At 48.9% G+C, this 282936-nt stretch overlaps 10 protein-coding genes, 1 long non-coding RNA gene and 1 other non-coding gene across 25 annotated transcripts; 3 read left to right on the top strand and 9 right to left on the bottom strand.

The window, feature by feature from the left end:
- The first annotated feature begins 4952 nt into the window (after positions 1-4952).
- On the top strand, positions 4953-14299 carry PSMC4 (proteasome 26S subunit, ATPase 4). The gene is made up of 11 exons (XM_055312018.1): positions 4953-5076; positions 5970-6068; positions 6199-6385; positions 8127-8273; positions 8358-8467; positions 8582-8675; positions 12996-13163; positions 13245-13321; positions 13464-13632; positions 13820-13875; positions 14056-14299. The coding sequence occupies exons 1-11, from the start codon at positions 5041-5043 to the stop codon at positions 14167-14169; spliced, it is 1257 nt and encodes a 418-aa protein (XP_055167993.1). The 5' UTR covers positions 4953-5040; the 3' UTR covers positions 14170-14299.
- LOC129501027 (uncharacterized) lies at positions 9499-23562 on the bottom strand. The gene is made up of 3 exons (XR_008662632.1): positions 23451-23562; positions 19865-19956; positions 9499-10114 (listed from the first exon to the last, which is right to left on the bottom strand). It is a non-coding gene; the product is annotated as an uncharacterized LOC129501027 (long non-coding RNA).
- Positions 23563-28720: 5158 nt separating this feature from the next.
- Positions 28721-28829, bottom strand: LOC129501148 (U6 spliceosomal RNA). The gene has a single exon (XR_008662688.1). It is a non-coding gene; the product is annotated as a U6 spliceosomal RNA (small nuclear RNA).
- A 6011-nt stretch (positions 28830-34840) lies between these two features.
- On the bottom strand, positions 34841-126278 carry LOC129501024 (zinc finger protein 780A-like). The gene is made up of 6 exons (XM_055312015.1): positions 126114-126278; positions 112841-112945; positions 50469-50523; positions 50052-50178; positions 48274-48372; positions 34841-37788 (listed from the first exon to the last, which is right to left on the bottom strand). Exons 2-6 carry the CDS (start codon positions 112933-112935, stop codon positions 34931-34933), a joined length of 3234 nt encoding a protein of 1077 aa, XP_055167990.1. The 5' UTR covers positions 112936-112945; positions 126114-126278; the 3' UTR covers positions 34841-34930.
- Positions 126279-126411: 133 nt separating this feature from the next.
- Positions 126412-143102, top strand: MAP3K10 (mitogen-activated protein kinase kinase kinase 10). Its single transcript, XM_055312017.1, has 10 exons — positions 126412-127656; positions 131779-131959; positions 135096-135244; positions 135679-135854; positions 136678-136924; positions 138548-138664; positions 140459-140630; positions 140724-140836; positions 141192-141839; positions 142606-143102. Exons 1-10 carry the CDS (start codon positions 126975-126977, stop codon positions 142929-142931), a joined length of 2811 nt encoding a protein of 936 aa, XP_055167992.1. The 5' UTR covers positions 126412-126974; the 3' UTR covers positions 142932-143102.
- A 104-nt stretch (positions 143103-143206) lies between these two features.
- TTC9B (tetratricopeptide repeat domain 9B) lies at positions 143207-145692 on the bottom strand. Its single transcript, XM_055311356.1, has 3 exons — positions 145253-145692; positions 144531-144713; positions 143207-143603 (listed from the first exon to the last, which is right to left on the bottom strand). Exons 1-3 carry the CDS (start codon positions 145665-145667, stop codon positions 143494-143496), a joined length of 708 nt encoding a protein of 235 aa, XP_055167331.1. The 5' UTR covers positions 145668-145692; the 3' UTR covers positions 143207-143493.
- Positions 145693-148118: 2426 nt separating this feature from the next.
- On the bottom strand, positions 148119-152062 carry CCNP (cyclin P). The gene is made up of 6 exons (XM_055309584.1): positions 151423-152062; positions 150125-150214; positions 149884-150042; positions 149209-149367; positions 148981-149132; positions 148119-148360 (listed from the first exon to the last, which is right to left on the bottom strand). The coding sequence occupies exons 1-6, from the start codon at positions 151867-151869 to the stop codon at positions 148195-148197; spliced, it is 1173 nt and encodes a 390-aa protein (XP_055165559.1). The 5' UTR covers positions 151870-152062; the 3' UTR covers positions 148119-148194.
- A 5729-nt stretch (positions 152063-157791) lies between these two features.
- Positions 157792-203226, bottom strand: AKT2 (AKT serine/threonine kinase 2). 3 transcript variants are annotated; one of them, XM_055309788.1, is made up of 14 exons: positions 203067-203226; positions 184332-184461; positions 177458-177586; positions 175655-175766; positions 166387-166540; positions 165803-165934; positions 163943-164008; positions 162813-162881; positions 161847-161969; positions 160366-160494; positions 159944-160158; positions 159497-159584; positions 159286-159388; positions 157792-158221 (listed from the first exon to the last, which is right to left on the bottom strand). In XM_055309788.1, exons 2-14 carry the CDS (start codon positions 184375-184377, stop codon positions 158142-158144), a joined length of 1446 nt encoding a protein of 481 aa, XP_055165763.1. In that variant the 5' UTR covers positions 184378-184461; positions 203067-203226; the 3' UTR covers positions 157792-158141. The 3 variants fall into 3 exon arrangements, with proteins under 3 accessions (XP_055165763.1, XP_055165762.1, XP_055165761.1); XM_055309787.1 differs by lacking the exons at positions 175655-175766; positions 177458-177586; positions 203067-203226 and adding an exon at positions 185080-185100; XM_055309786.1 differs by lacking the exons at positions 175655-175766; positions 177458-177586; positions 184332-184461; positions 203067-203226 and adding an exon at positions 174902-175005.
- A 49-nt stretch (positions 203227-203275) lies between these two features.
- CUNH19orf47 (chromosome unknown C19orf47 homolog) lies at positions 203276-242676 on the bottom strand. Of its 8 annotated transcripts, none has more exons than XM_055309799.1 (11): positions 239854-239936; positions 237660-237764; positions 234720-234771; positions 231121-231208; positions 230873-230987; positions 229196-229277; positions 225334-225471; positions 222454-222606; positions 220787-220857; positions 218851-219199; positions 203276-203779 (listed from the first exon to the last, which is right to left on the bottom strand). In XM_055309799.1, the coding sequence occupies exons 3-11, from the start codon at positions 234736-234738 to the stop codon at positions 203646-203648; spliced, it is 1149 nt and encodes a 382-aa protein (XP_055165774.1). In that variant the 5' UTR covers positions 234739-234771; positions 237660-237764; positions 239854-239936; the 3' UTR covers positions 203276-203645. The 8 variants fall into 8 exon arrangements, with proteins under 8 accessions (XP_055165774.1, XP_055165776.1, XP_055165775.1 ...); XM_055309801.1 differs by lacking the exon at positions 203276-203779 and adding an exon at positions 211939-218220 and having other exon boundaries at positions 222454-222603; XM_055309800.1 differs by lacking the exon at positions 203276-203779 and adding an exon at positions 211941-218220.
- PLD3 (phospholipase D family member 3) lies at positions 240147-257621 on the top strand. Of its 4 annotated transcripts, none has more exons than XM_055309792.1 (13): positions 240147-240248; positions 249170-249202; positions 250132-250223; positions 250325-250399; positions 250489-250631; positions 251074-251257; positions 252620-252740; positions 252819-252946; positions 254030-254230; positions 255666-255805; positions 256252-256417; positions 256939-257038; positions 257123-257621. In XM_055309792.1, exons 3-13 carry the CDS (start codon positions 250197-250199, stop codon positions 257308-257310), a joined length of 1473 nt encoding a protein of 490 aa, XP_055165767.1. In that variant the 5' UTR covers positions 240147-240248; positions 249170-249202; positions 250132-250196; the 3' UTR covers positions 257311-257621. The 4 variants fall into 4 exon arrangements, with proteins under 4 accessions (XP_055165767.1, XP_055165766.1, XP_055165764.1 ...); XM_055309791.1 differs by having other exon boundaries at positions 250091-250223; XM_055309789.1 differs by lacking the exons at positions 240147-240248; positions 249170-249202 and adding an exon at positions 249447-249569 and having other exon boundaries at positions 250091-250223.
- Positions 257622-257764: 143 nt separating this feature from the next.
- Positions 257765-265485, bottom strand: HIPK4 (homeodomain interacting protein kinase 4). The gene is made up of 4 exons (XM_055309784.1): positions 265021-265485; positions 261103-261459; positions 259536-260378; positions 257765-258847 (listed from the first exon to the last, which is right to left on the bottom strand). Exons 1-4 carry the CDS (start codon positions 265483-265485, stop codon positions 258668-258670), a joined length of 1845 nt encoding a protein of 614 aa, XP_055165759.1. The 3' UTR covers positions 257765-258667.
- A 2297-nt stretch (positions 265486-267782) lies between these two features.
- PRX (periaxin) lies at positions 267783-282316 on the bottom strand. Of its 2 annotated transcripts, XM_055309782.1 has the most exons (7): positions 282290-282316; positions 278594-278637; positions 278412-278510; positions 278155-278280; positions 275951-276107; positions 272268-272464; positions 267783-271631 (listed from the first exon to the last, which is right to left on the bottom strand). In XM_055309782.1, exons 4-7 carry the CDS (start codon positions 278179-278181, stop codon positions 267984-267986), a joined length of 4029 nt encoding a protein of 1342 aa, XP_055165757.1. In that variant the 5' UTR covers positions 278182-278280; positions 278412-278510; positions 278594-278637; positions 282290-282316; the 3' UTR covers positions 267783-267983. The 2 variants fall into 2 exon arrangements, with proteins under 2 accessions (XP_055165757.1, XP_055165758.1); XM_055309783.1 differs by lacking the exon at positions 278594-278637 and having other exon boundaries at positions 282290-282309.
- Positions 282317-282936: the final 620 nt, after the last annotated feature.

Raw genomic sequence — 282936 nt, 5'->3', positions numbered from 1 at the left:
GACAGGATGAGCCGAGACCAGGGGCCTCTATTCATTTCATGAAGCCCACTTTGTTTGGCCTGCATGGTGTTTTGTTTTGTTTTGTCTTGTCTTTTTTTTTTAATTTTTTTTTAATTTATTTATGATAGTCACATAGAATGAGAGAGAGAGAGGCAGAGACACAGGCAGAGGGAGAAGCAGGCTCCATGCACCGGGAGCCCAACGTGGGATTCGATCCCGGGTCTCCAGGATCGCGCCCTGGGCCAAAGGCAGGCGCCAAACCGCTGCGCCACCCAGGGATCCCTGTTTTGTCTTGTCTTGTTTTAAGTAGGCTCCATATCCAGCATGAAGCCCACCGTGTGGCTTGAACTCAGGACTCTGAGATCAAGACCTGAGCTGAGGTCAAGAGTTGGACACTTAACTGACTGAGCCACCCAGGCGCCCTGTGGCATGGTGTTTTTGAGTGTTTGAATTTATTGCCACGCTTTAAAAATGAGAAGATTTCACTTGAAAATCTGAATTCTTGGCTTTCTTGAAACATCAGATCTGGCAACATGGGCCCACATTTTGGCATGGTTATCACGCGTGGAGTCCAGCTGCTCTCTGTAGATGAGGATTAGGTTCTCTGCCAGCCCAACTGTCTTTACTTACTTGTTTGCTCACCCCTGTATGCATCCAACCTCATGCAGGGCTCTAAAGACCCAGATGTGGGAACGCCCTCACTGAACACAAGAGCTTGACTTGTGATAGAAGGCAGTATAGTTTAGAGGAAGAAAGTCCTGGACTTGAGCCAGGAGAGAGAAATTTTAGTCATTTGGGCCAATGCAGGCTCTAATTTGCCCATCTGTTAAATGATCTAGATGGGTGATCCTTAACCAGAAGATGAGAAGAAGGGTCATAATGTTAAAATAAGTAAAGGTGGGTCTAGCTTTATTCCCTAAATGATCTGATGTCCTCCTGCTTGAGAATAGCTAGCTTACTTATTGAAATCATCTGCAAATTCAAATGATAACTATCATGTGAGGTTAAGAGCCCAGGTTCTGGATTTGAATACCAGCTCCTCCATTTCTGTGGTGTGTGAACTTGGCCAAGCAACTGTACCTCTCTGAGCCTAGTATCTTATGTCGGACCTGAGAAAGTAGGAAGTAAGACAACAGTTTCCATTTGAAATCCCACTTTAATATGACATTAAATCAGATGATGTGTATAAAACATTTATGATTCTGTGGCAGAAGGTAAAGATTCTGTATAAACATTGGTTACATTTACTACCTGATTCGTAAAGTTGTTGTGAGGATTCAGTGAGATAATACAGTAAAGTGTTTTAGCGAAGAGCCATGTACACAGTGTTCAGGAAATGGTTACTTACAATTTTATCCACAAAAACTCCAAAACGATTCATTGATTTATCATTGTGGAAGATGGTAGAAAGAGCTCAGTGGTGGTTGACGGGGCTTAGGGAAGTAAAGGCAAAGCTCTCACATAGGTTTGAGTCTGAAGTCTGGAAACTAGGAGGCTAGGGAGCAAGGGGCAAAAGAAGGAGATGAGGAGTGTCTGTTTGACGTGATAGATTCGAAGACTCGTAGAAATTGGGATGCCTTTTGGGGGAGACAGAGATGTTTAGACAGAACTAAAGGCTGTCAATGCAGAGAAAGATGGTTGGTTGTCATCGTTGTTTCCCTTTTGTGTGGAAATAAAAGTCCTGGGATTTTATTTTATTATTTTTAAAGATTTTATTTATTTATGAAAGACACACAGAGATAGAGGCAGAGACACAGGAAGAGGGAGAAGCAGGCTTCATGGCAGGAGCCAGATGTGGAACTCCGGGATCATGCCCTGAGCCGAAGGCAGGTGCTAAACCGCTGAGCCACCCAGGGATCCCCAAAGTCCTGGGATTTTATTTTATTTTATTTTAAAAAGATTTTATTTATTTATTCATGAGAGACACACACAGAGAGGCAGAGACATAGGCAGAAGGAGAAGCAGGCTCCATGCAGGGAGCCCGACGTGGGACTCCTGAGTCTCCAGGATCACACTCTGGGCTGAAAGCAGGCGCCACACCACTGAGCCACCCGGGCTGCCCAAGTCCTGGGATTTTAAACAAAGAAGGCAGTGACCAGATCTGATTGATTTCTGGGTCCCCTACCTAGCACAGGGCTGGCACCGAACAGGAGCCACTAATTCTGTGGCTTAGTGGAAGTGACTTTCCCATCCAAGCCGGTCTCATCTGTAAAATGAGGAAGATTAATCCTACCTCTGAGGGTGTGGTAAGGATTCTGAGTTTGGCTAAAAGTAAGTGAACAAATGGTCTCTGGTGTGAAAACCCACAACATACCCACCAGAATGGGAAAAAAAAAATTTTAAAGATTTATTTATTTATTTATTTATTTATTTATTTATTTATTTATTTATTTATTTATTCATGATAGACATAGAGAGAGAGAGAGAGAGGCAGAGACACAGGCAGAGGGAGAAGCAGGCTCCATGCAGGGAGCCCGACGTGGGACTCGATCCCGGGACTCCAGGATTGCGCCCTGGGCCAAAGGCAGGCACCAAACCGCTGAGCCACCCAGGAATCCCCAGAAAAAAATAATTTAAAAGAGACAGTATCAAGTGTGTGCACAAGTGGTAGGAATATGTTAGTATAGTTTGAGTGTCTACTAAAGCTAAACACAGGGGATCCCTGGGTGGCGCAGCGATTTGGCGCCTGCCTTTGGCCCAGGGCGCGATCCTGGAGACCCGGGATCGAGTCCCGCGTCGGGCTCCTGGTGCATGGAGCCTGCTTCTCCCTCTGCCTGTGTCTCTGCTTCTCTCTCTCTCTCTGTGTGACTATCATAAATAAATAAAAATTAAAAAAAAATAATAAAGCTAAACACAGGCCTTCTGACCACCAATTCCACTCTAGGATATATCCATACGTTTATCGAAGAAATGCACAAGGATATTCATAAAACCAGAATAACCTCAAACTGGAAAATATCCAGTTTGAGGCATAGTCACACAATGGAAAGCATACAGAAATGAAAACCATGAAACAAACTATTCCCACGTGCAATGTGAATGTCACAAGCGAGATGTTAAGTAAAAAGAAGCCAAACACACAGTACGTGCTATGTGAGTTGAAACAGATAAAAATAATGTACACTGCTGGAAATCCAGATAAGTGAAACTTTCAGAGGGGATGGTACGGCAGGAAAAGAACATGCAGGGGACACCTGGGGGATGGTGGTGGCTAATGTTTGGTCTCTTGAACTGAGTACTTGTTTTACTGGTGTGTTCACTTTGTGTCAAGTCATTGAACTGCACCCTAATGATTTGTGGACTTCTCTGTATTTATATTTCAATAAAACGTTTACTTAACAAACACTGAGCAGTGTATCCGTGGAGCCAGAAGCATGGGCTTTGGGGACAGACAGATCCGGGGCTCTACACTCTGACCCTTGTGACACACAAGTAGCTTCAGAGCTCTCAGCCTGCTTTCTTCTCTGTAAAAGGGGACATTTTGTCTATCAAGATGCAATGAGTTGAGGCCCCTGTGACTTAGGCAGGACCTGGCACAGGTCTGCCGGTCTCCTGTGGGACCTAACTCCTGACACTGCTGCCTCATTTTCTCCAGCCCTGAGCGTGGTTTCTACCGGATTTGCTAACAAGTAAGGGGGCGGGGCTTGGGGGCTCCTCACCCCGGATGGGAGACACAAAGGCCACACTTTGCTGGGGTTCCAATTCCCCAGGTGCAATTCCTAAGGTTTACAGATTGTAACATTCCTACAGCTCTCTCAAGGACTTCCTCTATTGCGTTACCACCATAGCTTTGCTCTTGTTGGTGTCACTTTCTCTGATAGCTACAAACGCTCCCCAAGATGTATTTGCAATGACCTCCTGAGCATGAGGCCCAGTGATACATAACTGAAGGGCTTCAAGACCGATTTTAAAAAAGATTTTATTTATTCATGAGAGACACAGAGACACAGGCTGAGGGAGAAGCAGGCTCCCTGCGGTGAGCTCTATGCCGCACTTGATTCCAGGACCCTAGGATCACGATCTGACCCAGAGAGGCAGATGTTCAACCACTGAGCCACCCAGGTGCCCCTCAAAGCTGATGTTTTACTAAGAATTAGTAAATAACCTTATTTTAGCAGCACCTAGCCCCCTCAAGGTCTTGAAAGCTTTACTTCCAAATTCCTTAGAGACTTACTATCGTTAGCACCGCCCCCTCCCCAAACTAGGTTTAATTTAATCAGACACTCCCCACAAACACAAGTGCAACATTTCCAGCCCACAGGTCCTGTCCCCCTGCTATAATAAAGCACCTTCTTTCATCAAAAACATCTCCAGAATTCTTTCTCCAGGAGCGGCTGGGTGGCTCGGTCAGTTAAGTGACTTCTGCTGGGGTCATGATCTTGGGGTCCTGGGATCCAGCCCGGGATCCGCCAGGGATCCAGCCCTGCTCTGCCCCTCCCCCCAGTTTGCGCCCTCTCTCTCTCTCAAATAAATAAATAAAATCTTATTTTAAAAAATTCTTTCTCCACCCCTCCTCCTGGCCCACAGCACATCAACCCCCAGGGTGGAGCCAGGCGCTTCCCGCCTCCACGCGGGAGACAATCCTCGGCGCATCCCACGTGTAGATCTCCTAAAGGAACCCCCCCCCCCGGGGAGCCCCGCCCAAAGTATCTCCGGCCCCGGCACTAAAGGAGAGCCACCAGCGCTGGGCCACCAGGCTCTCCCGGACGGATTTGCGAATTCCTTAACCGAAAAAGCAACGAGGCAGCGCCGCTTACTGGCGAGAAAAACCGCGCGCGGACACCGCTCGAGAGGGGGGCACTACGCACTACTGCGCACGCGCACCGCCCCAAGCCCAGTACGGAGAGCCCGCGTGCAGGCCTTGGGGGCGGAGCCCAGGACAAAGACTTCCCTTCCCGCCACCCTTTGCGGCCCATTCGGCCCGCTCTAGCGAAGCCTTGAACTACGTTTCCCAGAATCCGCGGAGGCCCTGGCCTTCCGGTAGCGTCGCCGGAAGCGGTGACTAGATCTGGCTGGGCCACAGAGGCCGGCTTGGTCACTATGGAGGAGATAGGCATCTTGGTGGAGAAAGCTCAGGTCCGGTGGGGCCAGGCTCGTGGGGAGAGGGCGAGGCCGACCGGAGTGGGGTGCTGAGGGACTGCGGGAATTCCGGCCCGGTCCGGCTGGTTCTGGAGGCCTCGGTGGGGAGCTCTGTGCCGCCCCGAGGCCTGGCTCGGGGGCTGAAGGATGTTAGGAGGGCAGAAAGGCTCAGAACGCGCCGCTGCAGGAATGAGTGACGTTACAGGTTCTTTGGCACGGAAGGATTTCGAGGGCTAGCTAGGAGTGCTTAATGACACCGGGGCCCGGCGGGGCCGCGGATGGGTCGGGGTGTGAGTGATAGATGGGGCTTGGGCCAAATGATGTCTCAGGTTGGGCCAGGGAGCTGGCTGATGATCGGGGCTTGGCTGGTGTTGGGAGGCTCCGCAGTATCTGATCTAGCCGAGTGGTGTTTGGGGCCTACATAGGGAACCGGATAACATAAAGACCTAATGTGAGTTTGGGTTGTGTGACATGAGGGATCTTTTGGGGAAAACTGGGTAATGTGAGAATGTTTGAGGTTGACTTTAACAGCCTATAATAAGACAGCCGTGTGATATTAGGAACTTGTTGGGGGGGGGGCATTGGGGTCCAATAAGGAGTTGATGTGACCTTAGATCTTAGTTGGGAGTCAGGTGACACTGGGGTTATGTTACAAGTGGCATATGATAGTAAAACATCTGTTTGGGAGGCTGGTTGACCCTCTTAGGGCCTGGGTGGCATCAGGAGCCTATTTAGGGGGCTGAGAGGCTTGCAGGATCTATTTAGAGGGGCTGAATGATGTCAGGAGCCTGTTGGGGGCTGAGAGGTTCATGGTGGAGTGGGTTGGATGCTTTAGATTCTATCATGAGGGGATGCTCTTCTTCCAACCAGAGTTTTCTCCCATGTTCTAGGATGAGATCCCAGCACTGTCTGTGTCACGGCCCCAGACTGGCCTTTCCTTCCTGGGGCCTGAGCCTGAGGACCTGGAGGACCTGTACAGCCGCTACAAGGTAGAGTCAGCCCCAACCCGGATCCTGTACAGGGCCCAGCATGCCATACCCCCCCGCCCGCCGCCTTCTACAACCACCTGGCTCAGCAGGGCCAAAGCCAACCCTCTACCTTTTGCCTCTCCGCTCACAGAAGCTGCAGCAAGAGCTGGAATTCCTGGAGGTGCAGGAGGAGTACATCAAGGATGAGCAGAAGAACCTGAAGAAGGAATTCCTCCATGCTCAGGAGGAGGTGAAGCGAATCCAGAGCATCCCACTGGTCATCGGGCAGTTTTTGGAGGCTGTGGATCAGAATACAGCCATTGTGGGCTCCACCACAGGTGTGTGGGTGCCTGGGTAGGGACCACCTCATTCACTCATCTGTTCATTCAACGACTGTTAACTGTTTCCTGTCATGGACTGGGAAGTGTGTTGGGGTCTTAGAAGAGCAAACAAGGGAGGGCAGTGTAATGGTGTTTTTCTAACTCTAATAACAAAAGTAGACGTATGTTTCACATACTCTCTCTACACATGTGTATGTATTTTGTATGTGCTTGTGTATATGTATGAACCTACATGTACAGTTAAGTTTAAAGCAACACAGGTTTGAACTGTGTGGGTCTTCTTATATACAGATTTTTTTTGGATGAATACAGTACAATACTTAAATGTATTTTCTCTTCCTTATGATTTGCTCAATGACATTTTCTTTTCCTAGCTTGCTTGATTGTAAGAATACAGTATATAATATGTAAAACATACAAAACACATGTTAATTGACTGTTTATGGTATTGGTAAGGCTTCTGGTCACCAGTGGGCTATTAGTAGTTGAGTTTTTGGGGAGTCAAGTTATGTGTGGGTTTTTAGTTGCATGGGGTGTTGGCACCACTAAACCCTGCGTTGTTCAAAGGTCAACTGCATACATATCCACGCATACGCTAAATATATATTGACAGTTTCGTCAAATGATAGTTAGCCTTATTACGTGTGACAGATTCTGATGTTTTCCATTCTGTTCTAGTCTGTTTTTGTTTTAAACAGTGTTCTGGATATGACCCTCTAAGTTGATTTCATGGCAGTTACTGGGTTGGGACCTGCAGTTTGAACTGAGTAAAGTGTGAAGAGACTAGGCTCTGGTAGGACTCCGTATATGGTAGCTGTTGTTGTTAACATGGGTTCAGGCCCTGTGCTCAGGATGGTTGTTGTCTCTGTGCATTATCTGTCATTTCCTGTTTCTGGCCTCTGACTGGGCCTGGAATTGGACTGATAGGCTAGAGGTGAGGTGGTGAAGGGAGGGAGATACTCAGGATGAGGCTTGTGTCTTTGACCTGTAGGACTTAGGGGGACAGTGGGACTATCCCTGAGATGCTGACATGGGGAGAAGAGTAGGTTTGGAGGGAGACAGTAAGGGCAGTCTAGGACTTCACAGGTAGGGGTCCGGGTGGATGCCAGACAGCCAGGTGTGAAGGTCAGGAGAGAGTAGAAGGTGGATGGGGGCAGGGAGCCTGGAGGCTGGGCGAGCAGGGAGGACTCTGGTGCAGAGACCTCGATGGGAGCGGAAGGGTGTATCAGGCTGGGTCTGTGGGGAGGAGAGGAGATTGGTTGGAGACATTTAGGAGGCTAGCTGGAAGAGCATAGTGACTGAGGGGCTGTGGCGTGGAGGGGAGAAAGGTCCAACATGAGGCTTGGGACTCTGGCTGGTGACTAGGGACCATGGGGCTCCCTGAGACAGGGCCCCAGGAGAAGCAGCACGATTTGAGAAAAGATACTGAGACCACACTGGGACAGTGAGTGAGAAGAGACCCTGGCGACATGCCGGGGCAGGGGAGGCATTCCAGGAGGCTGCTGTTCACCTGGGGCTAGAGCTTGAGAGACAGTCCGGGGTAGAGATAGCCAAGGGAGCTGTCGTCTTGAATGTGGGGGATGGACCAGAGGAGGCAAGACTAGAGGCTGAGGGCTGTTCGGGGTCTGAGTAAAAGGGACTGGTAGCCTAGAGTGTATGACTGTGAGGTTTGGGGACAGAGACAGTTTGGAGGTTCTGGTACTTCTCACTTTCCCTGCTCCCTGCCTGTCTCCCAAAGGCTCCAACTACTATGTGCGCATCCTGAGCACCATTGACCGGGAGCTGCTCAAGCCGAACGCGTCTGTGGCCCTCCACAAGCACAGCAACGCCCTGGTGGATGTGCTGCCTCCTGAGGCTGACAGCAGTATCATGATGCTCACCTCAGGTGAGAGGGGAGCCCAGGGCCAGGGGGAGGCCTAAGGGGACCCTGCAGGCCAGACTGGGAGCCCCAGCTCTGCTCTACCACCAGACCAGAAGCCAGACGTGATGTATGCAGACATTGGGGGCATGGACATCCAGAAGCAGGAGGTGCGGGAGGCCGTGGAGCTTCCACTTACACACTTTGAGCTCTATAAGCAGGTGAGGAGCTGAAAGTGGTACGGAAAGGAAAGCCGCTGCCCCCTCCATGCCCACCCCTCGTGTTTCAAGTTGGTGAAAGGACTCCCTGCCTTATCCTTCACCTCTGCATTTCAGATCGGCATCGACCCTCCCCGAGGCGTCCTAATGTACGGCCCGCCTGGCTGCGGGAAGACCATGTTAGCAAAGGCTGTGGCTCATCACACGACAGGTGAGCCCTTGGTTCCTCCCTGGGGCTCTGACCTTCTGGGCTCTCATAACCTTGCTCCCTACTTTCTGATCTTGCCCCGGAAGTAGTGAGGTGAGATGATTAGAACAGGAGCCATGGTGTCAAAGCCCTGGTGTGCCTCTTACTGGCGGTGCCATCCTAGGGAGGTGGCTTCACTTCCTCCTGTCTCCATTCTCTAACAAGACTTGCTTCACAGTGGGTTGTCACCCATTAGTGTGAGTTCAAATTCATGGGTTGCAATCAGCATTTAAAGCAATGAAACAAAACATCAGTGTCCATCCCACGTAGTAAGAGCTCTTATTGCTTTGTGAAACTTGTTGCATGCACATATGCTTGTGGTTGTTTACACACGTATTTCTTACTGTAGATTCCAGACAAAAACATCTGAAAGTCACCATATTACTGTTTGTAAAGCCTGAGGATCGGGCTCAGCACATCTTAAACCTCAGCATGTGTGAGGCAGGGAGCAGTAGAAGGCAGTGGTCAGACAGTGTTTTCTGGGCTGGGCTGACTGGGTTTGAAATCAGGTTCCCCTACAACTGCTTACAGAAGTTAGTTTATGTAACCACTCAATAAGTTAGTCTCTCTGTGACTCCTGTTCCCTCCTTATCTGGGTTATTCGGAGGATTAAATCAATATAAAGCTTCTAAAACCATACCTGGCACGTAGAGTGGACAATAAATGTTAGTCATGGCCATGAGCATTCATTTGCTTAGCGGTTCATGGACTTCTGCTCTGCCAGGCCCTGAGCTGCTCAGACATGTCCCCTGTGTTGGAGAATTTCCCGGTGTGGCTGGAGAAAAAAAAAAAAAAAAAACACTTAGAATTCAGTCATTGAGTTAATACTGAGTACCTAATGTGTGCCACACCATGTTCTGGAGACACAACAGTGAACAGAACAAAGTCTCTCCTTTCTTTGTGGAAGTGATGTCTTAGTTGGGGAAGTCCTTGAACAGGTAATAGATTATGTATCACGTGGTTCTAAATGCGTGACGAGATGAAGCAGGGCAAGGGGATAGAGAATAGTGGAGGCTGCCACTTTTTATGGTAGAATGAGGGGTGGTCAGGGAAGGCTTTTAAGAGGTGACATTCACATAAAGACTTGAGGTACCGAGTCACATGGATGTCTGGAGGAGAAAGTATATTGGACTCACGGACTGTCTGGTGAGGTGGGAATGCACCCCATGGTCCAGGAATAACAAGGAGGCTCCTGTAGCTGAAGTGAATGAGCAAGGGGGCTCACAGAGGTAAGGTTGAGTGGGAGTAGCACTCACCTTGAGTTTGTAGTAGTACTGCAAAGTAGCAAATGCCCCGGGGGAAGCAGGAAGGATTGGGGGATCACCCTCACAAGAGGGCGTGCTGGTCCATTCTGCCTCCACCTCTCCGGTAGGTCTTCCCAGAAGAAGTGAGGTGTAAGCAATCTGTCAGGCACACAGTTTGGAGGGGATATCCAGGACATGGGGCACAGGATGTGCCAAGGCCCGGGGTAGAAAAAGAAAAGAACTTTTGATTTAGCAAATCATGAGTAGACCATGACGATATTACATGAGGGTAGGGACCTTCCACATTTGTCCTTTGCTACCTTTCCACTGCCTGCCCAGTAACTGCACTGTGGTACTTTCTTAGCACATGTTGGGGGGCTGGCTGAAGGAGGGCTGTGCTTGGCAGGTTCAGGAGGTGAGGTTGAAGAACTCAGAAAGGCTGTGAATATAGTTTTAGCACTAATCTCAGGGATTTTGCACACTGCCCTGAGAGCAGGGTGGTTTTGGAAAGGCAGGGCTCACTAGAAATACAATGCAAGCCACATATATAATTCAAGAAGTTTAAGTACGCATTAAAAAAATAAGTTAGAATAAGTAGACGAACAATGTATTTAGCAAGTATATTCAAAATATATTAACATGTAACAGAAAATTACTCAAAATACTATTAACATGTAGCAAATAGAAAATTTGAGATTTTTTCCCATTGTTTTACTCTAGTAAAATATATGTAACAAAATTTATCGTTTTAACCAATTTTTAAGAACAATTCAGTGGCATTCAGAACATTCACAATCCTGTGCAACCTCCACCACTTTCCATTTCCAGAACTTGTTCATCATCCCATTAAACACTAACTCCATGTTTCTCCACACTCCCTCGCCCCCAAGCCCCCGATAACCTCTATTCTGCTTGCAGTGGCTATAAATTTGGCTATCATATAGAAGTATCTCAGATAAGTAGATGATCCTACATTTGACTGGCTTTTTCACTTAGGCAGTTGTCTTCAGGGCTCATCCATGTTGGAGCAGGTGTCAAAATATAATCCCATTTTCAGGCCAAATAATATTCCATTGTATGTATATATCATGTTTTACTTATCTGGATGTTTATCGATGGACATTTATTGAGATATTCTACACTAGGGGATCCCTGGGTGGCTCAGTGGTTTGGTGCCTGCCTTTGGCGCAGGGCGTGGTCCTGGGGTCCCAGGATTGAGTCCCACAGCAGGCTCCTTGCATGAAGCCTGCTTCTCCCTCTGCCTGTGTCTGTCTGTCTGTCTGTCTGTCTCTCTCTCTCTCATGAACAAATGAATAAAGTCTTAAAAAAAAAGATTTTACACTTAATTTTACTAAGTTTCTGGAAGTCTGGTATTTCACAGTGACAGCCTATCTCATTTTGGACCAGTCACATTTCAGTTCCTCAGAAGCCACATGTGGCCAGTGGCCATCACATTAGAGAAGTAGTATGATGGAATTAGCCTTTTGAGATTTTTAAATTTTATTTTATTTTTACTTTTTTGAGAGAGCATGAGCAGGGGGAGAAGGAGAAACAGAGTCCCCGCTGAGCAGGGAGCCCAATGTGGGGCTCTATCCCAGGACCCTAGGATCATGCCCTGAGCTGAAGGCAGACACTTAACCGACTGAGCCACCCAGGCATCCTTCAGATTAGCTTTTTGAAAGATTATTTTGGCAGCTAGAAGTGAACTTGGAGGCAAGAGAAATCTGACAGCCAATTAGAAGACTTTGCACTGAGCCGGAGGACTGACAGTTATAGCCTTGGGCAGAGGCTTTGGCAGGGTGGGTTGGGGAGAGAAGGGTAGACTTGAGGCAGAAGTGACAGGATATATTTGCTAACTATAAGGTGTTGGCAAGTGGGAGGAGTCAGGAGCAAATTCCATTTTCTCACTTGGGCCAGATTAGGGGAAAACAGATTGGTGTGGGGGTAGATGGATTGAGTATGGGACATAACTAATTCAATGACCAGGAAGTGGAGAGACTAGGAGGACGGGGAAGGGGTTGGGGGGACAGAGCACCACAGCAGCAGAATGGGGAGGCAGACGGGAGCCAGAGTCAGATGGGAGGTTTCAGGGACTAGGATTTCATGGGTAATGGTTTGAACACCGGGAGAACAGCCCAGGGAACGTGTGGCCAAAGCCAACACTGAGATGTGTTTAGATACCCTGAGGTTTGGGGTTGAACAAGCCCCTAGGTGATGTACGTATCAGAGAGGAAGGACACCTTGAGCCAGGTGTTGGTTCTGGATGTTAGCGCTTGTCAGGGCAGGACTGCAACTTGCACAGCTCCTAGTTAGGACATAAGGTCTGCATAATGGACTGTGTGTCTCCCTTCTCAGTGGTAGCTAAAAGGAGGGTTCTGGAGGGTTGCTCCGTGCAACACAAGGCCACATCTAGTTGTTAAAGAATAGGTTAGACTTAAAGAAGTAAGTTCAAAAGGAGAGGCCCAGAACAAGCCTTTCTTCAGCCACATTGTCACTTGTTGATCATGTCTGAATATGTGCCTGTGGTCCCTGATCTTGCATGATGTTCAGAAGTGGATCCTTTTCCATCCTGAGTGGAATTCCAAGTGGAACTCGGCTCTTGGTGAGGTAGTTAGTATGATGCCTCAGTGTATAGACAGCCTATCTTTTTTTCTCTTACTGATTTTTTTCCAACACTCTGGAAATCCAGGGTTTTTGTTTTGTCTATGTTGGATTCCATGAACGTCTCTTGCTGTCCTCTATATGGGAATATTGAAGTACAGACGCATTTTTAAAAATAATGTCCTGATTTTTAAATGTTGGGCCAAGAACTGACACATTTGTTGTAGGATTCATGATTTGGGCTGCTGAGTTGTGGAGTACAGGCAGATGACTGGTCCTCCCAGCAGGATATGAGACCCATCCCCAGGGCACGAGAGAATGACCTGGCTTCTTGGAGTGGGTGTTCAAAGATGTCTCCAGGGAATTCTCAGTTTCATTAAAGCAATATGGGCCTTATGGGAGGCCCTTCCTCATCTAACCCTTGTCGTCCTGCCATCAGCTGCATTTATCCGGGTCGTGGGCTCAGAGTTTGTCCAGAAGTACCTGGGCGAGGGCCCTCGCATGGTCCGGGACGTGTTCCGCCTGGCCAAGGAGAATGCACCTGCTATCATCTTCATAGATGAGATCGATGCCATTGCCACCAAGAGATTTGATGCCCAGACAGGAGGTGAGTGATACCTAAGCAGGGCCTGGGGTCTTGGGCAGGCTTGTATGCAATGCCTTGGACTGACCACGTTGCACTCTGCAGCCGACAGGGAGGTTCAGAGAATCCTGCTGGAGCTACTGAATCAAATGGATGGATTTGACCAGAACGTTAATGTCAAGGTTCGGGGATCAGGATGGCAAGGGGAAGTGTGGTGTGGGAGTCAGGGAAAGATGGAGGCTGGCATGAGAGGGAACACATATCGTGACAGGAAGGAGGATGTAGTGGGGACAGAGGTCTGAGCTGGCATGTCCCCAATGCCAGGTGATCATGGCCACAAACAGAGCAGACACATTGGATCCTGCCCTGCTGCGGCCCGGACGTCTTGATCGTAAAATTGAATTTCCACTCCCTGACCGCCGCCAGAAGAGGTTAATTTTCTCCACCATCACCAGCAAGATGAACCTCTCGGAGGAGGTTGACTTGGAAGATTGTATCCTGCTCTGGAAGTGAGGGAAGGGTCCTGGTTGGGAATGTGGATTGGATTTTCATCTCCATCTCTGCCTTCATTGGGACCCAACTTGTAAGGTCGGGAGACTCCAGGGATGGGAGTGGTGATAAATAGAGCTCAAGGATGACTTCTGGTTCTAGGCATTTATTTCCTTAATCACCTGCTGCAGATGTGGCCCGGCCAGATAAGATTTCAGGAGCTGATATCAACTCCATCTGTCAGGAGGTGAGTGAGGGAGGGTTTTTCTCTGGATCCAGGCAGGGGGTGCATGAAGACTCTTCCCCTTTGAGACCACTCTGCTGCACCCCTCATGTCCCACATTGCCTCCCTGGGGCTTGGGGCCAGGTCTCTTCCTCCACCATCACTAGGGCTTGGGAGTAGATTTTCATTCTCATCCCTCAACAGAGTGGAATGCTGGCCGTCCGTGAGAACCGCTACATTGTTCTGGCAAAGGACTTTGAAAAAGCATACAAGACTGTCATCAAGAAGGACGAGCAGGAGCATGAGTTTTATAAGTGACCCAGACCTTGTGGTGTGAGGGGAGAGGAGGGAAGGGGACTTCTCTCACCTCCCCAACCGCTGTCCCAAAACCTAGTGTTGTTTTTTCTTTACCCAAGATTGGTTTACTCAATAAAGATAAAAGATTGAATCTGTTTAATTTCTTCCTAAAAGTTTAACTCCTTTGGAGGAAACTGGGCTGTGAATAGGATGGTCTGTCCCCTCCTGCTCTCCTGACAGATGAGTGGGTGACGTGCAGGGCCTGGGTTATGGTTTGAGAGCGAAGCAAAGAATTCATATCAAATGACTTTAGAAATTTGGGGAAAAGAACGGAAATTGAACCTCAAGTCGCAGCCCTTGACCACAAGATAAAGCCCCCGCACATCTCCCCACCATTTGAGTCTTTGGTGATTCCTGCCTTCTTCACATGCAGAGAGAAGTTCAAGGACAAGGAGATAGCCCCGCAGAGTCCCCAAGAGTAGGGATGAGGGTTGCAAGAAGTAGGTTGGATGGCTGGGTTTTGTGAACGTCTCTGGCTCTTCTCCATATGGTTTTGTTAGGGCACAAATGTGTTTGGTTGGACCCAATGCCATTCTCTCTTGAGGTCTCTGCTGAGACACCTTTCCCTCTGGGGAGACTTCCCTGATGCCCCAAGTTGGGAAGGAACCCTTCTGTGCTCCACTGGAACCATGTGCGTGCTCTGCTTGGCACTTCTCATATCACCTTAGACATTCTCACATGCTTGCCGGTCACTCTTCCGAACTCAAGGGATTGCAGCTTCATCACAGTTCAAGTCCCAGTGCCTACACATGGTAGATATTCACTTAATATTTCTTGAACAAACACAACAAATGTCACTATATATTTGGAGGTGAGACAGGAAGAAATATAAGAAAAGTGTAAGTACAGTCACAGGTCCTTGAGGAGATGGTGATTCCTCTGCAGATGAGCATGGCTGGTTGAGTGGAGAGGTTAACCTTTCCTCCTCCCTGGAACCTCACTAAAATAATAGTAATGACAGAGCACTCACAAGGACACAGGAAGAGAGGATATAGTAGCAACACAGTTTTGGGGAGAGGCAGAAAACTGTTCACATCAACCCGGCTGAGCCTGAACTAAAAGGGGAGCTCAGAACAGACTGGTACTTCAGAGATCACAGGTGCCACGTCCTAAAGGGGAGGGCTGGGAATGCAGACAAGCTGAAAGGCACCTGGGTGGCTCAGTTGACTAAGCATCTGACTCTTGATTTTTGGCTCAGGTCGTGATCTTGGTCACGTGAAATCGAACCCTATGTTGGGCTTGGTGCTGGACTGCCAGGTGTGGAGCCTGCTTAAGATTCTTTCTCTCCCTCTGTTCTTCTCCACTTCCACCCTCTCTTAAAATTAATTAATTAATTAATTAATTAATTAATTAATTAATTAATGGTTATATATATAAATATATTAAAATATATATATATATATGGTTCTCCAATGTTCTCAAGCCGTTTTTACATATGCCCTGACCACTCATCCAACTTCAATTTCCTGCAGTATCTGAGAAGATGTAGAGAGATCCTGGAAAGTGGAAAGTGGATGTTTCTTCAACATGATGCTTTACAGGGCCTTTCTCCATTTCATTTAGGTGAAATGACCCCAAACTACTTGTCAGAACTGACCTTGGTTAATATAATTCCTCCAGGGGTCCAAGGCCTCTTGAGCAGTGCTCTGTTTCAAAATTACTTTCTGCATTGTGAAAGTGAGCATGAGGGGATCCCTGGGAGGCCCAGCGGTTTAGCGCCTGCCTTCAGGCCAGGCCGTGATCCTGGAGGCCTGGGATAGAGTCCCCCATCGGGCTCCCTGCGTGGAGCCTGTTTCTCCCTCTGCCTGTGTCTCTGCCTCTCTCTTTCTCTGTGTGTCTCTCATGAATAAATAAATAAATAAAATCTTAAAAAAAAAAAAAAGGAAAAAGAAAAGAGAGCGTGGTCCAGACCACCAACAGCAAAAGCTGCCACAATTAACTGCATGTTTATTGCCAACGCCATCCAGCTAGAGTCCCCAAGAAACACACCCCGTAGTTGAACAAGCTAGGTTTAGAACTCAGTACAAGGAAGAACATACAACATGATGAACTGTGTAGTGCTTCAGGAAGAGGGTGTCAGAAAGGATTATAGTATTTGGGCTTGTGGTGGGTGATTTCGGGGGAGGGTTTCAGGAAGCAGGGCTGTGCCCTGAATCGGATGCTGTCCAGATGCAAGAGGGAAGTTTATCATGATTAGACACTGTAATAAATGTCAGTTAGAGTGAAGGCAGACCAGAGCGAGGCAGAAGCTGTAACTGGTAAGAAGTAGTAGCCACTCATATTAGCGGGGAGAGGGATATTTGGTGTATTCTGTGGGCTGCCCAGTGACCTTGTTTTTGTCTGTGCTTAGACAAAGTTATGAAGTGGTCTTTTTCATCTCTCATTATAGTCTCAGACTGATCTTGATGTGGGTGTTCTATGAGATTGTTTACATTCAACGAGAGAATAACGTGGCCTAGCTGTGAGTGCCAGGCCAGCTTTCAATATCACTGAGGCTTACCTGGAAATGTCAGACTGTTTCTGGATGCCAGGGGTTGCTTTTTCCATTCTGTTACATGCTACTGTGTTAAGAGGGAAAAAGGCTGGTACCAGCCTGGATACTCTATATCTTAGAAGTGGAGTTTTTTCTTTTTTTAGAGAGGGGGCGGGGGGGGGTAGCAGCAGCAGGAGAGGAAAAGAGAATCTCAAGCAGGTTCCTTGCTTGATGTGGAGCCTGATATGTGGCTCGATCTCATGACGCTGAGATCATGACATGAGACAAAATTAAGAGTTGGATGCCTGACTGAACCACCCAAGCACCCCAGAAGTGGAGTTTTTAAACTATTTTATTTTTTTTAATTTTTATTTATTTATGATAGTGAGAGAGAGAGAGAGAGAGAGAGAGAGGCGCAGAGACATAGGCAGAGGGAGAAGCAGGCTCCATGCACCGGGAGCCGGACGTGGGACTCGATCCCGGGTCTCCAGGACCGCGCCCTGGGCCAAAGGCAGGCGCCAAACTGCTACGCCACCCAGGGATCCCAGAAGTGGAGTTTTTAAAACAAGTGTTTTCCTGCACACATCTCTTTACTGTGTTCCACTTTGCAAAGACAAACAAGGGGAAGAAAAAAGTTAAATATACGTAAACACTTTTGTTTATTTTTTATTTTTTTTATAAGATTTTATTTGTTTATTCATGAGAGACACACAGAGAGAGGCAGAGACACAGGCAGAGAGAGAAGCAGGCTCCACGCAGGGAGCCCGATGTGGGACTCGATCCTGGGTCTCCAGGATCATGCTCTGGGCTGAAGGTAGACACTCAACTGCTGAGCCACCCAGGTGTCCCCTGTTTGTTTTTATTTTTTTATTTTTATTTTTTTAAAGATTTTATTTATTTATTTATTTATTCATGAGACACACACACAGAGAGATAGAGATAGAGAGAGAGAGAGAGAGGCAGAGACACAGGCAGAGGGAGAAGCAGGCTCCATGCAGAGACCCCGACGTGGGACTTGATCCCAGATCTCCAGGATCATGCCCTGGGCTGAAGGCAGTGCTAAACTGCTGAGCCACCCAGGCTGCCCCCCTGTTTGTCTTTAATTGTAAAAAGTAACACACTTGGGCAGTGTGAAATTGTAACCTGCTTCTTCCTCTGTCTGTGTCTCTGCCTCTCTCTGTGTGTCTCTCATGAATAAATAAATGAAATCTTTGAAAAAAATAACATACTTAAAAGTACTCGCAATATAAATATATAACAACTTATAAATATAACAACTTATAAATTCAGGATGTGTAAACACCATCTTGAAAAAGAAACTCCTGCACAACTGTTCACCTACAGGCAGCGATGGTACATTTTCTGAATACATCCTCCAGTTACAGCAATGGTAAGTGCACTCTGGCTTGATGCAGCAACAGTTTGGATACCTGTCAATCATTTCCATCACTTCCGCAGGATTCATGGATTCTCTGGTAACATTTCCTTTGGGTACTACACAGAGTCAGTAAACATCTCAGATGAGATGACAGAGGGTGTACCGCTAAGTTGTTAAAAATGACTCTCTTGCTTGTCACAGAGCACCAATGCAGCAACATGACAAACGTCACCCCAGTAGGCACAGACCAGAAGCCATGTCCTGATGGCATGGGTCACAGCACAGCCAACTCCAATGACTCAAACACTGTCTTCTATGTCAGCCGCAGGGCAAGAGGAGGATAATGAAGCATCAGGATAACTTATCCAGAAGAAAATGGTGCTTAACATCCTGATAACCACATTGTTTCTTGGACTTGCCCTCACAAATTATCCCTAAACATAACTTGGACATTTTGCCTTTTCATCAGGATCTTAAGGTGCACATACTGTGTAATGTGATAGGATAGGAGTTGCTCAGCACAGTGATTTCTCTTGCTGAAGCAGCAACAGAGCAGGCCAGGTAGATGCTGGAACCCAGAGCCCTACAAGGAGCAGCAGGGTGGTGCAATCCCCAGACGTGAATCTGGCAACCTGAGCGGCCCAGCATCTGCTTATATTTTTTATATCTACCACATAGAAAATTGTAAGTTCAGGCTATTACATCTAGTTAACCTAACATCACAAAGCCCCATCTCATTTTCTCCCCTTTGATATGTGTGACTCCCTGCTGTGACACAGGGAGAAGCTTGGCTCCCACTACCCTAGGTGTGTTGACTGACTTGACAGTCTGTTCCCACCCCCTCCCTGCCCTCGGGCATAACAAACTCCCATCACTGCTCCTGCCCCCTGCTCCTTGTGGATGCTTTCCTCATCTTACCTGGACTGTGACACTCACTACCTCCTACCTGACCCACATTTATGTCCCCAACACTCCTCCTATTTGAGGCCCAACACCCAAAGCTGGGCAGTATTAATATCCAGATGTCCTCTTCACTCTGCTTGGGCTTTGAAATCTGACTGAGCCGACACCTCAGTCATCCTATGTGGACACCCTCCTTATCCTACTCAGGCTGATACCCCCTGCTGGTGCATTCCACCCTTGGACTGCCACCACTTGGACTATCACCCTGTACCAAGCCACCCCCTGCATGAACACCCTCCTCATCCTACTCAGGCTATAGCTACAGATATAAGGTTGTAAAAGCAACCTTAAAAATCTAAAAAAAAGTGTAATCCTGAAAGGCTTATTCGATAAATTGTGCCATAACAATTACCCTTAATTGCTTTATAAAACCCTAATAGGTATAAACACCTGGAAGGTATCAAACTAGAAAGGTTCATTGGCACTTTGGTCTTCTTCCTATATTCATGGAGGTATAAGAAACTTGTGGTCAGCTAGAATAACTTTTACTAAATAGGAGTTGGAGAGTCTCTGTGCCCTCTGAATATTCACTTAGTACAACTTCTATTCTGCAGAAATACATACACACATCACATATATATATACAAGTACAAAGAAAAATTTTGCTAAAATATACGTCCCCAAAATATTAATAGTGATATTGAGGCTGTTTTAATTTTCTTCTTTGTAATTTCCCCATGTGATGTAACTGAATAATTGCAAAAAGTGAACACTAATTCCATAATCTTAAGTATAAAATAAATCTATATCCAATTAAAAATTTTTTTAAATCGTAGAAGAAGCAAACTGGTTTGATATATGTGGGAGCAGAAATCAATTTGACCATTATAAATAGAGCTTACCAGTTCTTGAACATTCTTCTTCAATAGGAGATCTTTTTACTGCTAAGATTCTTCTTTGAATGAACATAAATCAGGTGAAGGGTATCTGCAGACTGAATAATAAAATCTGGTCAAAGAAGAAAGAACAGTATATGATTCTCCCTCCTCCACTGAGTAACCAACGTTACTCAACATTGGATATAATCCTTGTAAAATATCTTTGAATCCCAAATTTTAGTAAAGGAATTCATTAAAAAATTAAAATTGGGAGTTTTATTGTTCATCATTATGAATATTACTTTACTTATATGCACTTTTTTTTCTTATAACAAACTCTATAAGCATAAGTCTCAGTCCATTGATTCCTTGGAAAAACCTGTGCCTCTGATGACACAGATCTCAGACTTCCAATTACATTCTTGCTCCCAAAAGCCTTAAAAAGCAAACAACTATGTCATTCGTCACATCAGTCAAACTGCCATGAATATTGCCTTACTTTTAAAGTGAGGTTTTGGAGACTCATGATTCAACCAACACATTAATCTCAATAAAGCAAAACTTTCACTAGACTGCAAAATGTGCATTTCTTACTATTACCAATAGTGAGTGCAGAGCAATGATTTGAAAAAGGAGGGGAGGGATCTCTGCCTGGCCCAGCATTCACTGGGAAGGCAGGCCTAGGATAGGCCATTGGACATTTCAGGAAAAGAAAAGCAAACGTTTCCATGCACTAAAAACAAACATGCATTTAGAACAAAGATGAAAAACTCAACGAATCTACACTTTCAGATGTGCAACATTTTTTCCTCCTTCTCAAGATCCTTCTTTTGTAGAATAGCGGGACTGGGGAAGAAGGAAATCACGAGGCACCAGGCCCTTTTAAGAGCTATACAGACGGAGAAAATCCCCTCCAGGGCCACATCTGCCCCGATGTCACACACACTACCAACGTGAGCAGGAGGCTGGAGCCAAGAGTCTTAGGATCAGAGGTATGGGGATGCTGTGGTTCGGACAAACGTAGCTGCACCCACAGCGCCTGCAAGTAGGGTCTCTCCCACCATTTCCTCCAGGGCGTCCCTCTCAGGGACACTGCTGGCTCTAAAAGTCCCACCCCAAGCCCAGGTCCGTGCCTTCCTGCTGGGAGCCTTCAGCCGAGGGCTCAATACTGACTGTCCTCTTGGGGAAACGTGAGCACAGTGCTCTGCGCCGACACTCGACACTCGGGGCTGCGAAGGGAGAGCGGGGAAAGCAGCAGGAGAGCGGGTCGGTGACACGCACCACAGAGCCGGGCGCGCGCGCGCACACACACGCACCGCGAGTCACACTCGGTCGCACGACCCTTCCGCTGCTCCTCACCCGCGCGAGGGGCTGGGGCTCCGGGCCCCACGAGCTCTGGGCTCTTCACTCTGGGCGGCAGCTCCATCCTCACAGCCCGCCTCCGCCTCACCTAGCGCCGCCTTCTTCCCCTGACTGCTACCAACTCACGGGGGGGGGGGGGTGAGCCACCCCAATACACCCCCCGCCGCCAGGGAGTCCCCGCGACCACCACTCGCACCCGGCTGGTGGAAGACGCGCTCTGCGGGGGGCGCGCGGGGGCTCCGAAGGCGCAGGCGCAAGACCGGGGGGCGGGGGGCTGCAGCCGGGTCCGCGACCTCGCTTTCGGCAGAGCCTAGCTCGCACGCACCCTGCGGCTGGCTGCTCGGCGGGAGCCTCGCCGCTCATCCAGGCGCTGGGCCCTCCAGCGTGTGGACTCTCGGCTGTCTCCTCTTCTCTTTAAAGATTTTATTTATTTATTCAGGAGAGACACACAGAGAGAGGCAGAGACCTAGGCAGAGGGAGAAGCAGGCTCCCTGCGGGGAGCCTGATGCGGGACTCCGGCCTACGACCTGGACCAAAGGCAGAGGCTCTACCACTGAGCCACCCAGGCGACCCTCGGCTGACTCTTCTCATTAGCCAGTCCCAGCAGGATTATCTGGGTGTATTTTATAGAATGGGGCGCGTGGCCCTGCATACCTGGCCTTGTGAGCGCATGTGCCAGCGGCAGTCTGTCTGCCAGGGCTGCGGAACTCATTGCTCTCTCTGGCTGGAGGTGACTTGTTTCTACTACTATAAATCTGCCCTGCAAGATGTCGTTTGCATAATGGAGCCTTTAAAAGCTATTTGGACAGGGGAATTAGAATAGTGCAACAGCACCCCAACCGGACTGAAGGGTCAACTCGCTTTAAGCGTGTGCACTCCTTGCTTGTTGACCTAAGTCCCTTGATCTGTAGCAGAACTAACCTACTCTCTTGGGGATTTGCAGAACATTGCCCTTGAGGAATGAAGGACCACACTTTCCCTGAGATAAGGCCTGACTACATTGGAAAACAGCTGTGATGGGGACACCTGGGTGGCTCAGCGCTTGAGTGTCTGCCTTTGGCTCAGGTCGTGATCCAGGGGTCCTGGAGTCGGGTCCCGCATCAGGCTCCCGGCCGGGATCGTGCTTCTCCCTCTGCCTATCTCTACCTCTCTCGGTGTCACTCATGAATAAATAAATAAAATCTTTACAACAAAACAAAATCCCAACAGGCACTTCTGCAGAAATTGCTCAGTTGATTATAAATATGTGAAAATGCAAAGGACTTAGAACACTTCAAGGTATTTTAAAAGAAGAACAAGGGGGGTAGTGGTGGTTTACACTACCTGAACTCAAGATTTACTGTGAAGCTAGAATCATCAAGTCAATGCGGTGTTGCTATAATAATAAATTGACAAGTGGAATAAAACAGAGGATTGAGAACTAGACTTACACTTGTACAGTCATTTCATTGTCCTAAAATCTTTAAGGCAGTTCAATGTGGGAAAGGAGAGTTCTTTCAAAAAAGGGTGCTGGAACAACTGGATAAACTTGGGAAAATTAATCTTACCCTATATTTAACACCATACCCCCAAATTACATCAAGGTGGATCATAGATATAAACAACTATAAAGTTTCAAGAATGAAATATGGTGGAATATCATCATGACCTTGGAGTACCCAAAAAGCCTTACCCTTAGAAAAACTGGTTAAGGGGCGCCTCAGTGGCCCAGTCAGTTAAGCGTCTGCCTTCAGCTTGGGTCATGATACTGGGGTCCTGGGATCAAGCTCCCCATTGGGCTCCCTGCTCAGCAGGGAGTCTGCCTCTCTCTCTCCCTTTGCCTGCTGCTTCACCTGCTTGTGCTCTCTCTCTGTCAAATAAATAAAATCTTTAAAAAACATATAAATTGAACTTCAATAAAACTAAAAAATTCCCATCAAAAGATACCATCAGGACAATGAAAATGAAGTTAGGGACTGGCATTAAGTATTCATGAAACATATCCAAAAAAGGGCTTTTATCTAGCATATCTAAAGAAATACAACTTAATAGGATGAAAGTAAAAAACAACAAAAAAATGGGTGAAAGATGAAAACAGAGACTTCACAAAAGATATACAAATGTCCAATTAGCACCACAGAAACAAACAAATAAAAGAGTCCACAGTCCACAGCATGAGTGTTTTAACCACATTACTTGGTTAAAAGTAATGTGAGGTATGGTGATGCAGATCCAGAGGACAAAGAGTTTTACAGTTTATTATACTTACAGTTCCCAGGGAGGAACACAGCATGCCATATAGGGTCACTCTGGAGAAGTGCCAGGGTCATACACAAGGCTGTGGGAGAGAAGAAAACCGTGGGCAATCATCTTTATTGTTGTTTCTGTGGAAAGGAATGAAGGAGGCAAGATAGGCAGGCTTAGGACTGCTACTTTGAATAATTTCAGCAGGCTCTGGGGAAGAGGGGCTGTCCCTGGTTGTCTGGTACCTGGTCCTGGGGCAATTAGGGCAAGTGTCTTGGAATGTGAATGCCCAATGAGAGAGTTAGTTAGGGTGTGTGCTTAACCAGCAGCTCAAGAAGAGCAACTGATTGGCTTCTAGCCAGGGTCTAAAAACATTTGGAGATAATACAAGATTTGTAAAAACTATATTATGATGAGTCCTCAAGTCACCAAGAAAAACACAAAGCAATCACAACAGCAAGTACAACGTGTCTACTATGTAAAAGATAGGCAACGTCAAATGTTAACAAGACTGTAGAGAAACTGCTACTGTCATGTATTGCTTATAAGAGTATAAACTGTACAACTTGTACAGCGATTTGGCATTTCTTATAAAAATTAAACATGGATCTACACTATGATCTAGTAGTTTTACTCCTGGGTATTTATGCAAGAGAATTAGAAATATATACCTACAGAAAACTTGTTTGGAAATGTTTATAGCAATTTTACACATAACCACAACTCAATAATAAAAAGACAACCCCTGCTCCCCACCCCATCCCTAGTCCTTGAAGCCATAAGCAACCATTAGTCTACTTTCTGTCTCTGGATTTCTCTATTCTGGAATTTCATCTGAATGTGATCATATAACATGTGGTCTCTTGTGACTAGGTTATATTCTTTTCACCTAGCATAATGTTTTTCAAGGTTCATCCCAGTTATAGTGTATATCACTACTTCATTCCTTTTATGGCTGCATGATAACTCCTTGTGTGGATATTCCACTATATTTGTTTGTGAGGACTGCCATGACAAAGTACCACAGAGTGGTGGCTTAAACAACAGAAATGTATTTTCTCATAGTTGTCCAGGCTAAATGTTCAACATAAATGTGTCAGTAGAGTTGTTTCTTCTCTTGGCCATCTTCTCCCTTTCTCTTCACATGGTCTTCCTTCTGTATGGACAAGCCTGTGTCCTAATCTCTTTTTTATAAAGACACTAATCATTGAATTAGGGCCTACCTTCATGACCTCACTAGATTTTAATTACCTCTTTGAATACCCTATCTCCAAATACCATCACATTCTGAAGTACTAGGTGCTAAGACTTCAATATATAAATTTTGGGGAGACAAATTCGTCTCACAACAGCCACATTTTGTTTATCCACCTGTTGATGGACAGTAAGTTGTTTCCACGTTTTGGCTATTGTGGATAATACTGTCATAAAGATTCATTTACAAGTTTTATTATTTTTTTGACAGTACAAATTCTAGTTTTATTGGTCTGCTTGTTCACAGTTAAGTCTTCTGCTCAGAGAACCGAAGGGCCAGCTAATGATGAGGGAAGGCAGTGTCTGCAGCCTTCCAGAGTCATGGGTCTGCAGGGCTACCCCAGGCCAATGCAGTTCTCTGCCCTTGTGCCTAGGAGGAAAGAACAGAAGTTCTTTGGGTGGTTGGGTGGATGCGGCAGCTACAGGGTAATTTTAGTGTAGAGCCTGGGGTTTGTTCTTCACAGCAAGAGATGGTAATCACATAAAGTGTCATTACAAACTTACAAAAATTGAGAGAGTTATATATTATTCTCACTTGCTTGGATGTTCTCCTTCATTTTCTTTTTTACAAAACAAAACAAAACAAAAAACAGCAAGAAAGAAAAATATGGAAGGCAGATGAGTCAGACACCTGGGTTCAGATCAGAAGGGACCAGGGAGATGAGAATCAAGCTGTTACTGCTGGAGCAATAACACTGTGGCTGGCCCTGGGACTCTTTCCAGGTACCTTGGGAGAAATGCAACAAGCGGTAGAAAGAGAGACAATGTTAAAAGATGTTTTTAGTGGGAAATTTGTAATTTTACATACAAGCCTATGATACCAAAAAAGAATTAAGATCTAAAATCATTTGGAAAAATTCACCAGTGAGGCTGTTTGACCCTAAGCTTTTCTTTGTTGGAAGGTACTGGATTGCTGATTCAATCTCCTTTCTTAAGTATTTTTAGATTTTCTATTTCTTCATGACTCAGTCTTCGTAGGTTGTGTTTCTAGGAATTTGTCCATTTTATCTAGACTATCCAGTTTGCTGGCACAAAATTGTTCATAATACTCTCTTGTAAAATTGATATTATCACTTCTTTCATTTATTTTTTTAATTTAAATTTTAGGTAGCTAACATACAGTGCAATATTGGTTTCTGGAATACAATTCAGTGATTCATAACTTATAATCAACACCCAGGGCTCATCATAACAAGTGCCCTCCCTAATACCCATCATCCATCTAGCCTATCCCCCATTTACCTCCCTTCATCAACCCTCAATTTGTTCTCTGTCATTAAAAGTCTCTTGTGGCTTGTTTCCCTCTCTCCTTTTTTTTTTCCTTTTCCCCTCTCCTATTTATTCATCTGTTTTCTTTCTTAAGTTCCACATGAGTGAGATCATACGGTATTTGTCCTTCTCTGACTGACTTATTTCACTATGCATAATACATCTAGCTGTATCCACGTAGTTACAAGATTTCATTCTTTTTGATGGCTGAGTAATTATTCCATTGTACATATATACCGTATCTTCTTTGTCCATTCATCAGTCAATGGGCATTTGGGCTCTCTCCATAGTTTGGCTATTGATGCTGCTGCTATAAACATTGGGGTGCATGTATCCTTTTGAATCTGTATTTTTGTATCCTTTGGGTAAATATCTAGTAGTGCAATTGCTGGATGGGTAGTTCTATTTTTAACATTTTGGGAAACCTCCATCTCTTTCATTTCTAGTGTAGTTATTTGAGTCTTCTCTCCTTTTAGTCTGCCTAGCTAATGATTTATCAATGTGTTGATTTTTTTGGAGAAACAACTCTTGGTTTCATTAATTTCCTCTTCTATTTCAGTAATTGTCCCTACTATTTTTCTATCCTCTATTTTCTCTACTCTGATCTTTATTAGTTCTTTCCTTCTAGTACCTACAGGTTTAGTTTTTCTCTTCTAGTTCCTTAGGTGTAATGTTCAGTTGATTTGAAATCATTTTATTTATTTTTATTTTGTTAAGATTTAATTTATTTATTCATGAAAGACACACACACACAGAGAGGCAGAGACACAAGCAGAGGGAGAAGCAGGCTCCATGCAGGGAGCCTGATGCAGGATTCGATCCCAGGACTCCAGGATAATGCGCTGGGTCGAAGGCAGAGGCTAAACCGCTGAGCCACTCAGGGATCCCCTGAAATCTTTTTAATATAGACATTTACTCCTATAAATTTTCCTTTCAGTACTGCTTCTGTTGCATCTCACAAATTTTGGTAGTTTGTGTTTTTGTTTTCATTGGTCTCAAGATATTTTCTAATTTCTCTTGTGATTTCTTAACTCATTAGTTAAGAGGGTATTGATTAATTTCCAGATATTTGATTTGTTTTCTTTGTGCTACCGAATTCTAGTTTCAATATTTTAAAATTTATTAATACTTGTTGTGTGGCTCAACATATGGTTTATCCTGAAGAATATTCCATGTGCACTTGATAAAAAATTTCTATTGTTGGGTGGAATGTTCTGTATATCTGTCAGGTCCAATTACCTACAGTATTTCTCAAGTCCTCTATTTTCCTATTGATGGCCTGTTTGTTCTATATATTATTGAAAGTAGAGTACTGGGCAGCCCAGGTGGCTCAGCAGTTTGACGCTGCCTTCAGCCCAGGGCGTGATCCTGGAGACCCAGGATCGAGTCCCACATCGGGCTCCCTGCTTGTGTCTCTGCCTCTCTCTGTGTCTCTCATGGATAAATAAAATTAAAAAAAAAAAGTAGGGTACTGAAGTCTCTCCATTCAATTCTGTCAACATTTGCTTCATATATTTCAGAGCTCTGATGTTTGCTACCTTTTTTTTTAAAAGATTTTATTTATTTATTCATGAGAGACACAAGGGGGAGAGAGAGAGAGAGAGAGAGGCAGAGACACAAGAAGAGGGAGAAGCAGGCTCCATGCAGGGGGCCCAATGTGGGACTCAATCCCAGGTCTCCAGGATCACACCCTGGGCTGAAGGCGGCGCTAAACCACTGAGCCACCCGGGCTGCCCAGATGTTTGCCACGTTTGTAATTGATATATCTTCTTGCTATATTGACCTCATTATCATTGTATTATATAATGTCCTTCTTTGTCTCTTGTAGCAGTTTTTTTTTATTTATTTATGATAGTCACACAGAAAGAGAGAGAGAGAGAGGCAGAAACACAGGCAGAGGGAGAAGCAGGCTCCATGCACCAGGAGCCCAACGTGGGACTCGATCCCGGGATCGCGCCCTGGGCCAAAGGCAGGCGCTAAACCCCTGCGCCACCCAGGGGTCCCTTGTAGCAGTTTTTTATTTAGCTTATTTTGTGTATTAGTATAGCCCTTCCTGCTCTATCTTGGTATTTGCAATATTTTTCTTAATCATTTCATTTTCAACTTATGCTTCTTGGATTTGTGTGTGTGTGTTTCTTGGATCTTAAGTGAATGTCTTGTAGACAGTACACAGTTGGATTCTGTTTTATATACATTCTGCCAATTTACATCTTTTGGTTGAGTTTAATCACCTTGCATTTAAAGCGATTATTGATAATGACTTACTTTTGACATTTTGTTGTTTCCTTTATCTTGTAGTTTTATTGTCCCTCATTTTCTCCATTATTGCTTTCCTTTGTGTTTAGTTGATTTTTCACCGTGGCACATTTTGATTCTCTCCTCACTCACTCACTACATTTTTTTTTCAAGTTTTGTATTTAAATTCCAGTTAACATAAAGTGTAATATTAGTTTCAGGTGTAGAATTGAGCGATTCAGGGATCCCTGAGTGGTTCAGCCGTTTAGCACCTGCCTTTGGCCCAGGGCGTGATCCTGGAGTCCCAAGATCGAGTCCCGCATCAGGCTCCCTGCATGGGGCCTGCTTCTCCCTCTTGCCTGTGTCTCTGCCTCTCTATCTCTCATGAATAAATAAATAAAATCTTAAAAAAAAAAAGGATTCATCACTTACATACAACTCCTAGGGCTCATCACAAATGCCCTATTAACCCATCACTTATTTAACCTAGCCCTGCATCTACCTTCCCTCCAGAAACTCTTTGTTCTCTATAGTTAAAAAAATGTGGAATGCTTCATGAATTTTGTGTGTGGTCCTTGCACAGGAGCCGTGCTAATCTTCTCTGTATTGTTCCAATTTTAGAATATGTATTGCCAAAGTGAGCAATCATTCACTGTATTTAAAAATTATTTTTAAATAGATTCTCTAAAACATACTATATACATCTTTTAAAAGATTTTTTAAAATTTTTATTTATTTGAGAGAGAAAGAAAGCAAGAGCAGAGGAGAGGAGCAGAGGGAGAGGGAGAAGCAGACTCCCTGCTGAGCAGAAAGCCTGATGCAGGGCTTGATCCCAGGACCCTAAGATCATAACCTGAGCTGAAGGCAGATGCTTAACCAACTGATCCACCCAGGCGTCCCTACCATATACATACATCCTAATGTAGAATTGACTTCAGAGTTATAGCAACTTAATTCCAGTGACTTATATAAATGTTACTCCTATATAGTTCCATTCCACCCTCCCTCTTTCTGTGTTTAGTATATGTAGATATGAATGTCTATATATGCTACAAATCCTGAGATTAAAACACCCCTCAAAGGTTGACCTTAAAAACTAGCCCTTCCTGAATTAAATTGGATCAGACTACTAAGAAATTTATGCCTCCAAGAAATTGTTGAAAACAGCAGAGCAATCAGCAGGAAATCAGTGGAGCATAATGAGCTGGAAATAATATCAAATGAGGCGGATTGCTTCACAGAGAAATCAGGTAAAAAGATAGTCAGTGACTCCTGTCATCCCAGGTGACTGAGAACACACACAAGCATAATACTAAATGCTTCACACTGCAAGGGGAAGTGGATTTCAGTAAAATAGCCTAGTTAAAACACAACACAAATAAGCAAACAACAACAACAACAAAAGCAAGTCTGGGGGTGGGAGGAGGCATTGATATTCAGAATTGCTACAATATGTTACCTAATATATCCAGTTTTCAGTAAGAAAAAGGGACAAGAATAAAGGAAAGTATGAAGACAATATTTTATCAAGTAGAGAATATTAATAAAGAGATACATGTAATAAAAAGGACCAAATGGCAATTCTAGAGTTGAAGAATAGTGTAACTAGTATTAAAAAATTCATGAGAGGGACACCTGGGTGGCTCAGTGGTTGATCGTCTGCCTTTGGCTCAGGGCGTGATCCCAGGGTCCCAGGATCAAGTCTTACATCAGGCTCCCTGCAGGGAGCCTATTTCTTCCTCTACCTGTCTCTGACTCTCTCTGTCTCTCATGAGTAGATAAATAAAATCTTAAAGAAAAAAATGAGGAAAAATATTTAAAGAAATAATAGCTAAAACCATCCTCAATTTTTAAAAAAGATTTTATTTATTTATTCATGAGAGACACAGAGAGAGGGGCAGAGACATAGGCAGAGGGAAAAGCAGGCTCCCTGCAGGAAGCCCAATGTGGAACTTGATCCTGGGACCCTGGGATTACGCCCCAAGCCAAAGGCAGACACCCAACTGCTAAGATACCCAGGCGTCCCCCATTCCCAATTTTAAAAAGGATTTTATTTATTTATGAGAGAAACAGAGAATAGAGACAGACTGCACACTGAGCATGGAGCCCAACACCGGGCTTGAACTCTGGACCCCAAGACCATGACCTGAACCTAAACCAACAGCCAGATGCTTAACCAACTGAGCCACCTAGGTGCCCCAAACCATCTCCAATATTTTGATAAACATTAATCTATACCTACCAGAAGCTCAACAAACTCCCAGCAGGATGTGTGCAGGCACTCACAGATACATCGTGGTAAAAAATGCTGGAAGTCAAAGACAAGGAGAATATCTTGAAAGCAGCAAGAGGAAAACAATGTATCACCCACAGGGTACCTCAATAAGATTAACAGCATACTTCTCATCAGAAACAATAGAGACCAGAAGGCAGTGGGATAACATTCAAATTGCTAAAAAGAAAAAAACCCACCAACCAATCTTATAACCAGTAAAGTTATCTTTCAAAAATGATGGTAAGGGGGATCCCTGGGTGGCTCAGCAGTTTGGCACCTGCCTTTGGCCCAGGGTGCAATCCTGGAGTCTCAGGATTGTGTGTCTATCATAAATAAATAAATTTTTAAAAAATGATGGTAGGGACGCCATTTGGATCTAATAGATGTGGTAACCCTGGAAATCAGATTCTCTCTCTTCCCCAGAGTTTGCTGGGGTTTTTTTGGAGGTTGGTTGTTTAGTTTTGGTTTTTGTTTGTTTGGTTTTTTTCTAGATTTTATTTATTTATTCATGATAGACAGAGAGAGAGAGAGAGAGAGAGAGAGAGAGAGAGGCAGAGACACAGGCAGAGGGAGAAGCAGGCTCCATGCCGGGAGCCCGACGCAGGACTCGATCCAGGGACTCCAGGATCGTGCCCTGGGCCAAAGGCAGGCACCAAACCACTGAGCCACCCAGGGATCCCTAGTTTTGGTTTTTGGTTTTAATTTTGTTTGAGTATTGTAGGCCATCTCTGTGCCAAGGATGTGTGAAGCTTATAGATCTTATATCTTTTCTGACTTAAGGCCTTAGTTTCCACTTCTATATTATAGAACAAAAAGTTATCTCTGCAGACTCATTCCCAAGTAAAAAAAGTAAAGCTGGATGGGCCACTTGGGTGGCTCAGTTAGTTAAAGCATCTGCCTTTGGCTCAGGTTGTGATCCTGGGGTCCTGGGATCAAGCCCCACATCAGGCTCCCTGCTCAGCAGGGAGCTTGCTTCTCCCTCTGCTGCTCCCTGTTTGTGCTCACTCTCTCTCAAATAAATAAAATCTTTAAAAAAAAAAAAAGTAAAGCTGGAAAATAAAATTTAAAATCCCTGGGGTACCTTGGTGGCTTAGTTAAGCATCTTCCTTTGGCTCAAGTCCTGATCTTACAGTTTGGGATTGAGTCCCACATTGGGCTTCCTGCTCAGTGGGGGGCCTGATTCTCCCTCTGCCCCATCTCCTTACTTGTTTACAACATCAAAATCAAAAGGCATACAAAGAAATAGGAAAGTGTGGAGCATTTAAAGAAAATACAAATTTATCAACAGAAACTGTTCCTAAAAAAAGAACTGATGGCAGATATAGTAGACAAAGACTTTAAAACAACTGCCTTAAAAATGCTCAGAGGGGGGATCCCTGGGTGGCGCAGCGGTTTGGCACCTGCCTTTGGCCCAGGGCATGATCCTGGAGACCCGGGATCGAATCCCACATCGGGCTCCTGGTGCATGGAGCCTGCTTCTCCCTCTGCCTGTGTCTCTGCCTCTTTCTCTCTCTGTGACTATCATAAATAAATAAATAAAAATTTTAAAAAATGCTCAGAGGGACACCTGGGTGGCTCAGTGGGTGAGTGTCTGCCTCTGGCTCAGGGCATGATCCCAGAATTCTGGCATCAGGTCCCGCATTGGGCTCCCTGCGGTGAGCCTGTTTCTCCCTCTCCCTGTGTCTCTGCCTCTCTATCTGTGTCTCTCATGAATAAATAAAATCTTTTTAAAAAATTTCTCAGAGAACTAAAGAAAAATGTGGAGAAAGTCAGGAAAATAATGTGTATCAATAAAGAAATGAAAATCTAAAAAATAAATAAATAAATAAATAAATAAATAAATAAATAAATAAATAAATAAATAAAATCTAAAAAAGAAGAAAGAAATTCTGGAGCTGAAAAGTACTGAAATGAAAACATCACTAGAGGGAGCCAAAAGCAGACTTGAGCAAGCAAAAGAAAGCCTCAGAGAACCTGAATATAGAACAATGAAAATTACTGAGTATGAGGAACACAAAGAAAAATATTAAGGAAAAGCAAATAGCTTAAAGGACCTCTGGGATACCATCATGGGGACTAATATATGCATCATGGGAGTCCAAGAAAGAGAAAGGGGCAGGAGGAATGGCAGAAAAAAATTTCAAGAATTATTTGATGAAATAATGCTGAAAACTTCCCACATTCGATTAAAGACATACACATCCACGAAGCACAACAAAATCCATACAAAATGAAATAAAAAAGATCCATACCTACGCCAACTATACTTCAATTAAAAAAAATTGATAGAGATCCCTTGGAGGCTGAGTGGTTTAGTGTCTGCCTTCGGCCCAGGGCATGATCCTAGAGTCCTGGGATCGAGTCCTGCATTGGCCTCCCTGCATGGAGCCTGCCTCTCTCTGTCTCTCATGAATAAATAATTTTTTAAAAAAATAATTGATAAAAAGAGATCCACAAGACACATTACAAACTTTCATAAGACAATCTTGAAGATGACAGGAGAGAAGTAAATCTTTACTACATACAATGAATATTCAATAAGATTATCAGATTTCCCATCAGAAATCTCGGAGGCCAGAAGACAGTGGATCAATATATGCAAAATGGCAAAGGAAAAAAAAAAAGCTTTCAACCAAAAATCCTATATCCAGCAAAACTGTCCTTGAACATGGACAGAGAAATTAAGACATTACCAGATCAACAAAAGCCAAAGGAGTTGGTGCTCACTAAATCTACCCTGCAAAAAAATGTTCAAGGGAGTCTTGCAAGGTGAAATGAAGATAACAGATGGTAACACAAACCAGATAGAGAAATAGAAATCTCAAAAAAGTAAATACAGGAGCAATTAGACAAACTAGTAAACAATGGTTTGTAGTTGTACTTCTTGCTTTTTACATGATTTAAAAGATTAATCTAAACACCTGAGAGACAATTAATTTTCCTGGACTTCTCAAAAGTCAACATTTTTTGTAAAAGGAGAATTGTACTAGACCAGTGGCTCATTATAGTACACACTAAAATCCCCCGAGAGCTAGTAAAGATGGAGACTTAGTGGGTCTGGATCTTTGTATTTTTACCAAGATCCACAGATGATTCTGATACCCAAGAAAATGAGTCACTGTTCTAGACTAAAAAAGAATAAAGAGAGCTAACAACCAAATGCAGTACAGAATCTGGAATGCATTCTACTTAGAAGATGAACTCCTGTAAATGGCAATTTAGAAGCCAATGAAGAAACTTGGTAAGATATTATGAATTATGGAGAATTTCCTTAAAAGCAATTATGGTACCACGGCTATATGTGACATTGTCTATGTTTGGAGGATACATACTGATGTAATAAAGGTCAAAGCATCATGATGTCTAAAGCCTATTCTCAATGGTACAACATAGAATATACAGAAAAATAAATACGTCAAACTGTTAAGTACTTTGAATCTACATATGGGTATACTGGTGTTCATTCTTTCAACTTTTCATATGTGTAGCAATTTTCATGATGAAATTGAGTACATAAATGGATGCTATTATTTTGCTATTCTTTCATTAATATTGATCTTAACTTCTGGACAGAGAAATAAATTCTACATTTTCTGCCTGCTGATATTATCACTTCAAAAACTCTCCCTGATTCTTCACCAGCTGTTTTTTCGACATCTCCTCACTCACTAAACCCATAGGGTTTCTTTCCAAAATTAACTTTTTGGTGTAACTTAAGGAATGAACTCTTAATGAAAATCCTCTCATATTCTTTACTTCCCATGAAAGTTTATACAAGTTATTTAAAATTTAATAATGAAGGAATGGATGAGGTTTTTCTAAATTATTCACAATAATACTATTTTCCGAACAACATTAATGAAACATAAAAGCTGTTCTTTAGGTGATCCCTAGGTGGCTCAGCAGTTTGGCGCCTGCCTTTGGCCCAAGGTGTGGTCCTGGAGTCCTGGGATCAAGTCTCGCGTCGGGCTCCCTGTATGGAGCCTGCTTCTCCCTCTGCTCGTGTCTCTGCCTCTCTCTCTCTGTCTCTCATGAATAAATAAAATCTTTAAAAAAAAAAAGCTGTTCTTTATGAGCACAAGTGCCAAATACTCTTTTAAGGATTTTCCATGTACTAGAACACATTTATTCCTGTAATTGCACTAGTTTGTACTTAAATTGTTGCCATTTACAAATGATGCACAGAGGTAGGCATCTAATGTCACACAGGTAATGAAATGGCAATGGTGATAAAGCATCTGCCTCAGGTAGACATTAACTTACATTTGTTCCAACAATTTTCCTCCAGTTGGGGTTTGAAGGCTTTTCTAAGTATGTGAAATTAACATACCTAGCAAAATCTTTCATAATTGTGAACATGAAGGCTACCCCATATTTCTTTACATTCAGAGACTTTCTCACCAGAATGTCCTCTCAACACTAAGGTGTTTGCTGTGACTGTAAATCTTTTCATGTTACTTCTATTCAGTTTCTCACCAGTAGGAATACTGTGCTGTTGAGCAAATCTGAGTCCATGATGAAAGGTCTTCCCACCTTTTTTTATAGTCATAGGATTTCTTGCCACTATGAACTTTCTGATGTTGAGTAAGCTGTTCATATCCAGTGAAGGTTTGCCCACATTCCTTACATTCATAGGACTTCTGGTGAGTATGAATTTTCTGATGTCGAGTAAGCTGACCATTCACAGTAAAGGCTTTCCCACATTCTTTACATTCATAGGGCTTCAGACCTGTATGAATTCTTTGATGGGCAATAAAAACTGACCTAAGTCTAAAGGCCTTCCCACATTCCTTACATTCATAAGGTTTCTCACCAGTATGAATCCTCTCATGTTGAATAAGGTTTGAGCTACAACTAAAGGTCTTTCCACATTCTTTACATTCATAGGGTTTCATACCTGTATGAATTCTCTGATGGGCAGTAAAAACTGAACTAAGTCTAAAAGTTTTCCCACATTCCTTACATTCATAAGGTTTCTCACCAGTATGAATTCTCTGATGTACAGTAAGTTCATAATTATTGCTAAAGGCCTTTTCACATTCCTTACATTCATAAGGCTTCTCACCAGTATGAATTTTAACATGTTGAATAAGGTTTGAGCTACGACTAAAGGCCTTCCCACACTCCTTGCATTGATATGGTTTCTCACCAGTATGAATTCTCTGATGTACTCTAAGTTCACTACCACAAGTAAAGCATTTCCCACACTCCTTACATTCATAGGGGTTCTCACCAGTATGAATTCTGTAATGTCCAAGAAATTGATAGTGATGTCTAAAGGACTTCCCACATTCCTTACATTCAAAGGGTTTCTCACCAGTGTGAATTCTCTGATGTACTCTAAGGTCTGTCCCACGATTAAAGCTCTTTCCACATTCCTTACATTCATAGGGTTTCACACCTGTATGAATTCGCTGATGTTCAACAAGTTGGTACTGATGTCCGAAGGCTGTCCCACATTCCTTACATTCAAAAGGTTTCTCGCCAGTATGAGTTTTCTGATGTCGAGAAAGTTGTAGGTGAAGTCTAAAAGCCTTTCCACATTCCTTGCAACCATAGGGTTTCTCACCAGTATGAATACTCTGATGTTGAACAAGATTTGAGCTACGATTGAAGGCCTTGCCACATTCCTTACATTTAAATGGTTTCTCACCAGTATGAATGTTCTGATGTCGAGTAAGCTGTGTCAGAAGAGTAAAGGCCTTTCCACATTCCTTACATTCGAAGGGTTTCTCTCCAGTATGCATTCTATGATGTTCAGTAAGTCGGTAATGATACCTAAAGGTCTTCCCACATTCCTTACATTCAAAGGGTTTCTCACTAGAATGGATTTTCTGATGCTGAACAAGATTTGAGCCACGATTAAAGCCTTTCCCACACTCTTTACATTCATATGGTTTCATGCCAGCATGAATACTCTGATGTTGAGCAAGGTTTGAGACACGATTAAAGGACTTCCCGCATTCTTTACATTCAAATGGTCTCTCACCTGTATGAATATTCTCGTGGCGATTAAGCTGGGTGAGAATACTAAAGGCTTTCCCACATTTCTTACATTCAAAGGGCTTCTCACCAGTATGAAATTTCTGATGTCGAATAAGTTGTATATGGAGTCTAAAGGCCTTCCCACATTCCTTACATTCAAAAGGTTTCTTTCCAGTATGAACACTCCGATGTTGAATAAGATTTGAACCACGACGAAACAACTTCCCACATTCCTTACATTCATAGGGTTTCACACCTGTATGAATTCGCTGATGCTCAACAAGTTGGTACTGATACTGGAAGGCTGTCCCACATTCCTTACATTCAAAAGGTTTCTTGCCAGTATGAGTTTTCTGATGTCGAGAAAGTTGTAGGTAAAGTCTAAAAGCCTTTCCACATTCCTTGCAACCATAGGGTTTCTCACCAGTATGAATACTCTGATGTTGAACAAGATTTGAGCCACGACTGAAGGCCTTGCCACATTCTTTACATTTAAATGGCTTCTCACCAGTATGAATGTTCTGATGTCGTGCAAGCTGTATCAGAAGACTAAATGCCTTCCCACATTCCTTACATTCAAAGGGTTTCTCACCAGTATGAATTCGACAATGTTCAATAAATTGGTAATGATATTTAAAGGTCTTCCCACATTCCTTACATTCAAAGGGTTTCTCACTAGAATGGATTTTCTGATGCTGAACAAGATTTGAGCCACGATTAAAGCCTTTCCCACATTCTTTACATCCATATGGCTTTGCACCTGTATGAATACTCTGATGTTGAACAAGGTTTGAGCTACGATTAAAGGACTTCCCACATTCCTTACACTCAAATGGTCTCTCACCTGTATGAATATTCTCATGGCGATTGAGCTGGGTGGGAAGACTAAAAGCTTTCCCACATTCCTTACACTTAAAGGGTTTCTCACCAGTATGAAATTTCTGATGTCGAGTAAGTTGGACAAGAAGTCTAAAGGTCTTCCCACATTCCTTACATTCATAGGGTTTCTCTCCAGTATGAATACTCTGATGCTGAATGAGATTTGAACCACGACTAAAGTACTTCCCACACTCCTTACATTGATATGGTGTATTTGTAGTGTGAATAAGAGACATACGATGAGAAGTATGCATTTTTTCATAGCTTATTATCTTTTGACTGATATATGCCTCTTGATGTTCCTGTTGTTCCCTAAATCTATTTCTGCATTTTGAGTCATTTCTCAAATTGGAGGTCTTGAGGCCAAGAGTTTTACTTATTTTCTTTATACTCTGTTTAGGTAAATTTATTTCACAAATATCATTTTCTGGAGATAACTTCTCAGCTCCATAATTTGACTCCAAATCTGAAAGAAAAGGAGAAAGCAAACACATTTTACCTTTCTGTATACATATATACAAAATCCATTAAAGAAATATACATATAAAAATATAAAGGTATATAGAAAAAAATAACATATATATTGAAGTATATGTAATACATTTTCAGAGAATTTGAAAAAGGATAAGAGCTCCAAAAATGAAGAAAGTTTATGTTAGATGGTGATGCTCATTATAGGGGAAGAGATTAACCTTGTGAAATTTAGGTGTTAAGCAAAATCCTCTGGTAGGCTTGTTACAAATACTGATATTCAAGCAACTCAGATGCACAAAATCAGAATTTTTAGGAATAAGTACTAAGATGCTGTATTTTTAGTATCTCTAGCATTTTTAACATCTAATTCAAAGGCAGATCAAAGCTCAAGGATCCGTACTTAAAACTCTTTTGAATGGTTTGTACTTATGCTTATAATAAAATCCAAAACCTTTACCATGGATAACAAGACCACCTATGCAGCCACTGTCATCCTTTGGACCCCATCTCTACCGTACTGTCTTCTCTTAGTGCTTTGAACATGATATAACCTTTCTTTAATATCTTAATGCTTTGGTCAGACTGTTTGATCACACAAGAATCCTGTGGCCTGAGCTGCTTGTAACATTCTCATTTTTAAGGCCCAAAACAAATGTCTTCTCAGAACAGCTATACCTGCTAGGCCCACCTAATTATATCTCTCTCCTTTATTTAAGAGTCTCATTCGTTACCTTCACAATTTTTTAATTATATGTTCATTCATTCATTAGCTCATTTCTCATTGTGTATTTTCTTATTCCTAAATGTGCCTAAGAGCAGACTCAATCCTGATAGCATTCACCACTGAATAATAATCCCATAGCACAGAATAGGTTTTAAGTAATTGGTAAAGCACTGATAATAAAGGTATATAATACAGAAGTGAGCCACTGGGAAAAGCTTATCACAATAACCATTCATTCAAAACTACTGAAATTGATAAATAGAATCGTCCTCATATTACTTGTTTCAAATGGGAACAAATGCACATCTGAGCCCTCAATTGGCCATGTATAGGTCACAATGGGAAAACAAACCACAGAAGGCAGGTAGAAACTTGAAGCTTGAGGGACGGTTGGTTGTGGCTGGGTGGTTCAACAGTTGAGCATCTGCCTTTCGCTCAAAACGTGATCCTGGAATCTGGGATTGAGTCCCACACTCTGGGCTCCTTGCATGGAGCCTGCTTCTCCCTCTACTTAGGTCTCTGCCTCTCTCTCTCTCTTTCTGTGTCTCAAATAAATAAATAAATAAATAAAATCTTTAAAAAAAAAGAAACTTAAAGCTTGAGCCTTAACTAGGTTGATTACCTGCTGAAATACATCACCATGTTAAAGAAAATCAGCAGATGCCAACACTGAGATGACAGATGTTTGAATTACCTGACAAAGACTTTAAAACCATAATTATGCAAATGTTCTAATAAGCAAACACAAATACTCTTGAAACAAATGGGAAAATGAAAAAAATCTCAGTAAAAAATAGAAGATATAGGGAGAGTTCTGAAAAGATGCTGGAGTAGAAGGATCCTGCATTCACCTCCTTCCACAGACACACCAAGATAACAGCCATATCAGTGCAACTATGAAAACGACCTGAGAGTGGCAGAACAGACTTTCCATAGGTGATCAAGAGAGGAAGCCACATCAAAAAGGGTAAAAGAGGTGGAGACACAGCTGGAAACCAAACCCTCAGCGAGAATAACCACAAAAGGAGGGTCACCACAAGAAGAAAGAAGCAAGAGAATCAGACTCTACACCAGGCACTTCAGGCACACTGGAAAGATGAATCCCATTACATTTGGTTTTGAAAGCCAGTGGGACTTAACTTCACAAGTTTTTACAATCAGTGGGGCTTAACTATGGGTACTTTATTTTAAAGATTTTATTTATTTATTCATAAGAGACACACACAGAGAGAGAAAGAGAGAGGCAGAGACACAGGCAGAGGGAGAAGCAGGCTCCATGCAGAGAGCATGATGTAGGACTCAATCCCAGGACTCTAAGATCACGCCCTGGGCTAAAGGCAGCCACTCAACCACTGAGCCACCCAGGCGTCCCTACTCTGGGTACTTTAAAAATCAGCAGGCTTAGTTCTGGAGGAGCCAGAGGATGAAAGGAAACTTGAGTTGCCATCCTTAAAGAGCCAACATAACAAACAACCTACTGAGATACAGTATAGAAGCAGCAGTTTGAAGAACTGTTTTTTTTTTTGTTTGTTTGTTTGTTTTTACTATTCATGAGAGACACACAGAGAGAGGCAGAGACATAGGCAGAGGGAGAAGCAGGCTGCCCCTGGGGAGACCAATGTGGGACTCGATTCCAGGACCCCAGGGTCACGACCTGCACCAAAGGCAGATGCTCAACCACCCAGGAGTCCCAGAAGCAGCAGTTTGAAAAGCGCCTGGTGTATACACAAAGAACATTTATTTATTAATCTCAGAATGTGTGCTGGAGGGACGGGGATCTTTAGAAAACTTCCCCAAGAACACAAGAGCTGGTGGGAACCATTCCCTGCCCACCCCCAACTGCCACCTAGATAGCTGAAGCTTTAGGGAACCAGTGCAAACACACATCACCTACCTTGCTAGCCCTGCATGTCCCACCTTCACATTCTCCTGAGGATCTGTCCCATCCAATCTACCCCACTCCAAAGGGGCTCCAGCCCCAACACACCTTGCAAGCAGCCCCAGTCAGGACCAGTACCACCCCCAAAGTGACTCCTGCTTTGTGGGGAGGGGAAGGATAACCACACATTCCAGTGTGCCCACAGCTCCAGCAACCAAACCTTATAGCTAGCAGTACAGAGAATACCCTGCTGATGAAAGTGCAACATCAGCCCTAGCAGATGGACTAAGAGCAGGCAGTCTGATTGCCAACCCCGTCTACCAGTAAACAAGGAAACTTGCCCCCTCTCGAGGGACAAGGCAGGGAGAATACCTTGCAAGCTGGTGCAAATACAGACCCAAAAAATAGGCTGAGAGCACGCATCTAGTCTGATTGCTGACACCACTGAACTACAAGTCCCCAATGGTCCCTTAACAGCACAGTGACCAAACCTTGCCCAGAACTGACAAAGTGGGCCACTGCAGCCAATGACTGAAGGCAAAAGAGGCTCTGCCACAACAGCTGAGCATAGGCAACCCACACAAGCAACATCTCTGAAGCACCTGGTTCTGGTAAACAATGGATTCTGCACTCCAGGATACCACAGAACCTCTTCTTCATAAGGCCACTACTTTCAAGATCAAAAGCTGTAACTGATTTTCCTAATACATAGAAACAAACATAAAGAGTTCTATAAAATGAGAAGACAGGAAAATGTCCCAAGTGAAAGAACAGGACAAAATCATGGCCAAAGAATGAAACGAAACAGAGATAAGCGCTGTACCTGGTAAAGAATTCAAAGTAATGGTCATAAAGATACTCATTGGACTTGAGAAAAGAGTGGATGATCTTAGTGAGAACTCTGAAAACAAACAGTAAATATTAAAAAGAACTAATCAGAGATGAAGAACTCAATAACAAAAAATACACCAGAGGGAATCAATAGCAGATTAAAGGAAGCAGAAGAATGTATCAGCAACCTTGAAGGTAGGGTAATGAAATCAAGCTGAATAGCAAAAATAAAAAGAATAATTAAAAATGAGGATAGATTAAGAAAACTTAGCAACATCAAGTATGATAATATTTGCATTATATGGATCCCAGGAGAAGAGAGAGCAAAGAGGACAGAACATTTATTTGAAGAAATAATAGCTGAAAACTTTCCTATTTGGAGAAGGAAACAGACATCTAGATCCAGGAAGTACAGAGAGCCCCCAATAAAATTAACCCAACAGGGATCCCTGGGTGGCGCAGTGGTTTGGCGCCTGCCTTTGACCCAGGGCGCGATCCTGGAGACCCGGGATCGAATCCCACGTCGGGCTCCCGGTGCATGGAGCCTGCTTCTCCCTCTGCCTGTGTCTCTGCCTCTTTCTCTCTCTCTCTGTGTGACTATCATAAATAAATAAAAATTAAAAAAAAATAAAATAAAATTAACCCAACAAGTTGCATACCAAGACACATAGTAATGAAAATGGCAAAAGGTAATAATAGAGAATTGTAAAAGCAGCAAGAGAAAAGAAAAGTTATATACAGGAGATAATCGGTAAGGCTATTCTGTTGATTTTTCAGCAGAAACACTGTAGGGCAAAGTGGAGTGGCATGACATATTCTGGAAGGAAAACTTGCAACCAAGAATACTCTACCCAGCAAGGTTATCATTCAGAATAGGAGAGATAGTCTCTCATACAAACAGAAGTTAAAGGAGTTCATTACCACTTAACCTAGCTTTATAGGAAACATCAAAGGGAATTCTTTGGAAAGAAAAAGGCCATAATCAGGAGTAAGAAAATTATGATAGTAGAAAATTTCACAGGTGAATGCAAACATATAATAAAAGTAGATTAATCACTGACAAAACCAACTTGGAAGTTAAAGCACAAAAGTAGTAAAATCAATCATATCTATAAAATTCAGCTAAGGTGGGATCCCTGGGTGGCGCAGCGGTTTGGCGCCTGCCTTTGGCCCAGGGCGCGATCCTGGAGACCCGGGATCGAATCCCACATCGGGCTCCCGGTGCATGGAGCCTGCTTCTCCATCTGCCTATGTCTCTGCCTCTCTCTCCTTCTCTCTCTGTGACTGTCATAAATAAATAAAAAAAAAAAAATTAAAAAAAAAAATTCAGCTAAGGGATTTACAAAATAAAATGATGTAAAGTATGACATCATATACATAAAATGGAATGGAGGGAGTAAAAACTTAGTTCTTTAAAATGGATTCAAATTTTAGCAACCATCTAATTAAAATTTTAGCAAATTTTAACAACTCAATATAGACGACTATATACCTAAGATGTTACACATGAACCTAATGGTAACCACAAATCAAAAACCTATAATAGGGATCCCTGGGTGGCGCAGCGGTTTGGCGCCTGCCTTTGGCTCAGGGCGTGATCCTGGAGACCCGGGATCGAATCCCACGTTGGGCTCCCGGTGCATGGAGCCTGCTTCTCCCTCTGCCTGTGTCTCTGCCTCTCTCTCTCTCTGTGACTATCATAACTAAATAAAAAAAAACAAAACAAAAAAAAAACCTATAATAGATACACCAAAAAATAAAGTGAAAGGAATCCAAGCATAACACTAAAGAAAGCCATCAAACCACAAGAGAAGAAAGCAAGAGAAGAAAAGAAGAAAGGAAGCTTGGGTGGTGGTTCAGCAGTCAAGCATCTGCCTTTGGCTCAGGGCGTGATCCTGGAGTTCTGGGATCAAGTTCCGCGTCGGGCTTCCTGCATGGAGCCTGCGTCTCCCTCTGCCTGTGTCTCTCATGAATTAATAAATAAAATCTTTAAAAAAAAAAGTAACAGAGAACTACAAAGCAACCATAAGACAAGTAACAAAATGGACCTAAGTACATACCCATCAATAATTATTTTAAATGTAAATGGACAAAATGCTCCTATCAGAAGACTACAATGACTGAATGCATTAAAAAAGCAAGACCTCACATCAGGTATAAAGACACATGCAGTGCAGCCTGGGTAAGCTCAGCGGTTTAGCGCTGCCTTCAGCCCAGGGCCTGACCCTGGAGACCCAGGATCAAGTCCCACGTGGGGGAGCCTGCTTCTCCCTCTGCCTGTGTCTCTGCCTCTCTCTCTCTATCTATCTCTCATGAATAAGTAAAAATCTTAAAAAAAAATAAGTTTACAAACATTAAAAAAAAGACACATGCAGACAAAGTGAAACAATGGAAAAATATCTACCATGCTAATGGAAGTGAAAAGAACGCTATGGTAGCAATACTATATATTGGACAAAATACACTTTAACATAAAGACTGTAACAAGAAATAAAGAATGACACTACATAACAGAGAAAGGGAACAATTCAACAACAAGATATAACAATTGTATATATTTATGCACCCAACATGGGAGCACCTAAATACATATAGCCACTATTAACAGACATAAAGGAAGAAACTAACAGTAATACAATAACAGTAGGGGACTTTAATACCCCTTATCTCAATGGATAGATCAATCAGGAAGAAAATCAACATGGAAACAGTGGCTTTGAATGACATATTGAACCAGATGGACCTAATAGATATATCCAGAACATTCCATCCAAAAATAGCAGAATACACATTCTTTTCAAGGGCATATGGAACATTCTCCAGAACAGATCACATGTTAGGCCACAAAATATGTCTCAACACAAAAAAAACTAAAATTATATCATGCATCTTTTCCAACTGCAACAGTATAAAACTAGAAATCAAGTGCAAGAAAAAATCTGGAAAAAACACAAATACATGGATGCTAAACCACATGCTACTAAACAATGAATGGGTCAACCAAGAAATCAAAAAGGAAATCAAAAAATACATGGAGACAAATGAAAAATGAAAACACAATGGTCCAAAATCTTTGGGATGCAGCAAAAGTTGTTCTAGGAGGGAAGATTATAGCAACACAGGCCTTCCTCAGGAAATAAGAAAACTCCCAAATAAACAACCTACTTAAACCTAAAGGAGCTAGAAAAAGAAGAACCAACAAAACCTAAAGCCAGTAGAAAGATGGAAATAATAAAGATTAGAACAGAAATAAATGAAATAGAGACTAAAAAAACAACAGAACAGATCAATGAAACCAGGAGCTGGTTCTTTGAAATAAAATTGATAAACCTTTAGCCAGACTTATCTAGAAAAAAAGGCAGGACTCAAATAAATAAAATCAGAAATGAAGGAAGAGACCTAACACCCAATACTACAGAAGTATAAAGAATTATAAAGAATACTATGAAAAATTGTATGCCAACAAATGGAAAACCTAGAAGAAATAAATTCCTAGAAACATATTTGCAAATGATATATCTGATATGCGGTTAATATCCAAAATATACCAAAAACACAAATAATTCAATTAAAAAGTGGGCAGAGGACATGAAATAGACATTATTCCCAAGAAGACATACAGATGGCCAACAGACACATGAAAAGATACTCAACGTGACTCATCATCAGGAACATGTAAATCAAAATCACAATGAGGTATCACCTTACACCTGTTATCAGGGCCAAAATCAAAAACACAAGAAACAAGATTTGGCAAGGATGTGAACAAAGACATACTTATGCACAAATTGGTGCAGCTACTGTGGAAAACAGTATGGAGGTTCCTCAAAAAATTAAAAATAGAATTAACCATAGGATCCACTAATTCCACTACTGGGTATTTACCCAAAGAATACGAAAATACTAATTTGAAAAGATATATGCTCCCCTATGTTTACCATAGTGCTATGTACAATAGCCAAGACATGGAAGCAACCCAAGTGTCCATCCTGATGAAGGATTTGATCTCAGGACCCTAAGGTCATGACCTAAGCCGAAACCAAGCGTTAGTCACTTAACCAACTGAGCCACCCAAGTGCCCCCAAAACGGGTCACTATTGAAGAGATGTAAGAAACTAACTCATGATTTAGAAAATTAGTAAACAAAGGAAAAGAATATTTATCTTTAGGGATGCCTGGGTGGCTCAGTGGTTGAGCTTCTGCCTTTGGCTCAGGGTGTGTTCCTGGAGTTCCGTGATTGAGTCCCACATCGGGCTCCCTGCATGGAGCCTGCTTCTTCCTCTGCCTATGTCTCTGCCTCAGTGTCTCTCATGAGTAAATGAATAAATATTAAAAAAAAGAATATTCATCTTTAATTTTCTATATTATCTGTAAAAGGTGAAGTTTCTTTTTACAGAGGCATTCCAGCTAAGAAATAAATGACATAATTAGTATATCCACCAATTTATAACCTCTAATGAATTAAGGGACATAGTAACTGCCTGTCAGTGACTGCTGATATCACTAAAAGGAAAATTCCAGACATCGCATGCCAATGGACTTAAGAATATCTCACTATCACCTACAAAAAAAAGAAAAAAAATTTCCCAAGAGTTTGATTAAGCTTCTTAATCAACTATCATTTTATAGGAAATAGGAGAAAAAGGAACCTGTTCCTCCATCCCACCAAGATGCAATTAGCAAAATCCAGATGGTGTGAAGCTACAGGACAAATGATCTAATTTAATCAAGGTAGAACTGTTAACAAAAAAATCAAGAGGAACTTTTAATTTAAAAGAGACTTAAGGGATGCCTGGGTGGCTCAGCAGTTGAGCGTCTGCCTTCAGCCCAGGGCATGATCCTGGAGTCCTGGGATCGAGTCCCACATTGGACTCCTACATGGAGCCTGCTTCTCCCTCTGTCTATGTCTCTGCCTCTGTCTCTCATGAATAAATAAATAAAATCTTTAAAAGAGAGAGGGACTTAAAAGACTTTTAAAAACAATATGTAAAACAAAATCAGACTGGAGATGTTCACTTGGACAATAAAGCTCTTGAGAAAACCTTTCCTGCAGGGAGGAGAAGGTTTGTAAATGCAAAGAGACATACAACAGGCTTACAGGACAGCTGGCAAAATCCTAACTCATGACCTTATGGTTACAAGTCTGTGGGTACCTTAAGATACTTAATCATGCAATTCTTGAGGATCCCTTGGTGGCTCAGTGGTTTAGCGCCTGCCTTTGGCCCAGGGCCTGATCCTGGAGTCCCAGGATCAAGTCCCACGTCATGCTCCTGCATGGAGCCTGCTTCTCCCTCTGCCTGTGTCTCTTGCCTCTCTCTCTGTGTGTCTCTCATGAATAAATAAATAAAATCTCAAAAATAAAATCATGCAATTCTTTATATGGTCTTCTGTATTCTTGTCATACTTAGTTTGTTTAAAAACTAAAAAATGAGGAAAACTTTCCACATAGATCAGAACATGGCTCCAAATAATTCCTGAAAAACATTCTATATTCTTCACAGTGACAATCAGAACCTTGTATGATCTGGTCCTGGCCTAACTCCCAGACTTCCCTTCCCACCAACCCTTTGCCCCTCTGCTCTAACCTTCTTACTGCTCCCACAGAGACCATTTCTCTCTCAGAGAGCCTGTGTGTGTCTCCTGCTCAGACTAGAGTGCTGTTGCCCAGATTTGTGGCCTGACTCCTCTATTCACAACTCCGTGCAAGCACACCCACTTTGAGACATGCTCCCCAACCACCCAAGCCTGTCATTTTCACCCCATTGCTCCTATATACTTGTCTGTACAGCAGGATTCCTGACAGTACTGATTCACTCATCTGCTTGTTTGACCCAGGTCTTGCCAACTGCAAGTCAAGTGCATGAGAGCAGTGATTCTATCAGTCATGAGGAGTTGATGGCTTCTCTGGACCAGCCGACCAGACTGTGGTGATGTACCGCACCAAGCCCACTCCCCAACAGAACGTGGTCCTGCAGCTGGCTGAGAAGCTGGGCAGCTTGGTGGAAAATAATGAGCAGGTGTTTAACCACAAGCAGGGTACCTATGGTGGCTACTTCCAAGACCAGAAGGATGGCTACCGGAAGAACGAGGGCTACATGTGTCGGGGCAGCTTCTGCCAGCAGCAGTTTCAGACAGCCTACTGATGGCCTCGCTTCTGTGCCTCAGTCATGTTCATTTCATATACAGAGCCAAGCAGTGCTTTGCTTGGAGAGGACACTTGATAAATATTGGCTGAGTATATGAATACATTTTTTAGACACAGGAACACATACAGAAATTTAAATGCAGGGGCACCTGGGTGGCTCAGTTGGTTGAGTGGCCAGCTCTCAGTTTCTGCTCGGGTCATGATCTCAAGGTCCTGGGATCGAGCCCTGTGTTGGGCTCTGCGCTCAGTGGGGAGTCTGCTTAAGGATCCCTTAAGCAGACTTTCTTTCTCGCTCTCAGTCTTTTTCTCTGCCCCTACCCTTGCTCTTAAAAAAATAAATCAATCTTAAAAAAAAAAAAAAGAAATTTGAATGTGAAAATTGGAAAGCAGCTGGATGCAAAATATATGCTAAAAGGTAACATGGGGGAGGGGAGGGGAGGCCCGCCTGGGTGGCTCAGTCAGTTAAGTGTCTGACCCTTGATTTTGGCTCAGGTCATGGTCTCAGGGTCACGAGATGGAGCCCTACGGCAGACTCCTCACTCAGCGTGGAAGTCTGCTTGGGATTCTCTCTCTCTCCCTCTGCCCCTCCCTCCTACTCATGTGCTCTCTCTCTCTAATAAATAAATAACTATTTTTTTTAAAAAAGGTTACATTGGGAAAGAAAGAGGACACTCACTTCACTAAAAGAAGAAATAGGGAATAAAAATTAGAGGGGATTAGCAAAAGATAGGAGTTCCTTTGAAAGCCCATGCTGTGATCTTTATTTTCTTCTTAGATCTCAGGCATTTTTATCCAACAGGCCTTGGGTCTTTCAAGGAATTTTTCCAAACCATATCTCAGGGGTATGACCCCTCTCTGACCCCTCCTGATCCTCTCTGCTGGCTTCTCCCTTACTCACCTGGGTACCATCCACTTGTCTCTCTCCTCACAACCACCCAGAGCTCTTTCTCTTGCTCCAATAAGGTAATCACATTTGGCTTAGAGATGGAAATTCCTGCTAAAAAAAAAAAAAAAAGAAAAAAAAAAGAAAAAGAAAAGAAAAGAAAAAGAAATGAATGACACATGGTGTAGAAAAACATTTTTTTTTTTAATACACACAACCTTCCCCCCTAAAAAAAATACCAAAAAACTTTGGTTGAGACCTGGTTAAATTTTTTTTTTAAGATTTTATTTATTTTGGGCAGCCCAGGTGTTGGGCTGACAGACAGAGAGAGAGAGAGAGAGAGAGGCAGAGACACAGGCAGAGGGAGAAGCAGGCTCCATGCAGGGAACCCGATGTGGGACCTGATCCCAGGACTCCAGGATCACGCCCTGAGCCGAAGGAAGGCACTAAACCTCTGAGCCACCCAGGCATCCCCATTTGTAGTAATTTCAAAGTCAAAATGATATTGAGAAAAGACTTCAGAGAAGGGTGAGAGGATTGAATGAGAGCAGCAAGGTTAGAGAAAGGACTTATTTAATTTAAACTCATATAGACTCCGTCCTTTAAGAGGAAGTACAATTCAGTAGCTGAAAACATGAAACTTCAAGCCAGAGTGGCCAATGTAAACCCTGGTCTCTGCTATCCTGTAGCGATACGACCCCAAGTAAGCCCTTTAGACTCTGTCCATCACTTTTCCCATCTCTAAAATTGGGATGATAATAATACCTACTTTATAGGGTTGATATTAAAATTGAATTAGTTAATATATGTAAAACACTTCCAACATTGCCTAGCATATAGTACTACAAAGTTAACTAGCATTTTATTGTTGTTATTTATTTTGTCTCCTTAGACATTTTGGTTCATTCTTAGTAAGTTCATTTCATGAAATATACACACTTCATGGCCTGAAACTTTCAACTATGAAGCAGGTAAAGAATGTTTGTTGGGGCGCCTGGGTGGCTCAGTTGGTTAAGTGTCTGCCTTTGGCTCAGGTCATGATCCTGGCGCCTAGGATTGAGCCCTACATCAGACTCCCTGCTTAGCGGGGAGTCTGCTTCTCCCTCTATCCCTGTTGCTCCCACTGCTTTTGCTCTCTCTGTGGAATAAATAAATACAATTTAAAAAGAAAAAACAAAAGGAATGTGTATTAAAGGAGATGGAATTTTAAATGAATTTGGGTGACTCAATCAATATATAAATCATAGAGGCGCTTTTGATAGAAAAACTCAGAACACTGTCTCCTTCCAAGTAGGTCAGAAAAAAAAAACCAGACCCAGAACATTTAGAGTAATTCTGAGATCAAACACAATACAAAGCTGTTTTCTTAGACAATGATCATATAATGAATGTCTGAGAGTCCTAATTGTATCCCGTGGTCATTAGGAAAGAGGCAGTTACAGAGAGGGCCAGTGTAAGGGAGAAAGTTCAGATACAGGTAGGTAAGACACAGGCACTTTGTGGACATGCCCGTTTTCAACCTGATGAATCCCAAACTATTTCCTTTGGGAACAAGAAGGAACTCAGCTATTTCTTAACAGATGACCCTGAAACTCACTGAAAGGAAAGCTGATATTCCAGAAAAGAGACACTAACAATTTATTAAATTATTGTTTTAAATTATTTCAAATTAAGTTCTTCAATGAAATCATTAAAATTCAAATTAAATTATTAATTATACTCGCTCAATATCAATTTTATTATCATGTTAATTAATCTTTAGAACAAACTACTATTGGGGGAGACAGTCTTACCTAGTAAAACCAGGTTCCTGTAGGTCTCCAACATCACATCCCTGTACAAAGCCCTCTGAGCAGGGTCCAGGCACTCCCACTCCTCCTGGGAGAAGCTGATGGCCACGTCCCTGAATGACAGAGATCCCTGAAATCACACACACACACACACACACACACACACACACACACACACACACGCATTACAGTGAAACTGAAGGAGATTATTGTAAGGTGAACAAAGAGGAGGCGAAGAACAGCACTGCGAGACAGGAGCAATGTAGAATTTCATAGGGTGCCTGCAAGTTCTTGAAGACTCTTGCTGCTGCAGAGCAAACTTCCTGTGTGCTGCGGGATAACCTACTGATCTCAGCATGGCTGGGAATGGCTAAGGAAATATGAAGTCATCATATTTCAGGAAAACAAATACCAACTTACGTAGGCCATGTTTTTAGAACAACAAAATTGGTCCATCTTCCTCATGTTTCCCCTCCTAGAGAAAAAAAAAAAAAAGAAAGGCTTAAGCCAAGCTGTGCCTTGGTGCTCTCTAGGTGTTTTAAATTAATACAACAATTTTTTTCTTCCATTTCTGTATCCCACCTACTCCCTAAGATGCCTCTTTTATCCCTCTCTGCTTCACACACTCTCCCTTTCCCTCTGATCCTCCAATCGCTCCCTCCCACCCCCCATACAAATTGGCATCAAACATGAGGAGTCTAGACAAAACTGAGCCCTCCCTCAAGTCCTGGGGAACATGCTGTCCTCCAAAATATCTCAGCATGAGGGATCCTACATTCCTGGGATAAATGACAAGACCTAGGACTGGGCCCCATATCCTGCTCTGTGCAGATCTTCTTCCCTCTGTCCCACTTTTCAGGGCTGAAAACGGGTCATGTCATCCAAATTGGAACCTCTTTGTAAATTCAGGATTGGGAGAAGTAGGGCAAGGTAGAAAACTGGAAAGGATGTAGATGGAATTGCTCAGGCAGTGTTCAGCTTTCTAAGTCCAGCAAAGCCAACTAGTTAAGTATATAGCAGGGCATCCACGTAATGGAATACTATGTAGTCATTACATATTCAAGATACATGGTCAGCAGAAAAATCAGGTTACAAAATAGGATGCAGAATGATCCCATCTATAAAATATATATATATATATTTCAAATATAACTCTATAAATTCCAAGTTAATGCCACACAATAGTTACAATTATGAAGCACTCTTAAGCAAAAAGTAGAGAATTGGGGCCACAGTGCAGTGATAAGAACTATTAATGTGACATAGTTTTCTGGAATTTTTTCTGTCAATGTGTTAGTCATATATATATATATATATATTCATTCCTATAAACTCTCAAAGTACGCTAGATGACTTTTTCTAATGGACTTGTCATATTCTGCTATACATTTATTCTTGTTCAGACTTCATCAGTGCTAGAGTAATAAGAAACCTAAAAGTGGTGGCTGTGTCCTCTCCATCATTATCACCATATTCAACATATTGCAGGTACCTGAGCATCTTACAATGAACACAAATCCCAATTCCAGGAAATCTTCCATAGGAAACAGCTATGGAAGCACACATGATACACACACGAAGATGATTATCAGAGGATGCTCTATAATGACCCAAAACTAGAAACTTAAATTTATCTAATAGTTGGCAGATGGTCCATTGTACGATGGCATACTATGCCATTATTTATTATAAAAATCCCTATTAATTGATGGGGGGAAAATTCAAAGTCAAGTACTAAGTGAGGCAACCAGGGTTTAAAAAGGATACCAAATTTCAAGGACACTTGGGTAGCTCAGTTGGTTAAGCTGTCAACTCTTAATTTTGGCTCAGGTCATGATCTCAGAGTCCTGAGATCGAGCCTGGCGTGGGTTCCACACTCATCGCAGAATCTGCTTGAGATTCTCTCTCTCTACCTCTGCCCCTTCCCCTGCTTGCTCTCATTCTCTCTCCCTCTCTCTCTAATATATAAATGAATAAAATCTAAATAAATGTATACCTAATTTCAAATATAGTATCCTATCATTAATATTAACTCCTTAATCATTATTACTAAGGATAATAAAAATTATATTTGTTTGGGTTTTTTTAATTTATATATTCGTGAGAGACATAGGCAGGAGGAGCAGGCTCCCTGTGGGAAGCCTGATTTAGGACCCTGGAATCAGACCTGAGCCAAAGGCAGATGCTTAAGCACTGAGCCATCCAGGTGCCCTGAAAATCGCATTTGTTAAAGAAACTTAATTCCAACAAAAAAAAGAAACTTAATTCCACTGTTTCCTTTTTCCTTGTGAGCCTGAAGCCTGCTTAAGATTCTCTCTCTCTCTCTGCCCCTCCCTCCCCCTGCTCATGCTCTCTCTCTCTAAAAAACAAAAACAAAAAACCTCACCACAATAAAGCTACTTCCAAATTAAACCATAAAAATAAAAACAGAACTATCAGGAACTGGGTACTTCCAGTCATTAAAGAACCGAGCTTGTGAGAGAGTCAACAAAGAAATCAATGTGAATGTAGCAACTAACCTGAACCAGTTCTAACATCCTTAACTGTATCTCACCAATATAATTAGAAATTTTCATGATCAAGATTCTTCTCTGAAAGAACACAAAATGCAGGTAAGCAGCACCTGCAGACCAAATAAGAAAATGCACGGGATATACACAGTACCATGTTTGGTTCTCTTCTTCATTAAAAAACTGATGAAGGGGATCCCTGGGTGGCTCAGCAGTTTAGTGCCTGCCTTTGGCTCAGGGCGCGATCCTGGAGTCCCGGGATCAAGTCCCGCGTCGGGCTCCCTGCATGGAGACTGCTTCTCCCTCTGCCTGTGTCTCTGCCTCTCTCTCTCTATGTCTATCATAAATAAATAAAAAAAAAAAAAAAAAAAAAAATAAATAAATAAATAAATAAATAAATAAATAAATAAATCTTGAAAAAAAAACTGATGAAAACACCATTTTGGAGAGAATCCTTATAGAATGTCCTCACGTAGTAAATGTGATTTATATACAACATCTTCTTGGGTACTACTCTTCTAACATGAATACTGCTTAACATAAGATCAAATGTTTTCTCTTTTCATGATTATTTATCAACGTAGTTTTTTTAAGTGCATGATACTCCATCACTAGATGGAGTATCTAGTCTAGTGTGATTTGCTCAGTTTGTACAAGATAATTCTACATATCACTCCAAGTATCAGTCTTTTGATGTTAGACAGGGTTTCTCATCCTCAGCATTAATACCATATTGAGCCAGATAATTCTTTGCTGGGGGGAGAAGGGTGGGGAGGGCTATCCTATGCATTGTAGAATGTTTAGTAGCATTTTTGTCCTCCACTTATTGGATCCAAGTATCACTGTCCCCCCACTACGGCAACCAAAGTTGCCTCTAAATATTACCAAATGTCCCCTGGAGAGCAAAATCACCCCCTGTTAATAATTACTTATCTATACTGAGTCCAAGCCTTTTAGGTCCTGCATACTTTGAATAATCTCATGAAATTACATACTTTCCCAGCAAACCCCACCATAACCCTTTGGTATACTATTTCAAGGGATTTGTGGTCCCCGGAGACCAGAAGTAGAATCACGGCAACTCAGGATTAAGCACTTTTATTATTATTTTTTTAAGAGTGGGAGAGATGGGGGGGGATCCCTGGGTGGCGCAGCAGTTTGGCGCCTGCCTTTGGCCCAGGGCGCGATCCTGGAGACCCGGGATCGAATCCCATGTCGGGCTCCTGGTACATGGAGCCTGCTTCTCCCTCTGCCTGTATCTCTGCCTCTCTCTCTCTCTCTCTCTCTCTCTCTCTCTGTGTGTGACTATCATAAATAAATAAAAATTTAAGGAAAAAAAAAAAGAGTGGGAGAGATGGGGGGTGAGGGGGGCAGAGGAAGAGTAAGATAATCTTTAGTAGTTTCTACATCCAGTACGGAGCCCCACACAGGGCTTAATCCCACAACTCTGAGACCATGACCTGAGCTGAAATCAGGAGTCAGATGCTTAACCCACTAACTGAGGCATCCAGGCTTTCCAAAAATTTTTTATTCTATACTGTTTGAGCATCTCACTCATTTTCTTAATATGCAGGCAGCAATAACCATGGATCACATATTGCTGATGCCCTCATTGTATAGAAACTGAGAGGAATGAGTTAAAACACACATGAACAACAACTAAGACCTATCAAGCACTTACTGTATGGATGGGACCGCTCTAAGGGGCTTTAATACATATTAACTCATATACCATTCATTACAAACCTGAGACAGCCAGGAAGAGAGAGCCAATATTCCAACCCAGATAGTCTGGATCCACAGCCCCTCCTCTCAATCACACTACACTGCTTCTCACAGCTCACACAAAAGGAAGCCAAACACACAACTGCCAAACTTCAGAGATGTGGCCAATAATACAAACTTCAGCTGATGGAATTCCCTGGAAAAATCCTAGCTCTTACTGATACCAGCTTCTGCTACTATCACGTTTCCATTTTTGAAAGCCTCACACTGACTAAAATCAGCTAGCCATCTCCACTCTTCTCTTGCTTTGTAAAGCAGGCCCTTGGGGCACCTGGGTGGTTCAGGTCATGATCCTGGGGTCCTGGGATCGAGTCCCGCATTGGGCTCCCCAAGGGGAGCCTGCTTCTCCCTCTGCCTGTGTCTCTGCCTTTCTCTCTCTCTCTCTCATAAATAAATAAATAACTTTTTTTTAAAAAAAAAGAAAAAGAGCGCAGCCTGGGGGGCTCAGCGGTTTAGCGCGGCCGTCAGCCCAGGGCATGATCCTGGAGACCCGGGATCCAGTCCCACGACAGGCTCCCTGCATGGAGAGAGCCTGCTTCTCCCCCTGCCTGTGTCTCTGCCTCTCTCTGTGTCTCATGACTAAATAAATAAAATCTTAAAAAAAAGGAGAAAGAAAAGAAAAGCAGGTCCTTAAAGAGCAAAAGGTACCCAGTGTGTGATTCCACCTAATTTTCTTCTTACCAAATCAGAGTCTAAAATAAAGCTTTAACATTAACTGCTGGTTTATTTCCTTGTTATCTCAGAAAAAGGGAATGCTCAAGAAGATGTGAACTATTTACGATACTGTTTTTGGTATTTACCAAGTTACTTACCCAGTGAATATTGTCAAGAGGTGAGGTGCCATGGGGGACCAAATGGTGGGGTATCAATTTGCACGTCTCCCTACATTTCCTGAAAACTCACAGGCACCTCTCTATTCTAGAAAACAAAAACGCATTTCTCAGGCAATACAAAGGACAAACTCACCCTTGACTTTAGACGTGCGGTAATAATACTCTCCCATCCTTCTCGGAGTCCTTCTTTCGGGTAATGGTATGACTGGGGAGGGAGAAGGAGCATGAGACGCCAGGCTTTTCTGGGAACGCAGACTAAATTTAAAAGTACCCTCCAGGGCCACACCTCCCTTACTACGCACAAAATGGGATGGGAGTAAAAGGAGGAATCGTCCCCGCGTTCGAAGCTGGTTCCTGGGGACGCAACTCTGAGAATGCGGTGGTTCGCAACAGGTAGCTGCCCTCGTGGGGGGCCCAGACAGGCACTTCCAGGGCTAAAAGGGCTAAAATCCCCATCCCAAGGCCAGGCCCGGGCCTTCCGGAGGAAACCTTTCATTCTAGGCTCAGCGTCTGACCTCTCTACAGGGGCCACGGGCATGCTGCAGCCACGTGGCTGGGAGGGGAGGAAGCGGCGGGCCGCCGGTCCCGTGACTCACACGGACACACACACACACACAGCCACGGCGAAGCACACTCACGTCCACACGCCCCCTCTCCCCGTCGCGGCAGCACCACGCGCGCCCTCACGCACGCACCGCCACACTCCGCGGCCGCCCCTCGCGGTCGCACAGTCCCCCTCCTCGCTGCGCGCGCGCACGCGCTCAGGCGCCCTCCCTCGGGTGCCTGTCAGCGCCCTGTCCTGAGCGCCTCTCTGCCCACCCTCGCTGGCGGGTCCCGCCGGCTGGGGTCCTGGTCAGCACAGGCCTCTGGCAGCCACGAATTCTCTCCTCCACCCGAGGGCCTCGTCCCTCCAGGACAGGGACCCTCGGATGCCGGAAGCGGCGGCCAGTTGGGCGTGGAGGCCACTGGGAAATGAAGTCCCAAGCAGGGAATGCCTCAGAAGCCTAGAGCTCTCGGCTCATATTGTTCCCGGCGTGCAACCTGGACCCGCCCCTAGCGGTGCCGAGCCCAGGGATTTGTGGGAGTCCCAGCCGCCGGGAGCACGCAGGTGCAGGCTGCTGGTGACTCTGAGGATTCCTCTGGAAGGAACATTGCTTCTTCTTAGAGCCTCAGTGTAACTAACTTTTCTCATTAAGGAGAAAAATGCAAATGAATATAAAAAGAAGGCAGAGTCTTATATATAGAAAACCCTCAAGACTCCACCCAAAAACTCAGAATGAAGGATTCAGTAAAGTTACGGGATACAAAGTCAACATACAAAACTCAATTGTGTTTCTATACAACAACAAAACAAATTAAGGAAACCATCTCATTCATAATAGCATCAAAAACAATACAAGTTTAGGAACAAGTTTAACCAAGGAAGTGCATGAGCTGAGTTCTACTTGAAAGAAATGGAAGAAGACAAAAATAAATGGAAGGATGTTTCATGTTCATGGATTGGAAGAATTAATATTGTTAAAATGTCCGTATTACCCAAAGTGATCTACAGATTTGATGTTATCCCTATCAATGTTCCAGGGCATTTTAGAAAAAAAATTCTAAAGTTCAGTTGGAAGGACAAAAGACTTCGAATAGCCAAAGCAATCTTGAGCAAGAACAATAAAGTTGGAGGCATTACACTTCCTGACTTCTAATTATATTATAAAGCCATTGTAGGGGGCACCTGGGTGGCTCAGTCGGTTAAGTGACCAACTCTTGATTTCAGATCAGGCCATGGTCCCAGGTTCCTCGGATAGAGCCCCAGGTTGGGCTCTGCGCTCAGTAGGGAGTCTGATTGAGGACTCTTTCTCTCTCCTTCTCCCTTTGCCCTCCCTCATTCTTCTCTAAAGTAAATCTAAAAATCTAAAAAAAAAAAAAGAAAAAAGAAAGAAAGAAAGCCACAGTAATCAAACAGCATGGTCTTGGAATAAAAACAGACACAGATCAATGGAACAGAATAGAGAGCCTAAAAATAAATCCATACATATACAGTCATCAAGGGTGCCAAAATATATAATGGAGAAGGATAGTTTCTTGGATAAATGGTGCAGGAAAAACAGGATATCCATATGCAAAAAAAATGGGACCCTTATCTTATGCCATACACAAAAATCAACTAAAAATAGATTAAAATTACATAAGACCTAAAACCACAAAACCCCTAGAAGAAAACAGAGAAAAAGCTCATTGATTTTGGTCTTGGCAATAATTTCTTGGCTATGACACCAAAAGCACAAGCAACAAAAGCAAAAATAAATGAGCCTAATTCATAACAAAAGAAACAAGATGAAAAGGCAAGATACAGGTGAAAAATATTTGTGAACCATATATACAATAAAGGCTTAATATCCAAAAAAAGGAACTCCTATAACTCAATAGCTCAAGTATATACATTTGATTTAAAAGTAGACAAAGGTCCTGAATACACATTTCTCAAAGAAGGAGTACAAATGACCAACAGGTATGTGAAAAGGTGCTCAACATCACTAATCATCAGGGAAATGCAAATCAAAATACAATGAGATATTACCTCACATCTGTCAGAAAGACTATTATTAAAAGAAAAAAAAGGAAAGATAATAAGTGTTGGTGAAGATGTAAAGAAGAAGGAATCTTCGTGCACTGTTGGTGGAAATGTAAATTGGTGCAGCCACTATAGAAAATAGTATGGAGGGATGTACAGTGTGGCACATGCATACAATGGAACATTATTGGCCCTTTAAAAAGAAGGAAATCCTAAAAAAAAAAAAAAAGAAGGAAATCCTGCCATTTGTGACAATATGGATAAACCTGGAGGACATTATGCTAAGTGAAATAAGCCAGAAAGAAGAAGACAAATACTCTCTTACTTATATGTGGAATCCAAAATAGTCAATACCATAGATGCAGAGAGAAAACAGTGGTTGCCAAGGGCTTGGGGAGGAGGGTGGGGAACAGTTAGGTGATGGGTAAGAGGTACAAAGTTACAGTTATACAAGATAAATGATCAAGAATTAATATTGTTAAATATTATTGATAAAGATAATTCTGGAAATCGATGCATCATACTCCCTCTAACAATACTTCGACGTATATTTAAAATTTGTGGGGATCCCTGGGTTTCTCAGTGGTTTGGCACCTGCCTTTGGCCCAGGGCGTGATCCTAGAGTCCCAGGACTGAGTCCCACCTCGGGCTTCTTGCATGGAGCCTGCTTCTCCCTCTGCCTCTCTCTCTCTCTCTCTCTCTCTCTCTCTCTCTCTGCCTCTGTGTGTATGTGTGTCATGAATAAATGAATAAAATCTTTAAAAAAATAAAAATAAAAAATAAAATGTGCTAAGAGTGTAGATCTTAAGTAATAATGACAGTAATAATAAGGCAGGAGGAAACTCTGGTAGGTGATGGATATGTCTATGACCTTGATGATAGTGATGGTTTCACAGGTGTATACTTATCCTCAAACTCATTGAGTTATATACATTAAATGTGTGCAGCTTTTTACACATCAATCATACCTCAATAAAGTTTTTAAAGTAATTGTATGAATTGACATGTTTATGGAAAGTGTAGAGGAGTTCCAATTGTTTTTCATCCACCTCAGTACTTGGAATTTTTATTCTTTCTCAGTATAGTTATTCTGATGCATAGGTAGCAGTCTCTTTGATCAACTTTTCCCATGTGTACTGACCTGTAGAATATCCTCTTTAGTGAAGTGGTTTACTACATTTTTTTGCCCCTTTTTTCTTTTGAGATGTATTTTTCTTACTGATTTGAATTTTTTTGTACATTGTGAATATATATCCCATATCAGTTATATAGATATATTGAATATATAATATAATATGTAATATATATTCATAATTATAGATATAGATCTATATATCTAGATATAGATCTGTTAAACATATATATGTCTATATATATGTGTGTATATATACATATATATAAAATATCTTCTCTGATTCTGTGGGTTGATTTTTCACTCTCTTATTGTTGCCATTTGGTGAAAAATGTTCTTGACTTTAATATATTACAACTTGCAATATTTTAATTCATGGTTAATGTTTCTTGTGTCCTGTTAAAAATATCTTTGTCTTGGGGCACCTAGGTGACTCAGTAAGTTGAACTTCCACCTCTTGATTTCACCTCAGGTCATGATCTCAGGGGCATGAGATCCAGCCCTGCATCCAGCCCCATGCTCAGTGGGAAGTCTGCTTGATATTCTCTCTCTCCCTCACCCTCTGCCCCTCTCCACTCTCTTTCAAAATAAATAAATCTTAAAAAAATAACAGTTTTAGTCCTTCATTTCTAATTTGCATGTATTTTCTAATTTCTAATTTGTATGTCTTTTAGTTATTTTTCTCCCCTTATTTCAATAGCTAGGACCTCCAGTACAATATCAAGTAGAGGTTGTTTAATAGCAGACATCCTTGTTTTATCCTTACTGTTAGGGGGGAGATTTTGACATTTTGATATTGAGTATGATGTTTATTGTTGATTTGTTTATGGGGGTGGATAAGATATCCCTCAACAGAAGTTGCCTCCTGGCTTCAGTTTTCTACAGGCTTCATAATGAATGGGTCTTGCATTTTGTCAAATGTTCTTTACTTACTAATTTTTTATGTACCAAGATGATTGTATGGAGGTTTTTTCTTTATTAGCGTGGTAAAATGCATTGAATGTTGAAAATATATTTCATTCCTGGAATAACCTCATTTTTTCATGATGTAATATCTTTTTATATACCACTGGATTTGATTTGCTAATATTTTGTTAGCTATTTTTGCATCTGTGATTATGAGAGCTTGATCTATATTGTTTTCAGTAATATCCTCATGAGATTTTGCATTCAAATTTATTCTAGGCTCACAAAAATAGTTAGGCAGTGTTCTCTTTTTTATTCATGATATTGTTCATTTGTATTTTCTCTCTTTTTGTCTTGGACTAACCAATTTCATAAATAGCAAGATTTTGATGCAGTTTTTCTCTATTGTACATTTGTTTCTATTTCACTGATTTCTGCTCTTTATTATTTATTTCCTTCTAATTTGTTTAAGCTTAATGTTATTATTTATTTCCTAGTTCTAATTCTAGTTTCATGAAATTTGGAAGCTGAATTCTAAGCAGGGAGGTTTTTGTTGCATATAGTTTTCAATAATAAAACTTGGTTCTTTGAGGTAATAGAATTGAAACCTGCCATAAGTTAGAAAATGAAAACTAGTTAGGAAGATATCACAATAATTCATGGCAAAAATAATGAGTTGCACAAACGTGGAAGCAATATATATAGAAAGGTAATATTTCATAAATAGAGCCAAAGGCACTTGTGAATAAGTTGGATTGTGAAAGAAAGGATCATCAAAATGTATGTTTTCCCTGTGTCTCCCCAGATCTATTCTCTACCCACCTACATTGCTCTGTGCCTCCAAGGCTAATCATTATGGGCTCTATCAGTGGACTACACCAGTATAAGACTGGCGAGCAGGAAGAGAGTGAAATTAGACTACATATTTCCTAGGCTCTCTTTCTACCTGATTAGTCAAGGTTGGCTTTGACCCTCCCCCCCACACACACCATAGGTCTCATCACTTTTTGTTTGGTAAGCTCTGATTCTCTGTGTCCAGTAACTGCTCTTTGCCTGGAGATACATATATATGTGTATCTCCAATATATATTGTAATGTGATATATACATTCATATATATATATATATATATATATATTCCTATATATAGCAATATTCCAGATATGCGTTACAAAGAACAAGATTACATTTTCCAGGGGCAGCCCGGGTGACTCAGTGGTTTAGTGCTGCCTTCAGCCCAGGGCATGATCCTAGAGACCAGGGATTGAGTCCCACGTCAGACTCCCTGCATGGAGCTTGCTTCTCCCTCTGCCTGTGTCTCTGCCTCTCTCTCTCTCTGACGAATAAGTAAATAAAATCTTTTTTAAAAAAAGATTACATTTCCCAAAAGGACATAGGAAGAAAACACTCATTCAGGAGACTTTAGGTTACAATCTCATTGTTTTCTCTGTCAGTTCAAAACCTTATTTTAATTTTTTTCATGTGAGAGACATGACTTCAGATTCCCTTATATAAAATAGGAAGTTTAATGTCATTCAAGTAAACAAAATTTGTGAGGGATCTATGATATTTGGGTCAGTATGGTAGGCAGAACAATGCCCCCTGCCTACCACCAAATACATACATATGTGAATATGAATGTGAATATGAATATATAAATATATATAATTCTATTATTTTAAGCCACTAAATTTGTGGTAATTTGTTATGGCAGTAATAGAAAACTACTAGTCAGTATGCGGCTGATAGTATTCCAAAGGTAAGTGGAATTTGGGGCAGAGTCTATCTCACAGTTGGTCCAAAAGGTTTGCACATTGAAACTGTGGTCATTTATCCCATTTCTTGATGCATGCTTGACGACAGCAGAATCCCTACATTTACTGCTTAATATGAAGAGTGAGTACCGTTATTGTAGGAGGATTCTTTGGAAAGCCCTTGGAAATTAATCTGCTGTTGCAATAGCAATTTGCAAGTGATACTGTGTATATGGCATTGCAAGGATAGTGCATCATCCAAATCTAAAAGATGCAAATGTGGTGACTCTTATCATACCTCTCCTTACTTCACTTGTTTAGCTTGTGCTGAAAATGGATGGAGTTTGGACAATGACTGTAGCTTATCATTAAATCAATCAGTATTCCTAATTTCTCTGTGTTAGATGATGGCAGGTTAAACTCATAGTGGATGCTGGTAGTATAGAGGTCTCAGCTATGTCACCCAAATGAAAGTCTTTGCTGCATTTAGCAACTCCTTCTACTTAGAAGCACAGTGTTACGGGTGTGTGGGTGGTTCAGTCAGTTGAGTGTCCTGCTCTTGATTTTGGCTTGGGCCATGATCCCTGGGTCATGGGATCTAGCCCCACCTCAGGCTCTGCACTGGGCATGGAGTCTGCTTGAGATTCCCTCTCTCCTTCTCCCTTTGCCCATCCCCAGCCTTCCAGCTCGATCTCTCTCTAAAGAAAAGAAAAGAAAAGAAAAAAGCACAATGTTTATTTGATTTCTTTACAGTTTAAAGGAAACATACATACCATTTGGATGTGCTGCTCTGACCCATTTTCTGAATGACTTATGAAATAGGTAGTATTTTTAAAAAGATTTTTTATCTATTTGAGAGAGAGAAAGAGAGAGAGGCAGAGGGAGAAGCAGGCTCCTTGCAGGGAGCCTGATGTGCGACTTGATCCTGGGTCTTCAGGATCAGGCCCTGGGCTGAAGATGGCGCTAAACCGCTGAGCCACCCAGGCTGTCCTTTAAATATTTTTTTAAAGATTTTATTTTTAAGCAATCCCTACAATGAATGTGGGGCTCAAACTCACAACCCTGAGATCAAGAGTCACAAGAGCCAGCCAGATGCTCCTAGCAAGTCTTTTTTTTTCTTTCAATTAGATATAATTGACATATAGCATTGTATTACTTTTAGGTGTATACAACATAATGATTTGATATATGCAAGCATTGTGAAGTGACTAACCACTATAAATTTAGTTAACATTCATTGCCAAACATAGCTACACTTTTTTCTTGTGATAAGAACTTTTAATATCTACTATCTTAGCAATATTCACATATATGATATGGTATTGTTAACTATAGTCACAATGCTGTATAATACAACCCCAGGGCTTCTTTATTTTAGAACTTTTGAAGTTTGTAACTTTTGACTCCCTTCACCCATTCCTTTTTTAAAAATATTTAATTTACTTATTCATGAGAAACAGAGAGAGAGGCAGAGACACAGGCAGAGGAAGAAGCAAGCTCCACCCAGGGACCCCGACCTGGGACTCAATCCCAGGTCTCCAGGATCACACCCTGGGCTGAAGGCAGCGCTAAACCGCTGAGCCACCCGGGCTGCCCCTGGAAAATGTAATCTTGTTCTTTGTAACACATATCTGGAATATTGCTATATTGTTTTTCAGCTCTTAGTTCGGCGACACCAAATATCTTGGAAGAACATTGCTGGAAAAAAAGGAAATAGTAAATATCAAATGTCAATAATTATTGACATTCGTTAAATGAAGTTACATTTAAATCAATGTAGTTCAAAAGTCACTATGTGAAGGTAGTTCATATTATCCACTTTATCTCTTGGATAAAATTCTTTTTTAAAAAAAGATTTTATTTATTCACCTAAGAGAGTCCACAAGTGGGAGAGAGGGGCAGAAGAAGAGGGAGAAGCAGACTCTCTGCTTAGTGGGGAGCCTGACTTGGCCTGGGATCATGACCTGAGTGAAAGCAGACACTTAACCACTTAACCAACAGAGATATGGAAATGCACTAGGGGTACATAAATGGTGCTTGGATAGTTGGGTGTCCACAAGAAAAAAATCTTTGATGTCTACCTCACACCATCCACAACAATGAAACCATCCATGTTATATGCATAAATATGAAAGCATAAACGATAAAAAATTTTATTTATCATCCTTTAAAAGATACTTTATTTGAGAGAGAGAGAGAGAGAGAGAGAGAGAGTATGAGCAAGGGGAATGTCAGAGGGAGAAGCAGGCTGTCTATTAAGCAGGGAGTCCAGTGTGGAGCTTGATAGGGAACACCATCCCAGGACCCTGATAACATGACCTGAACTGAAAGTGGATGCTTAACTGATTGAGTCACTCAAGCACCCCAAGGATAAAATTTTTAGATGGCAGCAGATAAGAATATGATCATGACCTTGGAGTATGCAAAGATTTCCTCAACAGGAAATTGGTTAAAGGTACAAGGAAAAAAAATACAATGGACTACTTTTAAATTAAGAAATTCTGCCAAAACATCTACTCAGCTTCTTTCATTTGTATAATTCCTTCAAGTAAAGTAATTTGGTACCTCCCTCCAAAAAAATTCTATTTATAATATGAATGAATAATAATGTGAAAAACCAAAGAATGGGAAAAGCATTGAGTATCTCCTACAATGGACTCATACTAAGAATATGTAAAGACCTCTCAACAATAAATAAGAAAAAGAAATATCAATAGAAAAACAAGGCAACATTTTGTTTTTTATTTTTAAATAATCTCTACACTGAATGTAGGGCTTGAACTCACCAAGATCAAGAGTCACATGTTCCACTGATTGAGCCAGCCAGGCACATCAAGGCAACATTTTTTTAAAGATTTTTATTTATTTATTCATTAGAGACACACACAGAGGGGCAGAGACATAGGCAGAGGGAGAAGCAGGCTCCATGCAAGGAGCCCGATGTGGGATTTGATCCCAGGTCTCCAAGATCACGCCAAGGGCCGAAAGCAGGTGCTAAACTGCTGAGCCACCCAGGAATCCCCAAGACAACATTTTGAAGGAGAATTCACAAACATACATAAAGATTCTTAACTTCAGTAGTCACAGGGGAATGAAAATTAAAATCACAGTGTGATATGACTACATACTTATCAGTATGGCTAAAGGGGGGGAGAATAGACAATATCAAATGTTGGGATAATATTTAGAGCAACAGAATTCTCACACACTACTGGTAGAAATATCAATTCATTTGTACAACCACTTTGGAAAACTGTTTGGTATTGTCTATGAAGACTAAAGTATGTCTACCAAGTGATCCAACAGTTTTCACTATATTCTCAGAAGAATGTATAAACATCTCAAAAGATATGTACAAACATATTTATAACAACACTATTCTAATACCCAAGTCTGGAAACAAGCCAAATGAACACGTCCACAAAAGGACTAAAGGACACAAGGACTGCCTTGTATTTACACAATGGAAGAATATACAGATATGAGAATAAAATAATTCCAACTACAGAAGCACCTGGCTGGTCAGTCAGTAGAGCATGCGACTCTTGATCTCAGAGCTGTGAGTTTTAGCCCGACATTTGGTGTAGAGATTACTTAAAAATTTAAAAATCTTAAAAACTTCAACTACATGCAATAATATGTGAGTTTCAGAATCATAATGTTGAGCCACAGGAGTCAGGTGCAATGTACATACTGCTTAACTCCATCTATACAGAGCTCAAATACAGTCATACTGATGTACAGTGTTTGAAATATGGATAGTGGTTACCTTTGGGATTAGTGACTTCACTATGACATAAAAATCAATCCTAGGATTTTGATATTAGTCTCTCTCTCTTTCTTTTATGATAGTCACAGAGAGACAGAGAGAGAGAGAGAGAGAGGCAGAGACACAGGCAGAGGGAGGAGCAGGCTCCATGCACCGGGAGCCCGACGTGGGATTCGATCCGGGTCTCCAGGATCACACCCTGGGCCAAAGGCAGGCGCCAAACCGCTGCGCCACCCAGAGATCCCTATGAGTCTCTTCTTAATCTTGATTTTGGTTTCATCAGAAACCAAATGCTAATTGTGAGAATGTCAGTTTGTACATTTATGATTTGGGCCTCTTCCCTTATGAATGTCATACTGCCATAAAATTTATGGTGGGGAAAAAAAAGACATCAGGCTGAGTAAACAAGAGCCTGGAATTTTTATAAATCTCATCTGTGTTGGAAGCTGGCACGGTAATAACAAGACAATAAAGACTTATGTTTGCCTGGGGAAAAGGAAAAAGGCAAATGCATAAAAATATATGCAAGTTTGCACAATGCTCACCACTTGAATCACACCACACCTGGATTATTGCTGTTTGCCTTCTAGTGTCCTTCTTTGATCTCCTGAGCAAGAACTCAGGAGGAACATCATTGTATCAGTTAGGATTCAATCAGAGAAGTAGAACCACTGGGAAGGATGTGGAATACAAGGTTTTTTAAAAGGATTAGATCTTTCATAATTGAGGGAGCTGGTAAAGAAGTCTTTGGGATGCCACGCAGGTCCAGTGCTGGGCCTGAGGTCATTGTAGGTAGGCAGGCCACATAGTCAGGATATAAAAGCTGGATGTGAAATATGAGAGAGTGAAGACAAACTGGAACCTGTGTCAGTGTCTCAAAACCTCTACCTCCTACAATGTGGGTGACCTGCTGAAGTTGGCACCAAGTCATGGGCTGCACACACACCTGGCTCAGTGCTAGGAGAAGCTGAACAAGGTCACATGGCAGGAACTGGGGCATCATGCCCACAGGTGAGTCAGCAGATGAGCAGCACCGTGGGGAGCTGTGGCAGCACCTGGAGCCCACATTGCCCTTCAGAGCATATGGCTGTTGCTTCTCTTCCAACTTCTAAATATGGCACAAACATTGCCTCCGCCAACCCTATCCTGAAATCATTTTGGAAGGGAGTTCTTGGAATTGATACAGTATAAAACCACCACCATCATTCTTTCAGAAAAATAAATTGGATCATGTCATTCATCTGTTCAAAAACCTCTAATGACTCCCTATCTCTTTTAGGGTAAAAGTCAAAATAGTTACACTTTTAACTCCTCCTATTTGCTCATTCTCAAGTCTCCCAGCAACCCCACTGGTCACCTTACTATTCCCTCAACAAACCGATAACTATCCTTCCTCAATCTTTCCTCTACCTATCTCCTCCACCCCCTATCTTCTTGCCAAAGGCCAAATGCATTATTTCATCCCTCAAGTTCTTCTGGACTCTGCTCAAATATCACAGTCTCAGGAAGTATCTCCTGACCAAATTATTTAAAACTGAATCACCTAGGGGGTGCCTGGGTTGCTCAGTTAATCAAGCACCCAACTCTTGATTTCTGCTCAGATTATGATCTCAGAGTCATGAGATCGAGTTCTATGCTCAGGATAAGTCTGCTGAAGATTCTCTCCCTTTCCTTCTCCCTCCCCCTCTGCCCCTTTCTTCCGTTCCTGGGCATGCACACACACACACAAACGTGCACACACACACACACACACACACACTCTCACTCTCTCTCTCTCTCTCTTTCTCTCTCTCTCTCTCTTTTTCTCTTTCTCTCAAAGAAATAAATTTTAAAAATCTTTAAAAAAAAACCTGATCATGCAGGGTGTTCATTGTCCCACTCCTACTCATTACTTTTCAACAGAGCACTTAGCAGCAGCTGAAATACTATGGTGTTATCTATTTAACATTTCTGCCACTTGCAGTAGAATGGAAACTGGATAAGAACTACTCTTTTTTCCTATCACATGTATTACTATATATTACTATATATAACATCACCTATAACAGTGACTGACATATGGTAAGGGAACATTGAATATTCTTGTTAAAATGAATTAATAAATGAATGAACGAAGTAGAAATGTATATCTACCTCCTCTATCTGATCTTTAAATGAAGTAAGCTGTTACTAAATTCTCAGGCTTATTCTTTCCACTCTCAAAATGCCCCTTCTCTTATTTCAACCCTACCCAAGTTCCTATTACCAATATATGTTGTTGACAGCCAAATGTGTATCTCCAAAGCAAATCTTCCATCTATCCCCTACTTGTATATATGTGTGTGATACATCACCAGACACATGCAAGACACAGATGCCTTAGAGACATAACACACTCTATGTGCTAAAAAGAATGTGTATTTCCATACTCAAAGGACAGCTTCCCAATCTCTCAAGATCAAGAAACACCACCACAATCCATACAGTTGCCCAAGTCTTAGAAGAATTGTGAGCCACAATTGTGTCCACACCAGCCTTAAATAACCATTTGTAAAATGATCACTAAGTTCAATGCATACTTCTTTCTTTTTAAAAAGATTTTATTTATTCATGAAAGATAAAGAGAGAGGCAGACATAGCAAAGGGAGAAGCAGGCTCCCCACAGGGAGCCTGATAAGGGACTCAATCCTGGGACCCCAGGATCATGATCTGAGCCAAAGGCAGATGCTCAACCACTGAGCCACCTACATGCCTCAATGCATACTTCTTTCTAAGGAAGTTTTTCTCAAGTCCATATGCTCTCCTCCTCATGTTGATTTTTATCATCTTTATCAGAAGCATCATCCTCAAAAAAAAAAAAAAAAGCATTGTCCTCTCTCACCTGGGTGACTTCAAATATCTCCTGTATCTTCTTCCCAAGTTCACTCTTGCTCAATCCAATAAACCATGCTCATAATTGTTATGCAAACTGGACATTTTTTAAAAGGCTTCTTTCTCCTTGAGAAAATCCTTAAAATTTCTGAAATTACTGTTGAGATTCATTGTACTACAAAGTCTTAACCTAATCTGTAAAACCTGGCAAATTGTCATGCCATCTTTCAGATCATGCTTAAGTCCTTGTTCCTGGCACACAGAGTACATGGGGTTTCTTTCATTTCTTTGTATGTTCTATGTTCTTTCCTACAAATGGTGTTCAAATGTGCTTTCCCATTTACCTAAAGCATCCACTATGGCTGGTAAACTTCTCCAAAATATTAAGGAAGTAGCCTAAACTGCAGGTAAAAGGGAAGCTTTCCATGATCCTTAAACATATTATCCTCAGTTCCTCATTGTGGCAATCTGTGCAACTGCAATTATATAATTGTTTGATATCTGGATTCCCCACAGACTTTATTGGAGCAGATACACTTACTGTTCACTACTGTGTCTAACACATCAGTAGTATAGAGAATATACTTCATATACTTCACTGTATGAGATCATTGGGTGAATGAATGTTGTACAAGGCTGTCGGTAGTTGGGTAAATTCCACAACTTCCTCATCAGAAATGGCATAGCCTAGAGACATGAGGGTCACTTTTTAAAAGCAAAAAGGGACTGAGGGTTGGAAAACAAGATGTTAGAAGCACAATAGTGTTCGCAAGCCAAAACTGTGGGTTGTCAAAAAGATAAGCATACATTTCAAAAACAGAAGAGAGAGAATGAAATATAACAAAAGTGCTCACAAGTATCAGGATGGCTTTTTTGGCTCTGCTCTCTGGGGATATTTGGGAGGTTTGCCTAGTGCTGTGAATGTATTGGACTTGCTGTTGGTGCCTGTGAAGGAAAAATATTATGGATCCACTGGACCATATCATGAGTCCCAAACAAATAACATCAATAGAGGTGAAAATAACTAAACATATTGATTCTGTAATTGTGTTAATAAATCTATGAGAGCAATACCCAAGATTTGATTTCACACTGATATTTCTGCTATTCTTTGGTCCAGTCATTCTCATGGGAACAATGATATTTATCAGCAAATGAAACATCCAACTCAGGATACATAGAGCATTAATGTACTTTGGGGATCTGAATTTGAGTTCTGCCCATCTATAGTTTGTGGGGTTAATACTTAAGGCCTGGAAAGCACTCAAAAGACAGGTGGTGCTAAGAGAATTTCCCCAGGCCACTCTGTAAAAATAAGAGACAAATTTACATGTGATATCATGTAGGAAGTATTTCAACTCAAAGGCTGCCATTGTCCCAGGGATTCCTCCCCAAAGAAGAATCAAAGTATTGGCTAAAGTAAGATGGTTGATTATTTGCCCAAATGGTCTCAATCTATGTCTCCTAAAATGAGAGCAGACATAATGACAAAAGAGTAAAGCATTACCCACAGTACCTATTCCAATCTGAGCAAGGATGAGCATACCAAATGCCAAGTTAACAAGAATCATTGCTTAGGTGACTGAGGTATGATGATTTTGCTCAGATCCATAGCACCTGGAAAGAAACAGAAGGAACACAGGAATGTCTTCAAGTCAAGTGAATACAATTCTCACCAAATTTCTTTAAAAACCTCTTTCGGGATGCCTGAGTGGCTCAGTGGTTGAGCGTCTGCCTTTGGCTTGGGGCGTGATTCAGGGGTCCCGGGATGGGGTCCCGGGATGGAGTCCCGAGCTGGGCTCCCTGTGGGGAGCCTGCTTTTCCCTCTGCCTGTGTCTCTGCCTCTCTCTGTGTGTGTGTCTCTCATGAGTAAATAAATAAATCTTAAAAAAAAAAAAAACCTTTCTGGGAACCCTATACTCTTCTTATGCGCAGATTCGATCCCTAAAGATTTTTTTTTTCTCTTCATCCCCTACTATACCTCCTGTGGTACTTGTAACAGCTGATATTATCTTATTGGATTACCTTATTTCTATCAAAGGAAGACAATTTCCTCCAACAGAACTATAAGAGCCATGAAAGCGGGGGTCTTGTCTACCTGTTTTCAGTCTATATCCAAGGTCTAGAACAATCTGTTACTAGTAGGCAGCCAATAAATACCTATTACATGAATAAATAAATAATGAATGGAATCATTATTTTCATGCCAAAAGTTATTATTTCAATACATCTTTTACATTAACAGATTCTTAACACAGAATGAGTATTCTCTACTTAATAGTTTAAAATAGTGCATTAAGCTCACTAATTGTGTTATTTGAAACTGCATGTTCTTGCTTGATTTGAGCATTTGCTTCGTTTCGTTTATGTAGAAGTTTAGCCTACTTGAGAGATAGGTATGCAAATGTCTTATGTTGCACTGCATCCTATCCAATACTCTATCAAACATTATCTTTCTATAAACCAATGTGACTTTTTAATACAACTCTTGAATCAAGAACCTAAACTGAATTGAGCAGTATATTATATCTTAATAATAATACAATATTAACAAAGATATATTCCAAGACTACCCATGATTAATATGACAATGAATATTAGAAGCAATCTCATTTCATGGGGAAGAAAGACTAACATAACCTCAGGCACACAATTATTCATTATTTCTCTGACTTGGTCAATAAAATAGCAGGAAAAAGTTATTAGTCTTTGAAAATTAGATCATTTTTATGTGTAACTTTTGAAGAACATACTGAAATATTTTGGAAGTAATAGTAATTTGTTCAAATGTTACAAAATATGCAAAAATTTAAAATATATTATGCATGAACACTTTTCAGATCTTAGAACCAAACTAGATCAGTAATGTACTGAAAATACAAAAGTAAAAAAAAATTAAATAGCACAAAAAAAGTCTTGAATGAGTGGAACTCATTCCATGTTCTTCTTGAATGAGATGACATAACACGTCAAGATTTGAAACTTCCTCAAATGTGTGGGTTCAATTCAATGTCAGTCAAAATAGCAAGACAAAAAAAAATAGCAAGACAATTTGATAGGGGGTGCTGCTGAGCAATTTGTCTCAAGATTTAGCTATAATTGCACAAGAAATCCAAGTCATTTTCCCCAACACTTTATTTTTTTTAAGATTTTATTTATTTAAAAAAGATTTTATTTATTTATTCATGAGAGACACACACACAGAGAGAGAGAGAGAGGCAGAGACACAGTCAGAGGGAGAAGTAGGGTCCATGCAGGGAGCCAGATGTGGGACTCTATCCCGGGTCTCCAGGATCATACCCTGGGCCGAAGGCAGGCACTAAACCGCTGAGGCACCCAGGGATCCCCATCCCAACACTTTATTATCAAAGTTTTCAAACATACAGAAATTGATTCTTTTTAAAAAATAATAATAATGACGATGGATTGCCCACATGATTTCCTAGAACTTTTACAGCAATTAAAGTGTGGGTACAAATGAAGAAAAGTCAAGCATATCAATGGGTCAGGATGAAGTGTCCAGAAAAAATTATAAATAGAAAATTCATCAAATTAGAAAATAGCCGCTTGGTATGAGGGACAAGAAAAGTTGGTGAATGATTTGAAAAATATAAAGTTGGATTGCTAAATCAAATTTTAACAGACAAATAAATTTCAGGGCAAAAAAACATCATTGGAAAGAGCAGGAATCAGACACACACATGCAGACAGAAATAGCAGAGGTGCAGCTGATGAAACGAGTACTGTAGCTGATGACGAATTCTGCACAGTCTCTGTGCTTGAGCAACAAAATGTGAAGATGCTCCCTAAAGTCCATGTACTCTGAGGTTCAGTGAGATTTCACCAAATCCTTAAGCCCTTGTAAGCACTGACCCTATGCTAGCCACAGCCCTGATCTGTCATATTTATTTTCAGGACTTTTATGTCCCCTGGAACACACAGCAGAAGGTAGAATGTGCATCAGATTTCTGATTATAAGACCAATACCACATCTCAGAATCCTGGTCTTGCACCCAAGTATGCTAATGGGAATGAAGACCCAGCTGTGAGGATATTCACTGGTAAGCATGCCTTCCTACATAATTGGGTCTAGCATATATTCCAAGGTGTATTATTTTGATTTGAAGATCAGAATCTACAATAACATATAATTCCTTAGTGTACCAATCTAAGATGCAGACAATGTCTTAAAATTTTTCATGAAGTGCACACATAGCACTCTCCCATATAAATAAATTTCCCAAATTCAGTCACATCCAGACAAGGTCCAGTGGAAATAGAAGACATTAATTTATTTAAGATATTCTATGCATCAGGCCTATAATTTTCTCTATTATATATTTAATTCATCTTGATCCCACGCTTAAGGAATATCAGACTAGGGTTTAACCAAAGAACAGAGTAAAAATTAGGACAGAACTAATGCAGGGAAAAAATTACGGGGATGTTATAGGCAAATGGGCAAGAGGAAGAGAATGTCCAAATGACTAGCGAACATCCCTTCTCAGTAAAGCAGGCTCTACCATGGATTCTTGTGTGTTCTCATGAAAAGGCATTATCCAAACATTGTATAGATTCCCACCTCTGAATATTCACCCCTTTTCTCTCCCAGACAGTTTCTAAATCTGAAATAAAACTCCACTCACCTGTGCAGCCTTTGTGAGAAGTTAGTAGGCCCAATGTTATCAGATTTGTCGTGGGAGGGAAAAGCTGAACCCTCAGTTACAGGCTTGGTTTTACTGACCTCATCTCCTTAGAGCTCTGATTATTATGTTATTTCTAGCATCAATGACAGTGCCTCCAAGAAAAATCTCTAAACATCTTTTCTCAGTATACTAATTATCCAAATTAATTATGAGTCTTTCAAGAGAATATCCCAAGATGCTGCCAGAGGGAACTGGAAGAAAATATTTTTCTGCACTCCCTACAGGGATTAGGTCAAATAATTGTGAGATCTAAACAGTGAGGTCTAAACAGTGATAGGCAGTGACTTTGCCTATCTTCTGAAAATCTCTGAGGGTTATATTTCCTAAGAGAGAATTTGTAGATCCCATAGGCCTAAATGACTTCCACCTATCCAAGATTTGGTAGGGAGAAAAGAGGCCTTCCAAGGAAAGAGTGTGGGGGATATCTAAACAAGACAGAAGAAGGGCACCTGGCTGGCTCAGTTGGAAGACTGTGTGACTCTTGACCTTAGAGTCATGAGTTTGAGCCCCACGTTGGGTGTAGAGGTGACTAAAGACAAATACATGAAATTTTATTTTATTTTTTTTTTAATTTTTATTTATTTATGATAGACATACAGAGAGAGAGACAGGCAGAGACACAGGCAGAGGGAGAAGCAGGCTCCATGCACCAGGAGCCCGATGTGGGATTCGATCCCGGGTCTCCAGGATCGTGCCCTGGGCCAAAGGCAGGCACCAAACCGCTGCGCCACCCAGGGATCCCTGAAATTTTAAAAAAGCAAATAAGCAAGGCAGCAGTATTGACAGAGATTCATTATAAAAGATGAAGTAAATGAGATAGGCAGTGTGATGAAAGGCTAATTTACTCTGCACTTGGTGTATGGGAGTGAGGAAATGGAGGGAAGTATGGATCACTCTATCAATAAATGTAACTGTAAAAGAGTAACCAGAACTTCACGGGGAAAAGAGAGTTTAAATACTGATGATAGATCTGGTAGATCAGGATCTGTTGGATTATGGTAAAGACATATTTAATATTAATTAGATCAAAGCCCATTACTAGGTGAAGAAGGAGAAGAGGAAGAGGAAGAAGAAGAAAAGAAGAAGAAGAAGAAGACAGAGGAAGAGGAGGAAGGGGAAGAGAAAGAGGAAGGAGAAGGAACAACACAGGATCCATTCATTAGCAAAAAATTAATCTTAATTTTAAAGAGGAATAAATTACCCATTTAACATAAGTTTGGGAAAAAAGAATGGGTATAGGGGCACCTGGCTGGCTCAATCAGAGGGGCCTGTGACTCTTGATCTTAGGGTCATGAGTTCAAGCCCCACTGGGGTGTAGAGATTATTTTAAAAATAAAACTTTTAAAAAAGAATGAGTGTAAAGTGAGGATCATTCTGAATTGTGGAAGGAAAGACAGGGATTTCTCAACAGATAACTTCAACCTCTCTATGATGCAGGAGACAAGTATATCTTAAAAGAGAGAAGCATAAAGATCTGAGGATAATTGAGAATATTTGAAAGCCCAGTGGCCAGATAATGGTAGAAAGAGTTGAAAGATGAAATAGAAGGGATCTGCCAGGCATTATCATAGAAGGAATTCAGGTTATTGCCTGAATATTTATGCTAACACTAATCTATCAAGTTGTGTATTCAACTGCACAAAATGCATGTGAGCACAAGGGGAAATGGACACTAGATTCAATTAATGCTGAGGTTTTTCCAGGTCACAGTGATAAAATAAGAAAAGAATTAATAAAACACTGATCAGAAAATCACACTACAGAGAGAAAGAAAGAAATATTGGGATAAATTGACATGACAGAAAACTAATAATATGTGGGGTGCCTGGGTGGCTCAGTCGGTTAGGCATCTGCCTTTAGCTCAGGTTATTATCCCAGGGTCCTGGGATCGGGCCCTGAGTCAGGCTCCTTGTTTAGCAGGGAGTCTGCTTGTCCCTCTCTCTCTCTTCCCCCGACCATGATCTCTCTCTCTTGTTCTCTCTCAAACAAATAAAATTTTTTTAAAGGAAACTAAGAATATGTATGTAACAGGCTTGAGAGGCAGTAAGTGAGAATAGGGAACTATGCAGAAAAAGAGCCTCGGAAATCTGCATGGGGCTCCCCTAAGTCTTTGCTGAACACTATGTTGTGCACGCATAGGGTAAAACTCCATCAGGTTGCACATATAAAAGACGGGTAACTATAAACTAAACATCTCCCAGAGCTCATTCAAAGCTGGAAGTTTTCAAGTAATGACCACCCAGAAAGAACAGTCCTCACTGATCACTTTGGGCATTCAGTGGAGACACCAGAGGGGTCATGCCTTACTGGTTGGACTAAATGTCTCTACAAAGAATGTTATTCTCAACCCAGTTAACAAAGCTTGAGTGTAAGCTTTGAGAGAATCAAACTGAACCACAAATAAGTTAACTGTATATCAGAAGAAAGCCTAATACTTCTTTTCTTTTTTTAAAGATTTTATTTATTTATTCATGAGAGATACAGAGAAAAAGAGAAAGAGAGAGAGAGAGAGAGAGAGAGAGAGAGAGAGAGGCAGAGACACAGGCAGAGGGAAGAGCAGGCTCCATGCAGGGAGCCCGACACAGGACTCGATCCCAGGTTCCCCAGGATCAGGCCCCAGACCAAAGGTGGCACTAAACCGCTGAGCCACTAGGGCTGCCCAATACTTCTTTTCAAAAAGAAAATAAAACCAGGCATCTAACAAAGTAAAATTGACAATGTCTGTCATTCTATTAAAAATTATTAGGTATGCCAATAAACCAGAAAAATATGCCCCTAAACAGGAGGGGAAAAAAAACCAATAAAACAGACCCATTTATATATTTTGTTTGTTTAGTCACTAGATGCAATTAACAATGGATTACACAAAGATCAGTAAACTAGAAGAATCATCAGTAAAAACTATCCAAAATGAAGCAAAGGAGGAAAATAAAAGAGTGAATTTTTTAAAGATAGTAGAGCTCCATTTATGTGTGAGATAATATGAAGCAGGCTGGTATACACATAGTTAAAATCCTCAGAGAAAAGGGAGAAATACAGGGCACCTGGATGGCTCAGTCAGTTAAGCATCTCTCTTCAGCTCAGGTCATGATCTTAGGGTCCTGGGATTAAGGCCCACAATGGGCTCCCTTCACAGCAGGGAGTCTGCTTATCACTCTCCCTTTGCTCTTTCCCCCTGCTTGTGCTCACACTTTCTCTCTCAAGTAAATTAATAAAATATTTGTAAGAGGGGAGGGGAATACATATTTTGGAAGGAATAATGGATAATAAATTACTAAGTTTGATGAAAACTATAAACTCACAGATCCGAGAAACACACTTCATAAAAACTGAAGTCCTGAAAACTAGTTAAACATAAAGTCTTAAAAGCAGCCAAAGAAAAATACACTTTAGAAGAAGAACAGGGACACAAAAGTGGCTCAGTCGGTTTAAGAGTCTGCCTTCAGTTCAGGTCATGATCCCTGGGATCCCTGGTTCCTGGGATAGAGCCCCAGAGGCCAGTGTAGGGCTCCCTGCTCAGTGGGGAGTCTGCTTCTCTCTCTCCCTCTGCCCCTCCCCCTATGAATGCATGCATTTGAGTGTGTGCTCTCTCTCTCTCAAATAAATAAATAAAATCATTTTTAAAAGAATAGGAACAAAAATAAGAAATGTTAATAATTTCTTATCAGAAATTACACAGACCCTAAGACAATTGAATTATATTTTCATAGAGCTGAAAGGAAAAAAACTGTCCACCTAGAATTTTATATCCAAATAAAATATTTCTCTCAAGGGAATTTAAAATACTTTCCAAAAAATAAAAATGAAGGCTTTCTCTGATGAACAAAAACAGAGAATTTATCACCAACAGAATTTTACTGGAAGAAAAGTTAAAGGAAGTTCTCAAATGGGAGAAAAATGATACCAGATGGAAACCTAGATTTACACAAATAAAAAATGTGTGCTGCAAATGGGAAATACATAGGTAAATGCAAAAGTTTTTTCATTGTTGATTTCTTTAAAATATTTTTAAAATAAAAATTATGAGGTTGTGAGGTTTAACATAGAAATAAAATCGGTCAATTGCATAAAGAATAAGTGGAGAGGGGATCCCTAAGTAGTTCTGAGGTTTAGCACCTGCCTTCGGCCCAGGGCATAATCCTGGAGTCCCGGCATCGAGTCCCACATCAGGCTCCCTGCGTGGAGCCTGCTTTTCCCTCTGCCTGTGTCTCTGCCTCTCTCTCTCTCTGTGTGTGTCTCTCATGAATAAATAAATAAAATCTTTTTAAAAAAAGAATAAGTGGAGAGATGGAAATATATTATTGTTATTATATTACATGTGAAGTGGTCCAATATTACTTGATGGTAGACTGATAAGTTGTCTATTATAAACCCTAGAGCAACAACAGTAAAACAAGATATACAGCTAATAAGTCAATAGACACAACAATCTAAAAACAAACAAAAAAAACCCTCAATCCAAAAAGCAAGAACAAACAAAACAGGGTAAAATTAGAAAAATATCAAAAAAGGTAGATTTAAACTCAATGATATGAATAATCGCATTATAAATGGTACAAGTACTTCAACTAAAAGGCAGAGAATAGTAGGCTGGATAAAAAGGCAAGACCCGGGGTGCCTGGTTGTCTCGATCAGAGAGGCATGCAAGTCTTGATCTCAGGATCATGACTTTGAGTCCACATGGGGTATAGAGATTACTTAAACAAATAAAATTGAAAAAACAAAAAGGCAAGACCCAACCATTAGGTGTCCATAAGAAATTCACCTTAAAAATTCACATAAAGACATACAGAACAACTCAACATCCATATGAAAAAAAAGAGAGAGAGAGAAAACCTGGACCCGTACCTTATATCATACACAAACATTAACTCAAATTTTATCATAGAACTAAATATGAAAGTTAAAACTATAATGTACCAGAGGAAAATATTTGTTTCCCCAAAATAGGTGCGGAATTCTTAAATAGAACACAAAAATTACAAGCCATAAGAGAAAAAACTGGATTTCATCAAAATTGAAGGCTTTTTATGTTCAAAAATTATAGTTAAGAACATAAAAAGATAAACCATGGACTGGAAGGAAATATTTACAGCACTATCTCTAACTTGTATCCAGAATATATAAACAACTCTAGAAATCTATAAGAAGAATACAAACAACCCCATTTTTAAGTGAACGAAATATCAGTCATAGTATTTCTTTTCTTCCCAAAGAAGATATATAAATGGTCAGTGAGCACTTGAAAAAATGTTCAATATCATCAGACATCGGGGAAACACAAAACCACAGTGAGATACCACCATGCAACTACTCAAGTTGTTAAAACTGAAAAGACTGAAGATCAGCAAGCGTTGGACTTCTCCTGTATTGCTGGCAGATATGAAATGTTAATACCCACTTTGGAAGACAGTTCAGCAATTTCTTATAAAGCTCAACCTATACTCACCATATGACTCAACAACTTCAGTTCTACATATTTATCCAAGAGAAATGAAAAATACGTCCACACAGAGACTTATACATGATGTTCATAGCAGCTTCATTCATAATAGCTAAAAGTTGGGAAAATTCAGGGACTAGATAAACAAATTATGGTATATTTGTAGAATGGGACACTGTTCAGCAATGAACAATGATATGATTGAATGGAATTCTGTTCAAGAATGGACAACTGATACAATTACAATAAAACTCAAAAAAAACATTTTGCTTAACAGATCAGCCAGACACAAGAGAGTACATATTGTATGATTCCATTTACATGAAATTCTAGAAAAGTCAAAACTAATCTGTAGTGACAGAAAGCACGTCAGTGGTTGCCTAGTTGCCCGTAGCTATGGAAGAAGGTGTAAATGACTGCAAAGGAACAGGACAGAACATTTTGGGATGGTGGAAATGTTTTCTATCTTGACCATAGTAGTGGTTACATGGATGTATACATCTGGCAAAACCCATTGACCTTATGATGGTCAACGTGCTTATAATGGTGTATTTTCCTGTCTGTAGATTATACTGCAATAAAGTTGACTTAAACAGAAAAAGACCTTCATGTCTGGGTGGGATGGAGTTGTTTGAACCAAACCAGTACTTCTGATCAGAACAACTAGAAAAACCAGATCAATTACTACAACCATATTTCAAAGTTATCAGAGAGCTGTGGAAACAATGAAGATCAAGGAGATAAAATCCCAGAGAAGGAAGACTCCTTTGGACAAATGCTGAGGATTGTCAAGTCTCTCTGGAGTTATTTGCAAACTCTGGGTATGGCCCAAAGACTGTGTATCCAGCTTCCCCAGGCACAGGGTCACTGCGGAGCCACAGAGAAACCCAGAGAGCTTTTGGAAGTTGTGTGAGAGTAGAGAGGCCAACTAGAGAGTGGAGGAACTTCAAAAAATTGATATCCTACTTATGACATTTGCTGAATTACGAAACTGGGCCAAGCAGAAAGCTAAATAACTACATCCAATCCCCACCCCCTTCAGAAAATCAGAGTTGAATTTCCCATGATATCCAGGTACACAGGTGACAAAGTCCCATTGGGGGAGGTCCTTGAGGACAGCTGGTGGGATCTGGAAGTTCTCTAGGGGGTGGCAAATTGCCACTGAGGATCTACAGTGACTTTCTCCCTTGGGTTATTTGCCAATCAGAAAGAGAGAACTCAGACTTTACCCTGGGGGCAAAAGTCTACTGCTAGAATTAAAAAAAGAAATTTAAGTGGTTTCCTCCCTTGAGTTTCTATTTGAATCTTTTTTTGCTTGGCCAGAGGTGCCAACTCAGGCATAGCACACTCTGGCGGAAGCTGACCTGAAAGCCTCCTGGGCCCAGGCATCATCAGGGCACAACATACACAAGAAGAACAGGCTCAGAGGGCACACCCTGGAAGGAGATTTAGGGCATCCCAAGCAGGACACGCACTGATCAAGTAGGACGGGTTAACAGGGGACCCCAGGGTTGCCAGACCAGTCCAGATGGTTCAGTTCACTCTTTGCTTTCAGAGGGAATGCCCGAGACAGGCAGTTCTAAACACTTTTCTTTTTTTCTTTTATTTATTTTTTAAAGATTTTATTTATTTATTCATGAGAGAGAGAGAGAGAGAGAGAGAGAGAGAGAGAGAGGCAGAGGGAGATGCATTCTCTATGCAGGAGCCAGATGTGGGACTCGATCCTGGGACTCCAGGATCATGCCCTGAGCCGAAGGCAGATACTCAACTACTGAGCCACCCAGGTATCCCTAAACACTTTACTTTTCTGTGACGCCAGTCATCTGCCACCTGAGCATGAACAACATCTAAAGATGTTTGCTTGGAAACATGCAGGAGCCAGGGCTCCCTCCTGCCCCTGGTCAGTCATCAGATATGAGCTGAATACAGTCAGTTTGAATTTAAAGCAGGTGCAGTAGTTTGGAAAACCAACAGAGGCATTTTTCTTTAGGAGGGGAAAGTTTCCAGGAGCATTTTTTTTTTATCTTTTTTTTTAATTTTTTATTTATTTATGATAGTCACAGAGAGAGAGAGAGAGGCAGAGACACAGGCAGAGGGAGAAGCGGGCTCCATGCACCGGAAGCCCAATGTGGGATTCGATCCCGGGTCTCCAGGATCGCGCCCTGGGCCAAAGGCAGGCGCCAAACCACTGCGCCACCCAGGGATCCCTCCAGGAGCATTTTTGAAAAACAAGAGATCATTAATGTCCTCCCTCATTCCCATGCTCCCCAGAGGCTAGGATGGATGTTTAAGGGCTTTTTTCCCCTCCATCACTACAAAATTAGCATGTCCCACTCAACAATCACTACATTTGTTTCCTTCTCCCTTGCTCTCTCTAAGATCTTTAATCTGAGGGGGTTGTTTGAAAGAGAAACAAAGGTATTTTCATAGGAAAAAAAACTTTTTTTAATCTATCAAGCAGAAAGATGCATAATGTTCAGAAACTGATCAGGATGGAATCTTTAATTTTCAAGAATTTCAAAGTAGTTTCCATAATCTCCTACCCCTTTCGTCCTGATCTCTTATCCAGTCAGTAGTCTAGAAGTGATTGATCCCTTTCTGGGATAGCTGTATAGAATAATTAATACTACTTTCCAGAGGTACCTGTACCAGGAGAAAGGTAAGCAAAAAACAGTCAGGCTCTCAGTCCATGTCTACAAACTGAAACTAGTTGAAAAAAGTGAGCACGAGTTAAGAGAAACAAGACATACCCCAAGAGAGGGGTCAAGAGTCAGATCTGTCAGGAGTGGGTGAAGGGGTCACAGTTCTAGTGATGTCCTACGCCAACCTGCAACGTTAAGACAGGAATCACAAGTTAGGAGGGCAGCTAGTCTGCATCAGAAATACAGAGCTGACTAGAAGCTCAATATCAGAGAATAAATCCTTTCCTGTGGGCACCTGTAAGTGACCCAGATGGTCCGGCCAGCATGCACAATGTTGTCACATAATTCTGGCCCCCACTGAGGGATGCCCTAAATCTGTGACAGTCCCAGAGTCTGAGTTCTATTTATTGAGCCTATACCTGTGTATTCAACACAGTTCAGATTGTGTTTTCACTGAGAGTCAGGACCAGGCAATTAGGAGCTGTTCATTCAGGAAATTTTCTTCAGCAGCAAAGCCATTGCAGGACCAGACAGCCATGTTCCAAGCTGAAGTGACAGGTAAAGGCCCTTTTTAGCTTGTCAAACTTAGAGTCCAGATTGATCCACTCAAATTGGATACCTCAGGCCAGAAAATCCTCAGCCTCTACGGATTGTCATCAACCAACTGAATACTGATCCTTAAAGCCACAGAAATACACCTCCAACTGGAGAATGCCTCTCTTTTTATGTTGTCTCCTTTTCTCCTGAGACTCTGACAAAAATCACGGTAAAAAAATCATCAGCTATGGACACTTGTTCTGTTTCCAATACTAAAGAAATTTCATTCTAATCCACCCACCAATGGCACAAAGCAAGGAAATCATGTCCCACTAACGCTTTTTCTTTGCAGCCTTTTCTATAAGCTGATCCCTCCAGCACCTATGAAATTAAAAGCATTTAACATTTTTAAAAGATTTGTTTGTTGTTTGTTTGTTTGTTTGTTTACTTGGGGGTCAAGGAGCAGAGGGAGACAGAATCCTAAGCCGACTCCTCGCTCAGGGTAGAGCCCCATGCAGGGCTCCATCTCATGATTCTGATATCAGGACCCAAGCCAAAACCAAGAGTCCCATGCTTAACTGACTTCACCATCGAAGGCACCCAAGCATTTAACATTTTTAAATAAGATTTTATTTCTTTATTTGAGAGAGAGTGAGAGAGAGCACAAGCTAGGGGAGGAGCAGAGGAAAAGGGAGAAGCGGGCTCCCTGCTGAGCAGGAGCCCAAGGCAGGGCTCCATCCCAGAACCCTGGGATCATGTCCTGAGCTGAAGCCAGATGCTTAACCAACTGAGCCATCCAGGCAGCCAAGGATTTAACATTTTATATCAGTTTTTATCATACATCCATACACAAGAGTAACAAGATACGAAGCAATTAAAATATCCCTCCTTTTGTTCCCCATTGAAAATTTACTCAAACCTCTAGAAATAAATTTAGCATTTACAGGGTTAATATTATAACTTTCAGGAGAAATCCTGGCTGGAATGCAAGTGGGGAAGGAGAGAGGGGACTTAGGAGCCCTTTCTCCTCCTTTTGGAGGAGAAAACAAAAACTACAAGCATCACTCAGGATGTTTTCTCCCCCTCACTTTAGCCAGTAATGCTGAAAGTAGCCAGAGCATCCATTGAGCCAACTGCCCTGGAGGTAATCCACAGCTGACCCTTGAAGAACACAGACAGGCATTAGGGGCACCAACCTTCACGCCCCTCTGCAGTCGAAATTTGTGTATAACTATTGACTCCCCCCAAATTTAACTACTAATAGCCTACTGTTGACTAGAAGCCTTATGGACAGCATAAGCAGTTGATTAACACATATTTTATATGTTTTATGTATTATATATTAAATTATATAATATATGCAACAAAGTAAGTTAAAGAAAAGAAAATTGTGTTAAGAAAATCATAAGGAGGGGTGCCTGGGTGGCTCAGTTGATTGGGCATTTGACTTCGGCTCAGGTCATGATCTTGGGGTCCTGGGGTGGAGCCCCACTTCAGACATCTTGCTCAGTGAGGAGTCTACCTCTCCCACTCCCTCTGCCTTCCCCCACTACCCACCCCACTGTGCTCTCTCTCTCTCAAATTAATAAGAAAATCACAAGGAAGAAAAGCACTATACTGTATCCATAGAAAAAATTTGCATGTAAGTGGACTCACCCAGTTCAAAACCCTGTTGTTGAAAGGTCAACTGTATTATTTCCATATTCCACTGGCAGCTTTTACCTCTCCCAAGAGACTATAGCTCAGCACTGTTTCACACCATGAGTGACTCCACGGTCACTGAAGCAGCAAAGGTTCATTATACGCACCCCTTCGTCTTCATTTCCTTTTCCCAAAACCACTCCTTCCAAATTTCAGTGAGGCAGGGCTCCAGCAAATCCCAATTCCAACACCATCTGTATCAGAGGTTCCGAAGACCACCCTCCCCACCCCAGGTTCAATGATTCACTAAGAGGACCCAGAGGATACTGTTAAAATTCTATTCCTTGCTTGGGTGATGGTTACCTGGGTGTGTTTGCTTTAGAAACTCATCAAGCTGTGCATTTATCAAGAGTGTATTCTTCTGTATGTTATGCTTCTATTTAAAAAGTTTATTAAAAAAACATTTCACTCCTTTTTACTTTGCTATATTTTTTCATCATGCAACATTTTCTGATATATTAGTTATGAGTCTTTACTGTTATGAGAACGCTAATTTACCGTGCCTATTCATAAGTAACTAAATATGAAGACTATAGGTAGTTTCTTCTTTTAAAGATTTATTTCTTTAAAAGAAGAGAGAGAGAGAGAGAGAGAGAGAGAGAGCACATGAACTTCATGGGAGGGGAGGAAGAGGGAGAGAGAATTTCAAGCCAACTCACCCCTGAGCACAAAACCCAACTCAAGGTTCAATCTCACAATTCTGACATCACGACCTGAGCTGAAACCAAGAGTCAGACACTTAACCAACTGAACCATCCAGATGCCTCCATAGTTTCTTTTATCAGACCTAACTCCTCCACCTCAGAGACCTGGAATAAGCTGTGACAAGTGTAAATAAGAGGAAGTTCTGGCATAATTCTATGTCTTGTTGTTTATATCTTATGCTAGGATTTTTCTACCACCACTTGGATGTCTTTGTACACACCATCCATACACATACACATGTACACACACACATTTTGTCTTTGTTTTACAGTGCCACATATATCCATCTCTTGATACAGATATCCTCACAACACTACACAATGATTATATCACTAGTTTGGCTTGTATTTAACTCATTCTTTTATCTACCTACATAGTAGATAGATGAACTTCATGTGCCACAATTTATTCAACCACTCACTACTGGGAATTATGATTGATGTAAGTTGCCTACTTCTACAAACTCCAATATAAGGAAAACCTCATATGACATCATTATATAGTGATACTTTTATTTCTATAGAGTAGACTCAAAGAATATTTCTGGGTTGAAGGATATGAGTATTTTTAAATGTTATTTATTTATTTATTTATTTATTTATTTATTTATTTATTTGAGAGAGTACAAGTGGGGGAAGAGGGAGAGGGACAGAGACGATTCCAAGCAGACTCCACACTAAGCATGATGCCCAAAGCGGGGCTTGATCTTTCGATCCTGAGATCATGGCCTGAGCCAAAATCAAGAGCTGGATGCTCATCCAACTGAGCCACCCAGGTGCCCCTGTGTATTTTTCTTTAAGATTTTATTTTTAAGTAATCTCTACACCCAATGTGGGGGCTCAAACTTACCACTCCAAGGTCAAAAGTCGCATGCTCCAACTGAGCCAACCAGGCATCCCTATGTATATATGTGTATTTTTTATTTTAATATGTAATGCCAGGTTGGTTTTCAAAATTTCTGTAATGGATCACATTGCCACAGGCAAGATGTAAAAGGATCTTTTTCCCAGTATTCCCATCAACATTAGCTATATATCATTTTTTGCTTTTGCCAGTGAATGGTCATACAATGATGTCTTGCTGCTTTAAGTTCCATTTCCCTGGTTACTAAAGGAAAAACATCTTTTCATGTTTATTGGCTTCCTAGATTTTCAATTCTATAATTTGTCTGCTTATATCTTTTGCCCAATCTTCTACTTGCTTATTGTTCTGTTATTTGCATAACTATCTTTCATCTCCTTGTGTGCTATAATTCTGCCATTGCCTTGTTTATGACATCATCTGCTATATGATTTTTTTTTAGAGAGAGTGCAAGAGCAAGTTGGGGGAAGGGGCAGAGAGAGAGATAGAATGAGAATCCCAAGCAGGCTCCACCCCCAGCGCAGAAGCTGATATGGAGTTCAATCTCACAACCCCAAGATCATGCATGACCTGAGCCAAAATCAAGAGCCAGACACCTAACCAACTGAGCCACCCAGGTGCCCCTGCCATATGATTTTTATATTGCCACATGGGATCCTGGTCATTACAAAATTGTACATAAAGCCTGTTCAAATTTCTTCTAACATTTTGCTGATTTTTTTTAATCCTTAAGGTATTTTATCCATTTGAAATTTGTTTCCTGTATGGCATGATAAGGGGATCATACTTTTTCTTCCAGTTATGCCAGCACCAGTTTTTAAATAAACCATTCTCCTCCTGCCAAACTCAAATACCACCTTACATGTAATAAAATCACATCTTTTCTAGGCTCTATTTCTAATGTTCCATTTGTTCAGACCTTGTTTTATGTCCTCTGAAATTATTTTACAGAGTTCATTTCATTTAGGTCCTATAGCTTTCTTTTTTTTAAAGATTTATTTATTTATGAGAGAGAGAGAGGGGAGGAGGGAGAGAGAGAGAGGCAGAGACACAGGAGGAGAGAGAAGCAGTCTCCATGCTGGGAACCTGACGTGGGACTCGATCCCGGGACTCCAGATTTGCGCCCTGGGCCAAAGGCAGGCGCCAAACCGCTGAGCCACCCAGGGATCCCCCTATATCTTTCTTGTTTAACATATTGAATTTTAGTTATTTTGCTGGCCATCATTTCTTACAATGATTTATTTCATAATCATATCTTAGTTTATATTCTTTCAATATAGGCTCACCACGAACAGAGAATGTAGAAATACTCTTCACCTTCACAAACTAGTATTGCTCTCATCATTTATACTACTCAGGATAGCCTCACATCTGCTGCAGTAATAAATGGCCCCCAAAATCATGGGGCTTTAACATAATACAAGTATATTTATTGCTCATACTACATGTCCAATATGGATCGACAGAAAGCTATACTCATTCCAGCCACTAAAGGACCTAGTCTGATAGATATTCAACTCAAAATGTGTTTCCATGATCACTATAGCAATGGGAAAGAGAAAGAACAAATTAAACATTGTCACTTCTCACATTTCATCAACTAAAGCATGTTGTGTGGCTATGCTTAACAGGGTGTGAAGGAGGAGAAACTAGTTACAAACAGTCCAGGTGACTACCACAGTGTTTTTCTGGAAGCCTACAAAATTCTCAATCTACTTTTATCACATAGGATAGGGACAAGGGTGCACAGAAATATTTCTATGCCATAAGAAAAATTATAGGGGTGGCATCAACATGAATGGTGGAGTAAGGACCACCAAAATTTTTTTTCTCCTCCATAACATTAGTGAGAAAACTGGCCAAAAAAAATGTCCAGAATATAACCTTTTCGGGATTCTGGAAATTAATCAAAGGCTTGCAGCAACATGAGAAGCATTCATTCAAGAAAAATGGCAGAAACTCAATAAGAACAGAGTTTTGTGGCATTTTAACTTATCCTTGTCCCATTCTCCAGCCCTTCAGCTTCACACGAGCCTTGAAAGATAACAGCTCTCATTCGAGATGAAAACCAGCAGCCTTGCAGCCACCAGATGAAGTACAACAGGGCCAGAGCTCTCTCAAAGTCACGTTCACAAAGAGTTGTCATTATTTGACCTATGGATCTTTGGAAGGCCCCATTTACAAGGCTGTCTGTATTTGACTTGGAGCTTTTCCCAGTGGAAATAGCCTTTTTACAGGTGGTGGCATCTGTTAAAAAAGATACAGGCAGTTGTTCAACCCCATGGCTGCCTGAAGTGGAGGATAACAGTACAGGCAAACAATAAACTAACCAAAGATTTAAAAGGGTGAGCTGGAGAACGAGATGTCTGAGAGCTGAGGGCAGCCCGGGCGGCTCAGCAGTTTAGCGCCGCCTTCAGCCCAGGACCTGATTCTGGAGACCTGGGATCGAGTCCCACGTTGGCCTCCCTTCAAGGAGCTTGCTTCTCCCCCTTCCTGTGTCTCTGCCTCTCTCTGTGTTTGTGTCTCTCATGAATAAATAAATAAAATCTTTATAAGAGCTTTGAAAATCTCTGACATAGTCTGAGAATCTAGAAAGCCATACATGTTCATGGAGCTTTATGAATATGCCCAAGGTTGTGTTCATGCCAAGGAAAGACCTGAGAAAGTCCTATGCTTACACACTGTACTGACCTTGAAGCTCTGCACAAGCAGAAAGTGAACATGAAAGCAGAGTTTTAAACTGCCAGGCTAAGTGTTGAAAGCATGCTCCAACATACAGACAGCAAAACCTGGGGAATGGGCTCTAGGTATCTCAAGAAATTTCTGTCATCACTAGCTAATTCATAAGATAACAGAGCAGAGATTTCAGTCTCCACGCACAAGAAAGGACACAGACTTTGCAGAATCAGTTTATAAATATTAGAAAAGTCACTAAAATAATCACTAGAACAAATAGCAACAAAAACAAACGTTGGGAAGAGGGGAGTATATGATTTCCAAGGTTGCCATTATAACAGTCAAAATGTCTAGTTTCCAACAAAAAAAAATATTATGAAGCATACAAAGAAACAAGAAAGTTTGGCTTGAGACAAATGCTAGGAAAACATTCAAAAATATAGATGTAAAGAAACAAGAAAATTTTTTTCTTTTTTTAATAATAAATTTATTTTTTATTTGTGTTCAGTTTGCCAACATACAGAATAACACCCAGTGCTCATCCCGTCAAGTGCCCCCCTCAGTGCCCGTCACCCATTCACCCCCACCCCCCGCCCTCCTCCCCTTCCACCACCCCTAGTTCATTTCCCAGAGTTAGGGGTCTTAATGTTCTGTCTCCCTTTCTGATATTTCCTACCCATTTCTTCTCCCTTCCCTTCTATTCCCTTTCACTATTATTTATATTCCCCAAATGAATGAGACCATATGTTTGTCCTTCTCCGATTGACTTATTTCACTCAGCATAATACCCTCCAGGTCCATCCACGTCGAAGCAAATGGTGGTATTTGTCATTTCTAATGGCTGAGGAATATTCCATTGTATACATAAACCACATCTTCTTTATCCATTCATCTTTCGATGGACACCGAGGCTCCTTCCACAGTTTGGCTATTGTGGACATTGCTGCTATACATATCGGGGTGCAGGTGTCCCGGCGAAGAAACAAGGAAATTTTTTTTTTATTTATGATAGTCACAGAGAGAGAGAGAGAAGCAGAGACACAGGCAGAGGGAGAAGCAGGCTCCATGCACCGGGAGCCCGACGTGGGATTCGATCCCGGGTCTCCAGGATCGCGCCCTGGGCCAAAGGCAGGCGCTAAACCGCTGCGCCACCCAGGGATCCCAAGAAACAAGGAAATTAAAACCACATGATCATTTCCATAGACGCGGAAAAAGATTAAAAAAAAAACCACAATAACCTTAACAACATTAATTAATTTGCTTTTGTTTTTTGGGGTTTTTAAAAAGAATTTACTTATTTATTCATGAGAGACACAGAGAGAGACAGAGACATAGGTAGAGGGAGAAGCAGGCTCCCCGTAGGGAGCCCGACACAGGACTTGATCCCAGGACCCCAGGATCATGACCTGAGCCAAAGGCAGATGCTCAACCACTGAGCCACCCAGGTGCCCTGGTACGTGTGTTTGTATACTACATTGACCACCCTCAGAATTCTCTCCAAAAAAAGGATATTGAATTACATTCCCACCAACATTGTTTATGAGCCCATCACCTTCTACACACACTCGGCAGCACTTGTTAGCAATCAGCTTAAGTGTTGCTACTCTGCTGTCTACTTTTCTTTGATTTGAAATTTCATTTGCATCCAGAGTCCACCTAGCCATGGAAAAGAAGCCCCTTTCCTAATTAAATGTTTGATCTGGACAAATTATGCTACATCTTTGATCCTCCTCTTTGATCTTCTGTTCATCTTAAACTGGGGATAAGGGATGCCTGGGTGGCTCAGAAGTTGAGCGTCTGCCTCTGGCTCAGGGCATGATCCTGGAGTCCCGGGATCAAGTTCCACATCAGGCTCCCTGCATGGAGACTGCTTCTCCCTCCTCCTGTGTCTCTGCCTCTGTGTGTGTGTGTATGTGTGTGTGTGTCTTTCATGAATAAATAAATAAAATCTTTAAAATAAAACTGGGGATAAAATTCTTCTTTTCATGTGTTTATAAAAATAGAAAGACTAATGTTATCTGGAAGGCTTGGTCAGAAGAGCATGTGACTCTTGGTCTTGGGGTTGTGAGTTCAAGCCCCACATTGGGTGTAAAGATTACTTAAAAAACAAAAAATGTTGGGGGCACCTGGGTGGCTCAGTGGTTGAACATCTGCCTTTGGCTCAGGTCATGATCCTGGGGTCCTGGGATTGGTCCTGCATCGGGCTCCCCGCGGGGAGCCGGCTTCTCCTTCTGCCTATGTCTCTGCCTCTCTCTCTGTGTCTCTCATGAGTGAATTAATTAAATATTTTTAAAAAAACTTGGAGTGCCTGGGTGGCTCAGTCAGTTAAGTGGCTGACTCTTGATTCCAGCTCAGGTCATGATCTCAGGGTCCTGGTATTGAGCTCCAAATTGGGTTCTACATTCAGCAGAGAGTCTGCTTCAGGATTCTTTCTCTCTCTACCCGCCCCCCTTGCTTTTTATCTCTCTCAAATAAATAAATAAATAAATAAATAAATAAATAAATAAATATTTTTAAAAAATAGAACTATATACATGGGGCACCTGGGTGGCTCAGTTGGTTGGGCGTCTGCCTTAAGCTCAGGTCATGATCCTGGGGACCTGGAATTGAGCCCCACATCCAGCTCCCTGCTCAGCGGGGAGCCTGCTCTTCCCTCTTGCTTGTGCTCTATCTCTCTCTCTCTTTAAAATAAATAAATGAAATATTTTTTTAAAAAAAGACTCTACATAAAGCACTGACACATAGTAGGAGTTCAATGAAAGACAGCAGCCACGAGCATTACCAGAAATGGCATGCTGATGACAGCAGAGGAAGTTGCAGATCTCTGGTTTAATGGAGGACACAAGAAACAAAACTATGTGAGGTTGGGGTCTACATATTGCCAAATTACTCATATTTCCTGAGAATGGGGTTTGACTCATGGAATCTGAAATCACACATCTTAGACTCAAATCCTAGACCAACCACTCACTAGTTCTGTGGCACTGGGCAAGTGATATAATCTCTCTGTGCCTTGGTTTTCTCTGTCAAATGGGGATGAGAGTGATAATAACTACTACCTTATTAGGGGTAAACTAGTTAATGCAGAGAAGCTAAGGTGCCTAAAGCAGTGCCTGGCACTCAGTAAGTGCTATATAAATGTTATTAATATCAGTGCTTCTCTCTCTCTCTTCTTTCCAACCTTGCACACGTATATCTCTTTAGGAGATGAGAGGAAGAAAAGACTACTTGTCTTTTGTCTTTAAAGTCAATTGAATGGATCGTGATCTCATGGATTGTGGGTTCAAGCCCCACATCGGGCTCCATGCTCTGCCAGGAGTCTGCTTGAAGATTCTCTCCCTCTGCCCCTCCCCTCTCTAAAATGAATAAACAAATCTTAAAAAAAAAAAAAGTCTGGGGATCCCTGGGTGGCGCAGCGGTTTGGCGCCTGCCTTTGGCCCAGGGCGCGATCCTGGAGACCCGGGATCGAGTCCCACGTCGGGCTCCCGGTGCATGGAGCCTGCTTCTCCCTCTGCCTATGTCTCTGCCTCTCTCTCTCTGTGTGTGACTATCATAAATAAATTTTAAAAAAAAAGAATCTAAAAGAAAGAAAGAAAGAAAGAAAGAAAGAAAGAAAGAAAGAAAGAAACCAAAGACTTGAGACGCCTGGGTGGCTCAGCATTTGAGCATCTGCCTTCGGCTCAGGGAATGATCCCGGGGTCCTGGGATCGAGTCCCACATCAGACTCCCTGCGAGGAGCCTGCTTCTCCCCCTGTGTCTCTGCCTGTGTCTCTGCCTCTCTCTCTCTCTCTGTGTGTCTCTCATGAATAAATAGATAAATCAGAAAGAGAAAGGAAGGAAGGAAGGAAGGAAGGAAGGAAGGAAGGAAGGAAGGAAGGAAGGAAGGAAGGAACCAAGGACTCAAAAGCAGGAGTACATAGGTGTTTTTTTTTTTTCCAAAAAAAAAAATTCGAGCCTCAATGATCTTGGGTACATCCATGCCCTTCTCTATGATGGCTTCCTCTGTTAACAGATGGAAGTGGCCTCTAGACATACATCATTCAGAGATGTCCAGACCCAAACCAGGCATTCCTTCACTGCCACTTCAGTCTTCATGAGGAGCCTGGGGCTGAGCAAGGTGCCTTGTGCCAGCTCCATATGGCAGCAAAACACCAATTGCATAAACTCCAGCCTGGTAAAAAAGAAGGGGACAGCCACCCCACATGGAGAGTTCTCCCTGAGACCGCTTGGCCCAGAGCCTCAGACTGTAGTATCCCTGAATGTGAGCACTCCTTGCTGGTGACCTAGAGCTTGGGCTTACCCTCTCTCAAAGTCAGAGCCCAGGTGGAGGGAGGAGTTTACCTCAGAGGTTCCACCATTCTTTTGTTTCTGACAGTTGCAGATGATCTGGGGGAAGAAAAAGAAGAATCTTGTGTATCTACTACCTGGTGTCCCTAGACAGTGACTTTCCATCTCTTAACACCAGGCTCCTTTTGTAGGAAATGATCATAGCACCTGCTGGTTTGAGTTGTTAGAGCTTCTTCACAGATCCAATTAGGGTACAAACAAGAGGAATAATCTGAATCAAATGGTTCAAACTATAAGTGGTTTATTTGGTTCCTCCACTTCTAAACAAGCCATACAAGGGGTAGGCACCATTGTTTATAGCCTAAACAGCTCCAGATGTTTTCTGTATCTCTTCCTTTCTGCACAGAGTGGGGGAAAGAAATACACAAAAATTAACCAGAGTTACTCACTCTCATCCCTTCATTAATTATGTAAACCAAGAAGTAAACATTTCCCCGATCCCAGTGCCTAGAGGTAATTACTGCTTAGAATTTGTGACATAGTTTTTCAGACATTTTTTTTCTAGCCACATACAGACAACATCTGCAAGTGTTCCAGATAGAGAGATATACAAATACCTTTTAACCAAAAGAAAATCGTGCTATATATGCTGATTTTAAACTAGTTGGGGCTTATCTAGAGCAGTGATTAAACATTCATATGCATAATCCACAGAGACAGAAGCAGACTGGCAGTTATTGGGGCTGGGAGGAAGGAGAGTTGGCAGGGGTAGGGGACAATTCAATGCTTACGGAGTTTCCACTTAGAGTGGTAATTTCTAGCAGTGACGGTTGCACAACACTGTAAGTGCACTTAATGCTACTGAGTTGTACACTTTTCAAGGGCTGAACTGGCAATTGGTAAATTTTTATGTGATATATACTTCACCACAATTTTTTAAATTAAAAAAAAATCATATCCCTAAAGAGGACAGAGGAAAGGTAAGTGAGTGCAGACAGGTGTAGGACATTAAGGAGTGTTGGAAACTGGAGCAAATTGAAGAGGTCAGGCTGGTGATCTCTCCTAAGCTCAGTCAACTGTCACCATGGAGGGATGTGTGCCCAGTGTTAACAAGTTTTAGGACTTTTCAAGATAAAACAGAAATGCAGATTTTATATGAAAACCACCAGTTCAGATATGTGGCAGGTAAGTGAAGTTTTTATTTTTATTTATTTTATTTTTTTTAATTTTTATTTATTTATGATAGTCACAGAGAGAGAGAGAGAGAGAGAGAGAGAGAGAGAGGCAGAGACACAGGCAGAGGGAGAAGCAGGCTCCATGCACCGGGAGCCCGACGTGGGATTCAATCCCGGGTCTCCAGGATCAAACCAAATCGCTGTGCCACCCAGGGATCCCTTTTTTTATTTTTTTAATAATAAATTTATTTTTTATTGGTGTTCAATTTGCCAACATACAGAATAACACCCAGTGCTCATCCCGTCAAGTGCCCACCTTGGTGCCTGCCCCCCAGTCACCCCCACCCCCTGCCCTCCTCCCCTTCCACCACCCCTAGTTTGTTTCCCAGAGTTAGGGGTCTTCCATGTTCTGTCTCCCTTTCTGATATTTCCCACTTATTTTTTTCTCCTTTCCCCTTTATTCCCTTTCACTATGATTTATATTCCCCAAATGAATGAGACCATATAATGTTTGTCCTCCGATTGACTTACTTCACTCAGCATAATACCCTCCAGGTCCATCCACCTCGAAGCAAATGGTGGGTATTTGTCATTTCCAATGGCTGAGTAATATTCCATTGTATGCATAAACCACATCTTCTTTATCCATTCATCTTTCGATGGACACCGAGGCTCCTTCCACAGTTTGGCTACTGTGGACATTGCTGCTAGAAACATCGGGGTGCAGGTGTCCCGGCGTTTCATTGCATCTGAATCTTTGGGGTAAATCCCCAACAGTGCAATTGCTGGGTCGTAGGGCAGATCTATTTTTAACTCTTTGAGGAACCTCCACACAGTTTTCCAGAGTGGCTGCACCAGTTCACATTCCCACCAACACTGCAAGAGGGTTCCCTTTTCTCCGCATCCTCTCCAACATTTCTGGTTTCCTGCCTTGTTAATTTTCCCCATTCTCACTGGTGTGAGGTGGTATCTCATTGTGGTTTTGATTTGTATTTCCCTGATGGCAAGTGATGCAGAGCATTTTCTCATGTGCATGTTGGCCATGTCTATGTCTTCCTCTGTGAGATTTCTGTTCATGTCTTTTGCCCATTTCATGATTGGATTGTTTGTTTCTTTGCTGTTGAGTTTAATAAGTTCTTTATAGATCTTGGATACTAGCCCTTTATCTGATAGGTCATTTGCAAATATCTTCTCCCATTCTGTAGGTTGTCTTTGAGTTTTGCTGACTGTATCCTTTGCTGTGCAAAAGCTTCTTATCTTGATGAAGTCCCAATAGTTCATTTTTGCTTTTGTTTCTTTTGCCTTCGTGGATGTATCTTGCAAGAACTTACTGTGGCCGAGTTCAAAAAGGGTGTTGCCTGTGTTCTCCTCTAGGATTTTGATGGAATCTTGTCTCACATTTAGATCTTTCATCCATTTTGAGTTTATCTTTGTGTATGGTGCAAGAGAGTGGTCTAGTTTCATTCTTCTGCATGTGGATGTCCAATTTTCCCAGCACCATTTATTGAAGAGACTGTCTTTCTTCCAGTGGATAGTCTTTCCTCCTTTGTTGAATATTAGTTGCCCATAAAGTTGAGGGTCCACTTCTGGATTCTCTATTCTGTTCCATTGATCTATGTGTCTGTTTTTGTGCCAGTACCACACTGTCTTGGTGACCACAGCTTTGTAGTCAAACTCTCCCTCTTCGTCGATGACATGATACTCTACAAAGAAAACCCAAAACACTCCACCCCAAGATTGCTAGGACTCATACAGCAATTTGGCAGTGTGGCAGGATACAAAATCAATGCCCAGAAGTCAGTGGCATTTCTAAACACTAACAATGAGACTGAAGAAAGAGAAATTAAGGAGTCAATCCCATTTACAATTGCACCCAAAAGTATAAGATACCTAGGAATAAACCTAACCAAAGAGGTAAAGGATCTATACCCTAAAAACTACAGAACACTTCTGAAAGAAATTGAGGAAGACACAAAGAGATGGAAAAATATTCCAAGCTCATGGATTGGAAGAATTAATATTGTGAAAATGTCAATGTTACCCAGGGCAATTTACACGTTTAATGCAATCCTTATCAAAATACCATGGACTTTCTTAGAGAGTTAGAACAAATTATTTTAAGATTTGTGTGGAATCAGAAAAGACCCCGAATAGCCAGGGGAATTTTAAAAAAGAAAACCATAGCTGGGGGCATCACAATGCCAGATTTCAAGTGAAGTTTTTTGTTTTTTTTAAAAACAGAGCGTGACCTTGCAGGTCCCCAAATGACAACTTTGGCAGATCACCTTCGGGGTTCAGCCGGCCCACCCTAGGAATGCGGTACAAAGCGACAGGGGGCCAAGCGCAAGGAGGGGTCCTGCGTGGGCAGCACTGTGCCAGGGATGCAAGTCAGCTCCCCCACACTTTAAAACTGAGGGGGGCACTTGACCGGATAAGCACTGGGTGTTATACTATATGTTGGCAAATCGAGCTCAAATAAATAAACAAATAAATAAATAAATAAATGGGAGCCGAGAACTGACTGCCTGAATTGAGGATTGGATTAGGTTCAGCAAACATTGGATTGGATTAGGTTCAGCAAACATTGGCTCCTCCCCATTCCGCAGTGGGCGGGGCTTACCCGCCCCAGGAGGTGGTGGGCGTAGCCACATGCCTGGCTTTGGTCAACCGAACGTTAGCAGACACTTCTGGGCACGGAGGTATCAAAGGTGCTGTGGCAGTTGGCTTGAGAAAATCAAGTCCTGGGTAGAAGCATGTTCCCTTCAGCCTGGCCCGAAGAATGAACACATACAGAACAAACCCCAAACCAGCCCACAGCCTGGAGCAAGCCCAGCGACCGAGGGGCCTGCCGCAGTCATCCAATGTTTGCTGCAGCCGCTGAGTTTGTGGGTAGATCGTTTGTGGGTATCTGACTGATATACATCACATCAGGAAGGAAACGATCTGTAAATCTTACCCCAAACCGCAGTCCCATGGTTTTCAAATATCTTTATATTCTTTTTTTTTAATTTTTTATTTATGATAGTCACACAGAGAGAGAGAGAGAGAGGCAGAGACACAGGCAGAGGGAGAAGCAGGCTCCATGCACCGGGAGCCCGACGTGGGATTCAATCCCGGGTCTCCAGGATCGCACCCTGGGCCAAAGGCAGGCGCCAAACCCCTGCGCCACCCAGGGATCCAAAATATCTTTATATTCTTAAAAATTGTTAAGGACCCCAGTGAGCTCATATTTATGTGAGTTCTATCAGTACTTACTATATTAGAAGTTAACGGGGAGCCTGGGTGGCTCAGCCGGTTAAGTGTCTGCCTTCGGCTCAGGTCATGATCTCAGGGTCCTGGATGGAGCCTGGCATCCGACTCCTTGCTCTGCGGAGAGTCTGCTTCTCCCTACTGTTCGCACATGCATTCTCTTTCTCTCTCTCTCTCTCAGATAAATAAAACCTTAAAAAAAAAGAGACAACCAGGAATGAAGTACTGATGCATGCTACAATGGATGTACCTCAATAACATTTTTGCTAAGTGAAAGAAGTCAGTCACAAAAGACTACATACTGAAATCATTCCATTTGATATGAAATATTCAGAATAAGCAAATCTATATGGAAGAAAGTAGATTAGTCACTGCCAGGGGCCAGGGGTGGGGAAAGTGGGGGTAATTGCTCTTAGGTGATGGGTTTCTTGTTGGGGTGATGAAAACTTTCAGAAATTGATTGTAGCTATAGCTAACATAAGAACAGTCATTGGATCGTATACTTCAAATGGGCAAGTTGTATGGGTGAATGTGAGTTATATCTCAATAAAACTGTTATTAAAACACACACACACGAGACACCTGGGTGGCTCAGTGGTTGAGCATCTGCCTTTGGCTCAGGTTATGATCTTGGGGTCCTGGGATCAAGTCCTGCCTCAGGCTTCCCACAGGGAGCCTGCTTCACCCTCTGCCTATGTCTCTGCCTGTCTCTGTGTGTCTCTCGTGAACAAATAAACAAAATCTTTAAACACACACACACACATACACACACACAAATACCTGGGCACACATCCCATTAGCTCACAGAGCAGTGGCACCCTCAGACATGTAACCTCTGGAAGACTTTGCTGAGTCCTGGTGGGAGAATGACAGTGACAGGGGAAAAAAAATCATACTCATCTTTTTTTTAAAGATTTCATTTATTTATTCATGAGAGACACCGAGGGAGACAGAGACACAGGAAGAAGGAGAAGCATGCTCCTCGCAGGGAGCCCAATGCAAGACTCGACCCCAGGACCCCAGGATCACAACCTGAGCCAAAGGCAGATGCTCAACCACTGAACCACCCAGGCACCTCTATATCATGCTCATCTTATAGAAATAGTACCAAAAGGATCCCTGGCTCACACTCAGAACCACTGCCTCAGATGCTGGGGGATCAGGATTGAGGTCCACAGGGCATGTGTCTTTCAGGAACCCTGGGGCTAGGGCCCCCATCACTGCTCCTCCACAGTTACCAATTCTTTAGACTATTCTCAGTTTCTGCTCCATGGAGATAAGTGCCTCCAAGGGCACCTCAGCCCTTCCCCATCCCCTCAACCTTCCCACCTACTAGGGAGTTAGCTATCAGGGAAGGTTGTTTGGAGTAGGGGCAACCAGTTTGGAGTGTCCATGGAGAAAGAGTTAGCCAGACACAGAAATGGAAAAGAGACTCCCTGGTGTAAGAACAATCTCCTCTGGATGGGGAGTGACTAGCTGTCCAGGACCCCCAAGAGGTATCCCACCTCTGAGCATGCAAAATTCTCTTCTTTCTCCCGCCTTGAACCCATTGACCCTTGTTCTTAACGAGACTGATTGTCAATACTGCTTCCAGTGTCGTGTGCTTCCTTGTATATGCTCAGTCGGATTTCATCTTTACCGCAATTCTAGGCGGTAAGTGCTGGGTTGACCCCATTTTATGGCTGAAGAAACTGAGGCTCAAAGAAATGAGGTAATTCACTTAAGATCACACAGGGTAGGGGCTCCTGGGTGGCTCAGTCGGTTAAATATCAGATTCTTGATTTTGGCTCAGGTAATGTTCTCAGGGTTCTGGGACTGAGCCCTGCGTTGAGTTCCATGCTGGGCGTAGAGTGTGCTTGGGGTCTCTCTCTCCCTATCCCTTTCCCCTCCCTGCCCTAAAAAAGGTGGGGGGAATCACACAGGGTAGAGTGGACTTTCATAACTGTATTTTTGACCCCAAATCTCTGGTCTTTGCCATTGCTTCATATTTTATCTTATAGCCTTGAACACACACTCTTTGGGAGCAAGTCTCGCTTATTATTTGTTATTCTTTTTCACCCTATGCCTGAGATATTGAATTGGGACAAGTGGGTGCTCGGTTTTAAGTAGATGGTTTAAACTTCTCCCCCTGACTACATCAGACCTTCCTGGAAACAACCCTGGCAACTTGCAGCATTTTGCTAAGCATGTATTATGTGCAAGGCATGTCCTCAGTATTTCAAATGCACCAATGCATTCCATCTCCACTGCAACCCTAGGGGGTGGGTAACCTGCTTTACAGATGAAGAAACTGAGGTACAGCACAATGCCTTGCTCAGTACGAGCACACCGAGTAAATGTCTGGGCCAGGGTCTGATTTTAGCCCGCTCTTGCTTTTTTTTTTTTTTCTGCTCTTGCTTTTAACCATACCATACTGTGTCTGGAGGATCTGAAGGAAGCACAAGAATGTACAACTTTTGCCAAGATGTTCACACTCAGAGGGGAACACTTGGGTGGCTCAGTTAAGCCTCCAACTCTTGATTTAATCTCAGGTCATGATCTCAAGGTCTGCATTTTGGGGCCTGCACTCAGAACAGAGACTGCTTAAGATTCTCTCTCTCTGCCCCTTCTCCCACTAGCTCATGAGCTCATGCACTCATTTTCTCTCTCTCTCTCCCTCTCCCCACCGCTCATTCTCTCTCTCAAAATCTTTTTTAAAAATACATCCACATACCAATAGTACAGTTAAAATGAAAGAAGGAACAAATTCATTCTAAGGTAGTGGTAAGTGCTGTATTCACTCTTGCATTCATTTAAATATATTTATTGAGCCCCTATTCTGTCCGGCACTGTTCTGATGCTGGGGTTTCAGCAAGAACACAAGGGAGAAAATTTATTCACTGCCCCTGTGTATCTTATGCAGTCTGATGGGGAGACAAATAACAAACAAAATGATGAGTAAATTACATAAGGTGGCGATTAATGCAATGGAGGGATTATATACCAAGAAGACAAGGGGTACTGAGGCAGAGCTATGAAATTAAAGGGGTGGCCACAGACATCCTCACTCAAAAGGCAACTGTTTTTTTTTAATTTATTTACTTATTCATGAGAGACACAGAGAGACAGAGACACAGGCAGAGGAAGAAGCAGGCTTCCTGCCGGGAGCCCGATGTGGGACTCAACCCAAGGACCCTGGGATCACGACCTGAGATGAAGGCAGATGCTCAGCCTCAACCACTGTGCCCCAGAAGGTAAATTTTGAGCAGAGCCCTGAGGAACGGGAGAGAAGGAGCCATGTGAATCCTGGGGGAAGGAAATTCCAGACAGATTGAGTGAGCAAGGAGGGGAAGAGGAGATGAAGTCAGAGTTGATAGGGCCCAGGAGGGGATTGGGGGGCAATCATGCCAGGCCTTTTAGGCCTTTGAGGGGAATTTGGATTTTGCTCTTAGGGAAGCCACTGGCAGTAATAAGTAGAGAAAGGACAAGATCCAGTTTGCATTTCAACAAGAGAATAATTTAGCCAGGCAGGAGTGGAAGGACAGAGCCCGGCTAGGGGGCAATTGTAAAAGCCCAGAGAAGAGATGATGTGTGTCTGGCCACCTGGATGGCTCAGCGGTTGAGTGTCTGTCTTCAGCTCAGGGTGTGATCCCAGGATCTGGGATCGAGTCCCCACATCAGGCTCCCGGTAGGAAGCCTGCTTCTCCCTCTGCCTGTGTCTCTGCTTCTCTCTGTGTGTCTCTCATGAATCAATAAATAAAATATTAAAGAAGAGAGAGAGATGATGATGTGTGTCTTGGCCCAGGGTGTTCACATTTGGGATCTTTCACAAATAAAGTCAACAGGATTTGCTGACAGATCAGTCGACGACATTATGGAATAAAGAGAGGAGTCCATCAAAGACAATCCCAAAGATTTTGGCATAAGCACCAGAACCGATGGAGTTGTCAGTAACTGAGGCAGGGAAGCCTGTGGGATGAGCAGGTTTAGGAGAGAAGATCAGAAACTTGATCTTGGACACAAACAGGGGAAGGGTTGTCATCACACATCTAAGGGAAGAATTCAGGAGGTAGGTTTGCACCAGAGACAGAAAATTGGGATTGATGCTGGATGTGGAGATTCCCCTGCCCAGACCTCTGCCCAGATCCCCCTCCAAGGTCAGACTTGCCTCTCCAGCCACTGGGAGTGGTGTCAGATCTCTCAGGTGCACAGAACCACCTTGCCCAAAGGCAGGCCCTGCATGGATGGACATCCCCATCGGTGACTGAGGGAGTCAGGCATATAAGACCCAGGAATTTGAGCCACACAGGGGACAACTCTAATAGGCTCTGGGCCAAACAAGGGACAACTGTAGTAGATTATCCATGCTCCAGAGTGCCTTGTAGGATCAGTCAAGGCCAGCCTCAGGCCTGGATCACAGTTCAAATTCCCCATCCACCCGTTGCTGGTTCCACCTGCTTTAGGGAAAGCCAGTTGCCTGTCATGAGCACACTATGGAGAAGAACTGAGGCCTACCAACAGCCAGCATTGTCTTCCATGAGTGTGATTGCGCCATCTTAGAAGGGGATATCCCCCAGCCCCAGTCAAGCCTTCTGATGACGGCAGCCCTCCCAATATCTTCACTGTCAGGGCTTCGAGCCAGAGCCATTCATCCAAGCCTCCCCAGTACCTGATCCACCGAAAGCTTTGAGAGGCTTAAGAGAAAATATTGCCGTTGTGCACAGTGGCCACCAGATGGCATCTAGACTCCAAGGATGGAAACCAAGCTGCCACCAACATTATAAATAGATCAATTGCCCCTCAGTCTACAAATGTATCACAATCCTAATAAAAATGTCATCAGAGTTTCTTCCTAGACCCAAACAACTTGATTAGGAGGAGAAGGAAAAACCCAGAAAGTAGCTCTACCAGATATTAAGACCAATATAAAACAATGTGTTACTGGTGCACGAATAAGCATACCGAGCAAGGGGGAAATGATAAAATCCAGAAATAGAACCAATTGCTTATGTAAATGTATATGATACTATAATCATTTTTAATTCAGGAAGGGACTTTGGGGAAGTTTTTAACATACTAATAATGGAGCAATTAGACAACCAGGAGGAAAAGCTGGAACTCACTCCTCACATTAGATATCACGTTAAATTAAAGTATATCAAAGATCTAAGTGAAAACATACAACCCTCAAATGATATAAGAAAACACTGCTGAGTTTCCCAATAATGCAGGAGCTGGGTAAATTTTCCAAACTATTCATCAGAATTTCTAAAATTTTATCAAAAGAAGAAAGAAAAGAGAATCTCAGGGGTGCCTAGGTGGCTCAGCCGGTCAAGGTCAAGCATCTGCCTTCAGCTCAGTTCATGATCCTAGGTTCTTGAGATCGAATTCTACACATTGGGCTCCCTGCTTGGTGAGGGAGCTTCTCCTTCAGCCTCTCACGCTTGCTCGTGATGTCTCTCTCTCTCTCTCTCTCTCTCTCCTCTCTCTCTCTTTCTCAAATAAATAAATAAAATCCTTTAAAAAGAGAGAGAATCTTGTTGAATGGCCAAACAAAAACGAAACCCTTTTGCAACTTCAAAACTTAAACCTACTCTGCACAAACTAAAAACTACAGATGACAAAATGAGAAAAACACTTACACTTTGTATCACAAAGCGTTCATAACCCTAAAATATAAAAAAAATTATCTAGAAATTGAGGGGGGGAAAGACCAAGAAACCTTCTGAAAGTAGGCAAGATATACCAACAGAAAGTTCACCATATAAGGAAATGCCAATGTCTCCTAGGGATATAAAGATATGGTCTACCTCGCTCACAATTTTTAAAAACTGGGCCTAAGAGTTTGGGCCCCAGAAGTAGCAGCTGCAGGAAGCAGCTAGTGCCCCTAGACCCGGGGGGGGGGGGACAGAGCCACTCACGAGGGGGGCCCCCACCCGCTGGTGCTGATGTTTGCGCTAAACCTGGTTTTGCAGGAGCTAGCAAACCACAGCCTGGCTTCGGGTGCTGGCACAGCAAAGAAGCACGGCTGGGCTAACGCGCTCAGGAACAGCAGGCAAGTTCCTTCTGCCTAGGGTGTCCAACCATCCCGCCAAGGGGTTCCTGGGCAGCAGAACTTTGAGTGCTGAAGCTGGGAAAGTCCTGGGCCAACCAGAACGAGTTAATCACCCAACTTCTGCAGTCTAACAACCCTATTGCCAGGATCTCACAGAGAACCATCTGGCAAAGCAGAAATGTGGTTTCCCAGCTCAGCATCACAACGCAAAGCAGAGGAGGGTGGGTTTGGAGCTCAGCGAGAAGAGCTTCATCATTGATACTCCTCATGGTCTTCCTGGTCCTCTGGGGTCCATCTCCTGGACAGAGGCGGGGGGGGGATGGAGAGGGTGACAGCAAGGACACTATACACACAGGTAAAACCCATCGTTTCAGACTCTTGCCAGAAACCTTTCAGTAGCTGCCGGTGACTTTGCGATTTATAGTGAGAAACATATGTTTGGTCTCTGTCTCCCTTCCTGACACAGGGTCCCCAAAACCCTTGGATTTCCTTAAGTGGTAAGAGTGATAAAGTGAAAGGAGCATCTTTAGTTATTCATTACAAGCCCCTTTCAACCACGCCTGTGTTTTAGGTTAATGCAGTGACCTTTAGAAAGCCCCTAGGATGCCAGAGAACCAACTTCTGAGAACTTTCAGCCTCGTCCTCACTGACCTCCAAGAAGGGAAGAGAGGCTAGAGATTGAGTTAATCCCCAAAGGCCAATGATTTAAATTTTTATTTATTTATTTTAGAGGAAGTGTGTGTGCACGCAGGGGCCCTAGGGGCAGAACGAGAAGGAGAGTCTTCTTTTTTGTTGCTTTGTTTTAAAGATTTTATTTATTTATTCATGAGAGACATCGAGAGAGGGAGAGACAGGCAAAGGGAGAAGCAGGTTCCCTGCGGAGAGCCGGATGTGGGACTCGATCCCAGGATCTCGATCTGAGCCAAAGGCAGATGTTCAACCACTAAGCTGCCCAGGTGCCCCAGAGGGAGAGAGTCTTAATCAGATTCCGAGCTGAGCAAGGAGCCCAATGAGGGGCTTGATCTCACGACCCCGAGATCATGATCTGGGCTGAAACCAAGGGTCAGATGATTAACTGATTGTACCTGGTGCCTAAGCAATGAGCCTCACTCAGAGCTTCCGAGAGCTTCCAGGCTGGTGAACACAGGTTGGTGTTGGGAGGGTGGCGTTCCTGGACAGCATGTGGCAGCTCCACATCCCTCTCCCCACCCCCTGCCCTAGGCATCCCTTCCATCTGGCTGTCCCTAAGTTGTATTCTTTATAATAAACCAGTAGTCCAGTACGTAAACTGTCTTCCTCAGTTCTATGAGCTGTTCTAGCAAATTATGGACCCCCATGGAAGGGGTGACAGGAACCACAATTTGTAACCAAGTCAGACAGAAGTTGCAGGTAGCCTGCAGACCCAGTACTTGCAATCAGCATCTGGGGAGGGGCCAGTCTTGTAGGAATGAGACCTGGATCTGTGGAGTCTCATGTTAACTCCAGAGTCAGAAGTGAATTGAATTGTAAGACATCCAGTTGGTGTCCTCAGAGAACTGGAAAACTTCCAGCTATGGGACCCCCCCCCCCCAACCTCCCTGCACATTCAGTGACCAGTACTGAGAGTAGGGCCATGAGTGATAGAACTTTTCCTTTTCACTGCCTACCGGCCAATCACAGTAGAATTCCAACTTTTTAAATAAAGATTTTATTAGGGTGCCTGGTTGGCTCAGTGGTTAAGCATCTGCCTTTGGCTCAGGGTGTGATCCTGGGGTCCTGGAATGCAGTCCCCTATCAGGCTCCCCACAGGGAGCCTGCTTCTTCCTCTGCCTATGTCTCTGCCTCTCTCTGTCTGTCTCTCAGGAATAAATAATAAAATTAAAATATTTTATTTATTTATATTAGTGAGAGAGTGGGAAAAGAAGCAGATGGAACAGGAAAGAATCTCAAGCAGACTCCCTGCTGAGCATGAAGCCTGATGAGGGGTTCAATCTCACCACCCTGAGATCATGACTTGAGCCAAGACCAAGAGTTGGATGCCTAACAGATTGAGCCATTGGGGGACCCCTAAATTACAGCTTTTTAATGAGGCATCAAAGGCTCTTCAGAATTATTTTTTAAAAATCAAAATAAACCAAAACAAATAACAAAGTTATTTGTAGTTACAGCCCAGCTGCATCCCCTTTCCTGAGCTTTATGTTCCAGAAATATATAAATCTTTGTTTCCTAAAGCAAATCATATTCCCAAGGTGCTATGCTTCAAATAGACTGTTCCTGCATCTGGGTGAAAAACAAATAAGCCTCTTTTTTTTTTTTTTTGGAGAAAAACATCATATCAGAAGATGTGTTTCCCCCTTTAAGAATGGAAATTGGTTTTCAATCAATAAAGCATTAGCTGGATTTGAAGGCCAGAGAAAATCTCAAAGCAAATGTATTTTTGAATTCCACAGTATTTACTGTTCTTGAGCTTCTAACACCCAAGGAGAAAAAAGATGAGAAGACTCCCAGTGCTAATGAAACTTGCTAGGTTTTCTTTCCTGTTAAGGATATTTATACCTGAATTCTTTTTAAGGCCCCAAACACTTTTAGATGAATTCCATAAATGAAAAGCCATGGTTGGTTTGAAAATTAGAGGTGGTTTGTAAAATCATATCTGATAATATAAAAGATTCAACTGTAGTTTACTAAGCTTCTTGTTTTTGTTGCTTTTTTAGTAATGTCCATACCCAATCGGGGCTCAAACTCACAACCCCAAGATCAAGAGTTCCATGCTCTTCCCACTGAGCCAGCCAGGGACCCCTACTAAGCTTATTTTTAGACTCAAAGGCTACTAATAAAGCTCCTTGTATGGTTATGTGATTAAGAGTGATTTTGCTCTTGGGACGCCTGGGTGGCTCAGTGGTTGGGTGCCTGCCTTTGGCTCAGGTCGTGATCCCGGGATCCGGGATCGAGTTCTGCATCGGGCTCCCTGCGAGGAGCCTGTTTCTCCCTCTGCCTATCTCTGCCTCTCTCTCTCACAGTCTGTGTCTCTCATAAATAAATAATAAATAAATCTTTTTTAAAAAGTGATTTTGCTTTTCTTCTCTCTTTCTACTGCAATAATTTTTTTTTTTAAGCAGGTGATTTCTGACCAGTTTTGTTTGGTTTTTCTCCAACATAAATTCATTTGTGAGGACTTTCAAGGCAAACCCAAGGCTCCTTATAAGATTTCACAGGATTCCACACCTTCATCCATCGAGCAGGATTGTAACTGCTTCATGGTATTTCTTCTATGCTGGTCCTCCTTTTGGGCAGGAACTGTGGGTTTTGGTCTCCAGACTGCATGTTATCTTTCCTCGGATGGACACAATATCTTTCTTAGGGTGGATGCTCATCAAACATTTGTTGAGTGAATGCAACAGCACTTTTAATACTATTGAGTTCCAAGGCAGCCCCAGATGATGAGTACTTAACCTCGGGCAAGTTTATGGTTAGATGAGTGTCAACTGACTGGCGGGTGGAAGGTGGAGTGCAGGGGGTATGAGTGGGCGTCCCAGTGCCAGACTTCCCTTCTTGGCAGCTGCTGAGATTTTTTTTTTAAGATTTTATTTATTTATTCATGAGAGACACAGGCAGATGGAGAAGCAGACTCGCTGTGGAGAGCCTGATGTGGGACTTGATCCCAGGACCCCAGGATCATGACCTGAGCCAAAGGAAGATGTTCAAGCACTGACCCACCCAGGTGCCCCCCAGAACTTGAGATTTTTGATAAAATTTAAATGTTCACTGTAGAAGCTATTTTCTTTGAAATGTGGTCAGTGGTACTCAACTTCACAGTTTTAAGAACTAAAAGCAGTAATATGCTCCTTAATTAACAGTGATCTGACATATAGCAAGCACTTGCTCAGTAAATGCCTCACTTTGGACTCCTTCTGTCTCCTAGCTATTCTGGGGCAGTTCTGTCTCCCCCCCCCAACCCCCAAAATGCACCCTGCTGACCAGCTAGCTCAGCTACTTCTTCTGTATCCCCCCAGAAAAAAAAAAAAAGTTCTCCAAAGGAAGGACCCAGATAAGAACCACTCAGCCACACAACTCTCCGTCTCTGACTCTTGCTGTGAAGTCATTTGAAAAACCAGAGTAACTTTCTTGGGCCTCGGGGTCACACCACATGGGAAAGAGCTAATTAAGCGAGGTCAAGTGCTAGCCTCAGGTGTCATAACAGTAAATGCCACTCAAAGGAACAGCAAGGCAGCATCGCTCCTGTGGGTTTCTAGCCAAATGCCCAGGCCCTGCTGGTTGCAGTGCTTCCTCCATGCATTTCCCCAAGCATGCTGCTGCAAGACTGCCTGACTGCAAGGCCCTGCCCCAGCAGTGCAGCAGGTACCACCCTTGGCCGTGGCTAGGTCTTAGAGACCTAGCAGGAATAGAGACCACAGTGCCTTTGTAATAAAAGAGTCTTGCTGTCAGACCCTGCTCCAGTACCACCCTGGCAAGGACTGAGACTAAGAGAAGAAGGAGCTCTTTGTGGGTCACAGGGGGTTGGGGGGAGGGGATGAGGGGGGTGGTCACTAAGCTGGTGACCACCGTTGGCAGATGTGACCTTGCTACAAATGCACTTAAGCCAGTGTATTAGCTCTCTGGGGCTGTCATAACAAAGTACCACGGACTGGGTGGCTTACACACGGAAACGTATTGCCTCTCTGTAGCTTCTGGAAGCTACAAGTCCAAGATCAAGGTGTCAGGAGGGTACCTTTGAGGGCTGAGAGGGAAGGATCTGTTCCAGAATCTTCTACCTGCCTCTTCACATCCTCTTCCCTCTGTGCGTGCCTGTGTCCATATTCTCTGATTCTTATAAGGACGCCAGCCATATTGGGTTAGGGCCACACTAATGACCTCATTCTAACTTGATACCTCTGTAAAGACCTGTCTTTCACATCCTGGAAGTCCTGGGGGATTAGGACTTCAGAATAGACATGGGGTGTGGCGGGAGGGAGGGCACAATTCATCCATCACAGGCAGCTTGGCCATTCACAGTCATTAGAGATATCAGTCACCCCGTCATTGAGAGCGCCTCGTCTCCATCCCACAGCTCATCGCCATGGAGTGTGCTTCATCGAAACAAGGCTTGTCCAAGTGTTGTCACGGATATAAACACCAATTATCAGACTGACAATAAAACAGCCATACAACCTGTTCCGTAAAATCCGTGAGGCCCAGGTTCCACCACGTTAGGCACATCATATGAAAGGTCCTCTGGAAACAACTGAAACCATATGCTAGCCATATGTCAGCCAATCTCCTTAGGATCAGGAGGCAGCAACTCCCATAGCAGGGGGCACAGGATCCAAAAACTCCAGGGCTAAGGTGCCACTGGCTCACAGGACTGGAGCTGACACATTGTGTCTTCCTAATCTATGTTTTGACTATCCCTCATCTTACTAAAATGAAAGCAGTTCTAACATCTGTTATGCTAACTCAAGGACTCTCTGTGTTGCCTGGAGAGAAAGATCATTAAATGCCCCATAGTCGCCATGTCTGGAGTGTTGGCCCTGTGATTAGGGTCTTTCAAATGATAACGATCCCATGTGCAACTATGTAGATCCAAACAGAACACCCACATAACCATCACTCTGTCTCAACTTTATTTTTTTTTCTCTTCAGATTTTTAATAACTCTCTTGGCAATACTCTTTCTTTCAAAATAAAAAATATAAGGGTGCCTGGGTGGCTCAGTCGGTTAAGCATCTGCCTTTGGCTCAAGTCATGATCTCGGGGTCCTGGGATCAAGTCCGCATCAGGCTCCCTGCTCAGTGGGGAGCCTGCTTCTCCTTCTCCCTCTGCCCCTCCCCCTGCTCATGCTCTCTCTGTCAAATAAATAAAATCATAAATAAAATAAAATAAATAAAATAAAATTAATTAATTAATTAATTAATTAGCTAGCTAAATAAAGTAAAAATATACAGGTGCCTGGCTGGCTCAGTCAGAAGAGCATGTTACTCTGGATCTTGATGTACGTTTGAGCCCCACATTGGGTGTGGAGATTACTTAAAAATAAAACCTTTAAAAAATAAAAATGAATAAAATAAAAATATACTTGCATAAAGTTTATAATGAAAATAATTCTCTACCCCATCCCACTCCCCACCCTACCCATCCTCAACCCCAGCTCTGCTCCTCAGAATGTATAGGAGTATCTTAAAGTCAATACAGACAATACAACAACTCTCACCTGCAAAGCTCACTCTTCCTGGACACCATATAGCCTGCATTTTACCATTAGGGGAAAAAAGGAGGTGGTGATGAAGCCTTTTTTTGTGAGTAGAATGAACTGCACATGCAGGTTCAGAGGTGATGTGATTCAGCAGATTCAAGGAATTGATGGAAACCCAATATGGCAGGCATATGGTTCAAAAAACTTGAGATGTCACTCACATGCCATCAAATTCAACATTTTCAAGGTATAAGTCAGTGGTTTTCAGCACACTGTGAATGACCACCCATGACCACAATATTTTCATCACACTAAAAAGAAATCCCATCCCAATTAGCAATCACTCCTTGTCCCCTTCTCCCCTCAGCCCCTGGCAACCACGAATCCCTCACTTTCTGTCTCTGTGGATATTTGTTTCTATTCTGGACAACTCATGTAAATAGAATAATAACAATATTTGTCCTCTTACATCTAATTTTGTTCAGCCAGCATAATGTTGTCAAGGTTCAGCCACATCATAGCATGTCTCAGAACTTCACTCCTTTTTATGGCTGAATTATATTTCATTTTATGCTACATTTTGTTTATCCATTCATCAGTTGATGAGCATTTGGGTTGCTTCCAATTTTTTTTTTTTTTAGAGGGGTGGATTGTGCACAGAGAGGGAGAAGAGAGATTATCTCAAGCAGGCTCCACACCCAGCCTCCCACTCCCCAATGTGATGCTCAATCTCACAATCCTGAGATCATGACCTGAGTTGAAATCAAGAGTTGGACACTTAACCAACCGAGTCACCCAGGTGCTCGTGTTTCCACTTTCTGACCACTACAGATAATGCTGCTGTGAATGTTTACGCACAGGTTTCCATGTTTCCTTGTGAAAGTCTGTTCAATTCTCTTGAGCATTTACTTCAAAATGAAATTGCTGAGTTAAGTGCCAACTCAGTGTTTAACTTGCTCAAGGACAGGTGTGTAGTTCAAGGGCAGCGCTGAGGACAGGTAAGAGCACAGCTTGTATTAGTTTCCGGTTTCTGTTGCCGCAACAGACTGGGGAGCTTAGACAACAGATATTTATTGTCCCACAGGTTCTGGAGGCTGGAGGTCTAAGATCAAGGTGTCAGCAGGGTTGGTTTCTCCTGAAGCCTCTCTCCTTGGCTCCCAGATGACTTCACTGTGTCCTTACGTGGCCTTTTCTGGTTGTGTGCACATCCTTGGTGTCTTTTCCTCTTTGTACAAGGACCCCAGTCCCATGGGATTTGGACTCTACCCTATGGCTTCATTTACCTTAATTACCCCCCTAAAAGGGGTCACCTTGGGTCACATTTGGTCACACTGGGGATTGGACATCAACACACAGGTCTGGGGGTCGGCGGTGGACACAGCTCATTCCATCACCAGGTGATAAGGTAGGAGGTGAACAGGGACCAGAACCAGATCACGAGAGCCTTGGGAGACATGTTTGGGGTCATTCTTCTTCACCCACCTATGCCCAAAGGTCCCCAGGGAATTGACTCCATGGAGAGTCCCCTTTCTGTCCTTTACCTTCCAGGTAGGACTAAGCACTAAGCATAGTTCAACGGTGCATTTTTCAAGCTTGTCCAGGTTAAGAGTAGATCTGATGGGAACTAGCAGAGAGAAACTGCCTGAAGAGTAAATGCCTGGGAGGTATTATGCAAATTAGACACAAGCGACCCAGCCTCTTTAGGCGGCCTTCTGTGGGTCAGCCATCCAGGGCTACAGAAAAGAACCAAGCCTTCAATTCCTGCATTCAACAAATCTGAAGGCCTATTTTGTCAGGGATTATTCTAGGCCATGGGGCCCCTGTAGAGCTTTTCTTCTAGGCCTGTACCATCCAACATGGTAGTCACCGGCACAGTTGGCGATTAAGTACTGGCAATGTGTCCAGTCTGAACTGAAGTGTGCTAAAGCATAAAATAACCAGCTTTATATAAACTATATCATTAATAATTTTTATATTGGACGCATCTGAAATGGTATTTTTGTTATACTTGATTCAATAAAAAGTATATCATTAAAATTAATTCCATTTATTTCTTTTTATTTTTTTATGAGACTCCTAGAAATTTCAAAATTATACATGTGACTCACATTTGTGGCTCACATTCAATTTCTCCTGGACTGTGCTCTCCTAGACTGCAGGCTCTACCTGGAGACCCTGTCTGATTGAGCTCATTCCAGTGGATGGAATCAAAGCCTTATCTTGGGCCACCATTCATAAGGTTTGGGGGATTTGAGGGACATCTAGGTGACTCAGGGGTTGAGCATCTGCCTTCGGCTGGGGTCATGATCCCAGGGTCCGGGGATCAAGTCCTGCATCCGGCTCCCTACATTGAGCCTGCTTCTACCTCTGCCTACATCTCTGCCTTTCTCTGTGTGTCTCTCATGAATAAATAAATAAAATCTTAAAAAAAAAAAAAATTAAAAAAAAAAAAAAAAAGGGATCCCTGGGTGGCGCAGCGGTTTGGCGCCTGCCCTTGGCCCAGGGCGCGATCCTGGAGACCCGGGATCGAATCCCACGTCGGGCTCCCGGTGCATGGAGCCTGCTTCTCCCTCTGCCTGTGTCTCTGCCTCTCTCTCTCTCTCTCTGTGTGTGTGTGTGACTATCATAAATAAATAAAAATTAAAAAAAAAAAAAAAAAGGATCGGGGGATATGCAGCAAATGCTTCTGGCTGATGATACCTGTTTTAACATGAGCTGTAGGGGCACCGGGGTTGCTCAGGGGGTTGAGCATCTGGCTGTTGGTTTTGGCTCAGATCATGACCTCATGTGTTGTGGAATCAAGTCCCAAGTCCATGCTTAGCAAGGAGTCTGCTTGAGATTCTGTCTCTGCTTTTCCCCCTACTTGCACTTTCTCTCTCTCTCAAATAAATAAATAAATAAATAAATAAATAAATAAATAATTTTTTAAAAAATGAACTGTAAGGCCAGAAACAAATGGGAAAAGAAGGGGGAAAATGATCAGATCAGCACAGTGCACAGAGACTGGGAGGAACATAGAGTCTCTGAGGCCTGAGAGCCAATTTCGAACTTGCCTTCTGTGGTAGGTAAAATTATGCCCCCCCCAAAAAAAAATGCACATGTCCTAATCCCTGAAATCTGTCAGTGTATTATCTTACATGGCAAAAGGAACCTTGCAGTGACAAAGTTAAGGATTTTGAGTTGAGGAGATTATCCTGGATTATCCAAGGTGGACCCAATGTAACCACCAGGGTCCTAAGTGAAAGAGGGAAGCAGGAGGGTCAGAAGGAGATGTGGAGGGAGAAGCCGAGGTCAGAGTGATGCCATTGCTAGCTCTGAAGGTGGAGAAATGGACCATGAGCCAAGGAATACAGGTGGCCTCTAAAAGCTAAAAAAGGCAAGGAAATGGATTCTCCCAAGCTTCCAGAGGGAATGCAGCCAGCCCTGCAACACCTTGGTTTTAGGCCAGTGAGATGCATTTCAGATTTCTGACCTTCGAACTATAAGATAATAAATTTGTGTTGTTGTAAGACTCTAAAGTTGTGGTGATTTGCTCAAGTATAATAGGGAAAGCCCTTAATTGGTTCTTCAATCTGCCTAGAGTGTCTTTGGACAAGTCCCTTTCCCTCTCTGCTAAGAATGAGGGCAAAAATATTGGGGGGAAAATGGGTGGCATTCTAGTGGAGAAGAGTGACGTATTTGTCTGCACTGGCCTCCAGCATAGACATCTTTACTAAAATTAGGACAAAACAATTGCCAAAAATCTGGATGGCTGTCCAGCATCTCATTTAGTTCTGAGAACAGCCCCATGAGTCAGATAACCATTATTATCCCATTTTAGAGCTAAGGAAACCAAGATCAGAGAGGTTGGGTAACTTGCCCATGGTCACTAAGTACAAGCAAAGAGTCATTCTTGGTTTACAGACTACCGAGAGGCACCCCTTGCTAATGGGAGAGATTTGACCAATAGCATGGATCCATAAGTTTCATTAATTCATTCATCCCACAGATAGTTGGTATTCAGGGTAGAGTGATGAACAACTCAAGCCAGATGAGTCTCATCTGGGGGAGGAACTGTGGGGCTGCTTTCAGAGCAATATGTGCTTCTGAGCCCGAGTCCATTGCTCTCCCAGGGGTATCATGACCAAATCCATCATGGTTCCCATCTTTGCTTTCCTTGGGAATCCCCCTAATAGAGGCTCCTCTCATCATCGCAGGTTCTCTCTCTCATCTCCATTGTTCTCTGTGTTGTCTTTTGCTCTGCCCATCTCCTGCCTCCCTCCATCCTTCCCAAACTCTTCCACAGAGACCCCTGCAAACCACTCCCTGAATATTCCCTCCAACTTTGACCTAACAAAAACTACTTTCTTCCCTGAAGATATCCCCACGATCCTAACCGAAGGCTCTTTACTGCCCCCAACTCACCAGACAGCTCAAGGTCTAGAGGAGGAAAAGGGTGGTCAGCATGTGCCACAGAAACAAATGAGTCCAAATCCCAGTAGTTCACACAAAGGTAGAGACTCACTTGTGTCTCCTTGTCCAACACAGGTTGGCAGCGCTGTTTTCCACATCTTTGTCCATGGACCCAGTTTCTTCATTCACAGGCAGCCTCTGAAACATTGCCAACCCCCTGGCAGAGAGAAAATACAGGTGGACAGTCATGAGCTGGCTCTTAAAGCTTCCCCTCAGAAAAGATTCATGTCACAGGCGTTCGCGTTGGCTAAAGTGAGTCATATGGCCAAGCCTGATATCAACTGGGTATCCTTCAGGAGAGACAAGAAATATTGTGAACAATAATACAATGTGCTATCATATTGGCATCCTAATGCTGTTTCCAAATGTTATTATTCCTTCTCCATACTCCTATTTTTAAAAAAGATTTTATTTATTTATTTGAGAGAGGGAGCAAGCACTTGTGCACAAGCAGGGGGGAGGAGCAGAGGGAGAGGGACAAGTAGACCCACCACTGAGCACAGAGCCCAACTCGGGCCTTGATCCCAGGACCCTGCGATCATGACCTGAGCTGAAGGCCGGTGTCCCCATACTCCTATTTTTTTTTTATCCTGCTTCCTGTTGACAGACCTCCTAGAGTGATGTCTAGACCCTCTTTCTTCTAGCTCTTCAGTCTCTTGAGAAATCTGAGTCACAATTAGCTCTTCCCTCTCCTTCACCCCCATAAGATCCTTTAGAATGTTCCAGTGATTCTCTGTCACTTCTTTTTTTTTTTAAAGATTTTTATTTATTTTATTCATGAGAGACAGAGAGAGAGAGAGAGAGAGAAGCAGAGACACAGGCAGAGGGAGAAGCAAGCTCCAAGCAGGGAGCCTGACATGGCATTCAATCCTGGGTCTCCAGGATCACGCCCTGGGCTGAAGGCAGCGCTAAACCCCTGAGCCACCAGAGCTGCCCCCTGTCACTTCTTTAACTCCCCACAGGAGCTACCCTCCTCCAAGCCACCATCATTTCTTGCCTGAACGATGACCACAGCAGCTCTTGTTCTACAATTAAGTCATCATCAACCCAACAAATAGGGTAGATCCAGTCACACTGCTTAAATCCTACCATAGTTTCCTATTGGCCTTTGAGGAGACTGTAAAATCCTTACCTTTTCCTAGAAAGCTCTTCCCGGCAGGTCCCTGCCTACTGCCTCAGGCCCTGCCACTGTCCTGGTCACTCTGCTCTCCAGACACTGGGCTTCTTTGGTATCATGCACTGACACTTTAATTGCTTTAGGGCTTTCACAACACGGGCATCTTTGCCTAAAACTCTCTCCACCCACCCCCTTTCATCTCTCAGGTCTCAACTTCTGCACTGAGGCCTTCAGTTCCAGTATTCTTTCTGTGCAAGTGCTCCTGTAGTGCCCCCTATTACCCCTTCTGAAGCACTCAACACTCCCCATGGTGCTTGCTCAGTGCCCCTCCTGCCCACCCAGACTGAAGCCGCATGAAGGCAGGGGCTGTCTCTGCCATACGTGGCAATACAACACTTGTGCTCAGTAAATATTTTTTCAGAGACAGAATGAATTTGTCATACATAGAGACCAAGGGAAGGAGATACTCAAGGTTAATAGATGCAGTTAGCTATGAGAAAATTAGCCTCCTGACTTAATCAAGAGAGGTAGAAAAGGCTGGGACACTTGTGCCACCTCTGGATCCCTTAGCCCTGAACTCACCATACACTGTTCCCTTCCTGCATTTCCCTCTATGTTTCTAGACCTCATAAAGTACCTTTCTCACTCACGCCCATCGAAAGAAATCTGATTCCATGACTGAGAGAGAGCTGCTTTCTCTCTTCCCTCATCCTCACCCCTGCTGTTCTCACATCTCCCCCATTCCTTCCCAGTGCATCCGACAAGTCCTCCCAGCCAAGTCAGCTGGAAGAATCCAGAGCTTCACCAAGATGTTGCCTGTCCTCAGATTCATTCCTGAGCAGAAGGACTTGAATGACACTCTGAAGAAAGAAACACCGTGATGCATCCGTGAGACACGTCCCAGGTCTGAGCTTGTTAAATCTCTCTGCCAAACCAGGCTGTGCTATGAGTGCCATGTGAATAGCTTTGAAAAGGCTTCCATGTCAAGGCCTGGTTCCTCCTTCTAGGGCTAAGACAGTGTCTGAAATTATAGCACTGGAGACAGTATTAGTTTACCAGGGCTGCCATAACAAAGTACCACAGACCTAGTGGCTCAAACAACAATAGAAATCAACTTTCTCACAGTTCTGGAGGCTACCCATCCAAGATGGAAGTGTTGGTGGGTTTGGTTTCTTTTGAGGTCTCTCTCCCTGGCTTGCAGATTGTTCACATTATTGGTTCAATTTCTGTTTTTCTGATCAAAAGATAAATAAATAAGATAAATAAAATCTTTATAAAAACTGGGGAAACTAACACAAAAACAAAAGTTGGCTCTTCAAAATGCTTCAGGCAAAGCTGATGGAGAGAATAAAGAAAGATGCCAAATCAGAACATAATTCATAGAGAAAAAGGAGAAAGAAATGCAGATATATTTTTAGAATAGTAAAACAAAAGTTCAAACATTATAAACCAATACTTTTTTTTTTTTTAGAGAGAGGGAAGGGAGGAGCAGAGGGAGAGGGAGAGAGAGAATCTTTTTTTTTTAAGATGTTATTTATTTATTCATGATAGACATAGAGAGAGGCAGAGACACAGACAGAGGGAGAAGCAGGCTCCATGCAGGGACTTGATCCCGGGTCTCCAGGATCACCCCACCCACCCCCTGGGCCAAAGGCAGCGCTAAACCACTGAGCCACGGGGGCTACCTGGAGAGATAATCTTTTTATTATTATTATTATTTATGATAGTCACACAGAGGAGAAAGAGAGAGAGAGATGCAGAGGGAGAAGCAGGTTCCATGCACCGGGAGCCCAACGTGGGATTCGATCCCGGGTCTCCAGGATCGCGCCCTGGGCCAAAGGCAGGCGCTAAACCACTGCACCACCCAGGGATTCTCCTGGAGAGAGAATCTTAAGCAGACTCTACACTCAGCATGGAACCTGATGCAAGGCTCATCTCACAATCCCAAAATCATGAGTCTGACACTTAACCAACTGAGCTACTCAGGTGCCCCTAAACCAATATATTTTAAAATGTTGACAAAATAGACAGATTCCAGTAAGATTAGAAAACACCAATACTACAAGAAGACACAGTAGAATCTTTGAGTAGACCAATTACCATGAAAGAACTGGAATTTTAAATTAAAAGAAGTTCCAGAAGGTTTACCAGAGGGGTTCTACCAAACTTGCAAAGAACAAATAACACCTACCATATATAAATTATTACAGGGAAAAGGAAAAGAAATTCATTTCATGCAGCTGGTACATCCTTGATTTCTCAAGTGAATAAGGACATTTTGGGAAAAGAGTCCCACTTAACTTTCTAAATACATGTACCATTCCTAAAGAAGATACCAGATAAGCAAATACAAATAATGTGCTCAAATAAAACCCATAGAGTAGGTTTTAGTAAACATTGGAAAGTTAACAATGTAATGCACTATATTATGGGACAAAAAACTTATAAAGTTCAATACCTATTGATGATAAAAGCTCCCAGAAAACTAGGATAGAGAGGAACTTACATAATTTGATAAAGACTAATCTACCACAAACTTCACAATACAGAACTTTAAGCTCATTCCATTTAAGACCAGTAAGCAGACACAGCTGGCCTCCATCACCACCATTGTTCACTCCTGGGGGTCTTGGCCATTGGAACATGTCATTATAAATACTATTGTGGATGTAGTCATTATAAATCTGTGTATAAATATGTATATAAGGAAAGGGAGGAGGGATAACAAAATTGTCATTATTGGGATGTGATTTGGTATTCCATATAGAAACTCCAAACTGTTGGGGCACCTGGGAGTTCAGTGGGTTGGGCATCTGCCCTCGCCTCAAGTCATGATCCCAGGGGTCCTGGGATTGAGCCCCATGTCAGGTTCCCTGCTCAGGGAGGAGGCTGCTTCTCCCTCTCATACTCCCCCTGCTTGTGTTCTCTCTCTCTCTCTCTCTCTCTCTCTCTCTCTCTCTCTCTCTCAAATAAATAAATAAAATCTTTTTTTAAAAAAAGAAACTCCAAATTTTTTTTTTTAGAAACTCCAAACTTTTAAAACTAGTAAGAGATTCAGCAAAGTGACCAAAGAAAAGATCAAATTTGGAAAATGAATAGCATTCCTCTACATAATAGCAAACAACTAAAATCTCTAACAACAACAGCAACCAAATAATAAGATTCCACTCAGAATTGTAACAAAAGTTTAAAAGTTATGCAGGTACCTGGCTGGCTCAGTCATTGGAGAGTGCCAGAAAGAGTTAGAAAGGAATCTAGTTAACCACCCATCCATCCACAAGACATTTATGAAGAAAAAAATTTAATGTTATCAAAAGGACACAAAAGAAATCAAACAAAGAAAGAGGTGAGCTATATTAGTGAATGTAACAATTAATATAATTAAGATGGCTCTTCTTCCTAAATCAATCTATAAGTTCAAGCAAGCCCAAATTCCAGAAACATTCTTTTTTCTGAGAAACAATAAACAGATACAGAAATGCATGTGGAAGAATCAAGACCCACAAGTAGATAACAACGGCCAAAGTGGGGGGATAGGTGAGGATTTTCTGAATCAGATGAGATATACTAACAAGCCAGAGTTTACAAAAGAAAACAAAGGTGGCATGGCATGTGAACAGATAAACTGATCAAAGGAACAGAACAGAGAGGCCAGAAATAGTGTACCTTAAAGAACTTGCAACGTTTCCGATTAAGGATCCCAATCAGAAGGGAAGAGATGGATCGTAAATGGATACTGGGAAAACTTGCTCCTTATAAGAAAAGTGGGTCCCCCCCACCTCTCACCATAATGCAAAGGTCAAATAAATGGATTAGAGACCTAAGTATTAAAAATAAATCTATAAAGCTAGTGTATTATTCTGCCAGAGCTGCCAGCACAAAGTACCAGAAACTGGGTGGCTTAACGTAATAAAAATCTATTGGGTCCCAGTTTTGGAGGCTAGAAGTCAAAAATCAAGATGTCAGCAGGGCCATGCTCCCTCTGAAACCTATGGGGAACCCTACTTTGCCTCCTCTTTTGGTGGTGTGCTGGCAATCTCTGGAGTTCCTCTGCTTGCAGCTACATAACATCAATCTCTGCCTTTCTCCCTGTGTGTGTCTGTCTTCAAATGACTGTCATCTTATAAGGCACCAGTCATATTGGATTAGGGGCCTGCCCTACTCCACTATGACCTCATCTTAATTTAAGTAATTACATCTGCAACTACCCTATTTCCAAATTAGATCACATTCTAGTACTGAGGGTTAGGATTTCAATGTACTTGGGAGGGAGGGGTGGAAAGATTCAACCCATAAGAGCCACTGGAAAGATGTAAAATATCTTTATGACTTTGGAACAAATAAAGATTCTTAAGCCTAGAAAACCTAAGCTGTATAGTGAAAATGAGATGAACATGATTAAAATTAAAGATTTCTCTCAAAAAAGACATAACTAAAAATGTTAACTAATGAGTGAAAAACTGGGAGAAGATAATTTTGGCTTAAAAAAAAAAAAGTGATTAGGGATCCCTGGATGGCTGAGTGGCTTAGTGCCTGCCTTTGGCCCAGGGCATGATCCTGGAGTCCCGGGATCGAGTCCCAATTTCGGCTCCCTGCATGGGGCCTGCTTCTCCCTCTGCCTGTGTCTCTGCCTCTGTCTCTGTCTCTCTCTCTTTGTGTGTCTCTCATGAATAAATAAATTTATTTTTAATTTTTTTTAAAAAAGTGATTAATTTCCAGAATAGGGTGGCTCAATCAAGCGTCTGCATGCTCTATGGGTAGCCTGCTTCTCCCTGTCCCCCTGATGGAAAAACAATCGAAAAAATGGGCAAAAAATAGAATAGACAACTAACACAAAAGAAAATCCAAATGGCTAACAAGTTTGAAGAGATGCTCAACCTCATTCATAATCAGTTAGGAAATTACAACATGTTAGTTTAAATCAATCAGAGCAGCCAAATTTAGAAACTCAGGAAAAAATAAAGTAAAATAAAATAGAAGCTCAGAAAGGAATAAATGTTAGTGAAGACATGTGGAATTTGGAACTATCATGCACCTCCAGTCGGTATAATTCAGTATGTATATTCCATGATCCAGCAATCCCAGTCTTAGGTGTATATTCCAGAAAAACTCTTGCATAAGTCCCAAAGGATATAAATACAAGACTGTTGATTGAAGTATTATTTGTAGTAGCAAAGAATTCAAAGCAATGTAGATCTTAGCAATGCACTTAGCTTCTCCGTGCCCAGTTTATTCCATAAGGTTAAAAGCTCTTACTTGGGGGTATAGTAAAGATTAATGACTTAAGTCCTGTAAAACCCTAAAAAACAATTTGGATAAGAACCGAAATGGAGGGCAGCCCAGGTGGCTCAGCGGTTTAGGACCGCCGGGGCGTGGTCCTGGGAACCCGAGATCGGGATCGAGTCCCACGTCAGGCTCCCAGCATGGAGCCTGCTTCTCCCTCTCCCTGTGTCTCTGCCTCTCTCTGTGTGTCTCTCATGAATAAATAAGTAAAATCTTAAAAAAAAAAAAAAAAAGAACTGAAATGGAAGCAGCTGTGACTATCATGAGCCACAGGTACCAATGGAGGGTTTCTTAACCTTTATTATGTTAGAAGAAAACACTGAGAAACACTGGGGTTATTTTATTGTTTCCTAAATGCTTTTCTTTTCAGATTGATTATAAGTTATGGAGAAACCTAATGGCAGTGAGCAATTTGAATAGTCCGTTTTAGGTATTTTAGTTTGGTGTAAACACACCTAGTATGAGTTGCAGTACTTATTTGCTCTGTGATTCTTTTATTTATTTAATCTCTGAGCTTTATCTGCCATTTAGAGGTAGGAAGACCTACTAGGCTTTTTTTTTTTAAGATTTTGTTTATTTATTCATGAGACACACAGAGACAGAGACAGAGACAGGCAGAGGGAGAAGCGGGCTCCACACAGGGAGCCCAACATGGGACTCCATCCCAGGTCTCCAGGATACACCCTGGGCTGAAGCAATAGGGAGGTTTGAAGCAATTATTTAGAAATGTTTAAAAACTATAAATCTTTGAAGTACTAGATACTTTACTATAGATGCTGGTGGATTGTCTTCTATATGATAATGACTGAATGATATTGTCAGATGGATTTCTTAAATAGGTTATTGTAGTGATTAAGCAGAAGTGCCACAAAGAGATACTTTAGGATCAGTGAAAATTAGACCTGGAAAGGACCAAGTCTCTCAAATCGATTCTGTCACTTCAGAAACCTCTATTACTAGTGAGGAATACCAGCTCTGGAATGCTGGAATCATGGAGAGAATACTCAGGTAGAATTAGGAAACCTGACCCTCAGCATCCCTGGGCTACACTGAACTTCATCAGTAAGCTCAGTCAGTTAGGTGTCCAACTCTTGATTTTGGCTGAAGTCAAGGGTCATGATATTGAGCCCCACCTCCAGCTCTATGCTCCGCAGGGAGTCTGCTTGAGATGCTCTCTCTCCCTCTCTGGTTCTCCCCAAAGTGCACGCACATGCCCCCCCTAAAATAAATAAAACTTTTTATTATTTTTCAAAGATGTTATTTATTTATTCATGAGAGACACACAGAGAGAGGCAGAGACATAGGCAGAGGGAGAAGCAAGCTCCCTGTGGGGAGCCTGATGTGGGACTCAATCTCAGGACCCTGGGATCATGACCTAAGCTAAAGGAAGATGCTCAACCACTGAGCATCCCTAATAAATAAATCTTTAAAAAATTTGAGCAAAAAAAAAATCAAAAATAGAAATTTACTTAATTCTATTTTTTGTAAATTAAAAACATATAAAGCATTATACATCTTTTAGGAATATAGGCATATTCCAAGAACCATAATTAAACACATTAGAAAGTGTTTCTGTGAAGTAGAGGAAGAGATAGAAGTGGGAAGGGAGATATAGGAGAAAAAAATGACATAAAAAATAGTTTTGCATAAATTAGTGCTAATAGTGTGTCAGAAATAAAATAGCATGGAAAAATCAGTTCTCAGAAAAAGAAAAAAATGAATGAATGAGAAATGTTAAGAAACGGAAGCAATACAAGCAAAAATAAGGAAGGACAACAAAGAATATTCGTACTGATGAACAGAATTCACTGATGTCCTGTTAATATCATAAATCCCCATGAACCTAACAACATAACTTCAAAATATATAAAGCAAAAACTGATACAGCTAAATGGAGAAATGGACATATCCTCACTAATAATGGGAGAGTTTGTTATACCTTCTAGAAGCTAACAGATCAAACAGGAAAGAAAAAAGTAAGGATACAGTGGATAAGAATTAGAGAATTAATAAACCTGTGTAGTCAGATCTCTGATCTCAACAATCAGAATGCACATCCTTTAAAAACATACAGAACACTTCCAAAACAAAACAAAACACCCACATACTAGGTCAAAAGGGAAATTTCAGCACATTCCTAAGAATTTATATCGTTTAGAACATGTTCATTGAATAAAATTAACAATCACAAAAAGATAATCAAGGAAAAATCCAAGTACTCAGATGTTCAAAAATATATCTCTAAATAATTTGGGGGTTAATTGGGGCACTTGGGTGGCTCAGTGGTTGGGCATCTGCCTTCAGCTCAGGATGTGATCCCAGAGTTGTGGGATCTAGTCCTGCATTGGGCTCCTGCATCGAGCCTGCTTCTCCTCCGTCTGCCTATGTCTCTCATGATTAAATAAATAAATTCTTTTTTTTAATTTACTTATTCATGAGAGACACAGAGAGAGAGAGAGAGGCAGAGACACAAGCAGAGAGAGAAGCAGGCTCCATGCAGGGAGCCCCATGAGGGAAATTATCCCAGGACCCCAGGATCACGCCCTGGGGCAAAGGCATGCACTAAACCGCTGAGCCAACCAGGCGTCCCAATAAATTCTTTTTTAAAAAAATTTGGGGGGGGGGGTTTAATCAGCATTACATTTTAGGGGAACCAAATGACAAAGAAAATACCACGTATCAAAACCTGGAGTATACAGAATAAGAAAATAAACACTAAAATGGGAGGCAGAGGGTGTGGTGAATGAATCAACAAAGCAGAAATGGGGCGCCTGCGTGGCTCAGTGGTTAAGCTCTGCCTTGGGCTCAGGTCATGATCCCAAGATCCTGGGATGAGGCCTGGAGTCAGGCTCCCTGCTCAGTGCTTCTCCCTCTGTTCCTCCTCCTCCCTCTACTCCTACCCTAACCCCCCCCCCACACACACACACACACTGGCACTGGATCTCTGTGAAATAAATAAAATCTTTTTTTAAAAGGCAGAAATAAATGAAATAAAATCCCCCCTCCTGAGAAAAGAAGCAGGGGAGATTATCAGTAAACAAAAAACTGTTTTTTTTTCTTTTAAGACTGATAAAACTATAAAATTTGGGGCAACTTTAGGGAAAAAAAAAGAGAGAAAGAGCCAACAAATACCAGGAAAACCAAAGGAAATACAACTTCAGATGCAAATGAATCATTAAAAAAATAAATAACATGTATAAAGTTATGCCAATGAACCTGAAATCCTAGATAAGATGGAGATTGTTCAAGGCAAATATACATTACAAAAATTTAGGGACATCAGGGTGGCTCAGGAGTTGAGCCCTTGGCTCAGGGAGTGATCCTGGAGTCCCAGGATTGAGTCACACATCAGGCTCCCTGCGAGGAGCCTGCTTCTCCCTCTGCCTGTCTCTGTGTCTCTCATGAATAAATAAATAAAAATATTTTAGAAATTACAAAAATGTATTCCAGGAGAAAGTAATAAATCTGAATAAAACAACATCCACAGAAGAAGTTGAAATTACAAAGACCTACCAAAAAGGCACCACACATGGATGAACTTACAGTCAAGTTCCACCAAATGTTCAAAGAGCAGATAACTCCAATATATCACAAGCCATTCCTGATGGCAGAATAAGATAGATGGTTCCCTCAAATCATAGAACAGGGCTAACATCCCCCTAACGTCAAAACTGAGCAAGGACAGCAAAAGAAAGAAAACCTTGGGCCAATTCCTTGGGCACCTGGATGGCTCAGTGGTCGAGCATCTGCCTTCGGCTCAGGTCGTGACCCCAGGGTCCTGGGATCAAGTCCTGCATCAGGCTCCCTGTAGGACTCTATGTCTCTATGTCTCTGCCTCTCTCTGTGTGTCCCTCATGAAAAAATAAATAAAATCTAAGAAAGAAAGGAAATCATGGGCCAATTCCATTCTGAAAACAAATGCAAAACAACCCTAAATTAAATATTGTTAAAAGTCTGGAACAAGGGGCACCTGGGTGGCTCAGTGGTTAAGAATATGCCTTTGGCTCAGGTCGTGATCCCAGGGTCCTAGGATTCTGCCTGCATTGGGCTCCCCACAGGGAGCCCGCTTCTCTCTCTGCCTGTGTCTCTGTCTCTCGCTGTCTCTCATGAATAAGTAAATAAAATCTTAAAAAAAAAAAGTCTGGAACAAGACAAGGATTGTTCATTATTGTCGCTATGAGTAACATTGTATTGGAACTCTTAGCCAAAGAGGAAGGGGGGGGGGGATGAGTTATAAAAGATTGGGAAGACTAAACTGTCATTTTGTTACCACAACAGGATCATCTAGCCAGGGAAGTATGGAGAATTAGCTGTCAAGCTTTTCTAAAACAAGTAAGAGTGAATTCATCAAGGTAGCCAGATCCAAGATTAGCAGTAAAAACACAACAGCAGTAACTGATTAGAAGAAAAAAAATCCAAGTCATAAATAAATAAGTAAAAACAGCAGAGTCCCAGTGGGTGAACCAGAGAATATACAAGATATCCCAGGAGAAAATTATGCCTGTGTCCAAGATGGAAAACTCAAAATCATGAATTCTCCTCAAATTAATAATTTATTCATTACAATCTCAACCAAAATCCAAAGTATTTGTTATGGAATTGACAAATTCTGGCACGCCTGGGTGGCTCAGTGGTTGAGCATCTGCCTTTGGCTCAGGTCATGATCCCAGGGTCCTGGGATCGAGTCCTGCAACGGGCTCCCTGCATGGAGCCTGCTTCTCCCTCTGCCTATGTCTCTGTGCCTCTCTGTGTGTCTCTTATGAATAAATAAATAAAATCTTAAAAAAAAAAAGGAATTGACAAGCTCCATCCTACTCCCCATTACAACGGCAGCACCCACCACGTTTAGAATCGAGACGGGTCCCCTTGCTCACCCAAGTCTAGGCATCCATTTGGAAACCACCTGTTCTGCTGCCCACCTGCCTCTCTCTGATTTGAATCAACTCATAAGCAATTGATAAAGAGTAACAAAGTCAGCCTAACACAAGCATGTTGGCTTTAATATACCATTTTCTCCAGGAAGTTAATATTTTGAAGCCATCAGGGGCAAGCTTTCTCACAGTTAAAGGAGAAGCCTTAGTGATCAAAGAAGATCTTCACAAAAAGCTCCGAATCTGCACAACTGTCTTCCTTTATATCCTCCGTGGCGCATTTTGGTGGTTTCAAAAGCCATAATGCTTGCTGCAATGTGATGGTATGTGGCAAAGCCGTGATCGCAGAGGAAGAAATTACAATATCTTCTCATATCAAATGACAGATGAATGAAGATGACACCTTAAATCAGATTTTTAATTTGGATGGAAATGGTCTCCATTAGTAATTAATATCTCCAAACCAGCATCTCTAAAAGGGAAGCCTAAGCCCCAGCCTTCCAGACTACAAAAATGGGAATGAAAGGGTTGCTAAGTGGGAATATATGTGGAAATTCAACTGTGCTGGTATGTCTATCAGAATCCTTGGGGGATCCCTGGGTGGCTCCGCGGTTTAGCGCCTGCCTTCAGCCCAGGGCGCAATCCTGGAGTCCCGGGACCGAGTCCCGCGTTGGGCTCCCGGCATGGAGCCTGCTTCTCCCTCTGCCTGTGTCTCTGCCTCTCCCTTTCTCTGTGTCTATCATGAATAAATAAATAAATCTTAAAAAAAAAAAAAAAGAATCCTTGGGGGATCCCTGGGTCGCTCTGCGGTTTGGCGCCTGGTGCCTGCCTTTGGCCCGGGGTGTGATTCTGGGGTCCCGGAATCGAGTCCCACATCGGGCTCCCTGCATGGAGCCTGCTTCTCTCTCTGGGTGTGTGTCTCTCATGAATAAATAATTAAAATCTAAAAAAAAAAAAAGAATCCTTATTGGTTTCATAGTGCTCTGATTATAAAGTAGCCTACGTTTTGAGTAATCTGTGCCTGGTTTTATAGCCTTGTTATTTTAGAACAATTGTTTTGTAGAACTCCAAGTTTTTTCAGGAATGCATGTATCACGGCTGAACCGCCTATACTCGGAATAAGGAGGGACTCTGTCTTCCAACAAGCATTCTTAGGACATAGGTCCTAAGTTTCCCTGTCCTGTAGCCAGGAGACCAGGTACCCACTTCCCTCTCAGAGCGGAACCACCTCCCAGGAGCCAGGGTGGGGTTAAGGGTGGGTGGGGGGTTAGTTCTCTGGAGCCTGGAACCAGAGCCCATCATAGCTCCTCTCTTCTCTCTTCCTTCCAGACCTCTGGACCGCTCAGGAGAAACAGCGTGAAAAGGCCCAGAATTTTGCCGCTTCCAGGCTTTCAGATCTTGAACCAGTCACTGAACCTCTGCAGGACTCAGTTTCCTCATTCTTGAAATGGGAAGGCAGTGTTTTGTTTTGAAATCATGTTTAATTTTAAAAATCTGCCTTTGACTCTTGCTTTGCCATTTATGTATCTGTGACCTTGGACCAGATGGACTTTGCTTCTCACGGTGGCATCTGTAAAATGGGGTCTTTGCGAGAATTTAATGCCCCGCGTGCAAAGCACTTAGCACAAGATGTGCATCAAGCCCCAATAAACTGAAGTTCCTGTTCTGGGAGGGCGGGGAATCTCAAGGGTACGAGTTTTGACCGCTGAGGCAGAAGAACCCAGTGCTGGTGGGGAAAGACATACATGGCTGTGATTTCCCGACCGACAGTAAGCACTCCTGCCAGCCGGGTCTGCCCCGCTGAGGCCTGGGCTTCGGCCGGACCCCCTAGCTTGCAAGAGCCACCAACCCGCTTCCAGCGTTTGGGGCCGCCTCCCGCCGCGCGGGTCCGAGGACGGACTACATTTCCCGGCGTGCACCTCGGGTCGGAACCCCGAGGGGCCGGCCGGCTAAGGGGACCTGTCCCAGCCGCGCTGAGGCTGGAGGCAGTAACCATCACTCAGGCAGCTCCTCTATTTCGCTTTGCGAAGCCAGTCAGCCACCGTCAACCCCACCTTGAGCCGCGGACCCGCAGGGTCTGTGAGGAGCGCTTGGTCCCCTCTTTTCCTCCTCCAGGCGTCCGGCCCACCGGGTCCCAGGGTCCGAGGCCAGGCTTATCTCCCCGGGAGGAATCCTTCGGCCCCGCGGGGTCCTCACTGCGGCCCGAGGCTGGCAGCAGGGCCCCGAGGGCTAGGGGACAAGCCTAGAGGCCGCGCAGCTGGAGACTACAACTCCCAGGCGGCACCGCGGCGGCGGCAGCGGCGGCGGCGGCGATCACGTCACTCAGGCACCGCCGGCGGCCCCGGGAAGCGGCGCGGGCGGGGGCAGGGCTGGGGCCGACCGGGAGGCCGGTGCTGAGGATGGGGGCTGCCCGGCCGCCCCGCGCGTGAGAAGGCCGAGGGGCGCGCCACCCCGTTCCGGGGCGGGCGCCCCCCGGGCCCTGCCACCCCCACCCCGCCCGGCTGTCGTGGCCCGGGATGCGGAGCCGGGGGCCGCCGGTGGAGCTGCGCGGGGTGAGAGGCGCGGGGAAGGGGGCTGCCTGCTTCCCTCACCCTCGTCCCCCACCGGCGGGCCCCGGCAGGAATTCGGGAGCCGCGCGGCCCGGCCCTCTTAGCGCCCTGACGTTTGGGGGGGACAGGTGAACCCGCCGCCCTACCCGCACCCCGCCCCCCCCGGGCAGCTGAATCAGAGGGGACGACCCTGCCCTCTTAAGGAGGCTTTTTGTTGCTCCTGCGGAGGGCCCCCCGAGCCATGGCCACCAGGAGCCCCCTAGAACCTGCAGGGACTGCCCCCCATCCTGGCCGCCGGGGCCCGCCCTCTGTATCCCGCGGGCAGCCAGTGTGAAGCGGCCTCCCGCAGCCCCCGGCCCCTCCCCCATGGAGGAGGAGGAGGGGGGGACGGCCAAGGAGTGGGGCACGACCCCCACGGGGCCCGTCTGGACCGCGGTGTTCGACTACGAGGCGGCGGGCGATGAGGAGCTGACCCTGCGGAGGGGCGACCGCGTCCAGGTGCTTTCCCAGGACTGTGCGGTGTCGGGCGACGAGGGCTGGTGGACCGGGCAGCTACCCAGCGGCCGTGTGGGCGTCTTCCCCAGCAACTACGTAGCCCCCGGCGCTCCCGCCGCGCCCGCGGGCCTCCAGCTGCCCCAGGAGATCCCCTTCCACGAGCTGCAGCTAGAGGAGATCATCGGTGTAGGGGGCTTTGGCAAGGTCTACCGGGCCCTATGGCGCGGCGAGGAGGTGGCTGTCAAGGCCGCCCGGCTGGACCCTGAGCGGGACCCGGCAGTGACAGCAGAGCAGGTGCGCCAGGAGGCCCGGCTCTTCGGAGCCCTGAAGCACCCCAACATCATTGCCCTCAGAGGTGCCTGCCTCAGCCCCCCACACCTCTGCCTGGTGATGGAGTATGCCAGGGGGGGCGCACTGAGCAGGGTGCTGGCAGGCCGCCGGGTGCCCCCTCATGTGCTGGTCAACTGGGCTGTGCAGGTGGCCCGGGGCATGAACTACCTACACAATGATGCCCCCGTGCCCATCATCCACCGGGACCTCAAGTCCATCAACAGTAAGTGGTGTCCTCCCCCAAAAAAATTTGCTTCCACAGAATCTTGTGAGGTCAGGCATAGGTGGCGGGAAATGGGGACACCAGAAGACGCTGTCTAGGGCAAAAAGGGGCAGCAGTATGCCTCCAGGCCAAGTGAGGCAGGCTTGCCCATTAAGGGAGGAAAAGGAGGCTCAGAAAGGTTGAGGGACCACCTATCCCCCAGACTACAGAGTCATAGTAGCTCAATAAATATGTACCCATAACACTGTGACAGGCTCTGCACTCCTAGCATGAACAGCACAGATGCAGTGCCTGCCCTCATCAGTCCCTGATGCCAGCATCCACCAGGCAGAGTCAGAAAGAACCTAGCCTGGAGCAGGATTTCTCAGCCTTGGCACTATTTACATTTGGGTCCGGATGATCGTAGGAGGAGGCTGTCCTGTGTGGCTTCTACCGACCAGATGCCATTAGCATCTCCCACCTCCATCCCCAATTATAACCGAAACTTGTCTCCAGACATTGCCAAATGTCCTCTGGGTAGAGGGGGTAAAGCCGCCCCCACTTGAGAACCACTTCTTGGAGTCTTCCCAGGCCTCTCCTCCTGCTAGCTGAGGCAAAGTGGAGGTGAGAGAGGAGCAAAAGGGACTTGCTTTACGTAAAAATCTTCCAGGCTGCCTGGCTTACCACAGGCTCTCAAAAGTTGGTTGGCTGGTTGACTGGGAACTGGGGCCAGGTAGAAGGGAAAGGGTCCCCCAGGACCCACATCTAGATCAAGGAGCTTCTCGTGATGTTAGCATATATTAATTGAGCACTTATTTGCCCTTACAGTACTCCCAAATTAAAGATTTCATTCTTTTCCCCGCGTATTTCCCTAGCGCCTGTTGTGTGCCACACTCTGTCCCAGGTCCTAACTATATAATATACAAGGGAAAAATCCTGGCTCTCCCTTCCTTCCTCTGCCCCACCTCACTCCCTTTCATTTTTACATTTATGTATTCATTCTTTCTTTTATTATTTGGTGTTTCCTGGAGCAAGTCATATGGTAAGGGAGAGATCAACAGTGAATGGGGCCAGCACTTGCCCTCCCTGCCCTCACCTGAAATTTAAGGATTTCCCCTTTGCCCTCACATTTGGTCTCTCACCTCTCATCTATTTCTGATTCCTGTCAATTCCACATCTTGACATTTGTTGGAATCCATCCCGCTATTTTTGCAATTTTGTTGCTCTGCTCCCACCACCGCCACTAACTGCAAGCCCCTGGAGCAGACAGGTGAGCCTTCCTTACCTTCCAGGCCTTGCATTTGTACACTAACAGATCTGCCATGTGCTCAAGGTGTGCCAAGAGCTGTGCCAGGGCTGGAATTGAGCAAGAGGCACAGATGGTTCCTGCCTTCCCTCATGCTCTGAAATGCTGGGCAAATGGAGGCAGGACAGGCAGCATGCTCCTTTGAGGGCTGAGGTGCCTTCCTGGCCCTTTCTCACCCCTGCTGATTCACAGCCTGAAGGTGGGGTAAAAAGCGTTACACACCATGCCCCCAGGTTTTCCTGCAGCCAGTGCCACCTGGACACAGGGTGGTTGGGGCTTTTTAGGCCAGAGCTTCCTGTTCAGTCAATGGGGCAACCCTATGCCTGGGACAGGTCACAGGGCCCCCGCAGCACAGCTTCCTCCATCTTTCTCTAAGGAGCCCCTCACCTGGTATCACTCATACACTGGTGCACTCAACCAATATTTCTTAAGCAGAATTAAGTAACCAAGGCCCTGTCTCAAGCTCTGGGATTACAGAAGTGAACCAGGCAAGATCTCCCCATATGGAAATTACAGTCTAGTAAACGGAAGTAGATGATTGATATTTAGATAGGTAGGTAGAGGGATCCCTGGGTGGCGCAGCGGTTTGGCACCTGCCTTTGGCCCAGGGCGCGATCCTGGAGACCCGGGATCGAATCCCACGTCGGGCTTCCGGTGCATGGAGCCTGCTTCTCCCTCTGCCTGTGTCTCTGCCTCTCTCTCTCTCTCACTGTGTGCCTATCATAAATAAATAAAAAAAAATTAGATAGGTAGGTAGATAGATGACAGAGTTTCCAGAGAGTATTGGGGGCTCTGAAGGGAACAAAATAGATCAAAGATGAGGTGGAAGGAGCTTTTTCAATCAGATGGTCAGGGGAGGCAATACTGGAGCAGAGACTTGAACAAAGAAGACCCGGCCTTACAAAGGTTTGGACAGGGTGAAGGTCCTGAGGTAGGAATGAGCAGGCCTTGTTGAAGAAAAAGTGAGGAGACCAGAGGGGTTGGAAGAGGAGGAATGAGGCAGCAGTAGGAGATGAGGTCAGAAACATAGGCAGGGCCCAGATCATGGTGACCCTAGGGGCCATGATGAGGATTTGGGGTACCCCGCAAACAGGAGAGGTGGGGACCCAAGAAGGGAGGAATGGAGTCACATGCTAGAGAGTCAGGGAAGGCCTCTGGGCTGTGATGATAGTAGCATCACCTCACTGTTATGACTGGAGAAGCAGCAGAAGGAATGGTCAAAGATCCAGGTGGAGAAGTAAGTGCCAGTTATGGCAACATTATACACCAATAATAATAGCTAACATTTTGTAAGGACGTACTGTTGCTTCTGGCCATAAATCCTTCCTACAGTCCTCTAAGGTAAATAATACTATCATCTCCATTTAACAGAGGAGAAATCTTAGTGATAAGAAGAATACATTAATGAGGCTATTCAGTTAATAAGTAAGTGGCAGAGCTGGGATTCAAACCAAGGCAGGACACTGTACACCTTGGAGCCTCTGTTTGATAGAAGCTGATAGAATATCAGCAGTTAAGACATTGGCTCTCATGACGGATCTAGATCAGGTCTTTGCCCCACAGTTTTCTAGCTGCAGGATCTTAACCAAGGGACTTCTCTCTGAGCCTCAGTTTGTCCGTTGATAAAATAGTCTGCTTTCTAGTTAATTCATGTGAAGGGCTGAGCACAATGCTTGCCATTTAATAGGCTGCTGATAAACACCAGCCATGATTATAACTGTTGTTAGTAATAATCCCAGACGGCAAGTTGGGAGCACAATATGCTTGGGTGATATATCCGTCAGATTTGTCACAGTAATGCTGTGGAACAAGCCACCCCTAAAATGCAGTGTCTTAAAACTTGATGTCATTGATTATGGCTCACACACATACTGGAGGGTAAACTGTTTTAGGCTGGGTCCAGCCAGAAAGGCTTTACTCCCAATTATCTCCCCTCTACCTTGGACCAGCAGGCTAGCTCGAGTATGGTCTCCTGGTGGTGGCAGAAACACAAGAGGGCAGGTAGACATGTGAGGCCTCTTAAGGCCTCAGCTTGGAGCTGGCCTTCTGTCCCTTCTGCCTCATTCTGTTGTCTGTTGACCAAAGCAAGTCATATGGCCAACCCTAAGTAAAGCAGGGGGAAATACGCTCTGCCTCTTTCGAGGAAAGAAGTGCAAAGTCAAGTGGCAAAGAGTGTGATGATGCAGAAAGGAATAGAACTGGGGCCCCAAGGGATCCCTGGGTGGCGCAGCGGTTTGGCGCCTGCCTTTGGCCCAGGGCGCGATCCTGGAGACCCGGGATCGAATCCCACGTCGGGCTCCCGGCGCATGGAGCCTGCTTCTCCCTCTGCCTGTGTCTCTGCCTCTCTCTCTCTCTCTCTCTCTCTCTCTGTGACTATCATAAATAAATAAAAATTTAAAAAAAAAAAAAAAAAAAAAAAAAAAAAAGAACTGGGGCCCCAAATGCAGTTTGCCACGGGGTGACAAGGACAAAGGAGAGCCACATTCATACCTTGTGCTCGTGGTCAGTAGTCCCCACTGCTGGGGTGGCTGGGAAATCAAGCCTCTAGGAGAACCAAGGCTTTGGCTACCAACCTTTCAGTGAGCTCCCCAGAGCCCAGGGTGGAGTCATGAGGGTAGCAAACCAAGGGGAGGCCCCTCCCCCTTCCTGGGAGTGGGGGGCCAGGGGCAAGGCAGGGATTAGACCACATGGAAGGATTCCTAGTGTATCAGACAAGGAAAGGAGCTGCTGCAGAGGTGGGGAAGAGAACAAGTAGGTTCCAGCTGAGCCAGGGGCCAGGACACTTGGGTCTGCAGCGTGGAAGGTCTGAGGTGACCCACCTTTCTTCCTTCCCACAGTCCTTATTCTGGAGGCCATCGAGAACCACAACCTCGCAGACACGGTGCTCAAGATCACAGACTTCGGCCTCGCCCGTGAGTGGCACAAGACCACCAAAATGAGCGCTGCGGGGACTTATGCCTGGATGGCTCCAGAGGTTATCCGTCTCTCCCTCTTCTCCAAAAGCAGTGACGTCTGGAGGTGCTGATGGGGGGAGTTGGGGAGTCCTGGACGTGGGGGAGGGGCGAAGAAGGGGGTCAGAGTAGAAGGGATGGCCTCCCACTAAAGCTAGGATCCGGGCCTGACAAAGGGGCTCACTGGCAAGGTCAGGCTATCAAAGCACCAAAGCAGGTGTCTGCTCTGCTTACTAAAGTGGCAGCTGAGAAGGACTTGGATCTGAATGGAAAATTCCAAAGATGTAGAGATAGAGTGTCAGCACCAGGGCCCTCAGACACCACCCAGCACACCGCCCCACTTGTCAGCAGGAAACTGAGGCGTTTGGAGGCAGCCATTACGTCATCTATCTGTCCATCCATCCGTCTGTCCATCCATCCATCCATCCGGCCGTCTGCACTGGGTGCTAGGGATACAGCAGGAAATAAAAGTAAACACGTTTCCTGCCCACAGGGATAATAAATCAGCAAACACTGGAAAGCTGGGAAAATAGCTGGGTTTAAGTTAAAAAGTCATAGAACAATTTTCAAAAGATAGTGAGCTAATCCCCTGAGGGCAGGAGGATGACTTTAGGGAAGGCCTTTCTGGGAAGTGATACTTGAGCTAAGTTTTGGCTGACAGGAAGGAGCCCGCCATGCAAAGTTTGTGGGGAGAACTTCCCACGCAGAGGGGATAGTGCCCACAAAGGAGGCACCAATGTGAGAATGAGTTTGGTCCATTCCAGATACAACTCCAAGGCCCATGTGGCTGGAGCAGAGCAGGCCAAGGAGAAAGGTAGTAGGAAATGACAGAAGAGAGAGCCGGATGAGGGACCGGATCCCAGGCTTTATTCTAAGTGCAGTGGAAACCCATTAGCCGCTCTTACAACTGGCATGATCTGGTTGAGCGTTGCAAGGCTCCCCCGGCTGTAGGATGGAGAATGGATTGTAGGGGACAGGAGTGGGGGTGGGAAGACAGTGAGGAGGCCATTGCCATCACTAGTGAGGCTTGATGGTAGCTGCAGAAACTTCAACCCCCCCCCCACCTCCTACTGGGAGAGAGCCAAACCCAGGTCAGGCCCCAGCTGAAGCTCCAGATGGACCAAGCAGCAGTCATGGCTGTGGGGCAGACAGCTCAGACAGGAAGTCTCCATTAGAGCAGCACAGCCCTTGGGGGAAAGTTCTGACTGGCTTTACATCAGGCATTCATTTGTGGCACCAAACATTTAACAGAGCCATAGCTCAGTGGCAAGGAGCAGAAAACCCCAAATGAAAACAAACTAAAGTTTCTGCTCTCATGTAAAGCCGAGGACTGCTGTGATGGCCATAGTGACAGGAATTCAGGTTCCTATGTCAGGATTCCTCGACGGTGGTGTCCTTGACATCAGCCAAGATGTGTGGTACTGCCCTGTACTTCTCAGGGCACCATGGTCCCCAACCACCAAACATCATAGCGCTCCCCAGTCATTGTGACAATCCCAACATCCCCAAAGGTCTCCAGTGATGGGGGGTGCGGTGGGGAGTGGTTCACGCCATGTCCAAGTGAAAGCCCCTATCATTTTCCTCCACCTTGTGTGGCCTCCATTCCCTAGTTCACTTCATCATTCCACATGGCTGCTTGAGCTCCAGCTTTTTAAAAAAGATTTTATTTATTTATTTGACAGAGAAAAAGCACACAAGCAGGGGGAGCAGCAGAGGGAGAGGGAGAAAGAAAAGCAGGCTCTCCACTGAGCAGGGAGCCTGATGCCAGGCTCAATTCCAGGACCCTGGGATCATGACCCAAGCCAAAAGCAGGCGCTTAACTGACTGAGCCCCCTAGGCGCCCCTTGAGCTCCAGCTTTTATGTCCACATCACAACCAGTTAGGAAGGAAAAAAAAGGAAAAGACACCCCTTCTCTCTAAGGATCACACCCTGGACCGAAGGCAGGCGTTAACTTCCTGGAAGTTAGCTGCAGATTGCACATCCTCCTCCATCCCACTGGCCGAAACGATCGCCATATGGGCTTCCTTAGCTGCAAAGGAAGATGGGAAATTACTCCAGACAGCATGTGCTGCCCGGCTCAGATTCTCCAGTGCTGGCCCTGAGAAGGGAGGCCACCAGCTGTAGGAGAGCAGGGGTTGTGTCCATCTTGTTCCAGTGCCCAGAACGATGCCCGGCACACAGCAGATGTTTCTAAGTATATGTCAAATGGGTGCACGTGCAGATGTGGGGGAGCCCAGGGACCTGCTGCATGCCGGGCACTGCACAAAATGGTCGTTAGGCTCCCGAAGGAGTTCAGTTCACTGGAGAAGATGGACCTGCAGGTGACTGTAACAGAGTGGTGCACACCCAGGTTTTGTGTATCCAGGAAGGACACTGCCATGGGTGTCAAGCAGGCCTGAGTCCAAGTGTGGACTGAGGCCTGTCCACTAACTAGCTGTGTGACCTTCAGGGAGACAACTTAACCTCTCTGAGCCTGCACCTGCTCGCTGGATAAAACGGGGGTCATACCAATGCCTTCTGCCTTGCAGGGCTGTTGTGAGGATTACTGAGAGCGCCTAGCACAGTGCTGGCCTGGAGTAAGTGCTTTATAAATGTTAAATAGTGTTAACTTGGTTTTAGAGGTAAGTGCCGAGGATTCGAGGATTCGGGGATTCGGGGGAACTCAGAGGAGGGGCCTCTAACTTAGCTTTGGAGGCTATCAAGTTAAGGAAAGCTTCCTGGCAGAGAGGGCACCTGAATTCTGACTTAAAGGACAGTTACGCACAGGGAAGAATGTTCTTGACAGAGGGAAGAGCATGTGTAAAGCCAGAGGTTAGGAAGAACAGGGCTAGTTTAACTTGTTCAGTGTGGCTCCAAGCTGAAGCCGGGCTCGGTAAGGGGGAGCGAGAGCACTTAGAGGCAGGGTCATCGGAAGTCAGGGCTAAGGAAAGTGGCTTTGCCCCACAGGAGCAGGGGACACACCTAGGGTTTTCAGGCAGGGGTGAGAGAAGAGAGCAAAGCTTTGCAAGATGTCAGAGAGAGAAAACCAGCCCCACAACATTTGTTTGAGATCAGGCCAGCAGATGTCTTATCTATCATGTTCATTGGCCAGGGCAGGATGTTGGGGTGAGGGAGGCCCACCATGGGACCGGAGGCAGGGCTGGGCTGTAGGTGAGGATTGGGGTGGGCTGCAGCATCACCCCTCCCTCTTCCCCACCCGCAGCTTCGGGGTGCTGCTCTGGGAGCTGCTGACGGGTGAGGTCCCCTACCGTGAAATCGACGCCTTGGCCGTGGCATACGGCGTGGCTATGAACAAGCTGACGCTGCCCATCCCCTCTACGTGCCCCGAGCCCTTTGCCCGCCTACTGGAGGGTGAGCCAGGGCCCCGTGGAGATAGGCTCTGCTCGGGTGGCAGGGGCCCTCGGGCCAGACCTCATCCATCCCAGTGGGTCCCAGAGTGAGGGTCGGCAACCATCAGACCACAGTCCACCCCTCTACAACTGGTTCCACGGCCCCCAAACTTCTGTTCTGGCCCACAGCTCTTGGGGGCAACCTGCTAGCCTTCACTGGCCACAGGATTCCTCCCTGATCCTTGATTCTGCCACAAGTGAGGGAGCAGTTCCCCAGGTTTGTCTCCCAGAGTTTCACTGAGCGAAATGTTGCCAGGGATTTGGTTTCGAATCCCTTCCCCTCAGCTCCATGGAAGTTGTTTGTCCACAGTCCCCTGAAATCCTGCCTTTCACAGAGCATGGCCCCTGACTTCTCCACTTCCACTGCTGTCCTCCCGCCCCCACCCCCATCCCCAGAATGCTGGGACCCAGACCCCCACGGGCGGCCAGATTTCGGCAGCATCTTGAAGCAGCTTGAAGTCATCGAACAGTCAGCCCTGTTCCAGATGCCCCTGGAGTCCTTCCATTCGCTGCAGGAAGACTGGAAGCTGGAGATTCAGCACATGTTCGATGACCTCCGGACCAAAGAGAAGGTGAAGGCCAGGATGAAGCGAGATCCTGCTTGCTTTTTTTTTTTTTTAAGATTTTATTTATTTATTCATGAGAGACAGGGAGAGAGAGATTGAGAGAGAGGCAGAGACACATGCAGAGGGAGAAGCAGGCTCCATGCAGGGAGCCCGATTCGGGACTCGATTCTGGAACCCCAGGATCAGATTCGGGACTCGATTCTGGAACCCCAGGATCACGCCCTGGGCCGGAGGCAGGCCCTTTTTAAGAGATTAGAGATCCTGCTTTTTGATGTGCTTTCGCCTTCCCTGGGGCAGAATCCCTTCGCCTGAGCTTCAGTCTTTGGGTTCCTGCAGGGTGGGGGCGGGGGCTTTTTTGCATTTTAAGAAAAGCCAGCATGTTGCTGGATGCATAAGAAAAGGTACCCTGCACTGAGGTTCTTACCAGTGAACCTGGGGCTGGGAGTGGTTTTAAAATGTAACAGCCAAAGTGGGAGGGAGGGAGGGAGGAGAGAAGAAGTTGCAGGAAAAAAGATCTGCAATGTGTAAATAGTTATAGTTCAATGATGAGGGCACTGGATGCACTGTTCTGTCTCTGCTTTTGTGGATGCTTGAGGTTTTCTAAATTGGAGAGCCAAAAAAAAAAATTAAAAATCAGAGGGGGAAAATAAAGCCACCCCTTTGTGCTAAAACAAAACAGCCCTGTGTCCTGGCACCCAGCTTGACTGGTAAAGAGGGAGTCAGACTGTGACCCCAGTTTGCCCCATCTCGGGCTGCGCTTGTGCTGGGCTTCCACCGGGTCCACCCCCGGGGGTCTGGCCCTCGACCCAGCCGCCCATCTCCTCCCCAGGAGCTCCGGAGCCGGGAGGAGGAGTTGTTGCGGGCCGCCCAGGAGCAGCGCTTCCAGGAGGAGCAGCTGCGGCGGCGGGAGCAGGAGCTGGCGGAGCGCGAGATGGACATCGTGGAGCGGGAGCTGCACCTGCTCATGTGCCAGATGAGCCAGGAGAAGCCCAGGGTCCGCAAACGCAAGGGCAACTTCAAGCGTAGCCGCCTGCTCAAGCTGCGGGAAGGTGGCAGCCACATCAGCCTCCCCTCCGGTACCGCCCACATCCCTGGAGCACCGCACCGCCCCCCACCCCAGAGGCTGCTGGGAGCAGTCCTAACACAGGCTTTACCTCTTTCAGTTTTTAAACTTTTTTTCTTGCTACGTATATCACACATGTGGAAAAGGACCAGAAAACAATACAGCCTAATGAGTTTGTATAATCACCCCCATGAAAGCATAAAGAACCTGCAGCCACCCCAGATGCCCTCCTCACAGTCCCTCTAGACACAACCCCCTGCCACACACTCAGCCCACAATGGCAAGAGTAACCTCTATTTTTGACTTTCAGGGCATTCACCTTTCTACTTTATTGCTTCTTCTTTTACCTATTTTCTTATCTTTTAGCCTGCTGCTTTCCCCCCTTGACAATAATTTGTTGAGGAATTACATCATTTATTCCACGGCATCTTCCGCAACAGGAGTGGATGTTGCTGCTCGCATCCCCCTGGCATCGCCCCTCCATCCCTCTGAATTTCCTATAAATTGGAAAGTTAAACCATGTGAAATTGCTAATGTTCAGCCCTTTCTGACCTACAGAAACAAGCTTCACGTGGGTCAACCCACTAGGTAGATGTCAGGGCTAGGTAGATGTCAGGTTCAGGTTCAGGTTTGGTCTCTGGTTTTCCCAAAGCCGGCTTCCTAGGTGCTGTTACAGTGCTCACCTGCCATAAGTCACATAACGTCTGCTTGGACTCTCTCTCTGGGACATTACAAAGCCATAGCACAACGCCCAGAACAGCACTGGCCAGCAGAAATCTAATGCAAGCCACACGGCTAATTTTTAAATCTCCTCGTAGCCACCTTAAAAATGAGAAAGAAACAGGTGAAATTGATTTTAACAGTATATTTTATTTAGCCCAGTATATCCAAAATGTTATGGTGTCACACATAATCAAAACAAGAAAAAATGGTTAGTGAGGGATTTTCACTTTCTTTTTTCACACTCAAACTTTGAAACCCAGTGTACATGGTACAGTTACAGCACATCACAGTCCAACCACTAAGTTTTTGTCAAAAATACTTGACCTGCATTTGGATTTCGTGAAATGTACTGTTGAGAAAGTTAGATTCACCAAAAAAGAGAAAGATTCACATACCCAAGTCGTTCTAAATGTAAATGTTTTCAATAACCAAACTGTTTTTAAGTTTAAATTTTGATTCATTGCAACCACACAGATAATGTTAATGTTGAAACTCCCCAGTGCCTCAGCTATAGTGCCACATGGCAAGTGCTCAGTGGCCACAGGTGGCTAATGGTCACCACGTTGGACACTTAGGTCTAGATCTGTAGTCAATCCTTAGTTATCTAGGGACCCAATTAGGATCTTTCCTCTCAACCTGGGCATATGCCAGAGGTCTCTGGAGGGCTTGTCACAGTTAGATGGCTGTGCTTCACTCCGGAGTGGCCAATTCAGAAGGCCTAAGAGTGAGCACTCCCCCTGCTCCCGCCTCTGCCCCAGAGGTCTCCAGGTGAAGAGTTTGAGAACCGCTGTGTTAAGGAATGCAGAACCATGGCGAGGCCCATCCTAGCATTCCTTCTAGCCTCCTACAACAGGAACTTCTCTTTGGTTACCCTCAGAGACATTTGCTCAGGGAAGTTTCTTCCTTTTCACAGGCTTCGAGCATAAGATCACAGTCCAGGCCTCTCCAACCCTGGACAAGCGGAAAGGATCCGACGGGGCCAGCCCCCCCGCAAGCCCCAGCATCATCCCCCGGCTGAGGGCCATTCGCCGTGAGTACCTCCCCAGGCCCTGAGCGGTCAGTTGTCAACCACCTTCTCTGGGCACATGCCGTGCACTGAGCCAGAACAACAGGGTCCCCTCCCTGATTCACAGGGGAAACGCAATAAACATGCGAACAAGTCAGTAAGCAGGACAATTTCCTATAGTGATAAGCACTATAAAGGAAAACAGGGAAGGGAATAAAAGAGCAAAATTGCTTTTACATCAGGAAGGCCTGTGCGGGAAGCTGGGGTTTGAGCAGGGGCCAGCACGGTGAAGAGGGGTGAGGAGGGCCAACACCTGAGAGAAGTATGGCCCTGCCAGAGAGAACAGCAAGGGCCAAGGCCCGTGTGTCCGGCCTGGCTGCCAACTTGAATGGAATGAATGGGAGGGAGCAAGGTGTGGAGCAAGGGTTCCATGAGGGCCAGATCTTGCTGGGCCTTGAGAGCCAGGATAAGGAATTGGATTTGACTCTAAATGTGGAAGGGGCTATGGGCCCCAGAAGGCTGTGAGCCAGGCAGGAATGTGGTCAGACTTGCCTTGTCCTTCTGGCTGCTGGGAGGAGTATGGATTGTAGGAAGCAGGAATGATGGCTGAAGGTGGGGGAGACGATGGGGGCTGGACCCGAGTGGGGCCTTAGTTGGGAGATGGCTACTTTTGGGGCTACGTGGCAGAGGTGTAGCCAGCGTGGTCTGTGGACGAGCGGGATTCAAGACCGAGTCCCTAAGCTCCTCTGCCCCCCTCACCCCTGGCTTCACCCCATGCCCCACCCCCTCATGTCTCTGTTAGGCACCTGTTTGTACCAGCCCCGGAAGTCATTCTCCTGGGGACCCCCAGACAGTCTCCATACAGTGGTAGGCCATACTAGTGTCAGGCTACATTCAAAGCCTGGAAGAGAGAGCAGCAGACTCTCCAGGGAACAAACTCTGCCAAAGTTTGAGGCTTGAAGCGCAAGCAGCCAAGCAGGCCAGAAAAGGGACTGGAGGGAACAGTACCAGGCGAAGGGAACAGCCTATGCAAAGGCATGGAGGAGTGAAGATACCCACATAGGAACTGATAGACATGGGCTCCCAACCAAGGCACTCAGTGCCCTGTGCCTGCCCACCCAGACTCTATCTCCTTGCTCTCCTCCTTTCCTCCCTGCCTCTACACCAGCCCTACTGGCCCCCTGGCTGCTCTGAACAGTTCAGGCATGGCCCACCACAGGGCCTTGGCATATGCTATTCCCTCTGCCTGAAATGCTCTTCTCTCTTGGATCCACTTGACTTCCTGCTTCCCCTCCTTCACATCGTTGTCAAACGTGAGGCCTTCCCAAACTCTCAACCTCCTTTCCTGCTCTATCTTCCCTATAGCACTTTTCACCTTCTAATCCCTACACAGATTACTCATCTCATAGGATTCTTCACACCTAAAATGTAAACTCCTGAGGGCAGGGGGTTGTATTGGCTTTACCCACTGCTCTCTCCTCAACATGTCCCACAGGGCTTGCAGAGAGCAGGTGCTCAGCAGACACATGGGACTGAATAGACAGTTGAAGGGCTTGGGTGAGGAGTGACGGGAACTGAGGCTGAGGGCAGGCAGGGAAGCACATGAAGAGCCTCGAATGCCAGGCTGAGGAGCTGGGACTTTGTCCTGACAGCAGTGGGGAGTTATGGGAGGACTTACTGCAGGGAAGGGTCATGTTAGAAGTAGAGTCCAGGGTCCCTTGGACTAGCTGGTGGAGGGTGGATCCAAGAGTGAGGTGGAGAGCCTGGCAGGGACAGACTGCCCAAGAGCCAGTAACCAAGTGGCTTCTCTTGGCCCAGTGACTCCTGTGGATGGTGGTGGCAGCAGCAGTGGCAGCAGCAGTGGCGGCAGTGGGACATGGGGCCGCAGCGGGCCCCCAAAGAAGGAAGAACTGGTTGGAGGCAAGAAGAAGGGCCGCACATGGGGACCCAGCTCCACCCTGCAGAAGGAGCGGGCTGGAGGGGAGGAGAGGTACTGGCCCTGGGAGCCCACCCCTGGCCCTGCACCTGACCCCAGGCCCTCACAGCCAGAAGGCCTACCCCTCATCTCTGGTGCCCCCTGCAGGCTGAAGGCCCTGGGGGAAGGAAGCAAACAGTGGTCATCAAGCGCCCCCAACCTGGGCAAATCCCCCAAACACACACCGATAGCCCCAGGCTTCGCCAGCCTCAACGAGATGGGTAAGAGGGTGAGGGTGCCTTTAAAATGGAGAGGGTGGGGCATCGGAGGGAAACCGAACCCAAGACCAAGAGGTACCACCGTCCCCGGTTGGGAGGAGGAAGCCAATTTCACTAGACCAGTGCATCGGCAACATTCCCGGAAAGGGGGGCAGCCCCTGGGTGTTGGGTCATCCCCCACCCCCGGGGAGGTGGGCAAGAGCTTTGCGGGGAGAAAGATTGGAGAACCATGTTTGGTGGGGCTTGGCGGCCTCACTGCCTGTAGGGTCTCTCGAGGCAGCCTCTGGCCACCAAGTCCCGGGGACAGGGGAGCATGGGGGGGGCGGGGAGGCGAGTGACGGCCCTCTCCCGGTTGCAGAGGAGTTCGCGGAGGCGGACGGAGGCAGCGTGCCGCCCTCCCCCTACACCACCCCGTCCTACCTCACTGTGCCGCTGCCGCCCGAGCCCTCCCCGGGGGCGCCCACGCCCCTGTCCCGGCTGGGCCACGGCGGCCGGCGGCGCTGCGAGCTGGCTCTGCTGGGCTGCGCCACGCTGCTGGGCGCCGTGGGTCTGGGCGCCGACGTGGCCGAGGCGCGGGCGGCCGACGGCGAGGAGCAGCGGCGCTGGCTGGACGGCCTCTTCCCCCGCGCCGGGCGCTTCCCGCGGGGCCTCAGCCCGCCTGGCCGCTCGCCCGGCCGCCGCGACGACGCGGCCCCCGGCCCGGGCCTGGCGCCCTCGGCCACCCTCGTGTCGCTGTCGTCCGTGTCCGACTGCAACTCCACGCGTTCGCTGCTGCGCTCCGACAGCGACGAGGCCGCGCCGGCCGCGCCCTCCCCGCCGCCCTCCCCGCCCGGCACCAACCCCCTGGTGGACCTGGAGCTGGAGACCTTCAAGAAAGACCCCCGCCAGTCGCTCACACCCACCCACGTCACGGCCGCGCGCGCAGTGAGCCGTGGGCACCGGCGGACGCCGTCGGACGGGGCGCTGGGGCAGCGGGGGGCGCCCGAGCCCGCGGCTCCCCGCCCTGGTGAGTGAGGCGCCCCGCACCCAGGGTGCAGAAAACCCCCCTCCCCCCCTGCCCCCAGCAGGTCCCAGCCCAGCGGCCACCCCCTAAGTTCCAGGGCGGTCTCCTGCTTAGCGGGGGAGGAAGGGTCCCCAGCCCTGCAGTCCTCACTCCCCGGGGCATTGTGGGTCCCCAGGTGACTGAGCCCTGGATGCAGCAGAGGTGGCAAACCGCAGTGCCTCCGCGGGCCAGGAGGGTGACATTGGTGGCAACCGTAACAACTATAGGGAACACTCACGTGCTAGATGCTGTTCCCTGTGCATTTGTTACCAGAGACAAAGACCAGTAGGACAGGTGTTCAGTACCTATTACCAGGCACTGTGCTACTTTTTCTTACAATTATTGTTTTGTTTAACTCTGGCCTGTGGAGTGAGCTGCCGTCCTGCCATTCAGAGGTAGTGCTGTGCCTCGGGGGTCTCCTTAGGCCTGTGTGCATGCACCCAGTCCCTCAGAGGAGGGTTGTGAGGGATGAGGGCTTTATCTAGAGGGGCGATAAGGGGACAGGCTGATAAGTTAAGGAGTATGCTTGGAGTCGCTCCAGGATGAGTGAGTGATTAGGAGTGGTGAGGGGCCTGGGTAGAGGTCCTGCCCTTGCTGAAAAGTGGGCCCAACAAGATGAGCAGATATTTCACAAAAAGTCAGAAATTCCAATTCTCATGTAAAGGTCCTAGCTTTTAAATTCCACCCTCTGGCCCACCCCCATTGACCTCATCTGATCCTCTCTTACCAGGCCCTCCTCGAGACCCCCTGGACTTTCCCCGCCTGCCCGACCCCCAGACCCTGTTCCCGACCCACCGTCGGCCCCCCGAGTTCCCTGGCCGCCCTACCACCCTGACTTTTGCCCCAAGACCCCGGCCGGCTGCCAGCCGCCCCCGCCTGGACCCCTGGAAACTGGTCTCCTTTGGCCGGACACTGAGCATCTCGCCTCCCAGCAGGCCGGACACCCCAGAGAGCCCTGGACCCCCCGGCATGCAGCCCACGCTGCTTGACATGGACATGGAGGGGCAGAGCCAGGACAGCACAGTGCCCCTGTGCGGGACCCATGGCTCCCACTGAACCCTGCCCTCCACCGCCCGCCTGGGCAGCCATGAATGTAGCGCCCCAGGCCCCGCCCCAGCCTGCCATGCCACAAGGCGGGGGAGGCCCTGGGCAGGATACTCACTATTTATTGGGGAAGGGGGGAGGGGGTCACTTAATTTATTCCTTTGTACCCCAGAGGGTGGGGCCCTGTGCCCATCCTGCAGTATGGGGGGAGGGTGGGCAGGGATACTCAGGGACAGGGCATCATAGGGATTTGGCACAAAATGCAGCATTAAAGGTAACCCCTGCCCCCTACCGCTCTTGGCTGTGTCTTTCCCCAGTCCAGGGCCCTGATCCTGGACCATCCCCAGTAAGGCACTGACACCCCCCCCATCCTCCACCGCCTCCCTGAGCCTCTGGGTTTCTGAGATCCAGAGGGTGAAGCCCAGGCACACGTTCCCTCCCTAGTCCCCACAAGAACATCGCACAAAGAGGTTATGGTCACCAGTGACAAGGGCTTTACCAGCAAACACATAAGTCAGGGGAAGTTACACGCTGAGGTGGGAGTAGGGGGAGGGAAAGTCCCCCTAGGTTGGCCTTAGCCGACGACATCTCGAGTCCCGGCCCCGGCCCGACTGTCTTCCTGCTGGAGGCTGCAACGGTGCATCTTCAGCTGAGTCAGCTGGATGTAGCGGAGGACATTGGTGTCTGTGGGGAAGGGGGGCATGGCATTATCTAAATTTATTTATTTAAATGCTACCCTCTGGCCCACCCCCATTGACCTCATCTGATCCTCTCTTACCGGGCCCTCCTCGAGACCCCCTGGGCTTTCCCCACCTGCCCAACCCCCAGACCAGGAGTCCTGGGGCAGCGGGCGACATCTGCACCACTTCAGCTCACACCTCGATGTACCCAGCCTTCAGCGGCTCCCCCGCGCAGCTGCTCTTCCCAAAGTCCCAGCCACCACAAGCAGAATGGGGGCATTTCACACCTCCATACTTTTGCTTTCGCTGTGCCCTCTGCCAGGAGTGCCTCTGCTCAGAGACTTCTGTCATCCTCCTGCCCACCTTCCAGTAACACCTGCAAGGAGTCTGTGCCCTCTAAACCTCTCACCAGGAAAACTAATGTGGTCTCTGCTCCCGAAGCCCTGTGTCCTATACCTGTTGTACTCCCTTGTCATTGGTTCTCAATACAAAACTATTGTGTCTGCACCCCCCCACACACACCCAGACTATGATGTTCTAGAGGGCAAGCAACAGGCCTCCCCCCCACCCCTGCCCCTGCAAGTTTCTCAGCATTGTCCACCCTGGGGTCAGCCTCCCAGGAAGTGCTCAACAAGCCGTGGGTGGGTGAATGGGTTAGTGAGTGGATGAATGAGAATGGGGGGGAGGGGGTGGAGATGGGGGGGTGAGTGGGAGGCATCGTTGAGTCAATGACTAAATAGAGGGCAGGTGGTTGGGTGAATGTCAGAGGAACTTGGGTGAAGGGATGGGTGAATGAATGGCGGGTGAGGAGCAGGTGGTTGGAGAGGTAGGTGCTGGGGAGGAGGCACTGCACTCCGTTGAGGCAGCTCTGCCCTGATCCTCCCTTGTTTCCTGGTTTCCTCTGCTCTAGCCCCTTTCCCTGCCCCCTCACCTGTGGGCTCCCGGCTGCGGGCCTCCTGCAGGTAGCGCAGCGCGCGAGCATAGTCGCCCAGGTGGTAGAAGGCAATGCCGGCGCGGTAGGTGGCCTTGAAGTTGCCCTGCTGCTTCTCCAGGACCTTGAGACAGTACTCGCGCACCCGCTCGTAGTTCACCAGCTCCGACTGCAGCAGGCAGGCTGCGGGGACACCGGACCGGTGCTCGCAGAGCCTGGCGCCACCCCCAGACCTCACCTGACTGCTGGGAGCCGTGCCTTAGCGCTGCAGGTACCCCCAACCCTTGCCCATGGCTGAGCGGGGCTAGGGCACTGCCCAGGGCCGCCCATCTTCTGACGGATCAGGTAGGAGCCATCTGCGCCGCCGCTAGAGGGCGCGAAAACACAGACAAGCGCTCCCGGGCGGTTAGCTGGGAAGTTTCTGCAGGGGAGAGTACTGAAGGCAAGCTCAGGTGAGGGATGGGGCGCTGGATCGCCAGTCCAGGGTAAGATTTTTCTCACCTGGAGATTTTTTCATCCAGGGTAAGATTTTTCTTGCATCCCAGCCCTCCCATCCCTGTGTGCCTCTACACCCCCAACCCTTGATTAGCTCTCGGGTCTCCCTTCACAGACCCTAGGTCTGCTCCCTTCAAGCCTCCAGCCCCCCGCCCAAGGCTTCATGATTGCCCATCACCCCGACCCCTCCGCGTATGCACCCTCTGCGCCCCCCGACGGCCCCATACCAGTGAGAGAGTCATAACATTCCACCTCCGTGTTCTCCACCAGGCGCCGCTGCTCCTCGCTGAGGCGGGCCGGCCCGGGGCTGCCGGCGGGCCCGGGGGCGGGGGCGGGCAGGCCTCCAGGGCGGGCCCCCTGAGCCGCCTTCAGCTGCAGCAGTGCCCGGTGATACTTGCCGATGGCTTCCCGGAACTTCTTCTCTCGGTAGCAGCGCTGGCCCTCCGCCTTGAACGCCACGGCGGCCCGCAGGCTGCTGTCGAGCGCCGCGCCCAGGCCCCCCGACGGCTCTGGGGCAGGGCTGGGCCGGGCCGAGCCATGGCGGGGGCCCGGGCCCGGCGGGGAGAGGGCGGGAGGCGGGCGCGGCGGAGGCTCCGGGGCAGCGCTGAGCATCAGCACCGGGGACAGCGCGCCGCGCTGCATTGTGGGAAACTCCTGCGGCCGCCGCTGCAGCTACCGCATCGCCCCCCGCGGGGCCGGTCCCCACCCTTTCTCCGCCCCCGCACCTCCGGCTGCCGACTCCGCCTGCCCCCTATGGGTGTAGAGAAACCCCTCCGGACTTTCCCGTTCTATCCTCCAAATGGGCCCCAGCCCTAGCTCTCCCGCGCTCGCCCTCCTTCCCACTCCCCTACCTCCCACCCTCCTGCCTGCTCTCCTCCCCCATGCCAAAGCTCCCAAAGCTTCCTGGAAGGAAAAGACAAGTCTGGGGGAAAGAGCCTGAAGATAGCGACCTCGTGGAAGGCTGGTTTGCAGACCCATGGGCGTTTCATATATTTAGATAAGAACACGGGGTACGGGGTCGGGCTGCCCAGACTCAATTCCCTGCGTCTATTACTCACTAGTTGTAGTACTTGGACAAATCGCCCAGATTACCTGGAACTCTCGCCTCCTCAGTACCATAGTCAATGACAGCAACTGGAAACTCATCTGCTTACCTATGCAGCAAATATTCACTGATATTTTTTTTTTCTGTGCCCAGCTCTGCCTGGGGTGATGCCGGGAAAGGCAGGGACCGAGAGAACCTCAGCCCCTTGTCCAGCGGGGAGACAGACCAGTGACCAGGCCGTGACAGCCCCGAGGGGGCCAGCCTGGGAAGCTCAGGCAAAGCGGCAGGGGTCAGTGGGGAAGGCACAGGCAGTGGGGTCGAGCCCCGCATGGCGGAGGCGCAACAGGCTGTGGGATCCCAGCGGAGGTGCCTGCCCTAGACTGGGGAGTGAAGGCTTCCTGGAGGAGGGGATAACCCTAGGAACAAAAGAGATCTGCTTCTTGCCCTCACCGAGCTCACTGTCTGGGTAGGAGAAGCAGTGGGAAAGCAGCCAAGCCACAGCCCAGAGTGAGCAGCACAATGATACAAGAGTGTACAGAAAAGGAAGCACACTGAGAGGCTTTTAAGAGAAAAACAGGGTGAATGAAATGGTTGATCTTCGACCTTCCTTTGCTGCTTACCTGGGACCTTGGCCTCCACCTTGCCTTCCTCCTGTGTAACCTGGGGAGAACAACTGAGTCAGCTTCGGAGAGATTATAGACACTGAACTACCTTATGCAGATAAAGCAGTGAGCAACCGGCCGGCACAGGAATGGGCAGTTTACAACTCCCGATTCTTATCACCCATGAGACCGTGAGGTATGTGGTCGTAAGTGCCTGGCTCTGAGTCCGCATCCATGTGTAGCTGTTGAATGAATGAGTGAATGAGTAAATGTATTCATTTCCGTGTTGCCACCCTCCCCTACACCGTGCAGGCCCTGGCTTGGGCCTCAGCCCCGAGCCCCAAGCTCACATTTCCACTCCCCCTTCCCCCTGCCACCACAATCTCCCTTCTGGGGGCCACATAGTAGGTCCCACTCGACAGGTCCAAACCTGAACGCAGCACCTTCCATCCCAACACCAATACTTGCTTCTGTCTCTCTTTGAACTTTGCTGAATGAGTCGCCCCCTCTCTCTGGTCCTCCAGCTTTGAACATCTCCAGGGCAAAAAGTTCGTCCTCTCTCGCACCTCCAAACCTAGGTTTGGTTAAGAGTCTAATATTCCTGTGGTTGAAATCCTGAGATCACTTCAGGCATGTTTTTAATTTACAAACGTGGAGATCCATTGATTTGTAACAAAGATTTGCTGAGCACCTCCTAAATAGCTAGGTGCTGGGGGTTCAGTAGAAACGGGAGATGAGTGTACCTAGCGTGCAGTCCTGTTAGGATGCAGTGCTAGCAATCCCATAACACCTACTCGGTGTCAGGCACTGTCCTAAAACTCTACATATGTATTAACTCACATCCTCCTCACACCTCTATGTGACTTCTACCCATTCACACCGTGGCACTCTAGGGGTTAAGTAAATCAGATCCCTTTTATAGAACACTTGCTATCAAAGACCCATACTATCACACACTGACTCTCCCAGGCCAGCTTATGCGATATGTTGGGCTTGTGCAACGTTTAAGAAATATTGAATTAATTGCTAACATACGGAAGTAGAGATACTTGTGGAATTTTAGAATTTCAGCTTCACTTGAACAAAATCTGCCAACCTGGCAACACCGAGGTAGCATTCCTTATGACTGGGGCACGTAGTCTCAGCTCCCCCCCCACACACACACCCGGCCCCATCCCTCGTTTCTCCCCAACCCTGAGACCCAGAGCCCCTCAGGTTGCAGCATCTCCAGCTCTTTTACCTCCAGCAGGCGGTTGTGCTTGGCTTAGCCGCGCGTGCGGAAGTCCGCCAGCGCCCCCTGGCGGACAGGATCAGCATCTGCATCATACCTCCCGGCCGCCATTAAGGGACTGGGTAAAGAACATCCAATCAGAAAGAGGAGAGGCCTGGAAAGCGACCAATCAGAAGCGAGAGGGGCGGAATTCGACCAATGAGGACAGAGAGCGCTCCGGATTAAAAAAAACTCTTTTATTGAAGTGGGAGACGGACACACACGAACAGTCTTTTGATGCGGCCTCCGGGCTCAGCGAGGCGCGGGCTGCGGGCGGCGGAGCAGGCGGGCGGCGGCGAGGCTCGTGCCCTGGCGCTGGGGCCGCGCGTACTTGAGGAAGACGGCGGCGCGGCCGGGCGCGGGGCCTCGGAGCGCGGCGCGGGCCATGCACGGCTGGAGCGGGCGCAGCTCTGCCGGGCTGCGGCGGGGAGACGGAGAAACGGGGGCGGGGCGGCGGCGAGGACGACCTGTGAAGGCCCGTTGGCCGGGGTCCCCGAGGACCAATCAGGGGTGCTCTAGCTTGGGCAGTGGCTGGAGGGCGCCGGGGACGGGCAGGCCGCCCCGGTTGTCCCCCTCCCCGTGCAGAGCCGGAACCGCGGGGAGGCACGGAGCGGGGCTGAGGATGGACAGACGTCCAGCTCCATCCCGGGGTGGGGGCGGGGGGCTGGGCGAAAAGGGAACTCGCCGGTGGCACGGTTAACGGGGAGGTGGGGCGCCCCTCAGGCAACTGGAGGGACACCGCGTTTGCGGCTGGGGGGGAGCTGGGGGGCTCGAGGTTGTCAACCCCGGACCGCAGCTAGCGGATCTTCCGGGCCTCGGAACACCCTATCTTCCACCCTGGGGCAAGGTTTAAGGGTCCCCAAATCGGGACAAACACCTCATCCTCTGACATCCCCAGGGTAGACATTTTCTCACACCCAGAGAAGTCTGGGTGCGCCCCCCGCTCCCCGGCCATTGTCGCTCATTCTCGGAGACGGAAAGGCGGGGCCCAGGAAAGTAGGTTCCTGAAGCCACCGGGCCCCTCCCCTGGAGCCGTACCTGTAAAGCGAGGGCTCGAGGCCGGAGCCCGCCCCGTCGAGCAAGCGGTGCGCCAGGCTCAGCGCCGCGGCCGCGCGCCGACCCGGCTCCCATCCTGCGGCCTCCGCCTCCAGCAGCGACAGCTCCAGAAAGTAGGCGGCGAGCAGCGTCACCTGGCCAGGCCCCGGAGGTCAGGCCCCGCCCCGATCCCTGCGGCCCGCCCCCGCCTCCGCCCCGCCCCCTCCGCACCTGGGGGCGGCTCCCGGCCAGCGCGGCGAGGAGCCCGAGGCAGAGCAGCGGGCCCGGGTGGTGCAGCCGGAACTCCAGGCGGCTCAGGATGCGGCGCTCGGCGCGCAGGAGCTCGGCCCGCGAGAAGGAGCCGGCGCCCAGGAAGCAGAGGGAAGCGGACTGCGGGTGGCGGGGAAAGAGGTGGGAGGGCCTTGGGCGGGGTGGGGGGGCGGTGCTCCCTGCCCTGTCGCCCCGGGAGCGGCTCAGTCTCCGATCTGAACCTCGAGTTCCTGGTCTGCAAAATGGGGCGGTTGATTTGCTGTCTGGAAGCCTTGGCTAAAGAACCAGACCTGGGTTCGAGTTCAGCCCCTACCAATTTCCCACCAAGTGACTGGGACATCACAGACTGAGACGGAGCTTCCCGGGGAGCTCCCGTTAGGCACCGACTCCAGTGAAGCACTGCAACGACTAGAACTGTTCAAGCCTCGGTCCCAGCCCCACCTGCTCTGGGCAGGGGCTTCTCCCTGGGCCTCAGTCTCCCCCTCTGTTACAGGGACGCGCTGGGAGCAGCCCCGGCCTCGCACACATGCCGGGATTCCGAGGGCCCGTAGCGCGCTGGCTCGGCGCTCCGTGGGCCTCCCACCTGTGCCGCGGCGAGCGCGGGTTCCACCCTCCCGGGCCCCACCCCGGAAGTACCTCGGGCAGCACGCACTCTTCCACTTTGCAGGCCACGAACAGGCAGGCCACGCCCAGCAGCTGCAGGCGGTGGAGGCGCACTCGGCCCCCCGCGCGCAGGTAGGAATCGAGCAGGTGCACCGCCAGGTAGAGCGTGTCCCCCGCCAGGCCCAGGTACTCCTGGGGAGGGGCGCGAGTGACGCCAGGGCTCCAGGCTGCGACGCGGGCCCAGCTCTCCCGCCTGCCCCCAACCGATACGTACGTGCACCTGGATCAGCCAGTCCACCACTAGCGCGCGCATCTCCGGGGTCACGGTCGGGGGCAGGGCCCTCCGGGGCAGCGCGCGGCACACCTGCGGTTGGGCACGGAAGGCCTCACTCCCCACACCTGGGCCTCGGCCTCTCGCCTGAGGCGGGGCCCCAGGGCGGCAGCCTCCTCGCACCACCGGAGGAAGGGTGAGCGCCGCGGTGAAACCGGCCTCCGACGTCTTCCCCAAATGCGCTTCTATTCCTCGCCCCCATCAGAGCGGGGACTTTGTTGTGGACGCCTCCCCCCCTCCCCGCCACCTCTCCAACCTGTACCCCCATGGCCACGGCTCCTCCCGAGTATCTCCCCCCGGGTTTCCAGACCACTAGCGGTCACCAACCCTCAATCCATCGTCCTCCGAACACCCAGAGGATCTAAAATACAAAACTGGCCAAGGACCTCCCCAACTTCAAACCCTTCCGCGGCTTCCAGCACCCTCGGGAGAAAGCCCTAATTGCGCTCTCAGGCACCGCCCCTGCGCCACCACCTCCTCTTGCCCCTCTCCACTCACAACCCACACGCCAGCTCCACCAGCCTTCTCTAGCCCTGCACTAGGACAGCCCCAGCCCTACCCCAGGGCCTTTGCACTTATGCACCGTTCCCTCGCCTGGAATGGTCCTTCCCCGGCTCCTTGCACTGTTGAAACCTCAGCTCAAACTCCCTGGACTTTTCCCAGACAGAATTCTCTCTGCACCCTGCACCCCGCCCCCCCTCCCCGGCTCCGGGTCAGCACTTCATGTTCCTCGAGTGTTTTGATCTGAAGCTACCTGGCCTTTCCTTGTCCGTCTGTCTGCCTTCCCAGGCCGCTGGCCCCAAAGGGCAGGGATTCTCTCTGGATCACACCTGTATCTCACTTCCCGACGGTCCCTGGCTGGGGAGGGACAACTCCCCGCTGCAGTTTCTTAACCAACTTCGGCCCCGCCGCGTTTATTCCGACAGGGCCTATCCTGCGCAGGTGTCTGCAGGTGACCGGGCCGCGCTTTGGCCTCCGTGGCCCTTCTGCCAATACCGCCTGCGTCGGCTTGTCCGCAAGAACAGACCGCGGGGGGGGGGGGGGGTTCATCACAGCGTCCCCAGGGCCGGGAACAGGCTCAAAAACGTTTGCTGGCACATCGCCAAGTGCTCGGAAATGAATCCTTGCGAGGGACAAGTTGGTCACCAAGGGGCTGCCGGCAGGGTTTCCGGGGGCGGCCGCGAGCCGCCAGCTTTCTCGGGGCTAACCCCACCCGCCCTGCTGCCCCGGGACGCGCTCACCATGACCTCGGTGAAGATGTCCCCGGCGTACTCGCGCTCCCCCTCCAGCCCCAGCGCGCTCAGCGCCTCCGCCAGCCCCGGCGGCGCGCACGGCCGGCGGGGCCCCTCCCGGCGTCCGGGAGACCCCCGCGGGCCGTCGGGGATGCGGTCGGGGGAGGCGGCGGGGCTCTGCAAGGGAGAGGGGCGGGGGTCAGCGCCGGAGAGGGCCGGGAGGCGGGACCCCGGCCGCCGCATCTCACCGGCATCCTCCACGCTGGCGTTGGGGGGCGGCGGTGGACCAGCCCAGCGCCCCTCTTCCTGCTGGAGCGAACGGCCGGCGGCGGGCGCTTTAAGTTGCGCCTGCACGCATGCGCGCTGAGCACGCCTCACCTGGGCAGGTGCAGAGGTGCTGGCGAGGGCTACGCCGCTTGGCTCCGGCCCCTCAAACCTAAGGTCAGGCACCTGCATCAGAAACTCCGGCTACTCCGAGGCTCCCTTCCCTCGGCTGTAAGGTAAGGATTGTTTCAAACCTACTACGACTCGGGACGCCCCCGGGTGGCTCGGGGCGTGATCCCAGGATCCGGGATCGAGTCCACACCGGGCTCCCTGCGTGGAGCCTGCTTCTCCCTCTGCCTGTGTCTCTGCTTCTCTTTTTGTCTCTCATAAAAAATAAAATCTTAAAAAAAAAAATACTAGGACAAGCGGCCCGCGATGACTAGCGCGGCGACTCCTCACTGCTCCCCGGTCCCCGCCCCCATGTAGCCAGAAGCGAGCCTGTGCACACCCAAGTCGGACCGCACTCGGCCTCCGTTCAGCACTCCATCGTGGCCTCCATCTCCCTCTGTTTGAAAGTCCCCAAGGTCCTTTATTATCCTCCCACCCAGCGCCACACACAGCTCATCCCCCCCCGCCCGTCTCTCCTGCCGCATCAGCCTCCTGGCTCATTCGCACCCACACCAGGCACGCTCCTACCTCAGGGCCTTTGCACTGGAGGTTTCCGCTGCTCTGCCCTCGGAGATCCCTCCCTGGAAGTATTTACTCAATGCTACCTTCTCCCTGAAAGCGGCTGCCCTGAGGATTCCCTATCACCATTCTTTGTACTACTCTCTCGGTAGCTCTTATGCCTGACCTCACCCACGGTCTCCCTCCTGACAAGAGTGTGAACCCCAGGGGGGCAAGGCTTGTGTGGTGTTTTGATTGCTGTATTCCCAGTGCCTAGAACGGAGTTTGGCACATGGCAGGTCAAGAAGTACTTGTTGGATGACTAAGCGGACAGGCTGGATAGAACTTAGAAACGGTGGCCTGGGGACGCCCGGGTGGCTCAGCGGTTTAGCGCCTGCCTTTGGCCCAGGGTGCGATCCTGGAGACGTGGGATCGGGTCCGGCGTCGGGCTCCCTGCATGGAGCCTGCTTCTCCCTCTGCCTGTGTCCCTCCCTGCCTGTGTGTGTGTGTCTTTCATGAATAAATAAAATCTTTTTAAAAAGGGCCCCCTGGGGAGGTGATGCACAGTGAAACCCTAAAGGCAGGGAGCCAGGAATGCAAAGGAGGGGGGAATCTTCCAAGCGGCGGAAACAGCATGAACAAAGGCACTGAGGTAGGACAGGGAAGGCTATGTTCAGGCACCGGGAGGTCAGCGAGGCTGAAAAAGTGAGCAGAGGAATGAGAGATGCTGAGCCAACGACCTCCGGCCAGACAAGATCACCCAGACGCCTCACCTTGGCCACAAGGTCCCTTCGGCCCGTCAGTGCCTCTCTAACCTCACTTCCTCCTGTTCTCCCCCTCCCTTATGCCACTGGACACACCTGGGCCTCTTTATGTTCCCCAAATGCATCGGGCGCCTGTGGGCCCCAGGGCCTTTGTGCTAGCTGTGCCCTTTGCCCGGACGCTTGATCAAAACCTAGAGTTCGGGGATCCCTGGGTGGCTCAGCGGTTTGGCGCCTGCCTTCGGCACAGGGCGTGATCCTGGAGACGTGGGATCGGGTCCCGCGTCCAGCTCCCTGCGTGGAGCCTGCTTCTCCTGCCTGTATCGCTGCCTGTCACTCATGAATAAATAAAAATCTTAAAAAACCAACCAACCAACCAACCAACCTAGAGTTCTCCGCTTTCAGAGTATCTCTATGCGAGATACTAACTACAAAGGGAAAGGGGTAACTGCAGTGGAGACACGTGACAGACCCCACTTTAAGGGACCGAAGTCCTCACCAGCCTCTCCGAGAGGACGCTCGGAGAAGGGCTCATCGTTTCTCAAGTTTCCCGTCACAAGTAGCTGGACTATCCCGGTAGGAAACATCAGGCCACAAGCCTTAGCTGAGGGACATCCTATGGAACAACTGGCCTGTAAGTTTCAAACCTGACAACGGAACGCCACCGGGGTCGTTAGCCAGGGGACTTTTCTCCTTTTGTAGACAGGGACAGGAGTGTGCCCATTAGTCAAGTGTGATAGGATCGGAGAGAAGAGGGTTGTTCCGGTACTAACTTCCTGACCTGGATAACTGAACTGTGGTCAAGAAAGAGAACGTTCTTGTTTCAGGGCAGATAGGTACATACGGGGGGGGGGGGGGGTGAAGAAAACGTCACAGCAACCTGCGGGAAGGGTAGGTGAGAATTCTCTGTACTTTCTTTAAAGTCAAATTTTACTTTTTAAAAATATTTTTATTTCTTCATGAGAGACACAGAGAGAAAGGCAGAGACACAGGCAGAGGGAGCAGCAGGCTCCCTGCAGGACCCCGATGCGGGACTCGATCCCGGGACCTAGATCCCACCCTGAGCCAAAGGCAGACGCCCAACTGCTGAGCACCCAGGTGTCCCTAAAGTCAAATTTTAAAGTAGGTCCCGGGGAAGCTGCAGAGACAGAGTGCCCGTACACCCCACACCCACCTGCCCTATCAGCGCCCTAGTAGCACCCGTCACAAGCACGGACGGTAGGACCACCACCCTGATCGCCTGCCAGGGGCACCTCCTGCCAACGGGAGCTCCACTGTCGATGTTGCCCTTGACCGCCTGGCTGGCAGTAGTGCTTGTCGGGTTTCCCCTTTCCACACGGCCCCCTTTGGAAGGAAGTCACTTCGCGGCCCACAGGTGAGGAATGGGGGACCCACTCCCCCCCACACCCCGGAGGCACAGCAGCTACAGGAATTACCTGGACGTCCGTTCCGACAGGTCTGTTCCCCCCACTTAGCATTTATCTCCGTGCAAACTCGATTGTGAACTTTGGGTATAACCCTGCACAAGGCTACAACTTTTGTGCTCTCAGCCCGGGGTAGGGAGGCACTTTCCAAGGTCCCCAGTGTCCCTTTACACGCCCCCCCCAACCCCCCACCAGGAAGGCTCTGCTGTGCCTGCTTCTGAGCAGGTCCTTCCAGGTGCTTCAGACCTAGAATCATCTTAGTACTATTCTTCTGGAAGTTTTCCTCTACAAGCCTGCACCTGCAATTATTTTAAAAATGACGTTAAAAATCTGTGAATCACTACATTTTTGTGGGGAAAGCTGACACGTATTAAAAATACAGCCACCCTGGAATGTGGGCGAGAGAGTGCGGGAAAGACGGATCATTAAGGTTTCCAACAGCACTGTCGGGAGCAGCAAAAAAAACTAGAGACCGAGTCAATTCTTGTCAGTTGGAGGCAGCTGGGTCAGTTGAGGCACATCTGCGTCGTGGCCATGAGGGGGTCCCCAAAATACAGAGAGGGCTTAGAGGCCCTCATTTTTACCAGTGACCGACACAGCCCATCCACAAGGCCCACACGCAGGAGGAGCACCGGTTAGGACGTGGCAGGTAGAGCCCAGGGGCTCCGCATTAGTAACTGGGCGACGAGCCACGCACACCCACAACCAAACCCATGGGGGAGCCCTGTTCTGACGCCCTGTCCACCTGCTCAGGACCTGGGACCCGGGCTGATTTCCACTCGTCTTCCTCATGCTTCGGCTTTGCTCGCGTTATTCTTTGAACATGTGACATTTCCCACATGCACGTGACAAAAGACAAATTAATCTACTCAAATGTTTCCAACTGCTTAAAATTTTATTAAAACTCTCCCACCTGAAATTCCCTCCAGGAAAAGTTCTACAGAAGTAAGCACCACTACGTGTGGGAACTACGATCGCCCGAGGGAAGTGGCTCATCAGCCTGTGGGCCCCGCACTGGGGACAGTGAGGCGACCCAGGGGACTGAGGTAGGCTCGGGATGTCCCTCCGTGGGGGGCAAGATGCGAAAGGAGGCCTCGGCCGGAGGGGAAACTAGGCTTTTCTCTAGAAGCTTCTCTGCTGTTTGTCTTAGGACCACGAGAACATACTTTTGTAATTAAATAAATAATACAGTCCATATGAAGTCAAAGCCACGCATTCCTGGATCTTGGCTGTAGCGAACGGAGACTCCCATAAACTGAATCCGACTTTCCTGCTACCCTCACTCAAGATCTCAAAAGATTCCACGCGGGAGAAGCAGCCCTAACCCCTTCTGGCAAAATCCGACATTAAATTCACCTGTGCCAGGGCAACCCTGGGCCTGAGGTGTGGGGAGTCAAGCACAGGCACCCCAGGACAAAGGGGACAGCTGTCAGAGGATCCCAGAGCTATGAGGGCTGCAGCCAAACGAGAGGTGCCCCCGACCGACAGCCACCACGACTCCCGTCCATACACCAAGGCTCCTGCGTTGGCGTGTGGGGCCCTCAAGGCTCCCTGGTTTAGCCCAAGTGGGGAGAAGCGGACGTGCAGGCACCGCCGGCTCCAGGACCCAAGGGCCGCATGCAGTGCATCCACCCCCTCACGCTCACTCCCAGGGCTCGGTGGCGCCCCGCACACCCTCCTCATTCAGGGTCACCCTGACTGGCCCACCCTGTCCCTCCCCCCTACCTCTTCTTGCCTGGGCAGCTTCTGAAGACCTAGAATGGTCTCTGCCCACCGTGCCACCACACCCCAGCTCCGGGAAGCTTCCAAGCTCCTCAGCAGCTTCCACCGGCAGGGGGACCCACCCCGAGCCCCACCTGCCCGCCCCCTAGAGCCGGAAGCCAGGCACGGCTCCCAGTGCCCAGGTCCTGCCACAGCGGACAGGTCCCAGGAGCGGATCAGTGGGGCCAGGCTCTGCAGGCAAGGAATGGCCCAGGGCGGCGGGCCCCGGTCTCCAATGAGTGTCTTTATTGCTTGTACCGTACAAATGGGGGGAACGGGGAAGGCCAGTGGGGAGGACAGAGAATTGTCAGATAAATGACATACACACACAGAAAGGAAAAAGACCCCCCACCCACCCACCCAAACCACCCTCACCCCACCCTAGGATGTCTCTCTCTGAACTACCTAGTACAGGAGGTGGGGCCGGCAGATCAAAGCCACAACTAAGGTCCACACACCCCGAGATGTTGGGGGGAGGGAGGAGGGGGAAAGAGAGGGGGAGGGAGGCTGGGCAGCAAATGGGCCCCAGGTGTGGCTCCCCCACTAGGCCAGCACCCCTCCCCGACGGGATGCAACGCTTGGGCCGGGGACAGGGCCCAAGCCCACACACACCACGCATTCAAGGCCGGGACACACTTACCCTCACACACACACACCCAACACACATGCACACACACACCCCCGTGTGCATCCACGTCCCAGATGCACAGGCACATCCACAGACACACATAGTCTGAGGCACGCACACGTGTGCCCACAGCATGGACACATGTTCACCTTAAGGCTGCAGAACGTGGGGCCCAGAGAGGGGGAGGTAGGGAGGGGCCACGGAGCCACCCCTTCTCAGAGGCTGCCCCCCAGTACGTACCAGAGACCCCCACCCATACCCCCTCTTCGACCCCAGTCCATGGGGCCCAATACTGTCTCGGTGCGAGATGTGTAACAGCTGGAACTGGCACCCCTCCGCCCCAGGCGGAAAGAAGGGGGTAATCCCAGCCCCCATCCTTGGAAACGGCTGGGGCCAGGCCCGGGATCCAGCAGGAGTTAAGGCCAGCTGGAAGGAAGCCCTGGTAAGGCACAGGACTGGGTGGCGGGGAGGCTAGTCCCCAAATATTCCTCCTGCCTCATCCACAGGGTCAGGAGAGCAGCTTGGGAGGCTGGGGAAGGCAGGCTAAGGAGGCAGTGCCCATCCCCCGGGCCCCTCCTCATTCCCCACAGGGTAGACCAGACCCCATCTACACCAGGGATCCCTGAACCCCCAACCCCGCGGCTTCCAAAGGCCTCCGCCTGTCCCTGGACATTGCTTTTCCACCCCTGTGGGGGGAGGGCCTGGACTGCCCAAGCCAGGCCACTCTGAGCCTGATGCAGGGCATGGAAGGCAGCACCAGGGCACTGTCTGCTGGGCATTGTGTCCCACGAGGAGGCAGCCTCTGACAGAGGCAGCAGCACAGAGGGAGGCTGCTGGCAGGTGCCTGGCCAGGAACTCAGGCAGGACCCACAGCTCCACGCTTTGCCCCTCGCTGGGGCTCATGTTGATTAAAAACCGGAATCTCTCCAACCGCCCAAAGGCCTGGTCCTGGGGTGGGCGGTGGAGAGTCTCCCAAATCCTGGTCTGGGCACAAAGGTGAGGACAGGACAGGATCCTGGAGGCAGGGCCGCTGGGACCGCTGGGGTGAGTTTGGCAGAGGGCTGAAGAAAAAACTGGAAATGGGGGTGAGCAGGTGAGGGATGGGGATGCAAACAAAAAAGGCAAAATAAAAGTTTAAAAACACAGAGAAAAGCCCCCGGGGCGGTGATGGCAGCCGTGCGTGTTTCCTGCGGCGACGGCATCAGTGGCGGTGGGCGGCACTGCTCACTCGCGGATGCTGGCCGAGTAGGAGAACTGGGGGAAGTGGGTCCGCTGGTCCAGTTCGAGGGAGCCCAGGCTGTCATCTGTGGGGAGGGGGGTGAGGGTGGATTGGGGAGAATGGGCCTGTCGAGGGCGCAACACCCCAAGGGCGTCAGGAAGGACCACAGGCAGTACACACAGTACACACCCCACATGCAGCGGTCCGGTCCAGGAGAACGGGGCAGGGAAGACCCAGGGGCTCTCCCCGGACAGAGGCCCCCCGCCCCCCACCAGAGCCTGGGCCCATGGGCTGCTTGCTCCCCAACTCTGCTCTCCCCGTCTGGGGCCACTCTCTCTAGCCCAGGCCTCTCTCTGTCCCCTGCCTGGCTGCCACCGCTGCCCCCACCAATCAGCCTCCCTCCTCAGCCACAGGGACTCTGAAGGCCAGATGCAACTCTGCCCCCCTCCTGCAGGGAACCTTTCCAGGGCTCCCCTCACAGCAGGCCCCTGCTCCGCTCAGTGGCCCTCAAGATGCTCTTGCTCAGCCTCGTGCCCCCCCCCTTCCCCCATCTACTCCAGTGTCTGCAACACTCCAGTCCAGAGCTCCCATCCCTGTGAGCCATTCCTTCTGCCTTCTGGAATGCAGCTCAGCTGCTAAGTCTCCTCCTCCAAGAAGCCATCCGTCCTGACTCACAGGCCAGGACAGGCATTTCCTCTGCATCTCCCCAGTCCCTGGGCTCCCAGACCCTAGATCCGAGTACCTGGACTGTCACCACACCTGAACTGATGCTCCCGCAAGGCAGGACTATGTCAGTCACAGCTATGTCCCCAGCACAGCCCAGCAATGAGTGAGTGAGAGCAAGAGCTCAGACAGGTGCAGAATCAATGACCCAACCCAGCCCCCAAGACCTGGGCAATTTGGAAAGACAACTATGAATGTGCCTCCTGACCAGACCTCTAGCCCCAGAGCTCTGGAATAGGCTGTGGCCGACGGCTCCTGGTGACCCTCACTGGGTCCAAAGGTACACACACCAACAAACTGCAGGCAAGCTGCCCAGACACAGGAAAGGAGGGAGGGTCTGTGAGCTTCCTCCCCGGAACCGGGTCAGGGGCAGACCCTAGCCCTCCAACCCCCAGCCAGTCCACCCGGGGAGGGCCAGACACTCACAGCGGTCCGGGGGCGTGATTGTAATGGACTGGGCGGTGAACTCGTCGTCAAAGTACCTGGTGTCAACCTCAGAGGTGACCTGAGGCTTGAAGGGTGGCAGAAGCTGTGGAAGAAAGGAGCCCATACTCAGGACCCTGGGGCCAGGAGGCCTCAGTCAAGGTCACCCTTGCACAGCGGGCTCCTGCAGGAATGGGCCGGAGGTGGCGCTCACCTTCTTCTGTACCACGTCCTGCCAGCTGACGCTGAGGAAGAACCTGTGCTCCATGACCTCCCTGGCGTCGCTGGGCCCCCCGCCGAGCCTGGGCAGAGATGGCCATGAGCACCCGCCGCTCGGGCCAGCAGGCTCTGGGAGATAGGCTTTCAGTGCTGGCCCTGAACAGCCTTTAGCGATTCTGTCCTGGCCACAGAGCACTTCGCAGAGGAGAAAACCGCGGCACAGGGAAGGGGGCTCACAGGCCCGGACTCTGAGTCCAGAACAGAAGCTGGGAGGGTGGGCTGCCTGCTGTGTCCCCAAACAACCGGGCAGTGCGGGCAGAGTGCTAAGGGCACGTCTGGCCCCAAGAGAGGACTCCCTAGGTGCAGGCTGCATGGACCACTGGCTGCGGGGGCAGTGGCAGCAGGTGGCACCGGGCTGGGCAGGACAGACCCCAGCCCTCACCTCTGCTTGGGGTCCTTCTTAAGCAGCCCGGCAAGCAGGGACTTGGCCTCAGGGCTGAGTGTGCGCGGGAAGCGGATCTCCTCCATGAGGATGAGCTCGAAGAGGCGCTCGTGGTCCTGGTTGTAGAAGGGCAGGCGGCCGCACATCATCTCGTACATGACCACGCCCAGCCCCCACCAGTCCACCGCGCGGCCGTAGTCGTTGTCTTCCAGCACCTGAGCAGGGAGGGGCAATGAGGGGCCGCCTCCCACCGCCCTGGGGCTGTGGGGGACCCAGGAAGGGATGGGGTACTGCCTCTGGCAGCGGAGGGCCATCTGAGGAATGGGAGCCGCTCCTCACAGGGTCTGGGCTGGGGAAACACAGGTCCGAGGGCCCCTCCTCCCTTGGCCTCACACGCCCTGGGGAGCTCCAGCCTCAGGCACCTCGGGTGCCAGGTACTCGGGCGTCCCACAGAAGGTTTTCATGGTGGCCCCGTCACTGATGCCCTCTTTGCACAGGCCGAAGTCAGTGATCTTGATATGGCCATCTTTGTCCAGCATGAGGTTTTCCAGCTGTGGGAAAAGTCAACCTATCAGGGCCGCGCCCTTCCAAGGCTTCCTGACCTCAAACCCCACACACCACATCACTCCCCAGGAGGGAGACGGGCTGCTGTGGTAGCTGTCACACCAGGGGCTCCAGGCCGGGCACTGGGCATACCCCCAGCACAAGGTTAAGCCCTTGAGGGTGAGGGAGGCCAGCCCCTAGAGCAGCTGGAAAAAAGCCAGGACAGGGAGAGATGGGAGACAGGCCCTGCCAGCCTGCTCCCCCAAATGTGGGCTGTAGCTTCCCCAACTGGCGTGTGAGCAACACTAACTCTCTTCCTCCACTTTTTCTATTTTTTTTTAAAGTAAGCTCTATGGCCAGCGTGGGACTTAAACTCAGGACCCCCAGATCAGCAGTCGCATGCTCTGCCCACTGAGCCAGCCAGGTGCCCTCCTTCTTCCACCTGAACTAAACTTAACCCATGGGGCAGCCCAGGTGGCTCAGCGGTTTAGCGCCGCCTTCAGCCCAGGGTGTGATCCTGGAGACCTGGGATCGAGTCCGACGTTGGGCTCCCTGCGTGGAGCCTGCTTCTCCCTCTGCCTGTGTGTCTGCCTTTCTTTCTGTGTCTCTCATGAATAAATAAATAAAATCTTTTTAAAAAATAAATAAATAAACAAACTTAACCCAAATGGGCAATCTGGTGGGCCTCTGTGTAAGCTCCGCTAGCTCAAGGGCCTATTACCAGACCCCTGTGCCCATTCCCGGTTACCAACCATCCCCACCACTGAGAAAACACTTTACTCCTTTGCTGTTCTTTACAGCTTCCCCACCTAAGTATGCCCCCGACAAACCCCTCGACAAACAACACAGACTCATATGGTCCGTCCTGGCTTCCCCTCAACGTGAGCCTGAGAGGGGCATCTGCACAGAGGCTGCCGTGAGGCCGCAGCACATTCTAGCCCTTCCCCAACAGCAACACTGGGTCACTTCCCCCTCTGAGGTGGACGCAGGTAGCTGTTCCTGTCATGCAGAAACTGCGGGCAGAATGGCTGGCTCACGGGGTATGCAGTCAGCTTTGGTGGCATCTGCCGAACGATCTCCCATGTGCTTGGACTCCTATGACGCCCCCCCGACCCCTCCCAGCTCCCTACACAGTGGTATGTGTCCGCCAGAGGCTCGGAAAGGCCCACAGGGCCGCTCACCGTGGAACTGCCCCCCAGGGCCTAGGCAGGAGGGTGGGCATCCCACAGCAAGGCGGACTCGGGAACACCCCTGAGGTAGACGCTCCCTGGAGGGGGACGTCTGGGTCGAGGGCCTCTGTTCGGCTTCCCTGGTGCGAGCCCTACAAGTGCCACGGGCCAGGAGGCAGCCACACACTCACCTTGATGTCACGGTACACCACGTCCCTCGAATGCAAATACTCGAGGGCAGAGACGATCTCTGCGCCATAAAAGCGAGCCCGCTCCTCCGTGAAGACACGCTCCCGGGACAGGTGGAAAAACAGCTGCCAGAGGAGGGAGGGGGCAGGTCAGAACTTAGCCCAGAGGAGTGAAAAACAGGACCCTGCCCACTGGCCCCCAACACCCAGCCCAGTGACGCGGTGACACCTACTCCATGAACCTCCAAGTGACAGCGAGAAGAACCAAGTGAGAGACGGCGAGCAGGGAAGAACTCTCGTGAGGAAAACAGAGAGTGAGGCAGGAAGAGAGAAGGAGTCAGGAGGTGCCAAGGGGAGAGTAAGCGGGGACAGCAGGATCGTATGAGGAAACGGGAACGAGGGAGTGACAGTGAGAACGCACAGGAACGCAGGTCAGGAGCAAGTGAAAACAAGCCGTGAGACAGATGGGATAGATGAAGCCGAGAAGGAGCCAGAGGGTGATGCCTGTGTGCAGAGAGAAGAGTATGAGGGATGAGGAGCAGGTGAGTCTGAGCCAGAGCAGCGGCCCACTGACAAGTGACGGACTCCCAGCAGGAGAGCGTGGGGAAAGCAGAGCACTGACTGGCCTGTGCTCCCGCACCCCATTTTCCTTGCAGCCTTTCAGGGCACCCTCCATAGCGTGCTGGTCACCCGCCCACAGTCCTCTCCACACCTCGGGGCCTGGGTATGCATCCTGCAGCCCCCGACTCACTAGCTGGGTGAACCTGGGCAAGACACTTAACCTCTCTGGGCCTCAGTTTTCTTGCCTATAAAATGAAGGTTCTGATGCCTGCCTCAAGAGAGGGAGGGGGAGACGAAGTGATACCCAGCAAGGCCCCCTCCACCCCCTCCATCTCTCCCACGGTTCCCCTCCACCCCCAACGCCTGGGAAGGAGATGTGGGAGCCCTGGCTGGGGGGCTGCCACCCACCTCACCACCATTGGCATACTCCATCACGAAGCACAAGCGGTCATGGGTCTGGAAGGCGTACTTCAGGGCCTGTGGGACAGGAAGGTGGCCAGGGTGGGAGGTGGGAAGAAGGCAGGCGCTCTGCTGATTCTGCAGGTACCCCCCCGCCACCCTGGCAGCAGGGGCTCAAACTTCAGCTTTGCCTTTTGGGGTACATGAGTGAGCCTGTGGCCCTGAGAACAGGGAAGGGGGTACTGGGCTGAAGGATGCTGTCTTCAGCCTTCAACTAAAGCTTCTGCGAGGCATGGCCAGGGAGACATTCGGTTCTGAGCAACCAGAGCTGTTTTACCGCTCTGCTCCACAGCCAGGTGTGTTGCATGCACGCACCCACACATGTGCATGCACACACATTTCCTGGACAGGAACTGGCAGTGGCTTGGGAGCCAACCCCAAAGACAGGATGGACAAATGATCTGCCAATAAATAGCAGTTCTCATACTATGCTCTAAGGAGCCCTACAGAAAGTTCCTTAGGGAATCCCTGAGTGACCCCTTTGCTCATAACAAATCTACTATTCTCTGTCTTCTACATCAAAATACCTCACAGATTTCAACTGAACAAGTGCCAGGGCTTAATACAACACCTGGTTAGCAGCTGAGCTAAGGAAACAACCCATCCCAAAGCCATCCTCCACCTGGTCCACTTAACTGATGGCTGCTGGCCTTGATGGAGACTGGAGCCCAAAGAGATGCCTCCTCAGACTAACCTGACAGGCAGCATAAGAATACATCTTCCAGGATCACATTTAAAAACAGACAAAAAAAATAATGTTCCCGCTTTGACCAGCTGGCCTATAGGCCTCTAACTCATAAAGAGTAGCCATGCTGTTCTGGAGGCACCCCGTAATGTGGTACCATCAGTCAGCTGAAGCACTGCCATGAAAACACCGTCTATGAAGAAGCTGCCACCACTGGGATTTAGTTCAAGCCATCCAGGGAGCCCAACACCACCTGGCCCTGGCCACTTGGCCGACACTAAGTCCATGCTTCAGGGTGGCAGGGTTGGGCTCTTTTCCTGAGCTCCGACTAAAGCAGGTCCTGCATGGCATACAGGGAAGGCCAGGCCCTGCCTGAGAGGGAAGAACCACTCACGGTGAGGAATGGGTGCCTGGTGTTCTGGAGGACGCGGCTCTCGGTGACCGTGTGGGCGACTTCATCCTGCAAACAGAGGCTGGGTAAGGGGCTGGAGGGCAATGCCACCCCCACCCTGCCCCCACCTGAGGGATAGGGGGGCAATGCTTCGGTGAAATGCACTTCCATTCCTAGCCGCTACACGGAGAATGGCAGGAGGGGAACAGTGCCATCCGCAAGCCAGACTGAAATAATGGCCCCGTGGCGCCAGGGGGTGCTCAGTGAGTTAATAAGCATCTGACTCTGGGTTTCAGCTCAGATCATGGTATCATGGGTTGTGAGATCCAGCCCCTCGTAGGGCTCCCTGCTCAGCTGGGATCTACTTGAAGATTCTCTCCCTCTGCCTCTCCTCTCACTCATACTTTCTCTCTCAAATAAATAAATATTGAAGAAAAAAAGCAAGAATGGCCCTAGACAAGGCCAATCAGTGGCTCACTCTCAAAGCCATGTGGTGAAGTCAATGGGGACTTTATGACACAGGGATTGAACTATATCACCTGTTAAACCCACTGGCCAATTTTTGCATCCCTATGGAGAGACAAGCAGACACTGTAAAACCCTTGAGGTGACATCACAGGCAGTGGGAATCAGCACCTATTAAGTGTTACTGCTGAGAAAAGGAAGTGGATCTGATCAGGACTCTAGCTGAGAGCAGTGATTCCCAGCGTGTGGTCCCTATACTGGCAGCATCATGCTGCCTGGGAATTTGGGAGAAATGCACATTCTCAGGCCCCTCCCAGATCCACCAAAACAGAAACTTGGGGGTGGGCCCAGCACGGGCTTCACAGGCCCTGTACACCACTCTAACATGGGCTCAAGTCTGATATCTGTGCACACAGCAGGCCCCTGGAGAGCTGCTAAAAAGTCCTGAACTGCCTGCAGTACGAGGACACTGGCTCTTCCTGGGGTGTCCATCCGGAGACACTGATCATGTCTGAAGACATTTTTTTTTAAAGATTTTATTTGACAGAGAGAGAGAGAGAGAGAGAGCATGAGCAAGCACTAGCAGGCAGAGCAGCAGAGGGAGAGGGAGAAGCAGACTCCCTGCTGAGCAAGGAGCCTGATGGAGACTTGATCCCAGGATCCTGGGATCATGACTTGAGCTGAAGGCAGATGCTTAACTGACTGAGCCACCCAGGCACCCGTGAAGACATTTTTGATGGTCATAATTTGGTGCCAGTGGCTTTAGGGGTGAAGGCCAGGGCACTGGACAGCCCCATTGCAAAGAATGATCAGGCCCCCGAGGCCGATAATGCTGAAGCTGAAGAAGCCTGCCTTGGACCAATCACATTGGGGGCTGTTAGTTTTCCTCGATGAGATCATAGTTCCATTATAATCCTTAAAATTTTCATCTGTTAAAGATACATACCTAAGTAAAATGATAGATGTCTAGAACATGCCTTAAAATACTCCAGAACAAACAAAGAGGAGGGCAGAGCTAATGAAACAAGACGGATCAAATGTTGACAATTGTAGACATTGGCTGTTGGCTACATGGGAGCCCACTGTATTTATTTTTCTTTTAGACGCTTTGTGTATGTCAGGAATTTTCCATTTTAAAAACTTTAAAGGGGAAAAAAAAGGAACAGAATTCCATTCTGGCCCAGCCTCCTACCCTTAAGGCCTCCCCACTGGCCCATTCGGCCACAAGAGATCTGCTATCAGGCCCTGATAGCCTGCTGGGTGAGGCCCAGTCAGACTCTCCATCTTAGGCCCCCGGGCACCCAGAGGGTGGGGTGGGTGGCCTCAGGCTCCCCGAAGGCACACAGGAGCTTGGTCCCCACCACAGAGGCCAGCCAGCGGCACCCCCGGGGCTCCCACCTTGGCGATGATAACTTCCTTCCGCAGGATCTTCATGGCGTAGTAGCGGCCACTGGCCTTTTCCCGCACCAGAATCACTTTGCCAAAGGTGCCCTTGCCCAGAAGTTTGAGATAGTCGAAGTCATTCATGGTCTGCCCAGGAGGGGGAGAGAGTGGAGCAGTCAGTGCTTGGCATGTGGCCCATGGGAGACATTTTAACAAAGAGAAAGGAAGAATCGAAGGACACTGTTGCCAAAATGCTCAGGAATGAGCAGGACCGGAGGCTCTGGGCAGCAACTGTTTGCTCTGAAGTGGCCTTCAGACCAAGGCTCTCCCAGGCAGGGGGCCCCGGGAGGCAGAGATATGGGGTTAGACAGGTCTTCACAATCTCTGTGGATGTGGCTCCCCTCACAGGGACAAAGAGCAGCCCTGTGGTACGCCAGCACCCCCAGACATCACCCAGCCTACGGGGCGGTCATGAAGTGCCCCTGCTGCACCCTTGCACCCTCTGTACAGAAACCAAGGGTGGCAAAACCAGTGTCAGTGAGGAGAGGGGTGCTCACAGCCTGGCAGCCTGCCCCCCCCCCCCCCCCCGCAGCACTTACCACCTTGGCCCGAGCCTTGCTAACAGCCACTTCCATCTCCTCAGCCGCAGAAGGGTCGCTGGGAGAGCCACACTTATAGTCCATGGGGTCCTCACCCGGGCCCCGCTGCTTGAGGCTGTTGGCGACCATCTGAATGGCCCGCATCCACTCCTCCCTGTTAGGGACATGCCAGAAGAGCCATGATTCCCAGGGAGCCTGGGCAAGAAGGACAGAGCCCCATCCCCTCCAAGGGGAGCAAATGACCAAACGCCCTTGAGCATTCTGAAGAGATCTGTCTGAGGTTAGGGTGAGCTGATGGGACAGGACTGAAATTTTACAGATCCTCTGGCTGCAGTGCATAAAAGAGGGCCAGCGCAGAATAACAGACTATTATCTATGTCCTAGGAGTGGCCTGGCCTGAGAGCCACCTGAAGTGAGCAGTAATCAAATGACCCAAGCAGGGAGACCATCTTTCCTCACAGCCCCTTGAAAACGAGCCACCACCTGGACTCTGGAATAAGGGAAACACGGTGCTCCTCGGGGTTCCTCCCAAACAAATGACAAGCACAATGTTTTGTAAAAACAAACCAAGAGTAAAAGGAAGAAAGAATTCATTAGCCAAAAGAAGCTGAAGATCTCACATGGCAAGATCACTGCAGGGAGGAGGCTGTCTGCCAGGAGGGCTCTGGGACAGGGGTTCCTAGTGGGACAGGGACAGAAAACAGAAGGTGGCAGACAAGGAAGCAGCCAAAAGGAGCCTGGTTTAAGAATAAACTATTTCTGTCACTCACAATGTAGAACTTGCTCAGAAATAACTTTCTTTGGATACTTGCAAACCATTCTGTCTCTAGAAAAGGAAAATAGATCTAGGAGAAATAAGTGAAAACAACCAGAGACCACAAAAAAGAAAGGAGGAGGCTGAATGATACTCAATTTTCCATTCCCCTCCCATGTCTGACTCACCACACAATTTTAGGTGGCTCAACCCAGTATATGTTGAACCCTCCACGGATTCTGTGTCTATAAAACAGCCACCACGTGAACAGCAACAAAGATAAAAAGCACACTGAGAAGGAAAAAATTCAAAGAGCATAAGCAGGTAACTTCCCAAATCACAGATAAGCCTCAGGGAGGCTGGCCAGTCAGCCACACATCTTCCAGAATCAGCTCCAGCCTCAGGCAGCAGGGAAAACTGCCTGCACTCCTGAGCCACTGAGGCCCCTGGCCAAGGTCATGCAGAGAGCAAGTGGCCTGGGAGCTGGGGCCACCCTGCTGGGCTGCGCTAAGCCTCCACGCCGTCATGTCCCAAGAGCACTAGAGCTACTTCAGACAGTCCAGCAGCCCCACGGCACACATCTTCCCACGTTGTGATAACTGCTGGAATCTGGGTGCATCTTATGGTTGGTGGTCTATCTTGACTGGGTTTACCGAAAGGTGGCCACAGGACTGAGCTCCCCAGGTGCTGGGAAGTTCAGGGAATGTGTGTGAAACATCTATGCAAGGGGCGCCCTGCAGCTCAGAAAAAGGAGGGAGATCTATATACGGACTTGAGATGACCTCGGACATCTTAAGGGACAAAAAGAAGGTGTAGAACAGTGCTGAGTGTCACACTATAGGACTTAGAAACAAAAGGAATATGTGCACAGGCACATGTGTACACACTAGCATGGACATCTCTGGAAGGATGTGCTTGACACAGAGCCCTGGCTGCCTCCAGGAAGGGGAACTGGGAGTCAGGGGCAAGGAGGAGTCTCATTCTGCTGTCCCCCAATCGCCAACAGTCCCAGAGCACTCCCCTCTCCTTTTTCATTACAGATGGGGAAACTGAAGCACAGGTTTAAAAAACCAAAGTCAAGAAAAACACAGTGGGTCCTGTGAGCCTGGTAGCTGGAAATCACAGAGGGCCTGTGATCTTTCAGAGCCGAAGGGCAGGGCCATTCTTGCTTAGTTCCTGGGCTTGCTGAACCAAGCAGTCACCACCGGAGGCCCCGGTTCACACCCAAAAGATCCAAGTCTCAAAGTGACCTTGCTCACAGGAGATGGTGCTTCATAAGACAGTTGTGTGAATACTGCCAGCATCAACATCAAGCGCCAGCACACTGGCCATTCCTGGGCTGGATCTGGGGGCCCCAGAACACGTATGTCAGGCCCACGAGGGCAGGGATTTCATCTACTGGTAGGTGGTACAAGGCAGCACCTGAACAGGCACTCTGTAGGTATCCGGGGAATCAGTGAGCAAGGCGGCCAAAGTTCAAGAGGCCCCAGACCCAGTGCACACAGAGGCTCAGTGCACACCCAGGCAGATCACACCCAGGACGGGTACACATGGAGACCCAATGAGCACCCACACCGATTATACCAAGGCCCAGCACACATGCAGGCAGAACAACAGTGGCCTCTTCCCTCTCTGAGCCAACACCTCAGGCTGCCATTTCTCAACTTGTTTTAACCCATGACCTCTTTGGGACAAATTACAGTATAAATCCCTAACCCTGAATTCATATTTCTATTTTTCAGAAAATGGGGAAGGGGTGGCACATCCCATGGTACACTTTATCAGATCATAATTGTCCTCTTAGAAATTTTTATTTTTTTTTTTATTTTTTTTTATTTTTTTTTTTAGAAATTTTTATTTTTTTAAAGATTTATTTATTTATTCATGAGAGACACAGAGGAGAGAGAGACAGAGACAGAGACAGAGACCTAGGCAGAGGGAACTCCTGCATGGAGCCAGACGTGGGACTCGATCCTAGGTCTCCAGGATCATGCCCTGGGCTGAAGGCGGCGCTAAACTGCTGAGCCACCTGGGCTGCCCTCTCTTAAAAATTTTAAATGCTAAAAAAAAAAAAAGAAAATTTTAAATGCTGACTTCAGGTATAACCATGGATTGAAAAGAAAACAGATCACTGGGGCACCTGGTGGGGGGGGGGGGCTCAGTTGGTTAAAGCATCTGACTCTTCAGCCTAGGTCTTGATCTCAGGTTGTGAGTTCAAGCCCCACGCTGGACTCCATGCTAGACATGGAGCCTGAAAAGAATAGAAAAAAAATAAATTACCCATCTCCTAAAAGACATTAGAAAGAATAAAATATGTATATATCTCACATATAGAGATCTTAAGAGATTGTCACACGAAAAAAAGCAAGTTGAAGGCTAAGATGCAAAGTGTGCCATCATCTGTTTATAAGGGAGGAGAACACAGTCCATCAACAGAAGCCTGGATAAATAAATGATGGTTCATCCACACCATGGAAACACTGGAAGCAGCACCAAGGGGCCTCTCTGGGCCGCAGAGCTGGTGATGTGATGCATGGGCTCAAATAGCAACTCTGCCACCAGGGCCAGATGACCCCTCCTCAATAGACTAGGGTCACTGAGATGCAGGTGAGCCACTATGTATAGAGCACAGCACACAGGAAGTGTTCAAGGAAGGTGTTCGAGATGCTGGGTGAGGCCTGGACCCAACCCATCCACCCTGGCTCATGATGCCCAGGCCCACAGGAAGCCAAGGAACCCACAGACATGGAGGAGGTTGTGCAGGGGTAACGGGCTCTCCTGCTGCCAGACAAGCCCCCTATCCTGTTCCAACTGGACCAAGATTGCAAAGTTGCAGCACAGAATTCCAGAGAAAAAGCAAGGGCCTCTGTCCAGGATACTCCTTAAGGGTTTGCAACATGGTGTGTCTGGGGCAGAGGGGAGCTCCCACCCCAGAGCTGGGGCTGCTATGTCTTCCACCCGTCAAAGGAGAGCTCCCAGGGGAACCAATCCCCTTCCCCCAGACACATGATGGGAAAAAAAAAAAAGCTTCTTCCATACTCATCGAGAACACTGGAGAGAGGGGGGCATTTCTGATGTGGAAATCGAGGCACATAGAGATGGAGTCACTTGTAGGGGTCATGCAAACAGGAGGTGGCAAAGCTGAGACTCACACCCTGGCCCTTGTACTCCTGGCACCATGCCGCCACTCCCTGATGAGAATTAGCTTCCTTCCCAGATGAGGCCTGGGAGATTAAGCAGGGCCCTCTCACAGAAGACTCAGGGAATAAGGGACACTGATGCCATGGAGCTGGGGTGGGAGTGAAGGAAAGTCACCCACTGGAAGTTCTGACCTTGGCCACTGTTGTGAGAGGGGCCTCCCTCACCAGACAGCAATAGAAATGCCGTGGCTCTTGGAGCACACTGTGGCCAGAAGCTGCGCAGGTGCTTTATGTGCCATAAACCTGAGTTGGCCCACAACCCTCCCAAGTAGGTACTGCTACTCACCTCATTCTATAAAAGAGGAGACTGAGGCATGGAGACGTAAGCATGTGACCAATTACACAGCCTGTCAGCAGAAGCTGCAGGTCACAAATCCGTGTCCCTACGGCCCTCGAAGCACTTCTGTCAACTGAGTACTTTCGGGTAGCTTCTCATCCTTCGTGTGGGCTCTGGGGCCTTGGGAAGCACATGGGGGGGAGCCCTGCTCCCCCAGCAGCACTAAGCGGAATGCAGACCTGCTCAGGAGGAGGCCTCTGGGCCCGGAGCTCAAGTCCACAGCAAACTGCTATGGGGCCCTGTGAGACATCACTTCTCATCTGCCTCCCATGCATCAGGGCATGACACATTGGCTGAAAAGCAGACTCTGGAGCCAATGGCCTGGCATGAGCCCTGGGTCTTCCCTTCCTGGTGGCAATGCCGGGCCATCTGACTTTCCCGTGCCTCAGTTGGCTGACATGTAGGGCTGGGACCAGTGGGTTGTGTGTGTTAAGGACAAAATGAGCAGGAGACAAAAAGCGCTTAGGGCAGTGCCTGGCCATGGAGCAAACACCTCAAAGGGCTGGAGTGAGAACTCACCCAGCCGGCTAGTGAATACTTCCTGAGCACTTTCAGTGTGCCAGGCCTGCATTCTGGTGCTGAGGGTGAAGCTGGGAAGCCTGGGGTGTGTGCGCAGAAGGCCTGGTAGGTGCCAGCCTTGCTGGGGTGACAGAGAGAGGAACTGAGGAGATAAGGGCAGGAGAGAGGACCAGCCCAGAATGGACTGGGCTCCACACAGCATTGTGTTAGGGATGGATGTCTTCATCCTTCATGGCCTGGGAAGCCGCTAAAGGGTTTGTGCGGGGGATGACGGATCTAATTTCTGTTTCAAGTCTGCAGCTACAGTGGGATGTGAATTGCGGGTAGGGAGAGGAAGCATCAGGAGACTATGGCAGTCCTCCAGGCCAAGGGTGCCAGGTGGCAGAGGGGATGGAGAAGAGAAAAGGCACCAGTACATGCAATTCCATGGGGGCAGCCTGGGCCAGCCGCTTCCTCCTCTGTTCCCCACCATGGCCAAGGCCCTGAGCTCCAGTGAGGGTGGCACAGCGCTGGTCCTATTCTGCAGCCTGAGGCAGGAAGTGTGTCTAGCATGTTTAAGGAATTGCAGAGAGATCAATGTGACTAAAGTGAGGCAACTAGCAATAGAAAATGATTCTGGGGGTGCCTGGGTGGCTCAACTGGCTAAGCGTCTGCCCTGGGCTCAGGTACATGATCCCAGGGTCCTGGGATCAAGCCCTATGTTTTCAGGTTCCCTGCTCAGCAAGGAGTCTGCTTCTCCCTCTGCCCCTGCTCATGTGTGCGTGCTCTATCTCTGTCTCAAATGAATAACTAAAAATCTTTTTTTTTAAAGGGAAAAAAATGATTCTGTAGAAAAGACCAGATCATGTAGCACTCTGTAGAATATGACATAAACTAGGGCGCCTGGGTGGTTCAAGTCTGGTTAAGTGGCTGACTCTTGATCTCAGCTCAGGTCTTGATCTCAGGTCCTGAGTCTGAGCCCCCTACTGGGCTCCACACTAGACACTGGAACCTACTTAAAAAAAAAGAGGGGGGTCCCTGGGTGGCTCAATCAGTTGAGCATCTGACTCTTGATTTCGACTCAGGTCATGATCTCAGGGTCATGGGATCAGAGGGGAGTCAGCTTGTCCTCCCTCTGCTCCTCCCGAGCTTCTGCACTCTTTCCCTTTCTCTAAAAAAAAAAAAAAAAAAAAAAAAAAAAAAAAAAAAAGAATATGGCATAAACTCTGGAGTTTACTCCCCAGTGGAAGTAAAGCCACTCAGAATCCTAAGCAGAGAAATGACATGGTAAGAGTTACATTAAAAAGGTCATAACAATGTGATGCACTATTAAGTGTACCAGCTAAGACAAAACGTCTGCGAACTTCTCCTGTAAACCACCACGGAGTAAATATTTTAGGCTTTGTAGGCCACACGATCTCTGTTACAACTATTCAGCTCTGCCACAGTGGCAAAAGCAGCCATAGATAGTCTAGAAATGAATGGGCACAGTGTGTTCCAATAAAACTTTCTTTGCAAAAACAGGAGGCTGGGGCCATGGTTTGCCAACCCTGCTCAGGCCCTAATTTCCGGTTTATAAGAAATATAGGCAGAGAGGAACAAAGTAAACAATGCCAAAAGGCAGTAAGATAACACATCCTGAGTGTGAGACATTCTACAAGACAACTAGCCCGGTTTGTGAAAAACAAAAAACAAAAAACAAAAACCACATTGTGTGAGGGGAAAAGACAGGGCTCAACGAGGTAAAAATAGGCCAAAGAGACACGTACCTTGAACGAATCGAAGTTTGAAAAACATTTTGAGGACAACCGGGGAAATCCTAGTAGACATGGCCACGGAGAGGGGATTGGGAAATACCTACAACGCACAGTCACCTCAGGTATGGTAACAGCATCATGACTCTATAGGAGAAAGTCCTTATTCTTAGCAAATGCTTGCTGACGTATAAGGAGCAAAGTGTCAAGACGAAGTGCACAATTCAGCAGAAAACAAAGCCAGATAAGGCAAACCCAGCAGATGCTGGATGGGTGAGTCTAGGAGCAGGGTACCTGGGTGTTTGTTTCCTATAGTATTCTTGCCATGTTCCCGTGCCTCTCAAACAACGTGGCTGGGGTGGGGCAGAATTTAGGGGAAGGCAGGAGAGGCTACCAGGAGCCCTGGGGAGCAGGCCACTGTGGCATCCAGACAACACCCCTACCCCGCACCCCACCTCTCCCCAGGCTCGGGCCTGTGTGGGGCAGGCCGGTGAGGCCAGCCGGGAGTGGGCACCCTCCCTCTTGCTAGCTCTCACCTCCCCCAGGGCTAAGGTCAGGAATGGGGGGGGGGGGTCTGGCCTCAGAGCAGCTCCAGCAGATTTCTTTCCAGCAGGAGCAAATGCTAAGAAAAGGAGCAAGGCGGAGACTGCCCACCCCCTACAGTCCTGGTAAAGGATTCTTTCCCTTGCTGAAGAGCCCAGAATCTCACTAAAATGCAAAGCAGAGTGGGGCTCTTGCCTACAACACTTTACCCACTCCCCACTGCTCCTTCTCCAGGCTTGTGAATGGTGTGCCACGTACTGCTGAATCAAGGGTTTCCTGTTTATCAGCTCCCTGAATCTCTGAGAGATCTTGTGACAAACCCCACCTGATTCATGAGCATGGAGCCCTGGAGGGAACTCCCTCTGGAGTCCACGACCTGGCTGAACTCACTGGCTTCAAGGCCTCCCCTTGTCCTCTCCCAAGGCCCCTGGCCCATGGTTCTTTACTGATGCAGAACTCTCTGTGGTTCCTGAGATGACATCCTGTCTCACCTCTGGGCCTGAACACAAGCTAGTCCCTTTTTCTGGAGTCACCTCGGCCAACACCCAGGCCCTATGCACCTACTGGTCTCCATTTGTTTTTACTGGCAGCCCACGGTTTCTTCTGTCCCCAGCTTTCAATGGAGTAACCCCTCAGCTGGCCTGAGATGGTAGGTAGTTCTGCTATGCAGGGCAGGCATAATTTAACTTTGGGAAGCCACACAATGACAATTACAGTACAGATTGTGGAAATACACAATATCATTTTGTGTGTCCTCCGGATATGCACTGTCCAAGGGGGGAGCCACCAGCTATTTATGGCTACTTACGTTTAAGCTGATTAAACAAAGACAAAAATTCCATTTTGCAGTCTAGCCACATTTCACATTTCCAAAGCACCTGTGGCTACTGGCCCCCCTCTCAGATACCACAGGTATTCAATATTTCTATCATGGCAGAAGGTTCTCGTGGGTGGCACTGTTTTCCTGGATTCTCCACAGCGTCAGCTGAATCCTCACCCCCACCCCCAGCCAAGCCAAAGGAGTGTTTCTCAAAGTGAGGTCCAAAGGGACAAAGTGGGGAAAAAGATACTTGCTACTCATTACAAAGGTCTAAGCTCCCTCATACAGAAAGAACTTTCAAGAAAAAGACCAACTACTCAACTGAAAAATAAGCAAAGGTTACGAACAAACAGTTCGGAACAGGAAACTCACGTGACCTTGAACGTTGGGGAGGATGCTCGAACTCCCCCATAAAGACAAAACGACCAGTGAAAACCACCTTCAGGTGCCACTTCTCACCGATCAAACTGGTAAAAATCCAAACGTTTGAAAACACAAGGCTGCAAGGACATTCAGACATCACCGAAGAGAAACACTTCTCAAAATCACCAGTGCATGTTCCCTGTGACCCAGAAGTCCCATGTCTAAGAATTCCTCTTATAGATTCACCTGCACATATGTCCAACGAGGTAAGCATTCAGGTACTTCACCGTGGCCCCACCTGTAATGAGCCACTGCCCAGAAACAACCCCAATCATCATTCGTAAAGAACTGCTAAGTAAATCTGAGGACACAGATGCGCAGCTGCTGAAGACAAAACCAGAGCCAGCACGGCGGAGGTGGCTCTCTGTAGGCTGAAGCAGAAAGATTCCCCAAGACCAAGAAAGTAAAAAGGGAGAGTTCAGAAGTCTGTGTACAATACTACCTTTTGTATAAAAAGAACCAGCCAGGGGAGCAGAGTGCAAAAGTCTATCTGAATGAGCTCGTCCACCCATGAAGCTCTCCAAGGACACAGATGAACGGTCAGCACGGGACTGTATGTGACAGACACCTCCTGACACTGTTTGATTTTTGAACCAGGTAAATCTGTATCATCTCTTCCAATGACTAAACCAATTGTTTTAACCATCCGCTTCAAAATCAGTGACTATAGTCATTAAAAATGCAGCTCCCTGACCCCCACCCCACAGATTTGCAGACAATGGGAGGGCCTGAAGTGGGCCCAAAGCTTCATACCATTAAACTCTCCCCATGATTCCAGTGCACCCTCCAGTCTAAGAACACAGAAGAAAGTCTGTAGACTAAGAACCCCTGCTCTTTCCAGCTCTCAGCAGAGCTCAGACAGGAAACTCCTAGGCAGGGGCCCAGGGGACTCTGTCCTGGCTACTCTCAAAGGGCGGCCACACAGAGGCTGCAACTCGCCTCTCATCTGGAGAGTCTACGTGGAAGGTCCTCTCGATGACAGTGGTCCACTGCAAGCAGCGTATGACAAAGGTGTTGGGCCGTGGCCTCTCAGTCTTCATCAGCTGGCATTCTGTAGACAAAGAGAGAGGACAGAGCCAGGAGAGTGAGGACCACAGCCCTGCCAGCCTGCAGCCCACATGGCCTGAGCCACCTCCTGCACTCCAGATGGTGTGGTGATACGTTAGTGACTGAGTCAGCCCTGGCCTTGTCTCTGTGGGGCTCAAGGTCCAGAGTGTGTTGGGGAGGGGGCCAGACCACCAGATGATGACAGCCCAGTGGTCAGGCTTGTGAAGGGGGAAGCCCAGGGGGCAGCCAACCTAGCCCAGAGTTCAGGGGGCATCCCAGAGGAGCGGCGTCTCTGCACTGAGCCCTCACGGACAACAGAATGTAGTGAGCCTACAGAAGGGTGTGTCACATACAGAAGCCCAGAAGTGCAACAGAGTCCAGCACAGCAACGGAATGGTGGACTCTGCTCTAGATGTAAGAAGGGGAGAAGAGAAGGGCAGGCTGGAGGTGGACAGGGCTCGGACTGCAGGGTCCAGGGTGTGTGGTGAGGAACCTGGACTTTGTCTTGAGGACAACAGGGAGCCACAGAAAGTTTTCAATAGGGAAAAGACACAAAGAGATTTAGACAGATCCCTCTGGCTGCCAGAGACAGTAAGAGAGAAGGGAGGCCAGGGGCCCAAGGAGAAGGCTGGGACCACACCACAGTGGGGCCATGGGGAGAAGAGGGTAGACAGGGAGACAGGCCACAGGAGAGGTGAAGGCCACTAGGACAGGGCCCAGGCCTCTGGCCTGAGCACCAGTGGACAACACAGCCCTCCCTGGGAGAGAGACAGAGTAGGAGAGGCTGGGGAGAGGAGTTGAGGCCAGTTTGCGACAGGGTGGGGAAGCAGGATTGGAGGACACCCAGGGAGATATGCACAAGTAGCTGCTCAGGATAGGCTGAAGTTCAAGTGAGAAGCTGGTGTGAGGCACAGCCACATTGGGGTCACCACAACACAGAGAAAGTGACCAAGACAAGGCTTTAAGCAGGACAGAGAGGGGACTGGAGCTGGATTCAGAGTCATGGGTGGGAGTGGCTTCGGGTGCTGCTGGGCAAGAAGCGGGAGCAGGGAGCTGGGTGGGAGAGGGTGATGGTCTGGACTGAGGAGCTAGCTGCCTCTTAGGAAGTAGGACAATGAGGATGTGGAGATCGATTCAGGTGCCAGAGCAGGAAGGAAGCAGGGAGTCAGGGGCAGGACTGTGGTTCTGTAAGGCCCAGGCAAGGGACTGGGGTCTGGTAAGCTTTCACTGGCCAGGGTCCAGCTGGAAGGCACCACTTGGGGTACCACAGGGGACAGAGGATGTGAAGTTAGCTCTGCCATCAGCTGAGCGGGAGGCCACACTGTCTCTAGGTTAGAGGGACAGAGAAGTGGGCTGTTACCAGAGCGAAGGACAGCAGGCACCTGACACCAACCAGAACCATGGGGCCTGGCCGGCAGATTCAGAACCGCAGAGGCGGTACTGCCTGGGGCGAGGGGCTGGGGAAATGCCTGGCTTCTCCCTTCTTCCTGCTCCCCACTGGCCACCAGTTCAGCCTTCCCACCCCAGGCTCAGCTGACACAAAGGTGGGGCAGGTGGGAAGGGTGGGAGATGGATCCGAGGGCAGGCAGGCCCCAGAGAGGCCCATGCCTGAGAAAGGCCAACCCCATGTGCCCCTGGACCTGCCAGTGGTTCCTTGAGCACCTGAACTCTGGCGTGGCATGTCCCGAGACGCACCTGCGACAGAGAAGTTGTTCAGGGGGGGCAGGGTCTGGTCAGGGGCGTCAGGCCGCTCCTTGTATCCAATAAAGGAGCCGTCACTCTTCAACAGGAAGTACCGGGGCCTCCAGGTCTTGATGTATTCACCTGAACAGTGGCGGGGGGGGGGGGGGAGAGGTGAAGGTGGGCAGCCCTGTGTGACAGCACCTCACAAAGGGTGCCTGGGTGGGAGGAGGGTTGACGAGAGGGCAGAGAGGAGAGTACCTCTCCTAAAGAAAACCTCCAGGCAGCCCCTGCTGACGCAGGCTGGGCACTGGGCTGGGCCCCAGTGATCCAGAGGTCAGGCCTGGCAGGAAGGTGCCTGCTGCAGCGCCCCAGGGCACCAGCTGCCTCAGCGTGCGGCCAGCGGCAAGCCATCCCGGCTGTCCTTGCCAGCGCATGGCCCGGTCCCAGGGGAGGCCCAGGCTTCCAAACACACATGCCCTGTGGCCCTGTAAGGCCAAATCCCACGGGCTGGTATTCACCAGGACAGCCGTGCAGGTGGATCAAATGTCAAAACACTGTGCCAGGCAGGGTGTAACTGCTGCTGCGCCCTATGAGTGCCCCTTCATTGCTTTCATTTGTTCAAACCGTGAATATCCCAGCACCTCATGTACACATGTCCATACTGCAAAGACCCACTACTCAGAGGGCTGCTAAGGATTAAAACAAGATGGTGAAACAGACCTACAGAAAACTCATGTGTAAATGTCCACAGCAATATTATTCGTAATTGTAAAAAGGGGAAACTTGAAGTCCATCAACTAATGAACGAACAGACAAAACAAGGCATAAACATACAATAGAATATTATTCAGTCACATGAAGAAATTATCACTGCATGCTGCAGCTTATGCTAAGTGAAAAATGCTTCTCATGAGGGACCACAAATTATAATTCCATTTGTATAAAATGTCCAGAACAGGCAAATCTATAGGTGAAAAGCAGATTAGTGGCTGCCCAGAACTGGGAGGGGGTGGGGGAAGCCAGGGGGGGAGGTTGGAGGGCAATGGCCAAGGGGGAGGGCAGCTTCCTTTCCAGGAGAGTTAAAATGCTTTAAATTGACTGCAGTAGGGGGCCCCAAACTCTGACTACACCAAAAGCCACTGAACCATGTATTTTAAGTGGCCGAATTGGGGGTGCCTGGGTGGCTGTCTTGTCTGCCTTTGGTTCATGTCATGATCCCACCAGGGTCCTGGGATAGAACCCCATGTTGGGCTCCTTGCTGAGCAGGGAGTCAGCTTCTACCTCTGACCCTCCCCTGTCTCATGCTCTCTCTCACTCTCTCTCGCGCAAATAAAGGGATAAAATCTTGAAACAAATAAAAATAAATAAATGGCCAAATTGTATGGTGTGTGAATTCTAGTTCATGCTGTTAAAAAACATGAGATGGCAACCATAAGACACCCAGCTTAGGGCCCAACACACCACAGGTGCTCAATAAATGCTTCTTATCAGCCCACTATGCAAGGAGGCAAGCAAAAAAAGGCTGTGCTAGGGCCCTTGTTCACTTGGCACATGGGAGACAGGATGGCAGGGTGGGCTCTCAGCTGGGTGTGCTGTGTGGCCTCCAATAAGTCACTTCACTTCTCTGAGTCTTTGTCTCTTCTCATGGGGATCTCCATTAACTGATGACAATGATTAGGTGACACTCTAGTGGTACTCTGTGTCAGGAATTGCCCTAAGTATCTTTTAAGGACTTAACTTATTCAATGCTTTCCAATGTCGATATTACACGACTCAATGTACATAAAGTTCAAGAGCCAGGGGATCCCTGGGTGGCGCAGCGGTTTGGCGCCTGCCTTTGGCCCAGGGCGCGATCCTGGAGACCCGGGATCGAATCCCACGTCGGGCTCCCGGTGCATGGAGCCTGCTTCTCCCTCTTCCTATGTCTCTGCCTCTCTCTCTCTCTGTGTGTGACTATCATAAATTTAAAAAAAAAAAAAGTTCAAGAGCCAGCAAAATCCCAAATCCAATAGCACAAAGGAAGGATTATACGACATGACCAAGAGGATTTGATCCCAGGAATGCAAAGGTGGTTCAATATATGAAAACCAGTCAACATAATACACATTAATAGAACAAAAGAAGGAAAAATTCACATGATCATCAGCAGAAAACTATTTGACAAAATCCAACATCCCTTCATGATAAAAAATACTCAGCAAGCTGAGAATAGAAGAGAATTTCCTCCACATGATAAAGGGCATTTAGGAAAACCCAGAGCTAGCATCATTCAATGCTGAAAGACTGACAACTTTCTTGTTAATATCAAGGAAAAACCAAGATGTTTGCTGCTTTCACCACTGCTATTAAACACTTCTGGCTGCACCAGAAGTTCTAGCCAGAGAAAAAGAAAAAGAAAGAGAGATAAAAGGCACCGAACTTGAAAAAGAAAAAGCAAAACTATCTATATTTGCAGATAACATGATCCTATATATAAAAAATCACAAGGAATCCACAAAGTAATGACAAGAGCTAATAAATGTGGCAAGATCAACACACAAAACCAGTTGTTGTTTCTGTACATTAGCAATGAACAATCCAAAAAGGAAATTTTAAAAATTTCCATTTACAGTAGCACAAGGAGTTAAAAGATGTACACACTAAAAACTACAAAATACTGCTTTTAATAAATAGCTCAATTAAAAAATGAACAAAGGGCTTGAACAGACATTGCTCTAAAGATGTAAAAATGGCCATGAAAAAATGCTCAACATCATTAGGTACTAGGAAAATGCAATTGAAAAGCAATAAGGAGGGATCCCTGGGTGGCGCAGCGGTTTGGCACCTGCCTTTGGCCCAGGGCGTGATCCTGGAGACCCGGGATCGAATCCCACATCGGGCTCCCAGTGCATGGAGCCTGCTTCTCCCTCTGCCTGTGTCTCTGCCTCTCTCTGTGTGTGTGTGTGACTATCATAAATAAATAAAAATTTAAAAGAAAAGAAAAGAAAAGAAAAGAAAAGAAAAGAAAAGAAAAGAAAAGAAAAGCAATAATGAGCTGCTACCTCACACCCACTAGAAGGATTGTAATTTAAAAGAGAGAGAAAAGAAAAGGGACGCCTGGGTGGCTCAGTCGGTTAAGCATCTGACTTTTCTTTTCTTTTTTAAGATTTTATTTATTTATTCATGAGAGACACAGAGAGAGAGGCAGACACATAGGCAGAGGGAGAGCAGGCTCCATGCAGGAAGCCTGATATGGTACTTGATCCCGGGACTCTAGGATCACGCCCTGAGCCAAAGGCAGACGCTCAACCACTGAGCCACCCAGGTGTCCCAAGCATCTGACTCTTGATTTCAGCTGAAGTCATGATCTCAGGTTGTGAGATGGAGCCCTGTGTTGGGCTCTGTCCTAGGCATGGAGCCTATTTAAGATTCTATCTCTCCCTTTCCCTCTGTCCTTCCCTCCTCTAAAAAACTTTAAAAATAAGCAAAATAATAATAGAGAAAGAAAACAAAAACAGAACAATGCTGGTGAAGATATAGGAGAAATGAAACCCTTGTGCACTGTTAATGGGAATGTCAAATGCTGCAGTTCTGTGAAAAGTCTGGTGCTTCCTCCAAAATTTAAATACAGAATACACTATAGATCATAAATACAGAATATACAACCCTGATACATACAGACATAAAAACATATATAATCACACAAATTGCATGTGATTATGATTATGGAATACATGACCCAATTTATTTTTATTTTTTAAAGATTTTATTTATTAATGAGAGACACAGAGAGAGAGGCAGAGACACAGGCAGAGGGACAAGCAGGCTCCATGCAGGGAGCCTGATGTGGAACTCGATCCCAGGTCTCCAGGATCACACCCTGGGCTGAAGGCAGCACTAAACCCCTGAGCCACCTGGGCTGCCCATGACCCAATTTATATAACCTGTAAAAATACAGATTATAAATATAAAACCTATGATCCAGCAATTCTACTCCCAGGTTCATACCCAAAAGAACTGAAAACAAGGGTTCAAAGGCTTGTACACAAATGTTTGTAGCAGCTCTATTCACAATAGCCAAAAGGTAGAAATAACCCAAATGTCTGCCACCAATGTATAGATCAACAAAATGTGGTATTTTCATACAATGGAAAGTTACATTAATGGCCATAAAAAGGAAAGAAGTAATCTCATCCATGCTACAATATGGATGAACCTCAAAGACATTATGGTAAGTGAAAGGGAGCTAGACACAAATGGCATTTCATTTTTATGAAATGTCCAGAACAAGTAAATCCTTAGACACAGAAAATAAAAATTGGTGGCTGCCGGGGGCTGGAGGACGGGGGCATAGGGAGTGACTGTTTAATGATGAGAATGTGTCAGAACTAGACAGAGGTAGAGGTTACACAACATCGTGAATGTACTAAGGGCTACTGAACTGTACACCATAAAATGGTCTTTTGTGTTACAGAAATTTCACCTTCATTTTAAAGAGCAAAACAAAACAATAAAACAGAAAAAACACACCTAAGGCTACCAGATATTAAGTGAGTGTTCCTGTGTGGAAAGGGCAGGGCAGAGGGCTTCTAGGGATGGTCTTGTTCTACTTCTTGATCTGGACATTGGTTTTGGAGTGAGTTTATGATCCAGGCACTCACCTGTGGTGTTTCATGTGTTGATAATAAGGGGGGAAAAGAAAAGAAAAGAAAGCTGAAAGGAAAGGAGAAACATCCTCACAACAATACCATTTTACAGATGAAAAAACTGAGGCCCAGAGAGGCTCCCAGAGACTCCTTACTTGTCCAAGGCTCAGGGGGAACTAGGAAAGCTGGGCTTGGAACTCAGGTTTGTTCCATCCAGAGTCCATGCCCTTGACCACTACACTGTCTGCCTTAGTAGTCCTGGCAGATGGGGGCTGGCCTGGAGGGGACCTGGCAAGGGGTGTGCTGAGGCTGTGTCAGAAAGGGGAGAAACACATGGTATGAGTGACTCCAAGAGTTGTTCTCTCACTTTGCCTGCTCCTTGAGCAGACCCTGCTCAGCAAGAGGTAGCCTGTGGGCCAGGCCTTGAGAGCACTGGTTTGAGAGGCAGAGGATAAGTCTTTGCTGAAACTTGGCGGTAAGGCAGTCTTCCTGCTGAACCTCAGCTTCCTTGCTTATAAGATGGTGCCCACCTCACAGGACAGATATGGAAATGCAACAAAATTGGACTTGCCTACAGCAGAGCCCCTTGTCCAGCACAGAATGGACACATGGTAAACTGAGGCTCTGTTATTTTAGCCATCACAGCTGGGGTGAGATGGCACAGGTGCCCACCTTCCCTTGCCCACCTCTGCTCGGAATGGTGGGTCATGGGGGAGGCACCAGGCTGGCTCTGTGTAGAGGGTGCGACTCTTGATCGTGGGGTCGTGACTTCAAGCCCCATGTTGGGCCTACAGCTTACTTAAAAAAAAAAAAAAGAAATGAATGGCAGACAATGGGAGACCCAGGAGCACTGAGCATATGTGTGTGAACAGTGCAAATCCAAAGTGGGTATGTCCAGATAGGCCATCCCAGCAGCTCATCTGGCCCCCTGCAGCATGAATAGAGGCACTGAAGGCCTAAGAGGTGCTGAGACCTATTTAATGCTATCAGCAGCCCTAGACCAGACACAAGCTCCCACCCCAGCTACAGCTCTCTGGCCACCTCCAGAGCTCCTTACAGCCCAGCCCAGTGAGCCACTAGCCGGGGGAGACTCAGGAGCCTGAGACCCTGGCACACCCTAACACACTCAGCACCCCCACACAATCTCAATCGTTCATTCAGCAATCTGTTATGGAGCACCAACTGCATGCCAAGAACTTTCCTAGGCCCTGGGGTCACCACAGTAAATAAGCCAGATAAAACCCCTGCCCTCGTAGAACTGAGTGCGAGCCCTGGGTTGTTAGCCCATTTGACCGATGTGAAACCAAGGCTCAGAGAGGTGACATAGCTTGCTCACAGCCACCAAGAGGAAGTGGCAAAGCCAGTGAGCACCACGCTTCTGGGGACAGGAGGCCTGGGCTCTGATAGCGTAGGCAAAGCTGCTGTCAAGGACTTCATTTCTCTGGGCCTCAGTTGACTACTTGCACTAGCACACAGGCCATGCCATGGCTCCCGACGCCCAGGGCTCAGATAGCTTGCAGGTCAACTAAAGCCAAGGGCCCAGCATGGCTGGATGCCACTTCCAGCTCGCCCTCGCTCTCTCCACGGCAGCCACCCTGGCCAACTCCACCAGGCACACTCTTGTCTTCATCCCTGCTGTCCTGTTCCCTAGAACAGCCTTGCCTAGCTAAGTGTGTGTCTCATTCCCTTGCCTCCTCTGGGCCTCCATCATCATCCCCTCCTCAGAGGCTCGCCCTCAGTCCCTACTGCTCACAACAGTACTCCTCATCACCTGAAATTGTTATGTCTGCTTCTCTGTTCACTGACCCCAGCCCCCACAGGAATGTGAACTCCACGAGGGCACCACATGTCCCAAGAACCTGGGACCCCAGGACAGCCCAGCAGACGACACACACTCAGTGAGTATTGACAGAATGAATGAATGTTGAGTATTACCTCACTATGTGACTTCCCATCCCTGAGCCTCAGCTTCTTCATCCATAAAGTGAGGCTATGACCAAGCCATGAATGCAGAGGCAGACTCAAGACTCGGCCTGGAGACTCGCCCCCAGGCAGCTTGCAGCTCCCCAGGCTGCTGCTGAAGGAGTCCACGAAACGGGCTTTTAAGGAGCTATTGGCCTGAGGCGGCCAGGTAGGGCTCAGCACGCCGGTGCCTCTGGCTGTAAAACCCCATACCTCTGCCTCCCCGGACACCATCTGCCAGGAGGAAAGCCAAGGCAGGAAGGGAGATACACAATCCAGGGACAAAAGTAGCCCCTTACCACGCTTATGGAGCCAGCCTTCTTTGATGACAGACACCTCGTTCATGGTGGCAGCGTGACACGCTGTCACCTAGCTTGGGACAGCCCAGGGCAGCAGGACATGCAGGAGGCGCGGTGGACAGAGCACAGTCTGTAAGATAAGAAAGGAGCTCATCAGAATGCAGGGGGGACCCCGCCTCGACCCCTTCCCTCGGGAAGGCCAGGCTCTCTGGCCCCTCTAGTGGCTCTGCTGGCACTGCACAGGGTGGAGTCACTGAGCACAGGGAGCCCCGCCCACTCAGCCCAGTCTTGGGCTTGTCCTCAGGGACTCCAAATGGGGACTGGGGTCTGGGGGTTGGGAAGGGGGTGGTTACCCTGCCCTCAGAGCCTCACTCCGGAGAGACAGAGCTCCCTGGCTCATGCAGGTCTCGCTGAGCAGAGGCAGCCCTTCCACCCACCTTCAGCCCACACTGGGCTGGAGGAAAGGGAGCTATGGCTCCACCCGGTGTCACTCCCAGGCCCCCACACTGAGGTAACTTGGGATGAATCAGACAGCCCTGGGCACCTGAGGGAGTGCTCAAAGCCACCAGCACCTGCCCGTCTCCCACTCTCCCCCCCCCCACATACACTCTCCACACTCCCAACCCACCACCCTCAGCAAACCAAGTGCCTGCGACCCCCTGCGTCAAGTCACCCTTCACTCCCTCAGCTTCAGTCCCCTCTTTGCCCCCACCAGATGACTGAGGGAAGGAGAGTCTCTGACACTCACGACACTCAGGATCTTGAACAAGACAGCAGCCTACTTGTCTGGGGCTTAGGAGGCAGTCCCGAGGGTCCAACCAAGGCCGTGGTCCCTTTCCCAAGACCTCCACTTCCGTCCCCAGGGACCAGCAGCCGACAGACTGACAGACGCCGAGGCCACTGCTTCGTCTCAGGTTCCCAGGGTGGAAGGGAGAAGGGCGGGAGGCAGCTGCGCGCTGGGCCCCTACCTGGAGCCACAGGCCTGGAAAGGGGCCATGGAGCCCAAGGCGCCTTTCGCCTTTCCTGGCCTGGGGTTATTTGCGGACAGCAGGTCAGGAGCTACGGTGGCCCCCAGAGAAGCAGCAGCTGGCTCTGGGGACACCGCGAGCATCGGCTTTCTCTCATGCCCCAGGGGAGCGGGTGGGCCGGACACACTACTGCCTGGCATGTGACGGTGGCAGGCTGCCCAGACCCAGGCAGGGAAGGGAGGTAAGTGGGAGGAAGCAAAAGGAAAGACAAGATGGACAGTGACAGGGAAGTAAACAGCGGGGTGAGAAATCACGTTCTGGACTCTGAGCTGCAAAGGCAGGGCCAGGAGCAGCACAGGGGTGCCCTCCTTCAGCAGGGATGACCAGCACTTGGGGGCTCAGGCTCCACGGGTGGAACCCCCAGGACCACGGACCCTCGAGCCTGAATACTCCACCAGCCTGCGCGTCCACCTCTAATGTGACCAGTCTCTGCACCTGCCCCACCCCACGCCCCGCCTCCTGCCCTCCCCAGCCCGCTCATTGGCAGGGGTCCAGCGCTGTCCTCTCGATCGGCGGCTCCCCACCCCCTTCCATCCGTCCCTGTTCGCCAGCCAGACCCCCTCGAACCTGACCCAGTCCTTCCCCCACTCAAAACCCTCCCGTGGCTTCCCGCTGGCCTCGGGAAAGAGCCAAGCTCCCTTGCTTGGGATTCAAGGCCCTTCAGGACCCGGCCTCTGCTGACCTTCACTCCAGCTGCCTCCCGCCCCTGCTCAGCTCAGCAGTCCCCACTGTCCATCCACCTGCTTCCTGACACCTCTCCCAACTGCCCTAGCCTTCTCCCCAGGCTCTGAGTCTCTGCTCTCAAAGCAAATACTCCATCTAAATCTTAAATCTGGCCCCATCCCCCCAAGTTAAAAACCTTTCCAGGGTTCCTCAGTGTGCTCAGACACAGAACAAAGTCCTTTCCACCACAAGCCTAACATCACCTAGAAAGTTCTCTATTGAACTTTAATGACTGTGACAATAATTATTACACCCGGTACTACCTACGTCTCCGGCCCCTCCTCCTCACCCCCCTCTCTCCTGTCTCTCAGGTCCATCCCTCTGGCCTCCATCCCTGGTACCTCCGGTCTCTCCTCGAGGTCTCAGCCAAAGCCGCCTCCAGGAAGCCTTTCTGAACTAGGGCTGCTTGGGTGTTCTCTGTGCACCTCCTCAGCCCATTCTCCCACCACCCATTAAGTGCTAATTTAGTGGACCAGCACAGCACCTGAATCTCTGCCGAGTACATAATGAATGAACCCAAGTCTCCCCAACCCAGGACCAGACAGCCACAGAAACATTTCCAGAGTCTATTCACTCCACCAATCTCCTTTGAGTGTGTCCCTAAGGTCCAGACAATGCACCGGGTACCAGAGATGAATCATCAGGAAGACACAGCCCCTGCCGTCACGGAGCTCACATCCCGGTGGAGGAGGCAGACAAGACTCAAGTACACGTGTAACAATGTCAGGTGGTGGGGAGGTGCTGTCGTACGGGGAACATGTGAGGAGGGAGGGAGCCATGCTGCCATGTAGGGAAAAGAATTTCAGACAGGGGAAGAGCACGTGCAAAGCCACTGGGGCAGGAAGTACTTGTAGATCTTGAAGAACTACCAAGGGGCCAGTGTGGCTAAGGAGCCAGGAGAGGTAGGCAGGAAGAACACTTAAGGCCCGGCATGAGGTGGTGGTGGGAAGTTTGAGAAGTCTTCCCTGACAGGGGCTAATGCTGCGCTTTCCCTGGTACCAGCTCCGTTCAGAGGTCCCAAAGAACCAGGATGGAGAACACAAATCAAAGGAAGGGTGGACATGGAAGGACAGGACCGGGGCCTGGTGTCCAATCTTGGCTCTCCCCTCCCATCCCCAGCCCTGCGGCCGAGATTCTGCTTGTCTTGGGATAGTAAGCGGCACTGAAGCACCCACTGTGTGCAGAGGCTCAGCCTCGGGCCTGGCCTGCCCCCCGGGGAACACCCGAACACGTGGGTGAACACTCAAACACGTAAGCTGCTGCCGTGATCAGAGAGAAGCAAAGGCAGCCAGGTGTGGCCAAGAGCGGCCAGGATTGCAGAGCCCGAGAGCCACTGCCAGCTGGGTGGCCTTGAGAGAGTAGGGTGCCGGTGCCCTCGTGGAGTCTCTCCTGAATGATCCCAGCCACCCAACCAGAGGGGCAGTGACCATGCCCTAGGGAGGGCGGAAGCCATTTACCTTGGGTCTCCCAGCTGGGGAGTGGCGGAAGCCCTGGCCACTGCTCGGCACCTCGGGGCCACTTTTTACAATCTCATTTCGGCAGCTAAGACGCCAGCGCCAGCGCAGCTTGAGTGAGGGCAGGGGGAGGAACTGGAAGATCCCCCTTGCCCCGCCTGAATCCCGCCCCGTCCGTCCTCCAGCTGAGGGTGGCGCCTGGGCTGAGGTGTCTGTGACGCAGTCCTGAGGTGATGAAACACCATGCACCAAAGCCAAGAGGATGGCCTGCTCCCTGGGGAGCTGCCGCTGGAGGACGCCCAGGCGGGAGGACAGAGAACAGCCTCTGGAAGCCAGGTGTCAGCACGCAGGGGCCTGCAGGCAGCACACCCCATGGTGGGGAGGGCCTGGGTGGCCCCATCCCCACACACTGCTTCCCTGAAGTGTCCAGGCCAGAGTGAGCTGAGGGCCTGGGCCAGAGCTGCAGCTTGTAGGCTTGAGGTGAGCCCCCTGGGAGGCATGGGGAAAAGAGCAAGGGCACTTTGCAAGAGAGGGTACCCACGCTACCAAGGAACACACACAATCCCATTATTTAGGGGGAAACGTAAATTAAAATCATCCACCAGGATGGCTGAAATTTTAAAAACTGACAGCACCAAGTGTTGACAAAGATACAAAGGAATACTGGTGAAGTCTAAAATGGTTCAACCACCATGGAATATTGCTTGGCAATAAAAATTAAAAGTCAATATGCACCCACACGCCACAAACCAGTAATTACACACACACACACACACACACACACACACACTCCAACAGAAAAGAGCGTGTTCATTTATCAAAGGACATATGCTAGAATGTTCACAGCAACAATACTCACAGTGACCCCCAAACTGGAAACAGACCGAGTGTCTACCCACAGGAGAATGGATAAAACAGATATATTCATACAGCAGAACATTACTCCACCAAGTACAGACAGACTACAGGGACAAACTGTAAGAGGGGTACCATGAAATCAAAGAAGCCAGACACACAACACTACATCAAGTGTGGGTCCAGTCATAGTTAAGTTCGGAACAGGCAACACCACACTATGTGTTTAGGGCTACTTTCTCGCTTATAAAACTGTGCACAACATCAAGGAAACAGATTTGCAGAAGTCAGAAGAGTGGGCAGCTTTAGGAGCAATGGAGGGGGGATTTCTGGGAGCTGGTGTGTTCTGTTGTGGTTACACAGGGCTCTGCTCTATAGCCCTTTGTTACACTGCACCACACAAGATGGTTTTATTTTTTAAGATTGATTTATTTAGGGCAGCCCGGGTGGCTCAGTGGTTTAGTGCCACCTTTGGCCCAGGGCGGGATCCTGGAGACCCAGGTTCGAGTCCCCCATTGGGCTCCCTGCATGGGGCCTGCTTCTCCCTCTGCCTGTGTCTTGGCCTCTCTCTCTCTCTCTCTCTCTCTCTCTGTTTCTCATGGATAAATAAAATCTTAAAAAAAAAAAAAAGACATTTGTATTCCCACCTATCTATCTCATAAGTATTAGTTAACTACTCAATAGACTCCAAGCTGCAGCTCCTTCAGAAGCTTCAGTTCACAGTATTGGGAGTCAGATCCATGAGAGGCAACTTATAGGAAGATGCAGGGCCACGGGGGGCCAGGGTCAGGGGTGTCCTCATGACAGCACTGGGAAGGGACTGGGTCCTGGGAAGGGTCCCTCCAAAACGGCTTCCTCATCTGTAAAATTAGGCTTATGTGGTTCCTGAGGGGGAGAGAGGGCCGTGAAGACTCACTGAGCTCTAGTGCTTCTGTCCTTACCCCTCTAGGACACTGTAACCACCTGAGTCTGAGCCCATGCCTCCTGTGCTCAAACCCCCCCAGTGTCTCCATCTCACCCAGAATAAAAGCCAGAGTTCTCACAGGAGCCTCAGGACTGTATGAGGTCCACATGGTCCTGTTTACTTCTCCAAAGACACACTATTTTGGCAGTGCCTACTCCTCTGGCTCCTCGAACACACCAGGCATCCCTACCTCAGGCCACCTGCTGCCCCCTCAGTTGGAATGTTCCCAGGTATCTGAGGGGCCCCATCTTACTTTCTTCAGCTTCTGCTCATATGTTACTTTCTTCGAGAAGCCTTCCTAAGTAGACAAAAGGGAGCACCCACTCTACCTCCGCTTACCCTTTATTTTTTTTAAAGAAAAAAATTTGTAGAAGATTTTATTTACTTATTCATAAGAACACAGAGAGAGAGAGGCAGAGACACAGGCAGAGGGAGAAGCAGGCTCCATGCAGGGAGAGCCCGATGTGGGACTCAATCCTGGGTCTCCAGGATCACGTCCTGGGCTGAAGGCGGCGCTAAACCGCTGAGCCACCCGGGCTGCCCTACCCTTTATTTTTCTCCATACCTCCTCTTATCTTTTCTCTGTAAGCATTTATCATTGCTCACATGACTACGTATTTACTTAGCAACTTATTGTTAACTTCTCCCCACTACGATGTCAGCAAGGTAAGAGCAGGGGTTCTGGCTGGAATCCTCTGAGCCTCACATGGTGCCGGGCACACAGTGGGCCCATAAAAAGCTATCTGTGGAATGAATGCGCAGACTGAAGCCCTGCACCCAGAATCAGGCTCAGAGTAAGTTAGATTCCTTTTCTTGCCACTCGTCAGGTCCCTTTTTCCTCTGGCCCCCTCTCCCTGACCTGGTTTCTATGCCAGACAGCACAGATGGCAGAAGGGAGGCAGGAGGGGAGGCTCTGTGGTTCCTGGAGCTGGAGACAGTGGGGTGGGGCTCCTTGCCTGCGCTGCAACCCCTCAGGGGCCTCCCGGCCTGCCCTCTAATCTGCACCTTCGCCTTCCCCACAGCTCCCGGAGGAGGACTTGCTCAGGAGATAAATGCAAAGACAACAAGAACCTGTCCTTCAACAGGCAGCACCTGCTTGCAGGAATCTGGGAGGAAAGGCACGCGTGCTGGGCAAGCGGAGAGGGAAGCAGCTCCCTTGTTTGCCATCCGCAGCTCTGGGAACTGGTCCTGTGCTTTGTGAGCGCACTTTAGCAAAGTTAAAAAAGTGGCAACCGCCCCAGCCGGAATTTCTCCTGCAGAAAATGCTCACGCCACCGCACAGAAGTTCTAAGGAGGGGGTTTCTCCGTCTCAGCACGAGGGTTATTTGGGGCCAGATAAGTCTTGCAAGAGGAGGTTTATCAGCATCCCTGGTCTCTACTTGTACACCTTCTCCTGAGCTGTGACTATTAAAAGTCCTCACACAGGTACCTTGGCTTGCTCAGGCAACTAAGCATCTGACTCTTAATCTTGGTTCAGATCATGATCTTGGGGTTGCAAGATGAGCCCCAGTTAAGGCTCTGTGCTCAGTGCGGAGTCTGCTTGTCCCTCTCCCTCCCCCTCTGCCCCTCCCCCTGTTCTCCCTCTCTCTAAAATAAATACAATCTTTTTTAATTAAAGATTATTTATTTATTCATGAGACAGAGCAAGAGGCAGAGAGAGAGAAGCAAGCTCTCTGCAGGGAGCCTGATGCGGGACTCGATCTGGGGACCACGGGGTCACACCCTAAGCCAAAGGCAGACACCCAACTGCTGAGCCACCCAGGAAGTCTGGCGCCTGCCTTTGGTCCAGGGCACGATCCTGGAGTCCCGGGATCGAGTCCCGGGATCAAGTCCCACGTCAGACTCCCTGCATGGAGCCTGCTTCTCCCTCTGCCTGGGTCTCTGCCTCCCTCCCTCCCTCCCTGTGTGTCTATCATGAATGAATGAATGAATGAATGAATGAATGAATTAATAAATAAATAAATAATTTTAAAAAAATCTTAAAAAAACCCCCATGATCAAAGGTCCCCTGTAGGCAGAGCCACGCCCTGGTTGGGTAGCGCTGTTCTGAGGGTCCACTTGATGAAAACGTGAGAGACTAAAAGGGACCGAAATGCCAGCGCCTCAGGGCTCTGGCATCTAGCAACAGTTAATGTGACCACACTCAAAAAAGGGAGCGAATGCCTCTGTGCCTGTGTCTCATCTACCACAGGCCAGGCACACCCAAGTGCTCTGCACGTGGGAATTCAACCCTCCCAGGCACTTTTACAATCTCTTTTTAGTGAAGCAACTACATCACAAAGTGTGGTGACCAGTGCCAGTCGCCAGACCAGGAAGCGCGAAGCTGGGCGGGGGGCAGGCGGCCACGCGGCCTCTGGAGTCTGGCCGACCAGGAGCCAGGCCCCAGCTCCCCAGCTTTATAGGCTCCAAGACTCCACCACTGTGCAGCAGGGAGGCCAGCAGTGCCTCCAATGGGGGCTCATGCACACCCGGCCCTGGATGGGGGGGGTCACTCCCCAGGAGAAGCAGCCTCCACCTGCGACCTGGCCAGCGGCATTTGGTGTGCTCATGGCTCAACAGAACATCCTCTCCCGCCACACAAACGGGTACAGGGCACAGGGCCTAGATTCTGGCTCTTTCGCCCGTGGATGCTCAGGAGCTGGCCGTGCTCATCACAGCCCAAGTATAAATGTCACCCACAGCATCCTCTTCAGAAAAGCAGTCATCGGATCGGATCCGACTGACAATGGATCTTCAGGGAAGAGCGTCTTGGGCCGGAGACCAGGAGGAAGTGAGTGTTTAAATGTCACCTGCGTGGAAAGAATTGTGCCAAGGGAGGCAGAACCATGGGAGCAGGAGCCAGGGCTGCCTCAGGAACCAGATGCGCTTCCACCTCAGCTCTGCCACTTGCTGTGGGAGCCCCAGCACATGGCTTCCCTGCCCTCCCCTGAAACTCTCCAGCCACGCATTAGAGATAGGAACAGTATGCCGCTCCATGCTGCAGTGAGGACCAAAGGAGCTAATCCACATAAAGTCCTTTGAACTCTGCCAGTTCAGAGTTCAGCACCTATCAGGTGTGATTCCCTCTGCTAGGGGGAGGCGGAATGAGGGGGGGAACCGCTTCCTACGTTGCACGTTTTGGTAACATGTGAATTTTTACCTATTCCACCTCCTTGATGGGAAGGCAGCGTTAACAACACTTTTTTTCTTAAACAGCACACAGTGCCCTCATTTGCCCCATCTGTCTACTGGGAGCAGGTAGGCCTGGGAGCAGGCTGAGGATGTAGGCGGGCTGCAAAAGATACTGGGCCAAAAATAAGCACAGAGCAAATTTCCTTCTCTTCCTTGCCACCCCCACCCCACACCTTCCCCCTCAGCCCAACTCCCTTACAGCACCCACAGAAATCACGTCAAATATCTGAGTCGGCCTGGCCATGAGCACTGAGTACACCAGGCTGCAGCCAGACAGAGACCCTCCAAACACAGCTCTGACGCTGTCCCTCCCCTGCTTGGGGATCACATCCAAGGCCTTCCTGGAGACAAGGGCCCACCTGAAGTGGCCCCTGCTTATCCTCCTGCCTTGTCGATCAGCAATGCCATCCCCCCACACACACACACACATATACACACACACGTTTCCCTTCTCCTGGTCCCTTGAACACTCCTTGCTCTTTCGCTCTCTCTCCCTCTCATACCCCAGGACCTTTGCATGTACTAGCCCCGCACTTGGCACACTGCTCATCCATCTTCACCTGCTAAATCCTTATTTCCTCAGGGACTGCTCCTTGCCCCACAATGAGTGTCCTCTTGTGGCACTTACCTCTAATGTGCTGTCACTTGGACAGTTGTTTGGGTAATGGTGCCTCCCTCATTGGATGGGGAGCTCCACAGGCAGGGATGGGAGTGTCCTGGTCCCCACTGTGTCCCCACCACAGGGCCAGGCCCAGAGCTTCCATGAATTCAGGGTAGTGGAGTAAACACAATCATAGTTTTCAAGCTCAGAGTTGGGTCAATAAAGTAAAAAAATCCGGCATTCATTCATTCTGCAAATATGGCACCTATGCTGCGTCAGCACTGCTCTGGTCACCAGGGAGGCAGGCAGCAGTGACCAAAACAGAACTCCTTGCCCTAGGGGAGTTATGGGGGGAAGGGGGAGGCAGAGAGAGGGTGGACAGGCCTTAAAATAAAGCCAAATTACATCCTGGAACAGAAGCTGACAAACATTATGGAGAAAAGCAGCCACACAGAGGACTAGGTATGTGGGAAGGGGTGAGTGTTTCTGGTTTTATCCAGGGAGGTCAGGGAAAGGCTCACTGAGATGGTGAAATATAAGCAGAAATTCTCACTGAGATGAGGCAGTCACTGGGTCAGGGGAGAAGGAGTGCGCCCCAGGCCCAGGGAGTGCAGAGGAAGCGGGGGCGGGGGGGGGGGGGTTGCTGGCTGGGCAGGTCCTAGGAGGCCACTCTAAGGGCCGTGCCTATTTCTTAGGGACAGAAAGGGATACACAGGGGGATACTTGGGGCACAGGGGGATACAGAGTTCCTGGCCCCAGTGAGGCAGAGGCCGCATCATAGCCACCTTTTGCAGCTGTCCACAGAAAAAGCCCTATGCACTGGCCTCTCTCACCTCCTGCTCACCTGGACCTACACTTTACCAAGGGGGAAACTGAGGACAGGAAGGATGCAGGGAGTATCCAATGCTAGGCAGCCAGGACATGGCAGAGGAAACTGGATCATATCCATCCCGGCCCTGAGCTGCTTCCACCTCCTCCTGCCCTCACTCTCAAGAGACCGAGCTCCCTCTCACATCCGAGCCAGCCATCCCTTACCATCCCTGATGCCCTGCAGGCCTGGGCTGCCCCTGATGTACACAAACGCATACCTGCACACCTGCGCACATGCACACACACACTCAGGGCCCCTCCCATCTGGCTGAGGGCTTCCTCCCTCACCAGCATTGCTTCACATCCTCACCTGCCTGCCTCCCTGGCCAGCAGTTTTGAGGCAGAGTCTGGTGGTATGAGTCTCCATCTCATCCCTGGGGCACCTAGGAGGAAGCAGGCAGGTCCCACCCACAGCTAACGCTGAGTGTTCACAATGTGCCAGGTCTGGACTCATATTAATCCTCACAGCAACCCTGGGAGGTAGATGTTATTACTAGTCCCATTCGTCAGAAGAAGAAACTGAGACCAAGAGAGAAGAAATCACATGCCTAAGATCACACAGCAGGTGAGTGCAGATGGCTGATCTGGCCAACAGAACCTTCTGTAACAACAGAAATGTAGCTACAGTGGCTAGTACAACTAAAAAACTAAATCTTTACTTGTATTTAAGTCTAATTAACTAAAACTCAAATAGCCCCACAGGGCTAGGACTAGCATATGGGAAGTACACCTCCACAGAGCTCTCTCTGATGAAGCCCCAGGAGGCTGAAGGCAGGAGGAGGAGTAAGGTGAGGTGAGGGTCATGGGTGTGCTCATAAGCCCAAGGGGAACCCAAAGGGCTGGATCAACCCAGCTTGCCAAGGAGAAGCTCCCACGTGATACCATCACTCCCAACCTGACCCACTCAGCCCAGGGAGCTGAAACAGGGCTCAGAGGCCAAAATCCACACCCCGAGTGCTGGTCAAGTCAAATTCCGACTACTACTTCCAGATGCCCAGGCCGCTTCCTTGAACCTCAGTGTCTTCATCTGTAAAACAGGATTCTGATACCAACCCGAGCACATGCTTTTGTTATTTCAAAAGATGTTTTGTTTTTTGTGGGGTTTTTGTTTTGTTTTTGACAATCCAGGGTCATCATGGGGACCCAAGAAAACATGCTTCAAGCATAGCTGGGGATGAGACAATAGCTTGGGAAAACAGGCAGCAATTACACAAAGGCAAACTCCAAAGTCAAGGGCCAACCAGAGCCTGAGTTAGTCAGAGCCATGGAAGTGGCAGCTATGTTAATACTGTCACTAGCTGGTTAAAAGGAATCCTCCAGATGATTCATGACATGCCCATTTTAACTGCTGAAAATATCATCTAAATGAAAGCACACAGCTAAAAAAAAGTAGACAAGTTGCAGACACTACCCCAAAACACATGCTTGACACCCACCCCACCCCACCCCCATCTAGGTCTTTGGATACCAGTTTGAGAAGCACAGACCTGCCTGCCAGACCCAGGCCCTGCCACCCTCGTCTGTACTGACCTCGCTCCCTGAGCTCCAGTGGTATGTACTCAGGGTCACCACACTGAGGTATACCCACCTCACAGCCTTTACCTATGCTCACCCGTGCCCAGCCTGTTCCTTTGGGCTTTCATGTCAAGCCCTGAATGCCTCACTTGCCTCAGGAGCCTCCCCCAAGTGCCCCTCCTGCCAAGTCCAGTCAGATGTCTGTTCCCTTCCTCTGTCACACCAAGCACTCATAGGACAAACACTACTTCTCTGCCTCCTCTGGTAGACTGGGTGAAACTCCCTGACCTACACAGCACATAGTAGGTCCTCACTAAGTTATCTGGTGGAAGAATGGAATACCCAAATGACCAAAAATCGTCAAGGGCAGGCTCCAGGGGCCATTCAGGAATTAGACTGCGAGGCAGGGGACAGGGGATACCTCCCAACCCTCAATCCTGCTTTCTGGCCTCTCAGGAAGGAAGGGGCTGGTCAAGGCTAGGGCTCTGTGGGCATTGGGGGTGGAGAAAGGCAGCTGTACTCCATCTCCCAAGCAGGGATTGAATGGAGCTAATCCAGGCATCTCCAGAACAACTGAGGCCTACTTCATGTGAGCTCTGTCTGGAGAACAGAAAGCAAAAGGGATCATTAGAACAACAGTAATGAGGGGTGCCTGGCCGGCTCAGTCAGTAGCATGTGACTCTTGATCTCAGGGTTGTGGGTTCGCACCTCACATTGGGTGTAGAGATTACTTAAAAATAAAATCTTTAAAACGACAACAGTAATTACCTCAGAAACAGTGGCCATGGCATTGATCGGAGGCAGAAGAACCAGTCTCAAAAAGGCAGATTCAACCCCAGATAGAGCTGGGTTTTAATTTCCTGTGGGCCACCAACACTGTGATTTTGGGCAAATCCAATAACCTGCCTGGGCCTTTACTTGCTCATCTATGAATTGGGAGAAAGAGTTGCACTGAGCTCCGAGGTCTGGTGAGGACTGGTGAGGGCAGCACAGTAGGCCCCCGAGCAGGGCCAGGCACAGAAAGGCCACCCTGCTAGCTCTGGATAACAACGCAACGTTCTACATAGCTTTCTGTGCCTCAGTTTCCTAAGTACCAATGGTGGTGACTATTACCTCATGGGCTGCTGTGTCCAAACTAACACACACAGGCTGCTCAGAGCCATGTCTGGCTGAGAGGGAGCTTGATGGTGGGTGTGATTAATATTCTTGTCGGGAGCCCTCCCAGGCAGGAACCTCAGCTGATCGGCCTGCCACCTCCTCCCAAGGCTCCAAACACACAGCAGCTCCACCAACCAACAAGCCCAGGCTGGCTGTATCCAGAGCCCCTCGTCTGCTCACAGATGCCCACCCTGACCCGGCTTACCATCTCCAGTAGCTGCAGCAGGGCCGATCCACTGATCCACTGAGCACGCTCCCAGGCGGCCCCATGTCAGGCCCCTACTAATACATGAGATTCCTGAATCCTCCCTACAGGCCCACTTGGTAGGGTTGTTCCCATTTCAGCTAAGTAAAACGCACCTCAAAGAGAAGAAATAGGCCCCCAGGGTTCGACGGCAACTAAGGGAGAAGAGAGAAGCAGGGTGTACACACAGGTGAGCTGGGACCATTATGCAATGACCCCCATGATGACAAAGCCCTTGAATTCGGGCCAAGAGGGGTAGGAGAGGCAGGGGGACAAGGAAGTGGCAGCCACCCCAGTCCATTCAGAAAGGGCCCACGAGGTGGCAAACCAAGGCAGGCTTGGATTTCTGGCCTCACCCTTAGAAACAACATCTGCAGACGAGCTCCCTGGGCAGAGCGGCAGGGCTCGAGGAACTTCCTGCACGGACCTCTATGTGTAGTCTTCCCTCAGCCGACCCCAGCTTACCGGCCCCCGCTTCATGCACCCAGTACAGCCAGGCCCTGCTGCGGGTGCTGAGTTGGCGGTGGGTCCTGCCCCCTAGGGGGCCAGGCCCCAGCTCCCACCCCCACCCTGCCCCTCCCACACCCGCTCCCTCCTTCCCTCCCTCCTGGTTTCGCTCCCAGGACTGTCTCCCCTAGCTGGGCCTCTTGCTGCTTGGCTGGTTGTCCAGAAGAGCCTGCCACGGAACCACCCCACCGTGCAGCCCAGAGGCCTGGTGTTTGAGAGCCTTCCACTGAGAGCTCTTGGGAAGTTGAAGAGAGGCCCAGGGAAGGGTGTTCGTCGGTCCTCCAGAGGCCTGTAGATCAACTTCAAAAGGCACTCCTTTCCATCCCCCCATCCCAAAGGATTTCTGGAGACCCCAGAAAGTTTGCTCTGAGGGTCTCCACTCCCTCCAGGAAGACAGCCCAGAGTAAGCCTAGCAAAATCAACAGCCCAGCCTCTGCTTACTACACTAAGCCTTTGGTATGAGGCTGGGGTACAGGATTTGAAGCCACCCTCACCCATGATGACCTGGTCTGGGAAGACTCTGCCCAAATTCAGAGCCCATCGCCAACAATGCTAGTTTGGGGACCCAGCACAGGTTTCCGAGGCTCTCCAGGCCTCTGCAAGGTGGGAATCAGAGCTGATTCCTTCCCCATCTAAGGTATCTTCATTCAAGTCTTCCCCCAGCTCCTTTACAGCACTCCTATCCCTACCTACAAGTCATCTCCTCCAGGAAGCCCTCCCTGATCATCCTAGCTAACACACAGTAATATCTCCATACTTTCTTTCCCCTGACCTTTCATTTTTGCCTTCATAACATTGATCACAAACTGATCTCCTATCCTAGATTTGTTTGCTGGGCACCTGTATCTACTAGAAAGTAGGCCCATAAGGCCTGGTCTTCCAAGTTCTATAGCAGCCAACCAGGAACACAGACGCTGCTGCATGGAAGGTCAAATCAGCTACGTACAGCTTCTCTCAGGTATTACTATTGTTCTGCACTGTTATTTGATATTAGCCCAGCTGTTTGGGTTGGGGAGGGATAAGCACAAATCACCTAGCTGAGCCTCCCCCATCTGTCCCTAAACGGAACAGCCCCAGGCCCTGGGGAATGCGGTGTGAAAACCACAAAGGAGGGAGGCGACCATCACGCCTTCGCTGTTTCTAAGGCAGTGATTCTACTCAAGGGGGAAGTGGGAGGCATGTGAAACTCCCTGACCAGCGACCCCAGCCTCCCCACCCCAGGCAGAAGCCTGAGAACCTCTTCTGGTAAAAGGCACCTTCCGAAGCTTGAAATTTGACCAAGCCGTTCCTCAGAGCAGTCTGCAAGGCTCTGACCCCTGCCTGCCCTCTGCCCCTGGTGTCCCCTCACTCACCCTGCCCTGCCACATGGGTCTCCTCCATGCTGCAGCTCCCTGCTCCTCACCAAGCTTTCAATTCAGGCACTATGGTCGCCCCCACACACACAGCGCACTCCAAGGCTGTTCCTTCTCACTCACCTGGCCCACCTGATCCAATCGGAGATCATCAGTGAAGAGGCCTTCCTGACAGCCCAACTAAGGAAGCTCCCAGTCACACCTGACTCTAACTGACTGCCTAGCACCTCCCCTTAACCTGTCCCTTGTTTATTCACCAGGTTGACGGTTTATCTGGTTTGTCTCTCGGTTCCACGGAGGGAGCAGCTCTGTCCTGTGCACTGCTGCATCCCTGTCACCTGAAGCAATGCCAGGCATGCAGTAGGCACTCAACAAATGCTGCTGGTTAAACAAAACCCTCTGGCTCTGCAACATCTTCAGAATCCAATGCACACTTCTCCCCTCAGCCCAGGTGGCTCTGCACAGCTGGGCCCCTCACTCCCATGAGCACTTCTGCTCCTCACCCAGCTTGCGCCCAGCCCACCCTTCTGCCTCACAGCCTTCAAAAGGGCTGTTCTCACCTGGGTCAAGGCCCTTCCTGCCCAATCCTGGGGGCTGTGGTGGAGATTCAGTAAAAGCACATATAACAAGGGGGTTTAGCAGAGCCTGACATCTAAAAAAGAGCTCGAGTTCTGACCTCGGAGGAGCTCGGGGCAGCAACTGTGTGGGAGGATGAGGAGGCCTGGGTGCTGCACTTGCCACCCTTTATTTGATTATATGTCCCCACCTCCGCCCCAACCCTCCAAAACCTCTGTTTCCTCATCTGGAAAATGGAGATGCTAATTTCAGCTAGGCCCTCTTCCTGGTGGTACCTGCCGAGGCTCTGTAGCCTGGGATGGGCCTTCAAAATCCTAACAGGAGTAATAAGTATTACAGTCGCTAAGATATCCTGAGGGCTCACCGTGTGTCAGGCACTCTTCTGAAAAAGGACAGGAAACATTTACTGGAGGCTGTTACGCCAGCATGGCTATAAATGCTTTCCACAAATTAACCCATTTAACCTTCAGGACAATGTATGGGGTGGGGGTGGAGGGGATAACCATCCCCTGACACAGACAGTGAAAGCTCAGAGAAGTTGAGGAATCTGCTCAAGGTCACATAGCCAGGGAGTGCTTGGGCTGAATTTGAACCCCGTGCTCTGAATCACTTTGGTGCAGCTCCTTACAGAGGTCAGAAACCAGGACACCAGATTCCAGGATTCTGGCTGGCCCAGTTGGACCAGTGGCTGGACCCGGACACCTGAGAGGACTGAGGGTAGGGCATGGGGTAGGACGGATGCCCTCAGGACTGCCGAGTGCGCATCTGCACGGTGTCAGCCACCTTTTTAGGAGTTTTTCGTGGTTGAACTCATTTCATCCTCACAACAGTCTGAGGTGGGTGCTGTTCAGAGCCCACTGCACAAGATGTAAACACTGTACTCCAAGGTCACACAGCCAGAACGTGAAAGCACCAAACCCTGCCCATCATACAATCCATGGGCAGGAAGCTGGAACAGTGATCCCCCATGTTACCCCCTAGCTGTGTTACCCCCTGCATGTCTCCCCTGCTGCTTTCTCCTGGCTCCCAGCACAGAGTCTGCACTGGGTTAAAAGACATCCTGGCTCAACTCTGAGGAGGGACCAAGTTTCACCAGCAAACCCAGAACTACTAGACTGGCTGCCGGCAGAGGTGCTCACAGCAGCCCTGGGCTTGGAGGGGCAGAGGAAAGAATTGCCCAAGGGTGTGGCTAGCAGGGTCCAGGGCAGGGCCTCTGAGGTGCCAGAGACCCACTGCAGTTTGGGATCCGGGGAACAAAGAATGTCTGACACCAGGGGCAAGCTGACTTGGGTTCAAAGCCCAGCCTGCCCCTAGGGTCTGAGGAACCTAGGGCAAAGGGATTCTTCCTGAGTCCCGATGTCTCATTCTGCAAGATGGAGAGAAATCCTATATCCACTCCTGGGAGCAACTAGCTCAGTTCGTCACTTGTTGATAAGATGTTCACTGAGGCCAAACTGGCCAGGGGTTCATATACTACTTCTGGCTGTGACACATCAGGCCAATCATTTCACTTCACAGCAGGTGTTCTCAGTCTCCTTATCTGTAAAATGGGCACCACACTCCTACCTAGCTTATGGGAATCTATAAAATGGGCACAACCATACCTACCTTGAAGGTGTGTTTTGAGACTTAAATGAGCTCACATGTGTGAAAGGGTTGCTACACGCCTGACATACTGTGGATGGCCAATAAACGCTGGCTGTTCCCTAGCTCTGGAAATGATTCGCTTCTCTGTGCTAGTTTCCCCTTCTAAAACGGAGATCGTGCAACAGTACCTCCAGCTCTAGGACATATTCGGCAAGTTAATCCATGTGAGGCACCCTGAATAGTACGTGGCACACAGAACACACTCAATAAATGTCAGCCATCAGTCTCATGATTATTGTTTTTATTGCTCCTGTTAACCCCGTCAGGCAAACCTTCTAAAAACTGGCATAAGGAGACCAGAGAAACTAACCCCTAGTGGAGAAAAATTCAAGAGCCCTACCATCTTGCAGAGACTCAAGGACCGTTCTCTAGGAACCACAGCCAGGAAAGTCAGTCAGCTTAGAAGCCAAGGATGTGGATCAGAAGCAACCATCTGCCCCCTTTGACCCCATCACCAGCCCACGTTAGCTGGGTCAATCAGGGACTACAGCCAGCCCTCCGGGAACTCCAGACCCAGGGCAAAGGCTACCAGGTAAGCCAAGGTCACGAGCTGGCCTAGGGAGCAGGGATAGTGGCTCGAAGCACCCACCCAGGAACCACAGCGAGAAACTAGACCCATGGGGGATGTGGCCACCCTAAGTCCTTCAGAGAAACCATCCTCCTTGATTCCGGCTGGGACAGGGCACCCCTGCCCAAGTCCCCCTGGCCTGTGCAGAGAGGAACAGCTGGGAAAACAGCTCTCAGCCTCATTGTCGCCTAATGGTGAGAGCAACTGTTATCGCCTGGTGGGGAGTGTAAACATGATGGGAAGCTGGACAGCTAACCGGGAAGTTGCAAACAGCCTCATGGCCAGGATGGAGACTGCCATGATCTGTAGTGGTGCCTGGCTCCTCTGTACCCATCGCCAAGCAAGGTCTGGCCAGGACTGAACTCCCCAGTGCTTCTCTGAGAGGGGAAGACAGACAAGGTTGAAAGGCAGACCTGTTTACTCCAGCCCAGGCCTCTCACTGAGCCCAAGCAGCCCCCAAATGAGTGGAAGGGGGTCTTCAGAATCCCAAGGATCCAGACGTCCCCGGTCACCTTGCCTTGACAGAGAGGTGTCCCTCTCAACACTCCTTCCTCCTATGTCTTAACAAGCAGAACCAGGGGCACAGCTCCTCAAATCTAAGCTCAATACCTCCTCCCCTCCCTAATATGGAGCTGAAAGCACAGAAACTTCAGAGGCTTCTAAGACATCTCCTGCCCACAGAAACAAAGCATTTGCCGAGAAAGGGTCCCACACGCCTTAAGATAGGGTCTAATAATATGAAAAGGTTGTGGGACAGACAGCAGTCCCAGGGACCCTCCGATTCCCCCCAAAATCATTAAGAAGTTCAACGCGACCCTCCCTCCTCCGGCTCCGTGTAACCCCCCGAGCCCCACCCACCAACCTCGGGAGGCGAAAGCCTTTCCGCCACACTCCCCGAACACCCACCGGGGCCTGCCCCCCCGCCGCGCGTCCCTCGGAGATCACAAACACCACAACTCTCCTCCGCTCCGGCGCTCCTCCACGCTCAGGATGCCCCCCCCGCAGCACCTCAGTGGTATAACCCACACGGCGCTGCCTCGGCCGCACTTGGTACAGCTCCCTCGGCGGCAGCCCCCCACCTCCCTAGAACACGCTGGAGGGAGCGCTCCCACAGCCCCCAACGGGAACAGCCCCCTACGCCGGGGAAGGCGCGCCCCCCCCCGATGGCTCAGCTGCCGCACACGCGGCGGGCGCTCCCTTCCCATCCCACCCGCTCAGCCCCCAGCGCCTCAGGGGTTCGGTCCCCGCACTCTGGCGTGGCCCCCCCGCGCCGCCTCAGTGGTACGGCCAGCCGCCCCCGCCCCCGGCCCCGGCCCCGGCCCCTCCGGGCTAGTCCGACCGCCCCCGCGCAGCCGCCCCCACTCAGTCCCGGAAGGGGGGGCTCGAGGGCCGCGGTCCCCGCCCGGCGGGCACTGGTGGTACGGCCCAGCGCCGCAGCGCGGGGGGTCCGGACGCGACCATCGTGGGGGGAGGCGCTCGGGGACACGCGCTGGCGCACTCACCTGTCACCGGCGGCCGCCCAGCCTCTCCGGCGGGGCTCGACTCCCGCCCATCGCCACGCTGCGCTTGGTCCCGCTCCTTGTGTTTCCTGGCGGCGGCAACTGCAGCGGCAGCGGCAACGCCTTCTCCGAGCCAGGCCCAACGGCTCGCGCGGCGCGGCCCCCCCGCCCCCTCCCCCCAGCCCCCGCTTACCGCCCCCTCCCACCCTCTGGCCGGAAATACCGCCTTCTCCCGCCACAAACAGGAACTGACGTAAAGAGCGAGAGATGAACTCGGCGTGCGCCAGAGCGCAGGCGCAAGGCAGGGCAAGCGGCTGACTCAGAGCGGGACGCCTGCGTACTTTCGGCAAGTTTGGGTCTGTCTGGGTTAGCGAGGTGCCACGCGCAGGCGCGGGACGGAACGGAGAGACGGGATTGCGCAGGCGCAGCAGGACTCTGACGCCCGCTTTCCCTAAAGGCTCGCCGCAGTGATACTTCCCGGCAGCCCCTGGTCCTTATTTACATACGCTTTGATCTCGCTTTACTGTGATCTCGCCTCGCCTCTGGGTTCCGGGGCTCTTAAAGAGCCCTGGAGCGGGGGGGTTAGGAGAGTTGTCTTCTCCGTGTCCCCTCGTGGTGAGTACGGGCTCGGAAGCCTCCCGAACCCAGCTTTGCATTTCCTTGCTCGTGATAGTAGACAGAAGGCTTGAGCGTCCTCTGTGCCTCTGTGTCCGTATCTGCAGAATGGAAACAGAGCTGCGTCACCGGGCTATTGGACTTTTTAAAATGTAAATAGAACAGTTTATATGTTAGACATTCTGTAACTCCAAAACATTAATCCTACCTGCTCATCATATATGTGCAATTAAATAGGGATATGGGGCAGCCCGGCTGGCTCAGCGGTTTAGTGCCTGCCTTCGGCCCAGGGCCGTGATCCTGGATCCAGGATCGAGTCCCACGTCGGGTTCCCTGCATGGAGCCTGCTGTCCCTCTGCCTGTGTCTCTGCCTCTCTCTCTCTCTCTCTCCTGCTTCTCCCTCTGCCTGTGTCTCTGCCTCTCTCTCGCTCTGTCTCATGAATAAATAAATACTTTAAAAATAAATAAATAGGGATATAGTTTTCTTATGGTTTCACTTGGGCCTAAAAAGACCTTAAAATCGCCGGTGGGGGACGCCTCGGTGGCTCAGTGATTGAGCGTCTGCCTTCAGCTCAGGTCGTGATCCCGGGGTCCTAGGATTCAGTTCCACATCTGGCTCCCCGCAGGAAGCCTGCTTCTCCCTCTGCCTATGTCTCTGCCTTTCTATGTCCCTCATTAATAAATAAACAAAATCTAAAAAAGAAAAGAAAGAAAGATCGCATTGTGAGAAAAGAGCTATGCACAGATCCTGGCCCACTTGTCAACTGTACTAGGCAGCGTGAGACATCTGGCTCCCAGTCCCTAATCTCTCAAAGGTTGGGTAGGGCTTGCTGCCTTCTGAACTTGGGGGCCAGTGTGCCACAGAGCTTGGCAGGTATGCATTGGTTTGTGAGTATTTCCAGTAGTAAAGACTCAGCTGAAAGTTGAAGAGTCGTAGGTCCACCCAAGTCTGAGGGAGTGATGCAGGCAATCCTGCTCAGAGGTGGGCCTTAGTTTCCTCAGAGGTAAACCTGTGCTGGAACTAGACCTTAACTAATGTGTTTCCAGCTTGGAATTTGCTGCTGTGTTCCTCATGGGCTTCCCCCAGCAGTGTTGGTGACGGACCAATGCCTCCCCTACCACAGCCCTGACCAGTTCAGTCTCTTACTGTCTGGTGAAGGGTCTGTCTCCTCCTCTGTGCAGAGAGCCCCATGAGGGAAAAGACCAGGACCGGCTCAGTCATTGCTGTGGAGCTAACACTGCCCAACAAGAGTCTTGGCACAGAGTATGCTCATGGGGACTATTTGTTTTAGCAACTAGTCCTTCCATTAATCTAGACTCACTGTTACTGTGGCGTACCCTCTTTGCCCCCTTCTCTGCTTAACAGTTCATAACCCATTCCCCTATTTTTTTTTAAGATTTTATTTATTCATGAGAGACACAGAGAGGCAGAGACACAGGCAGAGGGAGAAGCAGGCTCCCTGTGGGGAGCCAATTATGGGACTGGATCCCAGGACCCCAGAATCATGACCTGAGCCAAAGGCAGATGCCCAACCACCAAACCATCCAGGTGCCCCTGTCCCCCTATTTCTGAGTCTTCCCAACCTAAGTGGAATCCCTGCCCCTTCTGGGATGGACTACAACACAGATCTCACTGAAACCTCCCATGTGTTCATGTATAAATTCTGTGGGGTAATAGTCCTCAAAAATGATGGCTTTCAACCTACGACCTAGTACACACATAGGCATACTTACCTATAGACATATGTATTTGTATGAAAGTGTCATCAAATACTATTTACTGGTATGTATCATGCACTCAGATTTTTTTCTTCCCCAGTGCTGTTCAAGGCTCTGCTAAACTGCTAAACTGACTTTCTGATCCACTAAAGGGCCATGCCTTGCAGGCTAAAAAACACTAGTCTGGGGGTGAACAACATTCACTGGCTTGGGAGATAGGCCTTGCTTCTAATCATGCCTTTCCTGTGTCCTTGTCAAAGTAACTTCCACTTCTCTGGCCTTCCTTCATTGCAAAACAGTATCAATAAAATTTACTTAGCAATTGTTACAGGCTACATTCCGTTCTTGACACAGTCCCACCAAGGCTATCCTGTTGCCATCTTGGGAGGTTAGGTGCAACAGTACTTAAGAAGCTTGCTCAAGGTCCCAGGACACATTAGGAGTAAGGCAGGATTTGAACCCAAGGTGTTGGATACAAGAGTCTGCTGTGAATTCATATCATGCTGGGAAATTGGAAGTCATAGCTCTGTTTCTGCCCTGGCAAACCACTTAATTATCATTCGGGGGGCTTCAGTCTCTCAATTTCCAAATCAAAGGTGATTGAGGAGAAAACTCTAAAACCTCAAATTGTTCTATACCCTCTAATCTATAAACTCCCTGCCTGTAATTGTAAATATGGGATGTACATGCACCCCTGGGGATATGGGCCAATAGTTTCTCCCCTGAAGGTTGCCCAAAGGCTTCTTGATTCAGAAAAAAATGATTAAGAATCCTTCCCTGACAGACAGAGAGGGCAAATCCACAAAATCCCCTTCTGTTGCTATGGAGCAGAAATCAGGCTCTAGGGTATATTTCAACCCTTGTCAGAGATTGGGCTCCCAGTGATGATTGGACAAGTTGCATGGACCAGCTATGAAGAACCTCTTGGTTGGGATGTCTGGGTGGCTCAGCGGTTGAGTATCTGCTCTTGGCTCAGAGCATGGTCCCGGGTCCCAGGATTGAGTCCCGCATCAGGCTCCCCGAGAGGAGCCTGCTTCTCTCTCTGCCTGTGTCTCTGCCTCTCTCTGTGTCTCTCATTAGCAAATGAATGAAATCTTAAAACAACAACAACAACAACAAAAACACCTCTTGGTAGCCCCAAACAGGGAGCTTGCACTCCATTCCCACAAGGTCTGGGGGTCTATGGCAGTAGTGGAGCTGACCATGGGGAGGAACCTTCTCTGCCACATGGGCAGAGGGAGATACAAGCAGGAGGACTCAGATTTACCCTGTTCTTCATCCTAAGAGCATGGGGGGAGAAAGTCCATAGCATTGATCAGATTCTCAAAGAGTCTGGAACTATTTAAAAAAAAAAAAAAGTGTTTATTTAAAGGAGTTTCCCCAGGGCAGCCTGGGTGGCTCAGTGGTTTAGTGCTGCCTTCAGCCCAGGGTGTGATCCTGGAGACCCAGGATCGAGTCCCGCTTTGGGCTCCCTGCATCGAGCCTGCTTCTCCCTCTGCCTGTGCCTCTGCCTCTCTCTCTCTCTCTCTCTCTCTCTCTCTCTGTCTCTCATGAATAAATAAAATCTTTAAAAAATAAAAATAAAAAATAAAAGTTTCCCATGTTATACAGAAATGTTGAAATATCTTTGACTCCCCAGCCAGAAGTTACTAAGCCCCACCCTAGATGCTACTGTTTGGGAAGATCCTTTTAGAGCAATTTTAAGTGTTTGGCAGAAGGACAGATAAGCCTCAGGGATTCTGTAAATGTTGGTTCCAGTTTCCTTTTTATAAAATATGTTTCTGTTTCAAAAATTGTAAATGGAAGACACCATGCATCATGCCCATTCAGCTTTTTAACACATTAGAGATTCCCAAAATGTTTAAGTGGACATGCGAAGCTAATGCACTTGTATGCGAACCTTGGGATGAAGCTTTTTTCTATTCTTGATAAGATCAAACACTTTTTCCATCTGCTCTGAATACATAGATGGCATCCCATCCCCTGTGAAATAAAAGCTAAAGGCCTCATCATAGCCTTCAGGGCCCCATGGGCGCTGCCCCTGCTTCTCTCTCTAACTTCATCTCAAGCTACTCTTGCCCTTGACCACCATGTTCTGGACACACCTCTGCCCCTCCAAAACCACAAGCTTGTTCCCACCTCAGGGTCGTTTACTTGCTGTTCCTTTTGCCTGGTCTACGTACTTCCCTGATCCTGATCTGTGCATGACTGGCTCTTTCTTGTCTTTTGGAACTTAGTTGAAATCTCACCTCATTAGAGACCCTTGCCCTGGCCACCCCAAATCCAAAAAAGCCACACTGTTACTATTTCTGAGCACATTTGAATTCCCTACCTAGCACTTAACACTAAAGAGTATTTTGGTTATTTTGTAGCTGGCTTTCCCCAAACCAGAATATAAATTTGCCCATGAGGGTGAAGACCTTGTCTTGGGTGGGCACCACTGTTCCCACCCCTAGAACAATGCCTACCACATAGTTAGGACTTGGGGGTTAACAAATAGTTGTTGACTGTCATTTTGTTTTGCTTTTAAGACTATTGAGAGAGAGCACAAGCTATGGGGAGAAGCAGACTCCCCACTGAGAAGGGAGCATGACATGGGGCTTGATCCCAGGACCCCAAGATCATTACCTGAGCAGAAGGCAGTTGCTTAAATGACTGAGGCAACCAGGTGCCCCAGAACGTGGTTTTTATTAAGAAGGCTAAAGCTAGGGGCACATGGGTGGCTCAGTCAGTTAAGCATCTGCCTTCGGCTCAGGTAATGATCTTGGGGTCCTGGGATCAAGCCCCGATGTCATGCTCCCTTCTCAGTAGGGAGTCTGCTTCTTCCTCTGCCCCCCCATACCTCTACTCATGCTGTCTCTCTCTGAAATAAATAAGTAAATAAATAAAATCAATCTCAAAAAAAAGCTACTGGGGTGAATTTTACTTCAGGTCCAAACCTGTCCACTCACAAAAAGTTTAACAAATAATAATAATAATAATCTCATAACACTTATTAGTGAACTCTCACATATCAGACACATTGCTAGGAACTATAACCACGACCTTGTTAAATGATCCTGCAGGTAGAAGTCTCTGTGAGGCTTATATTGCAGAAATAAACATAGGCCCAAGGAGGGAAGCCTCTTACCATATACCACGTGCCAGAACGCTGTGGCGGACAGATCCATTCCCACAGATGTCTCAGGCCATGGACTTTACATGTATAGGTCCAGATTTGAGAAAGTCTAATTTTATGCTGAAGTATATGGATTTGAAACAGTGAAATACTTAAAACATAATTTCCTACATTTCTAAGAAAAATTGAGGTAATATGAGTATCACCTAATTTTTTTTTAGGTTCTCACGAAGAGGAATCTTTTCACAGCTGCCCAGCAAGGTGGCTTACAAGCTATTCCCGCTGATGCCACAAGAGGGCGCCACATGAGCTGGCCATCCCTGCGGGAACTCCCACTGCTAGCAGGTGTCAAGCCTTCCCGGGAACAAGGGGGCGGGACCTTTGTGTTGTTACTTAAACATTCACTGTTTATAGGGAAACTGACCTGACACCTAAGTGCAACACGTGATCCTGAATTGGATTGGAGGGGCAGGGGTGGGGGGATGGCCATAATTAAGAACATTATTGGGACAATTTATGAACCTGAAGTATGAACTGGTTCTTTAGAGGAATATTGTATGTTAAATGTCTAGGGTTTTTTTTGTTGTTTTTTTTTAATTTTTTTGAATTTATTTATGATAGCTACAGAGAGAGAGAGAGAGGCAGAGACACAGGCAGAGGGAGAAGCAGGCTCCATGCACCGGGAGCCCGACGTGGGATTCGATCCCGGGTCTCCAGGATCGCGCCCTGGGCCAAAGGCAGGCGCCAAACCGCTGCGCCACCCAGGGATCCCAATGTCTAGGTTTTGATAGCTACACTGTGCTTATGGAAGAAAAATTTCCTGTTTTCAGGAAATACACACTAGTATGTAGTATGAGGTTAAGTAGTAGTATGAGGTTAAGAGGCATAATGTTTTCCAACTTTCAAATGGTTCAAAACACAACATGGGAATGTGTATGGGTGTGTGTGCGCTCATGGAGAGGGGGACAAGGAAGAGGGAACGATAAGACAAATTGAGCAATTAACAAACCTAGATAAATAATATACAGAAATCAGGGGTGCCTGAGTGGCTCAGCTGTTTGAACATCAGACTCTTGATTTCAGCTCAGGTTATGATCTCAGATGTGAGAAACCCCTTGCACCATTATTGCTACTTTTCTAGAAGTTTACAATTATATTCTTTTAGAGAGAGAGGGAGAGGAGCACAGAGTGGGGGTGGGGAGGGGCAGGAGAGAGAGAATGCCAAGCAGGCTTCACATCCATCACAGAGCCTGATGCAGGGCTTGATCCTACAACCCTGAGATCATGACCTGAGCTGAAACCAAGAGTAGGAAGCCTAACTGACTGAGTCCACCCAGGCACCCAAAGTTTACAGTTATATTAAAATAGTTACCCAAAAAGCTATTTTTGTAACCAATGAGAATGTCATGAAAGAGTTAAGTGTTGGTGCTGAAAATCCTCCCTGAAAATCATCAATTTCAGAGACCAAATTAGATGACAACACTGTGCCTGGCACTGTGAAGCCCTTAATCATCCTGTGAGGTAGATGCTATTACTCCCATCTTATTGTAAAGAAATGAGCACAGAGAGGCTGAGTGACCTGACCAAGATCACACAGCCATGGAGCTCATGCTCTTTAACCGTAACAGAGCACCAAGAAGGCCAAATGATGGCCATGAAATGCTATACTGGTCATTTAGAAGCACTGCACTAAAGGTGAAGAAGCAGAAAAGGCAGCTTTAGGGAAAAGCTATGAAACAATGAATGTAGGTTTCTGTGCTCTGAACCCCTGCTTCAACTTGATAGTCAAGTCTATGCCAAAGTCAGTCTTGGATTATGCAAGGTTTGACCAAAATAAAATTGGGACATCAAGTGACTGCTGATTCTGAGGTAACTGAACCTGCTAGCCATTAAGAAGGGAGGAAAAATTAGAATGTTCCTCAGACAAATCTGATTATTCTCAATATTTACTTGTCAATACACAAATGATGTAAATTCAAATTTGTAAATAATTGAACTCCTGTATATTTTGCCCTCTGGATATGTCCAATCATAAGCAAACTGTGGTGGACGCAAGAGGTGCTGTGATAAAAAAAAAAAAAAAAAAGACCTGGAAACCACCAAGTGTCCCTGGTGAGAGACTGGTTCAGTACATCAAGGTATATCCACACCAGGGGGATGCCAAGCAGCTACTTTAAAAGGAAGCTCTTTCCAGTAAGTACATTAAAAGGCATTTAACGTCACTGGCCACTGGGGAAATGCAAATCAAAGCCACAGTAACAAGATACCATTTCACACCCACTAGGATGGCCACAATCAAAAAGACAATGTGGTGGTGAGAATGTGGAGAAATTAGAACACTTGTACACTGCTGGTAGAAACGTAAAATGGCACAGCCGCCCTGGAAAACAGTCCAGCAGTTCTTCAAAGGGTGAACATAAAATTAATATATAGCCCAACAATTCAACTCACGGGTATATACCCAAGAATGAAAACATGTCCAGACAATTACTCACACATGGGTGTTCAGAGCAGTATTATTCATAATAGCCAAAAAGTGGGAACAATGTACATGTCCATCATCTTATAAACAAAAATGTAAAAAATCTACACATTGCTGCATTATTTGTCGTTTTTTGAAAATGATGGAAGATCTGTGGTATAACCTGAATGAACCTCAAAAATGTGCTGAGAGAAGCCAGACACAGAAGGCCCCGTACTGTGTGATTTCATTTATATGAAATGTCTAGAAAAGGCAAATCTATAGAGACTGATTAGTGGTTACCACTTGGAGTGGGGGAGGGCAGAATTTAGGAGGACTTGGGGGAATGATGGTTAAAGGGTATAGGGTTTCTCTCTGGGGTAATGAAAAAAGTCCTAAAAGTCTAATGATAGATGCACAACTCTGTGAATAACAAAAGTCATTGAATTGTGCACTTTAGATGAGTGAATGGATATGTGAATTATATCTCAATAAAGTGTGTGGTTTTCAAGAAGCTCATTATGTACTGATATGCAATGAACTCCAGGATATATTAAGCAAAAAAAGCAAAGCGCCAAACTGCCATATATGCTACCATCCGGGTGGGAAAACAGTTGTTTGTGAAGGAAATACTTCTGGAAGGACACCTGCACCCCAGTAACACCAACTGCCTCTGGACAGGGAAACTGGATGACCCAGAGTAGCAGGGAGAGTTGTTTTTAATTCTTAGGAGATACCAAAAAAGTATAAAGAATAAATACAATGAACACCTGTGTGCCCAGGTTTAAAAACCATTCCTATACTCTGGTTTTTTTTCTCAGTTTTCTTTTTTTTAAGATTTTGTTTTTAAGAAATCTCTACACCAGCATGGGGCTCAAACTCATGACCCCGAGATCAGAGTTGCACGTTCCACCACCTGACCCAGCTGGGCGCCCCACCATTCCTAGACTCTTGAACCTCTGTGCCCTCTCCAGTCGCATCCCATCCCATCCACCCCTAGAGGGAACCATCATCCCACATTAGGAGTTTATCATTCCTATGCATATCATACATTTACTATATTTTAAATAGTAAATTGATTAAATTCTTAAGTAAATAAGTAGTAAACAGTTTGCATATTTTAAAACTACACATATTCTTCTGCAATTTGCTTTTCACACTCAATGTTTTGCTTTATTCGTATTGATACGTGCAATGCTAGTTCACTTTCATTGATGTATAATATACCGCATCCAGTACATCATGTAGTACATCCAATATTGATGTATAATTTGCCCAGATGGACACAAAACAAGCTCTCATCCCCCATGCTCTTCTTCCGATGAGACACTGACATTCCTATCATTGAGAGGAAGAGTCTATGGCCTCGAATCTGAGCAGAAGTGAAGCAACGTGACTTCCAATGCTAGCTTAGAACAGGCAATACAGTTTTCCCTGATTCTCTTGAGCAGCGCACTGTTGGAACCCAGCCACGGTGCCGTAAGGAAGCCCAGGCCACGTGGCAAAGCCCTATGTAGGCATTCTGGCTGATAGCCCAAGTTGAGGTCTGAGCTAAGTGCCAGTATTGGTTAACCACCAAACAACTGGGGAAGCTTTCAAGAGGACACTAGCCCCAGCCAATATCTTACTGCAACCACATGAGAGTCCCCAAGTGACATCGTCTAATTGAGCCCAGTCAACCCCCCAGACCCATTAGAGGTAACGATTATTGATTTAAGCTGATAAGTTTTGGGTAGTTCATTGTGTATTAGATAATTGAAACAACTATGCCACACTGTGTCCATTCTCCAGTTGATAGATATTTGGGTTGCTTCCAAGTTAATGCTCTTACAAACAGTGATCCTATGAACTCTCTTATACCTTCCAATGTATGTGCGTTTGTTTCTCCAGGACGGTAATTGCTGGGTTAGGGAGTATAACATCTTCAATTATACTACAACCTACCAAATTATTTTCCAAAACGGTTGGTACCAACTGATACTCTTAAAGCAGTGTCAGTTGGTATCTTCCCCAACACTGGAGACATTGAGTGTGTTGCCAATCTACTAGGCCCAAAACAGTCTTATTGTGTATATCCTTTTGTACCTTTGGATTTTTTATCATTTGCATGAATTGATCCCAAATAAACAGTTAAATGTACACTAATAAATTATTGCTTTCCTATTTTAAACATGCTTTATACACTGGGGTTACATATTAAGATTGCATTTTTTTTAAAAAAAGGAATTGTCGCCCCAGTGGCAATGAGCACATCTCATGCCTAGATCTTGGTTTCGATTCTCAGTCACCATTCTAAATAAAATAAGCTGGGACTCCTTGGAGAAATGGCTGATTTAGGACCAGGGCAGGAAGTATATAAGATGAGCCTGGAGAATCTGTAGTGCCAGAAAGTATGGAATACTAAAAAACGCAAAAATACCCACCACACAATAAATAAGTCAAAGGACACAGGAGCCAACTCTAAGAGTCCCCAAATGTCAAAGCCAGAATAACAAAATAAATCAAGTAGTATTGGATTATATAACCCAAAGCATAAAATAAGTACCCATGAGTCCATACTGTTGAAAATAAAAGGATTGAATAAATTAATAGAGAAAAGAGACACACCTCCCTTACAGAAGAATTCCCAGATTTATTTATAATTCATGTCGGTACTTTGCCCCTAAGGAGGTGAAGCATAAGCCCCGTGCTCCTTAGGTGAGGGCTGCACAGAGTGACTTCCTTTCATAGTTCAGTACGGAAAGGGAGAGGAACTTGATGGTGGAGAAACCTGGCAAACAGTAGTGATCAGGGTTAACATAAATAGTGAGACATCATGTGTGCACTCTGTACCCTAGACACAATGTAATAAAATGGCACTTTACCTCTGAGCTCTTCCTCTGAAAAACACATAACTCTGGTATAACGATGAGAAAGGCAAATCTCAAGTGAGGAACAATCTCTAATAGACCGGCCCAATATTCTTCAAAACGGTCAAGGTCATCAAAAACTGCCACAACCAAGAGGGGCCTAAGGAGGCATTGACAACTCCCTATGTGTTAACACATACGTTGGAAAACACAAATGTGACGTGGTGGAACAGAAAGGGTCCTAAAACTAAGGAAGAAGCTAAGGAAATCTGAATAACTATGGGCTTTGCTTAATACTCATGAAATCAATATTGGTTCATTCATTGTAACAAATGAGTCACGCTACTGTAAGATGTTAATAATAGGGGAAATTCAATGTGGACTCTACAGGAGCTCTGTCCAAACTGTATGTCTCAATTCTTCTGTAGATCTACAACTCGTCTACCAGATGAGGTCTGTTCTAAAAAGTAAAGTCTTAAAAAAAGAAAAATGTAAAAAGGCGAGACTCCTGGTCAGCTTCCTGACATCAAACCCAGTCCCGCCACCTGCCAGCTGGGTCCGGCTATGCCTGTTTGATGAAGTCTGCAGAGGGCCCAGAGTTCACAAAGCAGGTAAAGTTCAGTACAGGTGAAGAACAGGCCTTCAAAGGCAGGTGCAACACTCATCAAACTAAGCTCAGATTCCCGAAGGAGGGAAAAGAGGGTTTGAGGTGGCCCCAGCCCAATGCCTGACCCATCTGGGGGGCACTGGGCTGTGACACTGGAGGAAGGCGCTGTGGGGCTGCCTGGTACAGGCATTACAAGTTCCCATCTTGCTTTTGCATCTGCTGGTGTGAGCTACCAGTGGCGGTGACCTCATCCCAAGACCACCATCCAAACAGAATCAGCCACCTGGGCTGGCTCAGATCTGGTTCTGTGATTTGGCAGGAGCCCTAGGTTCACTGCACCTCCCTTTCACATCTGCTCATGAGATGAGAATAGGAAGTCCCAGACCTTCACGCTGCCGCCCTTTCCCTGAGGACTTGGGAAGTCTGTCAACTGAGCAAAGCACTTACGTAGTTCTTCCTGGCACAAAGGTGTGGTCCATGTCAGCTTTCAGCATTCTCTGCCCCACTTCTTCTGGTGGTCTCCAACTATGAGTCCAATGGCTCTTAAGTCCGTTTTGGAAGGGGGCAGTAAGTGTATGAGTAAATCATCCAAAGAATGTCAACACTCTTGGGGGAGAGCCTGATTCAGATTTGCTATTGACCCAATTATGAGTATTTGCACTGAACTGGTATGAACTGATATTCTTCATATTGATCTCTGAGCTGACCCCACATGCTACGGGGCCATCTACTGCAGCACTGCCTGTAATAGCAAGAGACCAGAAACAGCCTGAATTCCCTTCTAGAAAGGACTGAATAAGTAAATATGCACGTGTGCTTGTACAAGTGTTACTACATGTTCCTCTGCCAATATGCATGTGTGGGTGTGTGTGTACACAAAGCACACACACATAAACACATTTCTGAGAGGATGACTCAAGAAACTGGAGATACTGGTGGCCTCTGAGGAGGGCACTGGAAGGCCAGTGGACTTGGGAAGAAGCTTTTCACCACAAAGCCTTTTGTATCTTTTGCAGTTTTGAACCATGTGAATGTATTATGCTCAAGAACATTTAATTCAACCAGAGGAAAAATAACACACTGCTATGGTGTGTTGGGGCTGGTTTGGGGGAATAGCCAAATCAAATGGCGGGGCCATGGTGGTTCTGGAGCAGCTGGGAGGCACACAATATCTGGTCCGGTCCATCTGGCAGACAGTGGCAGGATGGGGCAGGACTCTTAAGGCCTGCAGCACCCCAAAGCAATAAACACTTCCTACAGCAAGTTTTATGCTTTGGGGAGTAGGAGAAGACAGGTACACGAGAAGTCTAGAAAATCTAAAACCACTATCCTAGGACCCCATCCTCAGCTCTCTGAAATGTCTTTGTTTCAAACCTGCAATTGACCCTTCACAGGGTTAGGAGTTAGGGGGACAAGGCTCCTGGTCAGCTCCCTGACCTACCACTTGCCAGATGGGTGACACCTTCAGCAGTTTACTCCTCTCTGGGTGTCCGTAAAGAGCAACAGTGACACGATTTCCCTCACGCATGTTAGTCTTTCATGGGAAGTGAGCTATCCTCGTTTTCACATCATTACACACTCAAGAAATCACCCAGCGCTCTTAAATTTAGTTACCGGAACTCTTCCTATTAACCCTGGCAGTAGCTAAAATTACCCATGAAGTGGAACCAGAGGAAATAACTAGGGAAACTAGGGAAAGAAAATCAAGACTTTAAGAGCAGCAAGGAAAGTGTGGATCCATGTGAGCTCCTGCCTGCGGTGCCACCACCACGAAGGGGCAGCCTCCAGAATCACCGCTGCCCACATCTGCTGCCTTCTCGATGGCCGACCTCAAGTGGTACCCCGTGCGCCTCGCCTGGGCCCTACCATCGTCCCTCACCCCAAAGCCCAGCCTTTCCCACCCCAGGCCCCGTGCCTGGCACACCACCTGATGCACCCCCAGCATGACATGACTCAGAAACCACAAATGAACGGATCAAGGGCTCAAGAAGACGACACAGGTCTGGGGACAGATGGTGGTAGTGATTAGGCAACAATGGGAATGTACTGAATGCCACTGAACAGGATCCTTACCGATGGCTAAAATGGTATGTATGCTTCACCACAATTAAAAAAAAAAAAAAAAAAAAAAAAAAAAGGATGAAAAAGGATGAAGTCTAATCTTATCCTCACCTGCTTTTAGGCCTCCCAAGCCCCAGGCCACTCCCTGCTAATCATATCAACTCTGTTCTCTACACGGGGAAAGGGCCCCCAATTCCCTTCTGGGCCCTCTCCTGTTTCTCTGCTCCTTTCCAGCTCGTATCACCAGGCCTTCGGCTTTGAACACAGAGCCCCCCGAGTGCTCCCTGAAGCTGCTGGACTCCACCGCAGGTACCCCCCACTCCAAATCCCGGCAGCCCAGCACCTGCCTGCCCCTGGCTCCTCCCTCCATAAACAGCACCTCTAGCCAGATGCCCCAGTCTCCCCTCTAGGTGATCTCTGCCCCTTGCCACTGCACCCCAACTGCCCGCTGCTCCTCTGAAGCCCCTCCTTCCCCACACTTCACCCCATGCCACCTTCCTTTCCTGCCTCTGCTCCTGCATGGCTGCCTCCCTGCCTCCACCCCTGCCCTCCCGACAATCCATCCCCTCCAAGGACCAAAGCCATCTTCACAAACGGCAACTCAGACCCTCACCTGCCAGCTTTAAACCCTCTCAAACTTCTCAGGGCTTAGAGAAGATGTCTGAATTCCTCGTCGTGGGTCTCAAAGCCCCAGGTCATCTGGTGCCCAGCCACGTGCCCCAGCCCATGCTGTGTGGCAGGCCCCTTGCTCCCTGGCCAGCCACCCTGGCTTTCGTGTTCCTTTGTCCTGGCTGTGTGCTCTGCCTGACCCTTTCCTCCTGCACCTCACATAGCCGCTTCTGATCCTTCCCATCGTTCCCAGCTCAGCCCTTACCTCACCTCCTCCGAAAGGCCTTCTTACCCCAACATCTGAAGAAGCTCTGGGCCCCTTGTGCTCCTCCCTCCCGTTCTTCCCACAACACGACCCTTTAACCACCATCTCCCTGGCCAGAGGTCAGTCATGCAGGCAGGGACTTGTCTACCTTGCTCCCAATGGATCCCCAGCTCTTTGAACAAGCCTGGAACAGAGCAGGGACTGTGCAGCAGTAAACAGGTGTATGGTCTAACCAACAGGAACCCACCACCTCACAAGGGAGCCTGCCGTTTGGAAAGCCACCAATAGGCAGAGTGGCAGAAACAGGTGAGGCATACAGAGGGGGAGGACACAGTGACAGAACCACTACAGCTGAGGGAGAGAAGAGGAAGTCCAACTGCACAGTGACCATGACCGTCATTGCCTTCCTTGGGGCCTGCACCAAAGATGTGGCTCCATGGAGTCCTGACCTCCAGAAACAGAGCCCAACCCTTCGTTGGCACCCCCACCTACTTTGTGCTTTGTATGAAAAACCACCCTGTGACTCACCCTAAAGGAGGGGAGGGAAACAGTTTGAAAGTCACAAAAATATATTAAAACAGCTGTTTTCTTCTCTCTCTCTCTCTCTTTCTCAGCACCGGCCTCCCTTCCCAGGGACCCCTGCCCACCACCAGCTGTGAGCTTTCAGAGAGAAAGATGCCCAGGGCAGGAAAGCAGAGGTGCCCTGCTGCAGCCCAGGGTCTGGGGAGGTCCCTCCAGCCTGGGGGTGAGGGCAGCTAACAGTCTCTACAGGCTCGACGCCACCGCCGACGAGGGGGCCGCTGGGAGGCCGGAGGTGCAGGAGGGTCAGGCAGGACGCAGCGGACAGTCGGGCCTTGCCACAGGGACAGAAAAACAGAAGAGAAATAAACAGTATGAAGAGAGGGAGAGACATAGAAGTTAAAGTGGGGGGCAGGCAGAGGGGCAAGGGGAAGTCAGGAAGTGGGCAAGGTGGGGGGATTCTGGGGGACTGGGAGGCCAGGCAGCTGGGGTAGAGGCAGCAGACGCCACTGAGGGGCAGGAAGGGGAAGAGAGGAGGGAAACGAGCACATGGCTCTGGGAGAGGTAGAAAAGTGGGTCCTGCCAAGGCCATAGTCAGAGAGGAGAGAACAGAGGACATGAGAAAGGAAAATCCCAGAGCAGCAAGGCCAAGCCACAACGACCATCTCAGACTGGGAAAACTGAGGTGAATCCCCAGAAAGCTTGGGCTGGCTTGAGTGCCTGAGGGAGACAAGCAGTGTCATCTGGCTGGGCGCAGCCTCACGGGAGCCTCTGCTGGAGCCAGGGTCCTGGAGAGGGGCCTGCGCCCCACCCAGACGCTAGAAGGTCCTGCGGCCCAGTCTTTTGAACACGCTCACTGTGCCCGCATGGTCCATCTGGGCGCCCAGGCCCTCGCTGGAGCTGCTCCCCCGGGGCCCCACCAGAGTCCGCCTAATGGTGACCTTGACCTCGGCCAAGGACTTACTCTTGGTGCTCGTGACCTGGCTGTCCTGGGCCTCGGGCACAAGGGCAGCTTTGCCCAGTCTCTGGATGATGCTGACTTTGGACAGGGACTCCGGCTTCCTCTCGAGCCCAGGGCGTGAAGAAAGGGCTAGGCGCCGCAGTGTCGGGGTGGCAGCCGTTGTGGCTGAGCTCGTGGCCTTGGCTTTGACAGTCAGTGCTGGCTGGGGACTGGGCTTGGCTGGGCCCCGGCCCAGCTTCTTCAGAACGCCGGCATACTGCAGGACAGAGCTGCTGCTGTCATTGTCGCTGTCCCAAGCCAGATCCTCATCCATCTCTGGGGTGGCCCCCAAGCGGCTAAAGACTCCTGTGGGCTGCAGGGATCAGAAACGCGACATGTGAGTCATTTAGTCATTCGAACGCATGCATGCAGAGCTGCCTCATCCATGCCCGGCCTTGCTGGGAGACACACCCATCGGTGACATGGTGACACCCTAGACAGTGGGGAAAGCCGTGACAGGGGATGTCCAGATTGCTGGCAGAGCCCAAAAGAGACTCCTGACCTTGGCTGAGATTCAGGAGAGACACCCTGGACAAGGGACATCTGAGATAAGATCTGAAAGTTTGGCTAGCAGGTCTAGTAAAGATGGGAGGAGAGAGGGCGCCACACACACACACACACACACACACAGAAGACCATTTGCAAAGGTCTGCAGGGGGCCACGACAAAAGACAAAAAAGACAAATCTGGTCCTTTGCTCAACAGAGCTTTCCTGAGTCCCAACTGCCCCAGGGCACTGTGCAGGCTGGTGCCGGGGACACAGCGGCAACTAAGAAAGCCGTGGCCTGCCCTCAGGGCGCTCACAGTCCAGTGGGGGAGACAGACCAATATCAGAAACGACACAAACAACTCCCTAATTATGACAGTCCTGTGTTCTCTGGCAGAGATGGGAGTGCTGGCAAGCAGCAGTCAAGGAAGCCACACCTCCTCTGGGAGTACAGGGATGCCTATTCCGAGGTGCTGAGTTTAAGGCAGGCCCTCGAGGATGAATGGCAGAGAAAAGGGCAAGGGCCAAGTCCTCGAGGCAGGAATAAGAATCACATGCATGGAGCATTAGCTCTGTACTAAGCTCTTTACGTGGCAGTATCATCAAGCCACATGATCCCAAGTGTTATTATCATGCTAAGATTCTAGGAAGAAAAAAGTTGGGTGAGCCCTGGGAGCAAGGGATAGAGAGGCAGGAAATGCAGCTGGGGAGCTCTGGTGCAGCTGATCAAAGGCAACATTTAAAGCGTGCCTACCATGCACTGGATGACGTCCCCAGCACTGCAGGTATATCCCACTTAATCCTCATGACCACCGCAGGAGGTGGGAACTAGACAAATAAGGAAACTGAGGTACAAGGAGCTTAAGTGACTCGGCCAAGGCCATGCAGCCAGGAAGTGGCAGAGCTAGCTGGATTCACGCTGGGCAGGCAGGACTTGGGCTGCAAGCCAAGGCAAGGAGGGTGGTGTTCACCCTGGCCGCGGTGAAAATCGTCTGATTGGGGGTTGGGGGGGTGGCCTGTCCTATGGGAGGGGGTTCACAGGAGCTGCAGATACCGGTTAGGAGACGGGGAGAGATGACAGACAGGGAAACCAGATGGAGCCATCATCAGAGCCTGCCTGGAATGAGGGCACTGGGGCATCCCTGAGACAGGGCTCAGGAGAGGAGTCCCTTTAGGGGAAGATGCTGAGGCCAGTCTGGGACATGGAGGTGGGAGAGGCCCGAGGGCGGCATGCGGGAGTTGGCCAGACCCCAGGGGCTGGAAATCGAGAGAGAGGTTGCCGAGGTGCAAAGAAGGGAACTGAGGCAGTTAATGCCGATGGGGCACAGGGAGTATGAGGGGTCAGAGGCAGGATCCACACCCTCAGGAAGACAGAGTAGAGAACCTCAGGTGGGTCCCCCATTTCCAACTCACTTTATTCCCTGTTGTTGTGTCTGCCTTGGTCTCAGCGCCGAGCCGGTCAAACACGGATGTCCTCTGGAGACCTGGGAGGGAAGTGAGCCCTCAGCCAGCACCTGCTGAGCAGTGCGTGGAGCCCAGGCCTGGCCGAGCACCATGCATTGTGCAGACAAGGGAGGGGAGACATGGCTAGCCCAGGCCCGGGCGGCTCTGGTCCAGGCAGGCACAGACTCTGTGTCTACACCTTGGCTAACACAGACCTGACCCACACATCTCTGGCTAGTACTAAACGTGGGAAGGAGCTACTAAAATTGACCCTTGGGCTCCTCGAGACTGTACAAGTTTGCAAAATGTGTGTGCGGAAAAGGCCCTTAATCCCTACTTGTTCCCTTCACTCTTTTTTGGATCATGGGCCTGAGAGTCTGTGGACTGGTGATAAGTCCTCTCCCTAAATCCCAACCCAAATAGCCATTGATAGAATGTTTACTAAACCATGATATGTAAATACAATGCAAATATTAAATGACCATTAAAAAATATGAAAAGAAAATATATGAATATGAAATATGAAAACATAGGGCACCTGGGTGACCCAGTTGCTTAAGGGTCTGCCTTTGGCTCAGGTCATGATCTCAGGGTCCTGAGATGGAGCCCTGAGTCGGGCTCCCTGCTCAGCCAGAGCCAGCTTCTCCCTCTCCCTCTGCCCCTCCTCACTGCTCCTGCAAAGGCACGCTAGTTCTCCCTCTCAAATAAATAAATAAAATCTTAAATAATAAAAAATGTGAAAGCAGATCCACATGTATTCAGGTGAAAAGATCTCAATAAAAAGTTCTAGAAAGAGGTGCCTGAATGGCTCAGTCAGTTAAGTGTCTGCCTTCAGCTCGGGTCATGACCTCAGGGTCCTGGGATCAAGCCCTGATACCAGGCTCCTTGCTTAGCAGAGAGTCTGCTTCTCCCTCTCCATCTTCCCTCTTCCACCTGTCCTCCCCAGCCCCTGCTCTGCTCTCTCTCTCTCTCCCCCCACCAAAAAAAAAAAAAAAAAAAATCCAAAAATAAAGTTATAGAACAATACCTACAGGATGATGCTTTGTGATGATTTGTGATTTTTAAAAAACACCTGTATGGGTCTATATACAAATACATGCATACAAGTTCACAGATGCTGGTCTGGAAAGGTTAACAATGGTGTGGGATATGGGATTGAGGGGACAGTCAGTTGGTACTAAATATTTTTCTGCACCATATGAATGTTCTTCCAAGAAGACACATAGAATATTCTCAAAGGAACACTGCAAGGAAGGAAGACCATTTCTGTACTACCAGATAAAAACCCCAGCTATAGACTGAATCTCTGGCTCATAATGATGGTTCCCACATTTTGGGGACCTGCCCTCAGCCAGGCACAGCCACCACTTTACAAGCAGGCAATCATGGAGTCCAAGCCCCTGCCCTTGGGGAAAGGGTGCCAGCTGAGGCATTTAGGAACCCTGCTCCACTAACTGTAGGACAACAGGGTGGTCGGTATGTGTCCTCCTCCTCTATGGCCACCAACACTGTCCACTTGGTCAAGGCCCCCTGGATTTCACTAGAGCCTGATTCAGGGCCAGTGCCTGTAGGGTGTGACCAACCCCATACAATGCAACAAAAGGGAAATGCAGTCTCTATGCCAACATGGCCGATACCTTTCGCTGCTTGCTGCTGCTCCAGGATCTTCCGGGTCCGGGGGGTGGTACCTTTAGGCATGTTGATGATGTACTTCCCCTCCATCTCAGCAGTGACCCGGCGCCGCTTGGTGGGAACAGCCAGGCTCTCCTCCTCCCGGCGGGCCAGGGCTGCTATGGAGGAGTGGATAGTGAGCATCTTCTGGGATGGAATATTCTCCTGGGTTGGGGGCTGAACACCCTGCAAAGGGCACAGATGTGCCCTTTATCTCCGTACGTTCAAATGACTGGAATCCCTTATCTTCCCAACCACTGCTGACTCTGAACCACAGAGACATTCAGAGGTTGGGCACAACAGGGCTGTTGATGGAGCTCAGAATCCCCATGGGGTGCCAGGCATCCCTAGGCTCTCTGTGGCTCTGTCCCTGCCCCAAGCAGGCTGACCTCCCAGCCCAGCTGGAATCCCCTCAGAAGGAGAAACTGCTGGGTGATGGAAAAGCTCAAGAGCTCCAGCCAGTAGTGGTTTCACGGGTATAATCATTTTTAAAGTAATCAAACTGGGGGCGCCTGGGTGGCTCAGTCAGTTAGGCAGCCATCTATCTGCCTTTGGCTCCAGTCATGATCCTGGAGTCCCATGATTGAGCCCCTGCATCAGGCTCCCTGCTCAGTGAGGAGTCTGCTTCTCCCTCTGACCCTCTCCCCTCTCATGCTCTCTCTCACTCTATCTCTCAAATAAATAAAATCCTTTTTAAAAATTTTTAAAAATACATTAATCAAGCTGTATACTTACAATTTGTGCATTGTACATTAGTAAATTATACCTCAATTAGATTTGCTTTTTTTTAAGATTTTATATGACAGAGAGAGAGAGAAAGAGACAGAGAGAGCACAAGCAGGCAGAGCGGCAGGCAGAGGGAGAGGGAGAAGCAGGCTCCCCACTGAGTAGAGAGCCAGACATGGGGCTCAATCCCAAGACTCTGGGATCATGACTTGAACCAGAGGCAGACGCTTAACTGACTGAGCCACCCAGGTGCCCTACCTCAATTAGATTAAAAAAAAAAAAGAAGAAGAAGAATCCCTTCAACACATTTGAGCTGGTCACTCCCAGGCCCAACGTCTTTTCAATTCTTTAGAAATTAATTTTAATTTTCTTGCTCATGACACACAAATCAAAAAGTCCAGTGATGGAGATGAGGCACTTCTAAACACACACAGAGGGATCCCTGGGTGGCGCAGCGGTTTGGCGCCTGCCTTTGGCCCGGGGCGCGATCCTGGAGACCCGGGATCGAATCCCACGTCAGGCTCCCAGTGCATGGAGCCTGCTTCTCCCTCTGCCTGTGTCTCTGCCTCTCTCTCTCTCTCTCTCTGTGTAACTATCATAAATAAATAAAAAAAAAAAATTAAAAAAAAAATAAATAAAATAAACACACACAGAAAAAGGAGCACATGCGGTAGAGCTGGACAAGGAGGGAGTGATGGGGCTGGGCATCAGAACAACCAAGTCCGCTCCCTGGCCTCAGTTTCCACTTGTGTCAAGATCTTTGCTGTGGGGGTGGGTCCAACAAAGTCACGACAGTGGAGCAGACAGAAGGAGGGCTTAGAAGCTTGAAGGCTGAAGTCCTATTCCCAGCTTTCAAGCTGAGACCTGGAAGAGGAACAGAGGCCAAGCGTAGAAAAGTCTGTGAAGGAAGAGTGTGCTGGGGGAAGGGAACATGAGGGCAAAGGCCCACAACGGGAAGGAGCCTGAAAGGGACCCGACAGAGGGAGCCAGCAGAAGAGACACAGGAGATGGATTCACAACATGCAAAGCCTATAAGGCCTTGTGGAAAGAGGACTTCATCACTGGGACAATGGGAAGCCCTGGAGAGTTCTAGCCCAAAGTGAGAGGATCCTCCTGGTTGCTGAGAGGAAGTGGTAGCTTCTTGACCTCTGACCCGTGCATCAAGCACAAGGCCTGGCACCAGTGCAGGCCTTGGTGAACATTTGTGAAAAGAGACTGAGCCACCTGTAGTCCACAGCACCATACTGTACACTTGAGACTTTATGAAAAGGGTAATGTGGGGACACCTGGGTGGCTCAGCGGTTGAGCATCTGTCTTTGGCTCAGGGCGTGATCCTGGGGTCCCAGGATCGGTCCCACATAGGGCTTCCTGCATGGAGCCTGCTTCTCCCCCTGCCTATGTCTCTGCCTCTCTCTCTGTCTCTCTCATGAATAAATATAATCTAAAAAAAGGAAAGGAAAGAAAAAGGAAAGAAAAAGGAAAGGAAAAGGAAAAGGAAAGGAAGGGAAGGGAAGGGAAGGGAAGGGAAGGGAAGGGAAGGGAAGGGAAGGGAAGGGAAGGGAAGGAAAGGAAAGGAAAGGAAAGGAAAGGAAAGGAAAGGAAAGGAAAGGAAAGGAAAGGAAAGGAAAGGAAAGGGTAATGTCACATTAGGTGTTCCTCCCACATGGGGCACCTGGGTGGCTCAGTTGGTTGGGTGTCTGCCTTCAGCTCAAGTCATGATCCCAGGAATTGAACCTGGGGATTTGAACCCCATATTGCTGAGCAGGGAGCCTGCTTCTCCCTCTATCTCTGTCCCTCCCCCTGCTTGTATACTCTATCAAACGGGTGAATAAAATCTTAAAAAAAAAAAAAAAAAAAAGTGTTCCTTCCACAATGAAAAAATAAACAAGAAACCTAAAAAGACTGAACCAACCACTGAGAGCCTCACTGCATCCGCACTCTGCCCATTCTACAGACTGGGAAAGCAAGGCCTACGGAGATGCAGGGGCTTGGCCAAGTCCAGATGCTCTGGACACCCTGTGGTCTTCAAAGTACCTCGCAACGGGAACCTGACCTCCAAATACCATCTGCTGACCCACACCCACTCCAGCCCCTCCCACCATCTGCCCAAGTCCCCTCACCAGCAGCCTTGGCACTCTTCGCTGCCATCTTGTTGGACACGGTGACCGAGATCTTGGAGGTGCTGGTGTCTGGTCGCCTGGGGGGAGTGCCAGGTGGGGAATCACGGTTTAGGCTGTTGGCGATCATTCGAGAGGCAGCTGTGGGGAGAAAAGGGGGGAGTCCAGTTGTGCCAGGGCCCTGGGATGGAGGCCAGGACAAAGAAGGCAAGCCTTGGGACTGAATGGGGAAAGGACAGCTGGAGTCACTCTGTGACTGTACTGACATGATGGGGATACTTGGGGGTGGGCCAGTCTAACAAGGAGCTAGCCCACCTCTTGCTGCTTGGGGGCCTTTCCTGAGGTCCTAGACCAAAGACTGGTTCCTATCACACCTCACCCAGCAAGCATGCACCTCTTCATAGCACATGCTGTTCCCTCTACCTGGCATACAGTTCCCCAAGTACGAACCGCTTTGCTCTAGCTCTTTACTAGGTCTCCTCTCAGATGGCACCTCCTCAGAGAAAGCTTCCCAGATCATTCCGCCAACATCTACCAAACCAACCCTATGCTTGGCTTGCTTTTGCCTCATAACCCTAATTACTGCTTGACATTAAATTACACGGATTTGTCTACTGGTGAACTCTCCCACGAAGAGACAATGCCTGTTTATTTCTGTATCCCCAGTTCCTGCAACAGTTTCTGGTGCTTCACAGGTCCTCAAAAAACATCTACTGGAAAAGAACACTATCACAGAAAATCCCAACATCCCTACCAGAATGGGATCTACTGCAAACAATTTTATACATGAGGAAATGGGGACTCTGGGATGGGGGTCCCTCAGACAGGCCCTCAGACACAGTGAATCTATTCTCAGTTGGGCTACAGGAAGACAAACAGTGACATCCATCTGGGGATGAGGGATGGGAGTGGGGGTAGTCTCTGGCAGCCCCTGTGTTCTGCAGAGTAAGGAGAGATCCCAGGGTACCAGGTGGGAGCTACAGCACACAGACTAGAGGGCCAACCCCAGAGTGGGAAGGACACGGGTCTTGTCTCTAGTGCAGTAGAACTGGTTTAGGGCCCAAGTTTCAAAAGCTTGTTGGAAAGAGTTTCAGGCTGCCCCTGCTTATTCCCCAGTCCTAGTGTTCCCCACCCCTACCACCAATGGCTTTCAAATTTTGGTATTCCATCCTACCTACTCCCAAAAGTCTTCCCTTTTTCTGCTATGTGCTCTTTCTCAAAACCTGTCTAAGTCCCCCATAATAACCCTCAATGCATTGTTATAATTATATATTGCTTGGTTGGTTTTTTAAATTATAACTATAATATACAGAAAAACACATCAAACCCGCACAGACCACTTAACAAAAAGTGAACTCCCTCATACCCACTACCCAGGTTAAGAACTGGAACCTTCCTGGCACTCAGAAGTCCAGGGATTGACTCTTCCCTCACTCCACCAAGAAAAACAGGTCAGTTTTCAGCCCTGTTTACTCCCCTGGTAATGACCGTTATATACCCTTCTACAATTTTCCCAAGACTTTTCTATAGACAGCTCTGAAGCCAGATGGGGTGGTCTTCTGGCAAGCTGTCCTGGGATGATTGAGACGCTCTGCTATAAAAGGTAAGTGGTTGAGAGGCCCTGCCTCTTGCAGAGTATCCTGAAGGAAATGTCTTACTTGAAAAGGATAAGGGATGTGATGTTTCATTACGACAGGCAAACACTATTTGGATGGAAGAAAAACAACTGTCTTTGCCCCAATGAATCTAAGCTGCAGTCAGATGTCAGACACACGCACACATATAGACATGCATGCTCAAAAGTGTATATTATAAAGTGAATACAGGTGAATATACCAAGAATGCTGTTCTAGAACATTCTTCCCCACTGCCTTTCCCTCTTTGCTTGTTTCCCCTATTCCTCCTAATTGCCTATTTTCTCCACTAGTATTTTTTAGTTTACTTTTTTTTAATTTGTTTTAAATGGGACAGCCCGGCGGTTTAGCGCCACCTTCAGCCCAGGGCATGATCCTGGAGATCCAGGATCGAATCCCACATCAGGCTCCCTGCGTGGAGCCTGCTTCTCCCTCTGCCTGTGTCTGTGCTTCTCTCTCTCTCTCTATCATAAATAAATAAAATCTTAAAAAAAAAAATACATACTACCTGACTTCACTTATGTACACTTGACAGACTAGCAAAAAGACTAACAAAAATAGATCAACCCTGCTGTTACAGATCAGAGTAATGGGTGCCCTGGAGAAGGGGTAATGACACTGGTCAGGTTTCTGTTCCTGGATTTGGATGTTGCTGACCACATGGCTACTGCACCTGTGGAAAGTGATTCGGCTGTACCTTCATGATCAGAATGCTTTCCCGTGCATAAGTTCAAGCAGACTGTTGCAGAAAAGAACTCGAATTTATTCAGCCTCCCTTTGTCCATGTCTTGGGTGGGCACTGCCCACACCGACACTGGGCCTAGCCATGTGACTGGCTTTGGCCAGTGGGGTAAGAGCAAGTGTTATACAAGCTTTGCACACTGGGGCCTGCCCTCTCGTGCTGCTCTGGGGAACCCCGCAATCAGCATTATATGGACAAGCCCAGGCTCACCTGCTGGAAAACGGGCAACATGTGGCCCAGTTACAGATGACAGCAAGCCAACCATCAGATGTGAGACTATGCTAGATCACCCAACATCAACTAAGCTGCTAGGTAACCACTGTGGTCAGCTGAGCTGGCCTAGAGCAGAACTGACCAGCCATGTCATAAAATCATAAGAAATAAGTCTGTGCTTTAAACCAGTTTTTGGGCTTGTTAAGCAGCAAAGGTTAATATGCACATTAATTTTTTTAAGTTTATTTTTCTTAAAAAAGGTATCACACTGCTGAAAAAAACTAAATGTATAAATACAGTCTATTCACATCATTCATGGATTCCCTATTTGCAAATTCACCTATTCACTAAAATTGATTTGTAGGGGATCCCTGGGTGGCTCAGCAGTTTCGCGCCTGCCTTTGGCCTGGAGCGCAATCCTGGAGTCCCGGGGTCGAGTCCCACGTCGGCTCCCTGCATGGAGCCTGCTTCTCCCTCTGCCTGTGTCTCTGCCTCTCTCTCTCTATGTATATCAGAAATAAATAAAAAATAAACCTTTAAAAAAATTTTTAAATAAATAAATAAAATTGATTTGTAACCCCAAACCAATACCTGTGCTGCTTTTGTGGTCATTCACAGCCATACACCGAACAGTGAAAAACCTATCACCCAACGCATTCCCTCACTGAAGTCAAACAAGGTGACGCTCTGCTTTCTTGTTTCACTTCACACACGGTAAGCAAGTTACCTTCTGGCAGTCTATTTCATGCCATGTTTTTACATTTTTGTGCTTTTTGCTAGTGATTTTGCTGTTTAAAATGGCCCCCAAGCATAGTGACAAAGTGTTTTCTGGTATTCTCAAATGATGTGCCTGATGAAGAAAATATATGTGTTAGATTCGCTTCATCCAGGCATGAGTGATAGTGCTTGCTGGTCGTGAGCTCAGTGTTAACCCATCCACAATATATAGCAAATAAAATGTCTAAGCAGAAACATATAAGGACTGCATTGATCAGTTGACAAAAACATTGTAATCAGAGGCCCGCAGGAACCTAACCTTGTATTTCCTCTTGAAGCAGTGACTCAGTATTTGCTAATTCAGTGTGTGAAGTGACTTTACAGAACAGAACTGCCACCAATGAAAATCGACTGCACATACAGCCACCCACTACCCAGGCTATTTTTCCCTGAGAGAACCTCAGATGGCTTGGTTTCACCTCTGCAGACTCCAGAAATGTCCCCTTCACAGCTAAACTATGTGAATAAAGGTAAGGAATCCGGGGTAGGTGGGACTCACCACTAGATGCACCTCGGCGAATCTCGCCTGGGAGGGGGCTGGGGCTGCAGGGCACTGACTCAGTGGCAGCTTTGCACATGTCCTATTAAAAAGAAAAAAAAACAAACAAACCCAAACAGGTGTCTGGATTACCACAGGGACATGGGCACGAGGCAGAGGAATAGAAATCTGAGTAACACTGAGGGGATCAGAGCCTGAGCTACTAGAGAAGAGATTTCAGAACATTTAACTCCTAACTATGAGTAAGCATCAAACACAAACTGGGAGACATTCTACAACACACCTGACCAGTACGCTTCAAAACTGTCAAGGTCATCAAGCATGTGAGAGGACTATGGAACTGTCACAAATTAACAGAGAGCAAGGAAGTCTAAGGAGACATAAATAAATGCACTGTGGTATCATGGAACAGAGAGATGACATCAGAGGAAACACTGATAAAATCCAGGTGGTCTATAGTTTAGGTAGTGGTACTGTGCTAACGTTCATTTATTAGTTTTGACAAACGTATCATGGCTACGTATGATGCTAACATTAGGGGAAACTAGGTGAAGGAGATACAGAAACTTTCTGTACTGTTGGTGGAACTTTCCTGTAAACCTAAAATTGTTCCCAAATTTAAAAGTTTAAAGGGAAAAAAAAGCTTTGCTCAGTGACCTTATTTGTGATAACTCAGGGAATGCCCCTGGCTTGGGAGAGCCCTCACTGTGGGGTCCTGGCTGGATGACAGATATGAAGGCCGGTCCCAGGGTGGGGGAAGCAGCCAGCATTTAGTAACATGAAAAGTCTGACAGCACAGCTCTGAGGCAAGCTTCCTTCTCAGTCAAGTGGAGTGAGCAATAAATGAGTTTAAAATGTATAAAGGGGGATGCGTGAATGGCTCAGCGGTTGAGTGTCTGCCTTCAGCTCAGGGCATGATCCCAGAGTCCGGGATCGAGTCCCACATCAGGCTCTTTGCAGGGAGTCTGCTTCTCCAACTCTTCCTGTGTCTCTGCCTCTCTGTGTCTCTCATAAATAAATAAATAAAATCTTTAAAAAAATGTATAAAGAATGGAGACAGAGCCTGGTAGGCTATGGTAAGCACCTGGTAAGTGGCAGCTATCAAAATTCAATGAGTTCTTCATCCCAGGTCTGGTGCTCGGTGCTGCATACACTATCTGGTAGGTGACCATAGCTATCCTACACAGCGATGGAATGTGAAAAGCCTGTTTCAGAGAGATTCGGGGAGGTCAAGATCACTAGTCTAAGGTCACCATAAGTGGAGGGGCCAAGAATGAAATGACCATGTTGTTGGCCAAGTGACCAACAGAGTCCCACAGGGTGAGCTCATGTTCTGGGGACAGAGAAGAGTCCTGCTAATGACAATCATCAGGAGGAAGATGAGAACTAGTAATGACAATAGAGAGCCTTTACTGAGGTCCCACTATTTACACTGTACTGGAGCTTTATTTAACTTAATACAACCACCTCACAAGATAGGTCTATCTATCTGCATCCTGAGCCTATTCTAAGGCTCAGAGAGGTTGTGCAACATGCCCAATGTCACACAGCAAATGGTACAACCAGCCTTGGAACTCAGGTCTGCCCACCTTTGCTTCTAAGCCTCCTGCTGGCTCTGCTACTGCCCCTCCACTGCACCCGAAACCCAGGGACCAAGGGGTTGGGCAGAGCACCCACCTGGCGGTGCACCACCTTGGCATGTTTGAGGATGGCAATGATGTCCCCCACCACAGTCACACCCAGCTCATTCATGATCTCTTTGTTGAGATCCAGCAGCATGCTCTTCTGGATCCTGCAGGGGAGGGTCAGCTGTGAGACCACAAGTGGGCCATGATAGACGGGCCAGCCAGCTCTCTTCTCCCCTCACCTCTCCCAACTCTCCCCTCCTCTCTCCAAGGCCAGCTCTGTCCCCTCGGCCCCCTTACCTATTATCCACGAACATCACGGCATAATTGACAGCAGGTCCCGGAGGAATGCCGGCTTCCTTAAAGAACTGGATCCACTCGGAAGTGGCTGGGGGGTAGACAAGGCTCATTATTCCCATTATTCTCTCCAGAGAAGAGCAGCCACAAAACCATTAACAGCAATGGCTCCCACAAGTTAAATGCTCTTGGCATGCCAGGCCCCAGCTGAGCGCTCTACACTTACAGTGGACCCAAGCCCACCCACAACCCTGTGAGGAGTGAGGCAGCACTATGACTCCCTCACTCTGCCAATGAGACTGAGGCAGGGGGAGGTTGGGCAATTGGCCTCAGGCCACACTGCTAACACGAAGCAGAGTTCCCAAGCTCATGTGCTTCTGTACAGCCCTTCTTACAGCTCTGCCATGCCCTGGGCCATGAGCCACTATGATCATCCCCACACTTGGCCAATGCCCAATTTCAGGGAGCCAGGATTCTGGGTTCTCCACCCTGGTCCTGATCAGCAGGCCCAGCTCCCGAGGGTGACAGGATCTGCAGGTGAACGGAAAGAAGGGACACAGAGCCAGCCTGTGAGCATCAACAAGCCCTCTCCTCACCACAGCAGCAGCAAACCCCAAAGGCTTTGGCGCTTGGGTTCAAATTCTGACTCTGCCACTTCCTGGCTAAGGGATTATGGGAAGTTAACTCTTGGTGTCTCAGTCTCCTCATCTGTAAACTTAGGATAATACACTCGGCAAGTATTTACCGAGTATTTGGCACAGGCTAAGTCTCTTGCTAGGCAAAAGGGATAGCAGACACAAGACAATGTCCCTTCCCTCATTGAGCTCACATTCTAGTAATAATGCCCATATCCCTGGATCACTGTGCAGATTCAGTAAGAGATAAAGGACTTTGAGTGACACCTGGCCCTGGCGACAACCTCCACTCCACTCATAGAAGCGGCTGCTATTCTTATTATTATTCTGCCTCCACTACCAAAGCCAAGGCCAAGACCATGGAGACACCCACCCACAAAGCTTTTATTGTTTATTGTCTCTGTTGGCCTCTTGGGTGTGACCTTTAAACTGAACCTGGTCTGGCCAATGGGTGTTAGGTAAGATCACTAATTCCAAGAACTTTTTTTTTCACATTTTAGCATCTCTGAAACTAAGAGCCATGTCACAATCAATGGTATGCTGTGGTTTAACGAGCGAAACTTTTTTCTTTCTCGTTGTATATAACGCTACACCCAACAATCAAAACAAGAAATTTGTTACTGCCGTGCGCATTTTGCTTATAAGACAACTGAGGCTCAGAGTGGGAGAAGAGACTCTGGTCTAGGTGACTTCAGGACTCAGGCGCAGGCCCAGGGGCCATCCTTCTGCCAACAGGCCCATCTCCCCAGGACTGAGGCAGGTGAGGAGCTCATGCCCTCAGGACTTCTTCCACCAGCCAAGAGGACAGGGGGGCCTTTTTCTGCCTTACTCAGGCACTATTGACTGCCCAGGCATGGGGCTCTGGGTCCTATTACTCAACAGCAAGCAACTTCGTCTACCCAAAAGAACCAGGGATGCCTGGGTGGCTCAGGGGCTGAGCATCTGCCTTTGGCTCAGGGCGTGATCCTGAGGTCCTAGGATTGAGTTCCGCAACAGGCTCCCCAGAGGGAGCCTGCTTCTCCCTCTGCCTATGTCTCTGCCTCTCACTCTGCATCTCTCATGAATAAAAATTAAAAAAAAAAACACATAATGATTCCATTTATATGAAATGTCCAGAACAGGTAAACATCTATAGAGATCTACAGAAACAAAGTAGATTTGTGGTTACTAGGGGCTGGCAGAGAAAAGAGAATGGCTATTAGTTAATGGGTATGAGGGCTTTAGGGGGATTGACAAAAAGGTTTTGAAATTGGATGTGCTGATGGTTACAGGACTCCGAAAGCCGAATACAAAAGCTATTGAACAGTATACTTTAAACAGGCGAATTGTATAAGATGTGAACTATATCTCAATCAAAGTGTTACTAAAGAGGAAAAAGGTGCCACACAGTTTGGGCCAGCTAGCTGCCAGAAGCAAAGCTAGGGAACTGCAAATGTCCCCAGATCGGGCCCTTGCCATCATTTCATGTCCTACTAAAGAGGAAAATATGTTGCCAAGTAAATGGGTCATAAGCACCCCCATTCCAGAAATAATAAGAGGGGCAACAACGAGTGTCCTACCAAAGCAGGAGACGCGCACTGGTACATTCACAGCAGCTTGTCTGTAACAACCCCAGCCCAGAAACAATGTCTCCACTGACAGAAGCAGATAAACAAATGGTGGTCACTCACGCAGTAAATACTACACAGCAGCTCAAAGGAAAGAACTACAGCTACACACAGCAACGGGGAGGATTCCCGGCCGTTATGTGGAGCAAAAGAAGCCACTTGCAAAAGAACACAAGGCGTGATTTCGTTCACTTAAGTTCAAAACTAAAGTCCACAGCATAGGAATATTCTCAATGGTGGTACAATTTAAAAAGGCAAGGAGCGATGATCACAAAGATAATGGTTTCCTCCATCTGGACGAGGGAGGGGGCTGTGATCTGTGAACAGGTGGGCCCTTGGGGAAGCTGGCAATACTGTATTTCTTGATCAGGATGGTTGGAGGGCTGGGAATCCCTGGGTGGCGCAGCGGTTTAGCGCCTGCCTTTGGCCCAGGGCGCGATCCTGGAGACCCGGGATCTAATCCCACGTCGGGCTCCCGGTGCATGGAGCCTGCTTCTCTCTATGCCTCTCTCTCTCTCTCTCTCTGTGACTATCATAAATAAATAAAAATTAAAAATAAATAAATAAATAAACCTTTGTATTGAACTCTAACGTGCACATGTACAAAAGCACACATAAGTTGATAGCTTTCATAAACCAACACACATGTGCAACTGGCACCCAGATCAAGAAATAAAACATTCCCAACATCCCAGAAACCACCTTCCCCTAACACATTCCCTATGGAGTGACATCTCTCTGTTTCTCAAGGGTGACCACCACCTTCCGACAGCATGGATTGGTTTTGCCTGTTTTTGTGCTTTATATAAATGGAATCATAAAAGATGTATTCTGACGTTTGCTTTTGAATTGCTCTTAGGACCCACAAAGATGTTTGATGTACTTCTCTATATGTACAAATCTCAAAAAACTTACAAGCTACCCACTTATAACCTCTGTGCTTTGGCAATCCCAAAATACAGAGCTTAAAGACAACATAGTGATGAGGCCTATGAGAATACTGACAGCTAATATTTGTCAAGAACTATGCCCAAGGTTTGACATGCAATAACCTCCTTAATCCTTACGACATCCCAGGATGTAGGGACTGTTAGTATCTCCGTTTTACAGGTGAGAAAACTAAGGCTCTGCTGGACTTCATATCACAAGTTCTTTAGGGCTAGACTATGCTGTCAGGAGGCCAAGCTCCAGAGTGGACAGGCCCCAGGCAGGCCATGGCCCCGCCTCCACGTTCCTCAGAGTACAGCTGTTCCTGCCAGTGACCAGGCCCTCCTCCCCCACCTCGTCTCCCCTCACCAAGGTCAGACCTGAGAAAGGGTAGTGGGGAGAGGGGGCCCCACAGAGAAGGCCAGAGACTCACCCATAGTCACTGAGACCATTGTCTCCCCTGCCCTGGTGCTGCTCCCGGGAGCCTGGAAGAGAGAACAAGAGGAGACGGCCCATGAGTTGCCATAGGCTGTTGAGTGTACGTCCCTCCCTTGCTGCCTGTCTGTCTGCGGCCAGAGGAGAGTTCCTGGGCTGGGGGCTCACAGCCCAGGAATAGCCTGAACAGCTGGCAGGAAGTCAGCCTGGGACAGAGCTGCCACCACAACTATCACTGCCGCCTGGGACAAGGCCCAGGGACACCAAATGTCTACAGCTCCATTCCCACACACCTCAACAGGTTTCTGGCTGGAAGAGGAAGAGAGTGAGAGAAAAAAAAGACACCGCTGCTCAAGACTTTAACCATAAATACCCATCAGCCATCCATTCACAAACTATTTACTGACAACCTGGGATGTGCGAGGCACTATTCTAGGAGCTAAAGATACTGGTGTGAACAAAAATACAGAGTGTGACATCTAGGTGGAGACAGGGGAAAGGGGACAACAGAGAATAAACAAACAAACAGATAAGGATACAGTGAGTCACAAAGCCTTTGGTGTCATGCAGAAAACAGGGAGGGCCTGGCAAGGGAGGGAGGGGTTGTGATTGCAAACTGGGTGAAAGGGGAGACCCCTCTAAAGCAACATTCAGAGACCTGAAGGAGGCAGCCCTGTGGTTTTATAGATGAAGAGCGTTCCAGGAGAAGGTACGGCAAGTCCAGTGTCCTGAGCCATCTGGCATGGGTGCGGGCCGGCTCGGAGCCGGAATGACTGCAGTGCAGTGAGTGAGGGGACGGGGGACGGGGGGAGGGACAGGGGAAGGCAGGTAGTAGCTGAGGGCAGAGAGATGGGCCAGCCACCACATTACAAGGGGCCTCGGAGGATAAATGCAAAACCAATGTCTACTTAGGTAAGACAAGCAGGTACCAGAAAGCTGTTAAGGACATATTAGCACTGGGGCGCCTGGGTGGCTCAGTGGTTGAGCATCTGCCTTTGGCTCAGGGTATGATCCCAGGGTCCTCACATAGGGAGGATCCCCGTGGGGAGCCTGCTTCTCCCTCTGCCTGTGTCTCTGCCTCTCTCTCTCTGTGTCTCTCATGAATAACCAAATAAAGTCTTAAAAAAAAAAAGGGGACATATTAGCACCAGCAAGCACCTTTTTCTGAATACTAGTGGCAGCCCTAATAGGAAACTAAAGGGGAAAAACTTCCTTGGTTGATGATTCACTGCGGTCTGCCTCCAGGACCACTCGGCCCACTCAGCCCTCCCATCTTTCTGTGGCCCTGTCCTCTCCTCCAAGCCCTCCACCCTCTTCCTTCACTCTACTCCCTGCTACGCACTCTGGCCCAGATTATTTTTTTTTTAATTTTTATGTATTTATTCATGAGCAACACACAGAGAGAGGTTGAGACACAGGCAGAGAGAGAAGCAGGTTCCTCACTGGGAGCCTTATGTGGGGACCCGGATCACGCCCTGAGCCAAAAGCAAATGCTCAACTACCAAGCCATCCAGGCATCCCCCCTTCTTTTAAAATTTTATTTGAGAGAGAGTGCACCCACACATACAGTGGGGGGAGGGACAGAGGAACAAGAAGACTGACTCCCTGCTGAGCGAGAAATCCCAACATGGGGCTTGATCCCAGGACTCTGAGATCACGACCTGAGCTGAAAGCAGACAGTTAACTGACTGGGCCTCCCAGACACCCTCCTGGGCCCTGATTCTGGTCCTTCTCACTCACCGTTCCTCCGTCGCCTCCACAGGGCGCAGAAAACCCTTTTTGTTCACCATCACACACAATCTGCTCCTCCCAGCCCCCATTCTGACGGTACAACAGAGATAATATGAGAGTAAGGGCTCTGGAACCAGACTGCAGGGTTCAAATCTGGCTCTACCACTTAACAGCTGCATGGTCTCGGCAAGTTACTTCACCAGTCGGGCCTGGGGTCCCCATTTGGAAATCGGGATGGTACCCACATGACTTCCCTCAGAGGAGGCTCTAAGGCCAGATGAGGTTCTATGCATGGAGCACCCGAGGCAGTGCCCATGTACTCTAACAGTCTGGAAGCTAGTCTCACCTTCTAGGCCTCTAGTCTTAATCTGTCCTCCGACACCCATGGGTTTTCCCACAGAAGCTCACCTGTGCCTGGAACGCTTTCTCATCCTGTCCTCCTGGCACGCTCTCCTTCACTCTCTTTGGTTGTCACCCACTTTATGAAGCTTTCCCAGAGTCCGCAGATGTGAGACTCTGCCCTCTGCCTCCAGCTGGGGTTCACCCTAACCTTCTCTGTCTTCTGTTGCATCTCTTATTGATGAACATGACCCTGGACATCACTCTGCCCCATACTTGACTCCCAAGATCTACTTTCCCTTCTGGATTTTGCCACTGGACAAAGACAACACCACTGGAATCTCTCAAAGAGCAGGGCATGGTGAGATTTCAATACGTCAGGCAGATAGACAACATGTCACATACCAAGCACTGATTATGCACCAGGACCTGAGCCAGGCATCATGCTGACACCTCACAATGTCCTCATGAAGAAGGACTATTATTAGCCCCATTTTAATCAATGAAAAAAACCAACTCATCGAGGTACAGTCATCATTTGTCAAATGCCACATCTACCAAGTGACTTTACTGGGATTTGAAAACAGGTTCTTCCTGATTCCAATGCCCATTCAGTAGTTCTTGTTCAAAGTTTACATGCCAGGTATTGAGTATACACAGCTCAGTGTCTCCTCACAACCACCTAGGGAAAAAAGTTAAAATGATCCCCATGTTACAAATGGAAGTGGCAGGTCCAAGGTCACACAGCAAATAACTGTAGGGCCAGGACTTGAACTCAAGGCAGTCCAATGGCTGTGACTCACACTGGCTGAGGGATTACAAGCCAGGCACTGTGCTCAGTGTTTGCAAGGTGTCAGTTAATGCTTACCACAAGCCTTTGAGAACTGGTGTCCTCTCCCTACAGCGGCAGAAGTCCCCCAGCTGGACTTGATTGCCTCTCTCCTCCATTAAAAGCTCATCCAGCGCTGACTTTCTGAACAGTGAAAATTGGAACATTAATAATAATAGCCAATGACAGTTCCTAAAATTCAAGTGATTACCATGTATCAGACTCCCTAGCTAAGCCCTTGAAAAGCTTGGATTGAAATCCCGACTCTACCATTTCTGAGTCTTTGGCTTAACCTTTCGAGATCTTACTTCCCTCATCGATAAAATAAGAATGCTATGAATAGCTATTCTTAAAATGGTTAGAGGGATGATGTGAATCCATAAACACCAAGTCTTTAAAACAATGCTGGGCAGGTGATAAGTGCTATGTACACAGGTATTAAATAAATCAGTTTTGGGGCACCTGGATGGCTCAGTGGTGGAGCGCTTGCCTTTGGCTCAGGTCATGATCCGGGGCATAGAGGGCCACAACAGGCTCCCCACAGGGAGCCTATGTCTCTGCCTCTCTCTCTGTCTCTCATGAATAAATAAAATCTTTAAAAAAATCAATCAATTGGGCAGCCCGGGTGGCACAGCGGTTTGGCGCCGCCTGCAGCCCAGGGCGTGATCCTGGAGACCCTGGATCGAGTCCCTCGTCGGGCTCCCTGCATGGAGCTTGCTTCTCCCTCTGCCTGTGTCTCTGCCTCTCTCTCTGTGTGTGTCTCTATGAATAAATAAAATAAAAAATCTTTAGGGGATCCCTGGGTGGCGCAGCGGTTTGGCGCCTGCCTTTGGCCCAGGGCGCGATCCTGGAGACCCGGGATCGAATCCCACATCGGGCTCCCGGTGCATGGAGCCTGCTTCTCCCTCTGCCTATGTCTCTGCCTCTCTTTCTCTCTCTCTGTGACTATCATAAATAAATAAAAATTTAAAAAAAAATCTTTAAAAAAAATAAATAAAAAATCAATCAATCAATCAATCTTCAGTAAGCCAGAGAAAAGGTAGCCACATGCAAAGTGTAAGTGAAGAATAGAGTGCCAGATAACTTGATAGGATCTGTGGGACTGTGGAATCACAAAGCACAAGTTATTCCCTTTTCAATTCTCTTTCAGCTTCTGTCTACAATGTAAATAGACTATTCTGCTTCTGTTGTATTTCAGGTTACGTTTCCCTTCTTTTTGAGGCCAGCAGTGCTAGTTTTCCATTAGTACACAAATATGAAATTTTCTTCTCAAATTAATTGCCTGGAGGAAAATGTGTATCTTTTTAAATTTTTTTTATTTATTTATTCATGAGAGACACGGAGAGAGAGGCAGAGACACAGGCAGAGGGAGAAGCAGGCTCCTTGCGGGGGAGCCTGATGTGGGACTCCATCCCGGACTCCAGGATCAGGCCCTGAGCCAAAGGCAGACCCTCAACCGCCGAGCCACCCAGGAGTTCCTAAAATGCATACAGTTTTAAAGAAAAAGAAAAATCACAATCTATGAGATCCGGCAAAATTGGTCAAATAGGAAGGGGCAGGATATCAATTTGCTCAATTCCAGATTCCAAGATTTTCCTATTGCTGCCTCCGGGTTTCCTCCTACCCTCTACTTCCTTGGAAGTCCCAGCTACACCAATAATTCTCAGAATCATGATTATCATAGTTCCCAACACATTGAGCTCCTACTCCATACTGTGCGAAGCCCTGTGCTAAGGGATTTATTTACATGCACATTTCATCAGCATCCTCACAGCGGCCCTATGATAGGACTATGAACCTTCATTGTATAGATTAGGAAAATGAGGTCCAGAGAGGTTACGGCACAGGCCCACTGCCACGGAGCTGAGCTGGGACTTGAACCGAAATCGGCGGGCCTCCAACTGCACGCTCCCACACCCAGAGCTTCCACGCCAAGCGCAAACATGATCACCGGTACAACACCAACAATGATAGCACGGTAATGAAGTGTGCAGTGTGCGAGGCGCTGAACTAGGGTCTCCGACATGCACGAGCTGACCTCTCACTCTAACCCAGACGGAGGATGCCACAGTCAGATTCTGGCCCCCATTCTACAGAAGAGGAAACTGAGGTTCAGAGAAAGAAGTCGCTTGTCCGGGCCGCACAGCGACGCCGAGACTGATTCCAGAACCAGGAGGCCATCCATCCCCTCCGCATCCGGCCCAGCCCCACCACCCGGTGGCCCGCGCCTCACCTGACCCTCCGGGCCCCGCGCCCACACGCGCCGCCCGCCCGCCCTCCCGGCGGCGCCAACTGTCAGACCCTCCTCCCTCGGCCCGGCTGCCCGCCCCGGAAGTACCGCCCTCGCCGCCGGAAGCCGGACCGACAGGCCCGCGGCCGCTCTAGCCCGCCGGGCCGCCACCAGCGAGAGTGCGGCCGCCACCGTCACGTGACCTCCCCGTCTCCCCGGCGCTCCCCTCCGCCCCGCGCTAGCGAGGAGCGCGGCCAATGAGAAGCGCTCTTGCCTGGCCCCCGCGGGCCCGCAGTCCAGCCGGAGTGCGCCTGCGCGCGGCGGGGGTGGCCAGGCGGGGCTCCAGCCTGGAAGGTGCGTGCCGGGCTGGGTCCGGGAGTGGGAGACGTGGAGTGCAGGTACTGTGCGATCTGGGGGCGCGGCGCCTCTGCAACCCTCTTCGTGTTGTCCTTCCCTCTGTAATGCAGTTCTCCGCTTATGTGGTTCGATGTCTCTCTGTGTAGCCGTCCCTCCCTTTCTGTCGCATCCCGGTTAAATGGTCACCACCGCACTTCTGTCGCCATCACCTGCCTTCTGTCTCTGTCGACCCCCTTAATTCGCTTCCGTGCTAAGCCCGCATTGCCGCTCAGCGTTGCTGCCTTCCCCCTTTACGCTGCCATCCCCTCATGTCGCCTGCGCCCCTCTTTTGTTGCTACTTTTTCCTTAATGAAGCCTTCACCTCTCCTGAGCCGTCATCACACACCCCGTTCACCTTCACACGTCTTCTGTCACCTTCTCCTTATATCGCGGTCACGCGTCCCTTATGTCATTTTCACCCTTTATGTGTCCGCACCTCCCGTGTCTCCTCTGCTCCTGACAGTCAGCGTCGTGCCTTATGTTCCGAGTTTCCCCCATAAGGAGCCACTCTGCCTTCCAGTTGCTTCTCATCCCTTTATGTGTCTGTCATTTCCCCGTGTCACTTCCCACTCACCACCGTAGACGCTCCTCGAGCCGGTTTCCTGGGGGTGTCCCAGAATCCCAGCTCCACCACAGAACCTCTGGGTAACCTTGACCACCTGATCACACCTTTGCACTCTCAGCTTCCTCATCTGTAAACCCGCACAAGGACACCTGCGTCCAGGATGATTGGGAGGATTCTGCGAGTGTATTCTTGTGATGTGCGCAGCTTGATGTGGCGATTTGGGCTCATTATGTTATTAACCGTGTCACCCTCACCCTCATGCAGTCACCTCCATCACCTCTCCATTGTCACTCCCCCGCCTTCCCTCAGCTGCCCTCTTCATTCTCATGACGTCAGCACACTCCCTGTATCATGATACCCTCTGCCCCGGCAACCACCCCACGCCACCCCAAGTCACAATCTCCATGTCCTCATCTCTGCCACGTCACCCCACCTGAGGGGGTGGCCCATTGGCCATCACAAACCTTGCTTGGGTAAATACTTAATCCCTAATCTCTACCATGTTGGATTGAGTGGTTTGCCCACCCCCAAAATGAGAGCATGGAGCTAATGCCCTAGTGGGAGTCCAGGAGTAGTTGGGGGCAGGGGGCAACTAGCTGGCTTAAACCCAGATTCCCTTGACTTCTGGAGTTGGAAGTACAGGGAGATGAGGCAGGTCCCACACACCTCAATTAAACCTCAGCAACCCTGAATGCCTGGGTAGAGAGGTAAGAATCTTATTCACTCAGCTTGCCTTAGCGAGGCAGTGTGGGACAGTGGTTAGCAATGTGTGCCTGGGAGCTGGAACCGTGGTTCCGATCTTGGTTCTAGCAAGTACTTAAATAGTGGCATGGCCTCCAGCAGGTGGCTTCACATTCCTATGCTTCAGTTATTGCATCTGCAATATGGGAATACAAACACAAGTTATTCATTTGCCTAAATATTTATTAAGCACGTTCCTACATGCCCAGCACTATACTAGGCATGGGGGAGCGGGGCACAGCAATAATCAAAACGGACAGAGATCCCTGGCTTCGTGGAGTTTACATTCTAGCAGGGGTAAGAGACAACAAGTGAACAGGTAAGTAGATTCTATGATGTGTTAGAAAAGGGATGGGAATACATGGTAAAGGTTATAGTTTTATATATTTTTATATATTTTTAAGATTTTATTTATTTATTCCTGAGAGATACAGAGAGAGGCAGAGACATAGGCAGAAGGAGAAGCAGGCTCCCTGAGGGGAACCTGATGTGGGACTTGATCCCAGGACCCCAAGATCATGCCCTGAGCTGAAGGCAGACACTCAAATCACTGAGCCACCCAGGTGCCCCAAGGTTAGAGTTCTAAATATAGGGGATCAGGGAAGGTTTTCTGAGGTGGTACATTTGAACAAAGACTTGAAGGAGGGGAGCGGTTGACGTGGCTCTATGGGGAAGAGCATTCTAGCCAGAGAGAACAGCAAATGCAAAGCCCCTGAGGTAGGGGCATGCATTGAATATTTAAGGAATAGCAAGGAAGTCAGTGAGGGAGGAGAGGGGTGGGGGTGAGGTTATAGAAGTGAGGGGGCAGATCATCTGGATCTCATGGGCCATGGAGAAGACTTTGGCTTTACTCTGAGTGAGGCAGGAGCCACGGGAGGATTTGGAAGAGAAGAAAGAAAGAAATCTGATGTGATGTGAAACAGCAGCAGCAGCTCCAGGACTCCTATCAAGGATGGATTGGCAAGAGCAGCCAATTTGGTTGGAAGGCGTGCCAGAGTTAAAGCTGCACTCCCATATCCTTTATATTTGGAGAAAGCTTCCAACATCCCTCTCAAAGACTGGAAGGGAGAGGAAGGGATGTTGGGAGAGTGTTTGAGAAGCCAGTGCCACCTCTGGGTTCAGGTGCTGTCGGGGGCGGAGGGGGGACAGGGGTGGGCACCCACAGATCTACAGATGATAAACAACAGGAGAGGCAGCTCTCTACACCTGGGACCCTGAGGCAGCTCAGAATCAAATCCTGGCTTCACCGTTTCCTGGCTGTGTCCTTCTGTGCCAATGACTACACCTCTCGGTCTCTGGTTTCCTTATCCGTTATTCGGGGCTAAGAAAAGGACGGTTGTGAGCAATGAAACACATAAAGTGCTTCCAGCAGCACTTGGTTGAGTAAACAAGGAGCCCTGCCCTCTCGCCCCACTTCCTGCCCTCTCCCCGGGGAGGGGCGGGCAGGGGGAGGTGGGCAACAGAAAGACATTCTGTCCTATTTTATGTTCATGAATTGGTTCGACATCATAATGTCCGGGAACAGAACCGAGCTCTGGGTTCGAATTCCGTGCCTGCAAAAGGACACTGCACAACCCCAGCAGAGATTCCCTGACCCCTACTGCCTCATCTGAAAAACAGTGCTCTGCCCCATGATGTGCAGTGGTGTGTTATTTTTGAGCTGAGACATCAACTATTACCATCATGGTGCCATTATATCCCTCTCCTGCTTTATTTTTCCCCAAGACACATACTCTATGTTTCACTCATCTATATGTGGCCTCCCCCAAAAGAATGTCATCTTTACCAGGATTTTTTTTTTCTGTTTTGTGCTGTATTCCCAGTTTTCACCCAGTCCTTACCAGCAAGTAGTTACTAAACAAATACTAGTTGAATGAACAGACGGATGAATTGAGCCTTGTCCTGCCCCTGTACTGGGTTGTACTGGGTTGTACTGGGCACACAGCAGTGGCTGAGACAGCCCAGTGATGATGCCCTCATGGGTTTCACGGTCCAGTGAGACAAATTTGTCACTGGGCAGTGGCATCCCAGAGGGCTGGGATTAGGAGAAGCATAGGCAGAGGATTAGGGCTGGGATGGAGAAGCCCAGGGACCGTTGGAACCCAAAGAGGGAATTCTGGACCAGCCCAGGGATCTGGAAGGGCTTCCTGGAGGAGGAAGCACATGAGCTGATGGAATGAACGACATGAAAAGAAGAGAAAGGTGTGCTGGGCAGGAGCAGCAGCTGTGGGAGTGTTTGGTGGTAAAAGTGTGGTATCAGTTCGAGGAATCGAAAGATACTAAATATGGATGGGATGTAAAGGATGGTGAGACAGTAAGCTAAAGAGATCATTAAGGGGAGATCATTGAGGGCTCTGGGAACCAGTGAGGAGCTGAGTCTTTGTCCTGAGGACACCACAGGGTGGTGGGCGATAGAGGTTTTTGAGCAGGAGAGGGATGAGTTTGACTCAGATGAGGGGGAGATTAGAAGGGTTGAGTGGAGGTTGGGAGCCAAGGGAGGTGGCAGGAGTGGGGACCCAGGTGGGAAAGGGCAGTCTGAGTCCACAAGTTGTGGAGGGTCCAGGATTGAGGCCTAGGGCTCCAGGGCAGTCAGGGAGGGTTTTCTAGAGGAGGCGGCACACAGAATGAGACCTGTGGGATGGAAAGACAGCTGTCCTTGAAGTGGGGACCGAGGAGAGGAACAGGTTTGGAAGAGATGCTAAGGACAGTTGGGGACATGGTGTGAGGGGTGTGGGAGAAGCATCTAGAAGGCCATGGGACTTCCAAAGCTAAAAATCAGGGAAGAGATGAGAGCTGGGGTCAGCTTTGGGCCCTGGAGGACATAGTAAGAAGTTTGCCCTTTGTTCTGAGGGCGGTGGGGAGCCATAGAGGGGCTTTGAGCAGGGATGAAACAGCCTAGATATTTGAGTTCCAGCTCAGAAATATTCACCAATCATGATGTGTTTTGTTGTTGTTGTTTTCTTGTTTTGTTTTGGTTTTTTACCTATTTGTTTTTCAGACCGAGCATCTTCGCTCCCTAGGAAGGGCACATTCTAGGGGTCCTTTGAAATAAAGGTTCTGCTGCTAAAAACAAAACAAACAAAGTTTACAAAACCAGTGCTCTGTTCTGTTTTCTGTAGACCTGATCTCAGACAGCTGATTGTCCAGTCCAAAAGGGTCTGCACAATCAAGTGAAAATCGGCTCCTTTTAAACACAGTTCTGTGTTGAACCATATGGAAGGTCCATATGTTTGTAAATGTTTCCTGGGGAGTAGGCTGTTGGGCACTTCAGCAGCTCTCTCCGATGACTTGAAACAACCATAAATTGACCTTGAACTTTACTCTCGGGCTGAAAGGCCATAATCTGCACCGACCCATTTGCTCAGGGCTTAGAGCACATGCGGGTTATCATTGTGTATAAAACAAATGTCACTAGGTCTAGAGGGACTTCTATGAAAGTCTTTTCGCCAAGGTTTCCATTCTACTCCATTTCTTCTGTTTTCAACAAACATTTATGGAGTGCTTATGATGTGCTGGGCACCAGGAGCAGGAAAATAAACCAAACACAGACTTAGCTTTGTAAGGGACACATAAGCCTATCTGTGATAAAAGTATGTACAGAGTACGGGGGACACACAGATCTCACCAGCAAGCTGTTTTGGGGGTTTGCTAGTCTGCCTCTCTGCCATGGATGGGTTCATTGACTCTTCCCAGCAAATGTGAAGTTGATGTGTCAAATCTCCCTGTTGGTCTGAGGGTGAAAGTAAGGCTCAGAGAAGGGAGCCTCTCTTCCCAGGAACACACAAGTGAGATCTGAACCCAGAGTAGTAGGACTCTGAGACTTGCTCCCTTAAAATATTCAAAGATCCCCCAGCCTCCGTGCCCCAGATGAGTATGAGATGATCCCCATTCTATAGAGAGACTAGTGGGGCTCAGAAAAATAAAGCCCCATATCTGAAGTCAGTAAGAGTGACAGGTGGGATTTGAACCTTGGAATCTGCAGTCTAAAGCACTGCTACAAAGGAGGAATCAAATCTCCCGCCCCCACCCATGGGTGGGGTGTTCAGGAACCTGTGACCCAGCACGTGTCTCAGAAACCCAGTGAGTTTTGCTTCCTCCTTTTCTGTGGGCTGTGGTGTCACACCCCAAGGCAGGCAGGGCACAAGCCAAGGGGCAGGGAATATCCTCTGGGCTGGAAGGGGCACACTTGGTGGCAGAGATGCACCCCGAGACCAAAGAAGCAGAGCCTAGGGTCCAGCCTGGGCATTGCCCTGGAGCCCCATGGGGGGGGGGGTTCTAGGTTACAGAGAAGGCAGGGACTGAGCTGAGCTGAAGGAAATGCCAGCACCTGTCAGCCTGGCTCTGTCGGTCATGCCACCTTCGACTTTAGCCTCCACTGCGCCTCTCGGGGATCTGGGGACGGGGGTGCTGGGTACTTATCCAACTGAGGCCATAGTCTTTTTCTGGAAACTGTGATGTGGAGGAAGAGGCATCCCAGCTAGGAGTCTGAGCTTCATAATTTAATTTCCAACGAAGTCCCATGTGTGTTTAAAAAAATAGTAACTAAAAGCCTATAATGGAAAGCAAGCATCTTGCCTTGGGGGTGGCGGGGGAACACGGAAAAGGGTACCTTTTTTTCTTTTCTTTTTTTTTCCTTTTTTTTGGGGGGGGGGCTGTCAGGACCCTTGACACAATCACATTTACTGAGAACCTCTTGCGTGTCCATTCTATACACTTGCTAGGTAGTAATTTCTTTAGCTCCAAGGAGTCGCTTCTCAAATTTCATATGTTCAGAACACACACACACACACACACACACACAGTTTATTTATTCGTCCAGTCATTCATTTAACTTCTTTTCAGCCGTTTCCTAAATTTGCTCATCTTCAGCCTTCCATAAATCAGCTATTGGGGCTTCTATCCTTGACAGTCGCTCAGACCAAAACCCTTGGCTGTAACACACACACACACACACACACACACGTGTCCCCCACACAGCTAGAGGGAGTCTGCAGGCACCTCTATCAGTTCCCTGTGGCTGCTTTAACAAATCACCACAAACAGTGTGGCTTAAGACAACCAAAATTTATTCTCACCGTCCTGGAGGCCAGATGTCCAAAATCAAGCTGTTGGCAGGGCCATGCCCCCTCCTGAGACTGTGGAAGATTCCCTGCCTCTCCCAGATTTTAGTAGCTCCAGGCATACTTGGGTTTGTGGCCGTATCACTGCAATCTCTGCCTCCCTGGTCCCGTGGTCTTCTCTGTCTCTCAGAGACAGTTGGCATTGTATTTAGGGCCTACCCAAATGATCCAGGATGGTGTTATCTCAGAATCCTTAATTTAATTATACCTACAAAGACCCTTTTTTTCCAGTTAAGGTCATATTCACGAATTCTGGAGGTTATGGCCATGTTGGATATATATATATATATTTTTTTGAGGCCACCATTTAACCACCTACAACACCCAAGGCAGATCATGTCTCTCCTCCACTCAGAACATACCCATAGCCCTGTCCTCCTCATCACAGTCCAGGCAGCCCTGCGTGATCTAGTCCTGTCACCTCTCTGACTCCTCTCTCCTTCTTCCCCACTGTCTACCCCACTATAGACACACTGGCCTCCTTGCTCTTCTCTACCCACATCAGGCACATTCCCGCCTCATGGCCTTTGCACTGGCTATTCCCTCTGCTTGAAACACTCTCCCTAGGAAGTCCATTTAGTTCCCTCCCTCCCCTTCTTGATGCTTTTTTTCTCAGGTATCCCCTTCTCAGCAAGGCTCTCCCAGACCCCCTTATTTAAAATTGCTCATCCCTACCCCTGCCCTGCTTCCGTATGGCATTTATAACCTTCTAACATAATTTACTTATTATCTCGTTTTTTTGTCTGTCTTCCCCGGTGTCTATTTTGTTCAAAGCGATGGTATTTCTAGTGCCTAAAACAACACCTGGTACACGGATACTAAGTGTGTGTGAAATTAATAACAGCCTTATGAAAAGTTGGTACTATTGCTACCATGACCATCTTACAGATGGGAAAACTAAGGCACGGATTCCTTGTCACTTCTCAAGGTCAGTCACATAGTGCTACAGCTCATATTCAAATCAGGCTTCTGGCTCTGGAATCCAGGATTAACTGCCTTGCAATCTAATCCAGTCTAAACCACTTCACCACCACTAGTTTTCTTTTTAAATACCTGAGGGGTATTTTGATTAAAAAAATATAAGTTAAAATTAAACCCACTGTTATTAGACCTGTAATCGCATACAAGCTGGAAGCCAAAAAGTCACTAATAATTTGAATGAACCGTCTGCCTTACTATTTTTGATGTATTAGTGCCCACCCCATCCTTTACATCTCCATGCCCTACCTCTCCCTCAGTTTTGTTTTTGCTCATTTTATCTTCCCTAAATTTACATTGCCTGCTGTTCCAACCCCATATTTTTGTTTTTAAGTAATCTCTACACCCAACGTGGGGCTCCGACCCACAACCCGGAGATCAAAAGTCACGTGCTCTAAGGACTGAGATAGCCAGGTCTCCCCAGCCCCATGTTCTTAAGTAAAACATTTCTCCAGGAGGCCTTCGCAGATTAATACAAGGTTTTCTGCCCCACGCCTCCCCTCCCCCCGCTGGCAACCCTGCGGTCAGCCGCCTCTAAGACTGTTATCTTCTGCTTCTCCTGGTGACCTCTGGAATTCCAAATAACCTTGATCTGTTGCCATTTTTTGCTGGATCCATTTGGCCCATCCCCATTTGTCTCTGCAATAAGAGGAGGGGATCTAGCTGTGCTCTGCCCTTGCCAATCCGGGATCGGTCGTTGTGGGGTAAGGGGTTTCCAAATCATCCTTGCAGATCTAGGCTGGATCTTCGGTGCGGGGGGTACCTAGCTCCCTTTTTGGAATTTACTTTTTCTTCCTTCTTTTTTAAAATCACAGTAATGCATGCGCAGTGATGCACGCCGTGGGACGCGGCAACACCTGTGTTGGCTTTCTAATTATTCCTTAACCTGCACAGAGATTTATTTTTTCCTCTACTTTTCTGCGAGTCGCTTATATCGCACAATTTTAAAAAAGAAAATAGGCGTGCAATAAAAAGCAATCCTCACCCACCCCAAATCCCACTCTCGGAGGCAACCACTTCTGACGCTGTCGCTTCTCTCAGAGATAAGCCTTTTCTGCATTTATCTGTTGACTTCCTGCGTGGTTGGAGGGAGAGCATCCTGCCCCCGTTTCATTGGGAGAGGTGGGCGGGGAAGGTTCATTTCTCCCACGGTGGTCTCAAGTCCTGCTTGGCAGATAGGAGATGGGAAATGGGAAATCTTGTTTATCCTGGACTTCAGAAACAGAATTTTAAAATCCCTATCAAAATGTCAGTTGGCTTTTTTTTTTTTTTTAAGAAAGCAAATACTGTTATCCAAACAGACTCCAGCAGAAAACCCACCGTGTCCTTCCGCTCTTGCCCCCACCGCGGAGCTTGGGCTGTGCCTTCTGCAGGTCTTATTCGCTGTGTCTGGATGTCCTATGATTCAACTTCGATCTCTCCATTTTATTTTATGAGGCTTTTACAATTTTTTTAGTATAGCCGACATTTATTTTCGACGTTTTTCAACAATTAATTTTATTTATTTATTTTTGACTAGGTAATACATGCCCATGGTACAACAGTTCGCAAGGTTTGTAGACAAGACAGATGTGGGGTTCCTTTTTCTCCTTACCTGTGGCCTCCCTACCCCACGCTGGGGCTCCGGGGGGGGGGGGCGGCAAAGCCCATCCCCCAGCCATATACTCTACCTACCCCCGCCAGGTTGGCGGGACCGTATCTGGGGGACCCCAGCCCCCCTTCTCCCTGCGGTGAGCCGGGGCGGGCTGCGCACTGCGCAGACTCCCCGCTGCAGTGGGCGGGGCCCCGTCTGGCCCCGCCCCCTCCTTCCTCCCGCCCCTGCTCAGCCTGTTGGGGCAGTAGTTGGGGCCCCGCGGAGGTAGCAGCTGCCGCCGGAGTAGCAGCTGCCGCCTGCGGAGTAAGGCCGAGTCCCCTCCGGGGTAAGGTGGCGGAGGATAGCTAGGGGGATGGGCTGGGGACTGGCGGGGAGGCCCCGATAGTCCCGGGCTCCCAGCCTGAGCTGTCTGGTGGGGACCTGAGGGTGATGGCAGAGGAGCCACCTGGAAAAAGCTCGCCAGGTGCTCTCCGGGTTGCGAAACGCCGGGCAAAGATTTGGGGCTCCGCTGACCCCATCCAGAATTGTCTTTTGGGGGAATGTGTAGGACAGACCTCGGAGAAGGGAAGATACTAATGTGGAGCAGCGTGAGCATGAGTGAAGAGCAGCGTGGGCGCTCACGGGGGTAGGGTGGGCGCCAAGGGCGGCAGGTTGGGCAGCATAGAATGATGGGAAGAGAGCAAGACTTAGACCTTCAGGGATTTCGAAATCCCTGCTGACCAGCGGTCAGCTTCCTCCTTTTGGGGTGTCGGGCCCCATGCCAGTGGCCCCCGTGATCGCAGGCAAGGAGACCCAATGGATCCCGTGAGCCCAAGACTAATCTGCTTTCCATCATGTTCCCCCAAGGCCCAGAACACCCCCACAGTGCCAGCTTTTGTTCCCCACAGTTTGGAGACCCTGACACACCCACTTTCCTGCCTGGGCTCCGCATATCCCCTAGCCACCTGGCAAGATGAAGCCTAAACTGATGTACCAGGAGGTAGGTGGATCTGGGGCCCAATGGGGTGGGGCTGGGCACAGTGCAGGGCAGAGGCCCCTCCAAGCTTCCCTGTCACCCCCTTTACCATACCCACCCCCTAGCTGAAGGTGCCTGCGGAGGAGCCTGCCAGTGAGCTGCCCATGAATGAGATTGAGGCTTGGAAGGCTGCGGAGAAGGTAGGAGCCCACCACCACCCTCATCCTGTCTCCAGCGTGGGCTGGGGTGGCTGCCACGGGGCTAACTCATCACCTCCTCCTCCCCACAGAAAGCCCGTTGGGTCCTGCTGGTCCTCATCCTGGCAGTTGTGGGCTTCGGTGCCCTGATGACTCAGCTGTTTCTATGGGAATACGGAGACTTGCATCTCTTTGGGCCCAACCAGCGCCCAGCCCCCTGCTATGATCCCTGCGAGTAAGTTGAGGAGGGGGGCCTCTGAGGGTAGGAGGAGGAGCCCTGCAAGGCCAGGGACACTTACACACTGAGCAGGACCTGCACTGAACCACACCCACTCCCTGTGGCAAAGTGGTGACTGCAGACTCCCAGGTGCACTGTCACAGGGTCTTCTTTCCATCCCTCACCCCTTCCCCCAACACTGTTCCCATGACAGCCACAGCATCATATTCTGTCCAGATCTGTCGGCAGACAGGCACACACAAACACACGACGTTTCCCATCACATCTGTGGACAGACACACACACAGATGTGTATATACTCATTCTTCTGCACGTCTAGACAAGTGCACAGACACTCATATACATAGTCTTCCATCCTCTGTGGGCAGACAGGTGAGCACTCACATTGCCACCAGTTGTCTCTGGCCCCCTGTGGCTGATATCATTCCTCACCCTCCAGAGCAGTGCTGGTGGAGAGCATTCCTGAGGGTCTGGACTTCCCCAATGCCTCCACGGGCAACCCCTCCACCAGCCAGGCCTGGCTGGGCCTGCTCGCCGGTGCCCACAGCAGCCTGGACATCGCCTCCTTCTACTGGACCCTCACCAACAATGACACCCACACTCAGGAGCCCTCTGCCCAGCAGGTACCTGGCAACCTGGGCCCTAGGCTGGCAACAGGGGGGATGGGAGGCATGGGGCATGAGGGTGGAGGTAGAAGGGGTTTCCCCTGCAGCCCAGGAGATGGGTGGGCATGTCTCACACAGCGGGTTGGACACTGGTGATTGAAAGCAGCTGTCTTCACGTGGCCCCCTGGATGGGGGGTGTTTGTCACAGTCATCTGGAGGCCTCTGAATGTCAGGGTGTGGGTTTGATTACAAGGGATTAGGCTGACAGATGTTGCTTGCCCACAAGCTGCCCCAACCCTGTCACACAAAGAAATGGAAGAGCAGAGTGGGTAACAGCCCAGTCTCAAATCACTCTGCTGCCGTCTAGCTGTGTGACCTGGGTGGGTCACCTCACTCCTCAGCCTTCAGTTGCCTTATCTGTAGAATGGTACCAACGTATAGCACTCACCCTTATGAGACTAAAGCAGGCGAATCCATGCAGATGCCAGCACAGTGTCTGACACAATCAGCCCTGCCTAAGCGTTTGCTTTATATTCTTGTTTCGGTGCACAGGCACACTTTAAAAACCGTAAAACTTCAAGGTGTGTAAAGGAGCAGCCTGAGTGGATAACCCCTGCTTTGCAAAACACACTGAATTTGTCCCTTCTTTTTTCCTCCCCTCCGCTGCCTCTTGTCAGAAGTGGGCTTAACATGTATTAAAATTGTGGGGCTCCTCGAGCACTGCCTGAAAAAAATAATTACAGAAGTTAAAAATGATATGAGCGCCCACTCCCTGCTGGCTCCCACTGGAGTGGTTCAAAGCACAGACATAGGAGGCAGGTGATCTGGGTTCAAATCCCACCTCACCACTGAGTTCTCCGTGCCTGGTTTTCTCCTCCGCACCTCGGGGATTATACTCAGCCTCATCAATGAGAGTGGTGAGAAATCGGTGAGTCCAGATGTGAAGGGGCTTAGAATGGGGCCCAGCTCACAGTAGGAGACAGGGAATCCTTGGCTGTTAGAGTTATTGGCGTCATTAGGCCTCACCCATACCTTCCCGGACCCCCAGCCTGTGCCATGCCGCCAACATCCTGCAAGGTACTTGGAGGCCCCAATGCAGTGCTAGGCATTGATGCTTCCAAGGCAGGATCTTGGGAAGGTCCCGGGCAGGACGGGAGTGGCAGGTAGGCCCCATGGGGCCCAGAGCACCAGTAATTAAAACAGATGAAAGGTTTTAATAGCTTAGCCTATAAACCCATCCCTCAGCGTACTGGCTAATGGAAAGCCTGTTCACTCCTGCTCGCAAATTGAAACCCAACATGAAAACAGCCTTTTGGGGTTGCTGCATGGGGTTGGAGAGCCGGCTGGCCCAGCCCCTCAGAGACTGTCCCCTCTCCGCAGGGCGAGGAGGTCCTCCGGCAGCTGCAGACCCTGGCACCTCAAGGTGTGAAGGTCCGCATCACTGTGAGCAAGCCCAATGGGCCCCAGCCACAGGCCGACCTGCAGGCCCTGCTGCAGAGTGGTGAGCTAGAGAGCGCAGCTGTGGGTGGGCTGGGCCTGGGGGCGCCCAAGCTGGCTCCTGACAACCTGCCTATCACAGGGGCCCAGGTGCGCATGGTGGACATGCAGAAGCTGACCCATGGCGTCCTGCACACCAAGTTCTGGGTGGTGGACCAGACCCATTTCTACATCGGCAGTGCCAACATGGACTGGCGCTCCCTGACCCAGGTCTGCCTAGACCCTGCCCTCACACCCTTCATGGCTGCTCCCTGCTCCAGAGGGTGCCCAGCCTCCACCTGTACCCCTCTTCAGTTCCAGAGTCTTCTCTGTCCAGTCTGCAGTGGCTTCCTTCCTATCTCCTAGCAGGCCTTCCTAAATCCAGGCACATCCAAATCCAGCTCTCCCTGCCTTCTGCCTGCTTGTGGAAGCCTAGGGTCTGCTCTGATCCCCAGTGACAGCTCCCAGCTCCTCTGAAGGACATCCAAAGCCCTGTCCACCGATTTGCCCTTCATTATTCAGTTCCCTGAGTGCCTGCTCTAAGCCCAGGACTGTCCCAGGTGATGCTGGGAACATGGCGATGGACCTCCTGGAACTGCCAGTCCAGTGCGGTGACAGGCTGGTCACCAGGCAGTGGCAGCCCAGAGGGTCAGGGCCAGGAGGGGGGACCCAGTCTGGAGTATCAGGAAAGGTCTTCCAAAGGAGGTGACAACTAATATGCTACCTATAGGATCTGCCAAGATTAACATAAGGCAGGAAAGAAGATATGGTTTAGGCAGTGATCATTTATTATTGATCACTCAACAAATATTTCCTGAGCCCTTAATCTTACCGATCCTTGTGAGGAGATGCTGAAGACACAGCCACAGCTGAGACCTCCCCAGTGCCAGTCTTCCCAGTCCGGTGTCACCAGAAAGAGAAATGAGGGAAAACCAAGGGACCATGAAAGCCCAGAAGAATTGCCTGACATAGTCTGGGCAGTCAAGAGAGATTTCCTGGAGGAGGAGGCTCTCAGCTGAGACCTAAGAATGAGTAGGAGCTTGTCCTGTAGAGGGTAGAAGCAACAGCATATGTGAAGGTTCAGGAAACCTCACATTTGAAATAACCAAATTATTTGTACCAAAATTTTAAAAGATTGTAGCCTAGAGTCAAGGTCATGCTGGGACTTCTGTTGCGGGGTGGGGGGAGGTGGGGGGACTGAGATGCAGATAAATGGGGAGATTGAGGGGCAAGGGGCAGAAAGTGGGGAAGGGGGCTCATGTCATCTGTGAGCACCAGGCCACCACCCCCAGGCTGAGCACTGCCCTCCCACAGGTCAAGGAGCTGGGGGTGGTCATGTATAACTGCAGCTGCCTAGCTCGGGACCTGACCAAGATCTTTGAGGCCTATTGGTACCTGGGCCAGGCGGGCAGCTCCATCCCGTCAACCTGGCCCCGACCTTATGACACTCGCTATAATCAAGAGACACCAATGGAGATCTGCCTCAATGGAACCCCTGCTCTGGCCTACCTGGCGGTGAGTCTTAGGGAAGAGGGACCCGGTCACTCACAGTCTCTGTCTAGCCCTGCCCGATGTGGTGGGAGGGGAGTCCTGACCACTCACTCATACTCATTCTGCTGGGGCCGGGGTCGGGGCTATGTCCCAGCCTCCGTAGGTCTCGGTTTCCTCTTGAAAACAGCTACCATAATTATCTGCGACCTTTCAGGCTAATGGGTTCATGCATGCTGAGCCCCTGGGGTAGCTCTGCGCTGCCCAGGATGGCTGCATGTGGCTCTTTTCATTTAAGTCAGCTAAAATTAAATATTGCTAAAAGTTCAGTACCTGAATTGCACCAGCCCGCATTTCAAAGGCTTAGTAGGTTCATGTAGCAAACGGCGGCGGTGTTGAACATTGTAGAAAATGAACAGTCACATCACCGTGGAAAGGTCTCTTGGCCAGTGCCCGCTGTGCCCATGGCAGATATTGAGTACTGTATACAAGGCACTGCTGGTTTCAGCTCTTGATATTTCCTCCGGTTGGGGTGGCCAATCTAAATCCCCTTCCGTCCCCGTAACCCCACCGAGCAAGTCACCTGGCCAAGGCCAGAGTCATTGTGGAGGGCCACGGAAATGCATGGATGTAGGGACATGTCATTCACTGGGGTCCTTTGCTCTAGCGGTCTCACACAGAAGATTAAGGGTTCCCCCATCACCACTTCCCTTTCGGAGCTTGAATTTGCTCATCTGTCATGAGGCTGGAGGGAAGTGGGTAAAGGGCATGGTGTCATATGGCACATATGCAGGGTGAACCTGATGGGCTATGAGCAAGTCAGGGACACACATGATGACAGGAGAGGTCCTTAAACCAGAGCATGTATCAGAAACACAGGGAGGGCTGGTTAAAACCCAGATCCCCTGGGGCGCCTGGGTGGCTCAGGTCATAATCCCAGGGTCCTGAGATCAAGTCCCACATCGGGCTCCCCACAGGGAGCCTGCTTCTCCCTCTGGCTGTGTCTCTGCCTCTCTCTGTGTGTGTTTCTCATCAAGGTGAATAAAATCTTAAAAAAAAAAAACAGATCTCTGAGCCCCACCCCAGCACCTGTTCAGTTTGCCATGTGCAGTGAAGCCCAAGAATTTGCAGTTCTAACAAGTTCCAGCTGATGCTATTGCTGCTGGAGCAGGACCCTTATGTCAAGAATCCCTGCATTAAAGCGTAAATTCTGGAACCAAAAAGCCTAGGTTCAAATCTTGGCCCCATTTGTCAGCTGTGTGACTTTAGGCAAGTCACCTACCCTCTCTGAGCCTCAGCTTCCTCATCTCTAAAATGGACATGACAATTATCCGCCGCCTTCACGGAGGCTGAGGATTTCAATGCAACCCACGGGACCTGGCTTGAGACAAGCTGTACCCAGGGTCCACTGTGATGGCACCCTTTGCATGGCATGTGTCTTGACTGTCCCCATCACCCCCAGAGTGCACCCCCACCACTGTGTCCCAGTGGCCGCACACCAGATCTGAAGGCCCTGCTCAACGTGGTGGACAATGCCCGGAGTTTCATCTACGTCGCGGTCATGAACTACCTGCCCACCATGGAGTTCTCTCACCCTCACAGGTACGGCCGCCCCACGGGCTTGGGGCAGGGACCTGCCTCAAGCTGAAGAGGCAGTGGGAGAGGGAATGATGAGGCCAGAATGCAGGCAGGGGGACCAAGGCAAAGGGAAGCCACAGGGAGAGGCAGAGGAGACCAGAGGAAGTGGGGACAGAAAAGGATGAGAATCGTGGGGTTGGGGGCAGGGCAGGGAGTGCGGGGGTGTGGGATATCCGAGTTAGGGAGCAGAGAGAATGGGCTGGAGACAGGATGAGGGGCTCGGGGGCAGGAATGGGAGCTGGAAGCGGGATAGGGCATGTGGGATATGAGGAGGCAGGAACAGGACTGTGAGCTAGAGACAGGGTGGTCTTGGGGTTTAAGGGCACTTAGCAGCTAGAGCAGCCTCCCTGCAGCTCAGGGTAAGGCCACAGGTAAGGCTGCCCTCCGAATCCTGCACCCCCGTCCCCAAGGTTCTGGCCTGCCATTGACGATGGGCTCCGGCGGGCTGCCTACGAGCGGGGCGTCAAGGTGCGCCTGCTGATCAGCTGCTGGGGCCACTCGGAGCCGTCTATGCGGGCCTTCCTGCTGTCCCTGGCTGCCCTGCGTGACAACCACACCCACTCCGATATCCAGGTGGTAAGCACCCACTGCACACCCAGTCCTCAGCCCTTGTGCAGGGCAATGCCGAAGGCATAGGCCTCGTGGAGCTCACCTGTCACCTGACAGGCCTGACCCAGAGGGACAGGGCTGTGCCATGATGGGGAGACCGTGAGTCGGGCCAGAATGGTGGGGCCCAGGGAGGAGGCATCATGGCCATGAAAGTGGGGCCTGGAGGAAGCATCTGCCTTAGCCTGGTCCAGCATGAGGGTGATCCAGGAGGCCTTTCAGGAATAGGGGATGTCTGAGTTGAGACCGAAGGGACACATAGACATTCTAGAATGAAGGACAAAGGAGGCAACAGGGTCTTCTCTTTTAGCCGGGGTTACTGATTCCCACTCTGCCGGGCCCTGCTCTGGCTCTGGTAGTTCCATGGGAAGCAGCCGGGTCCCCAGTCCTGCAGACCTGATTCCTCCCCCGCCCCAGACCCGGGGGCCTCTCCAGCCCTACCTGGATCTCACGCTCCTTCCTGTCCTCCCCTGTCCTCCCCACCCCCTCAGAAACTCTTCGTGGTCCCTGCGGACGAGGCCCAGGCCCGAATCCCATACGCCCGCGTCAACCACAACAAGTACATGGTGACCGAACGTGCCACCTACATCGGTGAGTGTCCTGAGTGCCGCCGCGGGGGCAGAAGGGGGCTCCAGGCACAGCTGTGGGCTCTGACTCTCTGACCCCACCCCTCAGGAACCTCCAACTGGTCTGGCAGCTACTTCACGGAGACGGCAGGCACCTCGCTGCTGGTGACACAGAACGGGCGGGGTGGCCTGAGGAGCCAGCTGGAGGCTGTTTTCCTGAGGGACTGGGACTCCCCTTACAGCCATGACCTTGACACCTCAGCTGACAGCGTGGGCAATGCCTGTCGCCTGCTCTGAGGCCCCAGCCCGGCAGACAGGCCGAGGCCTTCGAGGCCCCCGTGAGGCCCAGAGTCCTGGGTCCCGGCCCCTGTCCCCGTGCCCCCGCTTCTGTGTGCCCCGTTGTGGCTCCACTGGCTCTCCCCTGCTCTCCTGCCTCTACCTCCACCCCTGCCGGCCTGATGCTGTGGCCCCAGGACCCAGCCCAGCTGGGGGTGGGATCAGCCCCCAAAGAAATGGGGGTGCATGCTGGGCCCGGCCCCCTGGCCCACCCCCCTTTCTAGGGCAAAGAGGGCTCAAGGTTACAATAAGAAGTAAATAACTTGTCTGTACAGCCTGTGCCTGACTGAGTGATATGAAGTGGGGCATCGGGGGAGGGGACAGCTGGCATGGTCCTCCCTTGGAGATGCAGCGTTTGCTGAGCCCTCAGCGTGTTACCAGGGTGGTTTGGCGTATCCTGAACCCACAGCATGTGCTGTGCCCTTAACATGGATTTGGCATGTGCTGAGCACGTAGCATGTGACTGCATGTGCTGAGCCCTCAGTGCGGAATGCACAGGAGCCAGGAAGCGCTGAGCATGGAGCACGTGACCACATGGACTGGCGTGAGCTGAGCCTCGTGTAGCCAGCATAGGGTAGTGTGTGCCGTACACTCAGCACGTTCCCAGGTGGGCACACCCTGAACCATCACCATATCCCAAGGGTGGATGCGTGTGTCTGAACACCACAGTGTACACCAAGCATGAATTTATGCCTCCCAAGTGAATCCATGGTTACCATGACCCAAGCATGGGTGAGTGCATGCCAAGCCCGTACGTGTGGCCAGGGCAGGTCAACAGATGAGAACTTGGCGTTTGGCAAGCTTGGATTGGCACGTGATGGACACTTGGGTACGTTCCAAGGGTGGATTCTCGTGTGCCAAGCGCTTAGAATATTTAGGAGACAGGCCGTGCATGCGCACTGGGTGATGGCAGCCCAGCCTCCAACCTGAGCCAGTGGCCCACGGCGCAGTGTCAGACAGCAGGGTCCCGTGCGCCAGCCTGAACCCCACCCCAGCCCCAGTCCGGGCCTCAGGCAGGGCTGCTGAACAGTTCTTTATTGAAATAGGCAGAGGCAGCAGGGCAGAGGGCATACTCAGGGCCAGTGAGGTGCAGCCCCCTTCTTGTGTCCCTTCAGCCTAGGGGCCAAGGGCCAGACCCTAAGGCCCTCCTGTGTTTGGGGTGTGTGTGCTGGCATGCACCGTGGGTGAGGGTAATGGGGAATCTCTGGATAACTATCTTTCTCTAAGAATAATTTGTGGGTTCAGGAAATGGCTTCTGAGGTGGGGATGCCAGCCCAGCTAGCGCAGCCCCCAGTGATGGGCAGGGCTGGGGTCACCATCAGTGGTGTCCACCGACATGCTGCAGAAAGCTGGTAGCCCGGGGTGGACCGTGCGGGTGAACGTGGTGGGCTGGGAGCCCCTGAGCCCGGGGCCCCCTGACACCCTCCAGGGTCCAGTCTGGCTCACTTAGCCATTCCCCAGGGCAGCTGCTGGGGTCGAAGAGCTCAGGGCCTGGCCCCTGTGGAGAAGAAAGGACCATCAGACAAGAAGCCCCCGGACTTGGGAACCACCGGCCTGTCCCTCTTGGCCTCTCTCCAGTCCTAGTTGAACCCTCATAACTTCCTGAGGGCAATTTGTAGGTCCCAACCCCTCATTGCAACTTGGGAGCTCAAAGAGTCTGTGCAGAGACCTTAATGTGTTCTGAGGCTTTATCACTTCTTCCCGAGGGTGAGTGAGCACCTGCGAAGGCCTTGCTCTGAGTGCTGGGCGTTTACCACTTCCTGCAGGTGGATTAATGCATTCTGAGTTTTTATACAGCCTGAAGGTGGATGAGTGTGTGCTGAGCCTTGTCACATAGTAAGAGTAGGTTGGTATGTGCTGAAAGTTATATCCTGAATATTGGTTAGGGTGTACTGAGCCTTATATCCTGAAGTTATTAGTGTGTGCTGAGCCTTATGACTTTGTCGGCGTGGGTTAGTGTGTGCTGAATGTTATATCCTGAGTACAGATCATACCTGGAATGTGGGGTAGTGTTGGCTGAGCCCTGTTACATCCTGAGAGTGGACTGGTATGAGGTGAACCCTGAGCCAGCTGCAGGCAATGCAGATGGGTGGAGGGCAAGGCCTGGTTCACTCTGCCCCTTTCCTGAAGCTCGGGGAGGCCCTGACCCCAGAACCACCGGCACCCTGCCAGCCTACCGGGCTTACATCAGCATCCATGGTCATGTCCTTCATGTCTGGTCCATCCCCATCCCGCTGTGGCAGGGTGGGCGGCTCGGCGGAGGCCCCGAGGCGCTCTCCTTCTGCCCAGCCACTGCCCCGGCATGGCCCATCATCCTCAGGTGAGGCCTGGCTCAGCCGGATGAGGTTGCTGAAGTTGGAGTCGGACTTGGAGCCCGCGGGCGGCTTGCGGGCCTTGTGGCGACCTGCCAGGCGGCTGCCGTAGAAGGCCAGGATGGGCTCCGGGCCGGAGTCGGGCACCCGGCGGACAGCGGTGGCCTTGAGTGGGGCCAGCATGTCGGGAACCACATCGGCTCGGGTCTCGCCCCACAGCCCGCGCCCCACCTCCTGCAGACTCAGGTCATCCAGCTGATCGATGGCCCTCTGCACGCCCGGGGCCTTCTCTTCGCAGAAGGGCCCGCTGCCTGCCGCGCTGCCCAGGCCCACGGGCTCCTCCTCCTCGGCCAGCCGGTAGTAGGGGGGCCCGTCTTCCGCGGCGGCCACCACGGCCGTGGCCGGCTTGCCCTCCACCTGCAGCGAGAGGCGGCAGCCGCGCAGCGAGAGCTGGTAGTAGCGGGTGGTCTCGTGGGCGCTGCGCAGCTGCTGCATGGACACGAAGGGGTGGCGCAGGGCGGCGCTGGGGCTGATGCGCTCGTGCGACTCCCACGTCAGCATGCGCTTGATCAGCTCTACCATGCTCTTGAGGTCCGCGTGCTCCGCCAGCGCCTCGCGGTCCGGGAAGGTCAGCCGACTGGCCGCCCCGCCGCCGTTCACCGTCTCAATCTGGTCCAGTGATTTGAGCATGTACTTGCGGCGCTCCAGTGGGCGCACCTGGTGGGACACGGTGGGTGCGGGGTTGCTGTCGAGTCAACCTCAGGTGCTCCTGAAGGGGGGCCCACGTATGACCCCCACACTCCCCACCTCCACCAGTTTCCAGTCTGCCCTCCAGTCTGGTCCAGAGCTCGCTCGTTGCTATGAAGTCCACACACCTGAACCTCGATTTCCAGTTCTGCCCGTGATCTGACTTGGAGCTCTCTTGCTGCTGGGAGGGCCACACCTACTCCCCGACACCAGAACCCCTCTGGTCTGACCCGGGGCCCTCCTACTGCTGCAGCAAAGATATCAGACTGGGTTCTTTGATCCCCCTGCCATCTCACCCAGAGTCTCACTGAGCCAAGTTTCACTTCTCCACCAGGCCTTCCGAGCTCTCCTGAACCGTGGGTCCAGCCCCTACCAGCCACTAGCAGAGGGGCTGCCCCAAAACTCTAGTCCTCCTTGGAGTCGAGTCCAAATCCAGATCCCCAAGCCCAGCCCCTCCAGGCCTCCCAGCAGTCGGACCTCCTCGCTCCACTAGCTTGCCCACCCCTAGCCATGGAACTCAGAGGAGCCGCCACACACTTGCAGTGCCGTACGGTCTCAGCCACATCTTGCTGTGGCTACCCCCGCGGCTGACCCTCAAACTTCTGGTCCTTTCTGAGGTCTAACATAGATTTTATTTTTTCCCTTGGTGCAGCAGCCCCCACACCGCCTGCCCTCGCCCCACCTGCCCCCCTACCTTGGTCTCGGCCAGGTAGTCGGCCGAGGACTTCAGCTGCCAGGGGTTGCTGGCATCAGGGTGGGGGTTGCGCTTGAAGAAGTGGTAGGCCTTGCGGGCGGCGTGCAGCAGGTGGGGCTTGGGCAAGCCCTGCGTCTCGCAGATGTAGCGCACCTGGTCGTACTCATTGTTGCCCGGGTAGAGGGGCCAGCCCAGGTGCAGCTCAGCCATGACGCAGCCCAGGGACCACACGTCCACCTTCTCACAGAAGGGCAGCCCCAGCAGAATTTCGGGGGCCCGGTAGAAGCGCGACTGAATGTACGGCTCCTTCACGTAGCGCACCTCGCTGAAGATGCTGGCTGAGCCGAAGTCAATCACCTGAGATGGGGCGGAGGGAGGCAGGTGGGCCCAGCAAGGGACGGGGACGACCCATCTAGGCCTCCCCTGTGTGTCTTGCCCGCCCGGGTCTTTCCACATCTGCCATCTAAGTGTCCCTGTGTCTGTGAGTCAATGTCTCTTATTTGTGTCCCTATGTTCACTGGTCTTTGTCTGGTTCGTGTGTCTGTTTCTCCATCTCTTTCCACTAGAACTTGGGCCTGAGAGGGTGGACCCCTCTCCATACCTGTCCATCAGCAAATCTGGTTGGCTCCACCTTCTGAGCAGATCCAGAATCGGCCCACTCTGCATCCCAGCCTCGGCTACCCTGCGCCGCACCGCCTCCCCCGCCTCCCTGACCTGTCCTCCAGCATCACCCACCAAGGCCAGGGTAGGGGCCTCCTCGCTGGTGTCCATGCTCCGCCCCCCTCGCACCCCTCTCTGCTCACCATGCACACCCCACAGGATCCTGTGCACACCCGAGTCAGATCAAGTCCTTCCCCTGCTCAGAATCTCCCCCTGTGGCTTTATCACGTCCTGTGATGAAAGCCAGAGTCCTCACTGTGGCCCCAAGGCTCGAGCCATCTGCGCCATCACCTCTCTGCCTTCAGCGCCTCCCGTTCTCCCTCTCACATGGGTGTCTCACTGTCCCTTGAACAAGCCAGACGCATTCTCAGCTCAGGGCCTTTGCATTGGCCATTCCCTCTGCCTGGAATGCTCTTTCCCCAGATGTGCACACGGCTTCCTCATCTCAGGTCTCAAATGTCACTTTCTTTATAATTGTTTAAAAAGATTTTGTTTTAAAAAAAGATTTTATGTATTTATTGATGAGAGACACAGAGACAGAGGCACAGGCAGAGGGAGAAGCAGGCTCCCTGCCGGGAGCCCGATGCAGGACTTGATCCCAGGACCCCAGGATCACACCCTGAACCATAGTAGATGCTTAACAGCTGCGGCACTCAGGTGCCCCTCAAATCTCACCTTCTCAGTGGGACCTCCCCTGGCCACCCTCTGAAAAACAGCCTCCCTGCCCCCACCGTTCCTATCCCCCTTCCTGGCACCCTGCTTTTCTCCAGAACTCTTAACACCATTTCACATCCTATATCTTTTACCTTTAGGTCTTCATTTTCGCTCTACCCAGCTAGGATGCCAGTCCCCTCAGGGTAGGGATTTTGTTCACTGCTGCATCCCTAGGTGCCTAGAACAGTGCCCAGCACACAGTCAGGGGCTCAGTCAGGAGCGAATGAGTGAATGAATGGGCTTTACGTCCCTGCCTTTCTGGTTCTTTCTGCGTTTTTTGGTGTATCTCTCTCGTTCTTTCTTTGCCTCTTCATTGCTTGCCTGTTCATTGTGTCTCTCACCTCCCCATGTCTCTCTCTGTCTCCATCTCTGTGTCACCTGCTAGGAAGACACCTCCCCGAAGCCCCGCCCTCTTCTGTCCTCCTCATCAGGCACCGTCAACACCCCTCAGAGGCCCTGGGAACAGGACAGGGCCAGCACTGTGGATGGCTGAAAGTCTTTCTCTCCCAATGCCACTGGGAGGCGCCATATGCCATTTTCACTCTAAATCTCCAAGACACTAGCTTGATCCCTGCCTCAGTTTCCCCCTCTGTGTGTCTGCTTTTCGTTCAGCCATCCCTCGACTTCTATTTGCAGAAGGTGGTACGACGGAAGGTTATTAACCCGGATTCTGAGTGCGGACGACTGAGGCCTGAATCTCAGAGCTTGAGGGGCCCCGGACACTCAGTGTTCATGGGATCCATTCACTCATTCATTCCACAAACACAGGAAGGGTGCGGCCCCTGGCCAGGTGGTGTGGATCTGTCCAGTCTGTCTGTCTCCCGCTGCATTTGAGGGAGTCTCTCCTTCCTTGGGGCTGCGTCCTTCCATCTGTTGGGGCAAAATGATCTGCCCTTTCCTGCCTGCACATCTCCCTGTGACTCCGACATTCATTTCTCATTGGCTCCGCCACAGCATTGTGTTGGGAGATGCCGAGGACGCAGTGGTGACCAAAACTGACCTGGCCCTGCCTTCACAGCCCTGCCCCGCTCCTAGTTCAGACCCATCACCAGACAGTAACAAACCCAGAAGTGGACAGAGGGACCAGGTCTGGGATTGGGGGGAACCAGCAGGGGTCCAGGGTGAAGGGGCCAAGTCTGGGATTGAGGGGAGCACAGGGGAGGGGTCCAGGGCAGAGGGGCTGGGGCTGGGATGGGGAGCCCAGGGGCTTATGACATGCATAAGAGGTGCCTCTGTGTGCCCAGCACAGGGTCAGGTCCAGAGCAGGTCTTCAGTCAATGTTTGTTGATGAACAAACTCTGGGACCGAAGAATGGCACTTCCAGTCGCTCGGCCGTCAGGCTCTCATTCCCCAATCAAGTCCTCTCTTATAGCTCACGTAAGATCAGTCAGCAGATCCTGTTGTCAGTAGCTTCAAATCTACCTAGAACCCACCACGTCCCTTCCTCCCACTATCCCAACTCCATCCCCGTACCCAGGCCTTCCACCTGGAGCGGAGCTGCCACCCCTCACTGCACCCCTGCTCCTGCCCTGCACAGGCTGTTGTCCTCATGCAGCCAGAGGGACCCTGTGAACCCCTGATGGAGATCACGGCCCTTCTCTGCTCAGAAACCTCCCGTGGCCCCATCTTACAGAGAATAAAACCAGTCCTCATGGGCACCCGGGTGGCTCAGTGGTTGAGCGTCTGCCTTTGGCTCAGGTTGTGATCCTGGGGTCCTGGGATCAAGTCCCACATCGGGCTCCCCACAGGAAACCTGCTTCTCCCTCTACTAATGTCTCTGCCCCTCTCTCTGTGACTCTCATGAATAAATAAATAAAATCTTAAAAAAAAAAAAAAGTCCTCACTGTGGCCCACAAGGCCCTGTGTGACCTGGCTCCGTCACCTTCCTGATCCCATTTCCTCCCTCTTCTCACTCTGCTTCAGCCACCCCGGCTTCCTGGGTGCTTCTCAAACACATATACTCAGATCACTCCTACCTCAGGGCCTTCGCACTAGCTGTTCCCTCTACCCAGATGTTTTTCCCCGGATGGCTACATGGCAACCTCCTTCTGTTGGGACTTTCCTCAAATGTCACCTTCTCAGTGAGGCCTCCCTGACGGCCGTGTCTACAATTTCACTCACGATCACTGTCACCAAGCAACACCCCACATCCTCCTCCTCCCTACTGATCTTTTCTCCTTCTCACTCACTTATTTGACTCACTTCTCACTCACATACCATATTTATCTTGGTGACTCTGTTTCCCCCCACTAGAATATCAGTCGCACAAAGACAAGACCAGGCCAGAGGAGCTGAACTATGAATTAGACAAGGACTGAGAGGTCTCAGGTCCAGGATAGAGAGGATGTCAGAATCTGGACAGGAGATGGGGAGGATTTTAGGGCCAGGAGGTGGGAAGAGGCATCACAGGCAGGGAAGGGGAGACATCCAGGCTGGGAGGTGGGACAAGGGAGACCTTAGCAACAGGAGAGCGTCCAGGGCTGGGGGGAAGCTGAAAGAAGACAGGGATGAGGGATGCCGCCACCGCAGGGCCGCCCCACTTACCTTGACCCTGAAGGGGCAGCGTGTCTGATCCACCAGCATGATGTTCTCGGGCTTGAGATCAGCATGGATGATCGCCAGCTCCTTGAGCCGGGCCAGGGCTCTGAGCACCTGCAAGGTGACCGTGCGGATGTGGCGGGCAGGGAGGGGGGCGAAGTTGTTCTCCTTCTGGAATTCGAAAAGGTTTTGCTCCAGCAGCTCGAAGACCAAGTAGAACTTGAGGGCGTCGTGGAAGAACTCGAGGAAGCGGATGATGTGGGCCTCCTCCGGATCCAGGCCCCTCATGCAGCGCAGTAGCTTCAGCTCGTTCTTGATGATGCGGTTGCGGTAGGCGTCATTCTTGAGGATCTTGATGGCCACCATCTCGCCCGTGCTTCGCCGCCAGCCCTTGGCCACCTCCCCGAAGGTGCCCTTGCCCAGCACCTCGATGATGTCATAGCAGTCGGTCTCGGACTGGATGGTGGCCATGGTGCCCCTGCCACCAGGAGCTGCCCAGCTGCCACCCCCGCCCCACAGGCTCTGCCTTCGAAGCCTTCCGGCCCGCCACCAGCTCCGAGGCCCCCCCAGCGGGGGAAAGAGAACTGCACTCGTGCCTCCCGCCAAGAGGATCCCCCCCACCTCCCTGGCACCCCCCAACCCCCTGGGCCACACTGCCAGTCTGCCAGGGGCCACACCCCTCCCCCAAAGCCTTCCTGGCTTGGGACGAGGGGCCCTAGGCCCCCCCGAATGGGCTCCAGCGTTGCTGAGTGGCTCTGGTTCTGTTGTCGGAGACCTGAGCCCCAGGCTGGAATGGGGGGTGGGGTGGCAGGTGGAGCCCCCTCCCCCACCCTGTGGTGGAACCCCAGGGGCTGGACAGTTGAAGGGTCGGCTGAGAAGGAAGTCCAATCCTGGACCTCTAGCATGGGGGACTGAGACATTCCTAACCAAAGGTGAAGAGCCAGGAGGATGTGTGTGGTGTGTGGTGTGTGGTGTGTGTGTGTGTGTGTGATTGTTCAGCAAACACCTGCCCCTGACTGTGGCTGCCATGGGAGAGGGAGGCTGAACCAGGGCCAGGTGGTAAAAGGTATTGAATGCCAGGCTAAGGAGACTGGACTCATTTATCTTAGGGTACTGGGGAGCCACATAAGGGCTCTGAGCAAGGGAGGTCAGATTTTTTTCAGATTATTTATTTATGGAACACCTGGATGGCTCGACAGTTGAGCATCTGCCTTAGGCTCAGGGCTTGATCCTGGGCTTCCGGTATCGAGTCCTGCATCAGGCTCCACAGGGAGCCTGCTTGTCGCTCTGCCTATGTCTTTGCCTCTCTCTGTGTGTCTCTTACGAAAAAATAAATAAAAATATCTTATTTTTTAAAGATTTTATTTATTTAATTCATGACAGACAGAGACACAGGCAGAGGGAGAAGCAGACTCCATGCAGGGAGCCTGATGTGGGACTTGATCCCGGGACCCCAGGATCACACTCTGGGCTGAAGGCAGGTGCTAAACTGCTGAACCACCCAGGGATCACCTAGACAGACATGTCTTGAATGCTGTAGAGGCCTTACTATCCTTACATATGTCTTAATAACTCCATTTTATGGGAGAGAAAATAAAGATGCAAAGAAGTTGAAAAAATGCGTAAGGTCACCCAACTGGGTGCCGGAGACAAGCTTTGACCCCAAGCAGTCCAGCTTGAGAGCCAAGCTCTGAACCACTGCCATGTCCAGGGGAGGCATGCATGGGCCACTAGATTCCTATGTTGGCCATAGGGAGGGTGACATGGCCTGGGGAGGGTGTAGGGGTGGATGAGGGCCTGGGAGGAGTCCTGAGAGTCCAAGAGGCATGAGGAGAAAGAGAAGGAGTGGGGAAGAAAGAGAAGAGAGTGTTCAGGAAGGAGGTAGGGACCCTGAGAAGTCAGGACAAGAGAGCCAGAGGGAGCGTTCAGCGTGGCCCCAGAGAGGTCACTATGGATCCTGGCAGGTCAGCTGTGCTGGGAGGGAACCCCCAAATGCTGGAGGCCTGGGCAAAGGGTGTACACCACAGGTATATATAATTCCTGCCGTGTTTGGTGGGAATGAAGAGAAAGCCTGTGACCAGAAGTGACCCCAGGGAGGCTGGGGCGCGAGGGATATTTGGGACTGGACCAAGTGTCTTCCTGGGGGACACAGAGAGACTGAGGGGGGGGGAGTCTGGAGGCCTCGATGGGGGCTTAGATCCTGGGAGCCAAGGCCCCGCCCTGATGGGAGCTGAGGGCCCTGGGACCTAGTCCTAAGGGACAGCCAGGTAACTGTGGTGGAGGCTCTGAACCCAGGAGCCGGGAGAGGGTACCAGGTGGGGCCTTCCTGGGTGGGGCCGGGGCAGACAGGGCAGTCAAACCAGCCAGACTGGAAAGGGATCGCCAGACGTGGAGGAGCTCTGGTCGTCGATGTGAAGGTGGCCAGCAGAGGGCAGATGGGTAGCAGTTGTTCTGCTCTCTTAGGCCCACCCCACCCCCCAGAGAGGTCCTGGTGAGTGGTTCCCCAGAACAAGCAGAGTCCTCAGCAGACGGGTCTAGCTCAGAGGCCCTTGGGAACTCCAAATGGCTAGGGCAGGACCCTTCCCGCCAGCCCACTGCAGATCTTCCCTCTCCTTAGCCTGGGGTGGCCTGATGTCTCCCCCAACACAGGCTCTCCTGAGGCCAGGCTCCAATAGTCCCCTCCTTGGGGACCTCTTTCCCTGTACCCTGTCACCTCCCCGCTGCCCTGTCCCCCCCCCACCCCCCACAAAGGATACAGAACACGAGGCTATCTCGGGATTACTTTATTCACATGGCTTGGCAAGATACAGGTACTCCTGCCAATGAGCCGGGCACGAGGCCCCCCGCCCTGTCCCAACAGTCACCCACCTCCCGGCCCTCTGAGGGTTAGTGCTAGTTATCTCACACACAAAACAAGGAGGAGGTGGGAACGGGAGGAGGGGAGGGGACTCTCCCTCTGCCCTGCGGCTTCAGACCACTGCAGCCTGAGCCCCCTCCATCCTGGCAGGGCCCGGAGCCCCTGTCTCCGAAAACCCCACACTAGGCAGCCGGACCCGGAATCCACCCTCTTCGTGGTCCCCGCTCCCACTCCGGGCCTTGGGGCTTAGGGACACCCGGGGGAAACGGAACTTGGGTGACTTCTCCCCGCCGGGGGACTTGGGGGCTGCCTCGCCCTCCTGTCCCCGAGAGGCCTTGGACGGGGTAGCCAGGCCCACGCGGGGCAAGCGGACTCGGACTCTGCCTCGGCGCCCAGAGGCCCCCTCCCCGCCACCCTCCTCCTCGTCCTCCTCGGGGCTGGGGGAGCCTTCCCCAGTGACCGCCTCGCTCTGGCTGAAGCCCACTCGGGGCAGCCTGAGTTTGGGGCTCTTGGTCTTCTCACCCTCCTCAATGCCCTCCTTGGCCCGAGCCAGGCCAAACCGGGGCAGCCTCACCTTGAGCTTGTGTCCCGCCTCCCCGTCACCCTCTGCCACCTGGTACTCAGCGTGGCTGCCCACGGCGGGCGGTGAGAGCTCCACATCCGGCAGGGAGAGGTGGAAGGTGCGCTCGGCCCCCGGGGATTGCTCTCCGGGCCCCTCTTCTCCGGCCTCAGCTCTGGCCCCCAGTGTGGGCATCTTCAGCCTCAAGCCACCGTCACCTGTGGCCGCCTCACCCACCTGCGCCTCTCGGCCCAGCCCCACGTCCAACTCAAGCTGAGGCACTGTCACGGCGGGCATCTTGAAGACGCCCTCACCTACCAACAGCTCCCCACCTGCCACCTGGGCTCCAGGCAGAGACAAGGTCACCTGGGGCACCTGGACCCTGTAGCCTGCTGTGCCCTCTGCTGAAGGGGCCGCGCCCTTGACCTGCTGCCCCGGGGTGGCGCCTGAGCCGGCCTCCCCGAAGCTGGCCAGCTCCACCTGGGGCAAGGAGATGCCCAGGGGCATCCTCAGCGCCCCCTCCTGGCCCTCGGCGCCTGCCAGTCTGGTCGTGGACACTTGCGGGCCTGACAGCCGAACTCCACCGACACCCACTGCCCCCTCGGCCCTGCCTTCCTCCTGGGCCCCCAGGGTGACCAGCTCCACCTCGGGGATCTTAAGCGGCCCTGCCGTGGGCTCTGGCTTTTCTCCCGGGCTGACGCGCCCACCCTGGACTTCCACTTCCTTCCCCCGAGCCAGCCCGAAGGAGGGCATCTTCAGCTTAGGCATCTTCACCTTCCCATCCCAACCCCAGCCCTTGGCCTCCAACTCGCCCACCCCTGGCGCTAGTTCTCCCGCCTCAGCGTCCCGGCCTCTGACCCCAAACTTGGGCAGGGCAAACCTGGGCCCCTTGACCTTGACATCAGCCCCTGCCACCTCCACCTTGCTTGTGGGCAGATGGGCATCCAGGCCGAGCTCCGGGATGGACAGATCGAGGGCGGGCAGCAGGCCTGCCGCCTCTCCTGCCCCTTTGGCCTCGGCTTCAGTCCCCGCTCGGGCCTTGGGGAGTGAGATGGTGAACTTGGACACCTTCGGCTTGGTGGCCCGCCCGGGCGCCTCGGCCTCGGCCTTGGCCACTTTGGGCCCTGAGAGTCCAAACTTGGGCAGGGAGAACTTGGAGGAGGGCTTGACTTTCATCTCCATCTCCTCTAGCCGCCCCTCCACCTCCACCTCCCCCGAGGGCAGCTGCGGAGGGGCGATTTCAACCGAGGGCATCCGAAAGGCCGCCTCCCCGACCCCCGCGGCTCCCCCAGGGCCCTCTGGCCGCTCCACCTTGCCCACGGCGGCTGCTGGGACCTGCGCCTCCGGGCTGAGGACCCTTGGCAGGTCTAGCTCCACGGAGGGCAGTGTGAGAGAGGGGACACCCGCTCGAGCCTCGGGGCCCACTTCCGGCTGCAGACAGGGAAGCGTGAGCAGCTTCCCAGAGACCTCAGCCCCTGCCTCACCCGGCTTGCCTCGTGATGGGGACTCTGCCCTCCCTAGCTTGGGCATGGTCATCTTGGGCAGCTTGAAGCCAAATTCCACCCTCTCTGCCTGTTCCCCTTTGAGCTGCACCTCCGGGGCCTTGGGCAGCTTCACCTCTGGGACCTTTGGCAGATGCACCTCTGGGGCCTTTGGCACCTGCATTTCCGGCAGCCTCATCTCCGACACCTTTGGCAGCTGCACCTCCGGGAGGTGGACATCAGGCACGGCCATCTCAGGCACCTTGGGGAGCTTTATCTCGGGGAGTTTCATCTCGGGGACTTTCATCTCTGAGACCTTTGGCAACTGTACCTCGGGGAGCCGCACCTCGGGCACAGCCATCTCGGGCATCTTCGGGAGCTTCACCTCGGGGAGCTTCATCTCGGGGACTTTGGGGAGCTGTACTTCTGGGAGATGCACCTCGGGCACGGCCATCTCGGGCACTTTCGGGAGCTTCATCTCAGGCACCTTCGGGAGCTTCATCTCGGGGAGCTTCATCTCTGGAACTTTGGGGAGCTGTACTTCTGGGAGCTGAACCTCGGGCACAGCCATCTCGAGTACCTTCGGGAGCTTCATCTCAGGGAGCTTCATCTCTGGAACTTTGGGGAGCTGTACTTCTGGGAGCCGCACCTCGGGCACGGCCATCTCTGGCACCTTTGGGAGCTTCATCTCGGACACTTTGGGGAGCTCCACCTCTGGGAGTTGCACATCTGGGAGGGCTGCCTCCGGCACCTTCGGGAGCTTCACCTCAGGAGCCTTAGGGAGCTTCACCTCAGGCCCCTTGGGCACCTTGACCTCGGGGGCCGAGACCCCAATGCCAAAGGAGGGCATCTTGATGGTGGGCAGCTTCAGCTTGCTCTCAACAGCAGCTTCGGCGGCAGCAGGCCGGGGCTCCAGCAAAGAAAGCCCGAAGGTGGGCATTCGAAGTCTAGGCCCCTTTGCCCTGGCCTCGGGGCTGTCCTTGGCCACCTTGGCCTCAGCAACTTCCTTTGCTCGAGCCCCAAAGCGAGGGAAACTGAGGCGGGGCATCTTTAGGGCCACCTCAGGTGCCTCTCCTCGGGCCTCCACCTCCACACCCGGCAAGGCCAGGTCCACCCCTACGGTAGGCGCTGCCACATCCAGGGTGGGCACCGTCACTGCCACAGCCCCTTCCCGGGTTTCCAGGCAGGGGAGCGTGGGCAGGGTGGGTAGCGAGGGCAAGGTGGGCAGCTCCACTTGGGGGACCTGGATCCCTACGGCTGTGGGCTCCACAGCAGGTGCAGCTGGGGCACCTAGTCCAAGGGTTGGCAGGTGGAGGGCCACCTCTCCCAGCCCCTTGGGGGCTGAGACCTGGGGGACACCCACCTCAGCACCTGGCAGCCGGGGCCCAACCAGCTCCACCTGGGGGGCTGTGAAGCGGGCTCCTGCTGCCACCTCAGCCTCCACTTTGGCTTTCCTTGGGGGAGGAGCAGCAGCGGCCAGCCGGGCCACCTGGGCCTCTTCCGCCACTTCCCGGACGCGCAGCCGAGGCAGCTGGAGGCGCCGGCGGGTTGGGGCAGCTGGGACAGGACCCTTGGCAGCCTCTGCTTTGAGGCCCCGACGCAGACGGGAGAACTTGGGAAAGGAGAATTCGACGTCAACAGGGGCCAGGTCTGCAGGGGCCCCCAGGGCCCCGGGCATCACCATCTTCTTCTTCTTCACAGGGGACAGACTCTGGATGTTCTGGGGAGAGAGGAGAGATGCGGGAGGCGGTGGGACAGTGGGAGGCTCGGGGTAGACTGGGGAACCCCATCTGGTATTGCACCAGGCTGGGGATGTGTTGGATGAAGCAACTTGTCCCCCAAATACCGGCCTCCCTTCCTTCCTGTCATTTCACCATTACTGCCCCCGTAAGGCAAAGTCGTTCATTTAAAATCTGACAATGAGTCAACAGGGGTGTAGGAACTGGGATCCAAGACTTCTAGGTCCTCATCCAGGATTTTCCCCCAATACCTTCATTCTAGAGATGGGGAAACTGAGGTCCAGAAAGGGAAAGAAATTTGTCCAGGGTCGCTCAGCAGTAAGTGAGCAGGACCCAGGTTTGAACCTGGCCTCCCTGGTTTGGAGTTGCCTGGTTCACGACCACGGGCAAGCCTAGAGCTGATGCCTCTGCAAAGTGGGTAAAGGACAGGTCTGACATGGGTGGATCCCCTTCCCCAGGGAGAAATTTAGGGGCCGGAACAGAAGGCAGAGGGTGGGATTAGCGTTGGGTTAGTGACAAGACAGAGGCTGGCCCACGGTGTGGAGGAGTGGGGCTCATGGCGCTGAAACTGCATCACTGGGGCCGTCCAGAGCCGAGGCCGGGCTAAGCACGCGTACCAGCTTGGCCACCTTGGCCCGTGGGCCCTTGATCTCGTAGCCGGCCACGGTCCCAGGCCGCAGGGCCAGGTCCCCGGTGGGCACAGTGCGCTTCAGGCAGAAGGAGACCTTGTAAGGCTCGGCACATTGCAGCAGGCGTAGTGCGTCCTCGTATTTGAAGTTCTCGAAGAACACCCGGGCGCTCAGCAGCTGGTCCCCTGCAGGCGAGGTGGGGTGGGCAGGGCGTGGGCATCTCCTGGCTCCATCCAGGTCTGGTGCCACCCACTTCCCTGGAGCTAGCTCTGCGAGGCCCAGCCCAAAACCTTGGCCCCGCATATCCCCCCGTCCCCGCCCCCCGCACCGACTTGAGAAGCAAAGATCCCCCCAGTGTGAGTCCAGACACTCTAGAATGAAGCCCCACCCCGTGGCTTTAGCCCCGCCCCCGCTGAACAGGACCACGCCCATTCAAGCCACGCCCACTGCCTTTCCACCTCCCTTCCCCGTTCTCAAGTTTTAAGACACTGACTTTGTTTCCCCGCACCGAGAGGACAGAATCAGAAAAGAACTTCCGGAAACTCCCACATCCTTACTCACGCCCCTGCTCCTCTGGCAATTTACTCCACTCTCCACCTGTTCCTTTTTTTTTTTTTTTAATTTTTATTTATTTATGATAGTCACACACAGAGAGAGAGGCAGAGACACAGGCAGAAGGAGAAGCAGGCTCCATGCACTGGGAGCCCGACGTGGGATTTGATCCCGGGTCTCCAGGATCGCGCCCTGGGCCAAAGGCAGGCGCCAAACCGCTGCGCCACCCAGGGATCCCTTTTTTTTTTTTTTTAAGATTTTATTTATTCATGAGAGACACACAGAGAGAGGCAGAGACACAGGCAGAGGAAGAAGCAGGCTCCATGCAGGGAGCCCGACATGGGACTCGATCCTGGGTTTCCAGGATCAGGCCCTGGGCTGGAGGCAGGTGCTAAACCGCTGAGCCACCCAGGGATCCCCTCTCCACCTGTTCCTGAGGCTGAACTCTCCCCACTTCTACCTCAGCCAGCCTTTCCACCGCCTTCCCGGGGACATCCTCCAGCAGTTCTCCCCTCGCTCCCCACATCACCAATTTGTCCCTCTCTTCTATGCTATTCCCAGCAGCATACAACACACCATTATTTGTCCCATAGGAAAGGTTGTCTTGACCTCACGCCTGGAGCTCCTGCTCCATTGATCTGTTCACTTAAGGGTAAATGTACTGAGTTGCCTAGCTGCATTACTTCCACTTCTCCAATTACACTTCTGACACCCCCTCCCAGAACCTTGAACTGCTCCTGTCAAGGTTCCATACCTCTGTGTAGCTAAGTCCAATGTTCAAGTCTCAGACTTCACCTGAGTGGACCTCATAGCCTTCAACCTAACGTCACTCCCTCTCCTTTATCCACTTGTCTGGCTTGGCCTCCAGGGTGCCACACACTCTCTAAGGACCTCCCTGGAGGTTTCTTCTCAGCCTCCTTATCTCCTGGATCTCTTAACAACACACTGTCCCAGGGCTCAGGCCCTGGACCTCTTCTCATCTCCATCTACATACTACACTAACCCCCAGAGGAAGCTCATCCAGATTAGGAGGTTTTGTTTTTAGGTTTTATTTATTTATTCACGAGAGATACAGAGAGAGAGACAGAGACACAGGCAGAGGGAGAAACAGGCTCCCTGTGGGAGCCAAAGGCAGATGCTCAACCACTGAGTCACCCAGGTACCCCCAGATTAGGAGTTTAAAGACCATAAAGGGCTGACAACTTCCAAGTGTCAGCCCAGCACTCTCCCCACCATCCTAGACTCATATATCCATTTACCCCTCCACCTCTTCACCTTAGCGACCACTCTTGGTCTCACTCCAAACAAGCTCCAGCCCCAGTGTGGTCCATTTGTGGAACTACCAACTCCATCCTCAGGTCAAGAATCCCTGAACACATCCTGACCCTTCTCTTTTCATCACACCCCATATCCAGTCCTGAGGCCGCCTCCTTCAAAATATATACAGAATTTAAACCTTTCTCTTCATGTCCATTAACAGTGTTTTGGTCCTAATTATTACCATCTCCTGCCTGGATAATCAGAGTAGCCTCTGTGTGTGTGTGTGTGTGTGTGTGTGTGTGTGTGTGTGTGTGTGTTTAAAGTAATCTCAGGGCACCTGAGTGGCCCAGTCGGTTCAGCAACTGCCTTTGACTCAGGTTATGTTCCCGGGTCCTGGGATCGAGTTCCAAGTTGGGCTTCCTGCTCAGCGGGGAGCCTGCTTCTTCTTCTTCCTCTGCCCCTCCCACTGGCCCATTCTCTCTCAAATAAATAAAATCTTTTAGGGATCCCTGGGTGGCGCAGCGGTTTGGCGCCTGCCTTTGACCCAGGGCGCGATCCTGGAGACCCGGGATCGAATCCCATATCGGGCTCCCAGTGCATGGAGCCTGCTTCTCCCTCTGCCTGTGTCTCTGCCTCTCTCTCTCTCTGTGTGTGACTATCATAAATAAATAAAAATTAAAAAAAATAAAATAAAATCTTTTAAAAAGGTAAGATGGTCTCTACACCCAACGTGGGGCTCAAACAACCCTGAGATCAAGAGCCTCACGCTCTACTGACTGAGCCAGCCAGGCCCCCCCAAAGTAGCCTCTTTGTTGGTCTCCCTGCTCCCTACCCTGCCCCCTTCTTTCTACTAGTAATACAGCATGCTGGTCAACACAGACAATTCACAGTCGTCCTCCACTCACAACCCTCCCAGATTAAAAGTCAAAATCCTCACTATGGCCTATGACACCCTCTGAAAACTGCCCTGTCCTGACCTCTCTGGCCTCATCTCTTACTCTCCTTTTTTCTCTAGCTCTACTGCATCTATACTGGCTTCCTTGCTCTTCCTCCATCAAGGGAGGCACACCCCAACTTTGGGACATTTGCACTGGCTGTTCTTTCTGCAGGGAATGCTCTTCCAGATGGCCACATAGCTCAGTCCCTGTCCTCCACCAGGCTTTCCCTCCCTTCCTGGCTCACCCTATTTAAAAATACAACTGTCCTGCTGGCACCCATAGCGCACATTGCCTTCTAACTTACTATGTATTTTACATATTTTCCTGAAATATGTCTCTCCCTACTAGAAGTTAAGCTCCGTAAGTGCAGAGTGTGGTCTGTTTTGTTCACTGCAGTAGCCCAAGCACCTAGAATAACATCTGGAAATAGAAGGCACTTAGTACATATTTGTTGCATGATAAATCACATCGGCCTCATGCCTGTCACCTAAAATATCCCGGACTTACTAAGGCTCCCCTCCACACCTCCTCCAAGTTGTGTTAACTCCACCTCCTTTCTCCCGCCCCAGCAACAAAAATAATAACTGGTGCTTACCATGTGCCACTTAGCTATGCGCTAAGTGTTTTCAAATACTGACTCATTTAACTCACGTAACAACCCTACGAGGTGAGTACTAGAATTATTCCCCTTTGCAAGATGGAAAAAAAACCAAGGCACAGAAGAAGACCACAAGCTAGTCAACTGCAGATCTGAGAGTCAAATCGACACAGCCGGCTCTGAGCCACTGCAAGCCCCACATGAAAAGCTCCCCCCCCCAACCATTCCCCCCGCCTTCCGGAGGCCGGCCACGCCCGGGACCCCGCGCCCGGCCGATCCCGCCCCCTGAGAAATGCAGGGTCCCAGGCTCCCGCCCCGCCCACCTTCCTGCAGGCTGAGGCTCCTGGCCGCGGGCGAGTCCTCCCGAAGCTCGCGGACAAAGATTCCCTCCTTGCCGCCGCCTGCGACGTTGATGCCGCTGACCCCGGTCTGCGCCTCGGTCTCCACGATGATCTCCACCAACTCCGCCCGCCTCAGCTCCTGCGGAGGGCAACGAGGGGTCGCCATGGGGGGCTGGGGCCCGACCTCGCCCACAGCCCGGCATCGCGCTTAAAGGCGGCTCTTAAACGGGTCCTCCAGGTGCACGTCCCTGAGCGCGGCCCGGGCCGACCCCGTGGGCCCACCCACCCCGGCATCTTCCCTTGAAGGAAGCGCGAGGGCCGCCCACTCTCTCGGACCCGCTGCTGGGCTCAACGGTTCGGTCCGCTCTTGGGCGGGCGGGAGGCCAGGGGCCGCTGTCGAAGGGGCGGGGCGAGGGGCGGAGTTGTAGATGGGGCGGGGCGAGGGGCGGGGTTGTAGACGAGGGGCGGGCAGGGAGGCCGGAGGGAACCCGAGTTGTGAGAGGCAGGCCTGATGGGGCGGGGGCTGTGCCCTCGGGGGCGGGGCCTCTCTGGGGGCGGGGCCAGTCCGGGGGCGGTGTCCTCGGGGGCGGGGCCTCCTGGGGGCGGGGCCAGTCCGGGGCGGGGCCAGTCCGGGGGCGGGGCTACGGGTTTGGCGGGGGATTCGACGGCTCCCGTGGATCGAGCTCAGGCCACAGAGGAGGGGCCAAAGATCTGAGAGGGGTGTGGCTAGAGGGTAATACGTAGAGGTAAGGCGGGGACCCATAGTCTACCGGTGAGATTGAAGTCTGGGGAAGAGGTTTAATAACAGCAGAACAAGGGGTGGGGTGAGGACAAGGGGTGGGGTGAGGATGGGATTCCGAGGCTAGACCTTTAAGCGGTACAGGATGGAGGGGTGAGGGTGAGACTGCGCTCTTGGGAGGCTTGAACGTGTGTGAGACTGTGCCCTATTGTGGACTCTGTGACCCCAAGACCTGCATAACGCCTTTGGGAGAGGGAATCCAGTGAAGGGGGGTGCGTGGGTAATGAGTGGTGGACCGGCAGACGTGGCATTCCTGGTATTCACTGTAAATGGTGCTGACCTGGCCCTGGCCCAGCAGCGCCCTCCGGGCTTAGAAAAGGCAGTGAGAGATCTTAGTTCTACAGCCGCCTGGGAGCTCCATCTGCTGTGTGTCTCTGGGGGAAAACTTTGCCCTCTCTGGGCCCGTTTACCTACTGTAAAGTCGGGTAACATGATTGTACTGGAAGGAGTCTCTGAGCTCTGAAAGAACAGGGACCCCAGAGGATGCTGTAATGGGCAGGGCATCAGGGATGGCATAGACTGGAGTTGAGCCCAGGGCTTGGAGAGGGGAAAGCAGGTCTAGGCCGGCTGTGGCCCTGGGACCAGAGGCTGGGAGGAGCATGTTGCAAACAGTTGTGGCAGGCGCAGCAGGGAACACCATGACCACCACCACCACCCTGAGGCCCTGCGCTAAGCATTCTATGTACAACATCTCATTTCATGCCCCCTCCAGCTTGGACAGACACAAAGGTAAAGAGAAGCGGAGCCATCTGCCTAATACCACACAGCAGAGTTAAGCAGCCGGGCCTAAGCCCTGGGTCTGTGACCTGTCCTGCAGGCAGCGACCTCCTTGCACTTTACCCAACCCCCCCATCCTCCCACCTGCCAACCCTCAGCCTCAGCTTGGCTCGCGGAAAAGTAGACCCACTCTGTGCCTAGCATGGGGCAGGAAGCAGTCAATGACAGTCCGCTATTTCCATAACAGTGACCATTGTCCAGACTGTTGTCCCATTTCACCAATGAGAAAACAGTTTGAGAGGTCAGGTCCCCTATTTGAAGCGGTAGGGTTGGGATTTAAGCTTATGGGCTCAAAGCTCGTGCATATAACCCCCTATACATCCTGCTTCTTCCAAAAAAAAGGTTTTCTAATTTCTTTAGCTCATTATTAATATAACTCCATTATGCCCCACTGAATTAGCTGCTTTCATTCTTAGTCTGTACCAGGCACTTTTCCATATGTTAATTTTTTTTTCCTCATGGTGACCTATCAAATAGGCAGCCACTGTTGCTATTTCTGTTTCACAGATGGGGAGACTGAGGCACAGATAAACCAGAAAGTGTTCTTGCTCAGTCTGCACCCCCTAGCCAGGGTCCCCACATTTCCCTTGCAGGACATGTGGGTACTCACCTCAGCACTCCGGCTCCTGGCCTCCATGGCACCTCTGGGAGTCACCTGGGCCCCAGGCTCCTGCTTCCTCTCCCCCTTCTGCTGCAGGACCAGCTTCAGTTCTGCATGGAGCAGCTGCCTCTGAGCCTGCGAGGGACAGGGATGGAGGCTTGAGGCCAGGAGAGGATGAGCGGTGAAGGCGGGCACAGAGGGGGAGAGAGAGGTCAAGATGGGAATTAGAAGGGGAGAAGGGGCTCCCCCCACCCCTGTCCTCTCACCGCTGCCTGGACACAGGCACCCCCTCCTAACAGGAGCCCAGACTGGGGTACCGCACAGTCGTCCGCAGGGTTTGCACCCTTCCTCTGGGGTCTTGCTGCCTGCCAGGAAGAGACCAGGGTGTGAGGCTCCAAGCTGGCCACAGAGGGGCAGGGAGGGGCATGTGGCACCAGCCAATGCTCACCTCAGGGTCACCTCCAGCTCCTTGGGCCTCCTGGGTCCAGGGGTCTAAGAAGAAAAACCATGGGCATTACCATCAGCTAACCCCACCCATTGCTTCCTGAGTGCCTGACCTTCCTGTACTCTGTCAATATTCTAGCCCCATAGTGCAGAGTGCAGCTGGGGAATTGAGCCCTAGAAGACCTTTACTGGACAACAGCGAAGCCAGAGTGGATCCCTAGAACCGCCCGACAGCAGAGCCCCTGAGCCAACCACCTGGGTCTACCAAGAGAGCCAAATGCATTATAAAACAAACATAACTAGGGGCACCTGGATGGCTCTATGGTTGCACATCTGCGTTTGGCTCAGGTTATGATCCTGGGGTCCTGGGATCGAGCCCCGCATCAGGCTCCCCACCACGGGGAGCCTGCTTCTCCCTCTGCCTGTGTCTCTGTGTCTCTCATGAATAAAGAGATAAAAGCTTAAAAAAAAAATCATGGGACGCCTGGGTGGCTCAGCAGTTGAGCGTCTGCCTTCGGCTCAGGGCATGATCCTGGGCTCCTGGATCGAGTCCCACATCAGGCTCCCTGCATGGAGCCTGCTTCTCCCTCTGCCCATGTCTCTGCCTCTGTGTGTGTGTGTGTGTGTCTCTCATGAATAAATAAATAAATCTTTAAAAAAAATCATAACCACTCTCATATACACCCTGGGGGGCGGGGGGTGGAATCACCTCAAGTTTCTGGGCCTCAGCTTCCTCGCCTGTAAAATGGGGAGAAGGAGAGCACCTACCTCATCAAATAAGCCAGTAAATATAAAATGCCAGGCACTCAGAGGGGCTTCAGAAGCACTGTTACTATTACTGAGAACTTCCTGTGGTCCTGATCTGGTGTCAAGGTTCCACAGGGGTCATCCACTGCACTTAAGCCTCCGAACACTTGTGAGGCCAACACGATTATGGAGACCATTCTAGAGAAGAGCCGTGAGGCTGCAAGAAGGGAAGCCACGGATCGTCACAAACGGCTAAGCCAGGATTTGAACTTATCTGAGAGTTCCGGCCTCTTACACGGGGGGATGATAACTAGTGGGTACTGAGTGGTTATTCTTTGTCAGTCCTATGCTCTGGCTCCTCCCTGCAGGAAACCCTCGCCCCTCAGAGAGGCCAAGAACCTCGTGTAAGGTCGGTCACACAGCACAGTGAGAAGGAGGCAGAACCGGGATTCCCATGCAGCCTCCCCATCAGGCCTGAAAGGGGAATGGATACCGTCTCTCCACCACCCCCCACCCAGGCCAACTCTGGCCTCGTCCTCCCAGCCCCCACCTGGCATGCCAACCCGCCAACCCCCACTCTACACGGAAAGGTCAGGCCTCACGCGGCACATTCCCTCAAACAATGGCCTGTCTGCTGCAGCCGGTCACATTCCGCCCCTGCCCACCCACCCCCAGCCGCACAATGGCCCTTCATAACCCACCACTGGCCAGGACAGAGGACACAGGGACCCCTCAGTGGTCCAGCTGTACCCATTCCACTGGTAAGGACTGCACAGTATCAGAGGGCTCCTCTCTGGCCCTCCTAGGAGTCCTGGTCTCCACGGCCTTCCTCGGCCTCCCCTCTGAGCCCTCAGCTGCTCCGGGTCAGGTGGGCTCCCCCATCTGTAGCATTTCCTCCAGAATGCTCGCCCCCGTAGGTCTCTGAATCACCCTCAATGTGGTGGCTGTTCTAGGGTTGGAAACTGAGGCTCAGAGAGGGGAAGAGACCTGTCTGGGGTCACACAGCCAATACCCTGCCCTTGACCCCAACCCTGTATGTGAACTTGCATTGGTGGCTCCGAGCACTGGACTCCTCCAGGAGCTCCTCAAGGAGCAAGACAACCAGAGCAGGGGCTGGGCTGGGAAGGGAGGTGGGGACTGAGGGTGCCCAGAACAGGCATTTTCAGAGGCACCTCATTGGTGCCTAACCTGGGCTGGGCAGACACCTCGTGGATGTGGCCTCAGTACCCCATCTTACGGATGAGTACATGAGGGTTAAGATATCACAGTGACAGAGTTGGGTCTTGAACTCAGGTCTGAAAAACTGAGTCCCTGATGCCACATAGCATCCTGAGCTGGAGGTGGGAGAGCCTGGTACTTGTGGGAGGCAGTGGAGATGGACAGGAGGCTCTCCTGGACAGCAAGCTCCCTGTCTCAGGCCAGGGCGGTGAAGGTCACACCCAGAGGCTGGCACAGGAAGCTTAGCCAGGGCAGGAGCAAGAGAGAGTGCCCTCCTCCCTCATCCTTGCCCAGGGCAGCCGCCCAGCCCAGGTTATATTTAGCCCAACTGTGCCCTTCCTGAGCCACAAACTCAGCTCCTGGGGTGGGGTGGGGGTGGCTTCGGAAGGAAGCCCCCCCTCCCAACCCTGGGCACTCTCTGTTCCCAGCTCTGCCCATCCCACTAGACGGAGGGGGGCATGGGGAAGTTGCTGGGGATCCCTGACTGTGTTAGGGGAGGATCTAAAGGGGTTCCCCTGGTGAATTAAAGCCAGGCAGGACCCTCCAGATGCCAACAACCATTCTTGGGTAGTTCCTATGACACTGCCCTGGTATGCTACTCAGCTTCCAGAATTCTCAGAGTCCCCATTTCTTGAGTATTTGCTATGCACAAAGATTCTTGCCTACCTTGACTCATTACATCCTCACAATCCCTCGCTGAGGAAGGCACCACTGAGATTCCCATTTGAGATGCCCAGATGCCCTTCAGAGCCTGCTGAGGGGAGGGTCTGTCCTTTGGGCCCTGGGCCGGTCAGCTGAGCTGGGCTGGCTGAGGAACCCCCCAGTTTTGTCCCATTGCACCCTCTTTTCCCCTTGGCTGGTGCCAACCCTACTTAGGAGCTCTCCCCATTCAGAGCCTCAGCTTTCCCAACCGCCAGTGATCTGGTGCCCTCAGCAGTGGGAGTGAGGGGTTGTTTCGTCTGGGCCCCTAGACCATCTGTGAGCAGAAGGTGAGGCGTTCTGGAGGTGGTCTCCCAGCAGCCTCGGCCATGGTCAGTCCCTGCTCTAGCACTTCTCAGGTTTGAATACCTGGGTGAGGTGTTTCACCCCTCAGGGACTCGGTTTTCTCTGTGAAGTGAAGCCAGTTAAGAGTGGCTTCAAGGAGTCACAAAATAACAGCAGGTGCCTAGAATAGTCCCACTATATAGTAAGTGCTCAAGTAACGTACGCCCGTCTCTGACAGCAATTGGAGGCTTGACTGTGCATCTCAAAGTGGCTTGTGTCCAGCTTTTGCTCAGTGGTGGCCCCACTTTCTCTCTTACCCAAGGGGAACTCTGGGTGAGGGACAAATCCAGCTCAGGCACTGGCCTCCTACCAAGATCAGTGCTCCCCACCCCAGCACCCTACTCCAAGCCCCAAAAGCCTGCCCCACCCTAGGAATCCTTCCCTAGCTCTTTGTAAGCAGCAACTCATCTATTCTCTATCAGCCCTGTGAGGTGGCCTCCGTCAGCCCATTTCACAGATGGGAAAGCAGAGGTACGAAGGGTGCAGTATCTTGCCCAAGACCACATAGCCTGAGAGAGGGAAATATTGGGATTTGAACCTAGGGTCTATGCCTTTGACTCCTATACCACACTGCCTTCTGAGCCCCAGGTATCTTCCCAGCACCTCCCAGCACCTCCCAGGACCCTGAGTCTCATTCCCTCCAGCTTCTCAGCCTGGCCAAGGATCCCCGTAAGACCCGTTTATCTCTTACCACTAGGCCTCCAGACACCTCGAGAGCTCCCGGTCGTCTGCTCAGCCCTAGCCCCAGGCAGGGGGGGAAAAGGAATGGGGAGGGGGAGGAGGGGGAGACCCCAGCCATTGGCTACCGAGGTGTGACATCACCAGGGAGTGGGTGGTGGGGAAACAAACACCCCCCTTCTCCCAGCTACATCCACCGGCAAGGGGGTGGGGAGCTGAAGACCATAAGAAGGGACAGCTGCAGCCTGGGCCTGGGCTGGGACCTCCACCGGGAGCCTCCTTCCAGGGACACGCGTTGCTACCGCCACTTGGAGGCCGAGCGCCCGACTAGCATTATTTCCTGGCTTCCAGACCCAGGCAGGGCCCCTGCTGGTTCCTGGGGCCCCTAAAATAAACTCCTCCGCTCCCTCTTTTAGTCAATTTGGGTTCAAATCCCAGCCTTGTCACCTTCTGGCCTTGTGACAGTGTCTTTCTGGGCCTCATTTTCTTCATCTCTAAAACAAGGATAATAAAAATGCCCACCGCATGGGGTCATTGTAAAGATTAGATGAGTTAAAAGAGGCTAAAGCTTTCAGCACTGCCTGGCAAAAAATGGGTGTCACTTATGAGTTTTGCATTATTATTCACACAAATCAGGGATGGCTAGACTTGTTGTGGGGG

The sequence above is a fragment of the Nyctereutes procyonoides genome, unplaced genomic scaffold (genome assembly GCF_905146905.1).
Source record: "Nyctereutes procyonoides isolate TBG_1078 unplaced genomic scaffold, NYPRO_anot_genome, whole genome shotgun sequence".
NCBI classification, from domain to species: Eukaryota; Metazoa; Chordata; class Mammalia; order Carnivora; family Canidae; genus Nyctereutes; species Nyctereutes procyonoides.
Note: the sequence above shows the minus strand (reverse complement) of the source record. Positions and strands in the feature narration are given on the sequence as shown.

Excerpts from the sequence above, each read along its gene's own strand:
- PSMC4 (XM_055312018.1), top strand. The coding sequence starts at position 5,041 with ATGGAGGAGATAGGCATCTTGGTGGAGAAAGCTCAG. Across the intron at positions 8,468-8,581 it reads ACTTTGAGCTCTATAAGCAG|ATCGGCATCGACCCTCCCCG; the intron begins GTGAGGAGCTGA and ends TCTGCATTTCAG. Across the intron at positions 13,876-14,055 it reads TCAACTCCATCTGTCAGGAG|AGTGGAATGCTGGCCGTCCG; the intron begins GTGAGTGAGGGA and ends ATCCCTCAACAG.
- LOC129501024 (XM_055312015.1), bottom strand. The coding sequence starts at position 112,935 with ATGTTTCAGAGGCTGCCTGTGAATGAAGAAACTGGGTCCATGGACAAA. Across the intron at positions 50,524-112,840 it reads TGTTGGACAAGGAGACACAA|GAGGGGAAACATGAGGAAGA; the intron begins GTGAGTCTCTAC and ends TTTTTTCTCTAG. Across the intron at positions 50,179-50,468 it reads GTTCTAAAAACATGGCCTAC|GGATCTCTGTCATTCAGGGA; the intron begins GTAAGTTGGTAT and ends GTGTGATTTCAG.
- MAP3K10 (XM_055312017.1), top strand. The coding sequence starts at position 126,975 with ATGGAGGAGGAGGAGGGGGGGACGGCCAAGGAGTGGGGCACGACCCCC. Across the intron at positions 127,657-131,778 it reads GGACCTCAAGTCCATCAACA|TCCTTATTCTGGAGGCCATC; the intron begins GTAAGTGGTGTC and ends TCCTTCCCACAG. Across the intron at positions 141,840-142,605 it reads GCCCGCGGCTCCCCGCCCTG|GCCCTCCTCGAGACCCCCTG; the intron begins GTGAGTGAGGCG and ends CTCTCTTACCAG.
- TTC9B (XM_055311356.1), bottom strand. The coding sequence starts at position 145,667 with ATGCAGCGCGGCGCGCTGTCCCCGGTGCTGATGCTCAGCGCTGCCCCG. Across the intron at positions 144,714-145,252 it reads ATGTTATGACTCTCTCACTG|CCTGCCTGCTGCAGTCGGAG; the intron begins GTATGGGGCCGT and ends GTGTCCCCGCAG. Across the intron at positions 143,604-144,530 it reads CCGCAGCCGGGAGCCCACAG|ACACCAATGTCCTCCGCTAC; the intron begins GTGAGGGGGCAG and ends CCTTCCCCACAG.
- CCNP (XM_055309584.1), bottom strand. The coding sequence starts at position 151,869 with ATGCAGGTGCCTGACCTTAGGTTTGAGGGGCCGGAGCCAAGCGGCGTA. Across the intron at positions 149,368-149,883 it reads AAGAGTGCGTGCTGCCCGAG|TCCGCTTCCCTCTGCTTCCT; the intron begins GTACTTCCGGGG and ends CGCCACCCGCAG. Across the intron at positions 148,361-148,980 it reads CTCGAGCCCTCGCTTTACAG|CCCGGCAGAGCTGCGCCCGC; the intron begins GTACGGCTCCAG and ends TCCCCGCCGCAG.
- AKT2 (XM_055309788.1), bottom strand. The coding sequence starts at position 184,377 with ATGAACGAGGTGTCTGTCATCAAAGAAGGCTGGCTCCATAAGCGTG. Across the intron at positions 177,587-184,331 it reads AGGCTGGCTCCATAAGCGTG|GTGAATACATCAAGACCTGG; the intron begins GTAAGGGGCTAC and ends GCCACTGTTCAG. Across the intron at positions 175,767-177,457 it reads GAACAACTTCTCTGTCGCAG|AATGCCAGCTGATGAAGACT; the intron begins GTGCGTCTCGGG and ends CTTTGTCTACAG.
- CUNH19orf47 (XM_055309794.1), bottom strand. Across the intron at positions 230,988-231,120 it reads GTGATGTTCGTGGATAATAG|GATCCAGAAGAGCATGCTGC; the intron begins GTAAGGGGGCCG and ends CCTCCCCTGCAG. Across the intron at positions 219,200-220,786 it reads ACACAACAACAGGGAATAAA|CCCACAGGAGTCTTTAGCCG; the intron begins GTGAGTTGGAAA and ends TGATCCCTGCAG.
- PLD3 (XM_055309792.1), top strand. The coding sequence starts at position 250,197 with ATGAAGCCTAAACTGATGTACCAGGAG. Across the intron at positions 251,258-252,619 it reads AGGAGCCCTCTGCCCAGCAG|GGCGAGGAGGTCCTCCGGCA; the intron begins GTACCTGGCAAC and ends CCCTCTCCGCAG. Across the intron at positions 254,231-255,665 it reads CTGCTCTGGCCTACCTGGCG|AGTGCACCCCCACCACTGTG; the intron begins GTGAGTCTTAGG and ends CATCACCCCCAG.
- HIPK4 (XM_055309784.1), bottom strand. The coding sequence starts at position 265,485 with ATGGCCACCATCCAGTCCGAGACCGACTGCTATGACATCATCGAGGTG. Across the intron at positions 260,379-261,102 it reads ACTACCTGGCCGAGACCAAG|GTGCGCCCACTGGAGCGCCG; the intron begins GTAGGGGGGCAG and ends GTGTCCCACCAG. Across the intron at positions 258,848-259,535 it reads ACATGACCATGGATGCTGAT|GGGCCAGGCCCTGAGCTCTT; the intron begins GTAAGCCCGGTA and ends TCTTCTCCACAG.
- PRX (XM_055309782.1), bottom strand. The coding sequence starts at position 278,181 with ATGGAGGCCAGGAGCCGGAGTGCTGAG. Across the intron at positions 272,465-275,950 it reads GAGCCTCAGCCTGCAGGAAG|GGGACCAGCTGCTGAGCGCC; the intron begins GTGGGCGGGGCG and ends CCTCGCCTGCAG. Across the intron at positions 271,632-272,267 it reads GGGCCAAGGTGGCCAAGCTG|AACATCCAGAGTCTGTCCCC; the intron begins GTACGCGTGCTT and ends CTCTCTCCCCAG.